Source organism: Anopheles coluzzii, chromosome 3 (assembly GCF_943734685.1).
Source record: "Anopheles coluzzii chromosome 3, AcolN3, whole genome shotgun sequence".
Taxonomy (NCBI): Eukaryota; Metazoa; Arthropoda; class Insecta; order Diptera; family Culicidae; genus Anopheles; species Anopheles coluzzii.
Window position 1 is genome coordinate 72,305,534 of NC_064671.1, and position 288,358 is coordinate 72,593,891.

A 288,358-nucleotide genomic window follows, 5' to 3' on the forward strand; every position below is an offset into this window, starting at 1 on the left:
ACAAAAAAAAAAAGACCAACCAAATCACAAGTCAACGGCGGTCCAAAAGCGCTCGTACGACCGATACGATTATCGCCTCGAATCGTGCCGAGAGATCAAGAGTTTTGTTAATGGTAATGGATTTAACAGCCCACGTGCGTCTGCGTGCGGGTTATTGGTTAATTGCCCACGGGAGGAATCGTTTCAAGTTTTTGCAAAATCGCGCGCGCGCTCGCTCGGTCACGGCCTCGGAATGCGCCCGGTTCACACGTCAACTCACCGGCCACTTACGGGTGTGAATGAAGCAATTTTAATGCTCTCCGGGTGATGGCGGCGGTAGTGGGGCTTAAAAAGTACCGCTAAAATGCATTCGATGTACGCCCGGCACCGAAATTCTTCCACGCAAAGTGTAGCGACTGCATACGAAACAAACACACACATAAAAAAGGCGTCAGTCCAACGCCCTCTGTGGGATGCAAAAAAGTAGCCATCTTGCCATTCCGCCGTACTCACCGCAAGACCTCGTTAAAATGGACATCCAAGGGAGGAAATGAGCACACACAACAAAAAAAACTGGCAACCAAAACCGCATCCATCTTTGCCAACGGACCGACCGCAGGGGGCGCTCGCATCCAAGGTCATGCCAGACGTAATGGTTTGCAACGCCTCATTACAGACCAATATTTGTTCTCCACTGTGAACGATTCGTTCCGAAAGGTTGTCAAAACCGCGCAAGAGGTGAGAAGAAACAAAAAAGGAGAGAATCCTTCACCCAAAAGCAACCACCAGTCGCTTTTTGTGTGCGTCCGAATGGTCGATCCGGGTGTTCTGAAGATCTCCCGCGTAGGCAATAAAAACATTCTGCTTGGGACCAGGGAAGAACTCCTCACATTCATATTGGGTTTTTATGATGCTGTTGCCGCGTTCAGAACGAAGCTCCGATCTTCTACGCACAGATCCCGCGCGCTTGGGGTCTATCGATCACCGTTCCACTGCTGACGGATCATTTAAGGTGCCAAGGTTACGTTCGGAACGGTTGGTAGTTACCAGCCTGGGGATCGCCTGCCGAGACACCGAGGAAAGAAACTGATGGCTAAAGTACAAGGACAATCCTCCCAAGAATATCTCGCCTTCCACGTTTGGCTAGTACATGCGCACCACTCGGAAGCGCATCACACCTCGGAAACCCTGCGGAGGTGTTAGACGCAAACCTCCGGCGGAACCGAAACGCATAGCGCGTTGGCATTCGGAAGGATTCGTTCCACAATGTTGGGGAATTGGAGTTGCGGCGAGATTTATGACACCCATCGTTACGCCGGGGAAGATGCTAATTGGGACACATGCAGTGTGGCAGGTAATAGGTGAGAGGCAAACCTCAGAACCGCAGCGGTAACCCAGCCCTGTGTAGCAAGTCTTCAAGGATTTCGCAACCTCCCCTTACCATTCTGCTACCAATTCTTTGCCTTAATCCACACCCATATCTTGCTAGATCCATTCGCGCCTCCCACGTCGGATGGGGGAGGGATCTGAACGCTCCCAGTTTTATAGTCCTCCATAAAATGGCAATTTCTTACCCACTAATAAATGCACATTAGTCGCGTTAAACTGCTCATTACGCCTCGGCAACATCGGCTGCCTCGGCGTGCGTCGGATATTCAATCGTCACTCCCGGGGCTGGATGCGGGATTCAGTTTTTATTGAATTTGTGCTAAAAATCATCGTACCACGCTCACGACTGCGTGCATCGGTTCGTGTCACTTAGCCGATTTAACGATCGATCTTTACGACCGGTACGAATGCGAATGCGTACACTGAAGATGGATGGTTCGGTGATGGAGAACATCGCGTGGAGAATGGCGTCAGTTTCTTGAAGACGTTCTCATGCAGCAATCGCAACAAATCTATCCATTTCCTTGCCCATCAATCGTTCTCTGCAGAAACTGACCGTAAATCTGTGCGTTGGACAGACATTCCAAAGACTTGAACGCGAAGCGCGAATGTCCTATAAGACCAAAAAAACCCTTTCCACAAAGTAATGTCGTAAAAATATCAAACCATCTTCACACATTCACGGAAAACAATGAAACTGAAACGATTTCCGCTGAGTAAGATCGATTCAACAAACACACACATTAAAAAAAAGAGTAGCTTGAAACAATTGCATAAAGCTATTCAACCGGCCTCAATTGCAGTACAGTACCGCTGGTCAAGGTTCTGCAGGGTTGAAATGCGCCATAAAAAACGGTTTTATTGCACTGCACGGTTCGGTGAGGGGACTTTCTTCTGCTTTCCTTTCTGCCTGCCTGCCTGCCCGACTGCTCGTCCTTGTATTATTTCCTTTAAAATGTGTGCAATTGTAGGTGCAATTGGTTGGAGCGTTCCAGGGGGTGGTGGTAAGGCTGGAGAATAGTTGTTTTATAGCGCCCATAAAAGCAATAAGCCAACATCTATCCAAGGATGAATCATTGACGGGGATAATACCACTGCACAGCGGAATCCAGCAAAAGGATGTATGCTGAGCCGATGATCGGTACATTCACGTCGTAAAGTTACACATTTGCTACCTTTTACTGATGCTATTAGCAGTTCCATTCTTGCATAGGAACATATCCGTGTTTCATTGCCACTGCTAAATCCTTCCTCCTAATGTCTGTTCATTATTTATTTTATTGTACGGGAAGAATGGAAAACGCATGAGTAAGAGATTTTATTGGAAGCTTATTTCGTCTGTTGTTTTACCACTTTTGTATAGTATTGTTTCATTCACTCGAAAGCAATAATACGCTGATGTATTGCCCTATCGCCGTTATGCAAGGTGTTACAGCTTTACAATGATGGAAAATGGTCTGAATTGTGTGACATAAAGTGTAACAATAACACCAAAGGAAAATAAAATTTAAATATGTAAAATAAAGTCCAAAACAAGAAACTGGCTGACCCCTTTTGCGCTCTTTCTTACATCATAAATTGCCAACTGTTCTGTTAACTTCGCATCCCGATCGACGCCTCCCGCAAAAAAGATCGTGGGAAGCGCTTAAATTCGGCATCGGCATCTTATTAAAGTGATGTATTTGCTTAACACCATTCCCGCCGTTTGCAAGAAGTAGCCTCGTAAATTCAATTTCTTTTTCCCAATTAGCTACAGCTATTTAGCACGAACCCCCTCCCCCCCATGACCTGTCTGCACATCCGCTCCCGAACGATGTATGATCGCATCATACTTCGCAACATGGCGAAAAACGCGATTCCTTCACCGCCCAGGAAACGTAAATTGAAACATTATTCTGTAAAAATAATCTTCCCCGGCGGTCCGGCAATGGCGGTCCGGCAATGGCGGTTCCGTCCCTGAGAAACGGCAACCTGTCAGAAGCGAAAACCCACGTCTCTGTGTGTGTAGTTCTGCACACTCACATGAGCTTATATCCTTTAACGGCGCGAAAGGGCAAAAATAACAAAACCCCATGATGGCATGTGAAATAAAGTGAATCTTTCATCACATCCCTCGCACACTCTGCTCGGGCTTCAAACATTCAAACGGATTGTGCCACGGTCATCGACTTTGACTTTTAACGTTCTTTGACGCGCCCTCGGAAAGATGCTTCATCCCCTTTTGCTCCTTTCGGTGGTGCGCACCTAAGCTCATCTCGAACTGCAAAATACGGACTGCAGCAAAAGAGGATCCATCCCACAGCTGAGATGGGCTGCTGGGAATGGAAAATGGACCAACAAAAAAACAAAACGAGCAACAGCAAAGGCTGCCTGAAACTAATCGAAAAACACTCGCAGAACGAAGCGAAATCTCCCTATTTAAATTGTCAAAATCAAACAGATTACGTCCCCGTTCCCCGGGCCATCATCGTGCAGCCATGGCGGTACCCATGCCCTTGAGCTTTCATCCGTTACGATGTGTGCAAGTAGCAGAGCAAAAACAAAAAAAAAAAAACAAAAAGAAATAATGCTAAACCCAAACCGAAAAGCAAGACTTCACACCGGCATCCGTTTAACGAGGATGTGAATCCTAGCCCGGGCGCAAATGTTCCAGCGGCGACTCCGCAACGACTTATCCCATTTGCGTAGGTTCAGGGCCATCATCATCTTCGCTGGCAACCGTTCCTTGCCAGGTAGTTACTTTGCAATCGGTGGCTAACTTCACCGGAAAGTGCGGGAGAAGAGTATGTGTGTGTGGATATTGCAAAAAAAAAGAAAAACAGTGCAAAAAAAAAAACTCACAAGATAGAAGGAAAGATCAACAGAAACGGAACGGAATGGAATCATCGTACCAGCGCGAACTCCGAAAGTAAAACCGAAAAAAAGCGTAAGTATGTAGGCATCTTGCAGGGATTAAATTAATCTCGCAAGATATTTCAATTCCGTACGCTTTCAGCCGTTTGCTTAAGATGTAGGTTTTAGTTGTCACGCCTGGAAGGCCGACACCCTTCGGCAGAAGGCGACCGGTGATGGTCGACGGCGGCTACTCATCAACCTGCCCCGAACCGGTGGATGCGTGTGTGTGGCAAGCGGCGTGTCAGATAAGCTGCATGCGATGATGGCACGGCAGAGGGAGCCCTATCGGTGGCGACTGTCATGCACGCTGGTGCCGAAACCTGTGCACCAAGGCTCCCGGCAGGCGACATGGAGATAATTGCATTTTCTGTATATGACATTTAAATTAGGTCTTAGAGGGTTCTTCCGAGCGGTGGCCTGTTTCTTCTCGAACCATTTTGACATGGCTATGGGTATGGGAATTTCGGAGGACTCCCCGTAAACAGCAGGTTTTTGGCATTTATCGTCCTGTCGATTCGAAAACGTGTGCATTCTCGTTTGTATCGAGCTTCCGATTTTTTTTTGGGAAATAAGATCTGGCGTCACCTGAAGGACGTGTTGAAGGGGGTTCCGTATCGTATCGGATGTAGGATTTAATATGTTCTTCTTAAGTCTGAGCGAACAGGTTCAGCAGATAAGACAAAGCCTGCTCATTGGAGTGTGGATTTTCGGAAGGATGTTTTATGCAGAAGGGAATTACATTGAAGAATATCTACCCGGGGAAAGATAATGCCATTTTTGCATGTTGGAATTAGTCAGTGTTAAATCAGTAAAGGTCGCATTTTGGAATTTGAATAAGAGGATATTTATTTTCCTGTATGCCTATACCGTACAAAGTATAGAAACTTTAGTTAATAATCCAAAGAAGAGTTTTTCTTCAACTTATTTTGATGCATTTCTCTAAAGTACTCGGAGGGATAAGTACAAAACAATTAACGCGCACTATTTATGACGAATATTACGCTTATACTACAAGATGACATTAAAACCAAGGCAAAGCATAATTTTCTATATTTCCTCAATATCTCCCAACGATCAACATTATTCATACTCCTTCTCAATAAAAGAACGTCCTAACGTCAGCCAACGAAATAGAAATGAAAGATGAAACAACTTTCATCGAACCGATCAAACGCGGTACGAATTTATTGTACAAGTCGTCTCGATGTGAGAAAATCTCGTTTGTTACCGGTGTGTGATGGGACATAATTTCTAAATTGGACCATAAATTATTAACCCTGCCGGGGTACATCGTGGGGGTTGGTGGTTTATCTGCCTAACCTATGATTTCCTATAAGCTTGTTGCAATCCAAACCCCCATCAAAGCCCCGTCAATAAAAGCTTGATCTTATCTAAATTGCGGTCACCTCTGCGTGTTAAACAAGTATGAATTATTTTTTTATCTCCTCCTCCTGTCCTCATCCCCTTCCCGCACTCCCAGCTCCGATGACGCGGAATTGCATTCCACGCTCTCTGCTGCAGCAACATCCAAACTGCAATCATTAATGTTCGCTATTTGATAAGACATCAATTAATATCCGCTTTATGGACTTGCTTTACGACGCCAGCCGTCGCGGACGTTTATTGGTTTCTAATTAAAAGAAAAACGGTGAAGAGAGGAAAAAAATGAAACTGCAAAGCACGCGGAACGCGCTGCAAGCACTGCGGCGTGGTTGGTACTGCCGGGGGTATGTACCTGCGAAACTTTATCCATAAACCTAAATCAAGGGACCTCTCCTTAACCCGGTGACGTGTCGATCGGATCGCGATTGAATTTACGGCTCCGTAACAGCTGCTCCCCGACCAGGTACAGGGGAAGGTTTGTAACACCGTGCGGGTTGTTAACACGGGCGGATTACATTCCGGCACGGAGACGTTGGTCTCTGTTGGTCGCACCGGCCTGACCTCGCCGGTGATCGTACCAGTGTTTCGACGCCACGCCGAATGCAGGTACGACGTACAGTCATCATCGGGCGGCATGACGAATATTGCGCTCGCGCGTCGTAATAAAACTGGTAAAACGGCTTTAAAACTAACATAAATCAATCACGCTGCCACGCTGAGTGCGCACTACTATGGGGGTTTGAGTGCATCTCGCACACGGCTTTCAGGTGGGTGGGAAATTGCATTTTGAATCGAAAAACTGCAGCGCTGCGCCAGCATCTTCCCAGATGTACTTCAGTTGTGTACTTCAACAAAAAACAACTCCTTTGTCAGTGAAAGGCTCCAATGAGTAAGTTCACAGATTGATTTAGAAAAAAAAAAAACATACGCAAGATACTTTATTAAAGTCATTCATGTCATCTCACGTCCCCATCTTCGTGCATCTTCAATACACCGCTAATCAATTCTGAGCCTTTATTGGGAGAAATACAATTTGTCCCAGCTACTACACAGCTGTGTGTCCCCCATGTTGTGATGCTGGTCGGTGTTCTCTCCTGGCCGGTCTGCTCGTTACAAAAGCTAGCGGGTGGTACGCCGTAACTCCAAAACGCCCGTACAATCGCAACCGTTTGGCCCTGGGTTTTTGCAATACGCCGTGTGTGTGTCTGTAACTCTTTTCCCTGCTTCTTGTTCGTGTCGCCTCTCGCCTCATGCCAACTCTCGTACGTTTAAACGATGACTGCAATTTGCCGTAAATGCCCATAAGATTAAGCCCCACGCCATCGCGCGAAGGTGAGTCAGTTACGGCCGTTAGTTGGCGGCTGGGACACAAAATCGAGTCCTCGGGCACATGGCACCGGGGCACGCTCGAAGGAAAGGTGGAAGGTAATGGAGCGATTCGAGGTAAGATACTGAATCAGTTACCACCGCCCCGATCCATTCACTTCCCCGCCAACGCCACCGATAAGAAGATGGATGTGAAAAATAATAAATAGAGAAGATAATATTGCTTACATCATAGAATGAGCGTTTGAAGGACATCACGATGAGTATCTCGCTGGCAAACACAAAAAGCAAACAGCGTACCTACTTAGCCAATTGAGCCAAGGAAGCGATTGGAAGACGCGACACGAATCACACGCGTGCAGTCGCGGTTTGTTGCAGTTGCAGCTCTCCATTGTGTGTGTCAGCAGCAGCAGCAGCAGCAGCATCACGCCGTAGGAGAAACGCTCATACCGCGATCCAATGGTGGTCCATTTGGCCTCATTTGCCATTCATGAGAGGAGACCGATGTGATCGATTAAATGCTGATTGCCTGATGGCAAGGCATACCTGTAATTACTGCCGCTGCTGCTGCCTTATTCATGGCGCCCGCAAACGACGGTGGTCAGTTGAATAGGAGACGAACGGGGTGCTTGAAGACTGCATTTCTTCTACGGACGCTCGTCCACGGCCTAACGATCGGATCCGGGGCTCGGATACTAATTATACGTCCGCTGGTGAATGATTCATTCGGCTCGCTAACGTTAATTAAATTGAAGGGATTATCATTGCAATGCGGCGTTTGACCGTTTTGGTGCGAGATGGCAGCCGAGCGGAGGGAAAAGGTCGCACGGGTCAATCGGCATTCGAAGACGGTCACTAACGTGTGTAAATATTTTAAAACGGGCCAACGCGAGGTTGCAGGCAAGGCGGCCTGTGGGTAAATTACAGCCATTTGGCAACACGCGCTATTGGAGGTTGCAATATGGACTGGATTTAAAAATTCATAGCATAATTACAACGAAATGACAACAACAAACGGACAGCGGCAGCTTAAGTTAGTAAATAAAGGTGTTGAAAACATCAGTTGGATTCAAAATCAAACATCCTTGTGGAGCCGATTCCAGACAACTTGAAGAAAATATTGATAGAATCTAATATTGAATGTAAAATCCTTTGAAAACGTTCATTCCATTTAATTCAATGCAATAAATCCTATCTAAAACTCAGAAAGTGTAATTTTCTCTCAAATCAATAACTTGCAAAACTCCGGAATGGCGTAATTTCTTTAATTTCCTCAAAAAGCACTCTCCACACTAGGTTGAGCATGAGTTTTGAGCGCATTTTTGTGCAGTAATTATCGCATTACCACTAACGATACCGGGACTGGAAGGTACTGGGAAAAACGTTCTAAAACATTGCGCAAATTCGAGGCAAAGAACGAATGGTTCACGGAAGAGTTTCGAACGGCAACTTGGAGTTGCATAACTACAGTACCAGGAGAGAGCATCGAACGGTGGCATTGGTAGTTGGTACCAGCACCAAGCCGCCCATCACGGCAGCCACCAAATCGATCGCTATCAAATGTCTGCTCGATCGTTTCTGGCATCGCCCAGCGTCTGGCGTGTCGACCGAAATGATGTTAAAATCAACCAAAAGCGTACCCACCGTGAGGGTAATGTGTAAACTACATTGTAGGGCAACCATTTAGAATGCTGCATCAAACATTAGAAGCGTTCGCAGTGGGAAATGGTTGAAAATGAGATTGAGTTAATGTAAAATGGAATCTTGTAGAATTATATACTGAACAAAAAAAAGTATTAGGAGAACCTAATACCTTATCATAACAACAAAGTTTTTTTATTTATATTTTAAATTAAATTAAACTTCCATTTTGTCCATCACATCTCCAATAGTGCCGCGAATTGGTGAATCGGCGGTCCGGCCCCGAAATGCCGCCCACCGAACTAAACAAACAACAATGAAGTGCACCGAAAGGGATCGCCTTCGCAGTGTCTGTGGCCGTAATAAAACCACTTACCGATCGTAGCTCACGCTGCACGCCCTTATCGCGAATCATAATTCCTGTTTTCGCTCTCCCTTCGCCTTCCCCTTGCCTTCAAGAGTCCCATGCCTCTTGCATCGTTGTTCTGTACCGTGCACGGTGCGCCCCGAAAAAGCGCTAGAAAACGTAACAACATTTCGGTTGGCCCACGGGACCCACCAAGCAAACGCTGACCGAAGCGTACCGTGGTAGAGGTTCCTTTTTCTTTGGCTTGAAAGAGTTTTTCAACGCCGGGACGGCCAGCAAGGCACGTACGTGCCCTGTCCGCTCGGAGCGCGCTCCGGCATCATTATTTACCCGGTTGCGTTACCGCGAACGAACGTCGCAGCCGCAGCCGCCGCCCGAACCTGGCTGGCTGGAATTATATAAAGTATAATAATTTATTGATTAAATTGTTTATAATTTCGCTTTTTATGAAGATATTAAACCGATAAGAGCGCTCCTTCCCGAGCGGAGGCAGCGAGCAGTAGAAAGGGGCAAAGGGTACGTCGTTCTTCCCATTTTCTTCTCGATTTTTGTTCCTAACCATGTTCTTGCGTGGCGTAGCGTTCCTTACCGCGCAAAAATCGTGTCCGATGCACATGCACAAGATGCACTGTGTGCTGCTACACCCTTGCACTGGGTAGAGTGTATTATCTTTTCGCCGTTTTTTTTTGCGCAAGTTAGTTTCCTTCCCTTGTTCGGTGGGCCATCACGACTCGTTTCGTGCTGTTCAAATAATAAACTTTTGGTAGATCGATTTTCGTCGTCGTGTTTTAAGTTCCTCTCCCTCTGTGTCACCTACCCCTTTCTCTTCGCTCGTTGCACTGTGTGGCAACAATGGATGCGTTTCGCCGGAATGAAGTGCATCGGATCGGATCGCCCTCATCGCCAAACGAGCCCGTTGTGACCCGAAGCGATCTCGCGCGCGCATTGTTCTGAGGATGCTTAAGAAGCGCATGGTGGAGAAAACGAATTAAAAAAACTGAGCACACACACACACCAACAAGATTAATACTATCTTAATTGCAAACAAAATTCAACATACAAAACGATACTCCTAAAAAAACATCAACATCGAAATCGCGATCACGTTGGCTCATTTTTAAACTGCGTGTGCATTGTTGGCTCTTCCTAAAGTCCAGAGGTCTTGCAGATAGACGATCATACTTTTTGGATAAATAACACATTTTTTATTCCTTTTTTTTAATCGCGAGCTTCGAGAGGAAGAAGGAAACATTGAGCTGTGTAGTTTTTTTTTTTTCATTTTATTTATATTTGTGGAATGCGTTTATGGACCAGTACTTGTTTTTACCTCTTTCCTGAACAAATGCAGTTGATTGCTGGATGGATCTTATTGTTTGGTGAAAAGATTTTATTACCAAGAGCCATCTTGTTGATTTTGTGGAATTAAGCAAAGACAGAGAAAGAAAGGGAGAGAGAGATTATAATGCCTCAGAAAAGATGCTATCTAAATTACCAAAAGAAATGGAAACAAAACAAAAACACACACAAAAAATAAACGTTTCTATATATCATCGTATCTGATCAGTTTGGAAATGCGTTTCTGGTTTGGCAGATAAAGTGGGTTGTTTTTGTTTGCTCAATCAGATGGAACAGATAGTAGTGAACGATCGGTTGTGTGTGTGTGTGTGTGTTTTTTTTTGAGACACATTCGAGCATAACATGTTCGAGTTATTGATGAAACCCGTGAATTGGATCATATTGGAGGCAATAATTGGTTTTGTTATCGTTTTTATAAATTAATGTACCTGTTGCTTGAGAAAGAGAAAGTCCAAGGGACGAGAATTTAATGCATGCTGCCTTGCAGAAGTTCAAATCTATACCTTCTTTTAGAGTTTTACGGATAAAATTTAGATGTGTTAAACACTACCCTTAACAGAGTCATACAATTGAATGCTAGAGTGTTTGATTAGAGTGGAGTGAGATACACAATATTAGCAGTATTTGAAAGAGAATCTGTAGAATATTCAATAGACAATCAGATCAGTATTGAGTTTCTAAGGAGATAATCTTGAACTTTAACATCTCTTGACATTGGTTGCAGCATTGCGTGACAGTGAATTTGGTATTCTATACATTGGTTAGTAAACAACCAAATTAATTCTATAAATCATTCTTACTTCAAATGCTTCAGAATTGCTCAAATGCTTCCAGCTATTGCTAAGGTTTGTTCAGTGTAAGAAGGTCATTCTATTGCACAAACTTAAATTACAGATCTGATAACTGCAATCAGTGACCTACTTTAAAGTAACCTTTAAAAAGTAAATGCATTCTGTAGCCACGTTAACAGAAAGCAAGGTGCACAGTATCTCCATATTTGCCCAAAGTCATGCATTCCTCCAGTAAGCTAACAGCTCAGCCAAACAGTTGCGTGCTGCTATGCACCGTCCATTCACTGTCATAGACCGAACCCTACACTTTACAGCTCGCGTGAAGTAACTCACAATTTCCATCGCTCAATGTATCATTCCAGCCAGTAACCAGCATCACAGGTACAAAGGGAAAAAAGCCGAAATCAATAAACATAGGTAGGTGGAAGATTTTCGGAAATTAAATAGTGCTGCTGCTGCCAGCCAAACCACGGCTCGTACAGCCTTCACGCATCGGTACAGCAGCCCTTCAGGATCTCCATTTGCCGGCACCACCCGCGCGATACCTTTTGATGCCAATTGGAAGGGTGAAATTGATTTGCCTCCGCTCCAAGGCATCGATGCTGGCGGCATTCTGGTGAAAATATTCCCACCTCTATGACACTCCAACACTCTGCGTGTGTGTGTGTGTGTGTGTGTGTGTGTGTGTGTGTGTGTGTGTGACTGGTATGGTCTACCGACCGAAAACTGCCAGAGCATTCCGCTTCGCTACGCCGGCGGTCGAAAAAGGGAAAAAGTTGCAAGTCAACAACACACATCGTCGATTACCGATGCACAGGATGGCTTCTGGTGCCGCTGGTGCTTGATGGGCGATGATGATGATGCTGATGATGAAGTGGGCTGATGGGTAGGTTCTTTCCTGACGTTCTCGAGTGCGCCACCACCGGGACCTCTTCTGGTGGTCTGGTGGTGGTGATGGTGGTGGTCCCCCCTTTGATACCGGAGGAAACATATGCCGACCGTAAAATTCTATGGGAAATCGTTTAGCTACCGGTATTAGCAGTTAATTTAATTCCCATCCAATGCCGATCGGGGCTTGGCTTGGAAGCGCAAAAGGTGTGTGCATGCTGCACGTGTATTTGTGTGCCGGGTGCAGCGGCAATTGAAGCGTGAACGGGAAGGGTAGACAATCCGATCCGGCGGTGCATGTTTCGATGCTCGAGCAGATGACATGCTAATTCGGTGGAAACGCCAGAAGGCCAGAAGCTGAAAAGTGCGCCACCGAAAACTTACCTTACGCGTTAGTCAAACAAGTTTGAGGTGATGTTCGACGGTTCGGCGAGCTGGTAGCTTTGTCTTGTAGCGCCTCGGGTGTGCATCTGCTGCGGCTGAAGATGGAATATTGGAAGGATAAGATTCTAACGAAAAGGGCTGCATTAAGGGACATGTTCAATCTCTTTTGATAAAAATCTCAATTCAGTTGAAATACTGCCGGGAAGGAAAAGTTTGTCTTGTAGTAGAAATGTTTGGAATATTCAAAAGCTTTGTAATAGCAATGTTTCTTGGAACTCGAAGAAAAAATCGAACTACATTTCTCAGATTATCTAAAAAAACATATCGTGTTATACACCAGTAAGAATTTCATGTTGGGCCACTATTACCACCATTTAAATACTTTTTTATTATTTTTGTAATAAAGATAATGCTCCTATGGAGATTGATTTCAATGAAACATCACTCCAGCTCAATCTTATAACAATTCAATGAAATACATTTACAAAAAATGCATACAAATACAGATACATGAAATACAAATACAAAAAAACAAACTTCCATCATCTAACGGCCATTGCTTTAATTGCTCTCTTGGGTTTCGAAGAACACTGTAGTAATCAAATAGATAGGACGAAATTCCTCTAAGTTGTAGATGCATTATATGGTTGCCCTACTTTGTTGTATTGAATTACTGGATTATTAAGTTTAATTGATTACCATGGAATTGTGTATGTCCCTTCGATGTTTTCCTTCGTTAAATTGAACTGTATTTTATGTTTCACTTCAAATGTTAATTGATTTGGCCGTAAGGCATTGAAGATATTACGATTTTACAACTCCAATGTTTAAAAAAAACCTTCTGAATTCCGTAAAACCCAAACTCTAAACTTTGTTTGAAATTTGTTCTCTGTCTCTACCCATAATGTAAGGTAGAGCAAAACTGGTTCAACACTTCTTTCCCGTAGCTAAAGTAATATTCCTTACCTGCATCTGCATAAACAACGATCCTTGAGCATAATAACGGTAACGGCTTTCGGTTGCATTACTGTTTGGGTATGTTTGATTTGACCTTTGCCTGTTTGTGGGTATCCTTTTGCTCTTACATCTTCAGGGATATTTTTGAAGGGAATGTTATTTTTGAATTAAAAATCAATTTCAGCCAAGTTTGTACGAGCAATTAAAGTGTAGCGGTAGAGGCTTGCAGCAAAACAGAAAGAGATCTGTTTTCTTTCAATAACCGTATCCTTAGGGCATGATTCTAATTTTCTCCGTTCAGTTCAAGTTTACTGCCACCAGTCTTCTTAATTGCAGAGCCAACTCATGAAATATTCAAACACAAAAAATGGGATATTTCGAAAACATTACAGAATGTAATATTTGCTCGTCAAGGTACGTTGTACACTGACTGGCAGCAATTTAAGTCCTATAAATCTTACCAGCAGATGAAAAGCTCTTTCATGGTAACGATCGACGATCGGGAAGAAAGGAAGACACAATGCACTTAAAGCTTTTATTTATTTGACTCATTTATCGCCATAATACGCTCATGCGCCTCATCGCGCGAACGATGGCTAGATGATCTGTTTCAGTTCATTTTTTTTGCGCCCAAACAAGCCCTCTTCCCATCAACTCGAGTTCTCCTCTCATTCTGTTCCTTCGCTTCATGTGATCGGACACCAATCAATCATATTCTGCTGGACGAGTTATGTTCCCATAAAAAAAAGTTGATTACAAAAACCAATAACTCAAGCGATACGCTAGCGATCGGTCCGAAGGGATTTGCTCGGTCACGCTCAGATCAGATCGCCCTCTGCCGGCGTCGTTGTTTCCCCCCCCCCCCTCCGCGTTTAAACGGGGCCACCTTCATGCTTTGCTCCACGCCATTCACTTGGGCATCGCTCGGGCAACAGCAGATAATTACAAAGTGTATCACATCTTCATCGGTTTGTTGAACGGCAACAAAGCTGCATGTTAAATGAACACACAAACGAAACGGACACCGTACCGAAACGGTTCTACCGGAGCATGGCATCGGGGTGAGCATGACCTGTACGAAATCGAACCATAACTTGACCGCTGTAGCATGGAAGCGGCTGGACCCGGTGGAACAAAAATAAAGATCTCAGCACACCGAAAGCCCTCCCGAACGGGGTGCTGGCCGTGGCGCTCGGCTTTTGGGCCGCGTTTCTGGATCGGAGCATCGGGCGCCCCAGCCCAGGCGGCAGTGATAATTGGTTCGTAACGGTCATCAGATATTTTTGATGTTTTAATTAACGGAAAAATCTCGCTCTCTCACACCGAAAAGCCTGGACCGAATTGATGCCTGGTCCGTCCGCACCGATTGCTGTTAGCTTTATGCTCGGGCAAAGTTCGATCACGAGCAAGCTAGAACTTCCCTATTGACCGGGCGTACCAGATAAACATTCAGGCCGTGGCGAATGAGCCCCTTAGCCGTCCGGGTGAGTGTCTAGGAATTTGATCAAACCGAGTCGGCGTTCGATTGGGGTGCGTTCGAGCGCCGTTTATGGCCATCGCTCATCGACAGACCAGGCCAAAAGCCGAACCCACTTAATCTTAATAATTAAGAGGAAACACACAGTGTGCTCCCACCGTGGACTGGATCTATGTCGAGGGCTCGGGCCACTACGGGCACAGACACACGGATTAAGGTTCTGTTTGGGTGGGGATTTGGGAAATTTTCATACAACGTGGCAGGATTTGTATGCTTTAGCAGAGTGAGGCGTCGGGCACCTTCTCCCACACTGAACAGTGTTTTAAAAGTGTTCAATGATTTATGGAAATGTTCATAGTTGCCTTAAAAGCTTAATTGAATAAATATTTTATCGCCGATTGGATGGCGAAACTGCGCGTGAAACTTTCCAGCTGCCGGACGTCGTCGGGCTGGCGGTCGGTCGGTGCAACCGTACTGGCTAGATCGACGATGCACTGGCTGCAGCAAGCTGCAGCACAGCTCCCCGCCACCCGAGCATAATTAGTGCCGAAATCGTGCCAAAGTGTGCGGGTGCGAGCCGAGAAAATTAACTACTAGCGAGCTTAATTAAGATAGGAATGATTTATTCGCTCGCCACGTAGTGTTCTGTTCCTTTGCGCTGGACGGTTCGTTTAACGTATGCTGCACGTTGTGGGGTTGTGGAGTGGGAAGAAGCAGGAAAGCTCGCTTGATGTTTTCATAATTGTTAAAAGCTTTTATCGCAAGGTGACTCATTACCGTAATACGTTCGAGTTGCTATTAAAGAGGTTGTGTAGTGTAATTATTTTGTAAACGCTTAATTGATGTGATGCAGCTCAATGAGTTACATTCAATACTATTATTATTGACGTCACTGCAATTGTTTGGGTTAAATCCGGTTCGAAGGACCATTTTGTTGAAATTCTTGAAAATGTTTAAAATTCTCAAAAACCATCTCTAATGTCTATTTTATTAACAATATAAATTATTGTATCTTTAGTTAACTTTCCATCTTAGATAATTTATGGCAAATTTGGAAAGAATAACTGTGTTAGTATGGATTTAGTTCTAACATTAACATCGATTTCTCTGGAATCAAATAGCTCCAATTGAAATGGTTTCTAATCAAATAAATTCAAATAACTAACGACATTTCCAAGAAACTGTACCGTACTTTCCATACCTCGAATTCTCTTATTAATTTTGACACACATGCATCGCAGGTCATCCCTTTCAACGTTTCAAGCTTCGGACACACATCTGAATGCGGTATGCAGTGAACGTCAGCGAATGTTTGATGAATGAATCCTGCTGCTTCTGCGGCTGCTGCAGTTGATCAAATCCAATCTGAAACTCAATGGCCACATGGTCTGATTATTCGCACATCGACCACTCGCATCACTGTTTACCGAAAGCTCCTCCCGCCCCCCCCCATCCCTCGGTGCCATCTTAACTCCACTGCAGCACGCGCGAAAGCTCATCGACCGGTTGACAGGATCGGGATTCGATTTCAATGGCACACATTCCGGTTCGGAATTGTGATTCCAATGCATGTATACAGCCCTCTCTATCTCTCTGCTTTGTTCTGATTCCTCTATAATGTCCCGGTAATTATGTTAAAAGGATAATTCGCTTATGGAAATTAGAAATTAATTAACACGTCTCACTCGGAATGGGGGGGGCAAACGCATACCGGTCAAACTACGTGCCGGCTCGTTTCATAGCCCTGCCGAACATCGCCCCAGCCGTCCACTCCACGGGAGCTTCGGTTCAGCGGCGCACCGTCTGCATATTGGCGCTATTTATCCGATCGATTTGCAGACTAATTCGCCATATGACGAAAGATTACCGCCACCCGGAAGTCAATCAACGGCGCCGGACGAAAGCCAATTCCGGCCCGATCCCCGTACATTATTGATGCGTACGGACAGGTTGCGTTTGTCCGTTTTCCGAATCCGTTCGTTCGACGTCGACGGGTTTGGGCGCAGGCACAGCGGGGTATTGGGTCAATATTTGCCAAACTCATGTGTGTGTGTATGCGTGTCTGCTATCCTTGAAGATGGTCAAACAGTGGTGATCAAGGGGGAAAGGTAAAGCTTCTTAAGCGCCAAGCCCTTTTTGAGTCCTTCCCATTAGCGGCATCGAGCGGTGGATGGTGGCTCTGGTCAGTGGCGCCATTACCGTCTAGACGAGCATTAAAGGTGTTTGAAGAGGTGTTGTCTAGCATATTGAATGAAAGGGTGATGAGATGGGATTCAAAACTTTAACTTGCATTTTCTTAGTAAATTTCACTCAAAGTATGAGCATTTACTGAGCACTCAGTGACAAATGTTCCTACTGTTACGAGGCTGAACGGATGCAAAATTAATGAGCCAACAAAAATGTTATAAAATGAATTACACGCCCTTTTGACTTTGCGGGCGTTTTTTGCTGCTCCCGTTGTGCTTCTCCTAGTGCCGCTCGAAATCTGTGAAAAATAGATCATTTTCGCTACGGTTTAGTTAGATCATAAGAAAGAAATAATACTCATTGCTTTAATGTCATTTGCTATACCCTCGTTCGTACGTTACGCAAAGCAACTGTCAAAGAAAAGGCCAACATGACCAACCGCATCATGATCATCATCATCATCATCATGATCGCCACCTCCACGCCGAGTCACCGCGATCTAGTAACAATAGCTTATGTAATGTGTGTTAGTGAAGTAGGCGAAATGATCTGTTCAAATAAAACCTTCTCTCACTAGCTCCTTTCCGCCAGCCCCCCCGCCGCAACTGAGCCGATAGAAGTACGCCTCATTTCTCCTAATGCGCGACGAAGATTTCCCTTTCACCCCCGGGTTTAGTTCCCCCGTCCTCCACGTCCGGACTAATGGGGTTTTGTGTCTTTCACTTTGCTACATTTACGTATGAAATTGACTAAATTTCATTTGGTTTTTTTAGCAGCGGCAGTGGCACAGAAGCTTAGCAAAGGTTTGGCCAATTTCTATTTCGCAGATTGAAACTGCAACGGGGCAAATACGGGGGTTTCGGAAGACAAATGCAATGGCCCCCTTTTCATTGTGCGCTGAAATGGGAGTGAAATGGTTCCACATGGGGCAGGGGAAAACCCACCCGAAGCCCGTGCACCCGAAACTAACACACCTGGACGAATTTGGGGCCCGGTGAATGAAGGCGATTCAAATTAACCTCACTTCCCGGTACACACACTCATTCTCCGTTCGATGACAAATTGTAGCTGTAGCTTGCGGTACTTCGGAGTGGGAAGTGCGTTACCAGCGAGGCCACACTTTGCCGTCCAAGGTTGTATTATAAAACGCGCCTCCGACAGCATCAAAGGCATCAGTTGCAGTTTGAGCTTTCCAGTGAACAGGTGTACAGCTTGGAAAGATGAAGGTAAGCTTGAGGGAGCTCCAAGAACATCCGGTGAGCAAAGTTAATCATTCTCAACTTGCCGGTGCGTGTTTATCCTTTTCAGTTCTTTTATATTGTTCCCTTGATGGTGGCGTTAGCCGGTGCGTCCAATGCTACTGACTCCGGCGCGAGTAAAGTAGTGGACAAGCGCAGCATCTTGGGACACTTCTTCCCGATGCACCATCATCAGTTGTCCGCTCGGGCGGACGGTCACGAAGGATTCGGTGCTCAGGGCAGTTTGCAAGAGGGTGGAAAGAACGAACATGGTCACGCCACAACACAAGGACTGGGTCACTACGAGTCCACCCATGAGGATTACCATAGCTGGAAACCATTGGATGGCTTTGGCCATTACGGTCAGCTAGGGGACGAGCATAAGTTCGGTGAGCAGTTCCACCAGGGAGGAGATCATCACAGCGTGGAGACGGAAGGCAAGCATAGCTTTGGAGGTCATCAAAGCGGTGGTCAGGGGGAGCATCATGGATTTGGGGAGTCGCACGGATTTGAAGGACATCATGGCTTTGGTGGACATCATGGCTTTGGAGGACATCAGGAGCAGTCAGCACATGAAGGTCACGGACATGGTGATTTCGGAGGACATGGTGGTCTTGGAGGACATGGTGGTCTTGGAGGACATGGTGGTCTTGGAGGACATGGAGGTCTAGGAGGACACGGTGATCTTGCAGGACATGGTGATTTTGGAGGACACGCCGCTCTCGGTGGACACGAATCCTTTGGCGATCATGGATCTTTCGGAGGACACGCCACCCTGGGAGGACACGAATCCTTTGGTGAGCATGGGTCGTTCGGCAAAGGTCACGAGAGTGCCGGTGGCCACGGAGACTTTGGAACGCATCAGGCCTTCACTCATGGAGACAACCATGGATTTGGAGGACACGAAGGATACTCGTACGGTGGACACGATCATGGCTTCGGTGGACACGATCATGGCTTCGGTGGTCATGATGATCATTCGCACGGTCAGGAAGCACATCACGGAGATGACAAGGGACATGCCATCAAGGAGTGGCACTTGGAGGGCGAGTACGAACACGACGACGATCACAAAGACCACAAAGAGCACAAGGAGCACAAGGAGCCGAAAATCAAGTACATCACCGTCACGGAACGTGTACCGGTGCCGTACAAGGTGACGGTCGAGAAGAAGGTCCTCGTCCCGATCAAGGTCCCGTTCACGGTGCACACCGAGAAGGTGGTGCCGGTGTACGTCGAGAAGAAGTTCCCGGTCGTGGTGGAGAAGCACGAGATCATCCACGTGGACAAACCGTACGAGGTGAAGGTGCCGCACAAGGTCGAGGTCCATAAGAAGGAAATCATCAAGGTGGAGAAACCGGTGCCAGTGAAGGTGGAAAAGCCCGTCCCGTACAAGGTGGAAAAGCCGTTCATCGTGCACAAGCACGTGCCGGTGAAGGTTTGGGTGAACGTGAAGAAGGAGCACCATGATTGAAGGAGCTAGTTGGCTGTTGTTCTACCCAATTGTGAACTGTCCTAGAATAAGTGCCTATCGTTACATGTTATGCAGCTTACAACGTGAGCTACTTTCAATACCTGTTAGTATTGTTGCTTTAAGTATTAACCACACAATCATATTCACATCTGACTGAAAACAATAAATATTCCCTAAGTGGAACTTTAACAATGTAACACATTTTGTATCTTTTGAAGTTCCTCGTAAACCTCTTTACATATTGGAAACAAATTTCTTGGAAGTAACATCCACGCTGATCCCCTAACTGCTGGAACAAAATCTCAGATTAATACCACATGCTGCAGGTCCTTTCAAAAAACATTCATTCTAATCCATCTCCAGCAACAGATGCTCAAACGTCTTGATCAATTAATGCATTCCTGTTCCTCGAACGCAATGCACATCGTAACTCACCCAGAGATTCCTTTCAACTCGACGGTGGTGCCTTTTTTTCACACCCTGATAACAAACCTTCAGAAATAGACCAATCCTTTAATGTGCCTACCCCAAGCAACGGTCCTTGGGAGTCGCTGCAAGAAGACTTCATTCCGACGCATCTGCCTGTTTTGCGCCTTGAAATGGAAAACGAAATGAAGCGTCTTTCCTCGAAATACGAAACCACCCAAAAACGCATCTTCTCCGTACGTTCCTATGCAACGGGCGGCACATATCGTTGTCATAATCTTTGCTGCACATTATCCACTTAACTCCTTTGGCCTCCCTAGGGACGGAAATCTGGCCGCACCGTTTCATGTGCCGCACACGGCACCCCTTTTCTGCATCGGAATATTGTCTCTCGCGCGTAGTACATACCTTCTCGGCATGTTTTACGAACCGTCCAAACCATCAATCCATCGAGTGCGTTTGCTCGTCGTGGAATCTGGTGGAATCGGATTACCTCTAGTGCGGCGATTTTTCACTCACCAGCTAATTAATAAAAATGACGTGCCGAAAAGTGAAGATCACTTTTCCCTGCGTACCGTTATACTTGTGTGTGTCGGTGCTAAAGACGTTGCCGTCGTAATTCGGTAGCGGTGCAAAAGGAAACGAGAAATCCAAAGGGGTTTGATGATTGTTTTTGAGCGTCTGGATGGTCGATTACCGAAACAAAAATAAACATCAACCCTGGTGCAAGCATGATCGAACGCCCTTAGCCCTCGGCTGGGTTTCACTTGCGTCTCGTTTCATCTGCTCGATCGGAAGGATTGTTAAGGGGGCCGACTATTTTCAACACGTGTCATTCCGGAGCGACGTGTCATTCAAAGTGAAGCTGTGCGCTCGAGTGTCGGAACGACGAAGAAAACACATTTCTTCAGGAAAACCCCGGGAGATCGACGAACCGAGCCGTGGATCTTGCCGCCTCGGAAGTTTTCGGAAGGCCATCCATCTCCAATATCGAAGGCGCTAGACGATTGCCGAAAGCACGATGCCACTCGTTTGTAACTCGCGCAGCTGTGCCGGACTCCAGCTAACAACCGTTTCCCGGCTCCGGTTGCATCTGACCCCGGGGAAGCATCGGGATTCAAATTTCTTCACGCGAAGGAGTAATGTTGCGCATTGTTTGCGCAGGGTGTTTGATGCTCTTTGCTGTTGCCATGTTTTCATTGTCCCATGCAGCGCCACTCCGAACACTTTCCACGAAAAAGCAACAAACAAAACGCAACCAACATGCAACCAGTTACAATTTACGATTCCCCAAGGACACTTTTCAAACGCGAAGGTTGCTTTTTGAACTGAAACTCTCCTGCCCCATGCCCGTCGCTGTTAAGGTCACATCCTAATTTAGCACTCTAATATCCGGGCCCTTGCGGGGATCGGCTGCAAGAGGGGGACGTGAGTGAGAAAAAGTTGTTTCACAGCGCACCCACACGTTTGCAGCGGATGGGAACGAAACGGTGCACACGGGCACGGCAGTGCATTCTGGCAGGAAACGAAGCCTAATAACGAAACACGTTGCCGGTGCGGTGCCGGTGGTGAACACGTTGTGTTTCGTTTCCGATTTCCGGTCGCTGATTGTGCGGCAACCAGCATAAATGGAAACAGCGGGACATCGCATATGTGTGTATGTGTATATATGGGACATTCAAATGTTCAAAATTCGTCATAAAAGTTCGTTAAGTTTGTTAGCTCAGCGTAATTAGTTCCAGTTGTGTACCAGTGACCTCGTTTTGCACGGCGGGATGGAAATTTCGTTGCAAACAACATCTGAATGTCAGTTGATTTGGGTGAATGTTCACATTTGCAACGAGTTGGAATGCAACATTGACAAGAACGAGGTATAAATATACAAAGTCATAGAAATTTTTAATAAAATTTATTTGTATAAATTTATCATTGGAGAAATTACTTAAACAACCGTATTACAATAGAAAAAACAAGCTTTAAGATTACAGCTCTAGTCACTGTAATCATCTAATCAGAAAACAAATGAGTCAATTTGCTACTAGATTAGAATATTTAAATTATCTGTTGATTTTTTTACATTATCTTGATCTTATAAAAAGCAATTTTTCAATTATTTTAAAGACTCTATATTCAACATGATCAGATACCTTCATATCACTAATCAACCTCGCCTTATTTATTCAAAAAGTAATTTTTTTGAATCCGTTTAAAAGTTCAAAACATCCTGTCAATCAAAAACAACAATATATTCCAAAGAAAACGAAAAGTCCCAGAAAGCTTCCTATTTTAAGTCTACCTAAAAAAATAAATCAAAAATATCATAAATTTCATGTTCAAATAAAGCCTATTTCTCAATTTTAGTCACACATTTGTCTCCGTGTGTAATGTGATACAAATTGCCATGTGCTGTTTACACATCACCGAACAGGAGAAGGCGCATGCATTATGCACCAACAAAACACAGAACCTTGCTGCTTGTTTGCTTAGCTAAAAAATGGTTGTTTATGCTCCTTTCTCCAGCTACCGAGGGTAGCAAACGGGAAGATCTCGGTGCGAGTAACCAACGCTACTAAGTGGATGAGGTGAGGAAACCAAAGTGCTTAAGAAAAAAAAAAAGAAGAAAACCAACACGATAAGAATAGAAGTTCTTCCAAACCACTCACACAGCTCGGTATGTTACAAGCGATCGTATGTGCGAGTGTTCGTGTGTGAAGTGCTGGTACTTCTGGACCGAGTTCCAACCCGACCGAGTTCGTGTGCTACATTTGACGCTCGTTATCGCTTGACGGCTAGCCCTCATGGTGTTCCTTCCCTCTGGGCCGAGTGCGAGTGCGGATAATCATCCGAGCATATGAGCCATTTCCTCCGCTGCCCTGTGCGGAAATACGGTGGGCCCCGCCAGGGCTCAGGATCATCATAAATAATATGCCACAAACGAGCTGCACACGCTGCCCGGTGCAGCTTGCATCCGCCAGTGCGCTATCGGTATTGTGCGGCTTGTAGAGGCAGCAGCAACAGCACCACCATCATCATCATCATCATAATCTACGCCATATCCGTTCCCTTTAAGATGGTCGAGATACGATCGCTGCCTGCCTGCCGCTGTCTGGTTGATGGGTGAGGTCCCATTAGTCGTGTCACTGTTTCGAGGATCGTTCCGCGAACGCCGCTGCGTCGATGTGGGCTTCTCGAGGTTCCCGGGCTTTTCCGGTGACAAATTTTTTAAACAAATTTATGAGCAACACACACACACACATACATTCAGACACATGAGCCCGGCCACCGAGTGGCATGATTTTTCGTAGGGTGTCAAAGCGAGGGTGTCAATGGTAAGCGAGGCGTCGTGACCAGCTGCAATCGTGTCGAGCAATTATCACGCCACTTCCAACGGTTCACTTTTGGTCTGCGGCATCGGACGAGTTTTGTGGCAGAAAAGGTTTTTCGAGTGGAAAAAAGACTTCGTTTGCGTTCTGGAAAGTCGTTCAAACACACTTATGCGTGTGTATTTTCGGTACGAAACGATTATCCAGCCATTTGTAACTGTTTCAACCTCCGACAAGAGGAGCACGAGGGGTTCTTTTAAAGATTATTTTTCCCAAAAAACTGGTTACACAATCGCTAGTATTTGAGCTGTTTTTCTTTCGTTGTTTGAAAACACATTCATTTCCAAGAGCTATTTGTTCGTCTGTCGAACCCGAATGGCCCCGGCCAGTAACTTTGTGGACGCAAAATTAAACAATTCCTCAAATTACTTTTGAACGCCACTCGCTCGCTTTGCATAACTGACCGTTCCGGAGCCCTCGCCAAAGCGTCCGAAAATTAAATCGACCAAAAGGAGGGTCCCGCGCGCAAACAGTCGACCCGTGGAGCTCGCTCCGCAAAAGCTCACGCAACCTTTTAACAAGATTCTTCAAATGCTATACCACCACCGCCCAACCGCAATCGAAAGCGCACGCAGTTGCGGTTTGATAAAATTAAAGCAAATTTGTCTCGCAAAAACTGCCGGGCACGAAGAGAGTTCCGAAATAAAATTGACTCCTTTGCGCCCTCCGCTCCGTTTGCGCAACATTCAAACATTCCTCAACGGCGGCACAGCTCGAAAGTGAGCGATGGAGATGCGTCCGGCGGCTCACACACCACCTCTTTCCGGGCGGCGATTTTCACATTCTTCCCTTTGATTTGACCGCTGCCAATGGTGCTCGGGGGGTTTTCGGCACTCGGCAGAGCGTATCGATGGTAGAAGAATGGGAAAAACTTGTGCTGCCGGATGGCCACCCAACCACGATGCCACACTGCCGAGCGAGTCCTTTTTCTGCTGCTATTGCTGCTGTGCGGCCGCAGCAATCCTTTCCTTTTCCACGCTTGACTGATGAGCTTTTGAAGCTTTTGTTCCTGAAGATGCCGAGCGTCGCTAAGGAATCGAACATCGCTGCGGACCCAAGGCGTTCGACGCCTTTTGTTCGACGTATCCCGCCAATGTTTGCACAGCATCCGTATGTAGCGAACGAGCGGGCGCTATGGAGCGGGCTGCCCGTAAGCGAAACCCTAAAATCGGGGTGAAAACTAATCTCGTTAAATGGACGTGGAAAGAACCGTCCAACCGGCGGGGGCACGGAGATAAGACGAAGCGTATTCATCTTACGCCACGGGTCTTTTGGTGCGGCTGAATGGAGGCAAGCAAGCGAACAAAAAAGGCAAGGAGTTTCCAAAATCCATCCGGCCACTCGTTTTTGGCCACCTTCATGGCGTAAATCCATCCATCCGTTCCGTTCTGTAAGAAACCGTTCCCATTGGATTGAATGTAGTTTCTCGTTGCGGTAGTGTTTTTTTAGGGGTTTTTTTTTGTTTGTTTCATTTCTGCCACCCTGCGGCTCAATCCGTTGGACAACAATGTTGTTTTACCCTTTTGCGTGCTTTATTTTATCACAAAATAATACCATTCATAAATGGCGGCCAACTTTATTGATGGTAAGCGATGCGAAATGGAACGAAAGGATCAAGCGGCTGGTACCGATTGCGCTGGATGGAAAATGTAAACGGATTTGATCGACATGGACGGGGTTTTGCGGGAAACAAGTGTTTTGTTAAGCTAAAACTTTATCCTTTTTCATTGGAGTAGCATAATGCTTTGTGTTTCTTGCTTGGGTGAATGAAGGCATTGAACGATTTGTTTTACAGTTTAAGTGAATGTTTGGTCGTGTTTTTCTTGCATTTGAGGATAAATAGCTCAAATATGCATTTCTGATTTCAAGTTTGATTCTCTTAAACGATGTTCAGATGTCAAATATTTTGTTTGACGAAATAAGATCATAGTTGAATATATATATATATTTTCACTTCAGTTAGTTTTATTGGGTGAAAAACTCTCTAAACGATTGATAGAGAGCAATATTGACTTTTTCGTAACAATTTCCTACTAAAATCATTCGCTTCGATCAAACTCCATCCAATAATCAAGCCCTAGAGGAAAATTGTAGCAAAACTGCAACAAAGTGCAGCCTGCCGGCACAAAACAAACATTGTTTGATCCGTTGCGAAGTAAAAAAAGTACGCTCTCTCCCGGCCGCCTGCCGATTTTCACAGCTCTTCACAGCAGCAGCAGCAACAGAACGTTGATCATTGATGTTAAAATAAAATCCAAAAAAAAACAGGCCTTCATTTCAAGAATCTTTTGCGCAAAGGCGCAAAAATCGATGCCGATCACCCCATGTGGTGGATTAATTTGGTGAAAGAATTCGATTGTTCCCTGTGCTGGGCGAGAGAGGAGAGAGTGTGTGTGTGTGTGTGTGTGTGTGTTTGCTGCGGGCTCTGCAGGCGACAAGCGGATGCCAGCCAGCGTACGAGAATAAAGCGGTGAAGTGATTTTTACTTTAGGCAGATTGGTTCTTTCTTTTTTTTTTTTTTTGTTATTGCGCTGATTTTATTCACTCAAGTAAGTGAAGCTTTGATGGACTTGAAAACGGTTAGCGCGTTTCTGCTTTCTCGGGGCGCTGCTGCAAACACAATGCCGTGCATTATGCCCTCAAAGTGGATATGTGCGAATTATGGTGTGAAGACTGTGTGCGATGCGGGATGTGTGAGGCTGCATGTTTGAAGATTCTTTCTCACATGGTTTAGAACGAGTAGATTGTAACGAATGTTGCTGAAATGATTTCTGCTTCAATTCTATTAAATTACATTATTTTTTATCAAATATAATATCTCTTGAACATTATGTTAAATTACAAAAAAGTCTCCCATGTAACGCAACCCAACATTATGAAACCATTTCCTCCACACACACTCACAATTTCGCACTTAATCCGACAGTTTTTCAATTAACAGCTCCCCTGCCCGCGTCGATTCCGAGAGCCTCGATCTCCCGGACGCCATTTTCGACAGCCGGGACAGCTGCTTTGGCAGCAACCAAACGATAGCCGCCGGCTACTGTTAGCCGTTGCAATCCACTTTTGGCAGGCCGATTTGCTCGATTTCGAGGTACGGTCGTGCCACGGAATGAAATGTGTTTTTCCTCCTTTGCCATCAAACGTGGATTGATCACAGCGTCAATGATTCTGTTTTTTTGCCCCATTCCTCTCTCTCTCTCTTTATCCGTTAGCTTGCTGGTGCAAATGAAGCATCAAAAGGCTGGCTGCCATCATCCATCTTGTGCACCAATCTCCTTGCGGCCATTGCGCACCGTCGGTGAAGTACGCTGTGCAAGTGCAAAAGTAATAAATTGGATCGTTTTACTGCTGTACACCATTCGTGCTGCGCTCCTTCCCAAAAAATCCTAATTGACTTCCTCGACCGACGCGAAAAACCTTGGTGGTCCTTTTTGCTTCCGGCCATCTTTTAAGGCCACCCGACCACCCGAGAAAGAGTGTTATCAAATTCATGGAATTACGACACCACCGCCCGGTTCGGTTCCGGGTGGCAGACGAATGTGAAATGTGAAACACCAGTCAGAACTTCATTGGACCGAATCTTCAGAAGGGGAAGAAATGAGGGGGGGGGGGAATTAATTATACCACCCAGCCTAATACAGGTGTCGATCATGCAGGTCGCCCAAGTCCACGGGCCATGGACAGTGCACATCACGCCGTCACGAACCTCTTCGTCGCAGGAATGCATTCGATGCAATAAGCGCATCGAACAGACACACGATAATGGTTCTAAATGGCACAACAAACCGTACCGAATTCCAGTGCCAACGGAACAAATCGACCAACGAATCGGATCGAACTGGCTAGTGGCACGCAAAGCGCAGTCCGGTTCTGTTTTTTTCCCCCTTTGCGGGCGTTTCGGAAGGTGATAAAAGGTATGAGACGACCACTCGATCGTATCTCCTGCCACCGGGAGTGCGTCCTGGATGGATGTTCCGTGCTTGTAAGACAAAGAGCAGCACATGTACAAACAAAAAGAAATCCCGGCCCACCAAAACCTCCTTGCTGCTCGGGGGCGCTAATTACAACCAATTAACTGATTCCCATAACAGCCGCATCGAATCGGCGTAATTCAAACAAAAAATCTTCTTCATTAGCACCCGCGGGCTAAAAGAAAAGGGAAACAAAGCACCGATGGTCGGGAAGTGCTGGAGGACAAAAAGTTATGCCGACTACACAAACTTCCGAGAGAAAAAAGAAAGAAAAAGGCATCTCCTGGAGCAGGTCCAATGTGCAACCCGGTGCGTCGGGGTAGCAGCAGGAGCAGGAGCTTCAGCCGCCTCGGGAGGAATAGCCACATAGGCTGAAAGGTGCAAATAGACATGCCACATCGCCGGACGTGTAGGAAGCTACCCCGTACGGATACGGCTTAATTAAGCAAACATGGTAAAGATCAGCCTTCTTTCCTGTATCCCGGACGCACTTCTTTGTGGTTTGATGATGCATCGGTGGGTTTGGAGATGAGTTTTGGAGTTTGGAATTAGAATGTCCCCAATTTGACATCAAAACGATGACACGAGCATCACTTCAAATGAGGCACCCGTATGGTATGAAGCCAATTCTGTAGCTCTATTTATGCAACGTAATGGAGCACAGTGTCTCTTGAGCAGAAACACCACTTGATCACAAACTTCCTGTTCCACAAACACTCTGGCAACGCACGCAAGCTCCAATCCCCACTGCAGCATGCAGGCAGCAAATCCGTGCGAATGAAAAATGAAGCTCAAATGAATAATTGATGCAAATATATCCATCTTAAGCGACCTTTCAACGGTCTGGCACAGACATCCCACCAAAGACGCACTGGCCTCCGGACTTTCTCCCCTCCGCACAGCAGGAGTAACTCATAAACACATTTCAGCAAATCGATTTAGTAATCATCTCATTTCTCGCATCAGAAATTAATCACCGCTGACAGTGGGTGATATTTTTCCTCGCAACAAACAAAAACACATGCTCCCGAGCACACGATGGCCTCATATGCCACACGATGGAAAACTTGTGGGTAGCTCGGTGGGGTTATATTGCATCCCGCCCCAGCGCTGGACCAAACAACTGGTATTCAGCCAGTTGCCGAGGCCCCCGAGAGAGGAATTGATTTTAAACTTCCTTCCTCATTGTCATTAATTTCCATTAGTACATCGTCTGGAGCAATTTGTTCGAGGCGTCCCGGGCACTGCACTGCAGACATTACTCAAAAATGGCCGCCCGGTTTTCGCCCGACGTATGGAGATATCTGTACCATCGGATAAAAATACTTCCACACCCGAACTGTGGGGACCGGGGCAGCACTGGCAGCACTGGCAGCTCCCGGGGAGATAGTTTCTGGGTGGAGCACGGTGATGCGCTGTCATCGAAGCAATATGTTCCCATCGTGACTGCACCGTGACAGCAAGTGGAAAGTTATTTGTCAAGAAACGAGACCGCTACATTTCCGTCGGGTTTTGTGCTCCGAGGCCAGTGTGCGATGCTGGTGCAGTTTTCAGAGCATCATTTATAATAATGCAGTGCCATGCTTCGAAGCCGGCAGTCCGCAAAGCCACCGGCGATGGAAAAACCGCGACGAAATGTCGCCAAAAGTTCCGTCGCTCTGTGGTTGAGCTGTGCATGCGTCCTTGGACATTTGCCACTCCAAAACCGTCCTCGTCATGCCGAGCAGGCGGCAACAGTTCGTTGAACTCACTGGAGCTCTCTGGTGGGGCAGTATGGAGCTCCTCGGATGTCCCCATGTAATAGGTGCCTGCTCATACCGTCCGCCGATTGATGGCCGATTGTTGATGTCCGGAGAATTTATTGCTCCTCGATGACTTAATTTTTCGTATTCACCAAGAGCGGGGCACAGGAAAATCCACCATTCGCGCAGCTGTATTTGGTATTTGTTCGTTTCACCGCCCCGCCTTCCTCACCCCCCATATCCGTTGGGTTTTTTTTTTTGCTGTCGTGGGTCGACGATTTTCGGGTGTGAAACTTTAAACTTCGCCCGTTAACTGTCACCGCCGTGCACACGACATTCTAAATTCCAGCAAACGCTCACGCTTCGCGCAAGGCCTGCGCAGGGCCTCGCCGGGATGGAGAGAGCGTACGTGCGGGGTTGCGACATATCTGTGAGACAACTGAAGGCGGCTTGAATTACTAATTTATATGGGCAAGAATTTGGATTTGGATCGTTCGCAGCGCCCCTCGTGCGCGCTGCAAGTAACGGAGGATTGGAGATGGTGTTTCTTACATTTCTTTTATTTGTTTGTTTGGTTGCGTTTCGGTTTATTCCAAAAAAGACCCCCACAAAATCCACAAACGACCATTCCCCAGAACGAGTCTTCAGGGGAATAAATTAAGTTGTTGACTGTGTGTTTTTGTTGTTGGGAGTTTTGATGTGGAAAACGCTCCGCCAAAAACTACGCCACATCAACACATCTAGTAGGCTTCGTAGGCGCGCTGCTGTGAGCGTTGAAGGAAGCGCGAGCGCTATGGGATTTCAGTTGGTATTCGGTATGGGCTCAAACATGGAACCCGCAGCGCGAATGGATCGCTTGGCTGGCGGTCTGCTCATTTGACGCCTCGGGCCCCATTGGACCCAAATCGTTGCTTTTTTGTCTTTAGCTGGGTATGAATTTGAATGAGCACCAGGCACCAATGCTGCAGCACCAGCAACTGAAGAATGTATGGCAGTGGCAGGTGTTGAAAATAATATCCTCACGGAAAGCCGCGGCTACTTGACCCGAGGTGCCGGGTGGCTGTGGTTGGGATAAGCATTTTCTACGTAAAGCGACAATTGTGTGTGGAATGTAGCGTTAATGTCGAATGGTTAAATATAACACATCGAAGATCGTGGAAACGGCGCTACATTGATAGTTATTTTTATAAATGATCAATCAAGTTTGGCATCCAAAGCCAGCTAAATGGAAATAGGTCTTATGTCTCATTACGATCATTTGAAGACAGTTATGTACCGGTGGTGATGTACAGAACTCTTAAATATCTTTGTTCATTTTCGGCAATTAAATTGCATCGTTTTCGATAAAATATGGGTTTTTTCGTTTTAATTGCGTTGTAATGCGATAATACGATTTGGAGTTCATCAGAATTGACAATATTGGAACTAATCGAACCTGATCAGTACTGAATAAGGAACTTTTTTGAGTGACATTCTCGATGAGAAACGAAGTACTTTTGGGATTGTATTAGCCTGTTCAAAGACTATTAAAACTTCAACAAATAAACCTAGCAGCTTCATGCTTAATACTTACACATATGTACTTTTATTTTATTTTAAACAGGAGTTTAACTTGTGCGCGCTATACTATCGCAATGTACCCTTGAAAACAACGTTTTACCAGGTATTTTGATTCCAAAACTTGAAAACAACCCTGATATGTTGAAGATGGACCTCAATAGAACTTCTGATGACTGTATATTTTATGTTTTATTCTTATCGTTCATTTTAACATTCCTGATACTCTAAATTACCCATCCTTGATTGATCGTCCAGATATCTCTAGATTGATCGTCCAGATACTTTAAAAAGGCTTCATTTGTAGTCCAAAAATGGAGTTGTAAATTGGAATTATTCCATTTTTATGTGTTTATTGCAGTCTTATTGCACCATAGCGAAGAAAACAAATTGAGATTCTAGAATTCAACGATTGGGGCCTTGAAGATGATGTCACCTGTAATACGATGGGATCTGGGATACAACAGTCACATCTGGACGGATTTTTACAGGACATTCTCGTTCCAATCCTGCCGACCGGGTTTTGTGTTCTATTTTATAGACACCAAACCAAGCCTAGCACTTTGAATAAAGAAAAAAATAAAATCATTCATTCCACGCTCTAGAAGACACATCTCTTAGCCACCTTCTTGGACAGGGCCTGTTCGCTGGAATGATGCGCCTGTAAACCTCACACACCCCGACGTAAGTCTCTCTATTTTCAACGACGAGTCGCGTCGAGTGTTATTTATTGCACTTTCCTCCTAGGTTTGAATTGTTTGTTTTGTGGAAGTTTTATGTTTTAATGGAGGTGCCGTAATTTGAATGGAAATCGAATCAAATAAATATCTCACACTGACCCACACCATCGGCACCGTCGGCGCAACCGTGTGGGTTGGCTGAGGTTCACCTGGACACTAGACATGGGCCTATGGGTCACCCCGTTATTAGTATGATTTCCTTTTTTTTCTCCCGCATCGTCGAAGCAATGAATAAATTTCTCCACTCACACACACATGGGCTTGGGGAGGATATTTTAAATTTATTGACTTGTAACATTTTGTGGACTGACTGACCGGTTCGATCAGTCTTGACGCGTAATGGCCCCGCGGGGTCAAACGTCTGACGTCTCGTGTTGTTCTCCTGCACCGGGACGAGGCGAATCTGAAACCTCCAAAAGACAGTCGACGATGCGAGATCGCTTAGATGGGTCGGGCAGGAAAACTGAGCAGGTCGCTTCGTTCGGATGGTTCGTTTCATCAAGTGCACGCAACACGCTTGCTCGCTCGCGCAAGAAGGGGACGCGCTTGGAAAACAAGCGCGCGCGCGCAAGAAATAAAAACAAATGACCGTTATTAATCAAGCAGAACTTGCTGCTTGTGGATGGTATTTGCCGTTTCCAAAAGCAAGTACACCCGGATCGCCTGAAATATCCCCGATCCCAGTTTACCCGTTCCCTGTCTCGCTCATTCTTGGGACGGCTTTCTGTGCAGCGCTTTGCGCGACCATAGCGCACCATACGACCCTTGCCTAGGAGAAAAGGGTGTGTATTTTGGAGTGACATTTTGTCTTTCTACTGGAACTATGTCTACATGGAAGTGTTTTGTATTATATTTAGTAACCCTAGCCCCTATTCTTTGCGTTCCCTTCTAATGCCTGATGCCTGAAGATTCTCCAACCTTCACCATCGCTTCTCCTTCCATGGGAAGTCTGTGTTGGAAATCAAATAACCATAAATTTCCAAAAATTAAATAGACACACCAACACCAAGTGGAGGCGCGCCGCAGCGTGCTAGCCTCACACACGCACACACAAGACACTTCAAGAACCTCCGAAGCGCGACGAGGCAAAACGGCACCCAAAAATCCAAAACGTTGGGATAGAACGTTGGTATCGAATTTCCAAAGCCGAAAAAGGTTTAAAATGAGATGCACACGCTGGTGGGTAGAGGGTAGAACGCGCAAGTGTTTGCCAGCATTTGCTGTCGATATATGCATTCTCTCCAGCAGCAGCTCAAGATCCATACTGTGCATTTTTGGTTTTCTTCGCTGGCACCAATTAACTACACGCGCTTGGGTCTCAAGAATGACGGTTTCGTGGCAGGTTTAAAGTTGAGCGCTTTATTGCACTGCCACGGACGGTGCAGCGATCGTATTCTTGGCTGGTTTATGCCAGTAGATCGTCAGTAGGATCGTGATCTTTATCGCGATTGGCAGGATGGGTTGACAGTCAAGGTCAGGCAGGTCGCATCAAAGCGTATGGGGGAAGAAAGTTCAGCGTTTGGACGTGGTAAGCATCTCCTTTCCGATTGAATTTTGCGCCTTGCGGGGCATTCCTTCCGAGCGTGCGTCATTTTGGGCCATCGACACGTGCGTACGATTTCAATCACGTTGCACGCATTTAGCTGGATAGAATGGAAAGCTCCGAACCCCGTAAAGAAAAAGAGCCAATCTTTTTCTCATTAGGATATGGCGCGAGCTTAAGCCTCGAATTCTTGCCCCCGGGCGCCAGCTGTTGCTGTGGCGATATGTTAATAAAGATTTCTCTACTTCTGCCCATGGTGCAAATGGTCGTCTTGGAGCATTTGAGCGATCTCCCTCGAACCTATTGGGCTCATAAATTATGCACACACAAAATCCGCCTTCCCCTTCAACACCCCTGGGCATGATGTGGTTGGCTACGAAAACAAGCTCATCAAAAATTGACATTCTGATGATTGATTAACTACTCGGCTCGGTGCGAAAGCTAGCTGAACCAACAACAAAAAAAAAATAGAGTACGCCCCAATACGTGGCGGTGGGCATGCATCCGGTGAGCCTCTAGCATACGTGCGTGCGGAGCTAAATGAGTAGGCGAGTGTGCAAAACAACAACAACAAAAAATGGCAACCAACGAACAGGAAACACACACACACACACAGCTGGGCAGAGTGGTCCGATTCCGATCCATCCACGCCGAACCGTCATGACAGGCCGGTACACCGCAACACACCGGGTACCGACATGGAACGCAAAACCCAGAAACGAAATCGTCCGGAGGAAACGTGCTGACAATATTCATCAGCCTCCGCCGACCGCAAGAAAGCGAAGATACAGCGACGACCTGGGACTGGGCATTTCTCGGAGTCGCTCCTCTCTGTGTTTCCAACACCCATATAACCCCGGGTATGGGAACGAGCTAGGTTTTTCGGCACCCGGCACTCGGCACTCATGCACAAGCCGAGCGAGTAACAGTTGGACCGGGGCCCTTGTGTACTTGTCAAGAATGTATAAATATTTTGATTGATGAGGATTTCGTTTGGCAGCTTCCAGGCCGCACCGTGCGGTGCCGAAACAACAGCAGCAGTGCATCGGTGCGGGTGCGCGATGCACATGCCAACATGCCCGGAGATGGGGGGTGGTAACGGCAAAACTTTACAACATCTAAACCAGCACAGCCGCCAGAGCTAGGCCACGGTGCGTCACTCTCAACGTCACAGGCCGTCCACAGGCCGGACAAATAAATTCCAGTGCCTTTTTCCAGTGGGAGGGAGTGTTGCTGGGAGTCTAGGAGAGTCCACACCGCACACCAAAACCAACAAACCATGCTGGCCCATAGTTTCGACCGCCGTTCGCTTCGATTCGCATGATCGGCCGGCAGGTACGGGCGGCCTTGCCCCGGCGTCAGTCCGGAACCATTAATTTGTCGAATGACTTAACAGCTCGTTGGGCACATTGACGAATAAATTAGAGCGACCGTTTCGATTCTGCAACCCTGGAAAGCGTTCTAGGCAGAATTACCATCACCACCATCACCGAAAAAAGAGTTGAATACGGCGGAGATCGGGGGAGGTTTGTTTACGATTTGTTTATGACCGAAGAATTAATTTGAATGGTAAAGAAATAAATTCGAACGATCGGGGCAGGGTTGCTGCGCCTCGCAGTGAGCCATGCATGGAGAGAATAATTAATGACAGCAGCAGTAGAGCCGGCAGGGTCGGATGGATGAACCTGGGGGATCCCCAAAAATAGGCGAGGAAATAAATTCGCGTTTGTTGGGAAGTTTAAAAAACCGCGACCACACGCTTGAAAACACACACAGTTGACAGTATCGATCAAGCGATCGGAAAAGGATTTGCCTTCTTGCGTTGGGGCAGTGAGATGTTTGGGAATTTATGTGCGCTGATTGAGAAGTTGTGTTGTGCTGGTTTATGGCTATCGCGGGCTATGTTTTGTACGAATGCCAATCTTTTTTTGTTAGCGCCAATAATTCAATGCTTAGAAGGATTTATTGAAAGCCGATTAAGAAGATCGCTCAATTTGAATTGAAGATCGTTATCTTATGCAATTTAAAATGAGCATATGATAGAAGGAGTTTACAAGGTATTCAATGTGTCTAAAAGCCATTTTTGCTCAACTTTCCTACAATTTTTTGTAGAAAAATGTACAGAAAGCATAACAAATCAGTTACAAATCATGCCAACCAAGTCTCACTCCAAGTACACTGCCGGTTTTTGGGGACTCCTTCGACGTGGCCCCCGTCATTTGGAAGGTCCCGTGGATGGTTAGTCCAGCATATGCACAGGAGGCCCCGTATCTTCATCCTCTTCTTGGGCCTCTTAGAGCCCCGTGACAGCCCAAACTCACCATTGTCACAGTAGCTAACCTTGAATCCACACTTAACGCACAGTCCTTCACTTAAGCCTCTATTTTGCTTTATTTAGTCAACACCAATTCATACCCCGTCGGCCCATCTGTTCCCCTGGGGGTTGGACAGCGATTTGCAAAATCCGGTTGATTTATCTCAACGGGCCTTCCGGTGACCCTCTGGTCACTAATGCACTGATCCTATCCCGGTCGGCTGATAAAACGGGCCCTCAAAAGTGAGTCCATCTGTCAGAGCGGTTGCTGTGCGTTTCACGGGGACGGGCCCTATATTTAGCCACTGTAGGCACATGTTTTTCTGCACCAACAGGAGGAGGTCTTTTCCCATTTTCCCATTCACGCTCAGGATTAGGCACTTGGTGCACACAACCTTCCGTTCCGACCCATGCAAGTCTCCTGCGTTGGCACGGTTATAGCTTTTTAATCCAATACAGTAATCCCGCTTTAATTATTCGTCCTAGAGCACTGCTGGTGCTGCTGCTGCTGATGCTACTCCATGCCCGCTTAGATGAGTCGTCAGCATGTTTACTTTCGGTGAACTTTCTTTCTCCAATCTGTTCGGTAGCGCTGATCACTGAGCGCAAAAGTGAGAGGGCATCTGCGAAACCAAACCACCGCCGCAGTTTGTTTGTTCTTTAGTCAGCACCACCCAAACGCCACCAGCACAACAGGCACGGAAAAAGCGGGCCAGCAGGAAAAGTGAAAGCGCACACTCCTCGTCGTGGGCTTGTGTGTTTGGGGCGGTATCTTTCGCCCGTGCTGGCGTGTTGTGAAGGTTTCTCGGAAAAACAGCAACAAGACAGGAGAGCAGGCAAAAAAAGGTACTTGATTATCACGGCTTACTGCTCCAGAACTAACGCCCGTTAATTACGGGCCAAGTTAATTTTCCACCCATTGGCTAGGAGTTTGCTAGGTGTGTGTGTGTGGTGCTTGTGTCTAGGCATTGACTTTACTAGATTTTGCTCACACACAGACGCAACAAGGGGCGGTTGGAGTGTATTTTGTTGTGGGTCATTTGCTGGGACAGAGCAGTGCCATAACTATCGGCCACACAGCCATTGCAGCAGACGCACATGAATAAATAGAAGAGCAAACAGCGAAAGAAAAAAGTTACTTTTAGCTATTAATTTGTTGGTCCTTTAATTAGATTTGCTCCGGCAAAACTTCCACCCAGAACAAGAGGACCAAAATTTACGATTCCACTGTTATCCTTCTTGTCTGCTGAACCATCGTACATCAACAGTGTCCTCCCCAAAAACACACACAAACAACGAAATGAATCTCATTTCGCAAACACACTCTCTCTCTCAACCCATCGAACCGGGGAAGCTTTTCATCGAACAATTAAATTTACATCAATAAAGCAATAAAGACATTATTATGATGGAAATATTAAAATGTTCCGAATGGGTGAGTTTATGCTAATGCACAAGGTTTGACCCGCAGCTGGGGGCGTGCTTGGTGGAGCTGTTTTGCACCACGCGTTGCTGTTCGCGCTTCATCATCATCGCCATCATCGCCATCTCAAGGGTTCGGAAGAGATTTGGCGCATGCTGTTGTTGTTTTTTGCCAGTTTTTTCGAATATCATCCATCCGTTTCGCTTCGAGTGTCGATGTATGTGTGCTTCCGATTGCTTTTTTTGTTTTTTTTATTTGGCCGCTGGGGTAAAATAAACTCGACCGCTTCGAATTTCCATCCATTCAGAGAACCACCCAATTCCGAGGTGCTTCTCCACCGGCGAAGGAGCGAGCGCGCGCTCTCTCGTCGAAGAATCGTTTGCTAAAAATGTAAATTTCAATATTTCCTATTCAATGCTTCACTGCTTCAGCAGCAGCAGCAGCTTCTAGCTCCACCGCCCCACCCAGACGATGATGGAGATCATTCTATTATCTAATAAAATATTCAAGCTGAAAAAGTTAAGTTGATTTCCATAACAATATCATGGCCTGTGAAAACAGCTCCCCGTTCTCGACTCGGCGTGTTATTCTTTCCCAACCAGCGGTAAAGTAAGCGTGATCTCGGGTACTTTCGGGTGCGCTTATCTGCGCTACTGAGACTTAACTGGATGAGGGGAGAGACAGGGGAAGGTAGCAATGGTAAAACAACGGAAAAATATTGTTGGAAAAGTTAACAAGCAGCAACAAATACACGGCCCTTTCGCCTCTGCTTTGTGGTGGGTGTGCTCGTCTGCCGCACACAGTACACCGGTACCGGTAAATTGATATTAGAGTAATAAAAATGACTTTTGTTTTCATTCATTACGCAAACCACCCCCAGGCTGAGGGAAGAGATCCCCCCCCCCCTTCAGTCCTTGTAGTAACGACGCCAAGGGGTGATGAAAATCGTGGCAGAGGAAAAAGTACAACCTTTGCTTACCGAAAATCCACCGCTTCTGGTCGTGTTTTCCTGCCGGCGTAACATTGACGGATGGTTCTTGCACACTGCCACCGGTGATGATGCACTGATGCTTGCAAAATGTCAGAATCTCGTTGCTGAGGGATGCTCTTGCCTGTGCCTTACCGGGGAACACCGAGATGCAAACACGGGGACCGGCGGTGCAAATTAAATTATGTGGCAAACGATTACACGGCCAAGAAAACGGCTGCGGGCAGCGAAGAACAAAAAATATGCATAGCAAGCAAGCACAGGGCTGATGGTTGAGTCAAAAAAGCCATGTTCTTACCGTCGAGAAAACATGACCGCTGACAAATTAATGCACTGCTAGCACGATGCGTTCGTGACCGACAGCCAACCGGTAGCCGCGTCCGCGTTGGTACGTGCGCTGACGTGATGGTTTTGTTGTTCCCTACGCCGGCAGGGATGGAATCAGATTTTATTTATGCTCTTGTGTGTTTGTGTGTGTGTGCTGTGTGCTTAAGACGCGAGCTGCTCGTGTTTTGGCCGGGGTGACAGGGTAAGATGCGTTTTCTAGATGTGTGCTAGTGCAATCGTGCCGCCGCCCGTCAAAACGATCAATAAAAGTTAAAAGCATTTCCCGCGAACATTACTCGCGCTCGTAAGTAAAAATGCCCATTTGTACCGTAAACACGTCGTTGTGCTCAACTATTTCGGGCTGGTGCACTTTTGAGGTGGGAAGGAGGAAGGAGTTAACGGCCACGGTTGAACCTTTAATGTCGCTCGCGCGGGTTGATTAATTCTTCAATCACCGCCGTTCCATTTCGGTTCCGCAGCGCCAATGTGAACAGCATTCTGTACTTAAATTGGTTGACAGTGGGTTTGTCGCACTTTTTACAGTTACCAGGAGGCTCGATGGCAGCGGTAATTGGGTGTGTCATTAACGGTAAAAGTGCATTCCCTAAATAAATACTTGGTTTGATTTTTTGGAAGATTGAATAATAAGAAGCAATGCAAGAATGAAAGGAATACAATTGTTTAATGGTACTTGGATGGTTTATTTTTATTTTAAGGATACTTCCGAGCACAAATACATTGATTTCAGAGTATCAATCTCTCACTGGATGATCATTGGACCATAAAAGTGTGGATTAATTGTTCCGCTAATTGATGCAACCATTTCAAAGGTGACTACAATAAGATCACTGCCCTGTTGCTATTTAGACCTATTCTATTTGAAAGAGAGCTACTCAATTGAATAAAGAACACAGCTTTTATGGCATAATGAAATGACGGACTTAAGTGGTAAAGATAAAAGAAAATAATTGAAAGTGTTTAACTGAATTAAAAAGTAGCAGAAAGCTAAAATGCTGTTCAGTTTATTATGACGTTGCAAGACATAGGAAAAAAGAACAATAATGTAATATGATAATTCTTGCCTTCAAGCTATCAATCCATTCATTTTCAAGTTTTGGATTATTCTGGACAAAAAAAAACATAATAATAGGATACACTTTCGTTATCGTTTTCAATCTATAAGTTATAATTCCTGTTCCAATCCTTCCTATTCCTATTCCTATTCCTAATTCCTATCCTGTTTCACGCAAAAAGCGCCGAAATGTAGTTTAAATTGCATAAAATTGTAAATCATTCTCACCTTACCTTAAATCGTCTTTCTATTAAAGCTCGCTTTTTATGGCAACCCATGCACACAACCACCTCCCCTTCTCGCTTTAATTGAGCCAATTAAATCAATTATCAATTTTGCAACAATCACCGTACCGTCGATGTTCCGCCACCGCCACCATCCAAAACTGCACTGTAATGTGTAATGTGCATTTTGCCAAACGGATAAACGGTTCCATTGCATCCAACGGCGATCAAGCGAACCTCCTTCTTGGTCCCTCCCCCTGGCGAACGTTTGACCTACATCAGCGGCCCTGCCAATAGTCCGTCGAGGAAAGCGATTTTCAATTATCTCTAAATGTAGCTCACACATGCAATTCCTTCATCGCAGCCGTTTCAGCAAGACCAGAACCAATGCTTCCGATCGGGAAGGGATTTTCCCTTTTTTTGGCGTGCGAACAAAGATAAGCTTTTGTATTCTTACACTGTTCCGCCTTGCTCACTTCCGTCTTTTCTCTCTCCCTTTCTCTCTGTTACTCTTTACTACCCTCGAAGCTATTCTGGAGCTTGGAAGCTAACTCTTGAAGGTAACTTCCCACCGCAGGTGCAACCAATTGTCCGCCGAAGCAAACAGCTAACAACGGCCAGCCGGACTTTGTAAAAGCGCTTTCGTGTTCCTCCGGGGACTTGGCAACGCTTGGCCTTTCCTCGGCGTATCAAACAACGAACAAAAAAAGCCCCGAAAGAGAATTATGGAGACTGCCCTTTACAAAAACCTGAACTACAAAAGCTCCTCCTGCCGTGCGGATGTGAACGGTAAGCGAAGCGATATTATCCACCCCCTTTCCCAGCTAGCCCGGAAGCACACTTTCTCCCAACCCCCCAATCAACCGAGAACCTTCTTCTCGCACATCAAATCAAATTCTGCCCGCTGTTTGTTTTCGACACAAGGCTTTGTGACTTTCTGACTGGTTGGGGCGAGTCTGTTGTTCGTGCCGTGCAGTAGCCCCGAGCCTTTACCGGTAAAGCCCACGCAAACCTACGCCACATCGTGCGGGCACGTGGTACATTACCGTGCGATTATGAGCCGGCTCGATTGATGGCGGGGAAAAGTTTTGCCATCCCTCCCCCCATCGTTTGGGGTTGCGCTTGGGAGGCTCCAACGCGATGAAATTCGATAATTTTGCCCGAAGCCAATGTCGAAGCGGGGCTTTGCCTTTCTTGTGGGCGAACGTTTTAGAGCGAATTGGAGCTCAAGATACCGCGTACAGCAAGTGTACTGGTGGTTATTGTGGAGCGTATTTGCTAGAATTCGCAGCGAGATGGTTTCAAGTTAACCAAACACATCGACAAAAGGTCAAACCAAAGGACCGGATAATTGCCTATTTTAGAGGTAAATTAATACTGTCTTATTTATTTGATTTGTTAAACAATTTCGTGCCTTGTCGAGTCTTTTTTTGTCTTGGAAAATCAATACGGAAAGCAGGTATGACTAATTTGCATTTGACGTTCATGAGCTGACAGCCAAAGCAAAGCAGGTCAAAAAGTTTACCCTTTCGCCCGAGGATGTATTCTATAGAAAGCTTCCCCGAACAAAACTTACACGGAGGTAAATTAAAAAAAGGCTCCCCTGCCCCTTAAAAGGCTCTCGCAACTCGTATGAAGTAGAATAGGGCCCAACGGGTCTAGGGCTTCCAACAGGCCGTGTAAGGAGCAACTTTTTCCGGCCTGTAACGGCCAAAGCCTATTGATGTAATGACTAGAACGGTTTTAGCGGAGGATCAATTTACATGAGCACCGAACCGGCCTCTTCTTCCTTACATTTTTCTGTACAAAACCAGGCGTAGCTCAATGTTCTGTACGCAAAGGTACAGCAAAAATCCGTAACCGACTGCTTAGAGGGGGCGGAAAAACAAAACGTTACCAAAGTTTAAATGCAAAAGTTTATGCCAGAACGCCAACAAAAGACTGGAAACAAAACAACAAAACATTAACAACGTACGGCCTACAGCAGTGCAGTGTCGGCAGGCCCTGTTTCGCAAAACCAGGACAGGTTCACATTTTCCCATCAGCCGCTCTAGCCAGTCAGCCAGCCAGCCAGCCAGCCGCCCAGAAAGATACAGGACTGTATTGAAAAGTTTCGAATAATTTTGTATTTAACAAATTCCATCGGCCACAGAACGGTGTGGTCTCGGCTCGTTCCACTTCTCGGGGACCTCACACACTGGGCAAGACACCTAGCGTTTGTTTTGGTGGCTTTTTTTCAATCTTTTTTCCCCTACACATAGGGGTCTGATTTCTTTTTGTGGCACGCAAACAAAAGGTGACAATCCTGGGATGCTGCTAGAGCAAACGAACGAAAGCCACCTAGAAGTGTGCGTCAGTGTGTGTGTGTGCGAGTGTCCTGTGTCGTTTGGTTTTGTCGTCTTAGACCAAACATCAAGATCGGTCCGGTACGGGGCATTGTTCAATCAATGGGAACGGGGATTTTAAATGTCTTGAGTCGTTGCTGTCTGTGTGACCAGGGGACAGTGCGGGAGGGCAACCTAATTTTACCACTACCACCACCACCAAAACGACAGCGGGTTGATGATGTGGGGTGCATGTTGGCAAACAAAACAAACGACATCGCACCGTTTGAATGGGATACAAATGACTTGTGAGACAAATCTTAGAAAGCAGAAATGCTATTCAAGATGGGACAGGGAGAGCAAATATGAAGTGTTGGTGAGTGAAGAGAAATGGAAGATCAGGATGCTTCAGAAGAAAAGGACAAATAGGATAAAGTCACTGCGTGCAGGCAGGTGTGGTCTTGAAAATTGCTCTTTAATTTCTGCTGGTAGGTGAAATCTTACAGAAAACGAAATGAAAGGAAAAAAACAGTTTTCTCCGAATACATAATTGAGGTTTGGAGAATGTACAAACATAGAAAAAATCGATTGGTCATAGAGTCAACATGAAGAAAAAAAGTCAATCCTTAAGTTTCGGGCAAAAATACTGTAGTTAAATTAAAATAATCGAAGTATTTATTGCCAAAAACGAGAAAGATTTATCGATGGATTTTGTACAGTTTCCTAATGTTAATTCCTTGTTTTTTTATTCTTCCATTTTGAGGATATCAATTTATGAGCATATGTAATGAATCCTGTTTGTTCAGTTTTTAGATCAAATTCTTCAGAAAAGATAGTATTCATGTTCTGTAAGACTCATTTTTGTGCATTACTCAATCGATGTAGGGTAAATGTACCAGTATTGGGCAGGTTAGTGCAGCGGTTTCACAAAAACTGCTTGTACACTTACAATTTTCTTCACTTTTCATGAAAGTGGCAACTATCATTTTATGTTGTGATATTTTTGATTTGCCGATACAAATGCATTTTCTAGCGATAATCATGAAAATGCAAACATTGTTTTAGTTCCTATTTTCGGAAGTTTGGTCCTATTTTCGGCAGGCTGTGCTCCTATTTTCAGCAAAACAAATACGAGTCGGTTACTGTTTTAATCAATGCCAATAGGTAGGGTAAATGTACCAGTATTCGGCAGTGTACCTGTTTTCGGCAGGGTTACTACAAACGTGTAATTACGCAAAAACGCATTGAAAATAGTCTGCACACATATTTTTTTAAAAAGAGATATACTCATTTGTTCTTCATATGCGAAGTATCACATCATTTCCTTGCATATTTTTCAAAATATCAAACAAAATGTGCGGAGTTCACAATTTTTCGGCAGATTTGCTGTCAGCCAATAGTTCGGCAGGTTTCATTATTAAGAGAACCAGAGCACTAACACAATTAAAGTGTGGTTTTTAAGAAAGATTCTATGCCTACAGCAGCTATTCTAGCCCGCTTGGAATTTTAAAATCACGAAAAACACGTTATTTTCACTTTAAATTTCTGCCGAAAATAGGTACACGGTAAATGTTGATTTTTGACAGATCAATGCTGTGGGCTCCTGCCGAAATTTGAAACAATAACATACTTTTGATTTGGCTGAATATTCATTTATAACTTAATCAGAACACTACAACCCGTATGTCGACACATAAAACCACATTTCTTGCATCAAATTTCACCAATTTCACTGTAAATAATCCAATAACTTGAGAAAAAAATAATAATTTGTGAGCCAGTCGGAGCCGTACTCTATAGCCGTCAGGCAGTCTCATTTCACCAGTGCCTACATTGTTTGTAACTCAAATAAAAATGACTGTAAAAGTTGCCAGCAAAATGCCCAAAATGGGCAACATAAAATTAATAATTTAAGTACTTTACAACACAAACCCTAGGAAAGTTAGAGTGTAAAACTGTTTTAAACATTTTTGTCTATCTATTGACATTGATTAAAACATTTACCGACCCGTATTCGCGTTGCCAAACATAGGAGCACAGCCTGCCGAAAATAGGAACTAAAACAATGTTTGCATTTTCATGATTATCGCTATAAAATATATTTAAATCGGCAAATCGAAAATAGCACAACATATTACGATAGTTTATCGTTCAAAATAACGTCACTTTCATGAAAAGTAACACAAATTGTAAGTGTTCGAGCAGTTTTTGTGAAACTGCTGCACTAACCTGCCCAATGGTACATTTACCCTAGACAAAAATATTTAAAACAGTTTTAAACTTTCGCTCTCCTAAGATTGGTGGTGAAAAGTACTTAAATAATAAATAATTTAATTGCCCATTTTCTTCATTTTGCTGGCAGTTTTTAGAGTCACTTTGATGTTAGTAACAAACAAAGCAGGCAATGGAGCAATGAGACTACCTGACTTGTGAATTTCAAATTGTATAATACAAGGCAAATTAGAACAACAATTTGAGTTCTTTCCAAGGCCAACAAAGGAAAAATCAATTACCATTTTAAAATATTTTCGCTGACCATTGTATGTTCCCTTGTTTATGCTTCGTTTAACTCTTCTACCTTTAAATCAATAACGAAATATTTGTAGCCCATCACGCCCAAAAGGATGGCGAAAGCATTTGTAACGAACAAATAAAGCAAAGCCTCTCATAAATTCCAAAACACACACTCACACACACTCGAGCACAATGACGGAGCTTATTTCATTTGCTACCACGATTGTAAATCTGTCACAGCGAAACAATATTAATCACCGTTGCACAAGTTGTTGCTAGAATAGAAAAAAACACACACAGAAATCGTCTAATCATTCTGCTCAAAAGTCACCGGGACATCGGGCTGAAAAACTGCTGATGAAAATTTCGGTCCAAAAAATCAAAAACCAACTCCCGGCCACTACTTTCTCCCATCGGGCTGGCATCAGGCATGATTGGCAACAAACGCACACGAGACACACAACGTCGCGTTGTATGTGAGTAACTCAACTGCAACTCATCGTTAGTAGACGAAGACAACAACAGCAGCAGCAGCAAGCAAAAAACAACAAACCCTCAGCCCTCCCCACGTTAAGGACCTGCTTCCTTTTGCACAAGCCCTTTACCTCATTTCCACTGCCAAAGTCGTGTCGAATGTATTTTATTTTCCCTTGTCTTTTTTTTTTATTTTATTTTGTCCGTTTCCCATTCCATACCTTTTTGTGTTTTCGATTTTCGCATTCCGTACGTTCCGGTTCAACATGAGTTATACATTTTTTCACTCTCCGCTCTGTCTCTTCTCTGTTGTGTTTCCTCTTCCTTTTCCCGTGTTTTTGTTTCGCCTGCCTTCCCATTTTCGCAACCGAAGATGCCTTCAATTTGATTTACCACCAACCGGCAGTGCATTAGAGGAGTATTTTGGGTTGACTTTTGGTACTGGGCAGAACAAAACACCACCGTATACCGTACCGTACCTCCCGGCCGCACACCACGGGTGGTAGTTGCGAAAGTAATTTTTAATGAATTGCTTTTTCGAGTCCCTTCCTCTCGCTGCTCGCTCTCTGTGCTTTTTTTTTTGTGGCCCGGTGGATGCATTTTTGCAGGAATCACCGGGCTACAGCACAGCTTAAGGTTCCATACCGTGCACCAAAAATCTCCCTCGTTGTTACTGTTTCTCGTTGTGGCGTTCATGCTACATGGCAATGCACTTTTGCTGCATTGATGGTTGGGATAGGAGAGGAAACAGTTCGGGAACACCGGGGCGATCGCACCCGTAGGCAAACTGTGACAAAAGGTGTGAAATTTATGAGCGATCAAAACACTGTGTATCACCACCAGCGAGCGACACGGGTGTGGGTTTTGCCATGGTGAGGTGTTCCCGAACGCTCAACTGGACAGCCCAGATGCCGTTGGTCCAAGCTCAGTGCGCGGTCGGTGATTTTATTTGTCACCCTTACCGGGGGGGAAACATAATTTACGAGCTCGGTCGGTGAGCTCGAATAAACCAAAATTTCTCCGAAAATCGTTGCCACTAATTACTCCACGCACTGCACCGAATAGAGGGAGCCATTGCAGATTAATGGCAGAGGGCGCAACTCCACCGATCGTGGCAGTTAATGGTTTAACGATCGTTGCAGCTGCCATGTACGCATCACTTCGCGACGACAGCGGCGAAAAAACGCTAATGATCTATCATCGCTGACGATCCTCCGTGGAAGCTGGTGAAATGTCAGGGCCACAGTGCGTCTGCTTTGAAGTTTGCGTGCGCAGTACTGCGCGGAACAGCGCTGCCTGCAATTATGAATTAATTCCTTACGAACATGATTAATGCTCAATTTGTACGGAGCCGGAGAGCGTCGGTGTGCGGCGGCGAATGCAGTATTTGTGCGCAGTCCGTGTTATTTTGGGGTTGGATTTGCATCCCCAACGATGAACGTCTAAGCTGGCACGATTAATGTACGCGAATGACAGGAATGCGCTCTTCCGACACTACCCCGGTTGTGGTGGAGTAGGTGAGTTTTATTACCCTTTTTTGTTGTTTGTTTAGCAATGTTTTTCCACGCAACATCCCTACTCGGAATATTCGCTGATTCCAGAAACGACAACAACGACAGCAAAAAAACACATGTTAAAAATCGTTAAAACACCAAAACATTATTCATCTTCTCCTCCAGACTCCCAGACAGGGCGCGTAGCACAGGCAGCAATGTTTTTATTATACTTCTGGGCTTACCAAAAGGTTCGTTTGCCATTTTTTCACCCCCGTTTGCTCTGTGTCTTCCTCCTTTCCCTGTTGCATTCTATTGCGAATATACTGGGAATGGGTTAGGATGTTTTTTTCTTCTCTCTCTCTCTCTCTCTCTTCCTGCTGTTTTCTCATGATGGCAGGAACGAGCATGTTTGCGAAACGCTGTCACCGCTCGCGTTACGACCCGGTCCGAAACGAGTGCGTCAAGATCCACTAGACGGCTACTAGCTGCTGCTGTTGCTGCTGCTGCTGCTGCTACTACTTACCCGCCGCGTGCAAGCAAGCAACATAACTACTTGACAGCTCGGCAAGTCGAGCTGCCGGTGCCGGTTGCGTTTGTTTGAACTGGGCCGACAGCTAAAACAACTATCCCTGACAAGCGCGCACGATACGTTTTCCGTGGGCCGTCACGTCGACGCACGCCTTCCGTGCCTTCCAGGGCACGCAGTTGCTCCAGCCGTGGCAGCACCGATCGTCTGAGAGTCTATTCGGTATGTTTGCAATGATTTTTAGCAGCTCTTTCGCTTGGCTTTTCTGTGTGAGCAGGATGATGTTGCACTTGTCGTGGAATCGGGCGGTTCGGGCATGTCCTTCGCCGTCCAAATTGGGAAGTGAAAAGACATCACGTTTTGTACATTTTTTTAAAAAGGTGTTTTATTAATTTGATATGATGTGAGGTTTTTTTATTTGTGATTGTTCTTGTCTTAAATGACTGCATGAAAAACATCACCTCTTTTTCTTTCATTATTGCTAATGATCTTCGATTGTTGCAAGCGCTGTAATGAAGATTAATTGTTGACTGTTTAGAGTCATTTTACCTGTGTCTAATTGTAAGCTTCAGTTTTTCCCCTTTTCCATTACCAACCATAATCCTCTTACTTTTGCTAGCATATGTTATGCTGGATTGTGGTCTGATTAATTTTTATTGTCAACACAGCACTCGCGCAGCACAGCCAGATATCTAGCCGAAAGAAAGGGAATTTTTATATCCAAAAACCATTGATTCAGTCGAACGACTCCAATCGGCTGTGGTGAACAGATGCCTTTGATTTATTTACCAACATACGCACCGTTCGTGGATTGCCGCCCGTTCCATGCACGGCAAGCCACAAAACCCGCAAACCAAGCGGTATTCATCCCAGACCCAGGCTCACATAAAAGCACCGAAAACATAACCATAAACAAATAATGCAGCCCATGTCCCATTTATCACGGGCAACGGCGAAGGCTGCCAAAATCCCTTTGGCCCCGCGCGTTAGCGCAAAAACCACATCGAACCTCATCATCATCATCATCGTCATCATCGGGGTCTAACAGGGGGACAGTCAATTGAAAGGGACAGTTCCAAAAACCCCGACTTTAATTCTCAAACAATCGATAGAAACCGACAAACTCCGGGGATGGGACTTTCAATTCTTCCTGGTTCTCTGCTAGGTCTGTTTCAATTGTCGCTCCCAGGACGATCCCTTTCGCTGGCAGGGTACGCACAAAGCATCAGCCGATCAAGCCGGCATTACGCCATTATCCACACTCCGTGGCCGTCAAAGTCAAAACATTTGGGGGACAATTCTTACAGATAGACAATCCTATAGAAATCTCATTAATCACGGGGGAAATAAAAGGAGAAAAAGGAGCATCAGCAGCAGTAGTACCGGCTGCAAAAGGGACGACCAGTTGTGGACGATGTCACGGTCCACGGGAGAACGCTTGCGAGACCACAAACACTGAAGCTGGCCGCAAAATGTCAAACCAGCGGCCCCGGGACCGCCCAGGTGCAAACTAGGAGCTTCTTCCGGCGGTACATACGGAGCCGCTTCTCAAGGGTTCACACTATCCACTATTGCTAGGCAACACCGTGTGCTTGTGTAGGTCAACTTTTTGACAAATGAAGGAGTTTTTTGGTTGCTGTTGTTGTCGCTCCTTTCGTTCCGTAAAGTTTGACCCCCCGCTGGAAGTGGCACAAGGAAGCCATTGCCATTGTGCCGAAAGCGCTTTTTATTATTTGGGTTGCAACTTGCAAGCGGTTTTATACCGATGGGGTCTGAAAGTTGCTGCTCCGATAGCGGGCAAAGATGCTGCTGCCGATGCTTGCAGGAAGCGTGTTCACACATTGTGCACGATTGGAAAATGCGGTAAAGTTTGCAAATGTGTCGAGCTGCTGCAGCACACTGGTTCGGTGTGGGTTTGGCTTTGTTTGGCAAACAATTTAATTGTTCCAGAAAAGTTTTGCTTCTTTTCTTGCTGTGGCTTCCTGATGGCAGGAGGGCTTGTGGTTTTTTCAGTGTGTGTGGTCCTCGAGGGCGGGAGGGGTGTTTTTGGGCATAATTCTTAGAAAAGGACTCATTTTTTGTTTGAGTAGTATTTTATCTTCCGACAGATATCGGTAAGAAACTCGCCTTCCTGAAATTATCGACAAAATGTCATTTTTTCTTTCTATCATGCTCAAGTCATCGAGCAAGTTTTCGAGGCATACTAAAGGAACCTCCAAATTCTAACAAGAACTGGGCTACATAACAAGCTCTCCTAACGACTCGCCGGAAAAGCTACTAGTGTTATTTAATGGACAATATTTTCAAATCTAAACTACAATTCCCGATGTCCCCGTTGCGGAGTTCCTCTCTTTCTCTCTATAACATAAATCTACTTTCCCCTCTTGAGAATCAACTGTAGCCATTTATCTTGCATAAAGTTTCGGCTTAAAAACATGTCCCCCTCCCCAGTATGTCCTTGCAAACCGTTCCTGCAAACCATACAAACCCTGCCGGCGGTTTCTCCTGGTAGCGATTTGAAGCATTTACCAAACTTTCTCACGACAAAACTTGGAGCTTGCCATCGGTTCGGGACGCGGTTGATAGTTTGGTTGTCGAGCAGAGTGAGTCGAGCTCGGTGGCTCGAACTTTACTCCGCTTTGTGGGTGAGAAAACTATTCCCAATATTCGTACAGAGCGAGGTAGTGGATACACCATTTTGGATGCCATGCCGTGGGTGTCCGTGTCTGTATCATAGCTCATTGCAGGGTCAGCGTGACCGAAGCGGGACGACAGACAAAGTTTGCCCCCCTGGCCATGCTTTAATTGCAGTAAATTTAATCGTACTTTCAAGTTCATGCCATTTTGTCGCTTAGTTGCGCTGCTCGAGCATCTGGGCACTAGAATTAGCTCTACCACGGTCTTACTTCAAGACGGGGTTTGTTGCAAACAACCTTCTTGTTAGTGAAATAACAACCAACCAACTCTCCAAACGGGGAGTTTGAGGGACTGCCCAAAATATGCTCTAAATTTGTAGCAAACCTTACATCACGTCCACGAAGTGTTTCGAAACGCTTCAAGGATATTATTAGAACCTGTCCACAATCTGAAACGCGATAAATTCCAAATTCCTCATCCACCTATCAGATCTTCTTCAAAGCTGTCAAGATAGAGGCGACCCCGAATTAGAGATCGGAATCGTATGCAGCTCAGAGCCCTGTCAAACCAAAACCCCCCGATCAACGAAGAACTCACCCGTGAGGATGATGATGATGATGATCCTCTAATGCTGTGAATAATAATAATAACCCATCCCAGTGGAAGATTGATCGAGTTAAGGTAAAACGCGGGGAAACAACGAAAGGGAACGCGCGAGTGCTCACAATTTTATCACAAACTTACGTCAAAGCAAAATGTCCGATAAAGTGGCGTGTTTTTCCAACACCCGCCAGCTCTTTAACAAAAAAAAGGATTCCAATGGAAAGGGAATTCATTTCGTGAGATGAGGGGGAATAGAAACTGGCTAGAAGAAAGTCAAGCGAGGAACCTGCAAGTGGGGAGAGCGATGACTGAAACCTGATCTGCGGGTTGTACCTGTTGTACCCAAGGGCGTTATCGCAGCGTGCCTCACATTTCGATGCTCCCCGCTGCCCAGGGTTCAAGGGGTTGGTTCTTCGGTCAACGCGTTTCCCAATGCGTGTCTTTGATGTCTGTGAACGATGCGCGGTGAGGACCTCCTTTGTCTTCAAAACCGTTCGTGTGAGTGAGTGTATGTGTGCAGCGGGGGGATAATTTGTTCGGGGCAAACTGTAACATCCCTTTCGTTGCCCATAGAATCCGAGCGGGGATGGGTTCTGGTCTCGGAACTTGAGCTCGGAGCAGGTCGTAAAAAAAAACATTCCCAATGTTAATGCTCCGATCACCTGACCAACTCGTTCTCCCACTATGTGGCTAGAACAACAACATCAAACACACACACACGCCTTCTTGCAAGTGGTTCCACGGGACCTGGAAACCCATTTTCTGTATGCTAACCGGAGGGAAAGGTAAATGTTTGCCTTCGAATAATGATTATTTTTATCTAAACAGACCGGTGAAAAAAGAAGTGACGGCGGCGGCGGCGGTGGCTACGATGGCAGATCCCGAAAAGGTCAGAACTGGAATAACACAACCCGGTGTGCGGTAGAAATAGTTCCACAAACAGTGCAGCGCAGATAGAGAGAGAGAGACTGAGCGCACCCTTAACCTGCCACCAGTCAATCAGGGAAGTAGCGTGTGTTTTGTTGTTGTAGCAACCTCGGGGCTCGGTCGGTTTCGTCGGTGGTCGGCTGTTTGCATAGGGCAGCCCGTGTGGGTGGATTATCGATGTTCAAAGATTACGGCAAGTGGCGATTAAGGATGAATCGATTGGCTTTAGACTTTCCCTCCGGGGTCGAAGGCAAAAGGGGCTTCCATGTTTTTTTTGTGTGTGTGCAGTTTTTCGGTTGCAGGGCTTCTTAGGTAGAGCGGGAACAAGTTTTCCAGAAATTGTAAAAGCTTAACACCGCTTACGACTAAAGAAGATTAGAAGGTTTTAGCGTAAATGAAGTGGAAGGTTTCCGGAAAAGAAGACGAACGAAAAAAACAACAAGGTTATCAGCAAGACGGCATCAGTATGCAGATTAATTGTCTGCAAGGACTTGGGAGAACGCTTTAAGGAAAGGAACGAGAATGAAACTGTCCTTTTTTGATTGAAATAACAGCTTAAAAGTTTTCCCATTCCGGCAGAAATGAGCTACAAACGTTAATCAGTGTTAGAATTCCCATAACACTGTGGATGTTAATTAAATTGCAGCTCAAATTGAACGAAAATTCTCAAATTTCCCATCCGTGGGCAGTAAAAACAGGCAGCGATCGATGTGGTTTTCGCGATCGAATTTTTATTGATCCCCGTCTCCTTTACGTTAATCAACACGAGCAAGTGCATGTTTCGGGAGTGCCGAGCAGCGCTTCCGAAATGAGTTACGAGTTGTAGTAACTACCTGCATCGTGCAATAAAAAATATACTGAAAGACATCATTTGGTTGCATCTGTCTTCCATGTGATCGTTAATTGCTGCCATCGAAGATAAGAGCATCGTTTCGCAAATTCGGATTTCTCTCTCTCATACACACACACACACACTCACAAACACACACACACACACACTGTGTTTTAGCAAAGTGCGTTTGGGGAAGTGATCGAGTTTCGTGCAAAACGCCATAAAAAAGCTCCAGGGCGCAATTAATCCGCACCCGAAACAGCGATTGGTGAGACAACAACTTCATTACCGGCTGGTAGAATCAACCGCACCGCGAATTAATTGTGCTTCCCGAAACAGTGTATTTGATTTGGCGATCATTTGCTGCCAAAAATCTCCTGCCTCCAGCTGGAAGCAGCGCTTCTGGAATGACGGTTACGGTTTGACCATTTCGAGGTCTTTCACGGGGGCATTTGGACATTCGATATATCTCTTCGATGGATGGATGGGCTTTGGAAGTATGATCGCTTTCCGGGGACAACGCCCGAGTGCAGCCGGTGGGCGACCAAGGATCGATAAAAACTGTGACAATAAAATACTTTTACCCAAAATGCGTCCAGTGATACGATCATGTAAGTGCGCCCCCTCTTTTTTTTTGCGAAAAACCGAAATCTTTAGTTCCCGCAGACGGCAACCGACGATAGTCGCACGGTCCGTTGGCAGGGACAGGGACAGCAAAGGGACCACGGGGATCGGCCTCGGGAGGGCGGATACTCAATGCTAAGCGCTTTAATGTTGGGTATCGATGTCAGTTCTGCCCCTTGCGCCGAGGAGCCGGTGCTCGTTTGGAGTCCTGCCCACGGAAGGCAAGCGACCGTTTTGCGACCGTGCGACAGACGGTCCGTTTGCTGTAAGCAAAACGGCGGCCAGAATGTCGGAAAACAACCAGCAGCAGCCGCAATAGCAACCAAAAAAAAAAAGCAACCCGAAAGGCTGAGAAGGGGCTGGGCCACGCCGAGATAGAATTGCACTTTTGAAGATCTACCGACGATACCGGCGAAACCTTTTGCGCTCGCGCGGTGCCAGTTTCCTCAAAAAAAAAAACCCACAAGCAAAAAGGAAGCACAAGCGGACCTTTTCGGGAAGCGCACGGAACGGCAGCAGCAGTAGGCAGCAACAGCAGCAGCAACAACAAAAATCAGAAAGAAATTCCATATCCTTGCCAAACCGGCCGACCGGAAAGCGCTGCTTCCAACCGGAGCGTGGAAGATCGGAACGCGGGTACAAAAGCGAGATCGAAATGACAACTTTGAACTCAAGTATCCAACAATTGTCATTGTCAGTCAGCGCAATTCATTTTGACGAAAGTGGTAAATCGATATCTTTTTGCCTCCGGCCGCCCGCCTGTGTGCCACAAGAGCAGGCCGGGATCCAGTTAACGATGCCGCATCGGGGATGCCGCTTCAATCGACTGTAACAGTAATGATCCGGGGCGGCAGATTGTGAGGATGATTGTTGACAATTCTTAAAGCGAAATCAGCTTTCGGGAGGATTATGGTGAAATTTGAAGTGCTGTATGAGAATTGAAGGCTACTGTTTTATTAAGAATTGTGAAATTCAGGTGACTTTTTGTTATTGCCCCAATGGAAGCATTTAATTGAGAGATTTCCACTTTCTCGGCCCTCATCAGCATCATTTTCACATACATTTTTTTATAAACATTAAAGCAGTCATACACAAAAAGCGCCGATAAAAAAGGCCCGTAACGATATCGAATGTCTTTTCTGCACGGTTAACAACATGTTGCTTACATCACATGATCCGTTTTTCCCGATTTTTTTTTTCGTCACACCGCAGATGCAAGTGATGAAACTGTAAAGAAAAGAGAAAAAATAGATTGCCATTCTAGCTCACAACAAAAAGCTAACTTCTTCTACGCCTTCTGCCGCCAGCTTTGTGCTAACCGGCGGGTACCGTTTAAAACGTTTGCAATCGGAAGAGAAGAAAGTGTACCGCTCCAACAAGTTGGCAGTAGCATCGCGATATAAAAGCGACGAATGCCGAAGTCGGGCGCGTTTGCAGGAAGTGAACGATTGTCGCTGTTGTTGGGCGAATCTTGCACGCTGCACACACACACACACCGGTCGGATGTACGGTTTGTTGCACAATCAATTGAGCTTTCGATATGAAGAGGATGAAGGTGAAAACAGATAATTGAAGTATTGATTTTTTAACCTTTTTTTATTTTATATAGTTTGCCATGATAGCCTTTATGAAGTTTTGTTTGTTTAAAGCATGTTTTAAAAGCATGATTATCACATCGTAAAACAAATTTAATGAAAATTATATCCTTTTACCAACGTTCTGAGGTAGCAAGCAACATACTTATTTTGGATTAATGGGACATTATTTTGTAATTATATTCAGTCAAGCTAAAATTCTTTTAATTTTTCGTTGCATTTAAAATGATGGAGTATAGTCAAATTACGACTCCTGTAAAATACAATTTTATATGAAGTTTCGTCTTGAAAACCAATGCAAAAGTTCCAAAATTTCAATTTTACATGCATTATTTCTCTAATCACTGCTCTTGGTGTAACGCCTTGTTGTTAATTGATTTTTTCCCATAATATTTAATTTCAAAAACATTCTCCATTTTCCAAGCAATCCCGTCCCCCGCCACACTGGTACCATCAAGCCTATACAGCTTAACATGTATCTTCTCTTTTAACGAGGTTTTCGATCAAACTCAACAACCCGTTGATCGTCATTCAGGACGCTTCTGCTCCATCTACCAAATAGCGGTCCGAAAATTGCTCCCCGTTGTTTGGGATTACCGGCCTATTTTGGCGATGACATTAGGTTTGAGCACCAGCTCCCAGCACCCCTCCGCTGTGTTGAAGTATGGAGGAAATGAAAAACAAACGACTGCATCGACTGCAACCCTGTTGCTGGGGCCCGTAGTCCCGTACGGCCGGTCGTAGCCGGACGAGTTGATAACACGCTCGATTTCAGCAAACAAAACAATCGAGTTTCAATATTGCCAAACCACCGCTCGCTGCTTCCCACACTGCTTCAAACCAGGCGATGTGTTGAAGCTCCAAAATTTGCTCCCCCTTTCCGCTCCCGGATAGACCAGGCCTCATCGTTCGATGGATATCATAAACTAAATCAATTTTACGCCCGACTGAGTGTGTCCTGGTCCGTTTTTATTGAGTCATGCGCTCGCATGCTTCGCTGCCCGATAAAACACTGCTAGAGATGGGAGAGATCCCCTTCACGTGTGGGTAGAAGTGCACTGTAAAATGCATTTTCTATTCCACGCTGGGATGGGATGGTGTGCTCTTTGTGTGTTCGCAACTCTTTTCCCAGTTTTTGCGCCGACGACACGACACACCGGGAAACGCAAATCGAACACACGATGACGGTGGTACGGTGCGGTTCTGTGTTTGAGTTTCCTTGGGCTCTGTAGGAGGCTTCATCGGTCGGGCCGGTGGAAAAGGATCCGGCCGAGAGCCAGGAGCGTTCTGGCCGTGGTAATATCTTTCGTCTACAGTGATACGGTCCAGTGCAGGCAGCGGGATGGGTCAGAAATAATGAGACCGGAACCTGGTGGACACGATTTAAAGCGCTCTGCTTTCAACAACTCTTCCCGTTTGCCGTCAATATGCAGTGACCCGAAGAGCGGGAACGGGGGGGAATGTTCAAAAGGCGTAGTCTAATAAAAATCAAAAAGTAATTAAGCTGGACACAAATTCAGTGAAACGGAGCGAACAAAGAGCGATCAATTCCTTGTGAGTGTATAAGAAAATTTGTTTTAATCTTCCATTTTAATAAGTCTATTAGCAAAGACTTTCTAAACAAAATTGTAGTTCAGGCAAAACTTATTTTTAGTTTTATTTTTCATTAAATTAGACTAAGCTACTTATTGAGGAACACAATAATATTCAACAGATTTTTTCATCGTTTTTATGATTTATTGTATGGCTTGAAAACAGGTTAACTTTTTTTACAAATGGTTTGATATTTTATAAGATTTGAGTTCAATTTTAATAAACTATGAAAATCATTTGATCATTTTCATATGATGTGGACAGTCTTGAAGGTCTTTAAAGGCTTGTTTTTATCATTTTTATAATCCTTTCATGAATTCCGACCTGTCCCGTACACTATTTTACCTTCGTGTTTATTTTTGTACAATTCAACAAAACCAACAAGACACCATGCTCCCTTGCTCCAAGCAGCACCAAACTAATCTCAATATTGAACCTCAGTGCAGCGAATCTCTGGAGAGTGCTTTGCTGTTTGCTCGTCTAAATTCAGCCCAGCCCCAGCAACGAGTACGAACGCCGTAACCTAATATCGCCTAAGTAGAGTGGGAAATAAAAACGAATGATCAATTTATTTCCTCGTCACACCTTACCCATTGCTGCCGGCAGCCGGTGCTAAACGGGAGTTCCAAAGTAGTTCTTTGCGAAGCCCCAAAATAGTACCTTGCGATAGTGGTTCCTACCCTACCTACACAAAAAAAAATCCGAGTGCAGTCCAGCGATCAACGATTTGTTTTTTGTTTTTTTTTTTTTTGGTTCAGTCTTGATTTTACTCGCAAACCGTTCCTTCTTATCCTTACCGGCCTGGCACTGGAAGCGCTTGCTTTTTCCGTCCAATCGAATAAGCGGGCATGGAAAAAACTGCACCATTTTCCCAATCTTTGTACAGGGAAAAGAGTAGAGAAAAAAAATCTAAACAACTCGCTTTTCTCCTGGTTCGAACTGGAACAGGGCAGTTTCCTTTCGGACCGACGCGAGAGTGGCTTTTCCGACTATTATCGTAAGCGATTTCACAGTATCACAACAATCAATTTCTATCTGGCTATCGTGAGGGGTTGCAAGCGAACTACAGCGCTCCCGGAGGCTACGAAAAAAGGGCTACAAGCTCCACACCCAAGAGCCTGGGTTGTGCTGGGGGAGTGGAAAATTGTTTTGATTTCATCACATCAATGAATTAAATATGCCGCTCCACATGGGAGTTGTGTGAGCCGTACATGTTGGGCAAAGAATTTCCACACAGCTCACAGGGGTTTCTTTCTTTCTGGAGCAACCAATCCAGATAGAGAGAGAAAGGAAAAAAAACGGAAATCAATCCAACATAAAATATGCAACATTATTCGAGCGACAATGATGCAGTGCTTATACACACGCGTCCCGGTGCAATGGGTCCCCTTTGAGGAGTATTGCTCGAACTAAAATGAAGTGATCCCTCTCTGCCCGAAAGGAACTCAAGAACGCCCAAAGATCGATAGGATGATGACGTCCCTCGGGCCAAACGGTAAGGGCAATGGGTCGTTTTTTTTCGGTGAAGATGCTTATCAGCAACAGCAGGCAGTGGCGAGATTTTGCAAGCGTTTCAATTGTCCGCAGTAAAGTTGAGCGATTGTTACGGAAATGGAGTGTAGCAAAAAAAAAAACAAGAAGCAATACTTGAAATCAGGTCACATTTCACTTGGAAGGTTTTACCCATCCATACAGTACAGTTGTCGCAGGTATTGTCACAGCCAATTGAGGTGATGTGCAGCGTGAAGCACTTCAGGATGTGACGGCAATTCTTTCGAGTGCATTGGTACGATACGATCGCTACATACACTCCCCAGAGCACCCTTAGGAAAGTTTTGTGTAACAAGCACGGCAACCAAGAGCAAAGGAGCTGTATATGCATCGATGAGCTGATAGAATTATACTCCGGGAATCGATTGCGACAGTCGGCTGCGATCGCATGACGCTGAGCATGCAGCGAAAGCAAACGATGTGTGTGTGATGTTGTATCACTTTCTACAAATGAAACAATACAAAAGGACAAGATAAGAACCAGATTGGTTGAGACGATGGGTAGGAGATGCATTCTTTGGTTATGAGCAGATAGCTATTGCTTGCCTTATTGGCAGATTCGACTGAAAGTAACTCAACACCAGCTGCTTGCGCGCAAGATGATGATGAATCACGAGAGTTAGTCATTAATCGCTACAAGTTTATCACCATAAATTCTTGAAAGGCTGTATAAAAAAGGCACATATACCAATTGTGGAGCGAACTACAGTTCTTCAGGAATTTTTAAACGTTTTAAAAAAGGCAAATAGTTGCATATTTTAACACATTTGCATTTGAAATACAATCTTTATTCCCGAAAACAACCTTTTTTCATGTGAGTACACAACTTTTACGACAATAATCACAATTATGACTACTTCTTTGTACCTCTAATAGTAATATGGTATGATGAGTCAACATTGAAATCATTGCTAACCTTGACAAAGACAAGAGAAACGTTCATATTGCGATAAAGAACATTATACAACTATCGGTAGGTTTTCTGTATGCCCTTTTCTTGCTAGATTTTTTACTTCAATTAGTTACTTAGACTTTGACTTTATTCGCCTCTCCTGTTCTGTGATACCAATCGCAAAAAAACGTGTATTTTCTTTGAGCTCTTATTTGCCACTTTGTGTCTGCTGCTAAAATACCACAGTAATATTAAAATTTTGCTAAAATAGACGACACCCTTACTCATTTTATTATTCTCTTTGTCTCGAAAAGAAGAACAAGAACTCTTCCCAGCAGTCCCGAAATGGCATGCCGGGGGACAGAATTCTATTGATTTTTTACACAGAGCTGAACACTTCTGTCGTTTGATGCGTCGCTTACCCCCTGCTTCCCGGGCGTATAGACACACTTAACACTTCTGTCAACTTCCCTTGCGAGTCTATGGTGATTTTGGTTAGAGTCCGCGAAATCCTCGCCCACAGCAGACACACAAAAAAAAATCCCCCAACACTCAAAATGGCCACAAAAAAGGCAGCATTTTTGTTGGTGTTGTTGTTGTTGTGAGTGCGTGTCCGCTGTCCCTCCACAACACTTTATTGTCCTTTTTGGCTTTTCGGTTGACCGATATTTCCGCTCTGTCCATCCTCCCGGAGCGGATGACATAAAATATGCAAATTCGCGTCATTGACATTCCATTCCATTGCTTCCAACCGAGTGGAGGGGCGAACTGGCGCGCTCGGTTGTGATCAGTTTGAAAGGATTAATCACTCGTTGTGTCTCCTCCGCTGTCAGTTTACATCCCTCCCACCGTCCGGTTGGATGGGATTGTTTTATGCCTCTATCGCTATCATAAACCGCACCAAGCATCGTTTTCATCCCTCCTCACACACACGCATTCACATTGCGCCACTAATTATCGTCTTCATTATCAAAAATATTTGCTTCCCCGGGCCCGCAGGCCGCTTGTGTGTGGTTGGCAATAGAAAGGAAAGTTTTAGGACCGCTGCGCCGCTTTGCGACTTCGACTCCGAGGTTCGTTGCATTCCATAAAGTGATAAAAAATTCAAATCAATCAAACCCAGAACCCAAAAACAGCCGCAAATGCGGGAGGGCGGTGTTGGGAATCGATTTGTGGAACCTCGGGAACTTGGGTTTTGTTTTTGTTTAATTACTCCGGCTCGCTAGTCTATTCGGTTCGAGCGGCTGGGTTTTGGGACTGTTGTGTTTGCCTTGTTGTGTACGACTGCCCCATGTGTGTTGTTCGACATTGTGTGCTCTGTGTCTGTGTCTAAAACCAAAAATCTCGACGGGTGATCCCTTTTCGGATGCCCCCTCAAACCCTCGGCAAATGAGCTGAGAAATATTTGAAGCAAGGAACGAACCAGCAAACAACAGAAAAAGAGGTTAGTTTGGTAACTGTTTCATATACTTGAAAGTGGGACTCGCTTGGTCCTACCTGGAACCGGGGCAAGGATGTTTGAGGTGCACTTTTTTTTTTGGTTGTTGTGTAGCTGTTTGGTTGTTGTCCTTCTTCTTCAACACAAGGATGTGGACACACAGTCGGTCGAAATTAGCTGGGCCGAACCGTGCTGGTTCATATTTTTTTTCTCTCCTCACAATATTCCCCGAACTCGTTGCAGATTGCGAAGGAACGGAGCAAAGCGAGACGAGCCAAAAATTATGACCGGCCGCGACGGTTTGGTTGTCTGCCTTCTCGCTCTCCTTCTGGCATCACCTCTCTCGCTTCCCCCATCGAATGCATTCGATGCACTTGCACGCAACGACGAGCGGGATGCTGAGAGCGCGCGTGAGAAGCGAGCGATGAGCAGTGAGAAAGAGAGCGAGAGAGAGAGAGCGCGAGAATGAATGTTGTGGGCCGTTCGGGATGAATCGTTCACCTCGGGATGAACGCGCGCGTTCACGCTTCGGCTTTTCTCACCGGCGTGGTGAATTTGACAAAGGGCAAGAGCGAGAGAGCGAGCGTGAAGTAGAGAGAGAAATGGTGCGTTTAGGGCATGCAATAATGGGAAGAAATGGAAACAAATGGACAAAACTGAACAAACCATGCGGGTTCACGAGAAGGGAATGATGTTACTTTCGTACCTCACGCTCACCGTGCTGTTCATTCGTTAACAAACTCTCAACGCAAGCGGACGTACGTCGCATTGGTCGTACGCTCCGTCTAGAAACGCCTAAGCTTAATACCGCTTTAATCATAACGAAAAAAAAAAAACAGAACAAAAACGATACAACTGTATCGTTTGTATGAAAGTTAAGCAAACGCATCGGTACATTCATAAGTTGTAAGAACTTTCTACGTGCAGAATCTCACAATTGCTACCGTCGTGAAAATCAAACAGCAGTGTGAAAAGTGCGTTTAAAAGCTTGCGTTTTAAAACCCGTCGCAATTACGCAAGAAAACGAACAATTTCTCGTACCATCAACCCCACGCGACTGGTGAAAAGTGTACAGCATTGAAGCGTGTGTGCGTCTTTGTGTGTGTGCGTTGTCTGTGTCTGTAGCGTGAAAAGCAGTGTGGTGAAAAATCGAATCCTTCGCTAGGATAACCGGGAAAAAACGAGGCGAAAAAACCATCCCTCCCTCCCCGTACCGCAAGCCGTAATGAAGAAACCGTGTTGCTCGAAGTGATGCGATTGTGGGGCGCGTGTGCAAGCGTGTGTGTTTGTGTCGTCGGCGTCTCCGGCGAACCGAAAACCGGGCAACCCGGGGCATCGTGGTGATATAGCCGGTGTTGCGAAAAAAAAAACCCCACAACCAGCGACGATGATGATGCTGTCCGTGCTGGTGCTGGCGTCCTTCCATACCAACCGCACGAGAAAAGTGGCAGCCGCAGCAGCAGTAGAGTCAGGCTCGACGACGAAAAGTTTCTAGGCACCCGGGAGTGCGTTCGGGTGTGGGCCCGCGTGTGTGTGTGTTCCCTTTGCAGGGATTTTTCGTTTTCCTCCGTTTGTTACGACTTTATGTTTTCCTTCGACACAACACCCCCGAAATTCGGTGCTGCTAAGCTTCCCTTTCCCACGCCCGTTACGGTGTTTTCAACGATTTTACTTGCGTGTTGTGTCCCTCCGAGAGAGAGAAAGAGCCTCTGCAGTGTCTGTGAGTGTGTGTGTATATGTGTACGTGTGCCCAACTCGAAAGTTTTTACCCACAAAATATAAAGCGAGGGCTTCACAACCAAAAAGAAAAGCAAAGAAAAAGTAAAGCAGAGTAACGCAAAAAAGCCGTTTTAGTGTGTATGTGAACGTGTGAGTGTATATGTTTGGCAACGTGGCCATACGAATTTAGGGAAAACAAAGTGAAAAGAGTCCTTAGAGTGCTTAGGGCGATATAGCGCATTGTCAGTTAAGGCACAACCATGCAGCTTCAACAGATCGTGACGGTCCTGCTCCTGCTGGGCCTGGTCACCGTGACCGTGGCCCGCTCGAATCTAATGTCCCGCATGGACGTTGCACCGCGGGGCTGCAAATGGCAGCGCGTCCTGGACGAGACGGGCGAGGAGGAAGCGCCCGCCACCGTCACCACCGTCCTGTCCTGCAAGCTGAAAACGATCGGTGCTACGGACACGCTGATGCGCAACCTGTCCTCCTACCAGATCGAACGCATCAACTCGCTGCGGCTCGAGTGCAGTGACATTCTGTTCTTCGAAAGTTCGCTCGAAGCGAACCAACATTCGGGCGCGTTTCTCGGCTCGCTGCGACGCCTTCGCGACCTCAAGATCGAGTACTGCAAGATCAAGTACGTGCCTTCGATGGTGCTGGCAACGCTGCGGGACCTCCGCTCGCTGTCCCTCCGCACGCACAACACCGACTGGTCGGCGATGAACCTGGAGTTCCATCCGGAAAGCTTCCGCGGGTTGACCGAGCTGAAGCGGCTCGACCTAGCCGACAACAACATCTGGGCCCTACCGACGGACGTGTTCTGTCCGCTGTTCTCGTTGCGTCACCTCAATCTCACCCGCAACCGGCTGACGGATGTGTCGCAGCTGGGCTTCTCCGACTGGGGCAACGGACCAACGGCACCGGGCAAGGCGTGCAACACGGGGCTGGAAGTGTTGGACCTTTCGCACAATGACCTCCTAGCCCTGCCCGACAACGGTCTATCGTCGCTCCGGTCACTCAGCGTGCTGATGCTGCAGGACAACCTGCTCACCGCGCTTGCCGACCGTTCGTTCGTTGGACTTGGCTCCCTCAAGGTCCTCAACATGTCCAGCAACAAGCTGGTGGCCCTGCCCCCAGAAACCTTCCAATCGACACGCGAACTGCGCCAGATCTATCTCCAAAACAACTCCCTGTCGGTGCTGGCGCCCGGTATGCTGGAGGGCCTAGACCGGCTAGAAATCTTGGACCTCTCGCACAACGAGCTAACGTCCGAGTGGGTCAAGCGCAACACGTTTGCCGGCATGAAGCGGCTGGTAGTGCTGGAAATCGCTCACAACGCACTCACCAAGATCGATCGGCACGTGTTCCGGGAGCTGTACAGTCTGCAGATACTGAACCTGGAGGCGAACCAGATCGAATCGATTGCGGACAATGCGTTCAGCGATCTGAAGAATCTGGTCGCACTGACCCTCTCCCACAACCGGCTGAAGCGCATCGAGCAACATCACTTCTCCGAGCTGTACGTGCTGAACCAGCTGTACGTGGAGTCGAACCTGATTGAGTCGATGCACGGGAGAGCGCTGGAGAATCTGACGAATCTCAATGACCTGAACCTGAACGACAACCGGCTGACGGAGATACCGGAAGGGTTGGGCAAGCTGCGGTTCCTGAAGTCGCTTGATCTGGGCAAGAACCGTATCAGTGCGGTTAGCAACGCTTCGTTCGAGGGTCTGGAGCAGCTGCTGGGACTACGGTTGGTCGAGAATCGCATCACGAACATTTCGCGCGATGCGTTTGTGACGCTCTCGTCGCTGCATGTGCTTAATCTCGCCTCGAACCAGATCCGTCACATCGACCAGTCTGCATTCAGCTCCAACCCAACGATTCGGGCTATTCGGCTGGATAACAATGAGCTGGAGGACATTAGCGGTGTGTTTACGTCTTTACCGGCACTAGTGTTCCTGAATGTGTCCGACAACCAGATCCGGCTGTTCGACTACTCACACTTCCCGGTGTCGCTCGAGTGGCTCGATATGCACCAGAACAACATCACCGAGCTGGGCAACTACTACGATCTGAACAATCTGCAGATCAAGATGCTGGATGTGTCCTTCAATCGCCTAACGTCAGTCGATGCTAAGTGCATCCCGGACAGTATCGAAACGCTGTTCCTCAACAACAACGCGCTGGAGGAGGTCGCTGCTGGTACGTTCCTCTCCAAGCGCTCCCTGGAGAAGGTGGTGCTGTACGGGAACTACCTGCGAAAGTTGGAGATCGGTGCGTTGGCTCTAACTCGTGTTGCCGACGACCGGGAAGTGCCCGCGTTCTATCTCGGCGACAATCCGATCCACTGCGACTGTACGATGGAGTGGCTGCAGGGCATCAACAAACTTGCTCATCTGCGGCAACATCCCCGCGTCATGGATCTCGACACAGTCCTCTGCACGATGGAGCATGAGCGGGGCGCAAGCATTCGCCCACTGATGGACCTTCGACCGCACGATTTCCTGTGCCGGTACGAGACGCACTGCTTCGCAACGTGCCACTGTTGCGAGTTTGATGCGTGCGACTGCAAGATGACGTGCCCGGACCGGTGCAGCTGCTACCACGACCACACCTGGAAGGCGAACATCGTGGACTGTGGCAGTGCGGACTACACGGAGGTGCCCGAGCACATCCCGATGGACGCGTCCACGATCTATCTGGACGGGAATGAGCTCCGCCAGCTCGCGAGCCATCAGTTCATTGGGAAGAAGAAGCTGGAGGTGCTGTACCTCAACGGTAGCAACATCCGGGACGTGCACAACCGTACGTTCAATGGGATCCCGAGCCTTCGGGTGCTTCATCTCGAGAACAACTACATCAACGAGCTGCGCGGCTTCGAGTTCGATCAGCTGACGAACCTGAACGAGCTGTACCTGGACCACAACGCGATCGCGTACGTCGGGGAGCGAACGTTCGAGAGTTTGCGGTTCCTGGAGGTGGTCAGCTTGAGCGACAATCGCATCAGCGAGTTCCGCCCGTGGCAGGCGTTTGCGGCGGCCGGTGAGACTGGGTCGTTGGCGCGCGTGGCATTGGACGGCAATCGGTGGCGCTGCGACTGTGAGTCGTTGCGGCGGATGCAGCGCTGGATCCGGACGGTGAGCGGTAACTTCGAGCTGCAGCGGATGATCTGTGCGGACAGCCGGGTGGTGGCCGACGCGATTGCGTCGTGTGACAGTCGGCAGGGTGGTGGTGTGTTCGGTGCCGGTGCCGAGGCGGGCGAAGTGGACGGAGATGGACCGCCTGCTGTGCATCGGACGGTGCTGCTCGGGCACGGACTGATTGGTGGTGGCTATGTGCCGCTGCTGGCGGCCATTCTGGTGGCCATCATCGGTACGGCGCTGATCGTCGCGTTGGCTTGTGTGTTCCGGCAGGACGTGCGGCTGTGGGCACACGCCCGGTACGGCGTGAGGTTGGTGAAGGACCCGATCATTGTCGGTGGCAGGAAGGAGCCCGACTCGGATCGGCTGTACGATTGCTATCTCGTGCACAGCGTGCACGACAGTGACTTTGTGGGCCGGCTGCTCGGTGCAGAGCTGCAGCTGCACGGCTACTCCGTGTGTCAGCATCATCGCGACGTCCATCCGGGGGCGTTCTTGGCCGACTCGCTGCAGAGTGCGGCCGATTCGGCCCGCAAGCTGCTGCTCGTGGTGTCGATGAACTTCCTGCAGACCGAGTGGTCCCAGCCCCAGTTCCGGGTGGCGCTGCAGTCGGTGATTGAAAGCATCCGGCCGGCCCACCGGCGGCACAAGATCGTGCTGGTGCTGACCGCGCCGGTGGAGATCGTGGCGATGGATCCGATCATGCATCTGCTGATCCGCACCTGCACCGTGGCGTGCTGGGGCGAGCGCAAGTTCTGGGACAAGCTGCGGTACGCGCTGCCCGACGTGCCGAAGGACCGGGTGCCGGCCAAGCTGGGCGACATTACGCGCAGTCCGGCGAATCTTCGCTACACCCCAGCGCCCACGTCGCTCGAGCAGTGGTGCAAGATCAGCCCGGGCGAGACGGGCCCGAACGGAGGGCAGATTGTGCCACCCGGGGGGCCGGTTCCAGTGGCCGGCATCCCGCAGAGCACGCCGTCGCAGAGCACCTGCAACACCGAGGACGAATCGTCCTCGTCCGCCTCCTCGCAACACTACGAGGCTCCGATGAGTCAGCACTACAACATGAGCCGCTCCAGTGCCTCGCTTGGTCACGTGTACTCCACGATACCGGAGACGCCCCAGATGGGACGCAACGGAAGAGCTTATTTCGTGTAATTAGTGGGATATTTGTGGGATAATGGGGTGCTGCGGGGAACAGGGTTCCTATTTTCCGTTTGCCTCTCCAACTAAAAGCGTTTTGTACATACGAACTACTTGTAAGTAGTGTAGGAGGAAGAAGCAGAAAGCGGACACCATTATAGTCAAGCGAAATGTTGCAGTCAACGCTATACAAACACAAAGGCAGTCAATTTTGTTGATTTTTAGTTTTAACATATTTTTGCGAATAAGATTTAGCATTAAACAAACAACAAAACACACGGAAACATACACACACAAAACCCTCGCCTCTTAAAACGAAACACGTTAACGATGATCTCTTTGGCCACGTACGAAGCAAACGGAAGCGCAGTGGGCCTGGGTCAAAGGGTTGCCGTGCAGGGCGCTATGTATTGTAATTCTTCCGGGAGGGTTTGAGGCGCAAAAAACAAGAGCCCCCACACGGTAGATGTGTTACTCCCTTTACTATTATTATTACTATTATTGCGCCTCTGCTCTTATTTGCCAAATATATTTGAAATGTGTATTTTCACGAGGAAGTTGCGCGATGAAAACGAAAAAAGAAAAACAACCTAATGCAAAAGGACCAGAGTTAGTGTGGGAGGGTGAAGTGAGTTGAGGAAGATGAAATGGTGAGACAGGCGTCCCAGAGGACTGTGAGAGGAATATATAGGACTAAATATATATATATTAATGACTTAAATGATCGTGATACTAGTTTTTACATGGCCTTCCATATAAGAGCGATAACGGTTCCACGTAGCTGTGGTCCTGACTTAAGCATAGATAACGCAAAACACAAGAAAAGCGCACAACGTATAAGCGACACACACACACACACATACACACCGAACGAAGTTGAATCGTTTCAGTAAGTAAGAAATGTAATAATTGTACTTGAATCTGTTCCCACCTCAAAACGTGGCACATTGGTCCCCGCGAGTGTTTGTGTGTGTGTGTGATGCGCTAGAAAAATCTGTTCTAACTTGATCCCTTTTTTAACGTAACACACGAACACACTTTCCTATCCGTGTTGTTTTTCGGTCCGTTCGATCTTTCGTGCTCTTCTCTTCGTCAGGTTAGGTGATGGATAGGATTGGAAGCACAAAGATGTGTAAGATGATTAGAGTCGTTTTGAGTTGAGTGTGCCATTTTCGCAAGACAAAAAAGCAAACAGAACTGACCAACAAAATGCATCTAGTGAGGGCGGGAAGGAAAGAGGAAAGCAAGCAAAACAACAAAAACAACAGTCTGAAGCCGTTGCGTGGTGCGATCGGGAGAAAATTACACAATTATTGCCATAAAGAGACAGTGCAAAGAAATTACAGGAAGAACGAGCGAAACAGAGAGAAACAAACACACACACATAATGTAAATTAACAAGTTACCGTAACAAAACAAGAGACAAAAAGAGTAAGAAACACATAATGCAAGGAAAAGCCACCAAACAAAAAAAGAGAAGAAAATTACATAATAAACCAAATCAGATGAAAATTAGACACATCCAGGCACAAACAATGGCGCACACTAAAGAGATATGAAGTGAAGAAGAGAAACACGTCGAGTCGAGCAATGAAATAGTAAACCAACCCGGACAAAACACGCAAAAAAAAAAAAAAACGGCGCATCAATGTAAAACTCGCTCCAATTTGTACATTTCGACATTAGGAGATAATAATTTATTACACACGTGAAGCATAAAGCAAGCGCGATGAAAGAGATACACACTCACGAAAGGCAACAAACAACAGCAGTAACAGAAAGGAAAGAGCCACGTTAAAGAGGTAAATAGAAGCGGTTAAAATTGAAGGTTTGAAGGTGAAACTAGATAGAACGAAGCAAAAGGAGCAAACATTGTTAAAGGCAGGAAAAGGGTAGAAACAAAACTACGAAAAAACTCCCTTTTAAGAACGAGAAGATAATAACAAAACAAAGGAGAAAGAGAGAGGGAGAGAGAGAATAACACTCGCACAACACAACCGAAAACACAAACAAAATCGAATGAAATACAATTTTGAATTCACGAAAAATGAAGCATAATTTCGCCCGTGTGTTTGACTTTTTTTGTTGCTTCTTCTTCTCTGTTGTAGTGTTTGTTTGGGGGCTTTTTGGGGGAGCTGTTGGAGTTTCGGAATCGGAGTGATTAAGGGCGGTTTTCTTCCTCTGCTTCTTCTCCGCTCTCGTTGCTTGTTGTTTGCGTTCGCTTTGCTTGGTTCGCTTCGGTGGTTGTCATAGTGATCGTTTCGGACTCCTTTTTGAAGGCGGCGTTGTGGTCGAAAGTGGTTCGGTTTCGGCGAGGCTCAGGTAAGTCTGGTAAGGTTGTGATGCTGGTTGTTGCCCAGCATCACCACCATCATCATCATCAGCATCTTTGCCATCATCATCGCGGTGCGTCGTGAGGTCTTTCTGTGGGACGTCGTAAATTATCGGAACTCTCGAACCGGCCTTTGGGAGCGGGAAGGCAAGCGCACCACAACGGCTAGGTGGCTAGCCGGGCGCCGAATGTTTTGTTTACTTGCCCTCTGTCCATCACTTGTTCGGCTTTTTTTTCGTTCCGTTCTCTTCTCGCTTAAGATCAGACAGCAATCCCCCACTACCCCGAAGAATGGGGGGGGGGGGGGGGGGGGGGCGCAAACAGGCTCGGTTTTGTAGGCGGCCTACGGCGTGATTGGCGTGCGGTGCGCGCTGTGGTCGCATCCCCTGTTCGCTGACCGACCGACCGGCTAGTTTTCTTAAATTATCGAGATTTATTCCATCCGATTCCGGGGGCCGTCGTGCAGGAGGCCCCCTTTTGCTAGGTCCAGACTCTCCCCCGGGGCCATGCCTTTATTTATCCAACACTCTATTTTTTCCATCCTACCTGGCTGCATCCTATGCCAGCGATACACCCTTTTCGGAGTAACCGTCCACGGTTCGGGTGATGCTTGTGCTTGGGCGCACGCTGACCTTCGCCGGATTGCAGCACCCAGGGAATCGTGCACTGAAGAGATGGGTTTGGCCCTTTTTTTCGTTATCTGTGCGGCGGGAACACCGCTGGGAACAGGGCCGATAGTTCGTGGAGCGAGGGTATCGGTGGTTGCTCAACAAATATGGCCCCATTTCAGGGGCTTTGAGGCTGTTGCCTGGGTGCCTAGGGTTTGCTTCGCCGTGCCTTACTCTTGTGGGTGAGAATTATCGTTCGGGGAAGTTAACAACGGCCGGCCTCTAAGTGTCTTTTCGTGCGGTGGATTGATTTGGGTCGTCGGTTTTGTTGGATGTCCCGTGGAAAGAAATCAATATTTTAAAGGTACATAACTCGTTTTGAAGAAGTTATTTTGGTACGAAAGTTCATGAAGAGGACATTAGAACAAACCAAAAACCAAAAGATAGAGTCTTCCCAAGCAAGAGTTTAAATTAAATAAAAGAAGGCTTAAACAGAATCACAATCGAAACGAAAGCGGCGAAAAACAGCATCCCAATTCCCAACTCCACTCACCAGACAGAAGAAACGAATGGACTATGAAAGCCAAAAGCCAAACACAACTCGCCCTGCCGTGCTCGACATAACGAGCACCAAGAACGAACAAGGTAAAGCTTGGAAAGGGGGGTAAGCCCGCTCAATGATGGGTGGCAATGTGAAAATCACGGACAGATTCGCTCCGGCTCCAGTTCTTTATGATTATGATCGTGTTTCTGATCGTGAAATTGATGTTTACTCGTTGATGATGCTGATGAGTAAGAATAACAGTCCTCGTCTCGTCCGCGTCGCGTCGTTTGCCGTTGTAGTTGCTTCCCTGGGCCGTTTCTGTTCGGGCTTCTAAATGCACTTCGATTTTTGCTGTTCGCTCTGGATTTCTGGAGGCACCATTGAGAAGGGTGTGTGTGTGGTGGAAAACCGAGTCGGCAGAACGAGAAAGCAGCGAGCTTATACAGTATTCCTCCGCTTTCCATCCAGCATTTGTATGCTCGTGGTGCAGCTCGTGGTCGCACCCTAGCTTCGATGAATGCATGTAAAGGAGTTGTGCGAGTTTTTTTTTCGGCCAGAGAATTGTTATGCTCAAGATGCCGAAGACGACGTACGACGCAAGAGTTGAGCATTGTGCGTTTTGGGGCGAACGATCGAATCGATGCGACAGGGGTTGCTCCGCGTGTTTCGGGAAATCTGTTTGCAATAAATCAACCGGCTCTCGGAGGCAGCAAACAGCGGAACGCGCAACCAAAACCGGGGCTCACAAATTAATTTTTGACAAATCATTTCCCACCGGTGTGTACCCAGAGTACCCGTACACCGGAGCCGCGGCTATTGTGGCCGCGGAGTTCGTTTGTGGCCGTTCCGGTTTATGTTCCGGGGCGGCTTTCTCAAGACGGTTGCGTTGCGTAGCGTATTTTCTCTTGTCTTCCTCTCCTCTGTGCGTTAAAATTTCGAGATGATGCCACAAAAACGACGGCGACGGCGTGCACTATTAGCCACGTCAGTCCCGTCCCGTCCGCTCCGCGATGATGTGAAAGCGTAATGTAAACACAGACACCGGGAAAGGGTTCGTTGGGTTGGGATGTTTGCTGTGGGATGAGCCGCACGCAGGCTCCGTGTATAGAAAGGGGGAAGAAGTCGGTAAGCAGGGCCAGGGCAAAATTGCTTCCCATTAACTGGTTTGGCATTGTTGTTCGGACATTCTTTCGTTACCCTGCCGGGTGCGTGTGTGAGTACGCAAATTCCCGGTGGAATTTTGTTTATGCGTGTTCTTTTACACGCCAGACTCTCCTCGTAAATTCTCATTTTACAGATATCACTAATAATCATTGAGGTTTGAAACTACAAACAAAAAAAAATAGAAATCATATCAAGCTATCGATCCCATTAAAGCCCATTATCATCTTGCACGGTGTCTACGGCGCTGCCCGGGGGCGGCGCGGCCGCGCTTCACACCATCCATTTGGAATAATTAATTAGTTAATTAATTTCAATGCATCAGCACCTAATTTATTTATCGGTCTGGGAAAAGCACCGGACAGTGCAGTTCGGTCCCATCGCCCACCCATCGAAACCCATTCCAGCCCACCTACACACGCGCACGCACGCACGACATAGGGTCAGACATAAATATGCAAAAGCACCGTTCCGTGGGCGTTTTGGGCGATTCTATGTGACAAAAACGGGGTAGTGAAGAGGAAGTCTGCGCGCAGAAAATGCTCCCTTTCGGGGTGCTACTGTGCGGCCGAAAGGAAGGAAGCAAAAGCCTCCCCAACTCTACTGCCTGTCAAGCGCCGGCGAAAACGGAACAGCGCAGCACGCTCTATAATTTATTGACTTATTTTATCGGAATTTATTCCATTCCGATTTCCACTAGAAAGGCATGCAAAGCGAGGATGGGATGGGAGTGGAGTGGTTTGATGAGGGACACAGAGGGGACAGTTCGATTCGATCATGCCCAATGCGCCAATGCCCCACCTACGGAAGGGCTCGTGAGGGGTGAAAATGTGAAGAAACGGCAGAAGAAGGCAAACAACACAAAAAAAAAATACAGATCGCTATACATAAACGGTAGCATAAGTGGCTGCTTAATGCTGCGGTTTATGCGGCTTCGGGTGGGGCCCGCTTCGTGTGGGTTTACGCGACAAACGCCGCGATGCCGCCTTTGAGCGAAAGATCGGCACGGCAGCGGTTGGCTTGGGCGGCTAGATTTATCAGGTTCAGCGGCTCAACCGGTACGTCAGCCTCCGAGTCCGTCGAGGTCGAGGCATTCCGGTAATGCTGCAAATTGGAATTGAATAAAGTACAGCTCATTACACAGCGAGCAGCAGGATAAGCTTCAGCCCCCGTAGTTCACCGCGGTGGTAGGTTGCCGCTTTTCGATGGGAAACGTATCAAAAGCAGACGTACGAGAGGGGTAAGATCCGTCCTCCGATCGTCTCCGATCGAGCGAACAAGATGCATTCTAATTGAAGCTTGGACCATTGGACCGGAGGGGCTTGGCTTGTTATCTCTGAGTCGGAGCCGAGAAGACGTTAACACGATGGTACGGTGCGATGAGCTTGGCGAGCTTCTTTCTATATTCCAGCGGATGCCCACCGTTTGAAGGGTGTTTGGCGGGCCAATTATAATGATAATAATGACAGCAGCGAACACCAGCGACCTGAAGCGGGGTTGCATTGAAAATCGTGTGCCCAACGGGCAATGGATGGGTCGTGGCCGGACCGTGTTTGGGCAACAGCGGCAATCGGAAAAGCGCAGTGAATAGCAAATAGTTCGAGATCCATAACGGCTTCCTCCCCGCGTGGGGGATTAGCTAATCGTGAGCGTGATCGGACGGGGATTGTGGTGTCGTTTTTTTCTAGCTGCTTTCGCAACTTCTATTCGATTAAATGAATTCTTAGTGCCGTTGGTTTGGTCGGGAAGTTGATTGGGGAAAGGGGTATGATGGAATGGAATTTTGAAGCCGTGCTACTATGGGATGTGCTTCGTGTGGTTGGGCAGGCGAGCTGTACAGCAGCATTGCATTGTTTTGATTAGGAGGTAAACGGGGCAGGCAGGAGCAAAAATTAAATAACGAACTGTGCCGATGGGAAAATTCACTTCACGAAGAGACATTAGTTGATTATTTTCTCATGCTGCTCTGAAGCCGGATGGATAATATTAAATGAATGTAACGTTCCGATCAAAGGTGGATTCAATTAGGACTCTAAGAAAGACGTCTGAGCTGTTTATTTAAACCATTCTTGTGGAAGATAGCGTTTAAGGACATGGAAACAACGTTAAACTATTCTTACAGTGCTCTCATAGCCTACACCAGGGGTCTCCAAACTACGGCCCTTATAATGCGGCCCACGATGACTTTGCCATAGTTAATATAAATATTACGTTATTATGACTTTTTCAAATAGAAATGTATTTTTTACTTTTCTTAGACAAAAATCAAGCTTTGGTAACTCGAAACTGTACAAGTAACGTTAGTATTTTGTTATAAAAACGAGATTTAAACGTTCAATCATCATTTAAAGGCAGCTTCAAAAGGCCCTCAACATAGTTATTTTTGAACCAATGCGGCCCGCGAGCTGAAAAGATTGGAGGCCCCTGGCCTACACAGTGTAATGAATTGCATCTCCAATTAGCAAGATCCCATTACAAGCTCGAATTGATTTACATTCTAAAGTAAATGTTCAGACCAACTCTGGGCGAAAAGTTTGAAATATTCGACAGAAAGATGTAAGCCAAAACGATAAGAAATTTCAGATTAGATGACTAATTGACTAGACTGGCTTCAAAGCTATTTTTATGATCACACAATTTCCTGGCAAAAACTGACCTGATTGACACATTTTTGGGCACCTGGAAACCACAGCTCATAAGCTCTTTTCCCTTAACCAAATCAGCTGTTTAGCTGCCGCGACGGTAAGAAATCTCGATGAAGAAATGAAAACAGAAATGTATTTGGAGGATACCCTTCCACTATCGTTGAATATGATGAAGTTTAACGTGGGACAGATAAGAGCGACGGCACGGTGCGTTGTCGTGCGCTCGATCTTGCCCAACAAAGGTAGCGAGTTCGATTCTAATATCTGATTATCTTGATCTGCGATAATTCAGATTATACATCCGATGGCTGCTGTGGTTTTATAATAAGAACAAAGTGAGGCAAAATATATGAGTAAAAGAAGATAGAAGATTATTTGAATAATGATGAGCAATGAACTCCTTACAAATATTGCAACTCTGTAACATCCATCCATCCAAACAACACACAGTGAATGCTCGTTTTTTGCAGTTTATATTGTTCATTATTTCATTTCTTAATATCTGCCCTCATTATTTTTCTCCTTAAGACACATTTATTTAATCAACTGCTAAAACTCCACCAAGTGATTGTGCTTACAAACTGGCGACGGTGCATCAGAAGCACTTCTCTCGCTCTAAACGCACGCCCGCTGCTCCCTTCACGCTTAACGCTTTATTGCGCAATTTCACAATCTAAGCTCGTTTGCGAACCATTTTTAGCCTAAAGAGAACGTACGCTAACTAGCAGTGAAATCGACCAGCTTCCACCAACATCACCACCACCGCCGCCGATTTGCACAACCTGCTCCAGTTCCACGGTGCAAAACGATCGCACTGAAACTTAATATCATATTTAAGATTTAACTTTATCGACCAACAAAAACGGAACAGAGTAGCGAAGAGGACAAAAAAAAACAGCCCAAGCTGCACCGCGCTCGGTCGGCATTCGGCTGGAGGGCTGCTGTTGTCGTCCAAACAAACACACACACTCACATAACCGTTGTCGTTTAATTTAAGCGCATTACCATGCAATCACGGCCAGCACCGTTGCGAACACACCGTTGTTCGCAATGTGCCGTTTTTTTTTTGCTTATGTGTGTTTTGATGCCTTCCCCGGTTTTGTGATTTCAGCCAGGATTCTTTTTTTTTGTCCTTCCCCCGCTTCGGTTTTGTTTTCATCTGCCGCCCTGCACTTGGGCCTGCAACTTGTGCATCACGTGCATGCTCGCGCTCGCGCTCATCTGGGAACGATTTCGAGAGCCGTTTTTGTGTGTTATGCTGCCGCTGTGTGTTGTACTTTCCTTCTTTGAATCTGTTTTCCATGCACACACACACACACACAACCACTCACACACACGGCATCGTGCATTACAGTGCAGTCCGTTGCATCTAATTTGCATTCAGTCACATTCGAAGGCACACGGTCGAACACGTCGTTGCTGGGGGATAGATTTTTCGGAACGTTATGCTACCGAAAAAGGCGCTTGGAATGCGCACGGCCCAGGCATTAGGCGCATAAGGGAACGGAGCGATTTCTTTTCCTGAAAGAAGCACTTTTTTTTTACTATTCCTCTCGAGCCATTCCCACGTGCAGGTGCTCGGGTTCGATTTTTCAGTCACCAATCGTGAGTATTACTTTTCCGGCACATCCCCTCGGCGGGCGGTTTGTCCGGTCGGCGGGAGCCTCGGATGGAGTTTTTTTTTTTGGAAGGCGGCAGCAACAACAGGAATTGACAATATTGAATGAAAAGCGAACAATTTCTTTCGCCCGACGCAAGGGAAGCCGCTGGCGAGTCAATTCCGATTGTTCCCATCGACACGCATTCGAACGCGCGCAATGACCGTGAAATCATAAAAAGAGTAGCGCGCCGTCCACCCCTTCTTTTGGCCCGGACCACTTTGCCGTCGTCTCTGTCTCTGTTGGGCCCGGTGCTGCAGGGCTCGATCGATCGATTTTTGGGCAGGCAAGTTGTGAGCGAAAGTTGGGCTGGGGGTCGTGTTTTTTTTTTTTCTCTCTCTCTCTTCTGCATCGGAACGCCGAAAGCGAAGTTCCGCCAAGCAGCGGGAGCACCTTGCGGTGGAACGAAAGTAAACGTTTGCGCTTCCAGTGGCGCACAGTACGTGGTGGAATTTTGGAACAGTGGAATGGATTTTCCCAGCGCACGTGGAAAGGGAAAAGGGTGTGCCGGGTGTGGATCTGCCGAAAGGGGGCCGCGCGTTGGAATGAGTAATAGTGTAAATAGTACAATTAAAACGAGGGGAATCGATAAAGATGATTACCCTTCGGAGGGGTTCCGTTCGGTTTAAGCAGGAAATGAAATCGTTTAATAAAGTTATATCGATGGACAAAAAATGATGAGAAATTGTCAAGTGGACGTAAAATGAGCTAAAAATAATGAAAACAAAATAATTTTGAAAGAAATGTTTCAACATTGTACCATAAAAAAAAAGTTGAAATAATATCAACAAAAATAAATAACTAAACAAATAAATAAAAAAAACTTAACAAACAAAACAGTAGCCATGAAAAAGGTGTACAGTCTGTCCAAAAAGGCTGGTCAAGCACTACGTACTCGTTAATTATGTTTATTATTATCAATCTGCTAGTGACTTCCTTCTAAGTTAATGAATTTCTGTTGCTTCCTCGAGTGAGGCCTCGTTCCTTAATTTGATCAGCGTTTGGCCATTTTTCAGACACTAATTGTGTGACAAACTGCCATATAAGCAGCCATCCTTGACAGTTAATCTAACGAAAGAAGCGGCTTAATGTCAAAAAAATCAAATATTACTCAAGGAATCAGTGAATATGATTTTGATGACCAATAAGATGGAAAAGTGATGGGTCACATTTGGTTGATAGATCATACTGCATTTCATTGTAGCTGGTCATGTTATGGCTTGAATGAGGGAGTTGTTACAAACATATGTTGTTGTGTATAACACCATATTCAGAATGTGGCCAAATCTGAGGAGGAAAATCAAATAATTCAAAAATCATTAATAAGGCTGTACTAACATATTAAAAAAATTTAACTCGTCATTAGTTAAGGCCCGGTAAAATCTACCGGATGTCCTCAAATTAAGAATTATTTTCAAACACTACACGTTCAGTGGCAACAACCATAACTCAAAGACCTATTTGTTCTTATGCGTTACACCACAAATGTGTTAACCTTGTAACTTCTTGGAAAGTTACTGTACTTTGCAGGAACGTTAAATATCGACCGAGGCTACTTTTGAGCCAAGTCACGCAATTTTGTATTTTCGAACTGATACGTTCCATGCCTCTGTTGACACAAATGTATATTTTTTTGATTATTACTTTTTAGTTATAGGTGTGATTTTATAGAGAGCATAGCTAAATAGTAACCTCAACAACGTGTTTATTGAGTAACGTATTGATGTGCAGTGGATTAAAAAATTAGGGTGCCGTTAACACATATACAACATTTTTAGATCCAATCCCAATTGCGTACTTAAAAACATAAATTTTTTGAAATGCTCACTTCTGTTTTGATCCATCTTCTGTTTTTTGTGCCCATAAATGTAAAATTGAACTACAATAATATGATATCGCACGTGGTTCGAATTCCATTTCTACTCTTTTTTTCGACTTATGTTTCATACGTTAGGATATAAGTAATCGATGCTTAGAACATTTTCAATGTAAATTTTCCCGGTCTTAAATTTCAAAAAGGTCATTTCCAAAAACGCCGTCAAAATTTTATTTTATTATCCTGAAACTGGTTTTGAAGTATTGAATGGAATTCGTATTTGTGTATGAGACAATTGTTATTGTTGCGCCAAAAATCAAATTTCAACAGAGAACATATCCTCTCAAATAACCATTCCACATGTGTAGTTCTAATATTCCAATCTATACTGTTATAGAAAAAAATGGTTCAACACTGTTACAGTCTTTCCAGATCAATTAACTAAATTCACGTTTACTTGCAAACTACTTTATTTACTCTTGACGATCCACATTTTTCAGATTTTGCTTCTAATTTGACGTGTCCTTGATTATAACGTGGTTGTTCTTAATCAACACCATAGTACGGTGATAGCATCACATGGTAGATATCGCCATCACTCTTGATAGATACAGTCAGAATCTTTTCAGCCTTCTTGGGCACGTTACAGTAAGCATAGTTTCATTGTGGATCATTCTGCAGTTGATGCTGATCCGACTGAATGCAGTGCGCACGGTTGTCTCACCTTACGCCCAGTATGTTGCAGTCATGTTGCACAATGAACCATCTCTCCCTTTAGTGTGAGCAAATAGTTACAAATTCAGTTTTAACTTTCAAGCCATCAACATCCGCCGCTTTCTCGCTCGAAATTTCAGCAAGGCTTTTTATCATATGGCCGCATAGGGTCTCTCGACTACATCCGTCTCTTATTGTCTTGCGTTTTCCTTGTCCCAACTCAGCCAATAATGTGGAGTAGTAGATTTGAGGGAGTAGTAGATTTGGGTGGTCGTCAACTCGAACGACTCATTAACATGCCCGTCATGCGTTCAAGCCCAGAATGGACCGTCCGCACGTAGTAAGGATTGAATATCCGGCTACGTGGTAATGAATTAAGTCTTGAGGGAGTGTACATGTTCGACGTCCTGGGTATAGCCACCCGTTTTACAGGATATTCTGTACCACACTTATCTGCCGATGACGACGGTGTATGTAGTATTCGAGGTGCTTAAGCACCAATACAGGGTTTCCCACGATTTATTGGTTGGTTCCCACGATTTATTGGTGCGTTCCCACGATTTTTTGGTCATTTCCCATAATTTTTTGGTAGCAACCCACGATTTATTGGTCGGTTCCCAAATATTATTGGTCGGTTCCCAAATATTATTGGTCGTTTCCCAAATATTATTGGTCGGTTCCCAAATATAATATAATATAATACCGACCAATAATATTTGGGAAACGACCAATAATATTTGGGAACCGACCAATAATATTTGGGAACCGACCAATAAATCGTGGGTTGCTACCAAAAAATTATGGGAAATGACCAAAAAATCGTGGGAACGCACCAATAAATCGTGGGAACCAACCAATAAATCGTGGGAAACCCTGTAATGAGTATGGTTGGCTTTATGAATGATTGACTTAATTGGAATATCAACCATTTCACAATTAAGCTATTTTGCATAGTTTTCAAACATTTTTTTTTAAATATTGCCTTGAATATCTTGATGAATAATGGGAAGGGGTATGATGGGACACATTATCATCAGGTAACTAATTTGCAACTTTAATTATTAAAAAAATCATTATATTCAATACCATGTGATTTCGAATCGGTTTGTGTAAACAAAAAATCTAAGTAACCATTGTCCTCATTACTTGCGAGCCCGCAGTGCCGCGAGCAGTGGTGCTTGGAGCAAGTCCTTTCGCAGCAACGCGCGTTGCTAAGAGAGCTCTGCTCTCACCGCTTTCTCTCTCTCTCTCGCTGAATGTTTACTCTCACGTCATTGTGGCGATTTTCGATTTTATATATAGTGAGAAGGTCATACGGCCGCCATCTAGAATAGCGAACACAGTCTACTAAGATCCAAAAGCAAAATCTCGTGTAACGGTAGCACCTTGGTGCCATTATACCAGGGCTCATTGAGCAAAGGTGAGCTATAAAAATGATTCAAATTAATAAGGTAAATGATAAGGGAATGATAAAAGACGAAATAGGGAAATATATTCTTGAAGTTTTAAAGTACTTTGTGTACCAATTCAGAGAAATTGTACTTAAAAAGTAGCACATTTTTCAAGATCAGTCGAGTGGGAGAACATACAGAGCATTGTCATTTGCCAAAACACCAAACCAACTGAAACCAAACTGATTGAAAAACGATTTGGTAGACTCTCAATATGATATTAGTTACCAATTTTTTAATGGACCTTAGCCACGTTGTCCAGAAATGCAATATTTCTGCTAGATATTAATTGGAACAAGTCTTGTAGGATGAGTTGGTCAAAATACGCCATTTTTGAGGATCAAATGAGTTATAGCGTTGGTCAAGTAGTCAATAATAGTCATGAATACAATAAGAAATAAGATCATGATTTTTTTAAATTTCATACTGTTTGTATTCGCATATTACTCCAAAAGTCTAATAGACTAATACATTTTGCGCACCCATCAAACGATTTTTTTAAATTTTTTAAATAATTTAGTTATAATTGCACTATTTTAGAGCTTATTTTTTAGTAGCACTTGTGTATTGATGGTCCCTCCATCAAACCCCATCATTACTTTGACCACCCCATGCCTATTGCGACCATAATTCTTTTTTTTCCGAAAAAAATCAGCTAGACGAATACTTTTTGGACTGACTGTAACTTGCTATGAAAAGAAATTTAAATAAAATCTACCACTACAAAACAATCGACCAACAGAAAGCATAATCTAAAGTGTAATGAAATCAAAAAAACTAAACTACAAATGAAACACAACAAAACCCATCATTTTGCCTGGGTTGATAGACTTGCATTATGTAGATGATTAACTTAAAAAATATCACAAAATTTAATCTTTTTTCACACCCTTCAATACATAATATTAAATGCACTAAAATGTCAAAGGTCAACTAATATAATTTGCAGTTGAGTTTTCCCACATGACACAATCAAACCCATTGTTTGAATAAATCAACCACTCATTCAAAACACATTGCCAATTGATTGTATTAAATCAACCGTCAACCCCTCCCCATTCGCTCTAATGGTCTATTCGTATGATCTCCGGCTCATATTGCGGCTTTGACCAACATTCCTCAGCCAAGCCTTTCCCAACCACAGGGAAGAATGTCACCGAGATGACAATGTCTCTGTGGCCATCTGCGTTCGCCCATCTGAGTGTAAGCGTCATGTTTACATAGCAAACAACCTCCAAATCGTTCAAAAACCACTTAAATCTTTGCCCGCACACCGCACGGGCGCGGGTCACCAGAACCAGAACAACTAAACACTACATAAAAGTGACAAAAAGCAAACAAAAAGATCTGTTAAAAATCAACCAACAACAACAACAGCGAAAGAGTTGTGCGAGTGATTTGCGTGCGAGCGCGGAGTGGACTGTTTACGGCTCCCACCCGGCTAGTTTGGGGTCTGGGGCAGTGATGGCCGGTCACCACTTTCAACTCATTTGATTCATTTACTGGCGTGGCGTTGTGGTTGCGAAAAAAAAGAAAGAAAACAATTTCTCGAGCCGAGTCCACCGGCGACGACAAAGGAATGGATTTAGAATTCATTTTCAGCCCTCCACAAATTAATGCCATTCTGGCGACGCTCCTCTCGCCGCGACAAACAACGTTCAGCGCATAGCGTGCAGGAGGAGAGCTACGAGCAACAAAACATCACACAAAATATCACACTCACATACACCCGGTGCCCATCTAATGATGACCGAAAAATAAAGCAAAACCAACCCACAAACACACCAAGACGAAGTGGCCGAAGAGAGCGCACTCGGGGGGCCTTGGGAAAAAGCGTGCCCGTAAATCTTCGCTTAATTTAAAGACTTGAGGTCGCACTTGTTTTGAATAAATTACCGGCACGAAGATGACGTGCTGCACAGGGCGTGATAGGTGAGGCGAGATTGAAGGGGGTAGGGAAACTAGAAGCCAAGCCCGGGCACGCTGCGAAATGCTGCGAAAGTGCGAAGGCGGATTATGGTCGGAATTGCCAAGACCGGCCGTCGGCAGGCGGGGTGTGCGATGGGTGTGTGATTAATTATAAAATATTTTCATTACCCACATTACGCCGGGCGCCCCGGGCGTCCGTTCGGCAAGAGAAGGCAGCAGAAGGCGTTGGTGGATGTAAGCCATCTTCTGGCGAGTCTGTTTGCCAGAGAACAACCAAAGCGAGAGCCACCATTTCCGTAAAATGCAGTCCAGCAAGCGGTTGCTTTTTCCATCCTTTACAGCAACGGCTCTTTGGCGTAGAAAGAAATAGGAAAAGAAGGGAAAAATACGCAAAACCGATTACAACTTAATTGAAAATCGATGGAATCTTGTTGGAATAGAGCGAAAGAAATGCGCTAAAAAGTCTATTGGCCATATGAGCCTCGCCCGGTGCATGATTAATTATTAGATCGAAACAATCGAGCAAATTGAATGATTTCGAACGAAATGGAAAGCACCTTGCAAGCGCACCTCCTATCTCTCCCATCCGCACATTGGATTTGACCGTCGCTCCGAAGGTCCGAAGCCTGATTGATGGCGCAACGCAGGTTGCTGACGGCGGGCGTGGTTCACTTTTAAATATCGAAAACCCTTCAGAAATGATTGATTTATTGTTGGGTCCTCCGGGGTGCTAGATAACCCAGGCGTTTTGTATCCATCGCCCGGTGTAAAATGGAGTTTGTTTTGCAAATTTCGGACGAGATAACGATAACGAGACAGGCTTAGACACGGCTTAGGGTAGCTTCGCGTACAGTGTAATGAATTTGTAAGCAGCTTGGGCGTGAGCGTATGCGGAATGGATTTGTTTTAATTTGCAATTTTATTATTAATTTAAACGTAAGCGAGCATAAACTGGTGCTTTTTTGTAGAGCGTTTGTTTGGATTTAGGTTTTGTAGTTTGCAAAGATTAATGGTTGTTTTGTATTTTATCATCAAGCCAGTCGCTAACCGGTCGCTTTATTATTCATTCACTTTTAATGAAAAGCGACGCATGGCATGGTTTTAATCGACTTGTACGAACTTGCAGGCTTGAAGTCTAGCAGAAATTTAATTTAATCTCAACTTTAATTTTTCACAATCATTCCCGCCAGCCTGGTTGGTTGGCTCACGCACGGTCCTCGAGAAATAGCACACTCACAAAAAGTCCCATATTTTCTAGTTTTAAAAAAACAGCTCGTCGCAGACTCGACTTTTTATTACGCCGGCTACAACCATTGGCCCAAGCACTTGCACGAGTTTTGCCCTTTTCTCCTCTAAGAAGTTGTGCGCTTCTTAATTAAAACATAACAACCCGTTGCTGCCGCGCGTCCGCGGGTTGCCAATTTCGAGACGCCACACTTACCACTCCATCCTGCTCGAGCAGCCTTGAACCACGACACGAGCATTTCTTTTCGAGACTTTGTTGGCCTCGGCCAAACACGGGGGTAGCATCAGCGGACGGGTGAAGAAGAAATGAAATGAAATTTTGCAGAAAAAGGACGAAACGGCGCGGAGTCAAGCTGCTGCTCCTGCTGCTTTTTCGATCAAGCCGTGGGGACCGCCAGTGTGTGTGGTTTGGTGGATGGCGGGCCGGCGAGAAGTTTTGCGAGATTTATGGTACACCGGGAACGGGTGTGTCCGGGCGCGCAACAGGCTGGATTCGTTTCCAAGGATTGGGTGTTTTTTTTGCTCCGCATCTCTCTTCGCACACACACACACACACACATTCACCTTTCCGATCGTTGATCGTTGCACTTTTCGTGTCGAAAATGAGTAATGGGAAGGAAATATTTCATCCCCTTGGCTGCTGCCTCAGAACCCAACGGCATGCCTAGCTCGTTCGGGAATGTGTCAATGAGGCGCGTTGGAATGAATCCGTCGGTCACCTTGCCACATCATCATCAGTATCGTGCCCTCCCCCCTTCCGCGTGCGTCCACAACAGCATTAAAACAATGGGGAGGAAATATTTTTGGGACCAAAGCGAAACGCAACCCGCTGCGTGCGACGGAGCATTGTTTGGGATGACTGTGTCAGTTTTTGTTTCCCTCTCCTCCCACATTTCTATTCTATCTGGCGGTTGCGCTAGAGAATCCAATCTTTGGCCACGGTTGACCGCTTCAAATTCACACTTTTCCGGTCACTTGGAATCCCGAGAAAAAAGGTTCAACCCCGGCTCCGTACCGTTTTTTTTAAATTTCATTCTCACTGTGCAGGGTTGTCGGGTATTTGGTTGGGTTCTTTTTCCACCTCGCCAATAAATCTTCGGAAGAGGTAAGCAACGACAATTAGTTCGTATTTATGAGGGAGCGAAGTACTATCGTGAACGATGCTTTTGTCCGGGCTCGGAAAGATATGGATGGGTTTTTTAGCATAATGATACCGGTGTTAAGATACATCTTGTACGCTTACTGACTTACAAGATATCGAATAATAAAGCAGTATTTGGACAGCAGTGTATGGGAAGGTGGGGCCAAATTTGCATGTTTAACTTTGATAATTATGCTTTAACATTTTATTTCAAACACATTTTTCCATTTTTAAAGCTAATTGTACCATAGCTGTTTGTACTAGAAATCATACTAGACCTGAAACTGATTTCAAACCCATGTTGATTCTGGAACTTTATAGAGTCCCTACAGGTTCTGAAAGCTATCTAAGATTTAAGGTCCTGATGATGAGGCCATGTTGTTCTTGTCTTCAGTCTTATCTTCAACCTATACAGCCTTAATCTTGGAACTGATCTCGATCATGGAACTGATCCTGAACCCATACAGATCTTGGAACATATCCTGAATCAGAACCCCTTCTGGAACCAATAATGAATTCCAGAGCTGATACTGTTTAAAATTGATTAAAAATAAGATATACAGTGAAATATCCTTCGGGTGATACTTCAAGGGACCGTCAGCTTGGATCTTGGATAACTAATGAAGCTATGAAGTAACCAAGAAACCATATGAGAAATCAGGATGCCTAATGACTAATATTTTTATGAACTGTCCTCAAATAATTCCTCTGAAAGAATGAAGGCTGTCAAATCGTACATGTAGTTTAGAAAATATTCGCCATAGGGAGCCATTCATTTTGAAGAGACATACAATGTTTCCCTTAAAGAAACATTTCCAGTTGAAGAGACTAAATCTCAGAGAGATTTCATTTATTTGTTTGAACAGTACAAGTATGCCTAATTTTTGTATTAAAAGAATTCTTGTTTTTTAAATTTCCAACATTCGTTCATATCCATTACAATTGTGCCCCAATATCCCTTAAACCAATACCAATACCCTTAAACCAATACACATCTTCTGGATCGTGATTTTTTCCCTATATTATGAATCATTAAACTATTCGCGATCATCTGATTTATCGGATCGGTGTTGCACTTGCATATTTTATGCTTCTCGCTTCCTTTCAGATTAAATACAAAAACGAACCATTAACTACCGTCCCCGTGAACATGATCGGTTTCAACCTTCCACCCTCCGACGCCACCGTTCGCAACAACCTGAAATGCCTGCACGATGCAACAACGATGTATGAAAATAAAACATAAATAACACCTCGATTGCCAGGGTGGTAACAAATACGGCCAGCGCACTCGAACTTCAACCGAAGATATTAATTTCCATTTTATTGGTGCGATTTATTCGCAAACGTCCCCAGTCCAGCAACTCGCAGGGAGACAACTCGCGAATCCAGCCTGATTTTAACGACCCACACCTTCAGGGGGTAGGGTACAAGCCCGAAACGGGGTTCATCTGATCGTTTGCAACCGGGAGTCAAGACAAGATAAGCGACAAACTAGCGCTCGGGATCGAGGAAGTAAAACCGATTTCCATTCCTTCCACGGGGTGGGCTCTCGCCCGCGAACAAATTGATCGCATTCGTTAAAATCGTTTAATAAAAGCAAAAAAAAAAAAAACGCACGTCCCTGGTGGCCTCGCTCTTTGGTGCAGAGTGTTGATGATTTATCCCGACGGCAACCCGGCGTTTGTTGACTCGGGCGTCCCGGCGAGGACTCGTTACCGGCAGCAACGGCAATGCGGTTGCGATGCAACAATGTGGCCTCCTCCGTTTTCCCTTGCAATATGCAAAGCATCCAGTGCTGGTGGGGCTTCGGGCGGACGAAGGAGCAGAGTGGTGTTTCGATTCAAACACGCACCACGTTTGTATCTCGCCTTGCGTTTGTCGTGAGCAGCAGCTTAGCAGATTGTGATAACAGTTCGTTAAGGAGCCGCTTGTGACGAACGGGGCAGATTATGGGTTCGTTCGCGCAAACACACGGGGGCCACGAATGATGATGAAGAGCGCGTTCCGACCGATTTCCGGGGTGATGATCCAGGCACGGGGAATATGCACGCAAATTGGACGTTTTGCGCCGTAATGCTGCTGTCCGTCCTTCCAGGCATGCTCCGGTTCGAAATCTTGCGCGAATGAAGCGCTCGTCTCGTTTACAGCATCATCGTCAGCGCTCAGGCTTAGGGATGCTTTACAATGTCGCACATCCATGTATGCAGACGAGTGAGAAGCGAAAGCAACGAAAAAAAGGGAGAAAAGCCCCTCCTCAACCGTACGCTATGTCCTCGTGGGTTAGTTATTTTTTCAGCGAAGTAAAGCTACCAACGATAAGAAGGATTTGTGTGCCTTCGTACGGCCAGTACGTACGTCACACTGGCTGGGTGGATTATGTAACGCACCACACCGAGACACCGGGTCCCTTGCCCGCTGCCTCAAGCGCCTGCTCTGCCCCGTGGACGGAAAACGGATAATCACGTGAGGAATGTTCGCAACAACGCTCTGAACTCTGACACGTGTCAGCCGGTACACTTCTGCCAACAACCATCCGTATCGGGCCGCGGGGAGCAGCAGAACCGGTCAGAGGGCAGCAAATCATCGAACCATCGCACATGGCAGCATATTTCAGCGGCTGGGAGATTTGAGTGTGCATGCGAACGGCAGCCACAAGTAGGCACGCACAAGTGTACGAAACCGTAACCGGGACCATCGGGGGTGATTATATTTTGATTTCTGTGTTCCAATGGGTGCCCCTGCCGATCTCCTCCCCCCTCCCGAAAAAACTTCTCGGAAGGCTCGGAATGGGTTACGCTGAACGATGGGGAGGATTCATAAAGAAGGCATTTGCTGTTTGGATTCGGTGGATCAAACCCCGCGTGTGCGTCATGCCCGGGCCGTTGCGGTTGTTGAGAAATATTTAACAAGAAGTCTAAATATATAAGCGATGTAACGATGTTGTATGTCAACTTGCGGGCAAAGTTGCTTAACGAGTGATTTGGCTGGATGAGCCATTGCAGCGATGGATAGGATTCCCTACTTATGGTGAAGCTGTGTAGGGTGAAGTCAAGTGCAAAGTTGGCGCGCAGACGGGAGTTTGCTAAAGGTTGATTGATTTTTTTCAGGGAGTGAAGTTGCTGTGGGGCGTATCGTAGGTACTTTTTATGAGGATTTATTTTGAGTTTTTTGTGATTCCTTTGTGGGCATAGGAAGTTTCAAGAAACGGTCATAAAAATCCACATAATATTTCCCATTAAAGGCATGAAAATGTAGTCTTTTTTTAATTTATCTCAAAAGTAAATAAGAAAAATTGCTACTTTTATATATGAATGGTTATTAATCATCTCACACCTTCATTGCATTTATATTGATTCATTCGTTTGTCTTCTTTGAGACTTTAAAATCCTTTCCTTTTTGTTCTGTATTAACTTATATTTTATTTTAAACACTTTAACATAATTTCAACATAAAATAACAGAGAATTCATCATTTTCTTTTCAGCTACTAATGGGGTTTAAACTAACTTTTTCGATTCATTTTGAAAATGCTTGCAATTTTTTGAATTCAAATGTTTTAATGTTCTTAGTTTGAAGATCGGGTTTCGTTCCCTGTGCCTTCAAACCGAATGAAATAAGATTATATTTCATGATTTACTACTTTATCTGAATACAGAATACAATCACATTCTTGCATTTTGCTTCAATAAATTGTCTACAGATTATACAATATGAGAAAAATATAACATGTGTAGCTTGCAGTCAAATCAAATATGCCAGATAAAGCAAAGCAAGCAGCTAAAAAAGGACTCCCTTACAACACGTGTAGATATTGAGCAGAAAAGACCCATTATACATCAGATCGATCAGTCCCTGCACAGTGTCAGTGGCAACGTCCCTCACGAACAAAAAAAAAACGACGGTGTTTTGGTGTTGAAAACCCATGACAAGTGTGTGTCATTTGCGCAATCAACACCTTCTCCGCGCTGCAAAGCGCCTGCCACAGTCGAGCCATATGCAGATAAATGGTTCCGCTGAGAGCATGACAATACAGAGTTTGACAAGTTTGACAGCTCGCCGGGGGGATGTTGGGGACTGTTGGCTGAAAAATATGGCCGCAAAAACAAACACGAAACAAAATGCTTCTTCACAAGCAAACACAGTGATATCAAGGAATAGAGCGACTTCCTTTTAATGCTTTGAAATCTTTGACTAGCAGCGTCACACACACACACACACTAAAAAACAAAGACTCACCAGCTACCATTTACGGCGTGTCCCCTTGCCGACGGTAATGGGTGGCCGAGTGTGTAATAATTTCTGATTAATTTATATCTCCCATTTATGGCCACGTTGGGCCAGCGAGGAAGCAATAAATTCTAATTTCATCTCAAAACAAAGCAACGCCAGGCCGTGGCGTACTGCTTTAAAAGCAAAAAAACAAACCACAACCTCAAAGCAAAAGGCACCGTTTCTTAAGGGCCTGCCTGCGTGTTCTGAAATCCCTTCCATTCTGGCACAAAGGAAGTAAACGAAGAAGAAAAACAGGAAAAAAGGAAAAGTTTTTCATAGCTCTTCCCGCCACTAAAAAGTGCAAAACCGTGTGCCATTTCAAATTGGTTTAATTTATTCGGATTCACTTTTTGCGCCTTCCACTACGCCTTCCAACTGTGTGGACAGCAGGAATTTCCTAAAGGGAGTCATAAATTTCGTGGAGCAAAAGATTTGCAACATTCGCCCTGAAATGATGCATTTCTTCACCCGCTCGCTAAGTCCTGAGAACCGATTATAACCCGCACTTAACCTGAATTTCATCAAACGTTTGATCGTTTTTTTTCGGTTCGTTCTTCCACTCAAACGAACTGAGTTCACTAAGTCCTTCCCCAAGAGCATCGCTGGTCAATAAGTCATCTAACCGACTGCGGCGCGGGTTTCGGTTGCCCGTCTTCCCATTACAAACGAGTTGCGGAAGCACTCCGACGGGAACAAAGTGGGAAGGTTTGAGGCGGAAAAAAGGTTTCCGCGAGCTCGAAACTCAACGCTGACAGTGATTGATCTTCGTGTGTAAGAGCATTCAGCATTAAATGGTTGCCACATGTGCCCGCGCGCGTATGTGTGTTGTTGGTTATGTAAAAACGGCTCGTCGGAACGCGCCCAGAAGCTCTTCAAAAGATTAGACACATCATCGTCGTCATCAGAATGCCGAAGGGGTTTTTTTGTTGTTGTTGTTGTTGGAGAGGAAAAGGAATCCACTGCACCAGTTTCCATCCCGGTCGCACCGTCGCACAGTCACTCCAATCAATGGAAATCCTTAAAATGTTCTGCCGAATGGGGTGATTGGAGAATTTCGGTCACTTCCAGTCGGCACTTCTGTGCTTGCCCTCACTCTCTCTCTCTCTGTTCTAGCGCACTCTTTATTGACTTTGATGCATAGAAGCATCCTTTCGGTTCTGCCCCGAGGGTAACCATTGTGTCCATAGCAGCTTAATTGATTGATGTGAGTAAGCGTGATGCTACCAAAGAAACGATCCAAAAATCCTCGTTCCGTTCCCGCTCTCCAAGGAACTCCCAAGGCTATCCCAAATTCCCCACCAAAAGTGTGTGAAATCGAGTCGAAAGAATGCTTCACCGGTTCGGTGTTATGATGAAGTCACCTTCACCAAAAAGGCATCGGCTGCAACCCGTGAATCATGTCACCCCAATAATAAAAAAGGGACGCCGTCGTACCTTTTACCTCGTTAAGCGCACCTAGTAGCTGGGCCATGTGGTAGTTAAGGATCATTTTTCCACCGAAAATCCTCTACAACCATGCACCATCACTCCGAACGGTTAAGACACTTTTCTCCAAATTTGAATACGACCGGCTGCGAAGAACGGACATTCATTTGCCATTTGCCGGCGTTCAATGGCGTTTAGCTTCCTGCGACTCCGGTCGACAAACGTTTTGCGTAATTGATGGTTCGAAGCAATGCTCCCGAAGGGCAAACAATATGCAATATTTAAATTCAATCAAAAAGGGTTAACTTCTACCCCGTTTCACTCATTCTTGCTCTTGGAAGCAAGAGAGACATGGAGATGCTTTTCCGTCGGAGAATATCTTTGTTTAAATATCAAATTTGTTGCAACAGGAAGCTGCGGCAGCGTCTTGAAACCGGACCAGGCTCCAGACGTCCAGAGTGCAAACGGTCACTTGTGCAGTGCCCAGGCCCGGGGAAGTTCTTGACCGCTTCCTTGAACACCCGGCCTCCCCCCGGACGAACGAACGCTGCCAAGCACCGAAGGTAAATCAATTGAAATGTATTTGAATAATGGCAGAAGTCAATTATCTGAACCCTGCTGAATGTAAATCAACTAATCAGTTAGGCTTCCTGGTAGCTCCCCGATACTGCCGGAGATGGAAGGGAACGCAAGCACATACACACATAAAATAAATACTTCGCCAGTTTTTAGCCACTCTGGTCGATTCTGTACTGAGCTCGTCTCTGGAGTCGTCTGGAGTGTCTGGTGACTCTCCGAGTCGATTCGCTTGGGTGGAAGGGGCTTTTGCTTGCAGAGAAGGGAGCTGGCATGAAGCTTGCCCTTGCTGGCACCTGACCCCACCGGTTGGCCCCTTAATCATATACATGTTGTTCAGTATGTATCGTAGATAACCGTATTGCTTACTGCAAACAGACACAGACCGACACACAAACACCCATTGGTGGGGGGGTGATGTTTATGCTTACAGTCGGTTTGGAGGGAGCGCGAGCATAAAGGAGAATAAACCCCCCTTTGCGTCCCTGTTGTTGTGTGCAGCTCGTCTGCATACTCACGCTTCAACGTGTGTCTGGGCGCAGTTTTGCGCGCGCCCCTTTCGGACGGTCGAGGACGAAGTCGTGGCCGCTGTAACGGCACTTGACCAACGGTCGAAGAACAAGTGAGGAAGTATAAATGTTCCACAAATAAACACAACCAGCATAACGCCCATAAATCGTTGGAACAAATATATGTGAGCGAGATCTATAAATAAGCCACTATGCACATTATGCTGGCGGGATTGGCACTTGCATTGGCCAGCTCAGGTTGGAGCCAAATATTCCATAGGTAGAACTAGTTGGGACTAGGCTCATTTGATGGCTAAATCACATTGAACGGTCGAAGGAATGAGGTTGTTTATGATTTGATTAAATTTAATGGATATCTTAAGTTAATAGAGCCTAGAAATCATAGATTTTAGTTAGACAGTAACAACGCAAGACAGTTTATGATGTTTAAAATCAAATATTTTGTTTGGAATTGGAAGAGACCTACAAATTAAGATGATACTAGGATTCTTTGCATTTTCTATAAAATATTCTTTTTTCATTAAAAGGACGTATTTTTCTATAATGTTAGACATTCAAAGTCCTCTGTTCTTTATTCGCCCTTTTTCTATCCGAGTCTTTCTAAAACCTGCAACATCCAACGCAAAGAAAGCTCTCCTTTATCTAGTTTCGTAGCCAGAATCACTTTGTCCCTGAGCGCACCGGACGGTCGAAGGCCCAACGCCCTTTCGCCAGCAGTCGCCAGATCCATCCCGACTGCTGCCAGAATCAGAACAAACATATCGATGAATATGTTCTAGGCTCGGTGCTGCACAAAGCGCCCGTCGTTGCGCAAGGTTTTATTTATGTTGCACGGTAAACATGCTCGGGCAGCGTAGGCACACAGTGTGGCCCCGTATAGTCGGCCCCCGGTCGGACGATGTGAGGTGCTCGCTAAACGAACGCATTCCACACGCCGTGTGGTTCGCTCTTTCTCGGAGGGTCTGCGGATTTGCGGGTCGTCGATAACCATTGACCGAAAATGATGATGATGATGATGACGATGATGGTACTTCCATCGGATGGCGTACGAGCCCGTCAACATGTAGGAAGAGACAGGAGGAAGGAGAGCAACGGAAGGTAGAAGCTGGACAAAAAATGGGACCCGCACAAATCGGATGTCAAACGATTTATGCAAACGCGGGCGAACGGCTGCAGCAAATCGAACGCACAGCACTCGCCTAAGATAATCACTTGTAATGTAAATTTATTCCACCCGAGCTTCCCCATTTTTACCGAGTCCGAGGTACGCGAACGCATGGATTTTACTTTTTACCCAGCATGACCTCCCGGTTCGAGAGGGCGAGTGGATGCACCACCCGGATGCACACATTTGCACAATCGAGGCGGGGGCCCAACATGTGTACCATCGTTGCAGTGCAATTCAAAACGAGCCCATCAACCGTGTTGCTGCTGCTGTTGCCATCGCATAGAACAGAATACTCAGAACGCACAGTTGGTCGGTGCACAAGTTTTGGTCCTGTTGGAGCTTGGAATGGGTTAGTTAGCGCCTCCGGGGAGCACGAACCGAGCCTGCGTTCGTATTTGCCAAACAAATCATATTACATACAATGTGCAATTCATTTATGCTAAATATGCAACCCGATAGGGTGGACGAGACCTTGTCGGACGTGTGCCATATTCCTGCGTTGACTGCGGTGGTAGATTGATGGGAACAAAGCACCCACGAAATGTATCGCGGCGACCGTTTTGAGCAGGACATGGTTTGGCCTGGTCAGTGTTTGATATTTTTAGATCAATTGCATGATGACAACGAGAAAAACATGTTCAATATGTGAGCGGATTGTTTAGACTTTTTGTGATGTATCTGTCTTTTTGTGATGTATCTCACAAATGTGTAACTCTCTCAACATAATCAATATAATATTCATATCTTTACTTGTATCACATGTTTTACTAAACATTATAAAATAGTGAAGCGAGCCATGTAATTTAATCCCGTAGAGTGGAATCGATAGAGTCATATTCAAGATTTAATACACTTTTATTTAGTGTCCATATAACTATCCATTTGGAAATGAATCTTAGACATCGTTTGTAGAGTTTGTACTAAAATATCAATATTGAGATATTGTGTCCTGAAAATGATGATTATCGTTGCAGGATAACATCAATTTACTCAAAAAAAGGGTTAGTTGTACATCATGCAATTCTTTTACTTTTAAGATTTTAGAAGAATGAAAGACAACTCATTTTCAAAAATAAATTCAATATTGAATTTAAATAAGCAAAAAATATACCTAGATATGAAACAACATGGAGATCAATAGATTTTTTTAAATAAAATGTATCACACGATGAAGTTGCAGCACGAAACACGTTCTGGTGCGATTTACCATCACATAAAAAAACATAAAATTGCTGCAAAATCTCATCACAACGCCCGACGCAATTTTCCCAACCCCACCGATCCAGCCTGTCTCCACTCCGAGCCATCCAGCATCCAGCAAATCGGGTTCAGGTTGTCCCGGTGTCGCTGATAATCGCTGATGACCGTGTGCTGACGGAATCACACCCAATCAAATGTCGCGTCCAGCTTGCCATCGCCGTGGCTGTCGTTATCGGTGCGATCCGGCCAACGGCAAAAAAAAGATTGGATTCCACACCCAAGCACACCGACCCAAGCGTGTTGAGATGAAGGAAAGCATCCTCATTTATTTCCCTCGTACCCGCACACCCAAACTCCTGCACCTGCACCTGATAAGGTATCGGGAGTGGACACCCCACCCATCCCCCCTTTCATTTCATTACAGTTCACACATTCTCGACTGTAATTTGGAACATCCTTTTGTCGCTTCGTTTGAAGGAGAAAGACACAAGGGGCTGTTCTTTTTGCTGTGCTTGTTGCGAAGCGTTGCAACTATTTTTCGATTTGTGCAAAAATTCCACCACACATCGCACATCCTTTTTGCGATTCCGATTCCGTAGCGCGATTGGCAATGGCGCGCGCGAGAGGAGAAGGTGATGATTGCGCTGTCCCATTTGTGGGCAGGGGCAGCAGGGGTTGGTTTGGGTTCGGTTGGGTTGGACTTTTTTGCCTTCTCTGTGTGTTTCAATCCCCGTTTGAGCTGCTGGATGTGTGTAACTCTGGTGGATGGTTTTCGCGTTTTTTTGTTGCGCCGCTCTCAAGCCATCTCAATTGTCCATACTAGTGGCCAGTGTAGATTTGTTTGGTTTTTTTGCTAGCATTTGCTCTGTTTCTGCGAGCGAAGGGTTGAGGTTGTATCCTTTGATTCAACCGAGCGTCTGCTTCCATGCGCTTATGTTAGGGTGGATCTTTGTTATTCGTCTGTCGTCGCCCGTTCGGTCGTGTCTTTTGACGGATGAAAGCGAGCGTAATTATCAAACACGTAGCGAACCGTTGCCACGTAGTGATGTCACGGGTGTGAGTTTTCACACCGGAAGTGAGAAGTGTGAAACTTAAAAATGAATTTTAAATATTTTAAAGGGCTAGATGAAGCAATTTTTCCAAGAAATAAATAGAGCAAAACCTTCTGTAATGTATCTAAAATAGAATTTTCAATAAACTTCATCCACATGGCACTACGCACACAAAGGCTTTACAATTCTCCCTACCAAAGATTGCATTCGGTGCAAAATGCTCCACTTCTAACTGTTGAACATGCCTTTCGGACCCATCCGCCGTAGAATGTTCCAGTTTTTATTCCACACTCCACAGTCATTTAGAGCCATCGTTGTCAGCAGCCTCGCACGAACGACCGAACAAACCGAAACTGGCCAACGTACGGAACGGATTTCCATCAGCACCGTTCCTGGGTATGTACTTTATTTTTTATCCCTCCTGCCCAGCAATAGGCAAGCCCGGTTTTGAGTTTTGAAAATTCCATTCCATCTTGGCACGGAATTGGCAAATGGCCGGGAGTACATGGGCTGTTCCCTAAAACGAAGAAAAAAAAGGCGACACAAAATTGCTCTTGCTTTTGTTTCCGTTTTTGTAATTCCTTAAATGTGGTTCAGATTCCGCGATTTCGATGCCGCGTACGTGTCGTCACACGCAGGCCCGGCCCGTTCGGAGCAAATGTGTGTGTTTTTTGTTCGCTATTACAGTGCGCACTAAAAGGATGGTGTTACTTTGAGGCCCAAGTGGCTGGATATTTCATGAGACACTGCAACACGTTAGCGCTTCACGCTCGTTTCATGCTTAGAAGTGGGGAGCAGGATTGCACGAGAAGAGATCGCAGAATGTGGCATTGATCTTTTGCCTGCTTGGAAGAGCAAAAACGGTGGAAGCAAAACAGCGCCCGGGTGGAAACAATTCAACTTTGGCAACCATCATTTTCCCACTATCAAGCATCGGTGTGTGTCTTTTTTTGTGTGTTCTGCTCTCTTTTCCATCTTTCAAATCCATTGACGATGGCCGAACACAAAATTGGCGAAAAATTCCTGTCGCACTTCCAACGCCGCTCAACGCCGAAATGTCGCAAACGGAAACAAACGAGCGGCTTCCGACGCAAAAGCCAGCCGGAATGGAACGGATTGTTGCAATAGTTGCGAGTTTCGCGTCAACCCGCGCTTTTATCTATTGCGATGTGTGCTTGTTCTTGTCGAGCTGCACTACCCCTTTGGGCGGAGAATGCACGGTTTCACTCTTATTTTGGCAAATTGTCAACATATTTGAACGGGGGACGACATGTGGCATGAGCAATTTATTTGCCATTGTGCGATGCGCGAGAGCGTTTACAAATTGGATAAGATGCACTGGCACTGGTGTGGTTTGTGCACACACACTGCACACGCGATTTGGGTTTGAAGATAGAAAAATTAAAATACTTTTTTGTTTCGAATTTCGAACACAACTCAAGCGGTTTTGGTGGTGTTTTGTGCCGGAGAGTTACCACAAAAGTGTCGTTTCGATAAGAGAAGTACTTCTTCTCTACATTTTACAGTGTTTATAACGCATTCAAGGAGCGACGTACTTGATCATTGAGCATCCTTGTTGCGGTGTTTGTTCGCTTTACCAGAGCGGCGGCATCACGAAAAAGGACCCAACTCACTCCTCACGCCACGGCAAAGTCCTTCGCAATCTTAATCAAAATTAATTAAAATCTCCTTCACAGTGCCCGAAGCCGACACGACCAAGACGAAGACGACAACCATCGAGACCAATTATTTGCTGACCGCAGTCGTGCCTTGCCCGTCAAAAAGCCACCGGATTCTCGAGAGAGCGAGTCCCCAACGTTTCCACTACGCCCAATCTTCTCCCCAGGTACTTCTCGGTACGAGTGTTAAATTAAATTTTATTGCCAATTGAAATCGATTGGTCCACGGCAAGTCGTGGCTGGTGTGTCTCCAGACAAACTGTCTTGATGCTGGAATGTCGTCTTCCTCGCTTCCCCGGGTTCTCGCACGGCAAGTGCGACACAGACACGTCGGAGGAATTTCGAGCCAGCAGATGAAGTCCCCACAGCTGATACCGCTGTCCGCGGTAACACATTATTTTGACAGCCATCAAACCGGCGGCAGCCGTTAAACCGGGGTCGGCAGATCGGGAAATTATTGCCAACTTATCGGACGCACCCGATCTCTGGCTCTCTTAGTCGCTTTGCACATCGGGTTAATCGGCAGCCGGGCTGCTTTACGACCGATGTACGACATATGTTTTCACGAAACTGTGGCGTTCTTAATTTCGGAAGGTGAAAATGGATTAACACGGCCACGGATGGATCGCTGGATGCCATGTACCTGTAAGGGTTTCGTGGTCTGGTTTTTATCTGTCAAACGGGATCGGGTTGGATGGATGCTGTACGCGTCTCACCGCAACTCTCGCTCTTTCTCTCTCATTCTCCCTGTTCTCTATTGAACTGTTATTCCCCGCACTGACCGAGCGATTCTAAATCAATTAGATCTTTTATTCCGTAAATGGGATGAACGGAACAGGTCTCCGAACGGTGTGTTTGGGACCGGCATTACTGATTACAATCGAACGAAAATCATAAATTTCTAACAAAGCCCAAACTGAAGAACCATCCATCGTTCTGGGTCCCCGTGAAGAATTAACACGGTTTAGCCGTTTTAGCCGAATAGCGGTGGATGTCCCTGTGGAAGATGGGCAATTCCCTTCCACCCGTACACTGTCCTTGGATCCTTTTTTGTTGTTGTTCGCTTTCCTTTTTATGCTCCCTGTTCCCATTGCTTTTTAAAATGGTTTATTTTATTAAATGTGTTTACTTCTGGCCCTCAACCGTGCCCTCGTGGTCCTCTCGGGGCCTCGGGCCAAGGAACGGCATGTCATATGTCGTCGTAGTTGATGACGATCGGGCTGTGCGTTGGTGGCTGTACGTTGGTCAATGATCAAATCTCATTCCCTTTTATCCGGGAACAGAGAAGAGCCAGACGGACGGGTTCCAGTGTGCCAGGGATTAGTCGGGGGTTTGTAAGGATTCGAGACGACAACAGGAGAGAGCACCAGAAAAAAAACTTCCAAAGGATTATGGGACATGAAAACAGATCGATACAGGTCAGAATGTCGATGAAGGAGGACCAAACTTCAATCGTGTGTTGAGATCGTGACATGATAGTGGGAACTTGTGTTCGCTTTGAATGTTTTTACTTTTAAAGACACAAAAGAGAGTCAATGTAATATGATTAACACATTTGTGTTGTAAATTAGAAACTCTTTAATTTCAGATCTAAACGATTTGCTTCAACCCATCAAACGATTGCTAAACCTTCTTTATAAATTGTATCCATCTGCATGCAGAATGGCAAACGCATGTGGCAAACGGTTTGCGTGAAATTTGATACGCCCCGGCTCAATCAACAGCCTGCCGCTCAATATGGCGTTGACAATATGTTGCTTTGAGGGGAAGGTTAGCAAAAACCTGCCACGGGAGGAAGTTCGTAGAATGGTGTACGAAATAAACAGTTCCTGGTGCCAGCGCCGGTTCCAGTTGCTGTTGTTGTTGTGGAAGAGTTTTGCCCGGGTAAAATGGGATTTAGATTAAATCGCGTCCTGGAAAGGATCATATGGTTTTTTTTTCCTGGGTCCGTTTCCAGGGATTTGTTTCACAAAAATCTGCTCACCCGGAAGGAACGGCTTAACCTAATTGGAGCGTAAGAAGCGAAAACAGGCACAAAACTGCACACTGCGGCTCGGGCAGCTCCGTGTGGACCATCTGGGCTTCAGTTTTGAGCATCGGAAATGTACACCACCAACGGGAATGGGCCCTGGGGCCCGTGTAACCAAGAACCAAATGGCATGAATTATTGAGCTCGGTCTGGGGCTCTTGCGAATCGACGAAACTGCGGTGCAATGCGACAAACTTTCCGTCGCCGCCGCCGTCGTCGCCATCATGTTCGCGTGGGTTTTGGTTAAGACAAACCGAGCACACGAGAACTTAGTTCGTTTCGGTTTTCGTTTGACTTTTGATGGATTTTGGAGTGCGATTCCAATTCCAACGCTGAACGGCTGAAGCTTGTGTCGGTGCAGTTTTGGTTTCTTGGGCTGTATTGGGAGGAATTTGGTGCCAGAGAACAGTTTGTAATCGTGTAGATAGAGTGGTAGCTCATTTAAAATTAATTCGTTCTGATTGATTTTCAAAGTTCGTTGCACACGAACATAGTGCAGCCGAAAGGTTGATATGGCTTACGAGTGAGTGTGTGTGTCTTTACTCCACGATAATGAACATTAACTTTGAGAGACATTTCACTGGAAAAGTAAACATTTATGTCCACAATATTCTCGTAAAAGCAGTACACGAGTGTTGCTTAATTTTCCTCACCATATAACTCGAACTGGAAATGGAGCGCAAAAACAAAACGGGAATCAAATTAAATTCCCCACCCGAGCGTACGGATCAATCTCATTATCATAAAGTAAGAAACTGTCTTACAAAAAAAAGCGTAAAAAACAACCACCAAAAAAGAGCACGACTTTGACAGGGGATATATTGATTATAAATCTAACGCAACATGTTTAAATTCGAGCACTACCACCATTATTTATTGCACACTTACATACGCTTCGGTTCCGTTTCGATGCCATTCGGGAACGGTTATTGTTTGGGTTCTCCTTTTTTTCGCCCTTAGATAGCCCATTGCGACGGTCGGGAGGGGGCCAATTTTATGTACCGATGCCGTCGAGTCAATAAGCGAAGCCTCCGATGTGGCCATTTAAAAAAAAAAGCGTTCCCCGAAGCCCCCCGCATCGAAATGAAGCTGTTCCCAAAGGTACGCGCGCGCGCTGTTCCCAAACTTGCGCCTCGTGAAAACCGCGAACACATAAACATGCGTCCTGGCGCAAAAAAAAAACGCGAAACACAAAAATGCGCCAAGGGACAGCAGCAGCGCACCCCAAACAAAAAAAGCGATACAAAACTGTATCCCAAAAAGCAATTTTACCTTCCAGGCTCGTAAAGAAAATAAAATTTCGCACAAATTGGCCAAAACCGCGCGTTTCTTGCGCGAGAATGTATGTGTGTGTGTTTGAACGTTGCGTTTTTTTGTTTGTGTAATCGTAGCCTCCTTCGATTTCGGGTTTGTTTTACGTTGTTTGGTCGTTTGTGGCGAAGCACGTCCATTATCACCCAGGAAGCTTCCCACTCTGGAACGTTTCCGTCGTAACAAAAACCGATTCACTCCGATACGGAGTTCGTCGCAGTCGCTCTAAATTCAGTTCCAATCAATTTATATTATTTCGTCCTTTTTTGGGCTCGGTTTCTTTTAGAAGATGGATCTTTGTTTGTTCGGGAAGAAGACACGATCGTTTCGAAGGCCACGGGAGAGCTGATGCTGATTTATGATCGCGCCAGTGCAGTTAGAAGTTGGTTTGTAGAATGTTTCCGCCCAAAAATCTTGCAAAAGCTTTCATGCAGTCAAAACATGCGTTAGATGCTTCTTGAAAACATTGTTGATACTTGCTTGCTCATGTCCATTGCATGTGCATTCAGATGGGAGAAAAGAGCGTTCGCTATTCAAATTTCACAGCAGCAGCTCTGTTTTGGGTCCTGCTTTCCTGATTAGCTTTCCGCGAATCGATTAGAGTAGCTTACTGCCACGAAGATGAAGCGAGCGGGCTTTTAATGCTATTAATTGGTTGCCATTAAATGATTTATACTGCCCAGGAACAGCACACAGCCTACGAAGCGCGGTTTGTGTGGCCGGAATTGATGGCCGGGACGTGCTTTTGTGGCCGTTTCTCGTGCGATACATTGCACCAGGGGGGTGGGGGGGGGGGGGAGGTTTTATCTATTTTCCGCTCCATCCACAGACGGCTGACAGGGGTACAGTGTGTCGACGCGCTGACCTCAAACACGCATGACAAATGGCGCTTGTTTTCGGAGTATTGGCATTTCACCAGCGAGCAAGATTGGGAAGATTGTGTGATTTGCTGCTAATGTTTTTCGCCAACTAACCGGGAAACAACAATTCCATTCTCCATTCCATGAAATAGTTACATTCGTTTAGCGTGCGATTTGTCGGCTTTTTTTCGTCTTGCGCACGCGATTTGCACGTTGCGATAAGCGTCACTTCTTTTTGTTTGATTGATTGACGGGGAGAAAGCACGCGTTATTGGTGGTTTGGAAGGTTTTTGTTTTGTTTTTTTTTTCTTTGGAACGGAAGATTTTTGACCAATTCTCCTGTATGCGGAAGGCAACAAATCATCTCACTCAGAGTTTACGCATACTGGCAGCATTAGTACTGAGAATGGTTTTCCAAAAAAAATGAAGAATTCCTCCGAAGAGCTTAGGCACTGTTTGGACGGAGGGGGCATTAATCCTTTTGGGCTGTAGAAGTCAATGGGCACTCCTAACCCTGGGAGGGAAGATGAGCTAGACGGAATCGACCGGAGCAGCATCAGCTGCGTCTATCTTGATGGTTTGCATCAGCTCTTTCAATCCCACTGCTGGCTTCGTTCTCCTGTCTTCAGAAAGGACGACCCGGTGAGTTTGCGCTATCAAGATCGGAAAGCATCACGAAGCACACAGAAACGCATCGTGCGTCTATCAAACTGCGTGCTGCGGTGCGGGAGAGTTATGAAGTTCTATTTTTCATGTCAGAAAGTACGCTCGGTGGTTACACGAGTGCTTCGAGGTGCTAACGAGAGCTCTAGGCCCGCAGCTCTGCCACAGACTCGGCCCATAACCAGTCGAATCGAAAGGCCAAACGAGACCGGGCACGCGAGCCGAGGAACAGCTCTGCTGGCAGAAGATCTGTGATAAATCTCCACTCCTCTACAACCACAACTTCCAGCTGGATGAACCCTCGATCATGAGCCCCGGCAACCGTCTACAAAGTGGCAAAGGTAGGTTGATTCGTTGAATCCATTAAAAATTCCTTCGCCAAGCTTCCATTTCTTTTGTTGCCGCAGTGGTTGTTGTTATTTGCCCTCCCTTTCACCCAGCCGATAGAATAGCCCGAGGTGTGTTCTAAAAATGTAACCTCAACCCTCATGCACTCGGGAGCTTTCGGCGGCCAGAGAAACGGAGTGGAGTTCGGCCCAACCAAAACCAAAACATACTTTAAGCCGGAGCACATTAAGATATATAAATACCGATTGGTGTATTTTGACTCGATTGACGGATTCAGATTTCAAGCCGTTGATTGCGGGGCGGAACACTGGCCTCTTGCGTTGTGTGACTGTGTATGTCTGTGTCTAGGGCACATGGTTTGTACTGCGTCATCGTCAAACTGTCGGTGCAGACAAACTCTGCCCCTTGCGCAGTTCCGCACCCCTTTTACGCCGGTGATGGTGCGTACTAACGAGGGTTTATTTTTTGGAGGTGATTTTGCTCTAGCGATTGATCAACGAGGGCGCAGCATTAGGTTGCGAGAATGACATTAAGGTGGCTGGTGGGGAAGATTGGCCTAGAGACAAAAGGCTCTGATGTTGAGTGAGTAAATTCGCGTGCTCTTTGTTGTTTGATTAGCGAAAATAAAAGGACGAGGAAAAATATGCGAAGATGAACATTAATGTTTGAAGTCGAAATGGCCTCCGAAGTAAAGCGGAATTAATGAAGAGGCTAGGCGACTGCAAAAGCATGTATATTTGACGAAATGTGATGATGAGAGACATTGCTTAATACTGCAATAGCTACTGGGAGCCTTAAAGATTTTTAAAAGGAATGGTTCGATGTCAGACTTAGATGAAGATAAGTAATACTCTTTGTGTATGTTAGGTCATATGAATTTGATCTATGAAATATCAAATTCTTTTTTAACTTCGTTTAATTGCTCGCCCAATGATAAAACAGAAAACCAACATGGATAATAAATTAAGCACAACAATCAGTTAACGATGAGCGCCTGTTCAAAGCTTTCCAATCATAGACAAACACTCACTCAATTCGCTTCTTATTTATTGAGTGGTTCCCTTGAGTTTATGGTGATTTTAAAACACCATGCGATGACTTTTTAATGCACAGCCGTAGAAACGACCATCCAAAACCGAACACCATTGACGTGCACATAAATTGACTCGCTTCTCCATTGACCGCAAAGAGCTGGTCGTGCCAACGACCAGCTCGATTCGATTTTTACGAATTTGATCGCGTAGGGCGTAGGGGTTTACGATCGCCGAACCCCGGCGCGCATACTTTGTGCAGTACTAGTTTGCCATCCATCCATCCCTAGCCAAGAGTTTATCACCCACCTGGTGGATGTCCTGCGGAGGTGAGGTGAATTTAATGCGCCCAAAAACCAACCCATTCATCAACCTGCATGTGTACGTGTCTTTTTTATGGCGAACGATTGGGAAATGGTTGCACACGGTCACATAAAGCACACAAACGTATCGGCCCGGTCAGCCAGGAGAGCATTTTAACTGTGGATCATAATAAAGATGTTGCTGGATTTTATTTGTCTCTGCCGGATTGGACCGATTGGACGAATCGATTTGTGCAGAGGTTATCGGATCGGATCAGCACCTATAACCAAATCCACACTCGGGTCATCTAAGCTCCGGGCACTTCGGAGTGAATCGGAGAGAGTGACACGTTTTGCGGTCAATCTAAATCGCAGCACGATTACAAAGTTTCGTCTTTTCGGATTCAATTTCAAACCCCCTGGTCGATGACGTCCCGGGGGTGATAAATTAAAACCCAGTGTGGGGACAATAGGAGCATGGAGAGAGCTGCATGCTGATTGTATCGATTGACATCTTATGTGTGTCACCATTTTTTTACAACCTTTTTTGAAGCACCCTATGGACACGCAGTTCAAGTTCGAACGATGAATCAATTATTTTTATCACGTGTGTTGTGTGTTCCTCCAACGCAGCAGTAATTTAAACTTAATCGTAAAAAAATTGGGAAAAAGTATTTCAATCGCATAGACCTTTGAAAACGATGGTCGAACCAGACGGCAACAGATCATCAGCAAAGAAAGCCATCCGTGTCTCGAACGCAGCTGATGGCTCTCGCCAGCACATCCGGCCTGCACGTTACAGCAGCTCCACCGGGCACCAGTTGGCATTCGGCTTCTCTCGCTCTCGCACCGTACGACGAAATACAGTCCGGCCAACAAATCACCCGAGGAAATTTAATTAATTTTGTATCATATTTGATCAGGGAAAGATGGTGGGGAGGCATCTCCACCGGCACCGGCAGCATGTCGTGCCGGGGCACCTGTCACGTCCAATTTCCGTCCGAAATTTTCGCACAAAACATCACAGCACGGCGAAGATGAGCTTGTCCGATGAGAGTAGGCCATGCGAAAAGAGCTTCTGAGCTTTGCGGATGTGTCGAGATAGACGGGAGGAGGATTTACAGTGAGACACTGAGAGAAGTCGCGTGAGGAATGAACCATTGAATGAAGATTTAAGACACACTTCAATGATGCAGTAGCACTCCCACCTTCACTCCACACTCTGGGGTGGCCAAATCCTGGTGGATAAAATATGCGAACAACTCCCTCCTCCTGTAATGGTCTGATAATGGTGCACCGAGCTCGTTATTTCGGGTGGCAAAGTGAATAATGCTGAAATTGCATTTGCATAAAATATGTCCCCCACGAGCGCTCGGTGTGTAAGACTAAACGTGGAAGTCAGCCCGTCGGGTGCACTGAGTGTTGATGGTGCATCTGCCACGGCTTCGATCGTATCGGAGCGCTATCGAAGCAGCGCACAACACGTGCAGGGACGACTTGTAGGTGACTGCCAGGGGATAGCATTACGTGTTCCATTCCCAGCACCCAAGAGGACCAGAGAGAGAGAGAGAGAGAGAGAGTGTCTAGTGGTGGGGGACCGTTTCTAATTACATAATGCTCCAATAAATTCATTATTAATAACATCGAAGCCACAATACAAGGGTGTAAATGCAATGATGCAATTAAATTTATAACACATCTGTGTGTGTGTGTAGGCGTGTGCGTGGGGGAGGGCTCGCGCCAAGCTGCCGAAAAAACGGCTTCCAGTTTGGTTGTACTTGCTGCAGGATGAACGAGGTGGTATGCAAGCAAGGGCTTCCGATTGGCTTCCGGTGCAGACACACGTAATTCTACCCATCCCACCCCAAACTACCACTCCACTGGAAGCTGCACAGGAGAGGCATGAACCTTTCGAGCATGAATCTTACTTCCGGAGTGAGTGCACTCGATGACACTGTGACGAGGGGAAAGGGGAGCGACCGGCCTTTTGCCGAGTGCGTACCGTAACAATGCGACAAGTCGCATTGCATTTGCACAGGAACTGGCACTGGTCAAGTCTTGTGGGGACAGCCGGACTGCGCTCTGGAGCAGCAGCAGCAGCACAAGGTTTCGCAGGAAATCTGTTTCGATGCTCCCGGATGCAATGGATGGGTGGCTTTTAATTTGGAATCCGTATAAAATATCGTTGCACCGTATCGAGTGCGAAACGGGGTGGCAATGCTTCGGTTGGGCAATGTGCACGGCGATGCACTTTGCAACACTCACTGGATGCGTGGTAGTACGAGTAGGAGGCGTCCTAATGGAACCGAGACCAAGGATGGCCAGAGAGGAATTATAGGGATTAGTGCAATGAACGTATTTGAAAGGAAGGAGCAAATGCATCGGACAAATAGGGTTGCTCAGTTTGTGTGCTGTTTCGTTGCTCAGATCGTAGGAATATGTGCACAAAATGTTTGGTCTCCTTGTGCACAATATTTTGAGGTTAGGAGTACAACAACAACACGGTATGACAGTTGCTTCAATTCACTTGTCAAACTACTATCCGGTTCGAAGGACCAAAACTCAATATGATGTAATGCTGCATCATTTGTATCGCGTTCGAAGGACCAATTTATTTAATTTTAACTAAAAAATCTCTTACAACTCTCATTTTCCTTTCACTCCATTCCAGCCTTTCGATTAGCACGTGTGAATGACAAATTCCAACCAGGAGGCGCCACTCGAGCGGCAGCAACATTAATTAGATGAAAATGTTTCTGCCAACGCGGAACACATCGTCGGGTGTCGGGCGAACATGGCCACAGTCTCGAAAAAACAAATTGCGTCAAACCTCAGCGCTGGTGTTACACCAGCTGGTAATTACACGGCGAAAACTCGTGCACACCGCTACGGTCAACCATAGGTGGAGGGGCAATATTTTAAAAGCTCGATTTAATTGCACCGGTATTAACAAACGCGCAAAGCGATCGTAAGGGGACACACGGTCCGGGAAAGTGATAAAGCGTGTCCGGACTGGTAGCCGCGATATGTTTCACTTTCCCGGGGATCCCGGGTAGTGCTTCCAAGCGGAGATTTTCGCGCCGTAGCACACGCGGTGTAAGCACCAGGTCGTGTAATAAGTTAATATTTTATGCTCACATGCTGCTGCTGCTGCTGCCGGGCTAGTAGTTTGCCCAAAGCGATTGCTCCCCCTTTCGCAGCCGAGCTCTAGCCGCACTAATGCGGTTCAATTACTTGTGCATATGCACACGGGATTCATCGTCGTCTTCCAACGCTGTCGCTGCAAGCTGCTAGAGCACTTTTTTGTGTGCGTGCGCTTGGTCACTCCCAATGGGAGGGCGCTAGAAAATGGCACATGGTGAGAGAGAAATTGGACGCAGATAAAAACCCGGCACCCGGTTGCAAACCAACGCCGAACGCCGCTTAGAAGCTTCCAGCGCCTTCCCAACCCATTCTAGCCGGCGGGCATTTCGTTGCGTTCGCTGCCAGGGTGTGCTGCGAGTATTAGTTGAAACGATTTATTAGGTGCTAATAAACGGAAGAAATAAATAAAGACAGCATATAAAGGCGGGCGCACCGCTGCACCACGAGAGCAACGGGGTTGAATCATCAGCCCGTGTGTTGTGACCACAGCCAGAGCGTCCCAGGAGTTGGCAGTGCGAACGATGCAATCATACAAATCATAACTCATTAGCGACGGGACGCGTGGGAAGCTTTTTATAGGGAGGCGATGGCTCGATGCTCACAGTTCGATTCCATGCGCTGGCCCGGTTCGATCGAGACACACAGCGGGAAGGAAATAAATGTGAACCATCAGCAAACAAATTCAACGTTAATAGATAACATGTTTTGCAATCGTAAAGTGAATCTCATTAAGCTTGGTAGTTCGTCGTTCGTTCGTTCGTTCGTTCGATTGATCATGGGGGGCGGAACTGTTGAAAATGAAGTGATGGCGATGGGAAGCATAGTTTTTTATCGTTTAATTAAAATTTTTATTGAAACACTTTACAATCGTAGCTGATCGTTTCGTATACCTCGAATGAGGAATGCTCGAAAATGTTGATCTATTTCAAGGCATGGTTGTAATTGTGGTTGTTATTTGAGGTCATCAAATTAGATCATTTCGGTGGATAGATAGCTTTTCAAATATTGCTATGTAAAGTTGGGTTCTTTAACAAATACGTCGTTTATTGTCTTTTTTCGCCCGGATTGGATTCAAGCCAATCAAGGCCAGTAACTCCAAGTATACATTTGTGATTTAGGCATTTTCTAGATGTAAATAGAAGTGGCGATAACGTCTTTCAAATCCTACGTATCACATCTCTTAATGCAACCACAGTGCTAAAGAGTTCTACTTTGCCGACTGCTGACCTGTGCCAAATATTCAACAAGGCACACTGTTGACCATTGATTCTAGAAAGCAAATAGAAACTTGCTTCTTGTTTGTTTCCCCAATTTTGCTTAGCCTCAATGACAGACCGACGGCTGACCTACTCCATGGGGCACCTAAGCAAAACAAATCTGAAACAGATAATAGCACTTAACGAGCTCCAAAGTCACCACGCGTTATTTGCTTCCGATTGCCGGTCAGCGGTGAAGGTGTTGATGCGGCTCTATTGCTTCGACCGACATTGGAAGACAGAGAAATTCCTTTCCATGTCATCCCCCAAACCAACCGATCACCAAACAATCGTTTCGTGCAATGGAAACAGAATCCTCCTCGTCGGCAATTCTGTATTGTCCCTTCTTGCTCTCAGCTTACTCTAACGATAGACCTCGGGGACAGAGCGACCTCCCCGTCGGTGCTATGAATAATTCAAAGAGAAAATATTTATGTAAATAGTGTAACCCTATTATTATCGTCGTCATCATCATCATCACCCATTTCCCTTTGCGCACCATTATTTCGATCGACCGACCCAACGGACTCCCGACAACGGTTCGTACAGGGATAACAAAGTCACACTTGTGGAAACCGGAGTGTCGATGAAAAGTTTCCACCGGCAAAAATCAAACAAGTGTCTCGGTACCGCCCCCCGCCCGGACTCGCGTCCCACGGAAGTCTCGGGCAAGTTTTGGCAGCGAACTTTTCCACGTCAAAGCATCCGCTTCCGATTCTGCGTTCTGCCGCAGCGCGTGCCGAGCGCGCGACTACCTTGTCGAACGTGAAATTTGAATTATTTAACAAATTAAATATTGATTCAGTCTAATTTGTTATTCAAACTTTGGCCCGAATAAAGGTTTCACATTCAAACAGCTTCCAACGGGTTCGTGTCTCTAAGCTGGTCGCAGCACGATAAAGTTCGTATCAATATGCATAACTTCTACAGGCCGGGACGCCATACCGGGGGAGAAGGAGCGGAAGCTTTTAGTGCCGGATGTGCCCAGAAGCTACGAACCTGTTGATTCCTTGCTGCCAAGCTTCACCCGAAAATCGAGTGTCTGTGATTGTTCTTGAAGCTTTTGTTTCGCTTAATTTCTGCCTCCTGCCGTTTGCGCTCCTGCTGCCGGTTGAGGATATTCCCCCTCGTTGCTTTGAAAAGTGTCCCGCCCGCATTGAAGCTCCCGGTGTACCGGTGCGGATTTACATAAATTCTTCAGCGAAAGGACACACTCACCGGCGGCCCAGTGATTTATGAACCGTCGCAGAACAGTCGTTGTTCATTGTCGATTCTGTTGGGACGAGGGAAACGAGAACACAGCCAGGACTGCTGGAGCCCTGGAAGCTCTTTGCGAAAGTTCAGGGAAATCTCCCGCTGACACCGCCGCTGCCGCCGCCATCCGGAAGTAAGTCACCGTGCGTAACAGGATTTATGAGTGGCGCGGAATCGACCCGCCCGGGCTTTTGAGCTCTAAATCCTTTCTTAATGAGCAAATTAGGACGCGAGGACACAAACCTGAGGGGTGTGTACCCGAAGGGTAAGATTTGGCGTGTTTGAATACAGGTATTCAGGCGTACTTCCCCCGAAATGCCCGGTGAAAAACAGGAACAAATGCGGTTTAGTAGCAATCCGGGAAATGGAAATAACACAGAGAGCACACAGGTACTTCGGGACAGTGTGCCAGTGCTGGGTTTTGTCAAAAACTTCAGTGTCCGAACCAGGCCGGTGTGGTTGGAAATTCTGTTCTGTTAAGCCACTTTTCTATGGCAGTGTTTTGTTGCACGGGAGAAAGGGCTCGGGATAGGATAATGAACTGACCGGTTTGGGTGCCGTAGCATTAAATCCTCTTTTTTGTTTCCTATGTTGCTGAACATAGGAAAGCTTTTTGTTAATCATGTCTGGGAAACGGTTTGTCGGGATTGGCAAGCAAACGTATGCCATTTTGCGTTCTTTAAGAACGCTCAAAGCGCAAGAAGGTCATACGGTATTGTTTGATTGAAAGGAAAGGCATTGAAGCAAACAAGATTGTATGCTACTGGAAAATTTGTGTTCTAGATTTAAGAAAAAAATAAGTTTAAGCGATATTTTTAACCACAATTGAGGTACGTATCTTGAGACGTTAAGATTGGTGATACAAAGGTTATGATTGTTCAAGCAATTTCATAATTTTTTCAACATTTTTTTTTATTTTACGATAGCCATCTTTGATTTTACAATATATGATTGATAACAGCGAATAAACAACAACAAAAATACCTTCTGTCAAAAAAATTCTGTTCAAAAAGCAAATAAAATTGGTTTTGATACATTTGTTTCCAAGGCATGTGGTTTAGAGAACGTCTCATACCATCATCTGACACCTCTTCAACACCCAATGAGCACGTATTGATGTTTGGATGACTAATCCCCTACTTTACCCCCGGGATCGTTGTGTATCGGAGCAGCGATACTTTAAAATATTATCGATTTCGATTTAATAATATGAATCATTACAGGCTTTCATCGCTTCGTTTACTGTGGTCAATCCGTCATAAATATGATTATGTCCAGCTGTACAGAGAAAGAGAGAGCCCGAGTGAACCAGCGAGCGAGAGAGCAGCCTGGGCACACGAATCGCCCCAATGTCCCGTGCATCGCCGACACTATCCAGTTACACATCGCCATCGACACCTACAGGAACGTTTCACCGGTTTTCGGCACAATTTCTCCGCTTTCATCGGATGCGATCGGTCACACCTCGGCCGCTTAGGCTAAGTGGAATCATCTATCAGCAGTGTTTACCATTCTTTTGATACAGCATCCGATAGTTGCCGCCGCTACCACACATCCAAGGGCCAACGCTGGGCCATTCCGACAGTTGGGAACGGGTTGAAAAGGGGGTATGAAAAACAACCAACTGCAACCCGGTAGCCACCCGGTGGAAGGAAACAGAACCAACCGGTTTTGGACGACCGCGACGGTGACGGTTATGCGCTGGACCTCCCGGGAATGTATAATCTTCTTCTCCATTTTCGAAATACGCTATTAATGACTGATCCTAGATTAAATAATTGTGAAACAGGTCTCGCACGACCCGCCCCTCTTGGACGTTTTCGTGAAGCTGGAGGGCCGTCGAACCTTAGTGCTGACCACATATCAACACCCGAAAAAACGCTTTCGCTGGGTGGGACGCGACACTGAGGTATCGAGCAGCCCGCAAGAATGAAATTGAATAATTTCGATATTAAATTCCATGTCGCCTTTTCGGAAGCTTCTCGTGTTTCTCGGGTGGCGGGCACGGGTTCTCCGTTTGTCGATCTTTGCTGAGGTCTTAAACGACCCTTTTTTATCCAGCTTTCCAGCAGAGGTAACTGTTGAATGTAGGGTTGTTGGGAGTTTGCTTTGAAGTGATCCGTGTTGCCCGATGACCGACCGAACGGGAAACGTGATCGTAAATGCGTGCGATGCGACCAACGAGTTGGCATTGAGCGAAACAAATTTCCCAAACATTTCTCAAAAACCCCGGGCGAGACTAATTTTTCTCCTTTGTAGCCCCTAACAGACCGGGCTGCTGTTTGCTCAGTTGGAAGTGGAAACTCTTTTGAGCGCTGTTTTCGAACACAGAAAAGGGTAAATGTATGGGAAAAAGCTGATGTAATATTCGTCTTCTTTCGGAAACGTTTGTTTGGACGAGGTAAAGAATATTTATGAAGCTAATGCTTTAAAAGAAGAGGAATTGGTTAAATGTTACAAAGGAAATGTTTCGAACCCCACAGCAGGAGCTATTGATTTGAGCTATTAAGGATGTAGCTGGTGCGTTTTGGGCATTAAAGGTTTTGTTGAAACATCAAGTTCTGAAGAGTTCCTAGCTCCCTTTCGCCATTGGATCGTGATCGATGAAATATTCATTTTATTACAGCAAAACAATGAATAGATGAATAAGTTTGAAATGTTTTGTAGAATTTCTTTTCTCCTCTACACGTCATCTTTCCAGCAATAAACCCTCAAACATTTTAGGCTTCCGAAATGTCCCAAGAAAAGATCAATATTTCCATTTTGTCCCTGCAAACATTCACCTCCAATAACGCTCCGCCAACTTTTTATTGGTTCAATTCGATTCCAACGTTTGTGCCCAGTTCGTAAGGATCAAATCCGATTTATGAAGAACCCAGCCACCTAGCCCAAATGTCAGCCTACCTCCGCTGAATAGGGCCCTCGATTGGTTAATTACGTTACGGTCGCTGGAAACCGCACGGAACCAAATCCAATGTCGATTTCCTGTGCTCCCACCTGGCGCTGGCGAACAGCGACGACACTCCAGATGACCCCGAACAACACTCCGGAAGCGGCAAATCTTGTAAACTTTTATCACCTTCCCTCGCTCCACGATCCGAGCAAGGGGGGGGCCAGCGGTTCGGATCATTACGTCTCGAATTGATTTCATCAAACCGGAACCGGCGTACTTTATTGGACCGGACGGGCGGTCGGGCCGGGACTTTCTGTCAAAATATTGTCCCTTTTCCGTGACGTGACTTTGGTGAAGCCGCACGGAATCAAAAGAAACCTCCCCACCCGGGTCCGCATCCTTAACCGGACATAAACGGTTCCAATAAAAGTGAATAATAGCAATGTGTGCCACGACAGATGACAATGAAACGTTGGAAAAGATGTGTGGTAAATATTATTATGGACCGCTCAATGGGCCTGAATGATACCACGGAAGCGGCTGTGTTTGGGTCGTGTTTTTTGTGGGTATTCGTACTTCAATTTCCCGAGACCACACTCTGTTGCCTTTTGTGTCAACTGCTGCGGGCTGTAAAATCCAATTTTTCCATCGTTTACACGGTGCCGACATTCAGAATATATAAAAAAGAACCTCAACCGTGTGTGCCTTACCGTGCACAAGAATTGGGAGTTTTCTTTCGGCCATTCATTGCCAAAAAGGAAAAAGGGACCAGCCCGAAGACACCGACCAAGCACCGTCACGGCCGGTAGAAGCGATGGGACACTGGCGGTGCTGGTATCCCTAAGCAACGAGCGAGCGAGCGTGGAATGGCAAAAACACGACAACACAGCTCGGCAAATCAAAAGATCACAAAGGCATTCAATGAACCTTTCTAAGGTTCCTTCTAGATGCCGTTCTTCGGCTGGTGGCCGCAACAAAGAACACCGGGCGGACTGCATGTAAATTTGAAGAAAAGATTCCTTAATCCCTTTGCTTCCGCACCAGTGGGAACTTCCTTTACCCAGCTAGTTGGAGGCGCAGTGTACGTGAGCCTTTGAATGGAGAAGAAAACGGAATGTTCAGGATTCATCGCCTTCGTCGTTGTGTGTCGAGCGTGTTGTTTCGTTGGGTGCTTACAGGTTTGTCGTGTCTCAGGACACACAGCTATCACATGTGTGTGTGTGTGTGTGTGTGTGTCTGAGTGAATGTGTGCCTCCGGTTGGTGGTGCGACGTTCTACCGGCATTCCGACAGCTTTACTGTTACCGGGATTCCGGAAGGAAATATGAATAAATCCAGGTAAGGCGGCAAGGCCACGCTGAAGCGCTGATTTTCGGGCCAGCTTCATCGCACCGAAACCGGTATTCAGAATCCATTAAAACCAGGCCAGCCAGACACAGGCACAGGTTGGTTCTGGTGTTTAGCGTAAGCTCCTGGGCGTGTATTAGTGTATTAAATTTACGCTTCATTAAAACACCTGATAAGAGATTCTCTTCGGAAGGAGACAAGCGCGTGTGCAGCCGACGTTGTGCGATGAGGTTAGGCTTGCTTTCACTTTTGATTTGCGTCTTAAATTTATGGCTGCAGTTGGATCAGCGTTGCGACATGAGTTTGTTAATAAAAAAAATGAACATCAAACGATTTGGAAATGGTAGAAAGAGTTCAAGGAAATGGGATTTTTGGGTAGAGGAAGGATTTTTCAAAACATATGAATTAATAAAAATGTAGAAAATGTTTTCAACAGCCAGATTTGCTTCCTTTGGTTGCCTTAATGTACGAGGCATGAACATGTTTTCCCCTAAATTTTCAGAGCATTTTTACATGGAAAGTAAATGATTTGCTCATTCAAATTTTCAAGTTTCTAGTTACATTCTCTGGAATTTCTGTATGTCTTTCCTCAACAAGATACTCATGTAGAGTTCGAAATCTGAAAAAGATGATTAAAAGATTGCTATTTGAATTATAATTTAATAACTGAATTAAATATACTTTATAGATTCGATGATACTTCATAAATAAGAACAGATTATAAGAAGCTCTCAGCCAACCAATACAACTCTGAAGCGAGTTTCAATTCATGAAAATGCCATTTTATGCTCACGGTCCACAATTTACAATACAATTCCTCACAGAGATTCACCCCGTGAGCTCATAAATTAAAATCTTACAAAAAATGGCAAACAATCTCATTCCTTCTGTTGCCCTTTTCTCTGCTCCACCAAAGCAAACCCGAACAGCAAATCGTTTCGCCAAAAACAATTTCAGTACAAAAACCATTCATCAAACCATTCCGCCTCCGGGTGGGGAACGGCAAAAGAAAAATTTTCCACTCCCGGGGCCCCGCGCGAGCGTAAAGGATGGAAAGTGTCTTCACGGTCTCCTGTCCCGGCCTGCCTCTACTGGCAATGATATAATGAAATCAATTAATCGACAGTTTGTAAACACATAAAACATCTTCCCGGAATTGCTCCGTGTTTTGTGTGTACCGCGCATTGCGTGGGGAGTCTTGGTGGGGCCAAGAAAAAAGGGCCAAACGGAAACAGCGTATTTTCAACGAGGAGGAGCAGGGTGGGGCAGTCTGAAGTGTGTTCCGAAGAAATCTTGAACGGTGACCACCGTGCTAGTGGTTGGCATCGGTTAAATTAAGCGAAAACAAGAAGAGAACGATTTGGTAGGGCGAAGAACGGATGAAGGGGCGAGGGATAAAAAAAATCCCCCACTCTCCCAGCGGATAAACAAAACGCGCGAGATCAAGCAAGGCGGAGGGAATCAGGGTGTAAAAAGACGAAGACCACAACGGCGACGACGATTGCAGACGTACTCATCCGTACGGGGCGGGCGAGCGTCCACCAAAGGGCCTCGAAACTCGAATAATCAATGCCAAGGTCTGTTGTAATGGATAAGTTTGTCCGATGCTCTTGCGTTGCGGCGGCGGTGGTGAAGTGGCGGCGTAAATAAGGGCCTTCCCAAAGGAGTCGTAGTCGCCACCGCCGCCGACGTCGTCGTCGTCGTCTTAGCGTCTGGAGCGCTGAGGGTTTTGCGGTTCGCCGGGCTCCCGGGCGATGAAAGCATCATTGCGCACTTCAAGTGCTTCCGTGTCCAGCAGAAGCAGCAGCAGCAGGAGCATCAGAAGCGGTCGCCGTGTCGTTTGTTCGTCTTATTTCTTTTTTTTTGTTTCACCGAGGCTTCGTTTAGCAGCTCATTCCGCTTTAACCGACTTGTCTTGTGGCGATCAATTCGCCACTTTTCACACAGTGCCCGTTCGATGTCGCTCGTCGTACCCTCTTCTTCTCCTGAATGCATACAAGTGAACCTCATCAAAACGCTCCTACCGTTGCCGGGAGGTTCCTCCAGCCTCACAAGACTCAGTGCGCCTCATTCTCCCCCAAAAGCAACTCGCTCGATCGCGCGCTGTGTGGCGGATACCTTTGATGCTAATTTATTGTATTGGATTCGATCGATTTACACTTGAAATAACCTTCCACGGGAGAGGTTGCGGGAAGTGGACTAAGAATCGGCTTAAGACAGACCGAGCACCGAGGGAGGTTTTTGTGTGGATCCCACCACAGAAGAACGCTTTCCAAGCCTTTGAAGACCCGCGGAATCGTTTCGTTATTTTCCCTGTTCCCCAGCTCTCCTCTCAGACACAAAATCTCAGCAGTAATCGCAGCAGTGTGTGCGCGATTTCATCAACCCAGTCCGGAGGCCTACTCATCTTAGAATGCTGCCGACAGCGCTCCGTCACTCCGCAGCCTGCTGCGATGTTGAGGGCGAGAAATTCGGTTTCGGTGAAGAAGCGGATCTTCACCACCATCGCGCGCGAGATCGGACGATCGCTCGTGGTGAGGTGGTGAGGCGTCACGAAGCGTCAAGATGATTTCCTTCATTCTTTATGCTCACCGCGGGCGTGAAATTGTACAAACAGCCGATGCCGACTACCAGTGTTTTCGGGGTGGGAGAGCTGCTGTACAGATCGTTTATGCTCCAATGTCCTTCGAATCTTCCAATGGCCAGCGGATCGACGGATCTGTTTGGTATGTGTCTGAGTGTGTTTTTTTTGTATCTTCCTCAAACTCCTCTTCGAATCGATACAATCCCAAAAGCGTTGCATCCGGATTGAAATAATTTCCTTCCGAACGCGCGAACGCGAACCATTTCGGGCTGGAATCCCCACGCCCTGGGGGCCGGCCCGCGGTACCTTATTTGTACAGCTAACAATCCGATTCTCACCATTTGTGTTTGTGCCACGCTGCCCGGGTCGGTCGGGGTTTTGTGGCGAATGCGAACCGACTCATGTTTATGCCTGTTTTGTTCCTTAAACGTATCGACAATTTTGTAGCGAATCGTGTGTTGACATTGTCATTGGTTGCATGCTGTTTTTTGCGATGCACTGCGGTAGGTAGCGGGAACCTCTTTCCTGTGCGGGAACACATTGAATAGGAGATATATTGCATAGATATTTGATTTATCGCATTTTGGGTTGAGGGGGAAGAATTGTGCGAAGAATGGATCAGATAACAAGATAGCGCTTGCAAACAAGGCGAGTGTGAAAAAGGTGCCGATTATGTTGGGCTTTTGAGATACTCGTTTTAACTATTAACGATGTGTTGGGAAGATATCTGTGACGAAACAAATGTGTGGATGTGTTTGATGAAACTCGTAATGGGATCTTTGGACTTTGGGAGAGTCTTCAAAGGTCACAAACTATCTTTTTGGTAATAAAAATGAAAGTCTTTCCCGTTAGCTAAACTAGAAGACACTGATCCGAAATTCTACTCCTCAAGAACACTTGTAAGGTCAAATGACCTTTCGAAGCCCACACGCAACTTCTAGAGCGCATATACTCTGCTGACGGTCGTGGAAATTGATCTCTACTCATTAACATGAACTATGGGCCATCGAAAGTCAAAGAGATGCCGCATTTCGCAGGACCGTTTGGTAAAGTATGGTAACACTTGGAAAAAAGAGAAGCGATTCGCTCCAGCGTCCCAAAAAGTACCAGCAAGGACACACACACACACTACCAATCAACTGTATTCGAACTGTCTCTGTGCCCGTCGAAGGAGGTCCGGTCGTGGTGTGTGGGACGTCTTTGGCCCGCAATAAACTGAAGTGGAACCAGAAGTTGATCTTTGCCGGCATCCTTTCTGCTCTCGCCTGCGGGTGCGTCCCAGACCAAGCGTCCCCGGGATGACTTGCCAGGGGTAACAAAATAATATTCTAAGCAGCACGCTCTGCTCCGGTCTGCTGGTAATTATCATTATTCATGTTTTAATTGAGTGTGAAAGTTTTTTTTCTTCCCTTTATAACTTTTTATTTACAATAAGACGCGTCGGCCGGGCTACCGCGTCTACCGGGCTGAGGGCACCTGTGCCGACGGGAAATAGCAGGTGATTAATGTTTTCGGGGCACTCGCTCCCTGCAAAGAAAGGGTTTCTTTGGTTGCGTTTTTGAGTGCGCTTGTGGGGAGGGGGGGAGCAAGATGTGAGTTGGTTCTTTTAGTTTCATTTTTTTTCGGAGGCAAAAGTCGTTCAGGCTTCCGTTGGAAGGAAGAATCGGACGGAACCGGAGCATTGTTGTAGGAAATGACTTGTATTATGGCAGCACTTCGATTGAAGTGACCGAATGTCCGATAGGATCAGCCAGTTGATGATGAGGCCGGTTGGTCAACACTGATGGGTATGTTTGGCTGTGTGTGTGTTTGCGTGTGATGGCAATCGGTTCATGGAGGATGACGGCGTTGTTTCTAGCGCTTGCGACATGATTAATGGAAGCCCGGACCAGCTCGTTGTGCTACTAATTGACCGTACCGATTAAGGGAAGTGGCCGGCAACGACAAAGATGTGTGTCTGAAAAATGACAGAATATTTGTGAAAACAATAATGAGAATGGGGCAATTGATTACACTATTAAAGGTTTATTTGAATAGGACGCGGGAGATGTGTGCTAGCCGTGGGAATGATGAAAGTCAGATGCCGTATGATATGATAAATATCTTATTTGTTTCTTCATATTTACCTGCGTTTGCATCGCAAAGTATTTTGAAGCTTTTTTAACATAGCTTCTGGGTGCTTTATTAGAACCAATACAACGCTTCACTCATTAAAAATGTAATAAATAAAGCTTTAATGAAATTCAAACAAACTTTGCCCTTGTTGCCAGCCATGTATCAACCATTTTGTGAACTCGGTTGCCGTTTTACCTCTGCTTCTCCAGCTGGAACGTGCAGCAAACGCGAGGAGCAACCAAAGACTAAAACATGCACGCCCATCCTCGTTCTGCTTGAGGCCCCTTGCTCTACTAGCCTCTGCACTGCCGGAGCGCCTTTTTTATGCTAATTCTTCTCGCGCGGTAATTAGCAGCCAATGAAATCCACTCCACTTGACCCGCGTAACTGCGGCAACGAGCCACCACTGCTGGCAGTAGTCTTCACCACTGGCTCCAAAATATGATTATTACGTTGCACATCCAACTGACGAGCAGTGTCGCTTCGGTGACCACGCGACCAACCATCAGCTGTCCGTCTCACCCAGGGCAATGGTTCCGGTTCGTGTTTTCTTTCTTTGAAGAAAATGTGTTGGAAAATAAAAGGAGGTCCCCCAGAGAAGACCCGTTCCTGGTTCCATCCGGAGATGGTGTAAGATTCGCATCACCGAGCGAAACGAGCAAGCGCGTGTGCGTGTGTTTCAGCAAGCCACGAACCCAGAGACAATCTATCAACTGTCAACATTGGGCTCCATTTTGGGCGACGGGCATGGCGTGGCTTCACCCGTTGCCAGCGGCAGCGAGAGTTCAACGGATGCTCTCGATTACGGGTGCAACAGTCCATAAAATTAACGCCATTTTTATTGCTTTTTATTATTTCAGCTCATTTAAGGGTGGACGGCTGCTTCTAGAGGGCAACTTTGTTAGTTTAAGCTTACTTTCTGATGGGGTTTTCTTTCGCATTCTGTATTGATTGTTATTCTCCCCTTTTTTGATTAGTTCCTCTTTATCTGTCATAAAACCGAAGCGCGAGCGTTGCTTGCGTGAGGCGATTTGAACAAACAATTAATGAAGTTATTAATTGAAGTCGCTTCGGAAAGGCACGCGAGGTATGCAGTTTTTGAAAAAAACTAAAAGGTTCAAAGTCTTTAGAACGCAATGCAGGTGTTTCAATATTTTGCTGAGCGTTGGCTGCAATAAATCACGCATAAATGATGTGTTTTGTTAAAGTTTTACTTGTAACTCTCCATTCAAAACAAGTCATAAATTGCATTCAAAACAAGTACAGCCACCGTACAAGCACATGTAAGTGACATTCCACTGCTCCAAGTCGCTCCAAGTTTAACTGCAAAATGATTTGTGGTGTGCTTCTGCTGCAGCTGGAAGCCACGTCCCAACGACCCACCGCTGGAGAGAAAAAAGATCACTTCAAAAATACACCTTCAGGCAGCTCTGTTGGCTCTCGGATAATAGGTTCGTGTAGCAAATATTTTCTCATCCCACGTAAGCAAACTCATAACATGGGCGCTTCCGTGTGCATCTATCCACCAACTCCCGGATGGTGGTGATGCTAACGGCCACCGGTGTTTTTTTTCTGTTGCCATCGTCTTCGATGCAACACGAGCGGAAAGGACTCGTCATAGTGGCAAGCGCGATTGCGAAAAAGGTTTAATAATATGTAAACGAGCTACGCCGGTTGGCTTTGGCCACCCACGCGACGTTCGCTGCTCGGTGCCGCGTCACAGAGACGCGTTTCGGTTGCGTCCCGGGGAAATGGTGCGTTATCCGAACAGACACGGCTGTATGCCGTGTCTTGTAACAAAATCAACGTGTCGGCACAACCGCACAAGCACGCGCGTTGTTAGTTGCTGAAAGCGAGAAGCCGATTTTATTATTTGCAGCAGCATCTTCTCACTGCAATCCCCATCCTGTTTTTTTCCAAAACCCAAGCCAGAAGGAGGCAAATATTTCGGAACGATTGCGTTTTGCGACGGGGGAGGCAAAGAATGTTCAAATGGAAAACCATAGACAGTGGCACAGTAACAAAAAAACCATGGGGATCCAACATAAAGCACAAAGAACACATAAAAAGCAGCCTCCCCAATTCATCTCAGCACTGCGTGTTGGTGTTCGTTCCTATTGTGAGTGATATTATTTTTTAATAAAGCAAATTTTTCCTCCACACTAAGGCCGTCCACGCGCTGAAAGGGACTATCTGTCATCTTTCCCCTTGCGGTGTGGGTTTGCGAAGGCAGTGAACAAACATTTGGGGACTTGGGGCGAGCGGGCTTTGCGTTGGGCGCGAAGAATAGAGCGATCGTCTACGGTTTTGCTTTTTGCGCGCGCGTTGCGGTAAAGTGCGTACAAGATTGAGTGGGCTGTGGCGGGCTGTTTTGGGGTGTATGCAAAAGAAATATTGTGTGCGTTTTTTTCTCTCCCTTTTCTTATGCTGGCTTTGTTCGTTCGACCCGGGCGTGTCGTAAAATTTCTGTTTGTTTACGGTTCACCGGGAAGCTTCAGGGCATCAGGAAGCTTTTCTTTGGCACGCAGTGCATTCAAAGTTAGTGGAGTGAATTGAACAAGAATGCATTCCTTCTCTCGTTGCCTTTTTGAAGAGAGGAAAATGTCATTTTGCTAGCTGTTCCTAGCAAGATGCGATGGAAATGTGTGCAATATGACAGCAAAGGAACGGTAATGATTATTTAATACGTAAAAGGACGCCTCTTTTGCTTCTCAATTTGCGTTCCATTCAATAGCCCTCAAAACGATTGGTTGACCTTCGATCGATTCCCATTCAGAGATCGATTCTGCCCCGAAACGCCGCCGAGTCCTTGAAGGTGGTAGATAAGCCGTAAACAGTGCGTTTTTGCAAATTGCCTTGCTAACAGATTCATTATCATTATTACCTCGTTATCAGCCCCCGCAGACAACTTTTCAACCCCGCCGGTAGGGGGGGGGGGGACAGACCCGGAATTGTGATTTTCTCTGCTCTTTTCCGTTCGGGCCAACTCCAAGAATGGGATCTTTGCCCACGAAACAGCCATAAAGTGCGCAAGGTAATGGGTAACGGGGAAGGATCTCCGTTTTCCAAAAAGGATCTCCGTAAGCCCGCAGTGAAATGAACTTTTGCTTAAGCCGTATATGTCGCGTCTCTTTTTTCCTGTCCCGCACGGCCGGTGCCCCCATTGTGAGCCATTTGCCGTTCAAGGATATCTTTCATCTGCGCCGACCCGTTTGTGGTCATCGGGACCTTCTTTTTTCCTTCGTGTCCCTATCCCTCTGACACATCCCACGCGAAATGGGCCCAGGCCCAGAGTGGGCAGATAATCTTGCTTTTTGTTCCTTTTTTTTTTGTCTTTCCATTTTTGGCGGGCCGCTTCATCCGAGCCGAAAAGGCAAATTACGCTGAAGGACAAATTTTATTACCCCTCAATGGGCGAAGCGATTTCGGTCGCAAAACCGTTTTACGGTACCATTACGGAGCGCAAAGAAAGTGGAAAGGGACTTTCCAATAAAGGGAACCAACGCAAAAGCACTTTCGTTGGTGCGTAGTTCTGGTGCTTTGACACCAGACGCCGTCTGACAGCAAAATCACAGTCGGTGGAAAAGCCGTGTTTCGGGTTTGGCACTGTTTGTGGTCAGTGCTGCCGCCGGGCCGGGCGAAAGATGCTAGCTGCTGGCGTCTTAGAATTTATAATGAAATGTCAATGTCAAAAAGCCTGTCAGTTGTGCGGCCTCGCACCCGCCAGATTTAGACACTTTTGATTTATTCGCCTCTTTAGTTTGTTTTTTTTTGGTTCGCGTTTGTTTGGCGGCGGCATTGCAACTGATTGTAATATTACTTTTTCACGATTGCATAAATTACAAATCCTTTTTGCCTCACTCTCTCTCTCTCTCTCTCTCTCTCTGGGGGCAGAAAGGAAAAAGATACGGCAAGACGGTGTAGCGTGCTGGATGGAACGTGGAGCAGAGTGCCGGTCAAGGAAAGTTTGGGTGAATGAAATCAAAGTTTTATTGGACACTCCCAATTCAAGAGTGTATTCGGCGTGAACGAAAGTAAGCGCACAGTGGGCGATATTAGTACGTAAAAATAGAAAAGATAGATTGCTTGATTCAAGACAAAGGAGATATGAGATTCAAATGGCATTACCTCTAATAAATATGTTTCTTCATTCGACCAACGTTGTTTATCATACAAATAAGTCGTAATTTAAACGTAGCAGCTTTTTGTCAACTCAAGCTAGCAAGTTTACGAAGTCCTGGTCGAAATACTGAAATAACATACAATTTTCATTATTGACCTGTTTAGCAGATTGAAATATCGAAAGATTCTTATTGATTTAAACCTCTATTTATGACTTCATAACACCAATGAACTCTGCCAACGTTACTCGCTTCAATATTGTCCACCATCCGCTACACCCTCGATCGACTGTGCAGTGTGGACTGACGCTCGAAAGCATTTTCCGTGGAAAGTTTCTGACATCTTTTCGCATTATGCGGTAATCGAGTTTTCCAAACCAGACTGCCCATTCTTGATAGCTGTTTTGCGTCGCTTTGTTTTTTTTTTTTTTGTTTTATTTCCCACACGAATGTGCAAATCTTTTTCGCATAACCATTTCGGATTGCCAGCTTGCCATTTCCGGGAGACTTATTTTTATATTCCTGACGAGTCCAGGAATTGCTCAGAAAGTGTATTTTTCAGACGGTACTAGAATTGTATATTTATAAAAAAAAAAGTCGTGTGATAGCAAAATTACATCCCTCCATTCATGACTGAAGGATAAGTAGATTTCAGAACGACTTTAAAAGGAGAATTTTATTTATATTATTGTACAGAAAACAATCACTTATCTTATCGCATATTTCTGGAACAAAAACTCCTAACGAAAGTACACCCATGTCCAGTCAGGAAAGGTCAATTACGCTCGGTTCGGTTCGGTTGCAAGTCCACAAGGAAAAGTGAAATATAATACACCTACACCCATTCTCCGTTAGCGTGAACCAGTGTGAGCAGAAAACCATCGGAAGGGCAGAGCAGAGAGACGACAAATTAAATTTTAAAGCGCTTACCACGCGGGAAAATCGGGAGACGTGAGGACTCCCCAGCATGACACTCGGACTCGAGACTCGAGTTTAACCCGTACCTAGGAAACAGAGTGTCCCGCCCTGCGTATGGGGATGTCACACTGTCAGGGGATGTGTTCGTGGGCGATCTAGATTGTCGCATCGTGTGTTGGTGGTGATCACGCTTCAAATTCATCGGAACTGGAAGGCGAGAAAGGCTGCACACACACAGACACATCTTCAAAGGGCGTAAGCCTGGTGGGTCAAGCAAACTGCCGGGATGCTGCGGCGATGCACTTCACCTGATAAGAGAAGGAGAAAAAAAGGAACGAACAAAAAGAGGATAAGAAAAAGTTAATATCATTTGTTAGAAATGTAATTGATACTGCTGTTGCGACTGTGTGCGCGCATCTCGACAGTCGACTGTGCTATGTGCCTGCGGTGCCGGACTTACCACCATCGCGCGTCCTAATGCGCGTCCATTTGCTCTGGTGATGCATAGCCACACACACACACACCTTCCCCCTTGTGAAGGCATTAATTTATGGGAAATGATTACATTAGTGGTCACTTATACGAAACCACCGATCTGCTGTGTGTGTTTGCTTCCAGCGGGTGTCGAAAGAAATCGATCCTGCCCGGGACAGGCTGACCGAAGGTGTCCGGAGGGTGGTGTATCATTCGAAGAATTTCCCCACTGATCACTGATGAGCGTTTGATTGCTGGACAAGACAAAAGGGTTTTGGAAGTGGAATTAGTTAATCGCATTTAATCGGACACAAAAGGGGAGAGTGCGGGAGCGTTTTATCTCGGGCCTGGTAAGTTGAAACCGAAGCGTTGGAGTGGAATTAAATTAATTCCATCCCATGCTGTCCAATATTTGGTGACTGTTTAATTTAATTATTACTCTTTATCATTGAACAGAGCAGAACGGAGCAAAACCTCAATGGAACGGAAAGCTTTCAGCTTACAAGTTGTAAGATGCCCTTCTCTTACATCACATTCCGTCCGTGCAGTGCCTGTCTCTGCACGCCAAACACAAAAAATCGTGATCGTCGAAAGAGAAAAGCCAACAATGCTTACAGCTTCTGTTTAATTGAGTACGCCGACAGACGAGCTGCTGCTGCGGTGTGTGAAAAAGAAAAAAAAACACCATAATGGCAGCCTTTTGTGCAGCTCGTTTCTTCGATGCAGTCGGATGCATCGTCAGCCATGGCGATTGCTCCATTCATTGCATCAAACCAAAGCGCAAAGAGCGCACAGATCGAAGCTGCTGCCGAACGCCTCCATTCTAATCCGCTACGGATACCATTTGGCAGCCCTCAAACGGAAAGCTTTTGCCAGTTCAAAGGGATCACACCGTTGTTGCATGCACGAAAAAGAAAAACAACGACGACGACGACGGCTCCCGTGTATGGGGTGTCCCTTGGGTAAATCCTCCCGTAAGCACAATTGCACAAGCGACAAGCGCAACAACGAAAAAAAGCAAAAGCAACGGGCACCCGGTTGGGCTTTTCGGTCCCAAACGCGCTCTGCTTTACAGCAAAATGGAAAGGAAATTAAAAATAACATCGAATGCATCGATGCACCGAAGATTACATGTGTTTGCTGCCTTCTGTTTCCCGCTTTTATGTGCTGTTGATGCCGTTTGTGACAATGGTTGCATTTTTGCACACAGCAAGCGAAGGTACGAGGGTGTGATGAGGATGAGCGGATTTGGTTTGTTACCGATTGGCATTGCGTTACGTGTTACGTGGAGGCTTTCGCAATGGGCGCATCGGATAATTGTTACGGATTATGGTTGATACTTATTTCCCGAAAAAGGGCAAACAACTGGCACGGTGTACGAGAGGGAGCAAGAGGGAGAGAAAAGCCAGTGAAATTTTCAACAACAAAAAACCCCTGACTGATCCAACTAAGAAGGATCGCAGGCAGGACCTGCGGGTGTTCGAATTGTTTTTTTTTTTTTTTTTTTGGTTTGGAATTAAGAGCCAGCCGTTTCCCGGCGAGTGTTTCGACAGCAAGACAAATGAGATGCCCGGGAGGTAGCGAGGCTTCAAACTTTCCCCCGTTGCTGGACCGACGGATCGGGGGAGTACGAGGGGGTGCAGGCATTTAATGGCCAGCGTGCTGTGGAAAACCGTGCGCGACGACAACCGGCGGCATAAATATGTATGTGCGAGCTTGCGAAAGGTGAAAAATTATTTATTTATACTTCCATTATTCGGCCCGAAGCGAGCCGCCGAGGTATTTCGTATCATCTTCATGGTGGCTGTTCAGTTTTGTTCTTTTTGGGGAGCCTTTTTTTGTTGATCCTGCAGCTATTGAGCAAAAGTGAAACGGTTTGGGAGGATGTGGATTAAAATATTTTACCACGAGCCAAATCTGGGGCGTTACTAAGGGCGTTCACACCTTATTCATTACAAAGGCGGGTGGTCAGCTTAATACTTGTCAAGACTGTCATTTATCAGTTTAAGGATTTTTTGCATGGAAATAGCATATCCAAGCCTAGCAACAGGTACATGTTCAATAGTTGGCATTCGAAGTTCAATGCGTAATTTACCTTAAAATTACAACATACAGTTAAGGACAAGGTGGTTACTAACAACCAGATTACAAGGTTATAGCTAGTAAACAATCTGAAAATGCATTTTACTTTAATTTCCTGCACTATTGTTTTAAGTTTGTTGAATTTTCTTGATTGCGATAATGATAAACATTAATACATTGAATATTATTTGTTTTTGTGGGATAGGATAAATATGAAAATAATGATATAAATCCATATGATAATAATAATGCTTCGGGGAATTTAAAATACTGCATTTCATAAGGAAATGAAGAGAACAAACAACAAGGGGACAAACGAACAAAGGCTGATGCTTACCTTAGAATGAAGCGAACTATTTCCAAGCTTGTTTATTACAATAAATATCCACTAAAGATAGTGTTTATCATGACACGCATCATCAACAGTGGAGTTTTGCTTCTGCAAAGGGATTTTGTTAAAACAACTACCTCTATTTCATTCACTAGTTTATCTACCCTTTGTTTTAGGCAAATAGAACATTGATAAGATATCCTTGCCCTGGGACTTCTTCAGCAGCTCCTTCAATGCAGCTCCTTTATATCCTCATTCTCCTGCACCACCGTATGCACACAAATCTACAAACTCGTACCGTTTTGGGTAAACTTTAAGCAAACTGTTGTCCCCCTTAGTTGGTGCCAGCAAACTGAAACGAATGGGCAAATAAAACTACCAAACTTACGACACCCCAGCGTGGCCCCCCCTGCTGAGGGTGCTCGGGTCGGGTCAAAAACATGAGATCTCAATTCTCTGTTTGTGTTTCAAAATTATTAAAATTACCCAAGCGGTGAGTAAAGTAACGTAAGTGAGTTTGTTGCATTGCAACAAAAGCAGAGAGGGGAAAGGGAGCAAGGGCAGTGTATTAACATAAGAAAGACATTATCGGAGTGGTTGTTGGTCACAACAGGAGTATGTTAAAGGAGCTGCATGATACCATGTAGAGGGTAAAGCCCTTTTTAAACGAATACATAGGTTTTGAAGGCTCGAAAAGATCACATTATAAGCACTGCTCGTTCATATCCTTATTTAAAGCTTACAAACAGTGAATCATAGAAAAGATTCGTTTTATAAACTTATTGCAGCAATAAAACTGGTTCAAAATGTTCCCTTAAAGAAAGAGCCCGAATTTGTTTCGAGGAATTCTTCCAATTAGCTTTCTTTCAGATCACGGTGAGCCCTTCCAAAATGAACCAACTCATCGAAGCACTATAAAAACATAAACATTTCCCATGTACCTGCTAATTTTCGGGCGAGGGCGTAAACCAGAACATCATACCAAAAGGTTGAAAGAAAGAGAGAGAGCGAGAGAAAGAACAAAAAGGTCCCGTTTGCCGCCATTTGCCGATGCACTTTGCGCTGGCACTTGCGCTCGTTGCGTGTTCAGGGCTTATTTTTTCCTATTGTTTGACTTCATAAATTATGACCATTCGGAGATCGAGACATGCCGGACAGCAAAAGCAGTCGAAAGCGAAAACGCAACAAATGCAGCAGGTGACTGTCGGCCCCTGATCACTTAGCGCCATAAAAGGAGCTGCTCCTAATTTTTTCAAATCCCCTAGTTTTCGAGGAATCCTAGAGGCCGTCAAACTGACATCGGGATTGATCAGCCCGATCCGTATCACCGTTAACCGGTGTGCTAGCGCCTTATCTGCAAAACATTAAAGGATGCGCCTGTCGGGGCTGTGGGTTTTCGGGCTTTTGGTGTGCCGTCAGGCACGCTTCCACGTGTCGCTGGGCGCTTTTATCTAGCTGGGCGGACGGCAAGTTGTGTCTTACAAAAGTACACAAGTTTGTTTCCGATAGCGCAAGCAGTAAACAAGAGTTTGCCGATTGGCTGTTCGTTCGTAACGTGTGCTAGATAAAATAGAACAAACAGGTCGCGGTCGGAGCGCTACTGTGTCAACGCAGATCATCAACGTGTGCCGCTTAGGAAAGAGATCGACCCCGGCAGACAGCACGGAACGCCGCAGGACATCTCCAGTCGTGTATGATTGTGAATAATCGTTATCTTGCTGGGGAAACGGATCGGCTGATTAAGAATAAGAAGCGACACACTGTGTCGTTCCGCTGCGTTCGGAATGGAATGAAAAGTTACACATACGCTCCTGGAGCGGCGTGTTGGCGTGTTGGCGCTATCCAACACAGCCAAAGCAGCATGTGCCATGTTTAGAGTTTCAGAACCAAACGAATCACATCTTTACGGGGGAGATAACTTTGTCTCTGCACAACAACAACAACAAAAACTACACGAACAAACGGTTCGGAAGACACAATCGGGTGAAGAAAAATCACTTCCAACGCAGGAAACAATCGGTCGGAATCAGGGCTCCATAAATAACGCTTGCATACGTGTGTGTGTGTGTGTGTTTCTTTTCCCCGTCTGCTTCCGCACAACTCTTTATATGCAAGGCAAAGCGGTGCCTCATACTTATGAATCCGCTGATTAAGTGGACACCCGCGAAAGGACCAAAACGGCCGTTGGCTGTGCGTGCGTGGGCTTTAATAAATCACAATCTAATTTACAAAAAGGCATAACTTAATGTGGTTATAACATGGGAAGAAGGGGGAAGGCGGGGAGGTCTGGGCCGTGTTCTTCTTCACCGTGCCCGATTGTTGCGGCATTGGTTGGGCCGGGGTTAACAGGGCGAACGGATTATGCATAAAGAATGAAACCTTAAATTTACACCACCACGGGAGTTTGGGGCCGTTCCCCGGAGCTGCTCGCCAAGCGCCACGTCGATCTGAGGGTGTTTGAAGGAATTTTAAATATGCTTTGAATGATATTCATAAAAAAAACGGCGACAATAAAGTATAAAATGAGATGGAAACCATTATTTTATCCCTTAAACGAAGCTTATTAAGCAATATAAGGCCTCTATCCACAGTCTTCCCTAAACAAGAACGTCAAAGCAAATAACATCCGCTCACGAGTTCGGATGCTGTATCTCATCATTTCGCGGAAAAACGGATAAATGCGCACCGAACTGCTACTGCTGGCACCGTTTGTGAATCCTAATAAACTCACCCAAAGCACCATCAATCTACTTGGCTGCTCTGTCGCTCGACATCACGATCTCACGACAATAAACTTAATGTTTACACATCGCATACAAATGCGGAAGGATTCTTTCACGTTTTCGCGCGAACCACGCGAAGCCCCTTCTACTGTCGTCTCGCTGTCGGCTACTGCTACTGCCTGCACACCAAAATGGGTCACAGGTGTGGATGATTTATATCCCGCTCGTCAACATTTAATAACAGCTACTGCGCTTCTCCGTTTTCTGGTTCTTCTGGTCCACAACAAGGACCGCACACAACAACAAAAATCTCGAATAGCTCGAACCCATTTCGTCGTCTGTCAAGTCGTGTCTGTGTGTGTGTCCTCGCAATCCACCACGAATCACGTATCCAGGCTCGCAGCCTGAGAGCAACCTGTTACCTTTGAATGTGATGAACCTCCGCTCCGTCAACCACGATGCTGTCACTTCTCGGCGACCTGAGATTTGTCGGTCCGTGTAGAACTTCGGTCCCCAAAATTGAAAATGTAAATATTTTCCGCTCCTCGTGGGCACTGGGAAATGGGCTCAGGCTTTGCGGTGGCTTCACCTTTCCAGCCCGCCCCATTCAAATGCAGCGGGTGGCGTAATGAGGAATGGCGGCAACCTCCTCTTAGAGGTCGGGGATCCTTGACGATGATTATATTCAATTATGGTATTTGCTTTCCGAATTACACACACTCATACCGTCGCGTGCATTCCAGGAGTCGTCACACCGGGCAGACACACATACACACCTCAGGCTGCGTGAAAGAATGTTGAATGGTTGAATGTGTCTACCCGGTTCGTTTGTTTCTATTTTTGCTCCCCCTTTAGCTTGTGATACAACACGACTCTGCACCGTCTGGCAGAAAACAAATGCTTGCCGGAAGGTGGATTGGGGGTTGGCTGGTCCCCAATCACAAGGACATGATAAATGGGAAAGGATTTGCGAGTGTCGAGTCATGATGCTGTTTAGAGACGGTTCAGGACAATTCTATGAATTCGGAATGTGATTTAAAAGAGTCGGGATTTCATTTTTGGGACTGTTGGTTGGATCTTTCAAGAGGTGCTCCAATAATTTGAGCTTCCTTTAAAGTCACACATAATCAAGCCTTGAAGTGACTGCAGAATACCTAGCTTCTCGTGCAAAATAACAGTATGATTTAAATCTACTTAAACAATCCTTTTGAAAAAGGATAAAAACTTCAAGCTCTGCATGAGAGAAAGAACGCAGAAAGCCCAAGAATCTAATACAGCCAATATGCAGCCACAAACTTCAATGTGATTAATACTTTCCTCCTACAATTCCTAGGATAACTTAGCACGATTTAAAGATCAACTCGTCTTGTTGATCTCTTCTCAAAACATTTCAAGCCTTCTTCCGTTCAAAGCACAAATCCACATCTTTTGCGGCTTCTCGAAACGTGCCTATCTCCTGGAATGGCTTCGGAGTCCGTAACACAAGCTGAATATCCTGCCACCCTCCTAGTCGCTCTTGATTAAAGCTCTACCTCACACTTACCACACGTCTAAGGTCAATCGGTTGCCAGCCTGCATCTTCTCACTGCTCTACCCCGTTGATGCTGTGGTTTTCAGTGTTCGTGAGCCGCTTTCAAGATAACCAAACCGATTCCCGCAACGGCTTAAGAGCAATTTAATAATCAATAATCGCCCAGCCAGGACCATATTAATGCTTGAACGCTTCTGCAGTGAACCTCGTGGCAAGCATCTTCGGCAGCTCGGTTCCTAATCGAGTGCAGTCACAGACAGCACACCGCACGCTCACGTTTTTCCAATCCGAACAACACACTGTCAAATCGACTGCTGCTCTGTGTCTCTCCTTGCGATATCTCGCAAATCTCGCACCTTCACACCCTCACACCAGACCAGATTCGAGTGCGATCAGATTGTAAATCTCCCTGCTCAACCAAAGTCTTCAAACAGGAAAGCCGAGAAACGAATAATGAATAGAAAATGGGTCCATTCAAATATCCATCCAATGCTTCGCGAGCGAGCATGTGCCCGCGCGCGCACGCGGTCTCGCGCGGCAATTCAAGACACAGCAGTTGGCAGTTTGCTCAGTTGACATTGATCGTGAAGTCCGGAGACCGGGGCGCACCGTTTGTCGCACCAAACGCGTCGAGTGTGACATTATGTCACGACATCGTCCCACCAAACCGACCGAACCGACCGGTCGTGGTGGTATCGTTTGCTAATTCAATAAAACATTTATTCGCACATTTGGATAAATTGATGCGAGGTGTCGATAAGAGCGCGGTGGGTCCTTTTTGGCGGGTTTCTGCAACGTGACGTCGCTCGGCGGCGGGTGTCTTGGGGAGATGGGGGGCAAGTGAGTAAACGTGCTTTCATTCTTGGCCTGGCCTGCACCCCAATAAGGAGTAATAAATTTATTTTTTCGTACCTTTTTTTCGCCCGATGCGTGTGTGCGGTGGGAGGAATTGTTGTGTTGTGGCAAGCTGTTTATTCTGACAGGCTACCTTTGCGGTCTACATGTTGAGTGGAAAAGTATTGGAACTGGGATCAGATCATTTAAGAAGATATGTTTAATAAGGTTCGATCCTGAACTCCGAATTGAAATGATTTGATTATAAAACAACTAACACTTTCATCTATTAAATATAATATTCTAGGGGGATAACTGCGTTCACGACAAACAACGTACTTACTTCGCCCTGAAGTTCAAAGTACACCGGACGTCGGAGGTCCGTTACGTCTGTTCGATCAAACATTCACCTCCTGTTCGATTATCGACGGTTGGATTGAATCGATTTCCCTCGGACGAGGACGAGGTGACAAAAAAAAACCCCGGTCAACGGGAACGGGAACCTGATGGAATGAATTCTGCATGCTTCAACGCAGTGCTTTGTCGAGGTTTGTCTTGACATCGTTTGCGACCAGCACTGCGATCCGTGTGTCCGCTAACCTCCCCGGTACCAACTTACAGGAGAGTCCATCCACCGCCTGACATATCTTCGTTGTCAACAGACAGCAATTCAGCGTCCCACACCCGTCCCGGAAGGTGTGTGTGTGTGTGTGTGTGTGTGCCAATTATTTTTGCTTGCGGTCTTGTCCACCTTTTGCCCGGGATTATCCATTGGCGACGACAAAAAAACACACACCAAACAACTACAACGGACACTAACAACGCAACCGGTACGAAGGTACGAACAAGTTGTACACGTTGTCATGTGGGATCGGGGCAAAGAAATTAAATTCTGCCCGCCGTCTGGCAGATATGGAATAATAAATTATGATGAGATTAAGCTGACGACGCTGTTGCATACCGCGCCCCGTATCGTTCGCTAGTTTGTTATTATCGACAGTGCGATGTGATAAAGTAGAGAGCCAAGCGAGAGGCTGTGGCAAGTTAATCGCGTCCTCTGTACACCCCCTGCCGTGCGGGATCGGGGCTGTACGGGTACGGCTATCGCAAAACTCGCAGGACGATAAGCCGGTCGCGTTGCTCGTTGTCATATACAAATAATGTGCCATGTTTTTCGCCCTCGTGTATGACACGATAGGGACACGATAAGTTTGTAACGCCTGTGTCAACTGTAAATGGTTGGCGCGCAGGAGGAGTTTTGGGGACACTCTGGAGGAATCGTTTGGAGTTATTTTGGGAAGGTTTCTTGATTGAGCCATAAACAATCGGTATCTTATCGTGGTTGTATGATTGAGGAGGATTACTTTTGTTAAAGTTGCAGTATCAGTTATGCGACACATTAATTTTCATTTCAGCAAACTCAAAGACATCATTGTTCAATAAGTTGCAATTCTTGACAAAATGAAGGAATACAGTAAAAAGTAAAAGGGAAGACATCTATTCAACGACAAACTCCAAAAGACTCTTCAAAATTGTTCAATAAATGTTTTCTAGTGGTCAATCTGCTTCTTATCACTCAGGACCTACAAGAATTAGATTTGAAAAAGTAAGTGCATTATTGTGAAGAGACTCAACATCAACTAAATTCCAAATCCCAACCGAAACCAAAATAAGCACACTTATGGGAACATTTCCCAGGAAGTCATCGTCTCTCCACCATTTGGAAGGCGAAAAATCAAGCATCCGGAATCCAGCACAGGACCCCACATTCCTCGACACTCTCAGCGTTGGCCGACAATCGATTGGCGTCCTTAATCGATTATGGGGTCCGTCCAGCACGCAATACATTTCTTCCCCCCCAAAAAAAAATCAGTTCACACCGGGTCGCATCGTTTGATCTTTCGATGGCCGCCGCAGCCACCACTTTCCCCCGAAATGCAACGCTCTACCCGTAACCGTCGAAAGTGAGAAACAGATTTTGTCACCCTGTTTCAAACCGACCGCTCGCGCACACACACAGTACAAGCAATAACGTTTTAGCCTTGGTTTAACGTGTCCCTGTTCTGTTTTGGCCCCTCCCGAGGTCACCCGAACTAGCTCGGCATTCAGATTGCATTTGTTGCACAGAGAGCGAGAGACCGTGGCGAAAACATCAAAGCAAATGGAGACTGTGACCGATTGCAACCAGAGCAGAGGTTCGTTTGTGGCAGCAGGAATAGGCAACAGACAGAAAGAGGAAGGAAAGTCACTTTGAAGCGTGATCGGTTAGAGTTTTTGTGTTGTGAGACCAGATGTGCCGAGAAGTCATTGGAATTTGATTCCGTTTCGAATCGCAATGAACCCGAGGACGGAGGAACGAAAGAACGCGAGCCTGCCTGTGTATGTGCGAGAATCTCGATTCGAGCCTCCTGTCTGCAAGGACCGCTTCGTCTCGGGTCGCTCTGTCTCGGACGTGTCCTCGACAGGAATACGTGTGAGAAACCAAATGGGTGCTTTCATTAGTTTTTACTGAAAGCTGATTGTGTTTGCAAACTTTCCGGGGCACACAAAGCAGTCACACACACACACAAAGGCTGGCGGAAAAGAATGGACACATCGGCATGGTGCCGCAGATGGACCTATTCCGGGGGTCCCATCTATCTTCACAATTTCTATGCAACGCGTCCTACGCTCGTTGCCCTCGGGACGGGGCCGTTGGTGCACCATTCAATTCGCCAGATCCTTCGCACGGATGGGAAATACTTGAGCGAACAAAGCTTCAAAGCGATGGGCTGCTAAGAATATATGGATGTTTTCTCCTGGAAAAAAAAACACTTTTTCTTGCACGGCTCGTGGAACAATTCCTCGATTCCATTGATGGTAAATTTCGTGCCACAAAGTTACACAACGGCAAACACACACACTTACACACCGAGAGGGCACGCAGACATATGGCCGGGCGATGCACAAGCATGCTCAATGTTGGTTTCAATTAAATTACATGTCTGTTTTTACTTTGCCCCATTCCTCTATCGGGATGGTCCTACCTTTTGCTTGGGCCCTGCCGTTCATGGCATTTGGCAACGGCCGGTCGCTCTTAATGACACATACACACACGGAGACACTGAAAGGGATACTCCCAAGAGACCAATGAACAAGTTTTTGCGTGGCTGGAAGGGGATCGAGGGTCGTTGAAGAGCATTGGCAATAGATATACGGCTTACAAGGAACTGTGTATGTACAAAACATGTTACACTCGGTGTAGTCAACATTGATGTTTTTTTTTGCGTAGAAATCGTTCTTGTGCATGTTTTTTGAACTTTTTTTTGATTAAAAATGTTGCCAACTTTTGTGTGTGTTCTAAAGGGAATATTATTTAACAAAAAAACATTTATTTCCTATTTACTAAATATGGTCCATCGAATCCTTCGTACTGCAACATGTGTCCCTCCTCTTGCATGCATTCTGAACTTTTCCGTTATCAGTACTCTTTTTGTGGGACCCGTCAGCCACTCCATTCCCCTACTCATCTAGGATGCTGTTGCCCACCACATGTACCTAGTTACATATTTAGGTTAATTTAATTTGACCGAAAGCATTATTACTGTTGCTGTTGGTCGCATCCTTACCGTGTTTTTTTGCTTTGGGTGATACAACTTCTCCCGAGCCCGAACATCTGTCGAACGAGGCGTTGTCGTCGTCGTCCTGCAGCACGAGCATCTTCGTTTGGAGAATTTTGGGCCACAGCAAAAATGGACGCAAATGGACCAAATTTATTACCCGCTTATCTGTGCAACAGCAACATGAATGGGTACGGGGGCATACGACACACTTTCGCTATATTTAGGTTTCTTGATGCTCGGTTCTGCTGCCTCCTGCTGGGAGCGGTCGCTCCTTCCTATCCCGGAACAGGCGGCACGAGGCAGCGTTGCTTGCTTTGGCTGTTCAAGTTCGCTAGACCATGTCTCCAGCAAGGTATGAAGTTTTTGCCGTAAAAGGGAAGGATGTGGTTTGTTTTGCTCGATACATAAATACGTGTGCGAGTGAGTGCGTGCGTGTGTGTGTGTGTGTGTGTGTCTTTGCGTTGAGGCTTTTGCGGTCGACCACACCTGGATGCTCTGACCTTGGCTATTGCGCATCTCACCGGTTTTCTTTCGGGTGCTAGAGGATGCTGAGGGAGAATTGTGGGTATATTAGTTTTGTTGCGAACAAGACAGTTTGTATTATGACATCGAGAAGCTATCCCATAAAGAGTTCCATTTTGCCTAAGTTACTGGAAGTCATATACTGTTTCGGAACGTGTAAGCTGCATAGGCTTATGCAATGTTTTTTAATGTCTAATATTTTGATAATTTACAAAAACGTATCTCGTTATCGTTAGGGCTTATTTTGATACTTTTTCTCTAGAGTAATGTGTTTGTAAAGTACGTTTGGTAAAATTATCGTTATTACGGTTTATGCTGAATTTTAACAATTTGATTAGCCCAAAACTTATAATTTTCAATTCCCCAATATCATTTCCCAACACTGCACTAAACAAATTAACAAAACACGTGCCTATCCTGACATTTGAAAACACACAAACGTACTCATTGAAACCTTTTGCGTAGCATTTCAAACACTTTTATTTGCCATCGCTTCAATCACGTTTCCGCTAATCACATCGGAGCATTTGATTACGCGGATTTATTCCGAAAATTTGCACCTTTCCTACTTTCCTCAAACATCGTGCTTGATCGGTTCCCTGCCTTCGCTTTAATCACATTTCCGCCACCACCTGTAATTATTATCAAACTTATTTGCACGCTCACTAAAACCCAAACCGAAGCCTTTTCCCGCCCGATGGCTTGCAATTGTTTGTTGGCGCGTGGTGTTACAGAGTGAGTGAATTGAAGCCGTAAAGCTTCGAAATAGAGAGAGAGAGAGAGAGACAGAGAGAGAGAAAGAGAGAGAGAGAGAGAGTGGAGAGAGAAATAGGGACGAAAATTCCATCCCCAGGGTGTGGCAGGATGCAAAACCGTCACGTTGCACGGTGGATCGAAATTACGCACGTCGCCGTTCGACAGATTTCGAGGTGGCAATGGGACCCCAGCAAGGGGTTAAAAATGACAACCGAGTGTGGGAGGCGAAGGAAGGTGCAGGGTTTCCAATAAAAATAATAATAATAACGATGATGGAGCAAAAAACCATCCCACCCGCGAGCAAAACAAGCCACGCAAATGAAAAACACGTGACCGAGTTCGATTCGCTGGACAGTTAGGGCCGCGACGAACGGAACGAAGAGGTTCAACCCTCGGCGGACGATTGTGAGTGTGATTACGAGTCGGCGGCGCTTGGTGTCACCGGGCTGTCCAAATGCGATATCGGTCCACCGAGGTGGACAAGATGTGTTTTCCTCCCGTTCGCTTGACGCCGCCCCATGCGGGGGAGGCCAGATTGCACACAAACAGAACGCGAATTGTCATCCCCAGCGACGACGCGGGTGGGATGAAAATATGCTGCAGCTCGTTGTCACTTGCTCGCTCCGGACGGTAATATCGGTAACGGTGTGACCGGGGTGTGTTTTGTTTTTTGTTTCGCTATATTTATATTTTCTGCTGTCGAGTATATACCATCATCGGTGGTATTTCGTTGTGTTGTGCTTTTATTCATTCCGTCCCTTGCCGGATGGAAATTGCGTTGCATGTTGACTGTTCAATTATTATTTCCCATTCGAAACAGATCGTGATGGGCAAGAGCAGTACCATCAACAGCAAAAAAAAAGTAGAGCACAATAATAAAACCCGCATCGGAATTGCATCATATTGATTGAACCCAGAGGGAGTGTGTGTCCCTCCAAGCCGAGCGCCCGGTTCTGTCACAACAACGCCGGTGTAAAATTAAATGAAACACAAATAATGAATTGTGCTTTGTGCCAGTTGTTATTAGATACAATCAGCGATGTGGTTGTTGTTTTGCAAAAGCTCCCCAAAATTACCATGGTGGTGCCCTCAACACAAAGCCCGCGTAAAGCGGAAGAAGGAAATTGATCTCTATTTATCACTCAAACGGTTTTCCCCGCCAACCCGTTCGGTTGCTTTTGGGCCACCATGGCAATCCATAAAATCAGGTCAAACCCTTCATCGCTTCACACACACACACACAAACACACACACATATGGCCATTATGATGTAACGAACTCCCCTTCAAACGCTCTCTCGGTTGGGGATGAATGTCTTAAGATGAAAATAATTATAGGGTTCATACGAGGTAATTTATAGGCTGAAGATTCGAAATATGATCATTTTCATGGGACGACCATTTTTGGTCGGCAGCAAGCAGCACCCAAAATCGACTACATCCGGACGGGAATGTGTGTTTGGAGTGGCGTTTTGGAGGGATGATTTTTTTTGTTAGGAAAATGGGTTAGAAACCGTTTGAAATGTTTCATTCGATTTTCATTAGCCTGCGCAGTTTATAATGCATTGCATCATAGAAGCGAAGAAGGTTATGAAACAAAGAAAGGGATAGTGTGTGTGTGTGTGTGTTTGTGTGCAGAAACCTGTATTTGTGAACCTCTTCAAGGCAGGGCAAAACATGAGGCTGAATTTAATTTAGTTTACCGCTACAGTAAGTCATACTCCATAACAGAGGAAACTGTCATCACGTCGCCGCTGCTATTAAGCCATTGAATCGTCTGTTGAAACAATTCAAACGCCGTCGAGCGCGAATTACGTATTGCAATCATGGGATTATAATCGTCGCTTCCTACCGCTAAATCGCCCGACTTGCGCCTTAAAGCAGGTTCGTTTAATCCGTCCAGCCACCAAAGCTGGTCCATCTGGTGTGGCATTAAATCGGTCCCGTTCCGCTCCTCCGTTGGTCAGCGTATTAAGTTACCTTCGCCGAACAATTCCACACGCCAACGCCAAGGGAGCAGGTGCCCAGCCGGATAGTGTTTCCAGTTCGGTTTTTGCGGCCACACCGAACATGTGCCCGGGCCCGGACGGGAGCTCGTGCAATTTTGCTGAGCGTGTGGTCTTTGGGCCCCCCCTAAAGAACCTGTCCCAGTGCGCGAACGGTTGCATCATTCGGGCTGCTGGCTTTTTTGGGGGAACCATTTAGCGTAAACAACCGCAAAGTCTGCTCACCGAAAGGGCAGTGCTGGTTAAAAGAAGAGCCCATAATCCCCGAAGAAAAAAAAAGAGCGCTGAAACTCAATACTCGGTCGAGTTGGTGGCTCCCGTGTGTTGCTTCCTGGCTTCTGGCGACGCGAACAACGCTTCTCGTTGGGGCAAACGATTGGATGTGTGTGTGCGTGTTGGCAAAAAAATGGATGGTTTTAGGAGTCCATCAGGTATGGTCCACTTTTCGGAAGGATCCGAAGAAAGGCAAACGCGTTACCTCATTCGAGCGCCAAATGAGAGTCATGTGGTCAAGGTTTGACCTTTCGAGTTTTGGCTTTTTCTCTCTTTTTTGTTGTTACTAAACACATCATCCTCTTTCAGTACAGTTCTGACACAGCTTATCGACCTGCGGGTCAATTAAAGCTCCAACCGAACGTGTGGAAGAAGCCACCGCCTGGAGCTTTGGAACCAGGAACAAAACGAAGCAAAAAAGTAACCTTTTTCCTTGGCTTGCGTTCGCTTAATAACAGAGACAGATCTTCGGTCTAATCATACGAGAGCACGTTTTCTTTTGGGTCTGTTGTTTTGCCCCTTGCTCTTTGTGGGGGGTGGTTCGGACGGACGGCACGGGTAGTACATAATTTCCCTTTGATCGACGGTCGGCCCAGGAACGCCGGTCTCGTTTAGGACGAATTTATTATCGGCGAAAGCCAATTATGGTGCCACGAACTGGTCGGGAGAGAATGAGAGACACATTCAGAACGAGGGATGTTATTATCAGCTTTACACACGATACGGCCAGATGAAGCGTAAATCAATTAAACGGCCATATGGTGTGTCTGTGTTATGAGCGAACCCAAAGAACGGAGCGGATAGTATTGACAGCGAATAAAAAAACTAGGGATGCTTGTTGAATAACCGATGGGGCGAAGCTGCTAATTTGTTTGGTAATTTTTTAATCAAACGATAGATATTGCAGGCACATTGGGAGCTGTCAACGCGCAGGCGTTTTTTGTATTCATGAGCTACGTTCAAAATAATGAACAAAATATTGAAATTTATGATATAAAAGGCGCTTTAAATCATTTCAAATATTCCTGAACACATCCACAGAGTGAAATATTTGGGTAGGATTCAATTTTAGTACCTTTTGAATGTAAAACAAAGAAATAAACCATCTTTACAACCGTTTCCTAGTGACACAGGCTCACTGAGAGTAAAAAAAACTAAGGCCCTTTCTTTACAGTCACCCACAATTGCACAAGTTTTACGAAAGGATGATATCTTTTCACGTGCTAGAATCTGCCTAGCTCGCACAGCAAACCCATCACACCGGAACGATTGTTAAAAAGGATACTGACAACGGTTGTCCCTTCCTTGTCATGTCACGTTCTACCGGCACTTTTCTTTTACGATTATGGTTATTTTCTGTGCCGATTGTTTCTACCCATTCCGTCCTTCACACACCGACACACACCCGCATGTACTTCTGGACTGGACAATGGCTAGAGCGGCCGGGCAGACGTGGAAAACCAATCGCCACAGAACGCTCACTTGGGTGGCAAGTGTTGCTCGCGCTCGGCGATAGAAAAGCCATTAAACGCCGATATCACCGAACGCCTGCTCGACTCATCGGCTCACCCCCGTTGCAGCCGTACATCGATTGGAATGTGTCACCAGGGTTTTCTGAAATCGGAGATGGCCGCACCCGCATGGGCGGAAAGGGTTGCAGAAGGACGGACACGGTGTTGATGCAAGCTAAGCGTACCACTGCTCCTGCCCAAGAATGCTGTCCCGGGATACCGGACCAGCATGCCAGAGCGTAGTGTTTGTTCATTAAAAAAGAAAGGTGGGGGTGGTGTGTGGGGGCCAGTACAGCTGCTTGTCCTTTTCCCTGCCATTGGCCATGTAAGCACAGTGGGATGTTTTTGGAGAAACAAAAGGAAATATGGAAGCTAGATAAAAAAACAAGGGAAATAGCAAAGTGTGTAATAAAGTAATGTAGTTAGTAAGTAAGCAAGTAAGTAAGGAAATACATAGGATAATAAAAATAAGTAAGTAAGTAAGTAAGTAAGTAAGTAAGTAAGTAAGTAAGTAAGTAAGTAAGTAAGTAAGTAAGTAAGTAAGTAAGTAAGTAAGTAAGTAAGTAAGTAAGTAAGTAAGTAAGTAAGTAAGATAATTCATGCAAATTTCATTGAGAAAATGTAAAGATTGCTCCGAAAGTTGACCACTGAAAAAAAATACAACTTTATTTCTAAGAAATATATTTTATTTTATTTATTTTATTTTGAAGTCCCAGTGTACTAATTCTTTACGATTCAACAGTTTTCATACTGCAATTTATATCTTTTCTTTGTTCTGTTCCTTTACCTTGTATATGTATTTGTATATTTTCTGATCCAATTGAAAAGAATGTAACATTACGTTTGTTGAAGTGAATTTACAGGTATTTTCCTTGATAATATCAATAAAACTAAAAATCTCACGCTTTCGACTACTTCTACATTCACTTTAAACTAAGACAAAGTGCACATTCTCAACCTGGGTTCGGGCAAACAGTCTCAACTAAATCACGTAAATCACCATTCATTCAATTTGCTCTGCAACACAATCAATTCCAGCAAACATTACACCAAATTACGAATTACGTTCATTAGCAAGTACACTTGTATGTTTTTGTGTGAGCTATTGTAATTACGAAGCACGATCGGGGCACATCTTCCCGCACCCTTCTCGCTGGCTTTGATCGTCTCTCGCACTCCCGGGGACGGGGATGGTTCGCCATGTTTCCTTCTTTGCCTGCAATTGTCTTAGCTGTAAAATAAACAGCACTCCGTATGAGCACGGGAACCTGTATCAAGACGACACCGTCAGCGGCCGTCCCTAGTGAGAGAGAGTGAAAATTACCCTCATAACCAACGCAGCACTAGCGCGAAGTGCTAGGGGAAAACCAAAGGGAAAAGCAAACTACTTCTCCCGCCGCTCAAAGGATACGGAGCGGGCAATCGGCCCCGCACAATCAATGCACTCCGGGTCGGTTGAGATTGTTTCGCTCCGTGTTTGCATAGGACCATCCGGACCTCAATCGCTTCCCATCCCACCCCCCTTTTGCCGTCCAACCAGACAGAGATTTTGCACTCTATTTCGTTTGCTCGCGTTTTTATTGCGCGCATTTACACATCCTTCCCCGGTAAATCGCTGCGCAAAAAGCATTCCCCGCTGCATTCAGCGAGATGTAGCGTAGGTAATGGTAATTTGATCTCCATGTTTATCCTTCGACACCTCCCAGCAACCTTCGCTGTTTAACCCTTCAGTGTTTTCCCCCCGCCATTGCCGCAGCCATTTCCGTCTGATGTGTGAAGTCGAACGCAGACTTCGTCGTTGAATGGGGCGAAGAAAATGAGCTCTGTTCTGCGCTCGCCGTTTGCTCGTAATTGTCACGTGGAATGGTGTTTGCTGCGGGTGGTAAGACGTCCTTCCAAAGACAGTCGCGATTCATTCAACACCAACGCTGCGGACGATGCGAAGGGAAATGGGGACGAGTGAATCAAAACATTGCAATCGTTTAAACCCGCTCAGAGGCGACAGAGGGAGATGGTGGGAGTTGTGGGTACGAAAACGCCAAAACACCTCCAAGAAGAGTGTTCGGCGACAATCGACAACATTCTCGGCGGAGCATGTGTTTCGATGTTCTGCTTTCTTGGGTTTGATTCCTTTTCTTTTTGCTCGTTGTGTTTAACTTGTGAAAACAAAACAAAAATCGTACCATTTTACAGCACCTCACTTGGCAAAGCGCAACAACACGTTTATTGCGGGGTGGCAAAAGATGTCTTCGTGAACATGGTGGAACGCACACAAACACACACATGGTGCCAGCCAAAAACGCACCATAATCTTATTACAGAACCCCTTTTTTCGCCCGATCCTCGCGCCCTTTTGCAGCTAAAAAACCCACCAAACCACCCTACGGACGACAAGTGTATGCGAGTGCTAACGCGTGTGTGTGTGTGTGGCCAGCAAAAGGATCGGGCCAACGAACGTGGAACAGTTGTCCTTGCACCGGCAAACAACGTGTTATTCGTACGTATCCAATTACAAATAACATATCCAACAATAAGTTTTAATTGAAGGACGTGTTCTGGCTGGTTGTCGTTGGGTTTTTTTTGTATTGCCATTTACCCTTACACCAAGCTGTTTGGGTGGGACAATCGGTGGATTTTTGTGGAGTGAAAGAGAGGGGTTTATGTTGAGCTCGATGTCGAGGGTGATTAAAATTTGAGAGCACTGGAAGAAGGTATTGTTATGAGTGGAGGGTCTCGCGAGGGACATGTTGTCGCCTTGTTTAGGCTCACACACTTACGCTTCATTTTCGATTATGAGGATGAGCTAGTGCTTGAGCCGTAAACAACAGCATGTTTCATTTCACTTGATGCTGTTTTGTTGTACACAAAAAAACCAAGTCTCCATTCCATATTTTATGCTTTTGATCACAGATTTTCCACTCGCGACATCCGTGAGAGCGTCGGCGTAAAAACAAATAAATAAAACAAACTACTTCCCAAACTCGTTTTCCCGCTTTGAAACCGCTGCTATGAAACACTCCGATAATGGGTGAGAAAATAAAGGCCCAGACCTCGTCCGCGCCTAGCCAAGCGACATTACGACGGAAGCAATCGGAGCGTTTGCTGCTCTGCGCTTCAAGTAATCGGCTTCTAGCGACATGTGGAGAAAGAGTTTAGGAAAACAACAGCTCAAAACCCTTTTGCTTTTCCCGGGGTTTGTTTTAATTTCCACTAAACGATTTCCTTCCTCAGGGTGCCCCCTGGGTGCCGTGACGCGCCACAGATGGACCTGATGGAAGTCGAAATCTCCCTCCAAGACTCGAAAGACGCTGCCAGTGACAGCTGGAAAGCCTGGGAATACGGTTCGAGGTCGCGGTCCTTTCGCGCAAACACACCCGCCCCTCAAGCGACAGTGTGTCGCCAATGGGAAATGAAACACATCCAAAATCTCCCTGAGTCCTAAAATTCCATGAGAAAATTGGATCGAAACAAAACAAACAATCGTAGCAGCCCCTGCCCGACCTCAAAAGTCGCAGTGTTGGTTTTCTTGATGGGAATCTTGAGACTGCGAATTACTCACCAGAATTTTATTTCCCCTAAAACGATCTACCTGCATGCGTTGGTCATTTTTAAAAGCGCCATAATTTGTACCTGCAACATCCTGCATCCTATAAACTCGGCGGCAACAATCGTCGAACGAATCCAAACTCTGAAGAGGAAAAGAAGGGTCTTCAATAGGTAATAAATAAAGATTTAATGATTTTCCAAAGGATCTGCCTTGTTTATTTTTGTGCATTTATCATAAGCAAGACGAATCGCCGGACAGCGACGTAAGCCACGTAAGCAGGACGCAACAATAACAACAGCCCAAAAAGGACTCCTTCCCTTAAGGACCATGGGAATCGGGAAAGCAAAGGGCAGGAAAAAACGATTTATCATTTCATAAATGAAGCTCTGCCGGCCAGATCGTGCTCATGTTCGTGGCCAAATTCCTCTCCTGGTTTTCTTTGTTCCGAAGAAATCAAAACTCTCCAATCTCAATGTAGTCCAACAAATTAATAGCGCATAAGGGTGATGGTTGTCCTGGGGAATATTCCTTCCCACAGACACTTGCGCCGAAAATTCTATAAAATAGAGCGAGCGAGCGTATTTTGAGCAACCTGCATCGAATGATGTCACTTGTTTCACGGGGCCTGCAGCCGTTTCAAGCTGTTGACAGTATCGAGTTTCATGATTTGCCAATGTCATACAACGGCATACAAACAACACCGTTCGCTGGAGAAGGGAAACCGTGTGCACCGTGTGCCGGTGTGTGCCATTTTCCCTGCGGGAGGAAATTTGAGAGGTTTCGTGCGCATTTTCCCGAACCCGAACCGCAATTGCAATGCCACCATATGGCACAGAGGGGAACGCGGGAAAATACAGGGCTGCAAGCAATAACGATCCAGTATTGTTTGGCAATGAAAGGGATAGTTAGTGCAAAAGGATTGTTTTTCGTGCACGTTTGCGGTCCCCACATGCAACATGTGAGTTTAGCGTTAAATAAATATTTAATTCAATACAGCGAGCAAAGTTCAACGGGACGAAATCATAGAGAGCGATATTTTGTGCACTGATTTCATTGGATTATATTTGCTTCATACGATTCATGCATTGATAGCTTCTAAAAGGTCTATTCAAACATGATTTTCCTGTTTTAGAGATGTTTACAGTACTCTAATGACTCTCCAAAATAGCATCACCATTTATTCTCATTTACACTGCAGTTAATGCTCCGTCCATTAGGACGCTTTAAACGCACACTTTACCTCCAGGCAACAAACATCAAAAGTAGCAACGCGTGTAGCAGAACAAAGCCTTCATTAATCAAGTTCTAAAAATTGCCACCCTACAGCGTCCTTGAACGTTCCTTGAACAAAACTGTGTCTTTGCCGACCATCCTCCGACCCCGGCAAAACCGTGCAGCCTCCACAATCACGCGAAGCGACCAGGGCCAAGTATTAGGTTACGTTCCGTTTTTTTTGCTGTGCTGCTGTGTTGGTTCCTGAAGCTACCGAAATCTGTCCTCCTTAATTACCGACATGAGTCAACCCATCTGTCAGTGTGCAAGGGGCAACAGCTCGAGAAACTAACGAGCCCCGGGTGGGTCCAAAACCTGCGAGCGATTTTTCAAGACGCAAACCGTTCCCGCCGAACCTTAGAGCATCTGTTCGTGTTTGTTTTTCGATAAAAGACGGCTGGTGGAGGATTTTTTTTCTAATAAAGAAAGTAAGCGAAAGAGCGAAAAGAGTGGTTCATGTAAGAGCAGAGTAATGCCTTTGTTAACATGTTTTTTTTTTATGTTGTGTTCTGCCGCCAGCCACAGTAGAGGAGGACACATAAAACAGTTTGTGTACAAATTGCTAATAATCCATTCTTTCCTGCCATTTTGCATTCATTAAAAAATCCTCCTCGCCGGGTGGAGCAATTGGCCATCACAAAACAGCACTGGCTGGTGCTTTGCAAATACTTTATGCTTAAAGAGCAACAATCAAAACTTTTTGCTCTGCCAAACTTGCTGAGGTAGTACAAAAGCCGGCACAAAACGGTGAAATGGTTCGAGTGGGGTTTTTTGTTTGTGTGGTTTGTCTGTTCGTTACGAATTCTGCGGGAAGTTTTTCACTTTGGGTTGTGCACCGACCAGCATAAACCGAAGGGAGCAACGGGCAGGACCCCCACGGGATGTCCTTTAGCTTGGTGCAGCAGCAGCAGCAGCAGTAGCAGCACCAAACACAACAAACAGCTCAATTCCCCGGTCTAACCGCCATTGTTTGCGCAAACAGAAGTTGAGCTCGAAAATAGGATTACCTTCGAATAAACAATGCAAAAACGTGAACCGGATTCGCGAGTGGTCACTACCCGGGTTCGCCTCGGTCCTGCTGCTTCTGACAAAACACGGCGGATTAGTGGCTCGGTGGACCAAAAACAAAAAAAAAACGGGGCCAATGGGGATTACACTACGTCCGCAAGATTGTGTCGTACGATTTGGGAACAACACACGCACACTCACACAAAGGAAACGATTTGTGGCGACGAATTTAAAAGAAAATGCGAACCAAAAACTTCACATTCCAAGCAGCCAGTTTCCGTGGAATTGTGCGAAGGCTCAACAATCAGCTAACAGCAGCTAAGGATGGCAGTTTGGCGTGGCCTTCGGGCCTGCCAAATCATCGCTTAAATCCACAGCGCAAAGGATTTGAAAATCAGAACCGACCCAGGCCCAAATCCAAATCCACTAAAACAAACGCAGGGAAATCGATAGCCTCGCTCGCCGTGCGGATCGTGACCTGGAGCGTGTGCCGGCTGCCGCTGGTCGTCGGCTCGATGATGTGGAAAAGTGAAAGCTTTCCGAGGCGCCACTCTGAACGCTACTGACGTCGTGCGGATCGAAGCCCACCGTCCGTCGGTTGGTGAAGTTGATTTTCGGGGCCCCAAAATCAAATTGACTTTTGAACCGTTGTCTAGCGAGCGAGCGTACGAGCGATGGCTAGGGCGCCTCAGGGATTGACAGCTGGATGTGGAAAATGCGCCCACAAGACAGTAACGATTGAGTAGGCTTGAGTAGGGAGAGGGGGAGAGGACGTTTCTTTTTCGTGAAAAGTCCGAAACACTTCGTAGTTGAAATTCAAGAGCGCTTGTGGAGTCGATTATCTCATTGTGAGTTATTTTTGGAACCAGGCCAACTTCTAGCCCGAGCAATATGTTGTAATTGTGTTTCGAAAATACATCGTCACATTTATATCATTCTTTTTTTTTTCGTTCAAGCACTTTGACAGACGTTTGGCAAAGCGTTTGCCCAAGGAAAACAAAAATCCATTTATACGATTGTATTTATACGCCTGTGCTTCTGCAATCCGGAAATGCATTCCCACTATGTTTTCTCTTCCCTTTTCGGGCTTCGGAAAGCAGTTTTTGCCCTCCCACGATTGTTCGTCCTTGACTGCCACAGTGACGAGTGGTACTGGTGTGTGGGTGTGTGCTTAGGAGTCGTATTCGTAAATATTTGCAAATTACAACAATAACATTTTTAGACTGACATTCTGAAAAAGGCAAACTTTTATGCTCCCCCCATTCCATGCGCTGGACTTTAAGGTCCTCTTTTTGTGCATATATCGTTGTATGTATGTGTGTGTTTAGTTTTACAAATAAATGGGGAAAAACGGACGGCAAGAAAATGGTCGAGGAAAACCCCAGCCAAGCGCCAAAGCCAACACACAGCTCCGGTCACGCTAAGGACTTTGTGGTGAAAAACGACTGAAACGCATTCCATTCTTGGTCAGCGTCGGACTGACTGCGACTCAGCCCCGGGAGATGGGATTGTTTATACAGCGGAGAAGCAGGACCTTTCGCACACACACACACATACTCACAAATACACACACTTGCACACTGAGGGATCCATAAGGATAACGTGTTTTCCACCCAAATGCACAATGGCCGAGGAGGGTGCCTGACAAACCCCAGGAAAAGGGAAACAAACGTCTGGGAAAGTGTAGTGCCGGACAAGGTTGTGAGTGCTGTGAGACACATGCTCTATTGTGCACATGCTCTTTTGTTCCATTTACGACCTCTTTCATCGGGATCGGGTGGAAAATCACTTGGCTTTAGATGTGGTTTGGGTTACTTTTGAAAAAAAAAAAGTAAATTCAGTGTACATTCACCAAAAAATTTAAGTGTTCATACCAATTTCGAATTAAAGCAAGCAAAACTTCACAGGAAACCTTGATTTAATGGCATTTTTAATTGAAAATAAGCTAATCACTCTAGCACAACTTCAAAACTATTTCTCCTGGTGTACCTCTGTAAGGCTCCTCGCAGAAAAACCGCCCCAATGATTGCTTACTACACCGAGGAATGTCCCTCACAATGTATCCAATTACCCTCAACAAGATCCCAACCCAAGAAATGATGGCAAATTATCGTACCAATGTTTTCTGCTTCTAATTAAGCTCAAGTATATTCCTCCAGTGGCTTAAAGGGACACACACACACACCCGAAGGGGACACCGAACACCGAATGTCACAGTTGTCGTAATATTTCATTTAAATTTAAATTAACTCATCCCCACCACCGAAAAGCCGACTCAAATTAGCCTGACCGGAGCAGAGGCCGATTTTCTTCGCAAATGGAATCAATTAGAAGCCTTCCACCGATTGTGACCTTCCACCGTTGCGCTACCAAAGCCCAAGGAAAAGGTTGGCTGGTCGCAGGGGAAAAGTACTTCATTTTACCCCACCAACACACACACACACACACACACTAACAGGCTGGAGTGTGGGGGTATCGGTTCCAGACACTTTCATTTAATAAGTATGCTCTTGTTCTGCGCAAACTTTATCAATTCCGAGTGAAAAAGGTCAACATTCTACGGGGTTTCTCTCTGTTCTCGCCCCGTCCCGTCTCTCCCGTCAACTCCCCAGTGTCTGAACTTTCTGACAGAGAACCTGAAAAGGGCGGCCTGAAGTCGAAACAAATGTTACATAATTGCGTTCATTCAATTCCATTTGCACGGAACACCTACCAGCCGGTTTGGCTGCCGGTTTTTGCGGTGAGGAACGGAGCGATGGAGTAAAGTTAAATTTCGGTCGGTCAAAACATTTACACACGCATTCAATGTCGCCTGTCAATGGTTGATATCGGAGACAGCCCCTTTAAACACCCGGGACACCCTTTTTGCCCGGTGCCCAATGTCCGGTGCGATGGGGTTTTGAAATGATGTTTTCCTTACCGCCCGCGTGGGACCGGGTAGACCAGATCCTGGACGCCCCGGAGAAGCGCACGGTAATTGATGGAAAGGAAGGAAAGAGGTTAAAGGTAGCGAAGGTAGATATGGCGACGGGTTTGGAGATTGGAATGGAAATTTAAATGACAACAATATTGTTTCCTGTCCACCCGTTTTCGGAGTGGCTGACCAAAGCGAACAGGACAGTCGTACGGTGTGGAAAATCTAGTCTCACACACAGCGTACACATCCAGCACAAGGTAAGAGCGCATCAAAAACGCGTGCGGTGTGGAAAAGGAGAGTGTGTCCTTTTGCTTTTGCCCATGGCTGAAGTGAGAATGCGCCATCCTGCGAATGACCATCGATTGAATATTTAGATAAATTTTCAATTTGAATAAATGAAAATCATTGTTTTTAATATGCAGCTGACACGCACCCATGGTCCGTCCCCGTATGGTTGGCTCCCGTAATTTACCCCCTGTACGCTCAGGCGCATTCCGGGTTGCGGCTTCAGGGCTCCACACTGGAACAATGATAAACAACGGTACAGCGGGCGCACACGAATCGGGTGGTTTTGTTTTTGTCGAAAGACGACTTCGTTCGGCCGGGTGGGCGGATGGTGCAGTACAGTCCTGTTTTATGGGTTTGTGGTGTCCTATTTCAAATGAGGTTATCGTAACGTTTGTTTTTAGCAGTTGCGTACCGCGGTTGGAAAGCATGTCAAGGTTAGTGCTGGTGCAATTCTTTAGAGTGGTGTTATTAAAGTTGTACTTCCACGTGGAGGGGTTCGACGGAACCGTGTTTAAAAACACTCAATTGTAGTTTTAAGAGATTGCAATGAAAATAAACACAGGAGTGCCTCTTGAAATTGATTACTTTTTATTAGCAGATTGATTCGTCGAAATTAAAACGCAATCAAGGAGAGAACTAATTTATCAGTTGATATCACAAATTATACAAATTAAAGTATGTCTTGTGAAAATGTAAAAAGATGACCAATCTCCTGAAAAGACGAAAATTATTACATAGAATATTGTGTAATTAACTAAAAGTATTTGAATACTGAATTTGCTCTGTAATGGGATGGGATCCGAAGCCCCATTGAGGGATAATACAGGCTCTCCCATCCAACTCCTATTCCGACACGTCCTCGTCGTGCAGAGTGGTAACATGTGTCACCACATATCCAAGCTTGGGTACACGGGCTTGACCCAACCCCTTGGGCGGATGGTGGCACATGGCGAACCAGGAGGGGGGTGGGTATCCCGGGAAACTGGGTGCCTGAACGTCGGGGGGGCAACCCGACGCTAAACAAAACGGTCACGTGGGCGCGGGGCCAGTCACCCAGTCCCATGAATCAACGACTACGGAAAGCACCAGGAATCATCGAAACGGAACCAACGATACCGACCCTACGCAATGCCCCAGGACTACTCTGAAAATGGGCTCATGGAACGTACGCACTCTAAGCGAAGCCGGAGCCTTGAAAAAACTTGATGATGCCCTAGCCACACTGAGCATGGACCTCGTAGCTTTACAATAGATTCGGTGGCTAGGGAACGGTGTGCACAACAGGCGTGGTAAGCATTGCTACGACATATATTTCAGCTGCCACGACCGCCACCGCGTGCTCGGAACGGGTTTCGCCGTAGGTCCCCGGTTGAAACCCGCAATCATGGATTTCAAGGCTATAAATGATAGGCTATGCACCCTGCGCATGCGAGGCAAATTCTTTAATATAAGCCTCATAAACGTTCACGCCCCTACCGAAGACAAAGAGGAAGAGGAGAAGGACCTTTTTTACGGCCGCCTCGCTAGAATTGTAGATGCTTGCCCCAGGCATGACCTCATAATCATCCTGGGGGACTTCAACGCAAAAGTCGGTAGGGAGCCAATGTACCGCCAATACACTGGCTGTCACAGTCTGCATGAGCACAGTAATGATAATGGTAGTAGATTGGTCCAGTTCGCCGCAGCGAACAATCTGGTTGTAGGAAGTACCAAATTTGCGCGCAAAAAAATCCACAAGATTACGTGGGCGCACCCGGGTGGAGAATCCTTCAACCAGATCGACCACGTGTTAATAAGCCGCCGACGACAGTCGAGTCTGTTAAATGTCAGAACATATCGAGGAGCCAATATCGATTCCGATCACTACTTGGTTGGCTTAGTGATACGTTGTAGAATCGCCCGCCCCCGCGCCAATGGGGGCGGAGAAAACACGCAGGCTCGGCTCAACACGGACTCTCTAAGGGACATTGCTGTCCAACAGGAATTCAAAACCGCTTTAGAAGAGTCTCTACTACCAGAAGACAGATACGAAACTACGAGCGAGAGGTGGAACGCTCTAAAAACAAAAATAATAAACTGTGCAAGAAATATACTCCCACCACGTCGTGGCAACACCAAATCTGGCTGGTTCGACGATGAATGCAGACAAGTGACCGAACGTAAGAATACTGCATACCGAGCAATGCAGCAACGGCATAGAACGCGGGCATGCGCAGAGGAATATTCACGGCTTAGACGCGAAGAGAAACGAGTTCACCGCTCCAAGAAGCATGCTTTGGAAGAGCAAAACATGCGGGATCTCGAGCAAACCAGAGAGGCGTACGGACCGACACGAAAGTTTTACCAAGCGATAGCAGGTCACCGAAACAACGTTGTACCTAAGGTAACCTGCTGTCGCAACAAGGATGGAGATCTGGTCAGTAACCAGCCAGAGGTCCTCTCGCGGTGGGCTCAGTACTTTGATGAATTACTCAATGACCAGTTTAGCGAACAGCTAGAAGCGCCACTAGCAGATAATGTCATGCTACTGCCACCTAGCATAGATGAAACACGAAAGGCTATCCGTCGGCTGAAAAATAACAAGGCACCCGGAACCGACGGAATTGCAGCCGAACTGGTCAAGAATGGAGGTGCACGACTAGAAAACGAGATTCATCAAATTGTTACTGAGGTGTGGGATAGCGAATCGATGCCTTGTGATTGGAATCTCGGCATCATCTACCCCATATACAAGAAGGGAGATAGGTTGGACTGCAACAACTACAGGGGTATTACGGTGTTGAATACCGCCTATAAAATATTCTCCCTGATCCTCCAGGATCGCCTTGTCCCGCACGTCGAAGAGATAGTAGGAAACTATCAAAGAGGATTCCGAAACGGAAAATCAACCACTGATCAGATCTTCACCATGCGGCAGATCTTGGAGAAGATGGCTGAATACAAAAACGACACATACCATCTCTTCATAGACTTCAAAGCCGCATACGATAGCATAGCCAGGGTAAAACTGTACGACGCTATGAGCTCATTTGGAATCCCGGCCAAACTGATAAGGCTAGTTAGAATGACTATGACCAACGTCACATGCCAGGTGAGGGTGGATGGAAAACTCTCAGGACCTTTTGCTACCACCAAGGGTTTGCGCCAGGGGGACGGGCTTGCCTGTCTCCTATTCAACTTGGCGCTAGAGAGGGCCATCCGCGACTCGAGGGTGGAGACTACGGGAACCATCTTCTATAAGTCAACCCAGATCCTGGCATACGCTGATGATATAGACATCATTGGTCTGCGGCTCTCCTATGTAGCAGAAGCCTACCAAGGGATTGAGCAGGCGGCAGAGAACCTCGGATTGCAGATAAACGAGGCAAAGACCAAACTGATGGTGGCAACATCAGCGGACCTACCAATAAATAATCCAAATCTACGTAGGCGTGATGTACAGATAGGTGAACGCACTTTTGAAGTCGTCCCAGAATTCACCTATCTTGGGTCAAAGGTCAGCAACGACAACAGTATGGAAGTTGAGTTGCGCGCAAGGATGCTGGCTGCCAACCGGTCATTCTACAGCCTGAAAAAGCAGTTCACCTCAAAGAACCTGTCGCGACGGACGAAGCTGGGACTATATAGTACCTATATAGTACCAGTACTCACATACGCCTCTGAGACATGGACACTGTCCAAATCTGACGAAGCCCTCTTAGCCGCGTTCGAGAGGAAGATGCTCAGAAGGATACTTGGCCCCGTATGTGTGGAAGGACAATGGAGGAGCCGCTATAATGACGAGCTATACGAGATGTACGGCGACCTCACTGTCGTACAGCGTATTAAGCTCGCCAGGCTCCGGTGGGCTGGCCATGTTGTACGCATGGAAACGGACGACCCAGCCCGTAAAGTCTTTTTAGGCCGTCCACAAGGACAGAGGAGGCGTGGTAGGCCCAAATTGAGGTGGCAAGATGGCGTGGAGGCGTCCGCCATTAAGGCCGGGATAACGGACTGGCAGACGAAGGCGCGAGACCGTGCGCGGTTTCGGACACTCCTGAGGCAGGCCAAGACCGCAAAGCGGTTGTAGCGCCGGATAAGTAAGTAAGTAAGTAATTTGAATACTGCATCAATACCGTACCGGCAATACCGTAGTAGAATGTCTAATCCGAATAAAGTGTTGGTTATTTTTTTTGGAAGCCTGGGCTCTTGTTGGGTTTCTTACGATAGAGCACGTCGATGTGACATGGGCGATCTCCGTCAGGTCTCGCTTCACCTTTTTACAGCCATCGAGATCGCTGTGCTCCCCTATGCCTTATGCCGAACAGGGATCGCTGTCGAACACCTTCTTGGTGGGGCATGAATTCGGCATCCTCATGACATGCCCCAGCCATCGTATCCTACCAGCCTTCGCCCGACCAGTCCTGCCGATGATGTCGATGTCATCCGCGAAGCCAAGAAATTGGAAAGACCGGTAGAGGATCGTGCCACGGATATCGTGGTCTAGCCCCGCGCCTCGAAAGACACCTTCCAGAGCGATGTTAAAGAGCAGACAGGAGAGTCAGTCACCTTGCCTCAGACCCCTGTGAGATTCGGACGATTCCGACGTCAAGTTCGACACTCTCACCTTGCACTGCACCCCGTTCACGGTGGCCTCTAGCAGCCGGATGAACTTCCCAGGGAAGTGGTACCGCTGCATGATGCTCCATAGCTCCTTCCGGTCTATTGTGTCGTAAGCCGCCTTGAAGTCGATAAACAGGTAGTGCGTTGGGATCTGGCACTCTCGGCACTTCTGGAGGATCTGCCGTAGAGCGAAAATTTGGTCGGTGGTGGATTTGCCTCCAACAAACCCAGCTTGGTAGCTGCCAACCAAAATTTGCAGCAAGGGGCGCAAGTCTGCAGAACAGGATCTGGGACAGGATCTTGTATGCGGCATTCAGGACTGTGATGGCTGGGAAACTCGTGCAAACCAGCCTATTGCGCTTTTTGTAGACTGGTTGGATAACACCCAGCTTGCACTTCTCCGGGAGTTTCTCCTGCTCCAAGACTTTCACGATCAGCTGATGCATTTCGACGGTAAGCCACTCCGGACCCATCTTGAAGAGCTCGGCCGCCAGTCCATCGCTGCCGGCACAGCTCTTAAGCTGCTTGATGGCACTGCCAATCTCATCCAGAGATGGCGGGGGCACCTCGTCGTCTGCTTTTGGAAGGGTGTTGCTTTTGGAAGGGTGTTGTAATCTAAACTCTTTAAAAATTATTTTAACTCAATAATTCCAGATAAAAGTGCAAAACCACAACGCGGAATTGTCAAATGCTTTGTTTTAAGCTGTCAGTTATTATCACAATTTCTATCCATGATGTTGTAGATACTCTTAAGTACAAAAAAAAGTAAAACCTGGATCTTTTGTTCATCAAACTTCAAAATATTGATAAATTTTTTTTATTGATATTGATTCATTCTCAAAATTGCTTCCTCAACGAAGACATAAGACAGCGCTAGACCAGAAGAAGTTTACTTATTTTTTATGTCTCATTCCATAAACAAAGATAACATAAATCTATCACATTCTATCCCTTCTTCCGCCTTCTCAATTGTCTTTTAAGCCTTCTCCAAAGATTTATTTACGTCCCTCACACAACCTAATAATGCCCCAAAAGTGTCCCAAATGTTACCGATTAATGAGTCACCGCCCACCTCCCACCTTTCCCGCGCGCTGCCATCCTTAAACTGTTGCCCTTTTTATCAAATTTTCATCTCACACTGCTAATTGTTCCTTCATTAACACGAAGCGGCGCCACAGCTGAGGCCGCCCCGAGAGACAGAGAGACGCGAAGACGAAACGAGAGTGACCGAAAAAAAGGGAAGGAATTAAATTTTATGCAACAATCCTTCCCGTGCTATCAGCCAATCCCACCGCCTTGATGGATGACCACCCGAATTTGAACTCCATTTCCGGGCCATTTCCGGTGGGTAGTAAGTTAAACACACGACCTCGAACCAAGACTACCAACTACAGAAAAAAACCAACATCCCAAACTCACGCTTTATAATATTACAGCTCGCAACAACAACAAAAAAACACACAAGGGGAAGGCAATTAAAAATGTATTATACCCGCCCAACACAGAAATGACAAAACAATATTTATGGCACGGTGATAAAAGGGGTTGGTTGGTAAAGGTAGGGGTAAAAGTTTCCGATATCATCGAGCCGGCGTAGTTTCAGACCTACCGAAAAATAAAACAAAAAACGCTAAACTCAGTGACATCTCTGCAGCCGTTTGGCAGTTCCATAAAGAACAAAACGCTTTGCCGATGGGGGAAAAAACGGACTTAAAATGGGAAGTAACCCCCCGGAAGGAAAGGACCCGGGGGCACATTTTATTCACTTCCAGTTCCGTCGCCCACTTTGGGTTGACCGCGGGAAGGATAGCGAGGAAAACCCTACCCCAACCACCGGATATGAGACCCTTTTTTCTTTCGGGCAACAATCGAGAGAGTCATTTTTACAATCGCTGTAATTAAATTGCCTCCAGCAGTGGCAGTGGCGAAGCTCAACGGGGTTGACAACTGCAGGGGAAATGATTGAGTTTTTGGCAAGGAGCAAGGAGCAACTCAGTGGGAAGGAAGAGAGTCCTCCACAAAATAACAAAACGCGCTGATATGTTGCACATTCCACCATCGGCCCATTACATTCCCGATTCGGACAGATGCTGTCGATCTGGTGCTTTATGTTTCGACAGCTTTCGGCCTGGAGCTGCACAAACACCTTGTCGTGAATTAGTTGCAGTTTTTTTTTCTTCTGTGGGTGGAACGACAGTGAAGGGGTTGATGGGACCCCCTCCACAGGGGAGGAAAACCAGGGAGCCAAAATTTACCGCACCAGTCAAGCATGAAATTAACTTTAAAGCAATGACGAATCCGGGTCCGGTGGTTTCGCCCCAGGAGGGGTGCGGTGCGTCCATGCTTGAGTGCGTTTTTCATTACATTCATTGTGCCGGGCTGTTTTCAGCGGGCTGTTTCCAATTTTCCTCAAGAGCTTCGATTTCGCCAAAACGAAAGTGTGACAAACGTCGTCGGCTGGCGCCCGCCGACCGTGTAAGCGCGCCAGCACAGGTCGTGATTTATTCGCTTCTGCGGTTTTGATTGGCTAAATGATTTACTGGCAGCTCGGCAGGCGAACGAACTGCACGCTCAAGCTGAACGTTTGCCAATTTCAGCTCGAGTTTGTGTGCGGTAAAGGGTAAAGTTTTCATGCTAAAATATGTCACCGTGTCGTAATGGCAGCATTTAAGCAATTAGTTTAGCTCATGATGAGTCATCACAATCGACTTTCTCTTCATTTAAATGTTGCCAACCTCCCCACACAAACCAACACACAAACGACAGTTTATATACTGCTCACTGTTACGAAGCATCCTTTTCCCCCGGACAACACTCACAAGCATCAAAGAAGCTGTGAAAGATGAAACGATGAAAAGTTTATAGTTTTGATTCGTGGCTCCATTTTCCTACCTTCCGTGTTTTCCCTATCCGTCTTTCCGGCCAACGTGAGGCCTTATCTCCCCCCTGCTTTCAGCGCAGGGAGAAGCTGGGCAAATTGGCAGATTTAATATGAAATTTAATTGCCATTAGAAACCGTAACCATAGTAGAGCTGGAAAGCTAAGCTACAGCGTGACTTTCCTCATTCTTAGCTGGCACACGTTCTTGCCTCGAAGGCTTCGCCTGTTGGTGGCGTCTGTGCAAGGAAGCGAGGTAGAGAGAGCCTAAAGGGATACTTTGTCCCGGGCACGGGTAGGGTTTACGTTTACGATCCTGTCGTTCGGTGACTTGGCAACTAGTTCACACAAACTACAGGCGAACGAGAGGGTTTTCTTCTTTTATGACCCAAGCCCCGGCGAGAAAGGGGATGCTGGGTGGCATGGTGCCGCCTGGGTGCCGTTCGCTGTCTGGACATCCGGAAGTCCATTATTCTGCACTGCACACCCCTTGCACGCTTCGCTCCCTTGCCGCTCGCCCTCGCCGTCCAACTTAATGAAATTGCCAGTGCGTATGAATTTATTATGGCAAAAATTAAACATGATTAACGTGCAACGGTTGGATAATCAGGCGGCAAATGCTCCCTGGAGTGTGTATGGCTGGAGACTGGATGCTTGTGCAAAAACAAAAAAAAAGAAAACGCGGACAATGACCCATTAGCAGCCACACTATACAACACTGCAACCAGGGGACGCTTTAGCTAGCAGCCGCTGGAATCACAAATCGTTAACTTTAATTGCTCGGCTTGTGGTTTTTCTTTCGTCCCAAAAATGGTGCTCCCCACAGAAAATTAGTACACAGCAGAGCTCTGACGTCATTTGGGCTCTTCCGCGCCATCGACCGGCTGCCATTACTGCGTTTACGCGTACGGGAGTAATTCTCTGTGGGCAGCGCAGGGCTTTGGTTTTTAGTGTATGCCGGACTTTCTTGACTGCTGGACATTTGTCTTGCCGTGGAGAGTGGACGAATTTTATGAAGTCGCTAGTGCCCTTTGCCTTAGTACGCACTACACACAGCGCGGTCTCGGAAGGGGGTTTAAGGACACTTCTTAATTGACATCCCACTCAATATGAACGGCCATGTTGCTCGGGTTTACGGACACTTTGCTTCAAGCTTAATGGCAATCGCTTAAACCGAATGCGGCAAACTAATTAAATGGGAAGGAAACGTGGTAGTTCAACAACAAAAAAGAAGCAAGATTGCATACTTTTGGGCGTAAAATAAAATGTCCTGTTACAGGAATTGACCAAAAAAAACCTCCCAACAGTTCTACACGCGTAAACACCAACACCTCTCCAGAAGTATCACCTATTAGGGAAAAGGTACTTGAACGACCGTGGAAAAACCGAAACTGCTCGAACTGCTGGTGGAAGAATTTCATTATCCTTTTCCCGTTTCGCGCGAGGCTAATATACACCGTCACAGGTGGCTGCTACCGGTGTGAAAGATAATTAATAAGGATTTCAAACATTGGCTTTGATGTGCGCGCTCCCCCTCTTTCGGGCAGGGCTAATAAATTTCATTTACAACGCTACATTAAACCGCTCACCCGGCTGATAATCTCAGGGAAATTTCGCTCGTGTTTACTTCCGTTTCTAAAATTTCTCTTTTATTTTGGGAGGGTGCGTTTATTAGAAAGCGCTTTATTAAAAATGCACCTTTTTACGAGGTGGAGTCGCGTTGCTTAATTTTATGCAGAGAATATGCTCTATTTCAAGATAACAAGCTGTGAGTCTTATCTGTCGGTGCTTGAAAACGAAGCCCACGCTCTTACGAGGGATACACATTCTTCAAAAATATTGCATTCTTTCGGAAAAGCGTGCGCTCTCTCTTTGCTTATTAACAAAATATGATCATAGCCGGTCCCATATTCAGGCACAATAAAGCTCATTATCTGCTCATTACGGTGGTTTCGTTCGATTGCTTATTAATTAGCCACCATAAGTTACACCGCCCCAAAAACCATTCTGCCTTAATGCCTACCCTCTGTGTCCACACAGCAAAAAGGTCCCATCACAGCAAAGGCCTTGCACTAACGCCATTGTCAACCTTTGCGCGGCATCCAACCATCCATCCAGCACAAGGCGCACAGTTGTCGAGTAAACAGTAATTAAACTCAATTTGATGCCTCATCCATCTTGGTCATCTCGTCATCGGGGACAGCCACAGCCGCGCGCTGTATACGTTTTTAATTTTCTGCCTCATTCACCAAACAACAAAACACACCCTCCCCCGGGGTGGAACGGGTGCACATCCCGAAAACTCTGGAATGCATTCTTCACACATACTGGCTCTGTTCGATGTTTGGTTTGTTTTATTTTTTTTTTTTTGTGTGCGCAGTTGGAAGGACGACAACAGCAAAACACTCCGTATGGAACGGTTTTTGAAGAAGATCCCAACTCCGAATTTCGTGATTCGATCTCTTTTGACCCTTGATGGTTGTGGTGATGCTCGAATGCAACATTACATATGCAGCCGCTGGGTCGGCCGTTCTCCCTATTTCGGGCGCCCTGCAGCACCCGGGGAAATCAACCATTGCCGTATGACACACCCGGACGGTCGGCCAATGCTTCCACCCGGGACCTCTCGGTCGTGCAGCGCGTCCCTTGGTGATCCATCACCGCCAGGTTTGACGTCTAACAACCGTGTCTTCTCACTTTTTTAAACGCCATCATACTTTTGCTCACCAGGCCCTGCTCGGTGTACGGTGCCACGAAATGACAGCGCGGTGACTTTATTAATTCCTGATTGAGCAGCGGTACTCATTTGCGGAGCGGATCGGGTGGGATAGAAAGGGGACGGAAATTGATTGGCTCGACAGGATATTCTTCAGACGCAATCGATGGTGACCCGCTTTACATGGGCTCATGCTGAAGTACGTTTTTTTCCTTCTTCTTTTTTTTCTTTCTTGTTTGCCCTGTCACACGGGAGGGTTTGCGTCAGGTTTTACCCGTCCGGTTGTCAAAACGGTTCAAGCGATCGGACTTTGATTAAGCGTGCCTTAACCGACTGGGAAAGTGGGAAGCGCGGGTATATAAGGGAGAGAAAGAGCCAGGGGCAAGGAGGAGCTGCCTTTCGATTTTATCGCTAGGCGCTATCTGATCGGACGACAATGCAGCGTAACGCACGCACGTGAAGCTGACACTGATTGATTTAATTAGGGATGGAAACGGTTGCCAGCATGCGGCAGAAGTTACACGGCAGGCAGCTCGTTCTTTACGAACATCGCAAAGGAAGGTGTGCCTTTGGACGGGATAGGGTTATGGTTGTGCTTTAAAGGTTGAAGATGCTTCGAAGAATCGTTAACGTTTGAGCATTTGCTCCGAGAATGTTGTTTAATCCTTAATCTCAGATAAATCATTCGAATTTCTTTGCTTTTCGGTTAAGGTTAATGATTAATTTCGTAGTAGTTTAGTCAACTCTCGCTAAGCAGAAGCTCCAAGGAATTTGAACTGAAAACGATGCCATGGAATCTAACCAAAATTTATGCTTTTGAAGTCCATAAAATAATATAGAAGAAAAGATAATTTGTGTGAACTGTTGTGTAACAATTCAGTTCAGCAGACAAGTCTTAAAATTTAATCAATTTTGTAGCTTTGAAAACATTACCTTAAAGCCTTACCGTCACTTACAGACACACACATATTCAAATCCATAACTGAACGATACATACTTCGTAAATGTTTTACGGTTTACTTAGAAATTGGAGCAGTTACATCTTGGGGTTTCGAAACTCAAACCGAACGGGAAGTCAGGTGATTTAATAAATTCAAGTATTATACATCGATGTTTTGAATCAAGGAAAAATTTGTTTGAGTTGCACATCAGCTACTGGCAGTGAAGCCTGTCAATTCATTTCGTCTATCAACACTGGAGCGCCACTTATCCCGTGCTTGCTGGAAATTACAGTTCATTTTGATGACAGTGTTTTGCTAAGAAAAGAGTTTTATTTTTCAAACTGCTGATTAAAAACTATTCACTGTATTTTACAATCTAAATATAATAATTCTAATATTCCCACGCTTCATAAGCCCGAGATGAATTCCGAGGAACAGCTCTGCAGGATACCGTTCCCAAAAGTCAATACAAATATGAGTTCTACCATCCAAAGTACACTTGTGTCGAACCCAACGATCATACCATAGCTCAGTGCATAGCTCAGTGTTATTCCTCTTTGCACAAGCTCCAAACAGAACCGATCCTTTCCAATTCGTCCAGCTTTCGGTACGCATTTGCGTCACAGCGCTAACCATCAACTCTTTTTCATCTTCTTGAGAAAACAAAAACCAACTTCCTTTTTGCACACAAACACAGCCACACACATCCAACGCAAAAATAAAGAACTTGGCAGATCCCTTGGCAGTGCCAAAAAACAAACAAGCTCCCGCTTGTTTGTCGGTGAAAAGCTTTTCGCCCCCCCCCCCCCTTTTTTCACAAGACTGCAGCAGTTCCCTGACTCTCGCCAGAGTTTGACGGGAAAGAGTGTAGATTCGTGCTCGTGGAAAGCCAACGTATCGAGGCGGGAAGCCACTACTGCGTACACCGGATGGCATTGGAGTGGTCCATGTACGTGTGTGGGTGTGTGCGTTATTTACAGATATAAATTTAATTAAGACTATAGTTTACTTAGACGCGCTGCGAGAATATCCTGGAGTACTGGTAAGGTTCCCGGGTCCGGGGAGAAATGTGTTTGCTTTTCCCGTCCCAGCAGTGGGAAGTGTGCACCAGTTTGGCTCAGGAAGTTTGGGCAAGCACAACACAAAGTGAAACTGAACTGCAAACGGAAACGGGTAAAATAACAGCTTGCGGAGCGAAAGCTCAATAATATTACGCTTACCGGGTGAGTTGTTGTTTTCGTCGAGCGGATGTGTTACATTGCCAAACGCACGTTCGTTGCTTTTTAGTTGATGACTTGCTGTGCCATTTTTACCACTACCAATGTACTGTTAGCAGTAATGCAATGCTCTTTTCTATTATTTAGTGCACCCCGAAAAGGGCACACTTTAAACACATTTGCTCAGTAGTTTAGAGTCTTTAAGCTTTTCAATAGAATACTCCTTCCCATTTATACACAGTGCTTCACAGTGCAGGCCGTAGCATGTTTTCCCGGTGTTTGCTTTCCTTTCAGAAACAGTCGCTGCCGGTAAAATGGTCTTTCCGATTGAATCAAGACGTCCTTTTCATCCGGCGACACACACACACACATGCACTTTAAAGGAAACTCCGGCATATTGACAACCGTGTACGTTCCGGTCCGCCGGCCAAATAGGATCGAGAGATGTGAAATGTTAAATCTACCATTTCATTTCCATTTTTCCTACCTTCCTCTTAAACATAATATGTGGAGCAAAAGTATGCTCGAGAACACCCACGCACACATACACGGGGCAAAGAAAAGCGAGATTCTGACACAGAAACGTCGGGTTTTTGTTCGTCGGGTTTTCGCCTTCGGGCAGAATTTGTAGCAATAGCAATAGCAATCCTACATGTTCCTAATTTTGCAGATTTCTCTCCATCTCTATACAGGGCCCGCTGTACCGAGAAGGGCCGCGTACAACCGGCTCTTGTTGACTTTGACCATATACCAGTCCGGGGGCGCGGGCAAGAAATCTTATGTCTCCCGAGCGCGCACACACTCTGGAGATGAAGATAATCGGACCGCAGCGGCACACGGCAGCAGCAGGATGCCCCCGAGGCGCTACTGGTTCGACATACGACACTGCCAGAAAGGACACTGCGTGCCCATGCGGTCGACGTTGGTCCAGGGGGTCGGGGCCCTATACACAAAACCGAGGCACAAAGATCGCAAAAGAACATGACGCCCGCGGCAATACCGACGAGTTGCCAGTTCTTCCGTCGAAGGATGTTCGGGATGTTTTTATACCATCGGGGCGGGTGTGTGGGGGTTGGGTGGATTTGAAAATACAGTAAAAACCTGCCAAAGCTAACATCAGCCGTCGTAGGAGTTGGTAGTTGGTCGCCTCGAGTGCACTGTCGACAGCACACGGAGGGAAAGACAATCTCATTTCAAACGAGAATTTCTGCCAAAACCGTCTGGCAGTGATCCGGCGCCAAGCAGCTCGTCGTCCAAGAGCTTCTACTGGTAATTGTTCCAGCTGTAACGCTCAAACCGCTCAGGGTCGCGTTCATATTCGTGGCAGCAAAATTCAAAGAAAATTAGTTCCCTTTACCCATCTAATTGGTAGATGGTGGGTGATTGAGCGGCAAGCTATCATAAAAACCCGCAAATTGCCTCAAACTTGCCATAACAGGGCAGGGTGAAAAAATCAACCCCAGGGATTGGGATTTCAGTCGCGCCATTTCTGTCCATCCCACCCCATAGTCAACCAGATCACACTTCATTTAATTGCAAAATGGCGTTGGATGCCGGAAGTTGACACTTCCATCTTGCGCACGGCTGCAACGCTGCGGATTTAATCCATCCATCGTCCTGTGCGGGTCCCGATGTCTTGGACACGGCGGTCGCTTCGTCGCGGTGGGCAGTGTGAAGAGCCCGCTGCCCGATAACACCAAGATAAACGTAACGTAACGCTACTAACGGCAAACCCCGTCTGGTGCTGCGGAAGTGTGGACGGAGAAAGTGTCACCCGAGCGAGAGTCAGTCACAGTCAGCCGAGCATGGTAAAGTATGCGGACAAAAACAGATGGACACAAACCAGAACCGGGCAGTAGCAGCAGCAGCAGCAGCATGTGCTTCGACTTTGATGCTTCTGCCACCACGACATCCGCTGACGGGGTGTGCGTTTTTTCTTCTTTATTCTCGCCGCCCTCCGATTTTGTATCTCCAGTATCTTCTGTCGGTGTGGTTACAGCCGGAAAAGGGGAGCATGCTGTTGGGAGGTTTGGTTCCTGGTTTTGTCCCCCACCGCTCCAGTCTGGACCATGGCCCAACTTCCCCCGCACGTAACCATTGTACCTTCCGGTTCGGGTTGCGGTGACAGTAGACATGTGGTTTGGTTGGACTTTTTCCTAGGAGCGTTTGGGGGACGCTTTCACTTTTCATTTGCTGCTTCTTCTTTCAGTCAGTCAGGGATGGTCGGGTGGCTGCCAGGATATGGAGATGAAACCTGCCACACCGGGTTATTAGACAGTACTTGCTTGCGCAACCCCAGCCGTATCCGGTTCCACTACGCGTCACTACCAACCAGAATGCTGCGTCTTCTTTGTTGCGTCTCCGCCATTAGGGAGAATGTTTTTGAAGGATATAGTGCGGGGATGAAAAAAAAAGAAGTTTAGAACAATATGATTCTTTGCTGTGGAAGGAAGAGCTTATAATGGTAATTGTTTTATAAGCGAGGACTTTGTTTTTTTGGTAATAATGGCTCAAAGATCAGGTTGATTTAGGAAAGCTATAGCGGAGAGGAAGAAAAAAGTCAAGTTGAGTCTGTTGAACGTTAAAAACATACGAAGGATATTAGAGGTAATGAGAGTCTGGCAGTTTTTGCAGGAAGAGTTGCTTGTATTACTTCTTTTTCTGCAAAACGGCTGATTTGCCTCTTTGTCTTGAAATTTTGTGTTAAAGGTATATTCATATTTCGTTGTGCAATTTTTTTTACAATATGTATTGCCAAATTCTTGTTATGTTACAGCCGTTGCCGTCAAATTTTGGCCATAAGTCATGTATTTGTGTCTCGTAGCCGTCAATTTTTGACAGTGTGCATCAATTTTTGTCCCGAAGGCGTCAATTTTGACAGTGCGCATCAATTTTTGTCTCGAATGCGTCAATTTTTGTCAGTGTGCATCAATTTTTGTCTCGAAGGCACACATTTTTGTCTCATGGTCACGAATTTTTGTCTCTTGGTATTTTTTCGTTATTTTAATATTTTAATAATTGCAGAATGCACAACAAAATTAGAAGCAATCCGAGACAGTGTTGAAAACAGCCGACATGCGGAACATAGGGTCAGACCGACCAGCGCGGGAACGGGGTTGAGCGAGCCGTAGAGTTTCTCTAGACCTAAGTGTTCGGGATGGTGCATAGATATCGACTCGATGCAACAAAGGCGATGAGTCGATAGAGCCATTTAGCAAACCAGCGATGAAAGAGCACTGTGCATTGCGTCTTCTAACCGAAAGAGGTTCAAGGCCAAGAAGACGGCACCGCGCAGCATACGGAGGAATATTATTGCGATCCTGCCAGGGAAGTAGGCGTAGGGCATATCGCGTGAGTTTACGTTGAATCGCTTCAAGTCGAGCAATTGAAGAAGCGGTAGTTGGGCTCCAGACTACGCACGAATATTCCAGAACCGAACGAACGATACAGTTGTAGACAGCTTTGATGCACATGGGGTTGCGGAATTCATTAGTTGTCTGAATAACCACGCCAAGTAATTGATTTCCTCTAGCTACAACGTCATCAATATGCTGTTTAAAGTTCAAACTAGAGTCAAGCAGAACGCCCAGGTCTTTGGCATGATTTTGTCGATTAATTGCAGTGCCGTCTATGAAGTGGGTACCAGTGACTGGGCTCCTGCATCGACTAAAAGACACACAGTAGCATTTCTCGATGCAGATAGTCTTATTTATAATAATATCAAAACAATTTAGAGAAGATTAATCCTCGATTATTCCTCGATTATTGGCATCGTGGCAAATCTTCTTCTTCTTTTGGCTCAACGAACGTTGTCGATCATTGCCTGCCTGTACCACAACTTGTGGGCTTGGCTTTCAGTGACTTATGGATTACCCCCCATAGCACGATAGTCCATCCTACGTATGGCGACACGGTCCATTTGGGGCTTGAACCCATTATGGGCATGTTATTAAGTCGTACGAGTTGACGACTGTATTACGAGACCGGCAATCGTGGCAAATAGTTAAATAAATTACTTAAATAGTTCTCGCAATCCGTACGGTTTATCATTGTACTGCCATTTTCGATTGAGGAGTACAAAGTATATTCGTTGTTCAAAAGCAATCAGCTGTGTTGATCTACGTACCTGAAATTTAGTCAAAAAATTTGAAGCATTTTCCTTAAAATCCCAATAAAATATTCATAAACCACCGATTTTTATTGAAATTAAATGTTACTACAATTAAATAACCCCAACTACGCGTCAAATCAGATAAACTCATGTTGATATGTAAAGAGGCAAAATTTCATGAACAAGCGACAAAAATTGATGACCATGAGACAAAAATTGACGCGCACTGACAAAAATTGACGCATTCGAGACAAAAATTGATGCACACTGTCAAAAATTGACGCCTTCGAGAAAATTGATGCACACTGTCAAAAATTGGTGACTTCGAGCCAAAATTTGACGGCAACGGCTGTATATCAAAATCAATGATTAAGTATTTTCTAATTTATTATGTAGATTTTTTTTATTCAGTACGAACGGCTTGGCTATTGTAGTTCGAATTATAGGAATCAAAAATTCAGCTTCAAAGGCGAGGTTGAAGTTTTCCTAGAAATGTGCCTACCAGACAATTGTTTTACTTAAAACTATCAAAGTGATATTCCATAAATAATTCAAACTCGCTGTTATCGACATAAAAAATTGTATGAGAAATCAATCGAAATTGATTGATTTTGTTTTCGTGATATGATTTTCAATCTGGTCATACACTGAAACTGGTTTGAATAATTAAAACACTAACTGTTCCACAAAAGTTGTTCCATAACAACTCAAAAACACCACGAGAAATGAAAATTGTGTATACAATTGATTTAAATTGCTTTTTCATCAACAAAAACTGATTCCGAGGCAAAACGTACGTCAGATTAGCATGAACTATCAACTATTGATGGTATGGAGCTAACATTTAAAGGCAATTACAGTATCTGCAGGTATCAGTATCACCAGGTTGAAGATGTAAAGGAATGTCACGATCCAGCGAATGTTCCTGGAAAGAAACCCTTTTCCCTGGGATAGCAAATACTTCCTTTCCTTTCAGGAAACGTCAAAGACGCCTTTCCCTATTCAATAAAACATAACGACAAACATACTCGTCGAACATACTCATCGCAAAACCGACCCGATCAAAGCGACATCACGACAGTCCATTTATCCATAATTGCATGTACCGACAGGGAGATATCAAACTAGCCCATCAAACATAAGAACGGTGCAGCAGTCAATTTGCATACGATCACACACAAAACGTCAAACAGTGTAATTGAATTCAAACACACCCAATGCGCTCTCTGGAGTGCACTGGTAGAAAGAAATGGAGAAAAGCACACACACACACAGCAGTAAATATTTGTGGAAATCATTACGCGAGTTGAGCGGTGTAGATAATTGATCAAATTTTCCGCCCTCCCTCAAGACTTCAATCCTTTCCTATGTCATGCAGTTTGCACACACACACACCCATATTCACACACTTTGCACTTTGGGAATGGATACGATGCGAACACATCAAACTCCCACGGAATGACGAAATTGCTCGGCAAACCTAGCGCCGCAGTAGAGCCAATGAGCGGTCCCCGTCCAATGAGCGTCATGCAGCCATTTCGACTTTCCAATTACCGTCAAACAGTTCTTTGACTTTTGTGCTCTTTGACGACACTGTCGAAAGGTTTTGCGCACTTCGTCGGCATCGTCTGGTTGTGCGGAAGTGGCTGCTTGTTTTTTGTCGTTCGCCACAACCACAAGCTTCGACGGTGTGACAGTGTCCCCCAGAGGGGTTGAAGAAGCCTGCCGGTTCTCGTTTTCCCGCACAAAGTGCCCGCCTCAACAAGACTGCTGATAGACACTCCACGAGGTCATGTTCGTTCGTCGCTTGTGATCGATTTCACCCCGAACAGGAAACGCGAATCAATAATAACCTATAATGGCAGAAAACACGGACACTCAGCACAGTCGATTTGTGCTCGGGTCCCGTGCCTCGGCCCGTCCTGTCATACCGTCGTGTGCTCCCGGTCTGGTAGGCTTCCACTCTGTTTGCATATCATTTCATGTTCAAATAAATCAAAACGTGAACGGTTAAAATTGAAACCGCAACCGCTACGCTTCGGGTGTGGAAAGAGAGTGACTTGGCGCACTCGAGAACACTCTCAATTCCCCGGGGGAGACCTGCTCTGACGTGACTGCTTGTGTTGTGTGGTTGGTGTGCAGGGGAACGGAAAGGGAGTTTGCGTGATACGGATGAGCATTTTGGCCAGGCTTCCTTTTCGTTCCTGACTGCCAAATTGCAGCTCCTTGACCGTGGCTTGGCGGCTCGTTACAAGATCTTCCGCACCCGTTCAACCCCCAACCAGTACACCGAAAGGTTGCCCGCGAGGCCTAAAATCTTTCGTGAACTAATTATCGGAACGTTTCGTTTTGCTGGTCCGCCTTTGGCTCGGGCGAAATAGGTTCTCAGCATCCGATCGTGTTGAAGCGGATAAACACATAAAACAAACAACAGACCCCCAGATCCACCGTTCCTTTCCAGTTAAGGCGAACTGTTCACACAAATTACCACTGGGCAGCATCATGGAGCGACCGCCGCCACGTTGGGATGCGAAAAAGGATGATAAATAGGATGAAACCTCCAATTATACTGTCAAATACTAGTTCCCTCTTTACTTCTTCCCGTTTAGCTTTGGGATGGCAAAACGGACCCCAAAAACAGGCCCCCCGAAAAGGGTTTGCCTTGACCGTGTAGGGTTCGCAAAGGTACAGCCCTCCCAAAAACGGAGAAAAATTAAGACCGCAGCGGTTTTAATCAGCAAAGCCTGCCCATCGGGTTTTGGAGAACGTTGGAGGTAAGAGCGCAATGAGAAAATATAATGACAGTATTCGAGCAATGATCGGGCTGAATTATGTGTACTTGGACTACCGCCCTGAGGGTGAAAGTGGAACTGTGGAGCTTCAAAACGAACACAATTTGAGACAGCGTTCGTGCACAAGAGGGCTAACAAGATTGTGTGCCTTGAAGAGGGTATTTTTCTGTGCTTAAATAATTTTTCCAAACACGAAAAGCACACTTTAAAGTTCATTGTATTATTTTAGCGCGCAACCCCTCTGCTCCCCATCGTTCCGAGCACATGCATAATGGAAGAAATGTAGTTTGTATTTCGAGCATGTTATGCATGAAAACTGCTTACATATTTATTCATACCCTAGTGCTTGTCAATTGTGTGCATCGTAGCATTCAGCGGAAACAATTAGTCTTGCGCCACCCGAAGGAAAGCTGTCAGCTGTGCTGTGTTCCGGGAAGCGAAACCGACCCGAGGTCCTTCATGTCGATGAGTTTTCCAGCGATACGATGCAGTGTCCCCCAGATGGTCCTCAGCTCCATTCTGGGGGAGGACGACGGTGTATGTACAAGATGCCAGCATCATCATCATCATCATCATCATCATCATCATCATCGTGACCATCAGCAGCAGCATTGTGCAAGCAGAGCATCGAAAGAGCATGGGAACAATTTTATGCATCGATAAAGCACATCCTGTTGCAATTCGATCGGTGGCACCGGAATCCGGTGGCACCACTCTCCACGGGGCATCGTTCTCTCTCCATCTCTGCCAACCGGATATGGAGTCAAATGGTTGACCGGAAGGAGCAATTTTCTTTCCATTGTTACTCGCTTTCGATTATCGTTAGAATATTGACACCGGCAGCACTGGGCCCGGAGACTGCGAAAGGAAAGCGAGAGATTGTGCATCTTGTGCCGGCACCACTCGGAGGAGCTTTTTGGGACATCCCATTGGGAACAACAAGCACAGCTTTTTTCTTTCTCCAATGGAGTTAGAATGGAGAAGGATGTTTGAGAGAGGGCTAGAGGGTGTTTGAATCTGTACAAGCATTTTCTGTTGCGGTGAGGTCAGTCATTATTACGGTCGATTGCATTTTTTGGTAACAAGTATGTACCGGAAAAAGTGCGTTCAGGTCCATTTAGTGATCAAGTTGGAACGTGAAGTGATGGTTTTTGGTGATGGATCAGAAAATGTTCATAAACATATAGACAGTACTTCATCAAATTTAAGGAAATTCAATAAATAACAATTCTCCAACTATTTACAACGTTTCTTACAATAGGAAATCTTCTATAGTATATAAAGTTTTGTTTTCCGTCAATTTCCACTCACATCGTTAGGTCACCTTGATCTTATGGTTTCCACTAGGATTCAACAAACGTTCTTGAAAACTGAGCTTTTAAATCTCAAGGAAGATATTTAGGTTTTTTGATGATTACAATAAAAGGATAAGGGTTATATGTTTAGCTAGAGCAACAAAAGAACCTATTTATTTGTTGTAGCTTGATGTATTTCACAGTATGTGTTACTACGACGAACGGATATGTGGGCCTCGCGAAGGATGCGGCCTTGTAAGTCAAACCCGCTCGGGTAAAAGCGATCTTCTCAACCGTTCGACACCAATAATTAACCCTCCTGCTAGTTGTTCTCTAAAGTAATTTGAGGAGCCTATGCCGCAGAAGGGGGTGAAGAGAGTTGCCAAATCCGAATGCTTGTTTATTGAAAGTTCGGTCTCTTTTATTCCCCCGGAAGCCCATACATTTTAGGGTGTTAGTGTATCCTTTCCGAGGATAATTAGTACATAAGTGTACGTACGCGTGCGTGCCGTGTGTTAGTGGTTGTGATATTTATTCCACCTTTACACGCAGCCTATCCGGTTTCTAGTTGAAGGTGATCGCGCTACTCGCGAATTTACAGTTTGACTCGTTCGTTGCGGAATTAATAATCGAGAACGTAACAGTGTGTGTTGATTATTTGTATCATTCATACATCTCTAGTGTCCAAAGTATCCTGATTATTATTTTTTAACTAAGATGAAAAATAATTAATTTTACAACATGCTACTTTGGCTATTTTATTTTTATATTTTTATCAACAATAAACTAAAAAAACTAAAAAATCACTCGTTTCCTTTCACTCGACGACAAGAAACAGAATTCAAAAATGAAGATAAAATAAAAATAGAAACGATTTTCCTTCAGAAACTTGCTTCATCAGCTATTATTACTTATTTATACTGCCTGCTGGAAAACATAAAACATTTAATCAATTAAATAAATTTGTTCTTTCCAAAATTGCAGGAGGCAGGGAGACGAGCGAGAGAGAGAGAGAGAGGAGGAGGGAAGGGCAGGATGGTAACATTCTGCCACTCATCATTGCCAGAACGTCACGTACAATGAAAGGAAGTTATTTATTCTATTAGATGGAAAATATTAGCTTCCATTCCGATTCCACTGCTCTGTGACGACTTGCACCCTCGGCTTTTTTCACTTTCCCTTTTCCTCTGTCTCGCCCCTTCCCCCCCCCCCCCCCCACCCAACCTCATAGCTAATTCCAGTGCAGTCCCTGCCATCTCCAGGCGAGGGAAGGAAACGATCGTTTACCATTCAGCGGAGCAGCACATAAAATTAAGTCCAGAAGAAATGAGCGAAGCGCCACCGTCCCAAAGTCCGTCCCGTATAAAACCAACAACTCCCCTTGGCTGAGGCTATTGTCGCCGGCAAATAGCATTTTCTAAAAACCTTATGAAAATACCCTCTCATGCTCTCCGGCGAAAGAAAAGCAGCACCAAGACGGGGACGGGAGCAAGCTGTGGATAAAATGTTTTGATAAAACTCGTGCAAACGTGTTTTTCCAAAAGGGGAGCGTGGTACAGCGGAAACACTTTCGCCCAGAGCCCGAGTTTCCGAGTGTTGTTTTCTTTTGCTAGCGTTTTTTTTTCGTTGCTTCTTCTTATTACACTCCTTCCCCAGTGTGTCCTTTCGGTGTTCGGACGTTCCTCGGACGGTGCTGGAGGACGGACGGTGTGCAATGCAGCGCGGGCGATACGGTGAAAGCGGGGCAAGGCTGTGTAAGAACTTCTTCACAGCGCTCCGGCACGGCCGAAAGATGGACAGTTTTGATAAATTTTTATAACATCATTTTCCATTTTGCTGAAAAGAAAAACTTTCATCGCATGCGTATGGAAAGGTGGTGCTGAATAGAGAGAGGGAGAGAACGAGAGAGATAGAGGGAGAGTGTATAAAAACGCACACACACAAGCGTAAAGAAACCATGGCCGTGCACCATGGCAGCGAGGAAGCGTTTTTGAAGACGATGGTCGTCGTAAAATTGGTTAAAATATATTGAATGCTTTTCTTGTACGGTTCCGGCAGAGGATGGGCCCGATGGGCGAGCGTCTTGGTGCATTTTACGGTGTTGAAACTTCAGACCGTACAACAGGGAAACGAAATTGCTTAATATATCCGCACTCCAGGCAAATGGAGCGAGACGTGAACGTGTTTCAATTAATCCAATCAGTAGGGGAATAAAGTAGTTCGCCTGTACTGATTATTAGTGTTTGAATAACAAAGCTCCCCGAAGGAATCAAATTATGCTGTGGCTTTTCACGTGCTTCAATCTCGCTCCACTGGAAAGATGTTTCTTAATTTAAATTCTTGTCTTACATCGCCAAACGGGCACGGAGCTTTAATACACAGCTCTTCGTACACGGAACAAGAAAAAATTGGGACAATCTTCCCACTCCTTGTTCAAAGCAGCGTAATAACGAAAATTATCACGTATAGGCAAATTTTGAATTTGAGTCTACAAAGTTGCTGACGATGCAAAGTTTTCCCGCCAGCCCGCACTTTGACACTTTACGAACAACGGCAGTAACGAGCCAGCGAGCGAAGCTTCCTTCCGCTTTGCCCAACCATTGCTTGCGGAAGCTTCCGTCGTACTCAGCGTGATGACCGTGGCCATCATTAAAAAACCACGTGCCACTAGGGAAGAACGCGCGTCTCATTTTCAACGAATTTTTAATGTCGGCACCGCTATAAACAAGCTGCTCCGGTGCCGTACTTGAGTGCTGGGGCGTACTTTCTGCTCGTGGAATTGCGAGGAAATCGAGTCAAGAAGTTTGCAACCCCGGAAGAGGCTGCACGTTGTCAGCATACTGATGTGCGGGCATGTTGGAGCTGGCTTTGGGAAAATGGAGAAAATGGAGAAGAATTCTTGTTCCTCTTCCTCCTGTCACCCACTCAAACGCCCGAATCGGTCGTTGAAAGGTGAAACGATACTGCTGCGTGAAGAAAGGAGCTGTAATTAATGTTAAATCAGTTTCAGTATAATCGACGCGAACGCGGAGCTCTCCACCGCTGTCAACCGTAAGAGCTCTCCCAAGCTGGCATGCTCTGTGTGTCAGGAGGTAACGCACTCCTCAGTTTTTTTTACAGGCGCACCACCAGCAATAAGCCATCCGGATATGTAAATCCGAAAAGCTGACTCGAGATCTGAAACAACGATCACCTGGAAACCTTCCCACCCCAAACTTCACCTGTGCTGTCAACACCAATAAAATGTTGCTCCGTGACAGTGCGCTCATATCGGAGGACTCTGACAGTCGATTATCGAAATAATTCCGCTGCCTACGCAAACGAGACCGCACCGGAGACCGTCAAACTAGGTGACGAAGATTGGACCACACTATCTCCCGGACCTGATGATGGCTTGATCCATCAAAAAGCAAACAAAAAACCGGATTCGGATGAGCGTCGTGTGACAAAGCTGACAGCAACGAGCTCTTTTTTCGATCGATCGGACGCGATAGCTTTCTTGATCTTGCCCGAGTGTGAGATCTGAATCCAAGTTGTTGGGAATTTGAGATAAATCTGATCTCGGACCTCGAAGATCTTGAGCTGGTAAGAAGGAGCAAGATAGAGAAGGGCCCCTTGCCTGTAGACTCAGAGATTGTTTAGGGGTTGGGACTTTGTTTTAACTGGCACTGCTCGATGCTCTTTATTTGACCGCCAATAAATCAATCAATCGGTCCTCGGTGAACTCACCTAACAGGAGGCCGGGGGTATACGGGGGTCTCAAACCCACACGAAGGCTCGAGCTAGACCGACCTCCGCGCTTCACTCTAGCCCAAAACCCGGCAAGAGTCTCAGGTTTATGACCGCGGTCACGATACGATACCAGCGGAGTTTTCAGGCGCGTTCTCACTTTTCCGTGACATTAATGGTTTATAATGATTCGTATTGATTTCCCGGTGCCCGTGGTCGGTGCAGGTTGGTGCTGTGGTGTGTGCATTCTTTGCCCAGTTGCGTCGGAAGGCGCGGTACGCGTCTGGCGTGTCAATTTACGTGCCCATACATGGGCGCGCGAGTGCGCGTGGGCTGAGAGGAATCGATGATCAAGCTTCTCGAATTGATGAAAGCTCTTGCTTTCTTGTGCAGATACATTGTAGCACCGAAGAATGAATCATTCCCAAAGGCAGCTCAACGTTCAATCGGGAGATAATAATGACGGAGACCCAAGCTGGTGGAAGGATTAAGTACCGTATAGCTATCGTTTGTTCTATAGGAAGTACAATTTCGAAGAATGCTATTAAATAAACAAAGGCATTGCCTTTAACATCGCTCTTTATAAAACACATTGACAAATTGATGTATAAACCACCAGCTGCTAATGTATGATGGCTTTGTTCACACGATCTCTCCAAGTGTATTAACCTTTTAATGCCGTTTCGAAGTGTTTACCAACAAATAAATTTAATCAAATCGCGCCGAACGGTTTGCGTTTGCTTTATTAATCAATTCCCACACGTACTGCGGGATAATAAAATTCTCCAAATACACACATACAGAGACACGATCGCAGGCCGTCCTTTTATCAGCAAAATCACTTAATTTGTTTCCACCCCGAAAAGCTGAAGCGTGGACAGATCGTTCGTTGTCTCACGAACGCGGCCCACTCCGTGGGATGCTTCAAATGGCCCGTATTCTTCCCCCAAGCCCAACTTCCCGTCTTACTACTCCTTTGCGCGTAGAATCCGAAAAACGAGATCACACACAACATTAAAATTTATTCAAATCGAAAGCAATAAAATCAAACCTAAGCAGAGAACAATAAATTATTCCCACTGCCGTGACGCTGGTAGAGGCTCCAGCCGGTGGCTGGCCCGGCGGAGGCTTGCTGAGAATGCAGTCAACATACCTTTTGGAAAACACACTGCGCGCGCGTAACACGTTATTGGGTGCTGTGAAAGCGAGCATAAATTGTTTATTTATCGGCTTCCCCCTTTCATGGACACAATGCTGCAACGGCAACGGACGCGCATAAAAATCGTCATAAAAATTAGCTCCACCGAGACCCACGTGGACGTAGACCACTGGGGATACAGGGGAGTGAGTTAGCTTCACCGTGGCTCAATCATCGATGATCCACGGATGGAGCACATTATATCCCCTGCGGACAGGCTATTAGATCGCGCATCGTATCGAGCGCCATTTTTCGTGACGCCATACCCACAGCCAAACGTCGTCAAACGCTGCTCACTCTGACAGCGGCCAAAGGGGTTTCAACGGCTCGTTAGCAGGGGGGGGGGGGAGTTGGGATTGTGTGAAATGAAGCTAGCGAAACCGTTTTGCTTTGATGGCGATCCGAGACCTTCTTGTGAGTTGAAAATCGCTACACAACCGTCCATTACCACACTCACACAGACTGTGAGGGATGTGTTTGACCGTGCACCTATGGCCGGAGTGACGAACTCCATCCTGTGGCTTCCTTTTTGCGGTTGCGTCATCATCGATGCTTTTCCTCGTTTTTGTGCCCTCCCCGGAGGCAGATGGGCATTGGCACTCGTTTTTCGAGCATCATACCACATAAAAGGTGGACTGTGTCGGTGACTTCCTGCCCCCAGGGAAGAGAGAAGGGGCACACGCTTGTTGCACGGTTGCGGATCAGCCCGAACGTGAAAATATGTTTCGTCTGCTAATTAGTTTAATCTCTCCGTCTGATCTGTGTGGTCTCGGTGCAGTGTTTGAACTTTTTCAATTTTCCACCCCGAGGGGGCTTTTGTTCGTTACTGTGTGAGTGTATTTTGCTATTTGGTGAACGGCACTTGTTGGCACACGTCTCAAAATGAAAAAAAAAATGGAGGATAAAACTGATACCATTCAAAATAACAATGAAAGGGAGTTAAGTACGGATGGCAGTTTTCATATTGTCTTTTGAGTTGGCCTTTTGCATGTACCAGGTTTCGTTGTGGTACACTATTAATGATAAAAGTATGTGCATTTAGGCATTTTCCGTCACGTTCATAAGTCAAATTGTTAGAAACTGGCGCTCTAACCAAAAAATAAGAGAACAAAGTGAATTTTTTAGGTAAGCACTGAGTGTGCACCAAAAAAATAGTTTTTTTTTTCTTTATTCTCAGCAATCTTCGCTCTTGGGTGTTTTTATCGCGATTCTCCTATTTTGCGCGTTTTTCTCCCTTTTATGCCTATGTACACACACAAAAACTTCGCCTTAGCTGACAGTTTGTTGGAACCTTATAGCAGTTTCCAACACAAATGAAACCTGTTTTTGTATGCATTATTAGGTTTGGTGTAGCATTGTTTAATCTGATAGATAGCTTGACACGATTTGACAGCTTTTAGTTTTGTTATCGAATGAAGCGCTTAAAGGAGTTTTTCAATAAGATTGAAGAGACATAAACAACATCATTAAACACTTAATATTTAAAAAAAAAACTAGAAAAATTGAAAGTTGAACACTAATCAATCAAATGTCTAGAGGTTAAATTAATAACATGGATGATTATTGTATCATCGCTAAACGCGCTCTTATCTTATAACTCTTCTGATGATTTGACTACTTCTTCAATGGTACGGCATTTGAACATATTTCTTTTAGTAAAACAAGCTTTACTCAAACCAATATTTTTTATCATAAAATGTATACCGTTTCCACATAAATATAATTAAACAATGCCTCACAACATTATGTTTTTAAAGACTCTTTTCTTGTAGATCCTTAAAATTTAGAGACTTTAATTGCAACGCTTCATCATCATGCATTCCCTGAAAGTTCCCTGTTCCCTCTGTTTCCTCCTTTTCTTTTCACATTAAACAATAATTGATCGTCTATTTAAAGGACGCATCATTAAAAACTCCTCCGCCTTTGTGCTCGCTCCTCCCGCCCTTGTGTTGTTGATGTTCCCTAAATAGGTCGCGTGCCGGTGCATCCCTCCGATCGTTTCGGGAACATGAAAGAATTTCACACGAAACACCCGCTTGACATCATCAGCTCCGGGAAATTCGACGTTCTATGCGATGCATAGTTTCCTCCTGCTTCTTCTTCTTCTTTACTGCTTCCACCACGAACACTGCGAACGGCGACGCGTCCGCGGTTCGTTAACCGCAAGCAGGTCGGACCCTGCCTTCCTCCCTTCCTGCTCAGGAGCGTCGCTAACGAGACGCAAACTAATAATTTATCGAAACCAAATACCCGAATACTTGCCGCCGGGCCCCGTTGCGCAGGCTGCCATCGATTATCCGCCCGTGGTTCATCCTTTCCGCCGCATCCCCGACCCCTGTTCCGTGACGACCCGGCTCCCTAAAGCCACGACCATCAGCCAGCCCAAAAACTCCGTCAACCAGTCCGGCCCCCTTTCCCGAACACCCGCTAGAACCAACCCTCCAGCGGAGAGGGACATCAGTTTTGCGTTGTCCGATGGTAATTTTATGCAAATTATCGGCAAACAAAACATCAGCCTCAAATATTTATTCGATAAATTCCTATCGTCGGTTATCTTAAACGGTGTCTTTAGTCTTTTGCGTTGGTCGAAAAGTGGTGGGGGGATGAGACGCACAAGAACCACAAACCAGCCCAGCCAGCCATTCCCAGAGTGCGGAGATTCCAGTATCACACCTTCCTCGGGGTGGTGGAGGGTTGAGAGCGATCCTCATCCCATTTCGCGATCGGTGGACTCGCGTGGTGGGAAGAAGATGAATTGCGCCACATTCTGCGGCGGGTACATAATTTAGGCAAGGCGGAAATACATCTATTGCCATCCGGGAGATTTATGAAGCGAAGGTCGTGAGTCTGCGTATACGACCCCGTTGGTCTAATCGCACCGAACGTTTCGGTGTACTGTCAGCCGTAGGACCCGTTCTAATTAATGTTACCCAATTGACTGTGTGTATTCGCATTGCGTACTCACATTCGATGGCGTTACAGCACAGTCCTAGCCAACTCTAAAAGGTGTTAAAAACTCTCCCAACAGCCAAGCCATAACATCACGTAACAAACCCTACGGAGATTGATCTTAAACCAGTTGCCGCGCTGTGGTGGTTTATTAAGCTGTCCTATCCCGCGCGGAGTTCCTCCAGCAGTTCCACCAAATCCACCTCCAGACAGGGAGGATAATCCTACATTTGTCAAAACTGTTTACGTCGCTCTCTGGTGCGCTCAAACGTTTGCTTACACGCTGGTCCGTGTATCGAAAGAAGAAGTTTATCCGCACAAGTTCGCACAAGCGTTCCTGGTAGGGTCGAGACGGCCAGCTTATAGTTGCTAAGTACATTTAGCATAAAGTGAACCCTCTTTTCTCAGTCTTCTCCACTTCCGCAGGGTATATAATTGCTTTGCCCGTTTTTATTAGCACACATGGATAGGGATTATTATTGTAAGGTGAAGGATTCCTGAAGAGCACGGCAAGACAGTAATGAAACATTAGCTTTCAGGATGTCAAGATAAGTGAAGCAATTTTGGTCCCAAATTTACCTTCTTGCTTGCATCGCTCCCCGTTGGAGCGCCCTGCTCCAGTGAGAAGGAAAAGTTTTTACGCTGATCCGTGGGCAAACGGAACCTTCCAGTGCCAGTGGTTTGAGGGTGTAACTGTTGTGATAAGCTCTCGAGACAAACGATACACAAAGCAAAAGAGGAAGCAGACACACATACACACACCCCGCTTCCATCCGTTGAAGTTGCTCTAATTGATCCACTTTAAAGCAGTCACTTAATCGGAAGGGCAAAACTAAGGACACGCCACACACACACACTCAGACACGCTAATGTTTGCCAAGATTGCCACCTTTAAATGCATCAAAATTTTTGCAACATATTGGAGGCGTTGGTTGGTGTTAGCGTTGAGGTTTTCCGGACCGAACCTCATGCCCAGGATTTCGCTTGAACCGTACGGATCGGATTTATGCTTTCTCTCCTGTTGGAGCTTTTCATTCCCTTTTTCGTTCCGTCACACACACACATACAAACGCTGCACAAGAAGTACAGCAAAGTTTACAAGCAAAGTGCAACACAAAAGCACACAGACAAACACACACACACACGCACACGTTGCTGTAAGCGCCAAGCACGGGAGTGAATTTAGATTAAATCTGAAGTTCATTTACGAGCAATATGTTTGCACACCGGGACATGCCCGAGCCCCGTGCCCCGCGTGTTGGTACTAGTGTGTATGAAAATGTGTCCTCCAACGGTGGAGCTTTCCAACGCGCCCCAGGGATGGTAGGTAGTTTCCCGATAGAAGCAGCAGTAACTTTTCCTTTCCACTCCGCACAACAGTTTGACGGGCTGGCTGGGTGCGGTTCAGCCTTGTTCGCCCTGTTAACGCTGCAGTTCCGACACACACACACCGACCGAGGTAGTGTTCCCGGGTGGATAGCCGTCAGCTACAAAGTCAGTGCTACCAGGAGTGGCTGGGGTGGCTACCACCGACCGAAGCGAAGACACATGAAGCGCCCACCTAATAAGTGCAGTAATTATGGTCCCGTGCACACCGAACGGGTGAGGCGTGCAAGTGTATTTTCGCAGTGTTGGCTTTCGTGGGCGCAGCCTTTTTCTCGTTTGCAGTTAGCAGCAGCTCCGCACGTTTGGAGGAGCGCTTTTTTGTACCAGTGCTTCTGCTACTGCTGCTGTTTTGGTTGGTGTTGCTTTACTTTGAGTTTGAGGGAAAATTTAACGCTTGCTTTATGGAAACTGCTTGGGTGGAAAATACGATGCGCTGTCTGAAAGACGAGCAAGCGCCACAGTGTGTCGGAACTGCACAGAAACCCTTCCGATGTTGTGTTGTTTTGTCTAGCAAGGATGGTGACGCCCGCGGTACGCGGTACGGGTTTCATGTGCTGCTATGTTTTTGAGGAGCAATTATTAATGATTATCATTGCGGTAATTACGATGCCGGTGCGAAGAAACGACGAATAGTAGTAGCAGGGTGGTTAGTTGCAGTGTGACGCTTGTGCGGAGGCGAGCAGAAGCAAAAAGGATCGTTAAGGACGGTTCGGTTAACTCGGTGCAATGTAACATATTTTTGTGCGCTACATGGGGTGGAAGGTTTGCATTTGGCTCATTATGAAACAGATTTCATTTTGAGTCATTGAATAAAGTATAGTCTCATGAGGTTTCCGAGCAATTGAAGTTCGCTTTAGTAGCTTTGCCAAGCGAACGCAAACACGTGGGATGCATGCGTGGACAGCAAATGAGTCGTTTAAATGGCGTACTTAGGAAAAGAATTCCAAGCCTACACACGCCACATTCACTCAACAAACTCGGAATCAGAACGCAACTGGCCACTGAAATGGTGCCTACCGCCCCGCGTCTCCACCACCACCTAATACCACGGTGACATATACAAATATTTACGGTCATGAGCGGGCCGAGAAAAGTGGTACCGTAGTGCTCGTAAAACGCTCTAGTTTTACAACTAGGAAAATATGTAATAAAAGCATAAAACTTTTAATGACATCCCGGTTTAAGCGGACCAAAGCGGAGCGGGACCAGTGCTTGAGGATGGTGGCAAAGCAACCGAAAACTAACCGAAAGAGAACCCAGCTGCCCGTAGAAATGCGGTGGTGCTGGGTGGGGGCCGTATGGCTCCGAGCATAGAAGGGACGATCCAAAACGAGCGAGACAGTAGTGAGTTCGTCGAAAATCTTTCCCAAAGGGACCCACGGCACGGTGTAAAGGGGTAGCGTTTTTTCCTTTTTTTTTGGTTTAGTTATATTATTTTTAGAACCTACCGTTGCGGTGGAGCATTTTGGTGGCTATTACTAGACAGAGAGACAGAGAAGGGCAACTAGCAAACGGGCAGCGTAAAAAGCGCTTCCAAAAAGTAATAGTTTTACATCCCCAGCAAATCGGGGGGTAAATTCATAGCGGGTAGTTTTGTTCATTTACACTCCAGTTGGTTTGGTCAGCGTGTTGGACAAGCTACGGTACCGACAGAACTGTAACAACCCAAAACCGGTAGCGGCAATGCCTCAAACACTACTCCAGAACAGTTTTGAGAAGGAGTAAAAAAACACACACATTCATAAAATTGCTTCAAAGCTCAGCACTGTGGCCCGGTTTACGAGCTGTTTAATTTGATACGAAGACGGATTTAATATTTGTCCACCATCCACGAATGAGCCATTACATCGGATTTTGACCGTAAAGGTAAACTGGTATGGTCGGGGAGTGATGTTTTTCTATGAAAACTCTGAAGCAAATTACCGTTTGCGGCTTGCTGTGGAAAAATATGGTCATCTAACGAGCGGACAGCGTGCTCCGGGCTTCCTTTGAAGCTGCGACATTTCATTTCAAAGTTCGTCGCCTAACCCGGTTCCTGGCGGGAGGGAGCAGCATTTGATGTTGCTTATTTCGAGTTCCAAGAAACAGGTACATTTTACAGTTTTCATGGTTTCGGGTTCAGTGAGTTGGATAGCGAATATTTTAAACATAGTTATCGCTGGTAATGGTACCACTGTAAAAAAAACCGCTGTTTTTCTTTTTATAAAAAGCTTTGCATACCTCTGAAACTACGAGTAAAATATGACAAGTGAAATATAAATTGGCATAAAGATATAAATATCAACAGCTGCATTCTGCCCTGTGATGATCTACCATGCTGTGAAGCTTAAACTTTCCAGATCAAAACTCAAATGATTGGAGATCACAGCAGGACGTCGCACTTTCAATACAGCTGTTTATATGTTAATCTTGAGACTGCTTTAAAGTAGAAGGACATTGCATTCAGAGACTTTAGGATCAATGGTAAACATTCTGAGTTCTTCTATAGACTTCTGGTAATAAAGGAAGATAAATACATCACGATCTAAAATAAATAAATTAAAAATAAGCTACTACATCATAACAGAAGCACATGGTACCACAAAATACGGTCCAGAACTGCGAACTGAACAATTGGCAAATGCTTTGAGTTGTTTTACTTGTCAAGCCCAAAAGACTCTTAACATCGCTCAAATAAAATAAGAATCAAAAATGTTACATATCTTCAACTTGTTAAAATTCTCTCCATATCTACAATGAGCTACAACAACTTCCCCTGTTGGTAGATTAAAACTCAACGCGCCTGATAGACGGTTTTGTAAACAGCTCGATTTATTTTTATCACCACAAAACACACAACATGTAACAAACGGATGATAACTCGCAGCCACGGATCTGGCGCTGCGGTCGGACCCGTGCAGCGATTACTTTCAAATCCCTCGCAACGCCTTCAAAGAGCTGCTAACCTTTCTATCACTCCGGGTAGAAAAATCTAGCCGTTTGTTGTTGGTTGGATTGTCTCATCCCAAAATCTCCTCAAATTTCAAACATGTTTCTGTTGCCTTCGTCTGCTTCGGCGCGTTGTTCCCCCGCGCGTAGAAAACACCGCCATGCCCTGTTGGAACCGAACCGAACTGTGTTCACCGTGTCTCATCGTGAGGTTGGATCACGGAGAAAGCACCGGTTGATCGGCGTATATGTTTTTCCAGCCCCCGCACGGTATTAGTGTCAGTTACAGAGTTCGGCTACTCCCTCCCCTTGGTTCGACGTGATGTGTTTGACACCCGGGCGAAGCAATAACAAGCCTAGAGCTTGGAATCGAATGCCTTCAAAGATGTGTGTGTGTGTGTTTGATGGAGGATGCGATCAAGGTGGGTGATTAATTATAGATATGGAATGCTGGCAAAACCTGGTACATCAAGCAGCAAGCGGTCTCTCAGCACGGTGACAATGTGACATTCACAAACGCGTCTGTCCACGGTTGGCGTATTAATTACTCAAAGATTGATTGATCTCTGACGCCGGCCCCCGGGGGAGAGGATGATTCCAAGGTCTGAAGGTGCCACCAGTGTAAACTGTTTTGTCAGCTGATGTATCAGCACGAGTGATTGGGGGGCCGGTGAGGGAGGCTAACGCTAATATCCGACGAACATCTTATCCTGATAGACCCTTCATCGGACGTTAAATCCGCTTCCAACAGACAGGCGAAAACAAAAAAACAGTCCACACTTTCTTACCCAGTAATCCTCGGAAGACGTACAACATTACCGTTGAATCGTGGCCTCGTGTTTTTATTTAGCCCTTACGAAACAATTCCCACCTGACGGGTGTCGTCGCAAGCAAGCACAACATTATGGGTTTCAATATGTTTTCAGAACAAGCTTAACATCTCACCGTATGCATGCAGCAGCAGCAGCAGCAGCCGGAGCATGGAGCTTAGCGTTAGCGGCCAATTTTCGATGCGCAAGATGGTGTGCGCGCTCGCGCGTTCGTCGCCAGTGAGCGATGGCCACCGGTGTATCATTTTTCAAGCTCAAGCTTGGGCGGCGCACACAACACGCCTTTTCCTCTACTTTCTTCTGTATCTGTGAGTGTTTCTACCAACGAAATGCTTTCATCCATACGACCTCAGTGTGTCGTCTGTTTTTTCGGATAATTTAAATTGATGCTAATGGTGTGCTTAAGGGGTTAAGCAGCTAAACGAGCACACAGCAACACAAGCCACAAGGTGTGACATTGCCCGTGGGACCCTTTCTTTCTTCTGCGACAACGCGACCAGCCTGGCAGAAATGGTTTCCTTCACGGGAGGCTCTGTGTATGTGTGCCAACCGGGAAGAAAATTAATTTTCAAACCCAAAGATATATGGCGTTTGTCGTCCCGCGTGATATACGAACCGAGTGACCTACATTATTATCACACTTTAAAATGGGGAAAACTGTGTTAGGATGCGTTACAATGTGTCCCAAAATGGTATTTCCTTGAGTGGTGCACGGTTATAATGAATTTTTCAACAAAAAAGGATAACTTTAGATGAGATAAGACAAGATATAAAAACCACAAGACTATAACATCTCATGTATCATAATATTTCTGAAGTCATCTAAAGCAATATTTTTACTTAATTTTGACAAAAGTAAACACCCAAGTTGGGCTATTTTTAATGAATGAATCAAATCATTCTTTCCTCAGAAATCCATCCCCAAAGTATGGCCCCATGTCTGCCCCCTTGCACGTGACGTTTCGATTTCAAACCCAACGCGACACATCCGTGACAGCAATTTTTAATCGATTAGCAGCACTTTCGGAGACAGATTAGCACCAGAACCTTTTTGGCTCGAAAGAAACAAGCAACGGGACAAGCACAAACACATTTCTTCCCCGAACCTGGTCATTATTAATAAATTTATTACTTTCCAACAAATGGTCCCAGTCTCAAACCTGCTTTGCAGGGAAAAGATTTTGTCTTCAACGATGCTTCAACCGAACGCCCTCAGCCTCTGCCCGAACGACCCGCGCCCGGTTCAACTGGCTGGAAAATAGAACCTGCCTCATTCACGCTAATTTGATTTCGGTTGCGATTGCTGTTGCCTGCTGCCCGTACCGGATGCTAGCTAACAAGAAAATCATTAGCTGCGTGGAACGAAATTACCCTCCCGAGGGGTCCCTTAGGAGGCTGGGTTCGAAAATTGGACGCTCTTCGCTCAGAACGCTCCCAGAAGGAGTGTGGCAGATCGACGATCTCACCCCCTCCTCATAGAACCACCGCCGAAACCGGAGAACTTAATTATGATTGTGTGTACAATTACAAAATTTAATAAACCCCCACACAGCTTCGTCCCAGCATTCTGCCTGCGAGGAGGCGCAGTAATGATTCCGGTACTCTAGCAGCCACACTCAGGCCTAAATTCTAGTAGCGAGACAGAGGGGCTTAAGCCTTGCAAAAGGAAAATGCCTCGGAATGCTTGTTAGTTTTGTCCAAAAGCGAATGCCATCAGCCGTAAAACGAGCATAAACTCCTCGGGCTCGGGCTTCGTATTAACGACACGCGCGCTTTGGCCGCCTGTCGGTGCGACGTGCCGTTGCGGTGAAGGAGTGCGGGATGGAAAACTTCTTACACGTTAATCGTTCGCTTCCCGGTCGGGGGAGTAGATTTCCGGCCGGTGGCGAGGACGACACGCAGGGTTATCACTGTGCGGCCCACGCACGTCACAAATGGTTTGGGCCGGCTGCTTCCTCTACCTTTCTGGAGTGTCTTTACCTTCGACAACGGGCGCAAAAACGAAGATTCTTCATCGCCGGACGGTCGGAGGTTTATTTGAGGCTGTAATCTTCTGTCATCTTTAGAAGCAAATCTTGCAGGAAGAGTGTGCCCGCATCCCCTGCCAGTAGTGTTCCTGGCGGTGCAAAGGTTCAGTGCGAGTCTCTCCGGCAGCGTTGTGGCAATTTGGCGCAGTATGTTTCGCTTCGCTGCCGATGCTGCCTGTCGCTTTATTCCGATATAATCCCGGGGCCCGTGTCACGTGCAGAACACGCGCTAATGTTGTTGCATTACCCGGCCCGCGGTGAGGTTTGGTGGAGTTCGATCGGGTGCTGGGCGAACAGCCTGACAGTCGGCTGCAGATGCTGCAAACCGTTTTCGATGGCTTTCGGGGACAAATTAAAGAGTTTTGAGGCGCACGGGCGTATTTGGTGCCGATTCGTTACTGTTGACAATTTAACGGTGGATTAGGCACCCAGGCACCAGCTCGAGCTCGAGATACCAACCGGGAGGGAGAACCTTTTTTCCCATCCCGCCCTGAATTTGAAACAAATACAAAAAAAAAGACATGCATCCCCTTGATCTTGTGTCCGCGTTGTCGGATTAGCTTCCCTCCCTCCCCTCTCGCTTGAAAACGCTATTGTAACGCAAATGCCCTGTGTCGAAGCTTAAGATGGATGGTACCGACCCGGCTCGCTTTAACACTCTCTCTTTCGGCCAGGGTGCTGCAGGGCGAGAAGCGAGGTCAGAAAATTTACTAGTGCTCAAATTTAAATAACTAGACGCGGGATTTGTACACCACCGGGTAGATTCGGCGGGGCAGCGTTCGTTAAGTGCGTCGTAAGCCGCTGTGTTTTTGTTTGAAGTTGGATGCGCATTTACGTTCCAAAGGCGCTGGTGATGACAGCGCCAACGACGATGTGGGAATTTGCATTTTGAGCAGGCATTCGTCTTTTCGCCGCCGCCGACAGCATGGCACTTGAAGTGAGTGTGAAGACGAGACTGCCACCCCACCGGTAATGGATGAGAGCTTATTTTTGGCAAAGGTGCGAATGGTGGAATTGTGAGCAGATTTACGTTTATCGCGTTGTTTGCATTTCTGGGATGAATTATATGAAAATGTACTGGATGATGTTCTGATGGAATGAAGATAGTAAAATACACGCAATGATTATACATTGAATATTTCCCACAGTGCGTACTATGAATAAAAGAGAAAAGATTTTAAAATGTTCATTTTTTATGAAAATTGATAAAAATCATAATTCATGATTTAAACGGAGATACAAATCGATTTGTATATCGTACAATTTACAAATAAGTCATTGCCCTTATTTTGAAGTTTCGAAAATTTTAATATTTAATTTTTTTATGTTTTGATTATAGATTTTTTTAATTTATTATTTAGACTTTTGATTTTTAAAAGTATTGTTAAGCTTTAATGCGTAATTTTAATTTGCTTGACGTTCAATTTTTAATTTACCTTTTCATCTGTTTCAACGAGGTTTTGCCGAATTTCATTGAAAAATGTATTTTCATATGTATAATTTTGGTCCACACTGTTAATACTACGTCGATGAAAAGTATTCTAAAAGAAATAATTCTCATTGAACTATCAAATGAAATCAAATTAAATTCATGGTTACTTCTGATAACAGCCGGAAGGTTTGAATACGGCACTAATAGCCTTAAATTAAGAATGTTCAAGTTGACTTTACACTGCTTCTTGACATACAGTAAACTTACATTTTCCCACAATTTAAAACAAGGACTGAAAATGAAATCTTAGTTTGGAAAAGCAATCGTAGCTCGGGCAGAAGACACCCACTTTGAGAATTTGATCCTTTTCCGCCCGGTCTCGGAGTGTTTATCAAGCGGAACGGTAGCAACGAATACTGGCACCAAAGGAAACAATCCTCAACGCGCGTCAAGACTGCAGCCAACCTCACGTTTCACTGTGCCGCTGCGATGTTTAAGGATTAAAGAATTAATAAGCCTATTTTTCGTGCCGCCAACGAATCCCATGCATCACCATCCGGCAGGGAGGAAATATTTATTTACAAATTCATGCATGTGTGACTTTGGGATAGAGCGAAACCAAAAACCCCGTAACCCGGTCCGGAAAAGGCGATCGCTGCTTATCCTTGCACTTCCTTGCAACGGACTGCCGACGACCAACAAAAAAAAGGACCTCTTGGGTGGTAGAAACTCTGCACGAAGGATATCACTTCCTGCAGCGGGCACGAATGCAGCAAGGCCGCCTCACTCCCCGGTAGCCTTGAGACGGTGTGCGCTCGCAGTGCTCGGACTTCCTCTCGGTGTAAATCATGGCGTTTGCTGGTTTGTTGGTTTTATGTTCAGGAATAAATTTGTTTGCCCCGGCCCTGGGCGCCCGATTTGTTTGTTGTCTTTGAATCGCTGGTATTGTCACGTCCGAGTGGCTCGAGCTTTGTCCCTGGCTACCGGGCATTGGGCGCAAAAACAAAAATGGATTGTAACAACAGTGCACATACGCGGTGAAAGAAAGCAGCGCTTAAAAAAAACTGAGCAAAAGCAAACGAGACCCACAGGTGTACCGTAAAGCAGTAGGGGTTTTTGTACTCTTCTGTTGACATCGGAGCAATATGTTTGGTTAGCTCTCAAGTAACATGAATCCAACCTGTTTCTACTGTGTTTTAGAACCTTATTTATTCCTGAAATACACTCCCAAGCGAACGGAAAAGGACATGTTTTATTTCAAAGAGCAAACGATACTTTCATTTCATTTAATGTGCAAAAAGAACAAATTGCTAAACACAAACTACACTCAAACGCGAATCCTCTTTTCGAAGGCAAGAGATGGTGACATGGAAAATAATCGTACCCCAAAGGTACATAATCGGGAGCAGCTTAATGTCATGATTAAATAACACACTATCTAATCATCCTAATTCACTCTCACGCCATCTTCAACCGCGTATGGACTTGCAAGCATCTTCCAGTAGGCTGCAGGTTCTGCAAAATGTTTTACACTCTTCCCTCAAAACAACAGCAAAGTAACGCGAACGCGATCCAAACGACCCACCGGGCTACAGGGCGGCAAAAACACAGGCCACCCGTCCGCCAGTAAACGAACCATTACACCCAGCGTTACTATCGCGCTGATTCTAACCGGAATCTGAATGATTTCCATTATCTGATAATAACGTTGGAGCTCATTTTGTGTCGTGCCGTCGTAATCTGATGCCACGGAGAGCCGACGGACACCGTTTAACCGAGACAGCCCCGGGGAGGAGCAGCAAGCTCTAACAGTATTAAGTAATTTCATTTACAAGAAACAATCTTCCTTCTTTAGTTTTTATTTATTTTCATTTAGCCGCCATTGTCCCCCCAATCCGGGCCCTTCCTTTGCCGCGAGTGGGATGTTTTCGCTTTTGCCTGTTTTGCCCGGCGGGTGTCGATCGACGCTAATAAGCTCGCACGGAGCACTCCGTTTTCGGTGCTTCCGGTGTGCGTGGCCGAGGACGACGGGGGCGGCGGCAGCGTGTTGGCAGACCTCGACCTAAAGACCATAAAATAAAATGAAACCAAATGATAGCGATGGAGTGTCGCGCTACTGATATTACGGCCGAGACCAGCGACAACATCGGGTCGAGCGAAGGTGCGCATTACTGGGCTGTGCTAGTTGGGCCGACGAGGATGTCTCATTACGACGACGACGACGACGACGAAGACGACAAAGACAGCGCCAGTAGCTGCCCGGAGATGGGAGGCCCAACATACCCGACAGACCTCCCGCAGACTTTCATTAGCATTTTCGATGGGCTACCGGACTGCCGCGGCCACACAGCGGGGCTGGCAGCCGGTCGAGAGTGAACAAATTTATTGTCACAATATTGCACTTGGCCGGCCCGGAGCGTGGGTCGAAAACGATTGGCGGCGCTCCGGGAGTCCAGAGCAGACCTTAGTGAGATGAACACTATAAGGGCAGCAAAGGTTTACAAAATCTTTGATAGCAAAGTCAATGGAGGGAACCAAGACCTTTTATAAAGAAACACAGGGCTTCCAGAATTATATTTTTAATATTACATAAAAATCAAAACACAAGAAAATAAAACCTAGAAACATAATTTGAACAACGGAAAACAGTATAAAATAAAAGGAAAGTGAAAAGTAATTCCAGTTTTTAATAATATCATACAGAAAATGGATGAAACTATACCAAAGTTATAAAGTAAATAAAAATAAAATAATGCATTGTTAAAATATGTAAATGAAAGTAAAACAATAAAAATACTTAAGTAGACGCTTCAACATGTGAAAACACGAAGAATATAAAAGACAGAAACATGAAAAAAGATACGTCTAGAGCATTGCAAATTTGTATCATAGTGTTAAAATAAAAGATAATTGAAAATATAAAACAAAACTATATAAATCCGTCGAGATTAAAAACGCTCTAAACTGAAATTGTATAAACAATCATAACCTTTGAAATAACCCAATTCTATCGACAACAGAGAAACCCAACCGTAACAGCAGTCGGCACCGTCTGTTTGTTTGTTTCGCACCCTTTTCCCCGCCAATGGGAAATCGATTGTATAATTTTTCTATCTCCAGCCGATCAGCTACCGTATCGAAAACTCGTTACGAATGTTGCGAAAAACAGACTCACTCAGGGCTGGTGATAGCAAATGAAAATTATGATCACTATTATTACCCCTTTTGCGCTCTTCTCGAAATAGACTGCCTCTTTGTTTTTCTCGCCATTAGCAGCACTAACCAACTGCAGAGGAGTGCTGTTCTTAGCTTGGTTACTCAATTCAATTATTTAACAAATGTACTTCTTTTTTTCTCCCAAATTACTCATCTTCACGGCAGTGACACACCGAAGTGCGATTAAGATGATAAACGCTAACATCAAATGCTAATTTAAAGACCATCATCACCACTATCTGCTTACCATCGTTGTACATTACTGTTTTTTTCCCTGCTCCTAAATAATCGTTTGTCTTTTGTGGCAACGCCTGACTCATCGCTGTTTTTGTGCGCTCTTGTCCTGGTCCGGCGAGATGAAGAAGGCGCGTCCGGAATATTGCTTTATCCTGGCAAGCGGAGACAGGGAGCACCACAAAGTGACTTACTTTATCCCACGAGAGTCATCCTCAGAGTGGCAAGGCACGCGCATTCTTTTTCCGGTGCCAAATTAAATCTAACAAGCAGATAAAAATATTTTGATAGTGCTCGGGCTAATGACACACCGCAAGAAGATGGTCCCGGGGTTCGGCAGCACACATAGTTGCGCTGGGCCCTTTGGCGTTTGGCGTACGGTGTCTTACGACGCCCCGACAATGGCTGGATTCTGACCGGACACGCAAACACAGAAACATAATGGAAGGAACGCTTTTTTTTCGCTTCCAGCTCTGCCAACATCCGTTTTGTCATCTTGGTCGGTTGATGGTGAACAAACATCGTCTGTGCGCCATTCTGCCAGTCTTACTGCCGCTGAGCGACCAGCCGGGTGGCGTGGCTTTGCAAGTCATGATTTCTTGGTGTTTTATAATAAACCTATTCCTTTGATGAAGTGTGTACGAACGCACTCCTGCCCCTGCCCCGGCTTGTTACTAGTGTTTGGCTCGGCTCTGCTCACTGTGTCGCCGCTCGAGGACTTCCGACGAAAGCAGCCGCGCCAAGCATTAGCACCAGATTCTGAAGATGCTGCCTGGCGTCTTTGTACCAGTCGCTTCTTTACACAGGCTCCTTTTTTCTCTCTGCTGTAGTGGCTACTGCCTTTACGTTCCTTCCGAAAACCCGACCATAAGGGCTGTGTAAACAGTCGTGCGCTCGGTGCATGAAGCATGAAGAAGTGCATGAATGTCATAACCCGTTGGCAGATGGAACTATTTCCACGGGGCCCCGGCAACAATAGTGTGGCAAATAGTTATCTCGACCAACGGCTTGCCCGACTATCTTGTTAATCTTAATGATAAACACATACACACAGACGCACAGAGCTTGACTTTGGGTGAGCTTTGGGGACGACTTCGCTTTGTGTGTCAGCAAGTCAGCCACTCAGCCATAGGAAACGAGGCTTGCGTTTCCCCAGTGTCTCACTTAGGATAAATTATTCACAAATAAATCCGCTTCGGACGGCAGCCGGCGTGCTGGAAGCTGCTGGAGCAGGCCGATTAAAGATTAATTTAAACGAGCAAGCTTTTATGGCTTGATAGGGCTGGAGGAAAAGCTTGCACAAGAAGGGCTTTTGTGTCGTTTGAAGAGCACAGTGTGGAAGAATGTAGAAAAGTATTGGGTCATGAGTAATGATAAAAGTTATTTTCATGTTATTGTAAGTACTTATTTTGGAACCAGTTTTGTTTTAAATAGTTTAACAAATCTGTTAAATGTATAAAGCAGTAAAAGTTTTCCCATTTCTTCAAGTATTTCCACATCTCATGCCAAGCGCAAACATCATAAAAAGAAATCAAGCAAAAAATGCTACTCATCCCACTCCACGGGCCGTTCTTCCCAAGCATCTTCACGTTTGCTCCCTAAAGGCGTACCAACCTGGTAGCATAACCACCAAATGTCATAAGAATTATCTTCCACCTCGCCTAAAGTGCGCATCTGCCCGGGGTCACGCCTCACAAAACTCCCGTTTTTGTCTGCCATTGCGTTCTGATTGGGTTGAAGAAACAATTCTATTGCCCTCCTGCAATCGGTTCGGTGCTACCGGTTCTTCGGGTGCAAACATATGTGCCGCGCTGCTAAAAAGGTAAGCGAAACGGATAGGTTCATTATGTGGCTTTTGCGGTCTCGTGTTGGCCGTGTTGGCTGCCGTCGAGTACCACGAGGAAGCAATCACAGCAGCAGCAGCAGCAGCAGTAGTAGCAGCCGCAGCATCATCTCCCCCAGCACACACAGAGCGCACAAGAGATAATTTTACTACACCCGACAAACGGTGCCGCCTGTCGCCCAGCTCCACAAACGGTGGCAATTTCAAACCTGGTGGAGGGATTCGCGTGTTTTGGCAAAGCTTGATTTTGTGGCCGTGGGGGCACACAGACACACACACACACACGGACGCCGTCCGGAAAAAAAGTGGAGTACGAGTTTTATGAAACATCGGAGGGTACCGGGTCGCCTTGGGCGGTTTTTCGGCCGCACGCTTTCCGGCCCCGATTCCCCTTTTTGGTTCATGATCAAAGGCTTGAACCCGTCATAAATCAAAACATAAGGCCGACTCGAAACTTTCGGGGCAGATAGTAGCGCGCGGGCACACACACACACACACATACACAGCGGGCTAAGGGGCACCAGGAAGGCAGCCAGTCAGCCAGTGAGCAAGTCAGCAGGCAAGTCAGCCACCGTACCTCACCGGTAATGCAGAGACCGCAGGGACGCTTATTGCCCCGGGAAAGGGGAAAAAGTCATACATAACTCTTTTTACGTCGAAACTTCGCAACTTCCCCTTCGCCCCTCGGTGTACGTCCTGCCGTTTGCACAGGAGACCGCTAACGGTGCGGTTTGATATTAAACGTGGAAATCCATAAATAATGCACGCGCATTCGAGCCCACAGATGATAAAACAAATGTCCTCGCTTGTTTGCTTCCTAATAATAGGCCCGGCGTCTCGAGGTTTTGGATGTTCGGTCGTGAATAGAGCACTGAGTAGACGGTGCCGACCGGGGTGTACATGCTCAAGAGGGTCTTAAAGTGTGTCGTTTTGGAATACGGGGTCGATGGAGCTCTTATTTCTGGTAGCAAATAAAGCAAACAATTTGTTTGTGATCTTTGATGAACTGGGCAGTTTGAAGAGGTATGGTTCCAATCTTTTCAGTACAATATGAGGGGCATGTTACGTATAAAGTAAAAGAAGTATAAAGTGAATATGTACCATAAGTGAAGAAGTAGTCACTTACTACTGAAGATTTCAATAATTTATTAATGATTCTTACATGTCTTAAATATTATTTTTCCTATCAAAACTTAATGTACTTAATTGTACTCAGGTATATCAATGAACTCACAAGAATTTAATATATCCATTATTGTGATAGATTTCCCAAATCAAATATCACGGGTTTATCCCATTTCCTTGAACTGCAAAGAAGATACTCAAATGAACATTAATTCTGAGAAAATTATGAACTTTGACCTGTACATTTATCCAGTACAGAAGTTTAACGCCTGAAGTTATGCTATTGTTCTGGTATGTTGGTTTGATAAGCTTCAAAAGAGCTCTTCTAGAAAATCCGAATTATTATAAGGTTAAATGGTATCGCAATGACGGCAATCAATTTTTGGTAGCCAACAAGCCCATACAAGGTTTAATATCCAACACAATCGTAGTTCTAGGAAATGCATAAGATTTTTATCATTTTTTTGCATTCCTTTCTGATTAAACTTTCGAAAAGCGATGCAATACAATCGAAAAAATTGTATGTATTTATGAGAGTTGAAACAAATACAATTATGGTAAGTGTACCAATTATGGCTATAATATGTCATCAAGATACCGATTTTCCGCCTGTAACAATAAGTATTGGGCAAAATTTCAAACTTCTTTATGTTTTCATGTAGCCTACAATGTGTAGAACACGAGGGTATTTTTTATTTTCACTCAAATTTTATCAAAATACTAGAAAATTTCAATTCAAAATTGCATCTTAAGGTACCACTTATGGCTATAGTGTTCCTAGCAATTCGCCATAGCTGTACCAATTGTGGCTGTATGCTAAATCTCGTGGATATTTACACCAAAAATTACTTTGTGACATTGTTTTAACTAAAATCAAGTAATAATAAGTTCACTGCACCAATATAAGTATGTAACCATCATTAAACACGTAAAATTAACATTTTAAAATATCCGTTTTCTATCACTGGTTTTATTGATATCCACGCTCAATTAATTGCACAATTGATGAGGCTAATCCTGAAAACAATTACTTACACCTTTCTGACGACATCGTGCTTGGACACACACCTGACAATCCTTCATATCACCTGGAAGCTATACCGAAGCCATCTACCGTTTCAGCGCGATACGAAGAATAGCACAAATCAGGGTGGGTTATTTGAATTTGTTTAAATGAAGAATTGTAGCCATAGTTCAACTATCTTCTGGCCAAGATACTTCCGGCCAAGACTAGCACTAACTGTCGGTTTGGGAAGAACAAGAGCGCATTTGGCAATAAGGCGACACGAGCGGCTTCAGATTTCACTTCTTCGTATGAAAGTCATTCAAGACTGCATTATTTTGGTGAAACTGATTCGATTTCATTCTACTGACTATACCACTGATTACTGATTCGAACACTTTACAAATAAATGATGCTTAAAACACATATTAACACTTAAGATTGCGAAAATAACGAGAAACCCGAGTTGTTCACTTGTAAACTACGTGCTACGACCAAAACGACAGTGGTCTACAAAGCATCCATAGCATACTGCGATATTTGGTACACCAAAGGTTAATTGTACCAATTATGGACGTACAGAAAAAAGGCATATTTTCGATGAATTTTTGGTATATTTTGATGTGTAGTCGTAACTAAGTCTAAACTAAATAACTAATAATTTGCACCAAAATGATGATTTTGAGGTGAAATTATGGTTAGGTGCTTGAAAATCGTTAATATCCTACAGTGCTGCTCTTAGCAAAATGGTAAGAGATACCAAAAATCTTGGCAACACATTTTAAAAAGGTGATATTTAACAAATGGAAGTGACCGATATGAAACTAATGAAGCACAAATGTGTTAAAATGTTCATATTTGAAATAAAAAATCCTGCCGTGGTTTTAGAATGCAAATAGACTGTTTTAGAGCGAAAATAATGTTCGTCATAGCCATAATTGGTGCTATAGCCACATTTAGTACACTTACCCTATACACTCAGCAAAATATAACAAAAATCCACTTTAAACAGAATATTTACCTAATAGTACATAACTAAATCAGTCAAACATTTGTAAATCAAATTTGGCACCAAAATTAACAGTGCTTATCAAGATTTTCCCATAGCACACGCAACGATTCAAAGTAAATATAGCATGTACATTTTAATCAAACACAAACAAATCAGTCCATTTTTTATACGTTTTACTTTGAATTTCAAAAACCAAACCCGATTGCCCCTCGCAATACCGCTGCTTTGATGTTTACTGGAAAAATAAATTACGTTTTGTCAGTGAAATCGAACACCACCACATGCACGGTAATTACCCTCCGACAAAGTAAGAGCGGAATTGCTGATAGTTGTTTTGTAGCATTTCCACCCAGGAAAAACAGCAAACTGCACACTGCGGGACAAGAGAGAGCAATCGAGTGGGTCGCACATTGATTCGGCGAAAAACCGTCCAAAAACTGCAATCACGCCATAGGCACAGGCGCACGATTCTTTCATCTACGATTACACGAGCAAAAAAATCGGGACGATACCCATTACAGCACATTTTTCACAAACGTGTGTATAATTTTTTGTGATCTCATTAGACTCTTTTATGGTGAAATTAAATCGAATCAGTTGGTCCTGGGCGCATTGCTACGTACGATGATTGCCTCTCGGAAAAGGGACGAATCGAAGCACAATCCCGATGCGTCATACCCTCCCGTATGATTCGCACGCATATGCTGACGCTGCCTACGGTGCAACATTATTGTGCCCCGTCTGCAGTCTGCTCACACTCCCGCGATGCGTACGGTGCGGCGCGCGATCGATTTCGACGACATACTGCTGCGGGCTGCGAAAAGGCAGATGTCTATCATGTACGTGCGGTGGCTGGTTATGTTCTTTGCCGGCTTACAAAACACCGCTAGGGTCTAGTATTTTACTTTTTTGCTTCCCTATCTCGCTTAAGTTCCCTGTCACCTTTCACCGTGCTCGACGAGCGTGAAGCAACCGTAGCAAAGGATATGCACCCCATGGGCGTGTAAATTTTTGAATTTGATTTCTACCCCCTTTACGCCGGCCATCCCCCGGGGTAGGTTGAATGTGTAAAGTGCCTGTTTAACGCTCGTTGTTGTCTTGAAGCAGGCAACCCCCGTGTGCAACCGTACCATTGCAAGGCCAAAAAGGGGTTGACACAGGCACAACCCCTTGCGCTTTCGGCAAGTTCGTTCGCGCAAAAGGTGAAGGACTTTGGAATGGTTTCTCCGTGGCGAGAAGGGCTTGACAAACGACAAATCGATACAGGAAATGAAAACCACACGCTGGTGGTGGAAAGGGACGGCAGCCTTGTTGTTGGAACGCGCAGAAGAAATTTTCCCTATTTTGCTGGTGCAGGGTTTGTAACAAATTTATGATGAAAAGAGGGAGGTTTACCTAATGTCAAAACAATACCGGTGAGTACCGAAGGGAATAATTCACTAACGAACAGAACAAAAGGATTATTATAAATATTCTCGTTCTTGATATCATAGACATTAAACTCGTCCCCCCCCCCCCCCCCCCTTTCTCGTCATCTAATGAACTACGGACAGGTTCACGTGGATGACAAACACGCAGCGAAAGTTTGGGCCTAATTGTTTGACAAGGTACTGTCGCTTCAAAGACACTGAACTCGACTATCTTTTGCTTGAAATTATCGTAATTTTCGTACACTCTAATGGCTGCGCTCATCCGTCACAGCACAATGACACCTCGTCGAAGCTCGAGCGCAAAGCAGGAAGTCGAAATGGCAAGCAAAACAACCAAACCTTGTTTGATTTATCTAACATCCCATCGGCTTTTGCGCCCCAAAGCCACGCCGCCCATCTAGCTCTAGCTTAGCAACCGAACGCGGCAGACGTCTGTCATGTTCAATGAATTTTGCCGTCAAATTAAAGAACAATTTCAACTAGTATTAAATTTCAAAGGTTGACTTCACTTGAGACAACGACCTTACGACGCCCTCACCTTTCGAGCGAGTCGAAGTATCCACGTTTTTTTTGTTTGGTATCGCTTGTTGTTGTTGCTCCCTTACTTTGTACCAAAAAAGCGTCGCCATAACGGCCATTGGACTCAGTTCGCTGTTATCAGCGAATATTACCGCCGGGCGTGCTTACCGTTTAGTCTTGCCGTGTCTTCGCCGCCTTCCCTGTCCAAACAGATATAAATAAGCGCGAGCGCTCTCCTTATGCCAGCATTATGTAGCCAGATTAAACATTTCCGTTTTTTTCACCTCCCGTGGCTCTTTCCTTGGTGGGGATGGTGCAGGTTGGGGGACGAGATTTTGGTGAATTTTCTCTCCAGCAGTAATGATCGTACGGCGCTTACTGGCGCATACCGCTGTTTCACTGTCAGCGGCACCATCATCATCATCGTCGGTGGCCTCGGCGACTGGCCGAAAGCGGAAAATGTTCCGCCGTCTATCATGCGTAAAATGAAACGTAAATATTCTTACGTTTTTACAACGAGCTGAAGTGTGGGCTGTCCGCAGAAAGGAAGGTTTAGGGATGGTTTTTTTGTTGGGTGTTTTGTTTATAAGGATCATGGATTGGAGTGCTGTTTGCTGGTTGGTGGGTAAACGATGTCCTTTTGCAGTGGTTCAGTGACTGGAACTGGAGCATTTGCTTGTTTAAAAATAAAATAATGAGTGAATACATTGCTTGAAAAAATGATGGTGAAAAAATATATAAACTCAATACCAATTCTTGTAAAGAATCACGGCAAAACACATCAGTTTTGTAGCAGAATTATCATGTCTACATAGAACACAGCTTTAAATCTTTAAGAGTAAGAATCATAACAGTCAAAATATTTTACCAGTTATTCTTCAAAATATTGATGTTATTCTAACCAACATATGGAACACACTAGTTGAAAACATAAGAAAAGCGTTCCAGAGAATGAGATTAAAACAAACACTATTTTTCAAAGGACAAAACTTGATGACCAGGGAGATAATTATGCCCTAATGAGAAACTACAACAAAATCACCAACGACCTTATCACATCGCATGAAATAAACTTCTCAGAACTAAACCCCACAAAACATTCTGACCAGTGGTTACTTCAAATTCTTTCATTTTTTTCTACCTTAGCTACTTTCACACTCACAACGTAATTATACAACAATCACTACACAACATAAGAATGCCTGTCCCAGGATCATTACAAATAATCGCTCGGGAAATTCCGCTTCCAAGCTACCGGAAATCATTCGACCAGTGATTTGCATGCCCTTTCTTCCTGTGTCTTATGCTACATCAACCCAACACACATATTCCTTCACCTCTTCATTCTGTCTCTCCAATGGAGCACTCCAACGCCGTGTGTGGCGTTCTCTCCCTTCCCCTGCCTCTCCGACTGGGGCGTCACTCGTAAGCATTTGCTGCTAATTTAAATGTAAATGTTTATCCAGCCAGGTCTGAATTGCTACTACATCTGTCCCGCTGCGGTTGAGCTCTCCCTCAAGCTCTCTGTCTCTCGCGTTCGTTCTCAATCGCGCGCTGTCCCTGTGTTTTCCATAACCCACTCACTTCACCCTTCAACCCTTCAACCCTTCAACCCCTAGACAGTGTTCAAGTGGGACCACCTCATACACATGCCACACACCATCGCACACACACACACACACACCGGTAAGATGTTGAGATTCTTGCTCGGCTGGACCACGCACCGCGCGGACAGCACACTTCAACGGCACCACACTGGTGGTATGCGCTCAACATTTTCGCTCCCCATTTCCGCTCTCCTCTCGCTCGAGAACCATCCATTCTACCCAACGCCACCAAGTTACACCAGCAAAGATCAAACCTCGCTGTGCAAAACGGGGTAAAAGTTGTCGAATTCATCATTAAGTTATTTTAATAGCCGTGAAATTATTTCAAGCCGAACGACGGGTCGGTAGCGCGAACGCAAACTCCAGCAACATTTAAGCCAAGCCGTTACAGCCGATCGGAATGCATGTTGGCGGGACACGGTGATCGGAGTGGCCCGAACAGCAGACACGGTGTCGCGCGCGCGCGCTATCGCATCGACATCCACCGCAAGGCGTCGCCGGTTTGCTACCCGTGTTCCGTTCGCGCATTTCTGCAACATCATGTTTCGCCCTGCTTCCTGCACACGCTGCTGGACGCACGGGATGGGTCTGTGTTTCTTCCAGAGTGTCCTTCCTCGCGCTCGTGATGATGCTGTGATTGTGACGGTGGCAATAAGTGAAATACCTAAACATGTTTAATTATCTCCTGCCGGCTTGCCGGGCTGCTGGATGGCTGCATCGTTCCGCTGGCGGTCGTATCGCGGAGCGGTTGAGATCGAGATCGGCCCATCGGGCGTAACACGGCTGCCGGGCTTGAAGGTGTTCCGATGAGTAAGCAGTAGAATAACGATTGTCAAATATCGAAGGAAAGGAGTTGGAGTCACTGTTAGCTACAATTTAATGATATGAATTAATTTAAACAACGTCGTTAGAAGTAAATGTGTTGATTAAAACATTAGTGTTGATAAACTCACAAATCTTGAAAATAATTGTGGAAAAATATCAAGCATTTATTTCCACAGTATTCTTATCAACAAAAGTTTCATTTATTGTCACCCTAAATTCCAAACTCTCGTCCTGAAACCTTTTAGGTGGATTCGAAACGATCATCATTCGTTATCATCGAAGGCGTGGCATATGGGTGCACCACGCGTCGATCTCGAAACGCTGTCTGCTGGTAGAGATCGCTACGCCAAAACATCCCCCACAGCACAGATTAAACGGTTCACGTGACCCGAACTCTGAGCTCTCTCTCTCTCTCTCTCTCTCTCTCTCTCTCTCTCTCTCTCTCTCTCTCTCTTTCTCTCTCCCTTCCTCTCTCTCTTTCTCTCGCTCTCTCTCTCTTTCTTTCTCTCTCTCTCTCTCTCTCTGGCCTCCACGCAGACGACAGAGCATTTCGTCGCGGTCGTTAAAATCCGAAGCCCCTTAGCGTGGGGCGCAAGCTGTCCACGGGATGTCACCCTGTTTCGCCGTGGCCCTGCGGATATCAGTGCGGTTTAATCGCAGAATCTTCTCCGGGAACCGAGTTCACTTGGTATTGTTTATCCGCTCTCCGCCGTTAATTGAGCGTTTGCTGTTTTGCACGGCCGTGCCAACATAAGGCCGCAGTTTTGCACAACGTCATCCGCGCACTCCAATCAGTAACCGTTCCTGTCCCTTCGCAAGTAAAGCTTCGGAAAACTGGAATGAAATTCTGAAGGAAAATTAACCGATACCTTCGATCGTTCGTGCTCCCTGTGCATCGCCGTCGCAGGAAGGCTTGTCGAAATATGTGGAATTCAATTAGTTAAATAAGTCCCAGTGTCACCATTAAGCAGCATTTTGTTACCGTCAATGTTGACGCTCCGGTCGCTGCGGGCCCATCCCATAAATTAACGGGCGCAGCTCCCAGCGCACCCGAGCGAACGTGAGAGTGATAAAAGTGGGCAGATTGAAGCGAAGCAACAACAACAACAACAACGACCACAAAAAAACTGCTCCTCGGCCACGAACTACAACATCGCTAACATACTTCCTTACACTGGGAAGAGAAGGGTTGTCCACCTCTGGTTCATGCTGGAGCAATTGTTGACGCGAAAAGACGCGATGACATTAATTTATTTGCTTCGACTGCTCATTCCATCACTCTGTGGGCAAAAAAAGAATGCCCAAGACTGTCCGAGAACCTTCACGTTTGCTCGTGGTTGTATACCCTCAAGAAGTAAGCCGTTACGGTGACGCTAAAACAACAAACACACACACACAATCACGGAACGAGAATCAGGATAATGGGCTGATTGATACGCTGAGTTTGGCCGGCTGGGCTGGGGCGAAAAAATTTGCATCACATTCGGGTTTTTGCACCGAACCGAAGGCACGGCATGTGAGCAACCCTCTAGATGGGTGACGTTGCTCTCATAAATATGTTAGGCGATTTGCCCGTCCTTTGGCACTGCTCGATTTATGAGGCTCATCCAGCCGTTTGCGCTGTTTGTTTTGCGGTCATAAAAGAGTCCATTTCGCTTGTGCTCATTAGCTTTAGCAGAAGCGAGCGAAATTTGTTGACAGATTTACACTAAATATGTGTCCAATATAAACACATTTTGAAGAACATCAGAAGAAGTATTTCTAAAGCATTAAATGTGAAGCGTATGCGTTTGACCACTTCGTTTTTAATTGAATTCATTCAACCAGTAAAATCTGCTCAACTATGCAAGCGCTGAAACGTTTATCCTAACCGCCGTTGACAGTAAAACCTTCCATCCCGTCAGCCCGGGAGGATGTATCTTTTACGCACAATCTACTGCATAAATCACCCGACCAGGCAGTGACGAATGCTGTGCTGACGTTCCCACATCGCACGTTCGTTGCCACTCAGTCAGCCGAGCCATCGAGATCGAGCAACGCCATGACACGACGTAAAGATCATCAAAAATAACAAATCCATTTCGCTCGCTCGGTCGGACGGTCGTGTGGCTGAAAAACTGGCAGGCACGACATGGAACACCAACTACAGCGTGCTGTACAGTCGTTGCAGTGCGTTACTGGTACGGATTGATGAAACTGTTTGATTACAATCCACAAGATGCAGTAAGACCTCAACTGGAGTTGAGGAAGATTTTTGGAAAAATATAAATAATGTATATGAGCCACCAATCGGATTCACTGCTTACTTTCCTGAATTCTTACAGAGAGGCTGCAATTCCACAATTAGGACATACATTTCCGATACTAAGCATTACACTTAAGATAATTAAGCAGTTTAATTTACAAGTTTTAACCAATTACACCAAAATGATTTTAACATTCGCATGTATTCTGAGAAGCGGAGGCGATTCCACTAATGACTGAGCAGCTGCTTCGAATCACGTTCAATCGACCGGTTACTTCGCACCGCAGCGCACAGTTCGGATATGCACCACCGGAAAGCACTGATCCATTCTGTTTGTCTATAAATCAATCAAAATATTTGTTATAAAAACAGTACCACATACTGTGAGAATTGCTGCCAGGGTGTGGGATCACTTCCCGAAAGACGGAAACGTCCCCGCTTTCTGAATGGCCCTCGGGGTGGGAACCGTTTTCGATAACCGCTCGATGAACCGTGTGTTGTGCCCGGTGGCCATCGCCAGACGTATACTGTTTTTGTTAGCTCCGTTGGAAATGCTCGCCAAGAAAAACAATCCGAACAGAGGACCCGAGCACTTGCATCTTGCCGGGGACCGCTCTGCGTACCATTGGGTTGGAAATTAATAAATTGGTAATATTAATAATTGCGGCAGCCAATTTATGCACATACATTAGCATCTCGAGTCGTGCCGTGGGCAGCCAGGCTAGAGTCGCAGGCGTAGATCATCCTCTTCCAGGCCACACACACACACACACACACTCACACAACCCGAGAGCAGCACTCGACGCGCATCTCATCCTCGCTGGCTACCGCTGGCTACGGTCCCATTCCCAGGGTTCAAATGTGCCATAGGTTTTGCTGCGTGTTTGCGCGACCGTACATACACACAAACACACCATAAGCTGCCTAATGTATGCACGTTCCACGCGTTCCGGAAGGTTAGAGATCATTTACTCGACGATTAAGAGTGCCAGGGTTTGCCAGCGCCATACACACGCACACATTTGGCAGAAGCAGCAGCAGCGGCAGCAGCAGTCGGCCACCTAAATTGGCAGCAATATTTATTCAGGCCCGCCAGATTCAATTGACCTCAACAGGGCCGATAGTAAGAGCGCGCGCGCGTTCGCTCCGATGGCGTACGTGCTTGGCTCATGGCGAAAGGATTTTCCCCCTTTTTTGCGTGCGATTGCGTCTAATTCGAAGAGGCGGAATGAACCACAAGGTACAGGCCAAAAAAATTCGGCCTGACAGCAAAATGTATCACATTATAATAGACCGGGAGGGGTGATTGGGTTTTAGAGCAGCGTATGCAAATTAATAGTGGTACGGACGCGGGTATGTCAGACACATCTGCCCCGGTGCGGTTCCAATTGGTACTGTTTGCTTGGATGATTCTTTGTGCATGCGGATGGCCGCCATCCTGCCCGTGGATGACAATGATCCTGAAAGTGCGTCGAGTGGTGCATAGCTTTTTCAACTAAACGAGAGCACGTTCCCTTATTTATCTAGCACAGATGCTCACTTTCTCCAATAGTTTGCTTTGGGATGCTTTACTTTCGTACCAAACGAGCGAAGCATTTAATTTAAAAGGACCAAGGGTACAGGGTTTTAATGCCCATGTTAAATAATGTTTCAAATATGTCCTTTCATTTAATAACGCTATTCTTATTCATGATTTATATTATGCTTCGATTTTTGTAAAACAACAATAATAATTCTTCCTTGCGCAAAATCAACAATTTTTAACTAATCCTTAACAGTCATGTACAGTTTTTACAATACAGAGTTTTACAAGGTTTCTTGAGATCTTACGATCATACTTAGCTATATTTTGGAGATTGGAATTTCGCAGAAAACTATTAGGCCTAGAATCTAGAATCTATGGCAGAGATACAATTATTCTTGGCAAGGTTGTAGATAAAAGATATTTGACCCAGAAATATGTTATGATAATGAAGTAGCTAATGTGTTGTGTAATTGAGAAGTTCATTAAAACTGTAAAATGAAATAAAAGCTACTTCATGCAACTTAAAGCTCATCTTCCGTTAACTGCGCTATTTGAAATCCTAGAATGGGGAATATGCTCGATACTATGTACTACGTTACTATATACTTATCTATTTTATGGTCCGTGACTATCGGCTACTATCCTTATCATTGTCTAGAATAACGTTCTGACACCTCATTGATTCCAGTTAATCCAATTCCTATGATAGCTGCTAACTCTTTTCTTGCCTCATTTCATGTCAGGCAATACTCTCGTCAGACAAAAAGTGCCTTCGGATCATTTCTCCGTTTTTGATCCAATGATTTTGATTTCTGATATCACAATCGCAGTTTTTGTTCAGGATCATACACTTCTCGTGCTTAAATGTAAATATTATCAATTCTTACAAAGATGTTGTAACGTAAAGCTACTGATGAAACAAAGGCACCGTTGAGAAGTAGAAGTAGATTCAAAACTATGATAGTAAGAACTAATGCATCTTGACAAACAACATCATTAAGATCGCATACATTTTTCTTAAAATGGTCTTCGTAATATCTCATTTACGCTCTGACAGCGCACAACAGTCATCCGCCTAATTTGTTTCCCTCATTTCATTCCGTTTTCCATTTTAGTAATTATTTACTTAACTAAAAGCGCTTCACTTAGCTGCACCTTTCTAGTTCTGTGCTCGTTAGAGGTTATAAATGAACCGCTAACAGCCGCACACGCGTCTCGGCCTCACATTCCACGCATGACTGAGGACTCAAAAATTTCCTGTTGTTCCCATTCTCGCGCGATTTCAATATGAGATTCGTACAATTAATCACACCACGTCATGGGCACCATAAATGAGTCTCGGAGTGGTACACCTCTCGTTCCACCCCGAGACGCTTACTCCAATTAGCAAAGACTTCGTCCCCCTGACCCCTCCTAACAAAATCTCTCTCTCTCTCTCCCTCTCTCACTCTCACAAACAAAATTGAAACCAAAAAATCACGACACATTTCAGCAGCCGAACCGTCACCGAAAAGCCAAGCACACCGAAAAACCCCACCGCGCCCCAGGTGGGCCCTAGCGCTTTGATGTGCGCTGCGCGCTTCACGAACAATTTCCTGAATTTTATTGCATTCAATTAATTTCTGTCATTACGTGGCCGCATTAGCTAAATGGACCTGGGCTAGCAGCGCACGGCCACACCGACGTTCCGCAGCCGACTTCCGAGAAGCGCTAATGCGCTGGCTCCAAAAGACGTCGTCCAAGACGTCAACCTTTCGGTTGCTAAGCCACCGACAGCAGACACTGGCGGGACCCATCGGAACCAGTATCACACCGCTATCTGCGGCTCCGGAAAGGTGGAAAGGCCGAGCTGACCGTTTGTCATTACCGCGGCCTGATGATCAGCCCGCCACGCAGATCGTGAATCATTCGCTTCATCCCCGTGAGCGCATCCACACTGGGGTGGATCGCGCGACAAAGAACGGTTCTCCACAGACCTCTTGCCTCACTTGACTTTTTGCCAGCACGAGCTTGATCACGATCGTGCTGGGGTGCTCTAAAAAAGCGATTAATAAAAATTAATTTCGGTTTTCAGCCGTGCAACCATCTCCGGGCCCGGGCGACTTCTTCGGTTTTATAACTTTAATGCCAACAGGTCCGAAAGCAATAAAATGGAAAATATGCGAGCTGGATCCGTTTCGTTGTTATTAATATTGTTTCACTGATCACGCACGCCACTGCCAGATCCTAGCGGTGGCACTGGCGGTACTGACCATGCAACCTGGACCCGATTGTCGATCGTTATCGAGGGGGATAAGAATGTCGGGAAATTATCGCAATCCTAAGTTATTTAGTCGCGAAGTAGCTTGATCCGCTTGAGAAAGCGATTCGAGGCACTCTTAAGCTGCTGCAGCTTAAAGTCGTAAACTTTCAACTGCTTCTTGGATTTCGAGGCCTTCCAAGACGCTCTTTATTTTGTTTCAAATGATTAACTCAACCTTGTTTTTCATGCTGCTACAGTTCATAAAACAATTGTCTGTAGGTGAATTTATTGAGTTCAATTATTTTATTACACCCAAGCCTGCCATTATTAACAAGTCGATACAATTTGCACGCCGTCCGAGAAGGTGGACAGGGAAACAAATCGATCCACCCGTTGATCGCGCTTCTTCTACAGCCATGCGGAAAGGAAACTCTTCGTCGCAAAATCGCAAAATAATTCGTTCGTGCCGGCAGGGCGGAGACGGTGCCGTGCACGACTTTCTGCCATTTTGACGGATTCGTAACGACAGTTTTACATCCGATAAAAGGGACGGGGGCAGCACAGAACCTCTCGAGCACATTCGCGCGGGCAAGGGATTACATGGGCGCGACGATTGCCCCACACAGAGAGGGTGGCGGGCAGCTGCACCCCTTTCGTATGACCTCATGCCGCTAAACCACCCGAAACTGCAATGATTAATTTTCTGCGGCCTGCACAATCAAAACAGCCTGCAGCTAAAACGCTGCCCGGTGCCCTCCCTTTTGCATCGTGAACGGTGGTATCCTACTTTATTTGGTGCATTTCTCGATTTTATTTCCTTCCCCAACTCCCCCCCCCCCCTCTGCCCTTCGTGCCATACCCACCCGGAGGCACTGTTCGTGCGCTGTGCGCGGTCACCGCGGATCGGGGGTTTTGTTTTCCGAAACAATTTACGGCGAAATGCCTTGCGGAAGAGTAATTCCAATCAATTTTATTTTGAGTTCGAGCGATCGATGGCCAAAGCGGAACTGGGGCTCGAGATTCCAGGGTATGGCAATGGTTCTGTATGAAAAAAAAAACCCACACATACACACATCCACGAGACTGCGGCAAAAGGGTTTTGTTGGCGAAATGCGAAGGGTTTTGGGGCGTGGTCAATTGGTGACTTGATTGGAAAAACATGAAATTGCCAGCATAACTCAAATGCTCCAAACTCTCGCGCTGCACATTCGCATTCTGGCGGTGGTGAAATTTAATCTTTCGCCCCGAAGTAACGTCTGCCTTTTTGATTTTATTTTGTAAAAAAGCTGTAACAAAAAACTGCAACACTTGATTGATTTTTTCCTCCGATTGAATTATTGATGAAACCCTGCGTATTGGGCATCATTTGATTCATTTTTACGAATACTCTAACAGACGACCGTGTAAGGCCAATGCTCTGCGACAGTCCAACTGGAACGTTTGTTTGACATCTTAAACCTTGTTTGGGTGAAAGTCAAATATTTTACTGGTTGCAACATGAGTTTATCGTAATTACGCTTTCAAAAATGATTTTGGTTTCTTTGGAAACGATAAAACTTTACAAATATTGGAAATATTGCATAACTTCAGGCGCATGTACATCTATGGCATCAAATGATTTGCTGATGAATTAAAAAAAATGAGTTATTTATGTTGCAATATGCTACAAAAATGACATTTCCTAATTATGACAAAACTAGCAAAAGCAATGTGCACAAGTAAGGCAGCAATAACAGGTAGCGTGAAAATGAACATAAGAATTAGGGTTTAAGGTGATATTTATTTGTTAAATATCTTAAATATAGTCTTGTTTGCATCGTATGGTAAGATATTACTCAATTTCTTTATTGATTTTTAAAATTGTGCTCTCATTAGTTGATTTATTGTTATTTTTAATTATTTTTGAATCAAATTATTTAAGAAAGACATTGAAGATAAAAACGACAATTCAATGCAAGCACGTGTGTAGTTTTTTGGATAATTTATTTTTAGGTAAGTTTCAAAGGACATTTTGTAGAATTTTTTGTTCTATAACCATATTTAGAACTTCAGAAACTTTGAAAGATAAAATCTCGTTCGGCTAAAACTATTTACTCGATCTCATTCTATGGATCGTGTTTTCATTTATCATCATGAATATTTACCTTCGAGTCATAAAATCTCGCTTGGTCTACGATTTCAATGTATTCAGTATCATTTTCTGTAACATATGGCTCACAGCCACATATGTGCAATTCGATTTCATCCTGCGAATGATCGAAACTTAATACACCACCCAGCATAATCATGTTTATATGTAGCTTATCTTTGATCCGTACCAAATGTCCTGCCAGTATGCTACCAGGACTTTCCCTTTTCACGAATCCGAGCCGATGGCCATTAATTTCCCTAAACATCCACACATCCACCGGCATCTGAACGATACTGATTATTTATCAACTCCTCAAGCCTCCGGCCGTACTTAGCCAATGCGCTAATAAAGAAACATAATTCGTTAGTCCTTGCCGAGCTGCTGGTACCACACAGCACCAACAAACAGAGGAAACATAGTACCCATTTCCAATGGCCCGGCATTTTCCACCGAAACCCCGAAAAGATGACCATCGCTCGATAAGACTGTCCGGCGAATTGAGTGGATTTGAATAAAACCAGGTCAGCCGGTAGAGCTTCAGTTACAAACAGGGACCAAGCACCATCACCACCACTATCCCTTTGGTACACGATCCCAGCCCGATCAGCCCATAAATTATACGCCCTATCTCGGCCATATCTCGAGGCGGCAAAGCGGCCACTCCGCCGTCCCCGACAAACGAAAGCCGGCAAACAACTGTTGACGGTCATTTAAAAGATTATCACTAATCTCAAGTGCCTGCTCGATGTTTTCCCCCACACACCCGGACGCTTTTCCGGAAATTGGGATAAAAGAGCAGAAAGGCGAGACACGCTTTTCCCAAATGCTATTTCCAACGACCTTTAGCCACGGCCGTGCCAAAAATCCGAGCTGTGCAGCTCCGGCACTCGCCTGGCAAAACAGGGAGACAAACAAAAATTAGTCAAGCAGATTTATGCCAGCGCGAAGAGATTTGTTCCGTGTGCCGTAGGTCCGTAATTGATGACCGTAAACAACCGAAAATCCTAGCCCCTCCCGGCGATCAGTACCCGTAGGGCACCGCGATAAGGCACAGCGTAATAATGTGTGGGATTAGTTCGAGAGCTTGGGCAGCTTGGGCAGAAGCTGCTCATGAATCCTATCCGAAGCACTTCATAAACGTGAATGTTTCGATCGCGCAACGCTCACTTGGTACAAAACAAAGTGAAAATGATGTTAAAATGGAATGAAAGCATTGTTCTCTTTTTTTTAAGCGATCCACAACAACTCGGTGGAAGAAAGTGCACATGCACACACAGCATGTATGGTATAACCGTTTCGCGATGGCTTCATCGTTGCCCTTTTTCCGTCTTTGAAAAGTAGTAGTCAAAACGTGAGGAGTTTCTTCCCGTTTTTTTCTTCGCTGCACGTCCCTCGGAATGAGTCAATTAGTGTAAATGGTCAGATCAATAAAAAGTAACTACACTCGCACGCTGAAAATGGAACTACAGCATGGGGGAACTACGCGCCATCCAGGGCCAGCGCTGCACAGCGAAACATTTTCTCCAGTATCAAGAACTCATGAAAATGATATTCCGCACGTTAAGCGCGCAGCAAATGGTCCGGGCGGTACCAAAACTTCCCGGCCACGAGCAGAAGGCCGAGGAAAAGGCAAGTGGTTGTGAAAAGTTTTTTTTTCTCTCTCTCTCCCGTTTCATCGCACCGAGGGAAAAATCATAACACACGTTCGGACGCCAGTTTTGGGCAAGTCGTTCATACTCTAGCAGCTCGGGCGCGGACACAGGGAACGATCCGCCGGTGATCCGTTTTAATGTGTCTGGCAGGTTTTTAAGTGCCTTCGCAGGTGACGGCAGCTGGCTGGTTGGCTGTACGACGGCTGGCTGTAGAGAAAGGAAACTAATTTTACACCACTTGTCCAGCGTATTCAATGCATTGGAAGCAGGACTTGGGATAAGGATACATAGTAACACTTGGGCAGCATTCCTGCCAATGCCATCGTCATCGTCCGCGCGGTAACTTAGTGCTTCGTACAAGATACACACAGACACACTTTTGCCCTTGGACAATTCTGTAAGGATGATGGCAAAAAAGTAAGGTGAATATTAAAAAGAATATTCTATATTGATTTTATCCCCCAACCCTCTCTCTCTCTCTCACACACACACACATACGGCGCTAATGTAGCATGACTAATTCAATTATGCAAATCCTGCCAAAGGCTCTCACCGGCAGCAACTCACTTCTCGGCCGCAAGCCAATCCCGTCCCATTTTCCGACACATTATCCGCGATGATACCGCGCTGTAAGCCCGGTACCCCCTCGAGTACCCGTGCAACAATTTTCCATTCAACGCTCGACCCATGGGATAGTAATTTTTCATTTTCCACGACTCGGTTTCTGCTCCGTTCTTCCAACCTGCGCTGGCGTTTGGGGTTTTTTTTATGTCATGACTATTTTATTGCAAAAGTTTTATTGCTTCTTATGAAAAACCGTTGGCGGGATGGTTTTTATGTTTTTCCTTTCTTTTCGTATTTTTTTTGTACGCCATCCTTTCGCTAAAGTTTCACTTTTCCCCTTCGATAAGCAATCGCTTCCGATTCGATTCCTGTTCCCCATGGAGCCCATGGACGGCTGGTGGCAGACTGGTAGCGGGATGGACGGACGGTAATTTACGTTAAGATTGTATCGATTTGTAAACGTGCAGACATTATGAGTTTGTGCATATTGCAGTACAATACTGAGGGCGCTTTTAGTGTAATGAAATGGCACGGTTGGCCTGGCAATTTGAATTGCTAACAATATACCGAGCGAAGTATAATTTACATTGATTGAGGTAATGTGAATTTCTAATGCATGTTATGAGGTCATTCTTTCATTGAGTCAAATATCTCATTGAATCTTACTTCTTCATAATTTATTGTTCTACTGGATGTTACTTTTCATTTTTTGCTACGTTCTCTTGAACCTCAGATTAACTAATATTTTAGTATTTTTTAGTTTTCATATTTTATCAATTACTCAGATACATTTAGGATCTTTACAGAGCTCTTTCTTCACTGTATTGGTAATAATCATTTTGCTAAGTTTATATTAATTGGGTATTCGAAGAAGTATTGAAAAAACAGATCATGCTCCATCCACCAACACAGACAATAATACGAAGAACTAATATCAATACTAAACAGGATTTAAGATAGATGTTCATATTTAAGTGTTCGTAGCACATTTTTATAGGTAATGCAGGGGTAGTCGCTCGCAATTAAAAAAAGTGTTTATCATCTGTTGGTTTCAATTTACACAGGATATGGTACCTTTAACACTATTCTCATAAAATGAAATCCAAGAAAAGTACTCAAATAATCTCCATTTTCTGTGAATACTATTTCCGTAAATTCTAGTCCTTCTGAGACTTAAATGCGATGTCAATTGACACGTTATGTTTAATTTAAATAATTATAATCTATCATGCATTTGACAATTCCCACACCACGAAACCCACACCTGTATTTGACTCAATCACTGACAAAATACTATTACTCCCCCACGCTTCCCTACCGCATATTCTAACAACCATGTAGTGTGAATTACTGTTCACTCTAACTTTTCACTCCGCGCTACATCGGTGCGAACAATCGAAGCAATTAAAACCTTCGTCCTCAGCACACACACACACACACACACACACAATCGACACAGCGACACCGCACAGCTCACCGACACCGGGTGTAATGAATTGTAGTCATTTCGAGCAATCGCAGATCCTTCAATTTCTACGCCCCCGTGTCACGCCGCCCCCATCAACAACAAAAATCAACCGTGAAAAGAAAGCGACCGTCCGTGCAGTCCGTCTACATCCATCCGGCAGTCCAATTACAAAACAGGAGCAATTTTCCGTTTTTCCGTGGCGACCTGTTGTTAGGCGACCGGCTTCTTCGCTCAACTTTCCCGTCACCGTGGCACGTGGGGAGAGGGGAAAACGGAGCTTGCTCGACCCACACGATCCCTAGCGCCGAGACCCAAGCGGCCAGAGTGTAGCGGCTTTCCGCTCAGCACTAACGCTGGGTGCCGTGCCAAGTTACCATAAATCTACCGTCACGTTATGAAAATATGTCTGCATTCATAAACATACAATCACAATAACAGTCGAATTATTGTTTACTTTTCACCTTATTTGTAACCTCGTTCTCGAGGATAAGGCACGGTAAGGCGCGAGGGAGGGGTTTCGGTGTAGAGCCGGGGCCGGCCGCTCAAGCACTTTAGCGGCACCCCGAGCTTCAATCAAATTTCCCGAGCAATTTGCCCCCGTCCGGGGAATGGGATGGGGATGTGGACCCCCTGTGCTGTTGGAAGCTTTATGAGCGTTTTCCCTTGTTAATTGAAAAATGAACACGAACCTTCTATTACACCGCGCGATGGTGCTGGCGGTTGTCGTCGGTACTGTCGCGTTGCGATGTTGTCGCGTTTCGCGGTAGGGGAACGTTTTGTGACCACGGAAACGGGACCGAATGGCAGGAAGTTGTGCTTAAGAGCAACTAAGAAATAGTTAGTAGCAAGGACTACGCAGGATCATATCGCTCAGCGCTACCAAAGATTTATTAGTGCAGTAGAAGCATAATTTTAAGATCACAATTACCCTTTTTTTAGGCAAGCTCACAGTAAATCTCGTTTTATCCATAAAAAAAGGAAATTAAGAACATCTTGAACCAGCTCCATATGCCCTTCTGCATCGTTTCCAAGCCCCCTCCCCCCAGCGTCTAATCAAGCAACAAAAGGCCCCACGGCAACAGCAAAAAACCGGCAACTCCACTCCACTTGATACTTCCGCTGGGAGATTGATTCCGCTAACGCTTTGTTCCGCTTTCATGGCCTATAAAATAAAACACCACCGCACGCAACTGGAACCGTTCGAGCGAAAAGAACCTCCGGGCAGCCGAGGGAACGGGCAAACAATATTTGCATATGGGCTTTCGATGCGGGAATAAATTATCGATCGATTACATCATGCGATGAAACACGGGTTTGCTGTCGTCCACGGGCGAGCAGCAGCATAAATCACAAAACTTAGTCAACAAGTGCGCCCGCCGAAAACTCCACTCCCTCTTCTGCCGCGCTTGGCCATTGCGGGTACGTGCAGTTTTGTGCGAGAGGGCATTCCGTCCCTGTTGGCAGCAGCAGTAGAACAGGTCTGTATGAATGAGGCCTGCAGAACGGCCATAACTTTCGAGCAGCACACATTACTTTACTTCCGATCGCCCGAAGCGCAAAACCCCTGGCTGGCCCGGGTCATACGGGCGCCTGAAGGTGGAGGAGCTGGAGAGCCGAGTTCGAAGTTTGTAGGTCAGATTCTATCGGCCGATAGACGACGTGAAGCCCAACCATATCCTCCGTGTGTCTGTTGCACACACTCGCACGCATCGCATCAAGAGCGATCATTCATAAAGATAAGGCCCCCCTGTTTTGCAAAGATTAAGTTGCGGGAAGTGGGCTCCAACGGTGATTGAGGGTGGGGAGAAGAAGATGGCCTGCGTATCCTGGGAGGAAATTGGTGATAAAATCTTTTTCCCCATTTTACATGCAAAAGTTGAGCCAGGAGTGTGCTCCGGCACGGTTAAGGGCGATAATCAATAAGAGTGAAACACACTGCACATCGACGCTGGGCAGGTGTGTGCTTTGATGAAGATGCAGCGTCATAACCGATTCTGGGGTCAAAATTAGGTCTACAAAATACATTGTTACATGAAGGTATTATAGTGGGAAAATGTAAAGCCAACGATGAGAGCGTTCTGATAATAATGCATCGTATGTGTGCATTTGATTCCCTGTTGTGCCACATCACAGCCTTAAGAGCAGCATTGAACCAAGAACATCGCATGCTCGTTACGACTTCTGAACTGGTCCGTCCATTCGGCCTCTAAAAGTGGGAATGCAAATGACACGGTCCAATCCGAACGGCACCACATTTTATTGTAATAAATTTTGCTTAATTTATTGGACGCAAATACTCAACACTGACATAAATAACCTCTGCACAAGTTGGCCGTTTGGACGAGTTCGAAGCACACACATAGTCTTGGAGGCCAGGGTACCTCGAAAGATACGCTCAACACCAGCGGAGGACTGCAGACGATGATGACGATGATGATGACGATGATGAGAAGGACCATGGTAAGGATACACTTCGGACATTGACTTCCTAGCAACTCTCAGGACCGGACAGCACTATGAAGCACCAAATGGAAGGACCCATCCACGAAACACTACCGAGGAAAAGGTCGTGTTTTGGGACGGAAAAAGCGGCCCAAATAATCATAAAACATGTTGCGGTAAGAGCTTACAATTACACACAATCCGCCCCATAAACACATCACTTGATGTCTTTGCAGGGCGCTGCAGGCAAGCCTCAGGGTTTGCGGGTAACAGTTCTAAAACCGTCAAGTGGGCAAGGTCCGCTCCGGTAAAACCGCACACTAAATTAATACCCCAAGTGTGTGTGTGTGTGTGTGTTCCCGGCCAGAAACCGAAAAGTTTGGTTATGCATACACGGATCCGTGTTGCGTTTGAGTACGCGAGGCGCCGGTTTGTAAGGCCAATTTCACACACACGGTGGACGAGTACGTTGGTAGAGGTTGCTCGAAAATGGACGTTGGCAGAGGCAGCCCCAAAATGTTGGTTACTGAGCACAATTACTTCCTAAATAAGTGAGCTCTCTTTAAGGCTTGAAACGATCCTGCAAGGATAGAAGCCTTGCTTCTAGTGTGTCTTCAAATATTGAAGGGAATCGAGTTCAACGAGAACCCCCCATTTTGCTTACAGGGATTCCCTAGCGAACCCAGCAACTTCAGCTTCAACATTATCGATTGTTGTGTAAATATTGGAACTAACTAAGATAAAGTCAAGTTTCCATTGGTATTGTTAAATCGAGTTCAAAGATATAAAAAAACTCGCTTATATTGGTAAACTAACTTAAGAAACCCTGTAAGTCCTCAAACTCACTATTATCCCTACAACTGGAGTGTGGTTAACCCTCCGGAAAAATCATTACCGAACCTTCCTTTCCCTTACGCCACGCCGTAAAAGTGTTTACGTAAACAATAATGTTTCTATTTGTCTTGTCCTGCCCCACATAGACACACACACACACACTCAAGTCACAAAATGCACTGGGGTTTCCCCTACTGGAGCTCAGACCACACGGCACTGTCGTTGTCGTTTGTGCCGCTGGCTGGCTGGCTGGCTGACCTTTTCGTTCAGCATCGGCCTATCATCGAAAGTAGCCCCGGAAATTAATGGCCAGTGGGAGCCATCGATCAATATGGTGGTGTTTCTTGAAATGTGTGATAGATTTATGATGCGAGACGCTTCATGCACAGTCACCAACGACTGCTGCTGCTGCTGCCAACCGTCATGGCCGTGCCTGTAGGGTACTGTGGCCCTGTTTGCTGTGCGATTTAGAGCTAGCTTCACTATTTCTCATCCGTTCTGGTGCTGGACACGCGCGCACACATACATTGTCGTAAAGCACACGCTCTGCTAAAAGGTTTTTGGGGGGACAGTTGTTCATTTGTTAGGCATTAAAACTGCATGGCACACTCTCCCGGATAGCGAACGGAGCTATGATAGCGTCATACGTCAAACGCATGTGCCGTTGCAGAATGCACTCTTCGTTGGCAGTGGACAAATTATTAGTATGTTGTTTGCTGAGCGAGGCTGTCTACGATAGAAAGCTCATTTATTATTACAAGGGCTGTGGTTTCATTTGTGTTTCGGAAACAGCACAACTGGATCATCTCTTACACTGTACTGTTTATTGTAAATCTGAAACCGTAGGACCGATTTTATGGGGTCCTGTTTTGTCTTAAAACTTGATAAACGGAGACAATCCTCACAAAGCTCGAACTAAATCACATGCATGCAAGACATAAAACTTAAACATAAAAATAAAGCCATCAAGCAGCCAAGCACGAACAGGCGGCCTGTCGCCCCATGCTGGACGCTGGACTCGCTGGGCACAGTTCCTGTCGCCCCAAAACGTGGGTTAAACGCAAATGAAATCCGAATGAATCCGAAGCGAACTGGAAACAATCAAATGGTTTCCTGAACACCACTCTTTAGGCCCCACAGGAGGGCAAGATGGTTTGAGGACAAAAAAAGGGAAAGCAACAATCGAACCCATATCGGGGCGCAATTTCGGACTCCGAACAAACCCATCGACCAATGACAACGAAATCGGTCGGTGTTAATCCTCGCCCACTGTGATGCGGTTGCCCTTTTTGACGGGCACTGTCCCGCCGCCAGCCGCCAACAAACAAACAAAACAAAAAAGGCAGCACCACCCATCCGTCAAGAATCGAATCGAAAATGAATGCGCTCACCTCAGCTTTGGGGCGCGCTGAGCTCAGTGTGAGCAAATAATTAAAGCGCCGGGGATACTTTCTTATTTATGACCCGAATCCCAGGGTCGTCGTACCCCGCGCGTTGAGATTGTCCGCCTGGTGCGCCAGCCTGCACTCACCGGCGGGGCCTGATGTTAATTTTTACTCGCTGTTTTGAGGCTTGTGCTTTTATTTCGTTTTTCATCTCGCGTTTGCATAAAACCAAACCCGACAATACAATGCAATCAATTTGGGTGGATCGTTTTTCATTTCGACCCGTTGCAATCGGCCTGCGAGTATTTGGGATTGGGTGGAACAAAACAGAAAAGCGAAAACGCGAACACACAAGTGACCCGCACAGGAAACGGTGAAATGGAAGTATTGAAAAACCGTTCCCTTTCGGCCAGGGGTTGGCAAAGCCTGGCTCGTTATCGGCTTTAAGGAATATTTTGATATTTGATTTGGATGGATCATTAATATTCAGAATTTTGGCGACCAAGAACATTGCGACCAAATTTTTTGTGACCTTGAACTTTGCGACCAAGAACTTTGCGACCAAGAAATTTGCCACCAATAAATTTGCGACCAAGAACTTTACGACCAAGAAATTTGCGACCAAGAACTTTGCGGCTGTGTTAGATTCTCAAGGACCAAATTGAAATACATTTATTTTTAAATCCATTCATGTAATAACACTCTATCCTTAATTAAATATTGCCAACCCCTGCCTAAACTGATCTTAGCTCAGTATTTTGCCGCCTTTTTTCTAGATCTGTTTGACCATGTAACGCATGAGTCTTGCAATCTGTGATCCCCATTTGAGTGGGTTTGGTAGGGGCGAGTGGGGCACACGAGAAGACCCAAACCAAACGCTAAATAATCACATCCCAGCGGTTTTGTTGCTTCAGTTTTCGTTCAGCTTTTTTTTGTTGCCTTTCTTCACCAGTGCACAGGAGAATGGAGAGCGGTGGTGAGTAAAAAAATTATTTCTTTGGTTTAGAATTAATTTGCCTTCCTCGGTTGAAGTGCGACGGATCTGTGCCCCGAACCGTTCGTTCCGTTCCGTTCGGGGGACGAGGCTTCATTTCCTGTCGCTCGTGGAGTGACATTTTAATTAAAGCCAACCTTCGGTGCCGGTTTCCTGTGCTCCCCTCGCTAAACCACTCTTGCGCAAATGGATTCCGAGGTCCGAAATTCACACCGCGCCGCACGGAATGACTTGGCACGATGAGCAACCAAAAACACACACACACAGCCATTTAAACGAAAGCATGATGTATCCGTTGGACAAAACAAAAAAAGTATGATGAATGGTGAAAATATTCAACGGCTAATTTTTACTCCCGCTCCACTTTTCGGTTGCTCTATCTCAACGACACACGGGAGGCCGCAACACGCGGAGATCAGGACGACCTCTTCAACGCCGGCCTTCAGCGGAGACAGCTGGACATCTGTGTTGAAGCAAAACACGGAGGCAAATTCATTAATGTTGAAATGATAATTTCGCAGCTTTATTTCGGTTGCTGTTGTCGTTCAAAACCTCGTCAACCGGGGCAATCTTTACGCAATTTTCCTTTGCTATACTGTCACACTTGCTACACCGCATCACATTACATCAGATGTTTTCAACGTTTCAAATGCTGCTTACTGAAGGAAGTTTTATTAACAATTCATCTTGCTCCTTGCAGTTGCTGCAGAAGTAGGAAGCGAAATATCTTATATATGACATTCCTTTTGCGCTGCACAACTTGCATACCATTAAAAGGCAAACATGTTCTGCTGAAAAATGCAACATATCGCTTATCATACTGGTAGAAGCTTGCGGGGGAGAAAGCCATACTGAACATACAGGTTGGCAGCTTTATTTTGCCATCCAAACGAATGGCGTTTCGCGAACCGGTACGATCATGTCCCGGTGAGTTGATACGGAATGGAATTTCAAGGAAGAAGTTATGACTTCAAGGTTTTCTTTGATAAGACATTTTTCCGTATGGTAGAAATGGCACACATTTGATACACTGCACTGCACTTCGGTGCAATCTGTTGGACTCAAAGAAGAATCTATGATGAAATAACTACGGGTGAGGTAGCTATGAAGCACGAAGATTCACAGAAGATCCGATATACAGCGGGACGACTTAATGGGCAGTCTTTAGCTGGACATTATCACCTATAATCCAGTTATCAACGACCTCCAGCACGAAGTACTCGCTTCCAACTAAGCCAACACCCATTCCGAGTTCAAATTTACTATCAATATCTTGCTACTTTGTAACTTGTCGTCTGCCGTCAAGTGTCAATGCGTTTAAGAACAACTCTCTCCCCGTGGCACGGCTGTCACCGTGGTGGAGCCTATAATTGTGATAACGCAATTAAGAGACCGACTCATAATCACCCTCAAATCCCAGCCCCAGTCCCATCCCGTTCATTTTTGCCGCTTGTTTACTGCAACACAACCCACACCGGGACACACGCACCAGGCTTCAAAAGACACCGAACCGGGAGAGCAGTTGTAAGGAAATTGCTTCACGTCTTGCCAAACGAAACGATCGTTTGCGTCCCTGGGCAACAGCAAATATCTTTCCACCCGGGTTCCGGCCATAATCGCGAGGGCGCGCACGTCTGCTTTCTTCAATGGTCTTGAAACTTTGTCACCGAGCGCTGAAAGTTTTCCTGCCCGACCTTTTTTCCCTCCGCACGGGTGCCTGTGAGTACACTTGAGAAGAAAATTTAAGTTATAGTTATAGACATCTCTCTCTCTCTCTCTCTCTCCCTCTCGATCGTTACGAACAGAGAAACCCATTAACACAATTTCATTAAACTGAAAGTGATATTAAATTTCCATCAACCCGCTCATCGGGCGGTTGATGTCCACCCAGGGCGGTTGCTGCCTGCTTAAGCACGGCTGGAGGAAAACTAGGCCAACCCCTGGCGTCCACCAACACACACACACAAACACGCAAAAACTTTGTCGAAGCGTCAACGTATCCATATCGACAGGACGAGCTTTCCTTGCAATCGTCTGTTTTCTCACCCCACCATTCGGGGAACATCTCACAGTACAGTAAAATGATCCTTCTCAATGGTTGCGAAAGTAAACGGTACACTTGGAAAACTAACCACCACAAATCCGATACTTGGAAACGATGTTTGCCGTCAACCCACCACCCAACCCGCTCGCTAGGGGAAATAGTTTCGCCCGTACTTTCGAATCATCATTTGCTTAGCCGAGCTTCATAACGTCTTCGTCGTGGCTGTGGCTGCGTCGTAGCGCACTCATTGCTATTTCCTGTCTCAATTATTGACGATAAGCCACGGGGTGGATGAAAACTGCTGTCTGCGACAAGGCGGGCAAGGATGGATGTCCACCCTCGCCGTTTGCAGCCCGGATCCATTACATACCAAAGACGATGGACATGCGACAGTACGATAAGCGCACCGAGCGCCTTATCGCTTGTCGGCGTACAGTTTGCGTGCGTTCCCCGGTCGCCATTTGCCCCGGCAGGACGGTTCCATGAGACGGCACCGAGACCGAGTCGGATTTGAAAAGGATTAAATTAATTCATTTAATTGGAAGATCGTTTGCAAGAAATGGGTCACCACTTGCTCGGCTCATTTTAAATAACTGCCATCGGGCGGCTTTTGCGCCGAAGACGACACCGCTTTGGAGAGTCGGTAGCGGCGATGGAGGTACCGCGTGCGACGTAGACAGTATGTGTGTGTGATTTTTATCAGCTTTTCAGCCATCCAGCATCCGGGCTAATAAGGGCAAAGTGAAAAGAGCTTTTCCTTGTCAATTAGAGAAGGTGCATATACAATGTAACACAGTGACGAGCGGGGGTACAGTTATTAGTCCAGTGGGAAGGATTAGCAGCGTGCGGGACGATTGGTTGAGATTTGTAGTCAATCAACGGACATTAAATTGGTGGGAATTGATTGAAACGAAGAAAAGACATTTGATGTACGGACGTCGTTTGTGATGGACGGATCCGTCGCCTGAGTGATTTTGGATGTAGTCGTACTTCCATTTTAATTATTTTTAGATGGTATGTGTCATTGATGGGATATCAAATGAAGACATTTCATAGAATTTGGAATCTTTTTTTGTGTTTTTTTACAGGTTTACATCTTAAATTTCCCGGAATTGTATCTGCAACCAAACAATTCGAATGAAAATATTAGGCTGTCTAGTACTTTTACTACGGCTACGAGTCATGCAGTACTAACTATGTTACAGTTAGGCTTGTGCTTCTGATAGAGCTTTGGTAATTTGATGCTTCTTCAAAAACGACCTAATGGTTACAATAGATCGTCTAGATTTATTTCCGTTGGCAAGGATTGGTTTTTATTTTTATTTTTATCAGCCAAATTTCTTAAATTCAGTAAATTAATTCAACAATGGTTTAGTTTCTTTAAATAACAGTTATTCTCTCATTTGAAAAATTATGCAACTAAAAAAATCTAAAATATTAAAGTTCATTCCAAAGCAACCCCAAACATGCACATCTAGGGAAAAAATCGTTCCAAAAACACAGTTCCAACGCAGTTCATTCAACTTTTACCCTCCCCATCTCCCCCACCAACGAGCAACCCCTTCTTACTGTTCGATTTTCCAATAAACAACCGTAAAACCAAAAGTTATTCTTATTGAATAAATAAACGATTAGAACGAATAATCTGATCAGAAGCATTCTTGTGCGCCCGGCCGCAAGACGATCGCCAATAAAAACCACCGGTTTATAGATGTTGCGACTGGTGGACTTCAACGCTTCCTGGCCAGCGACCATCTACTCGTGAGTCGTTGTCTCGGCACCATTCGTAAAACGTTCCCGCACAACTGCACACGACCGTATGCGAACTTTGCGAGTCTCCAGAGTCTCCATCAAAAAGCTCCATCTCCGGAAAGGTAGCAGCCATAAGAAACATAAAAATAAATTAAAAGTATTATCATTTCACCGATTATTGCCGCAGCAAAAAAAAAAGAAGAGCGCATCTCCTCGCAGCAATCCCATCAATCGTGGCCGCTTCGAAATGGTAGGTACCAAGCCAGAACGCTCACCAACGCCAACCCGGTTTGCACGTTCCATTGGCGCTGACGGCCACCAATAGTCGCCGATCGCGATCGGAGAGAAAAAAGGCTTTAAAATCGAACAGAAACTGTCGTTAAAGTATGATTGTTATGATGCATAACGAATGGGATTAAGATGAAGCGACAGTGCTGTTAGCATTTCGTTTTGGTTTCGGGTTTTTTTTATATTGTTTTGCTGCAAAACTTCTGTTACTGCTCGGTGGTGGTGTGCCGTATTTTGCTCCACCGTTCACGTTCCCTGTTCGTACACCGGGCCGGACAGTTTGATTTCATTTTGCAGACGTGTTTTTGCATAACAAATCAATTAGATTTGTTCGTCTTGCTAAAATATAAAAATACAAATCATGACCATTTTTTTTCCCTTTTTTACAATTTCTCTCAATGTGCGCGTAAAAAGCGTAACTTTCGCAAACACCGATAGCGTTTTGCTGATTTAAAAAAGTTCCTATCAGCATTAGAACGCAAACGAAAATAGGGGAAAAAACACAAATCCATCCATCGTTCACTGCTGCTACAGCATGTCCCCCTTCTGCCCGGTCGACCGCCACGGGTGGACTGGGCCTGTGGACGATTTTGATTAAATTAAGCCCCAAATTAAATCACGCGACTACGCGACACGTTTTCCTATGCGCTTGTCTCCCATTTTGGGGCCCGGTGTGTGGTTCCTGCAGGTGTTTTTATGCTTTTATTTCGCTTAATGGACAAACTTTTTCTAAGGCGAAATTAAAATAGGAGCAGCAAAAAAGCAGCGAGGCAAAATCCCCCTCCAAAGGTAGGAACGGTAGGAAGCATAAAAGCGTTACCAGAAAAGTTCAATTGAAACTTCTGCCCGCGCTGGACAGTGGGCGGAGTGGGTTTTGCGATTCTCTATGTGTGTGTGTATGTGTGTTTTTGTGTGTGCGATTTTGCTTCCCTTCTGTTATGAATAAGTAAATCATAACGAACGACAGGGACACAAAAGCGTGAGGACGGGGACTTCCCGCGGGACTGCCGCGCGGGGAAGCATTATTGAATGCGGAAGTGGAAGTGCTTGTTGAAGCACCAAATGGGCTCTTTTTTACTTTTACTGTTCTTGCTGTGGTATTAGTTGATTACATTTGAATTGAATGAATGAAAAGCGCGGAGCAGCGTTTCATTTTAATTCATTATTTTCAATTGCCAAATTCCGACCAAACACTTCGGGGCCTCGTTGGGCGATATTTTTAAATCAAGCCCTCCGAAGGTGAAAAGAATCATCAACTGAAAATTTATCATGAAACTTGATCGTTAACGTCAACTCTGACCTTGATGCGTTTGCCAGACTTTTCATTCTCATTTTCACATCCGTTTCTTTGCATTTCAAAAGCGAGAAAAATATCATTCTCATTAGACTCTTCCCAAAAATATGCTTCAGCTAAGAGTCGCGGGAACTTCTAGCCCAAAACTAATGACAACAATCTACAATGCATCGCCCTGCACATACTGCACACTCATCAATTAGGTTGCTTTGCTTACCAAACTGTCGATAGTTATACCATGTTGCAGCTTTTTTACTCGCATTTCCACAACAACGGCATTGTCAAAAGAAAAACAATATTTGAGAGAAAAAAAAAACCGTCCAAACAGGAAATGAACAGCAAAAGAGCATAACATCACCGACCCCAGAGAAAAACAAAATAGACAACGTTCCGTTCGGCAGCAAGAATAAATACACAGACAGTCGCACGGGACGCTGTTCCGAAACAGCTGGCTTTCTAATTATCATCATCATTATCGTCTTCGAGCGCCTTCGGACGCGGTCGAAAGTGTCATAACGAACGATCGAGTGACATCGAAAGACGCGGGAGGCAGGTTTCCGTTTTCGGGCACACCACGACCACGTTCCCCGGACAGTCACCAAACTCATTAGAAAAACTTCCACCATCAACAGTGCCAGTGCTTCCCCCTGGGATGGAAGCCGCGCCACTGAAGTCATTTAAATTTTTGATGACTCGAAGCAAAACCCACGGTTATCGAAAGACGGCGCGAAGAAATGTAACACCATCCGGCAGGGCGGAAGTCCTACCCAAGCGGTCGCCGTGCCAAGTGTTTCCACAACAAACCGTTGTTTTGATTGAAACCCCAGCGGGGTGAGTGATGATGGCCTTAGAATCGTAACGATCACGACCAGCACCAGCACGCTCTCGCTCTCTGTTAAATCAACATTCTCGGTTGAGTTTAAGCGATGATAATCTGCCCGCAATTTCCCCCGCAGCGTATGCCATATTGGGTAGAACAAATTGCAATATAATGCTGCTCGTTGTTGAAGTTAATGTGGTTCCACTTATGGGCTGTAAAGGGAAACAGTTGCGTTAAAAAAGCTGCACCAAACAGCATGCACACCCGTCGAACGTTCGCTTCGTTACGGAATGAGACATCCCGGACGACGGGACGACACGATGCAGCCCCGGTAACGACAGGGCCTGTTTGTTTAAGGATGCTCACCGAAAACTCACCCAAATTAAATCACATTCCACGCTCTGCGGCAGATTTTGCTGCTCAAAACAGCCGACAGCTGTCCGGCAGTTTGCCGCGAAACCATTCCGGACAGGAAAATTAGAGCCCTCGAGCAGTCGAGCACCCCTTAAAACCAGGCCCACATCACTCCCTCGAACCGGTGTAATTGATTAAGCACCACCAGTCCGCCAACAATCAAACGCACGGCAAAAAGGTAAGACGCCAAAAAGGATACGTCCAACCGGATGCGCTGTGGAAAAGGAAAGGCCCGTTCCGTGGTACCTGCGGTGCACAAAACAAACAAATGCCGAAACACACATACACACTCATCCCTCCAGCTTTCTGCCCCGTCCTTTGCTCGCTTTCGCTGGTTCTCTTTATGCACAACTTTTCAGCGTCTTAAATGGGCAGCAAAGCCCATCCGAATCTGAATGACAAGCAGGCAACACGACCGAAACCAGACCAGAATGGCACTCGGTTTGCCCTCGAAACGATCGAAGGCCCAAATTAATGGTCCAGCGAGCCAACTGACACCGTTTTCCAACCCATCTTTAAACTCCAGCGCATCGTTTTTGAGCTGGCTCGATCCTCCCGGCACGGCAGGAGGGAACCCTGCCCCTTAAAGGACGAAATAAAGGGCTGCCGGCTGCAGCAACCCCGGGAGGCGCCAGACGCGCGGAGACACCAAAACCGACGAAGGAAACGAATGCGGCGGAGACGGAGTTTGTTTTACTGATCCGGAGAAGCGCAGCGCCGGGCGCAAAGAAGCCGAAAATTATTATAATTCCAAAAAGCATGATTAACATTTAGCTTAGTTGCTTGTTTTTTTTCATCGAGCGCTCTGTGTTGCGTCCGGTTTGCCGTCGCGTTGACGATCGCCGCAGTCCTTTTCGTGGATCGTTAGCTGCAGCAACACTCGCTTTGGGGCGCTGCTTTGTAGTTTCAAGCTTTTCATTAGGCGTGTGTTTGTGTTGCTTTGTTTTTCACTCTCACCTCTCACCTGGTTGCGGGTCGGCATTTCGAGTAGACGATAGATCCTAAGGAGAAAAAAGGGACAAACGGTCAAGTTGGTAGGAATTAGCATTGCCCGAGCCGGCAGTACGAGACTAGAGTGCCCTACAGGGCACAAACCGTCCGCCTCGTAAATCACTATTAATCATCCTAGATCGTTAAGCAGCGAGGGTAAATTCCGTTTCAATCTCGCCGGAAGGTTAGCTAGCAAAATTTCATTTGGTTTAACCTGTTTTAACAAGCGACTTTAGAAGGGAATTTCCACACGCCGTGGATGATGTTTTAATTAATAATTAGTCATTAAAACCAGAAGAAACGAATTGTTTCATGAGCAAGTGTTATCAGATCAGAAGTGGTTTAATGCGTTCTCATTTTTATGGTCCTGAGAAGCTTCTCACACATTGGCTATCTTCATTTGATCTGTGTTAAATATGAAATCTAAACTTTTGTTGTTTATTCCATCTTCAGGGCGTTTTGTTTCATAAACTGTTAATAAGGAATAAGTTATTTTTGTGATTAAAAAGTTGGGCTTCAATAACACCTCATCTTACTTGGTCATTTTAAACCTCTTCTACTGTTCCAGTTTGTACAACTTCAACAGCTAGTATTTAATGCTTCTGACATTTTCATCAGTTTCTTGAAGATACTTGTAACGCCATTGCATAGTATTAAGAAGTACAAAAACTTATCTATTCTGTTGTTGTTTTATTTGATTCAAAAACTGTACGACTCGCTCGGCTCGTAATGAGATATGCTTATAATAAGAAATCGTCAAACTAGTGATGGATATATTTGGCAATCCAATCCGACTCCGAACGTTTAGGGACCGATTCCGGAAGATAGATCCGACCAACATTATCCGGAGCCGTCTGAAGCCGTCTGGAGTCGTCCTAAATCGTCCGGAGTCAGAGTCGAAGTCAGAGACATCCGAAGTCAGAGTCGACCGGAGTGGTCCAGAATCGCAGTCATCTAGAGTTGTCCAGATGTTGTTGCCGAGTACTATTCTTAAAAACAAAGGTCTGTTTGTCGATCTACAATCATTCTCCAAGATGTTCGGTTCCTGGATGGAGCCTCCCATCCATGTAGACACCCGATCTCCGCCAGGTCTGATCCAGCCATCGAGTTCAGTTTCCTCTCCTGTGCGTCATGCCAAAATAGAGATCGCTGTCAAACATCTTCATCTTAGCTTGATCAGGCATGAGCCCGGTATCCTCATGGCATGCCCCAGCTATCGTATCCTGCCAGCCTTCGCCACCGTAAAGATGCTGGGTTTGTCGTACAGCTCAGAAAGCTAGTGGTTCATCCGGCTGCTTCAAATTCTATGCTCGAACACACCAAAGATGGTCCGGAAGATGCGTCGCTTAAACACGCCCAGAGTGTTTGCATCCTCCAGTCGAATGGTCCAATGCACGTGTCCATTGAGGACCACCGGGCGCATCATTGTAGGCAAAATCTAACATTTCGTGCGGTCTCGAAGTCTCGGACTAACAATAACCGAAGTATTGGGTGCATTCCAAAAAACACATCACTGCTTCAAAAAGAAGTCTAAAATTAATAAAATTGTGCTTCAGAGGAAGTGGATGCTTAGCGAAAACCTGAAAGCATTTAAATATGTTGTATCAAATAAAGTATTTCAATTTTTAATTCAATTTTAATAAAGTATTCAATTATTAGCCAATGAATATTTTACCTGATCTGTTACTGATCATATTATTTTGATTTTGTTACATATTAAGTGCTTAGTTAAACACAGTTAAGGAACGGAAAACATAATTCATAAGGATGTATTTTTCCTCCATTCCATTAATTTCAACTTACGTTTCTTTTTTATATACAGTTTTGCTAAATCAAGAGCTTACACTAATTTAACGCCCACAGTGTAGAATCGCCACAAACCTCAAAGACCATCACAAACATCATTGCTTGTTGTTGTTTTTGTTTTGTACAGCACTTATTGTAACAAATACACCACAATTGTGCAACCCAGCAGTACTTTCCGCCCTCCAAATTATTGCGGCTGACGATAACAATCAACACACAATAATAACCATAAATCCGCAACGACTTCGTTATGAGCCAAACAACAACAACAACAACAACAACAAGGCCACATTAAAACTGCACCAACGCGAAGAAAGCTCGCCCAGCAACACACAACCACGGAACTGGATACGAAAAATTGCTCCACAAATTGCAACCGGAAGAGGAATCCTGCGATATCTTTCACCCATTTGTATCCTTCTTTTTTTATATGTTGTTCGCCAGCACAAAACGATTTCCAACGAGTTTTTGTCCACATGCTTTTCTAATGTTAAATCAATGCCCAGTGACCGGTGCCAACGAAAGACAGAGAAGCGAGTAAAAAAATCCATCCAAACTACCACCGAGCAATTGTTGCTATTCGCAGGAGTTTTTTTTCTGTGTGTGGCAAAACAGTGCCAACAACTGGAAAGGACGCTGCAAATATCGTTTGCGGTGCAATCGGTGTTGGAACTGGTCCAAGAAAACTTTACTGTGCGGTAAAATGTGATGCAGGAAATGTACCGGGAAGTGGTGCAGTTGCATTAGAGGTTTTTTTGTGTTTTTTTGCTGCTTCAGTATAAAGTTTCCGTCCGACCAAAGTTTCGGACGATGTTTTCCATCTGCGCAGGCCAACAGTTTTTTCTTTGGATAAATTGATATCCATTTCGTTTTTATCTCTCTCTCTCTCTCTGGCTCAGCGTTCAACAGATATGAGTCATATTGTTGTAGGAAATATGTTACTCGAGTTTAAAATTGCAATTGTTTGCGTTTCTGTTGGGTAATGCAATAACGCAATTGTAACCATTTTCCCCATAAACTCATTCAGCTCTATTCCCACAACATAATTGGGATGCTTTCCTGTGTAACAAAACAAAAATAAACGAACATCACAACACCACCGTAATCCCGACTGTCCATCAATTCGATTAACCAACGATTATAATTAATCTATTTGATGTCTAGATTTTCACAACATTACAGTAACATTTGCACCGCAGCATGCACCTCCCCGTCGCCGCGCTTAGTTTCACCACCGACCGCACAAATTCGCAGACTGCAACCCGCGCGCATTATCGCATCATAATCCAATTACATTAACCCGCTCCAGTTACACTCCAAGCTGGTGCATACCAGAACGCTCCCGGCCGACTTCCCCTTCGATCACGAACGATCGAGCAGCAAAGGCAGCTTGTTTTGCTTGCGGTTCGCTGGGGCCCGGGATGAATTAAATATAAATTAATTACGACACAAAATTGAAAATGTAAATGCAATTACAGCGCTGTGAAAATATGTGCGCGTTGCGGGCGACGCTGTTATTTGCATTTATTTGTTCAGCCTTTTCATTCTTCGGCGGGTGAAAAGCGGACCCCCGTGTGTGTGTGTGTGTTGGTTTATTGTTTCAGGGTGTTTTTTTTTCGTTGCCTTTTTCTACTTATCACGCTGATCTGCGACAGGTTAACGGACAAATGTGGGTGACATTCCATTCCGGTGAATGCGCATAATGCTTGCCGCAACGCTCCCATCGCTCAATATGGGTTCGAAACCAAATTACCGATCGCAAAATTGGCTATCGGTTCTATAAGGCTTTAATTATGGACGTGTAACAGGACACCAGCCGTGGCGACATGGAGCACATTACAATTAACAGCTTTGGGGCTTATTGGGTCCTGTTTTTAGAGTTGTTGTTTTTTTTTGTATTTTTTGTCAGATACTACTTTGTTTCATTGAGAAAAAAGGTATTTATCGGGTGGTAATTGCTTTCTTTCATGTTTTGCCTTTTTAAAGTATAAATTCCATAGTGTAACATAAAAATATAAAACATAATCTTGGCTATTGTTTTGCCATTTAGTTTTTTTTATTGAATTTCTGAATTTTCACATTTTTCTCATCTTCGTGATACAGTTTGATCCCGAGTTACGCACTTCGGCGGAAACTTGTACCTGTTACTGAAATGTTAAACCTACTTCTTCGTTACATACCACAACTGGGTTAAAATACAACCTTTACTGTTTTGCTGCATTCTTAAACGTTGTTTCAAACCTTTTTCAACCATTTAAGTCTTCAAATATCTGCATTTTTTTGTATAATAAAAACATTATATTATTTTAAACCCCAAAAACCGAGCATTTATACGTTATCACCAGATTCTCGAGTCTGCGTAAATTGATCACTGCCCGTACTTTTCGATTTTACTATTTTTAATGAAACCTTCAGGGCGATTAATTCAACCATCACTCTCTATAACCATTACTTTTTTACCTCAGCATACTGTACAATGTATTCGTACGGGTCGGGCGTAAACCCCTTTTCGCATACGTTCTTTCCGCTCTTTTCACAACAAATGACAATGCAATTTTATCTGACTCATTGCTCAGGCTTAAACTAATTAAACCACAATATGGATGCTCTGCATATTCCCCGAACAGAGAGCAAAATATTGGAAAGCGAATGAAGACACACTACCAGGAACAGCTCATTGACCGTGCGAAAAATTTCCCATGAATGTAATTTACGGTAAAATTTCCACGATACCCAATGGTAATTTGGCATCGTTCCCAAAACTTCCCACACACTCATACAGTCTAACAAATAAGCAAACAAACCACTCAAACCCAACAGCATGGTCACCCTGCCATCGGAAGAAAAGTTTATTCATATAAACGGGGCGTGTACGGTTTAGGAACCCTTGGAAATGAATTTGAATTAGATACAGAGAATAAATTTGCTACGGGCGTGTTTTGCTGACAGTTTAAACATCTTTTAAATAAATTGAATATGGTGGTATCCCTGACCTAATATTTTTTCCGGCCAAATTATTTAAGAGAGGTGAAATAGAGTATGACTTCTAAATACTAATAAATAGTTTTCCAATAAACAGCTAAATATTTGATTTTTTAAAGTGCTTTTGTTGTTCTTCACACTCACACAAAAAAAATATTCGGATATGCATACTACATTAATGTTTTAAATTCTTTCACCGTCTTTTATATACCTAAAACCAGCAACAATGAGGCAACAGATTTCAACCACGTAACGTTACTTAAAAAATCCTCACCAACACACACACACAAACATAACAATTTCCAGGTACGGACGATCCTTAAAATTCTGTCATACAATCTCTCGCACTGTCTGAATCCGACATGCACGACACGTGACTGGGTGTTAAAAAGGACAAAGGCTCAGATTCACACCGCCATTACGCTTTCCCCCTTTTTCCCCCGTGCACGATGTTTTCACATGAATAATTAATGGTTCATTCACGCATCCGAGTGTGAAATTCCAGTCCACTCCCTGGTGTCAGCCCGCCGTCCCACCCGTTCCACCGAAGGCGGCGGCGGCAGCAACAACGACGACGACAACAAAAAAGCACCACCCAGACTGCAAATGACAGAATTCGGTGCGATAGGTTCGTCACCCGGTGCTGCCACTCCAGCCGACGGCCACTCTTACATCCTTCGTGGCAGTCGTGGCCGGCCCAGTTGCGAAAGGAAATGGCCAGCGAGAACTAACAATTTCCAACCGGCGCCGCACAATAAGAAGTCCTGCCCGGGGACGCCGGGAAGCCGTAGCAGCAAATTGAAACACGGCCATCCTGAATGGCCACTCTGATGACACACACCCACACACACGCCCGCCCTTTCTCTATTCACACCGGTGTGATGTTGTGTTGCTGGTGCCCGCTGTAAAACATTACTTCGGGCACGGGGACGAACAATGCCAGTCATAAGCAGATTTCGACATCGAAATGATAAATTGCGATGTCAAGCGGAACGCGATGGACAACACGGGGCAGTAGTAGCAGCAGCGCCCGGGAAAGCCCTCGGTGAAGCCTTGAATGATGGCTGCCAACTGACTCCGGGCGACGAGCGGAAGATATGCTCACGGCCAGCAGGTTTGGTTTGCTGCAGCAGGAATCGGGAAACCGATGGGAGGAAAACTTTTGTGTAGAAATGTGCCGGCTGGGTTGTGAGCGAGGCTGGCACGCGTTCGTGAGGCGTACTTTTTTTGTTTGTGGATGACAGCGACAGATGCACTGGCTGCGACTTTAATCATCACATCAGCACGGGTGACCATTTGTGTCACAGTACATTAGGTGAGGCTAGAAGTGTTGTCGTCAAAAGTAAAATGTAAAAGATTGGTAATTCATTTCGAGTATCCTGGAGAGTCTTAAATTGACGAAGTACATTATATTAATAGGATTTAGATCCTACATCTAGATTCAACAGTTCATAATGCGTGGTTTAGAGTTGGTCCTGTCAAATTCATAGCACCTGGAATTTGATTTTGAAGAAATTTGGATCATCAAGATCTTCAGCTTGAAAGAATGTAATCAAATGTAATAAAAAGCCTGGTGTTGTACTGAACATGCAGTCGTATCTTTCTCTAGTCTTGTCTCTCAACCATGGTATGCATCAAATGAATCAGAAACAGAACCAGACATCTCTTCTTTCTTCTTCATTCATAAATGTAATAAATATGTTACGTATCACAACGGCAACAATCAATACACATTTCAATGTTATTTACAACGCTGCCTTTGCTTGAAGTTTTGTAACAACTTATACCTTCCCTAACCATTCTTCTTCCATCCCAACGCACTAATTACAATGCTGTTTCGTTTTGCAACCGTTTTATGATCTTCTTCCCACCGCCACCAACGTCTTCCAGTGTGCAGGTCGTAAATATTTTCCGTTTTATTAGCAGTCCCTCTCAACGTTGATGAGCAGCGCCGAAAGAGAGCTCTAAATAATTTCGTATTCCCCTGGCCCTGTAGCGTATCTAATGAATCGAACTTTCTATCAAAGTTGCAAAGTCTCCGGAACGAAACTGAGCCATCCCGAATGCAAACGGTAAGTGCAGTGCAAATGCTCCGGCCTGGCCGGAACGGAAACGAACGTGCCCGGACTGAGGTTGATTTTGGGGCCATCAATCTGCCAGCCGGTAGAACGATTTATGATTATGTGGCTATAATTTTATTATTTATAATGTTTGTCCATTTCGCCATCCACCAGTGAAGCACTATTCGAGCGATGCAAACACGCTTGTTGAAGCGATGAAATGTGGGTGTGCTGGTTTCTGAACGTGATTAAATTGTTTGCATGGAATGGAATGCAAATATTTACGAACGCTCAGCGTCGATACCGAGAAGGTTTCATTTAGGTAGCAGGTTATTTCTGTGCATGTGCAAGCGAAAATGCTTGTCTTGTGCTAATTTTGGACCAAAATTAACCAATGTACAACATACGTCTTTTCTCTCCAAGGCTCCAAAAAGTGCGCCGGTGTTGCTTATTCTGTGAGAATGCATCAAATATTTTTGTAAAGTTCCTGTAATGAAATTAGCATCGATTTATCGCAAAAATGGGCTCTACCCCACCATTCTCAACCTTTTTTTTGCCAAGCGCACAGAACCACTTTGTGGTTCTTCTGTCAGATTCAATTAGTAGATTGTTTTCGCCATTTTCCGTGTTCTGAAGCACCCTGCGCGGTACAAAACCATAAAAAGGGAAACTGCGCGAAACCAAAACACCCCATTTTCAATTGATTTATTTTACGATCCTCAAGCCTTGTGACAGTTTTCACTTACTTGCTTCGCTTACTTCAACGATGACGGAATGTGTGTTTTCCGGGTACCCCGATTGCGCTTCATCGATCGATGTGTGTGTGTGGAACTTCTAAAAACGAATCCAAAAAGTACGACACTTTCCCTCATGGAGAGACAAAAAAAACGATGCCAATTTTGGCGAGTGCCTTCGTATGAGTGTGCCTTTGACAAAAGGGCCGCGCACAGTTTTACGTATGTCGCTCTTTCCATACGGAAATCGATGCACAAACACACACACTCGCACACGTATTAGCTCATCGTCGAATGATAAATTATCCTTTCCGCAGCGAAGGCTTCTTCCGCTTTTGTACAGCCTCCATCAAATCGAATGCTTTTGCACCGGCACCACCGGAAATGGTTGTGTCTTGTGACAGTGGCTTGAGCTTCACGTGCTCGCGCGTCTTCGTCTCTTTACAACGCTCTACCACCCCCTTTGAAGGGGGTGAAACCCCCCCACCCGGACAGCCCGACATGCTGCTCCGTCTCTGAGCCACTTCCTTTTTTCTCGCACAAGTTGCAGGAAAATAAAAAAAAACTGACGAAGCACCGCGGCAATAGCGTTTTGTGCGGACTATCACACACACAATAGTGGAAGCACTTGGCCAACAACCATCTTGAAACATGAATGGCGGCCTCGGAAAAGTCTCGCGCAAGGCGAAGGCGAACACACGGAACGCACGGAACGGAGCGCACGGTGCCAATGCCAACAACTTTATCGGCGTAGTATAGAAAATGAATCAGCACAACACTTCGAACACTTCCTTCGCGCCGGGCTGAAGTTTTCTCATCTGTCTTGAGGTTAGTATTTTTTTTCTCTCACAGTCACCACAGAACAACGCCTGGAAAAAGTGCCCAAGTGCCCGTGCGGAGAAGAGGAAGGGACAACAACAAAAAACTGTGCCACCGAGCAAGGATAATCCTGTGACATCGCTGCGGGCATTCCGCTTCCTGCGCTTGGTTCTCATTTAAGAGCTATAGAGTGGTGGGTGGTGGACGGTAAGGAGACAGGAGGAGGGGATATCCTACCACCGAGATAACGCCCAACTTCCTGGCCGGTGCCGTCTGTGTAACTATCTTTTTCTTCCGACTACATCGGTCAAACGATCTCTAGTGCTCAGGGAAGGAGAAAAGAGGGCACACACACACACACTTTCCTTATTTCCCCGCCATTTCCCTGACGATAACAATGAACCGTAAGGACACGAGCCGGACGCCTGAACCACACTAAATGGGGTTGGGTTGAGCAACATAATCATTCGGGATAAATATTAATCATCAAGATATTGCCACTCGAGCGGGCACAAGCTGGAGGAGTTGGCGGATGCTAAGTCGCATCGTTGTGTTAGTATGTCACGGTGGCGGAATTTTCGCTCAATAGTATTAAGTAGCAAAAAAAACACCAGAATCAAGTTAATTAAAACGATTCCATTTATGGGACTTTTTTGTTGCGTTTGCTCGCTTTAATGAAGTTTGTTTAACATTTATCGATTGAGAAATGCGTGTTAGCTTGAGAAAACCGGAACTGCCGTACCAAATCATTTTAAACTCAATGTCATTTCCTCTTCCGGAGTTAGCTGATAACGAAAGCGAACCCTTTGTTTGCTAATCATGATTAATTGATTCGCGCAAGCCCGATAGCGCAAGCATACCTCCGTCAACGGCTGTGTCACTGTACTCTTCATCTGCAAATGGATTACTCCAAGAAATTCCTATCCCTTTCCGGTGCGATAAAACTGGTACCATTTCCGTGCTGGGTGAGCTTTAGTGACGGACGTAGTGCAGATGCTGTTCATCTATTTTTGTAAAAATATCACTTCAAGATGTTACAAGAATTGCACATGCATTTAGCATTTGAATGTCCCTACGGCAAAAGAAACCGTTCGATTTGTAACAGCAGAACAGCTTTCGACTTTAGATTGAAATGTGAACAAAACCGCGTGAAGCAAAGTCAACGATCCGAGCAAAGCGGCCGAGCTTCCACACCACTAAACCACTCCTTCTGCTCCAAACGGATAACTTCCGGCCATTTCGGGTAACTTGCACCAAGCATGGAAGCGTACATTTCAATGCACGCGGGCTGCATCGCACCACCGATGGGGGTGGGCTGGTGGTGAAGCGATGTGGCTGGTGCGGATGGGGTTGGAATTTTCAATTACAAAACGGATATGGAACAAACAGATATTCCGGACAAATGGTAAACGTCGCCGCACTGGACAGATGGAGAAAGTTTTTTGATTTGGCAAACGCGGTTGGGCTTCCCGCACCAGGATTGACGCACTCTCACACACACACATCCCCACACCGGATCCTGAGTGGACGATGGGATGAACTAACTTATCGTTTCGGCGCTGAGAAGCATCCACTGAATGCAAACCCAGCCATCCGAAACCGGACCTTCGGTGCCAAACGTAGCGCGCTGCTTGGTCGGGATGCTCGGGAGCTCTTTTGTAAGCGAATCGGGCGTGCCACACACACATAGGGATGGGGGTGCCTTTGTGTGTTGAGCACATGCTGGAGCATCACTACCGGAGGATCTTGTGGCAATCTCCCGAGAATGCGATTGTGAACGGTTTCGGCCGGCTACCAAATGGTGTATGGAGCGTTTGCAATGGAGGAAAGTCCTTGATAGTGGAGTCGCTGGTCGACGACGGTTCATAAAGTGGTGAAAATGATAACTGAATCGGTCAAGTGTATTTGACATGGAATGGTGCAGATAGGAACGAGCTTGTAACCAAAATCACACTTTTGGAAAGTGTGTCAATGATGGGCCGGTGGATTAGGTGGGCGTGAAGCAAAGCATTAATTATATCATTATAGCATATTAGATAAGATATAAATGGATGTAAAGGAAAGAAATTCTATTGTGGTGTACGAGCAGGAAAAGACATATGGTGCGCAGTGGACCTTTTGAAATGTCCTCAAGTAGTTTCAATAAAGTGTCAAAGCAGAAAGGAAAAATTCAGATTCAAGGTGGAATAGTAAGCTCTATGTATCAAACGCGATCTACACAAAAGTTTGAGATTCGTAAAACGTTACTGCAGGAGGTCAATTTATAGGAAACGTTCCATTGCAGAATTCTGCTATTTTTCGCCTTTTGTATAGGACCTCATATTGCACCTGAGAAATAGAGAATATTCTACTTTCCAACTACATTGCGTTTTATTAGAGATCTACGGATCTTTACATGCCAGAATAGCTCATCTCAAGCTAATTGTCATAAATATCTTCTCGTACATTAACACATGGAATGGGAACTTCATCAGGGCATTATCATATCAGCTTCTTTACCCCTTAAACTACTAGTCAGCCATCCGCAGCTGGTAGACGAAGTACTAAGGCCTTTTTTTAATTTGATCCTAAATTGTGGTGCTGTGGAGTATCAAACAGACTATCTGTATATATTCCCAACAGAATGAAAGCCCCCATTCACATCCTAGACACATTCCAAAGAGCTCAGTTTCGCAAAAAATATTTAAATAAACATCTCTCCCAAGCACATCAAACAATTTCGCCCGATTTGCTCCACGCACACACACACACGCAGTGATATCATTGCAGCGCATTTACACACAAACGATCTGCTACATTCCGGGACAAGCAGCACACACACACACACAAAACACAAGAAAAGGGATGAAAAATTTGTCTGTTCCGGGACTTTGCAGTTTTATCGTCGTCATGTAATCGGTTTCTCGGCTATCATTTTACACAGACAGAACACCATCAGTACTTGGCCGAGGGGATGGTGAAGAATGGGAGCAGAAACCGGGGGATACTTTCTGCAGCAACCGGAGCTGGAAGCTGATAACCGACACGGCGGGCTGTGAAACGAAGCCGGAAAAATGTCAGAAATCCTTTCCGAACGAATGTTTGCCAGCGCACATCCCGCACCATACAGAGGGCAGCATCCAGCCAGTGACACAACGCACCGAGTGCCGGATGTCACAACGTCAAAATACCGACAGCCAACAGCAGGAGCCCGTACAATCGATGTGGATCTGAGAGGGAGGATCAGCGGGAAAAAGTCACTTTTCACCCTCTCCTTGCCATTGGCTGCCGTTTCAAAGAAAGTCGAATGACTATTGTTGCGTCTAAACGAGGGCAGCTTTTCTTGTCCTCCCTTCCCGCTGAACACACATCTTGGATGCTCGGGAAAACTCCTGGAAGCGGGGCAGAGGTGCCAGCAGCAAGATTGACACAAGCACCCAAGGTTTCCGGTCTGGTTTCGGTACGGAAAGGGCGGCATTGTGTGGCTGTATTTGCACAACCGAACAACATAATTTCGACATATTACATCCCTCGGCACCGGTTTGTGCGGACAAGATACGCAATTTTGACGCACGCATTATAGAAAATTAAAAAAAAAAAACACACGCTCTCCGACTGTCATATGAATCATTCGTCTCCCGAAATGACATGCTAACTGGTTGCCGATGGGGCGAATAGGGACGAAACTGCGCTGTGCCGGGTATGGTGACTCAATAGAGGGTGCCGTGGATGAATGAAATTACGAAGTGAAAGTGTCATGTTAGAAACAAACTGTCGACTGACGGTTTTACGGACTACTTTGGCCGTTAAAAGTATCGCAATGATAAATAGCACAACGTCAATGAATTAACGTACAGCTTAACTATTGATTAAAAGTTGAAGTAAAAGCTTCGATGGTTCGATAAATCATATTATTAAAATAGCATGAAAGACATGTTCTGCTTGAAAGAGTTTGGTATATTTGCAAACTATGCTGATATTCTGACCACCACCCTTCAAATGGACATGCTATGTGGTTACTACAACGCGTTTCCTATCCATGTTTATTCATTTGAATTGATTTGAATTTTCTCCTTAAGGTTTCTCCTGAAACTTAAACTTTATGAGGCTAAAAAACCCTAGATAATAGATTTGTATACTACATATTGTGCTTTTTTATACATATTTTTGGTCCCTCAAACAACTCTCTAGAATTTAATTTACTTCGTTGCTTTCTCAATCACCTCCGAAACAAATAAATGCATCCAACAAACGTTTTACATACCATAAGCAAATACACACACACACACACACACATGATTCCGCATGAAAAACTCACCCTGAAAGGCAATGTATCACACATTATTACCATTCACAAGCATGTGTCATTTACCTAATGGAGACATCCATCGAAGGGAGCGAAAGAAACCTTTGGTAGCAAAATCACCCTTCCAGAAAATGTCTGCACAATTTTCCGGTTCTCAAACAACTGGGTGGGCAGGGCGGGGCCGGGTTGGTGGACTTTCTTCCGCCTCAATGTCTCGTGAAACCCCACCGGCCAATCGAACAAAGTGCTCCATTTATGCATACAAACAAGCCTATTTACATATCGCTGAGGACAATTTTGATTTATCGTTGCTGAATTGCTTCATTTCGGGGTCGATTTGGTGTGCCGCCTTTTTACCGTATCAACACGATAAGGATGGTCTTTTTTTTGCTGGCTAGCGTTGCACACGACTGTCACCCTTAGTTTGATTTGTTTGAAAGGAAAGGGAAAAGTAGTGGGACCAATGTGTTTAGTAATAATGTATGGTATCTTGGTGAAGCAATCTATGCATTGAAAGGAACATTTGCTAGATGTCTTTGTAGATTGAGATGCAATATTGGCGAGGCATAGGATGACGATAAAAGGCTCAAACCAAATTTCATTTCAACTGGTTGTGCGAAGTATTTCCTTACTTTAAAAACATTATTCTGGCGACAAATTTAAACATATTTGACAACATTTAAAGAAGGGATTCTCTTTGATACTTTACCCCGACTTGCGTGTTGCTTTTAATGTTGCCATCCATTATGCAAAATGAACCACGATTTACACACCAAATATCCATTATAATGCTCTTCATTTGATGATACTACTAAGAACTAAAACATTTCATAAATAAACCATAATTATAACCCTTAAACTAACATTACAATCACTACCAACCCATTCAAACATAGCAGTAGAGCTGTTTAAAACTTCACGCCCAACGTCACCGACCAATAGCAAAGTCCCAACGCAATTCCAACACACAGTTGAATGACAATTTAAACTCCCGCACAGCAGCACACATCCACACAGCCATTTATGCTTAATCGTGCGTACGTGCTTAAGCATTAATAATAAAAATCAAATTAATTACAATTAAAGCATTAACACCTACGCCACTTGCTGTCTGGACGATTGCCAGCAGCAGCAGCAGCAGCAGCAGCTGCTGTAAGACCGACCGCTCACCGAGAGAGTGGGCTGCATTTCCGCATACCAACCAGTTAAAAAGCGTTTTATTTGGCCAATGATTCAACGGGTTTTTGGTGGGTGCGGGACCAATGGGCCCGTTGGGGAAAACCCACCCAAAAGTTACGCACCGGGAAACTGTACCAACGGGGCGCGATTGTAACGGTAGAGAACAATCCGTTCGCTACGCTGGCTGCCCGTTTTACAGTTTGCTACGAAAAAGGGAGATTTTAATGAAGGTTTTTTTTGCGGCATTTTGAACGGTCATTTCGAAATCACTTTCACTGTTGAGATGAACGTTTCCAAAAAAGCGCTTTCGATTGTTGGTTGCAAACCTCATCTAATGTAAATTGAATAACGTTTTGATGCAGACGCAGAAGGAGGACTGAACGTTCATTTTATATAAATTTTAATTGAAAAAATTAAGTTCATTTTAATTGTACAGCGGTTCTACTCGGTGCCCGTGTTCATGACCATTGGATCCACTTCAGAACGTTCCATCTCAGTTGTTTCGTGAGTTTTCACCGAAATGCGATTATTACCAGACTGTGTAAACACAGTCCAAGCTGCCGGCTGCAGCGTCCAGACCGTCGTCATTCTTGCTCAAAAATTTCGTTACACAACGCTAAGCGAAACCATTTGCCTGTTCGGTGTTGGGCTGATGGGGCAAAACGGCGAACTGAAAATTACGACGGGCTGACTGACTGCAGCCCGCTTGGCTGTCTCGAGGTGGATGGCCACCCAGTCGGCGATGGTTTATAAAAATGCTATAAAAATAATAAAAACAACGCAAACGAAAATTCGTTATTATGTTTATGGCCGCTCCATCTTATCGTCAGCAGTCGCGTCCAACGATGTGCATATTTTTTCCTCCTCACTCTCGCACTCTGTCTCAGCCATTACATTACTTTTTACTACCAGCCTCTGCCTACAGAGTGTCGCGCATGTTTGCATGTACCCCCACCGTTAGTACCCACTGCTCGGCTTAGTACATCCTGCGGGGCTCTATTTGCTGCTCCTTTCTTTTATTGTCTGTTGTCTTGTACCCCCACGGCGCATGAATCAATAGAGCACGGGAGGGACAATAAGCGATAACACTACGGCGCACATGTGCTGCCTGAAGGACTGCCATTCGCTGTGTGCTGTGCTGTTATGGTTTAATAACTTTATGCTAATTGATGACGATCGCTTTCGGGCCAGCTTTCGCTGGGGCGCGCTGGGATGACATTTTCGCTCGGGCATGTTGCCATGTTTCTTTTTGCACTGGCACCGCAAGGCACCGCCAGGCTGGTGGGACGGCCCGGCTCCACACTGCTTAAACGGTTTCGCTCATAAACTCGGTGTTATGTAGCCGAGCGCGCATGCAATTGCCAATTTGCGCTCGCTGTTGCTATCAGTGTAGGCGCTTCGTCGGCGTTATCGCCTGGGGCAGGTCTCCATGCGCTCTGTTCGCCAGCAGCTTGAAAGGCGGTGGTACAAGTCGTGGTTTGTGGAGGAGTACGATCGTCACGTGCGGGAAATTGTAACACACGTTTGCAAGTACGATGGAACGTTTACGCCATCACTATTCTTCATCATCAGATCATCGAAACGGTTCGAAGGGCGCCTGATAGAGGTGGCGCAGGTGTTTATTGGAAAGGTAAGAATGGAGGGAGCGTTTGTGGTGATGCTTAGCGTGTGGCTAAATGCAGAACGCAACAAGTGTGTGCACTGTAAAGTTTAGTGTGAATGGAATGCCTGTTACCGAATGATTGGCTTCCACCGATTGATATTGGCTGTAATGGGATTGGTTGGAAATTATCGACCAGATTGTGAAGGTTGGTAGAGTTTTATGTTTCTCCAGCAGTGTGATGCATCCAAAATGGTCCATTTAAGAGTATTAAGGAGCAAAAAAGGAGCAACTACCATTTTGTAACATTTTCAGTTGTACATTATTTTCTTGATATTTTATAGTTCAAATTGATGGCACAGAATTGTTTATTTCATTCCTCAAGTTTGAAGTATCTTCAATTATTTAACATCAAACTGGTAATATTTTTTTTTAATTATAAACGTAGATATCGACGCTTTTTAAGGAAGCACTACGGAACAAAAACTGTTTTTATCGCTAAAACAAAACACAACTATCAAACAAACAAACAACAAACAAAAGTGATACATTATGATTTTAGAACAAACCTAGCCTACCTCTAAAATCCTAGATTTAATCAGTTAATTTTACAATCATCTTACAAACAACGTAATGGAATCGATAAAGTTATCAATTTATTAGCAAAGCGAACATGGACTTTAATTTTATTGCAAACCTCTCAGCTCCCTTTCAGAGCAAATTTAAATTTTAGAAGCCCTTTGCGTGAAAGCAACGCTAATTTAATGCACTATGCGAAATCTCTCCTTCTAATCCCATGCCTCTTTCCTCCAGTTTTTTCAACCAGATGAAAATAATTTACATCATAATATGCCACTTTCAATTAGCACCGTCATAGATTTGGTTTCGGATGGGGCAAACGGGAATAGTAACTTTCGACTGTTTATCGTCCTTTCCGCCCGTCATCATTTTTTTTCCTCCTTTAACTTCACCCACCAAATCACTCCATTACGCACATACACAAAAAAATGAAAAAAAGAATCGAGGGAAAAACAGCCTCGCGCTTGCAGCACATGGCGTTCATGGTGCGCGAAATTATTTCCGCTCGCCTCAGGCCATTTAGCGCGATGGCGATGGCAGTGATAAGTGCAGGAGCGGGGTTGCACCATCGACGACCATCTGTGCAATTGGCTGCTAAACTGAACGTTCATTTATCGGCGCCTGACAATTATCACTCACCAGAATGATGACGGCAGAATGATGCGTATCGCCGTAGTGCATCACCATGCACCATTTCGTGCGTACGATTGTGATCGAGCGCATCGAAGGACGCCGCATGTGGCGGCTGGGTTGATGGACCAGCTCGCAAGAGCTTCGAAAATGCGCGCACGCACAATGCTTCCACAGTGCACGGGAAGGCCCGTATTTCAGCGCAATCCGTCACTCCGTCATAAGTTAATTAAGTCCCGAAAGATGATTTGCGCATCCTAAGGCACCAGCCCGTTTCCCAAACCCATTGCCTGTGCCCTATAAATAGCCCCCGCGTTGATGACTGAGGGAAAGAAATTAATTCCACTGTTCCGTGCGAGGGTGCCTACGAACTGCGAAATTGTGTTGCTAATTAGTACGAAGTGCGGAGCGAAGACAATGCGTTCGCATCGGGTTGGATATTAGCATATATTTTCATTCATACGCGTCCATCGATGAACAATGGATTCCCGTTGCCAATTTATTGGCGCGATATGGAGCATATAACTGTCGCTGGCTTTGTCATATCGTGGCGAACGGTTTAATTGACTGCAAATTGTCAGCATTGACATATTGGAGAGCTGAAAATGTGTGTTGATTTATTAGCGAAACATATCGAAATACGCAGATAATTTAAATTTACATTCAAGGAAAAGAATCTATTGGACAACCAAAGGCCCCATTTACACCACACTTCTTGTAAAGGTAATGGTATGGTTTTAATGAAATATTTTTTTATAAAGCAAATCTTTCATATTTCTCATGTTCAACAATGAAATTCAGCTCTCAAGCAGTGTTTGCCGGCGTTTTTCGTTCACCTCTTCATTGTTCAATTTTGACACACTCCAACAAACAACATAATGAATCCTGTAATAAACCACCGATTCGCAGAAAAAAAGGGGTGGAACTTAAAGTGGAAAACTTCAACCCAATATCAAGCGGCACAAAAATACAATGAAGACATTCTTGGATGCGAAAAGCAATGGTAGCTTGGGGAGCATTCTAAGGGGAAAACTGAAGACGAAAACAACATCAACGACGATAGGCACAAAAAAAAACCCTTTTCCCAAGAAGAGATAATAACGCGAAAAGTTGCACAATAATGATTTATTGTTTATTAAACAATCAGGGATGAGTTTGGGAAGTAAACTTCTTTTTTCACTGGCCCTTTCTCTCTCGCTCTCTCTGTTGCCTTTAACTCAATACTTTTCACTCGAGCCACACAGCTCAGGGTATCATCGTTGTAACATTTTCCGGATTTTCCTCGCTACCTTTTGGGCCCCGGGAAACAAGGGGTTTCCGCGCTGCAAAAAGGGGAACCACTCGACAGCGGAAGCGAAGGTAGAGCAAAGTAACTTAAGTACATCCGAGACAATATCGGTAAGGCGAGACAATCTTGGCAAACAACTTATTCTTCTTCCCTCCGGGTGCGGCAATCGGATCAGATCGTAAGGGGAGAGGGGTGGTAAGAGTGTACGTAAAATTTCAAAAATGCAAGCACCGAAGCTCAATTGAAAGTTTGCCCTGCGCTTTCCCGCACTACGGGGTTTTACCCGACCGTCGACCCAAAGGTTTGAGCTGAATGGCACAAAAGGGAAGCACTCTTCGCGTTGACTTTACTTTCAATTTGTACATTTCCTACCACATGATGCACACACACACACATGCACATTCAGGCACACCACACCACACCAAGGCACCACAAGGAGTGACAGGAGCGATCTCGGTATCAACTAAACAAAAATTCCTATTGTGTATCGTTCGACAAGTTGCCCGAAGAGTAAGCACCACTGCGAAGTATGTCGAACAGGAAGCCCTTCAATTTTACCTCGCACATACACACTCTTTCCACTGCTTACATCGGTGACGTGTGTACGAAAGCTGGCTTACCAGGCATCCGCAGCCATCCGCAAACCGCACTTCCAACGCGTCAAGCTTTCACGTGTCAACTTTGGTGGAAAGAATTCTTCGCATTCGCCACTTTTCTACACCGCAGCGGGCGAGCAGCTACTCGAACGTTCGCATCGTGCATTGGCATTTCTGCTGCTCGCTATTGTAAAGGGATTAAACAATAGTAGGACCTCATGCTAGTGCTTTTCAGTAAAAAAAGAAAAAACAAAGGACACGTGTTTAAAATCGATCTGGAGATTTTACTCTGGCCCTGCTCACTTCAGCACATTTGGCTCGCGCTGACTTTTCGACCGCACTAAAACCGATTTTTCCTTTTTTCGCTCGTTTGCACTGCTCCACGGTAATCGGTAGCAAAAGCTGGGTGAAAACGGGAAAATAATATTGCTTCGGGCAAGAATTCTTAGCCCCGGCGGAAAGCACTACAAGTACGGGCGAAACAAAAACAATATCAAACTTTGGCTGTGCGCACAAGTGGCAGCTCAGAGGGCAATTTTTCATATTTTCCCCTTTGTCCGAAAGCAAAAGCGCCCGGCGTCTACAGACAAGAACAGAGTGAGCGAGTGAGCTGACAAAAGCTTACCCAATACACTTCACTTTTCAGCAATGGCAAGTGGAGCGGGTTACCAATCGGTACGGCTGTAGTTTCGTTCTCGATCGGATCGGCACTGCTCAATGTGCGGGGAGGGCTGTTCATGCGAGCTGCTCCCGTGGCAGAAGACACATGAAATTGGAAAAGTTCCATTTCCGTTGAGGTCAATTGTTTGAAACCGACCGGCTAGCAGTGCTTGTTATTATTTACCCAAATTGGACAGCAGTGGAGTCGAACAAATGATGATTTTCGAAGCATTTCCATCCCATTGCGTTGGAGGACATTCTTCGTATGGTAAGGCGATTGTTTCTATGGTCGAGAATGTTGGAAGAAGTTTAACGAACTCGTAACACAATTTCTCTACTTCATACCTTATATTCAAACAATATCATTACTTCATTACTGGTTATCATTTCTTCATATCAATACCATACGATTAAGTGTCACAAAGGTTCTAAATGACCCAGGAATTCGCTTAATAGTTTCGTTAAATTAGTAAGAAATCCTTCAAGAAGTATTAGCTTTTGTTAGCTGCTGGTCTCAATGTCTGCGTACTTCAGGTGTTGTGTATCTCGACAATCACTTGCAAGCAGGTCATAAAACACTGTCTAATCATTCTTATATGCATGTCGATAGATTGGGACGACTCATTGCAAACTCAGTTCAGTTCGCAATATTGCGATACAAAAAAAACAATCTTTTAATTCATTAGAATCGTACCACAGATCGTAACATATCAGATCAGCATCATATGTTTTTAAAAGGATAATTGTTTCTTATTTCGTACAAAAAATGGTTTAAATTTAAGATTTAAGTGTTGCTCCATTGCCACACAATCTGTCGTTCTCTGTCACTTACTGACTCCTTAAGTGGACTTCTACGCCATTAAAAAGCCTCAAACAAACATATCCTCTGCCATCGATGTAAGCTGTTTTAAGCTAATGCACATAACCATGATCAAAACACAATCTACAGCGGCTACCGTTAATTGATTACAGCTTATAAATGGCCTTTCCACGCCGACAGTATGCCGGAATGGAGGCGAAATTTTACGCCACGTCAAATTAAGAACCAGCAACACGATAATGATAATTTACCGTGCTGCAAAAACAAGCCCCAGACGCTACATGCAGGACACGCAGCGGGTCGTGTGTCCAGTACGCAGCGAAAGTAACACCGACCGTGGCTTATAAATTATTTTAATTTATTTGATTATGCAAAACAGCTTCCCCCCGGACTGTAGGCGAACCGGCGGACTCTAATGACGACGCTTACGGCGGCGTGTCAGGTAGACAACGCGGCAAGCATTTTGCGCCCAAAGGAACATCCCCCGGAACGCCGACGGGAGCTTCTTCACGTCGGCGAAAGCAGTACACCATACGCCCACCAATACCACCCCACGGAGAGACGACCGCATGCAACTGCAACATTGCACATGCACATGGTTGTGTGTGTGAGAGACAGTGTGTATGTGCTAATATAAATGTATATCGCCATCATTTCTGTCAAGCGCTCACAATGGATGGCCATTGTTGGAGGGAAGCGCTCGAGATGCGCAAGCATTAGCGTCGTCGTGCCGTCGTCTTGCCTGAACCCGAACGGCAGACGGCCGACGCGATGCACACATTCCCGACCCTCCCCACGATCCCCAGCTGATTTATAACCCCCGTCTAGTCACATTCTAAGGTAGCAAATGGGAAGTCCTGCAGTGGTAGTTGCGCGTACCATCCACCGCGGAAGGAAGATGAATATCGGTGTCCTCGAGATGCCGCGAACAAAGGACAATGTTTTTTTTCTCTTCACATTTGCGTTCTCCTGAGCCGTACGTTTCGCGTGCTTGATCTAAATTCTTGGCCCTTCCGCGAGAAGCGTAGGCCTCGGGAAAAAGGCTCCACGGCGCAACGTCAAACTCATCAGGACCGTGCGAATTTCTCGCAAGAGCCCGATACCGAAACTGAAATGAATGCATCAAATATTCATCCCAGCTCCCGGGGAAGAATTCGTGCCTGGGATACGTGGAGTCGTCGGTTTTGAAGGATTCTCCCCATGGGGTAGCAAGTTTCGCAATACCTTTGAACCCCATGGCCCAAAAGATGTATCTCCCAAGAGTCCTGAGTCAAATTTTGTTGTGAAACAGAGACCATCAAATAAGTGTTTCTAAGTTTAGCTTTTCGAAGTAAAAACAGACATTTATAGTGTTATAGTTTACAACATGATCAAGAATGTGACACAATATTTCGACAGCTTTCTTTCCTCTCAAAAAACATAAATCCTTCACCATTCCAATGCCCTTTTTCGTCCGTTGCTGGTCCGTAAGAGCTTCAGTTTTTGACCGACATCTCACATCAGCAGAACCACCCGAAGCACTCTGGCAGGAAAACCGGCAGTCCTAGTTATTCCATGCACGCGAACCTTCCCGCTTTGGCGAGCCTGAACGGGCGACGGATCGGTTAAAATTCAACGCTATGCTGATTTTGGTCGCGAGGCCACGGCCAAGAGCGCTGGCAGAGAATACGGTCACCATCGCCCTTCGACAGCGTCGTGGGCCGTGAATGCGCTACCCGTGTGCACTTCGTATTTCCTCATTATAATAATAAATTTGTCATATCAAAGTTTCATATCTTGGTTGGTCGGGTTTTTCGCTCATTCGCTCACCGTCACCCGTGAAATCGACCCACCAGCACCAACCAGCAAACAAAACCCATCGAACGGCTTCCTTCGTCCATCTGGGTTCGCCTCCAAGGCCCTGGAAGCTGCAGACGATGCTTTGGTTTTGTTTGCAAACCGTTTCGTTCGCTTACCTCTTTTCACATCCTTGCTTTAAGCGGAGCGTTTGTCAGGCATCGCGCCTCCACCAGCAGCGGGCTTACATTAATTCAATATTAACAATGTCATTATTAATCGGAGCCCTTTTTTCTCATTTCCATTTTTCTTGCAACATCATTATTATGGTTTCGGAAAGCCGTGCTGTGTATGTGTATAAGAGAGTGTGTACCATCGCTCAGGACGACGTGTGGCACTCCGAAACACTCTCGGTTTGTCGTTGCTGCCAGGCGAAGCACACGCCACCTCACCGGTGCAAAGCAAAAGAATGCCTATCACGAACGCCATGGCGAACGATCCCGGGTGAATGGGAAAATGATGACGCGTGATAAAAGACTAAAAACCGTGTACGTACCATGTCCGGCCTCGTCATCTGCATCAGCCAGACGGTGCGCGGCGGTCGGACCGGGACCGGGCAGAAGACGGGCCCGCGAAAACACACGCGCACGGTGTGTCCCTCTATCGTTGCGACCATCAATCGTCAACCGGAACGCGCGCTCGCCGTGGTGGAAGCTGCAAGTACCTGGAACGGTGGCAACATCTTCATCCCATCGCACTTCGCCACGGGCTCCAGACGGAGTGCATCTTTCCCTCCCCGGTACGGATGCGCACAAGACAAAAGGGTTGTCATGACTCTCGATGGTAATGCACTGCCAACCGCGGTCACCCGGCCACCGTCTTTGCCCGGTCGTGCCTCATAATCATCGGCCGGTGTGTTTTGTGCTGTAGCGTTTCCGTGCTTTCAATGTGTTCCTTCGCCGTGCTGCAGTCAAGTCCGGAAGATGCCGTGAAGTACCATTGCACAGGGCCAAGCAAGACGAGCCACGACGCTCGTGCCTGTTTACAGAACGTGCGCGCTTCCAACTGCTCAAAAACCTGTGTGTGTGTGTGTGTGTCGCTTGGGCAAAGAGCGGGGGAAACGATTCGCGCGACCGAGCCGTGACCTAGCCAAGTTAGCAGCACTTTAAGCAAATGACACAGAAATGGTGATGTTTGGTATCTGCTCCATGCCATCCATGTCGCTTTTGCAGAATGTGCAATGTGGTACCGGGTGGCAAAATGGGAGGATTTGTGCTAGGAAGTTGATGAAATTATTACGAGTCAATCCTGCACGAGTGTCGGAAAGCATTACTGTGGGGATGCTTACTTTGCATACGACCGGGGATAGAGGCACACAAAGTAGCGGTACGTTTTGAGAACGGTGTCTCGATGAAGCTGGTACTTGTAACGGCACACTAAAGGGACGTATCGTGACGGCAAATAACGAAAAAAAACCTGTGCCAACTTCCGATCCAAGACAACCGTGGAAGCATTGCATGGATGCATTTGTAAGTTTTGTTTTCGCTTTGCCTCTTCACTGATTTCTTCTGAATAACTGTCTAAAGTGAGACATGAATCAGTGGCGCAGGAAGAGGGAGGAATTATTACAAAAGGGTAGATGAAAGAGGTCTCCAACATCAAGTAAGAAAATTCTGGATAAGAGAGAACTTAACAACTCATCTTTTTAGCTAACAAAGTATCATTTTGATGCCTTGTTTTTCGAGATTTTTTGAGATATTGAATAAACGCAAATGTTGAAGGTTTGATAGAATTATCCTTCTTTCACTGATTCCGTATTCTAATGATTGATTTTGGTAGTTCAACACTGCAGGTCCAATCACTTATGCATAGAATATTTTACAAATTATATAAAAGACCATCATTTGAACTCAATACCTGGTAGTAGTATAGCTGTGTGGCCATTTTATCGGTGAAGTAATGTGAATTTCCACTTGGGTACCCAAGTCCATCAAATCCATTACTAAAAATTTCAATACATAACTGCATTCTGTGACCAAATCAACAAACTGCATTGTACAAAAACTCTAGAAACAGTAAATGAAAATTGATTTGAAATTTTGGCAAGTAATTGTTTATTTTCTAGAAATTCAACAAAGCCATGTCCAGGCTTTAGCATGTTCCTACTTGGACGACGGATAATGAACAAAAGTCTTACACCAAGTAGTATTTGATGAATGGAAGTTACTTAAGGAATCCTATGTCATGAGATATCTAGATATAAAAGAAGCAGTTTGTATCACATCAAGTGCAAACTCTAGTATTTAGCCATTAAGAATGAGCTCCTGAAAATATTGATAACAATATTAATTGAATGTTTAGTTATTGGATTAGATTGAATTACAAGAAAGATGTTTATTCAATTATGTTAAGATAATTCTTCATTGAAATGATAAACTAATTCAGCAAAGTGTCGTCGTAGGACGTGATTATTGTTTTTTTGATAAACGATCGATGTTTTGTCTGAGTAGAAGTAATGGATATCATTCGCCATAAAGAGTGTCAACCAGCGCACTAGTACCATTTCCCCACCAGACCCATTATCGATTAAACCACCAACAGGGCACAATCCATCAAGTTCGTGGCACAGAACAACAACTGCACAATTAATATTTGATGCGAAACTATAAAACACGTGCTGTGCACGATGGTGGTAGCGCATCCGAACGCCACTGATCCAAATAATCCGCAAGGACGACGGTGTTATACCCATTCTTTCCCAACATCGCAACACCCGCGTACCGGTATCTGCTAATTTTTTAATCACAAGACCACACACACACACACATTGGACATGGCACCATGCAATAGTACACAGTAGGGTCATCCGCTAACCGCAGCAGGTAATTTGGTGAATGTTTATTCACCCCACGGCCCATTAACGATCTCGGGGTGCCACCCAAGGATAAGTGAGGGAGGGGGTGATCCCCCTAGGAACTGGTCCAGCAGCAGACCACAAAATTTTAGTTGAACATATTGTGCTTCCGCGAAAATAGTGCATGCTTGTGGTTGGACGGCTGGGACGGGTGGCTTCGTGTCGGTCGCACCCCGGCTTCTGCATGCAGGAGCGGGTGAATCTCATTTCGCTCGTTAGCGCCAGCTAAAGGGTAAAGAAGGTGGTGCCGGAATATAGAGGGGGAAAAGGAACTCTCCCAGCGAGCCCTACCCTTTCGCAAACGATCGTTCGTAGTGCAGTGTTGTCAGGGGCCATTTTACAGGATATACTCCTGGTGGACTTGCGCGTAAACACGTGACAACAATGCTGCTGCACTCTGACCACACACACACAGTTACACACAGAGTCTATGATCCCGTGCGGGTGCAACTGGTCCCACCGGTACACACTGTCCCCAGCACCCACAGCAACACAGCAACGAAACACGAGCTCCCTGTCATGTTTATTCAATGCTCCCGCTCCAGCAGCAAATCCCGGAAAAACCACTTTTCATATGGGATGCAAATTAAATGCTGCCCAATTCCGCTAGCCACAACCATTACGCCAAACCAGTGGGGCTCTGCCATCTCGGGAAGGGATCCGCGTGCGCTCGTTAGCGACGCGCTTGGTGTTATCACATGGAAGAAAAAAACACAACACCCATAATTGTTATTTAGCTAAAAATGCAAATATGAACGGGACAGGAAACCGAGCGTGTGTGTGGTTGAGTGCGGAAGTGATGTAATAAACTTGTGATAAACGCCGTACATCTCGTTGTGCTAACAATGTGTACCTGTCCGGGGGTGACCAAGCTTTACCGTTGACACCGCTGTCATGGTTGGTGGGATTTGGAATTAAACAATTGACAAACATTAACATCGTTTCTTTTTTAGGGGGAGGCAATGAAAAAGCGACAAAGGATGCTGGGGGATGTTGGCAACATCAAAGGTAACCACAACCATGTTATTCATGTTATTTAAGAGAAGCGAGATTAATGAGTTGGATACAATCGTAATGTGTAGTATCACTTTGTATAGAACAGCGTGAACTTGTGCACGTTTGGAAACGGGAGTATATTCCCAATTCAGAAGACTGATCAGATCGTAGATAAGTTTTTGTTGGCTTTCTGTAGATTTAGCATCATTACAAACGAAAGCCATCTCCAAGATCTTCAGATAGAAATCCTTATAGCTGATAACCTAAATTTAGTTCAGAATGTGTTGGCTTTGAGCGGTATTTTAAAAACTATTCACGGATAATATTATTGTGGGATAATAGCTGCTAGACTCAACAGTTTTAGCCCCAGCAATTGGTTATATTTCTGTAACTAATGTCTAGTGTTATGTGAAATCATGTTTTTTTTTGTAAAGGAAATGACGTCTGTCACTCTACAGATGATTGTCGTAGGTCAACTCACTAAATATAGTTTGGTACGCTTTATGTGACTGATAACTACATATGAAAAAGAATTCTAAATCAATCCACGAAGTAAGAGATTAAGAAAAAGAAGAGAGAGAGGGAGAGAGAAATAGAGACATGGAGGGGGGAGAGATAATAACTTTCTTCTACCTTCTTAGAGTTCTCACTTAGTAGATGAGAGTACTTCAACTAACTCTTGCACTTTGTACTAATGTTGGGAGATTCGGGATTCGAAAGATTCGAAGATTCAATCTCTAGAGAGATTCGATCGGATCGGATCCCGTTTGTAGGATTTGAATCTCTACAAGATTCCACTGCGATTCGATTGGGATTGGGATTCGTTAGGGATTCGATTGGGATTCTGATTGGGGTTGTGATTCGATTGGGATTCTGAGTGCTATTGCGATTGCGATTGGGATTGTGATTGTAATAAGAGGCTGTCTCCGAGATACGCTATTAATGGGGGTCGAGAGAGACCACATATCTCTAATTTCGGAAGTCGAATCACGCAGTTTTCAGTCAAAATATAGCAAATGTTCGTGTAATGTAGCATTTATTGAGAAGTGATAAAAAATAAATAAATGAATAAATAAATAACTAAATAAATTATTTGATTTGATATTGCATAAAGCTCCACTTATCTCAGGGATCTGTACTGATTATGATGTAAGTACTGAAAAGTTTATTAATTTGAAGTAAAACAGAATGACCTCTTATTCCAGCTATAACCAAATCACCCCACCCCCCGTTGCAAACTAGACTAAAACGCTATATCACATTGGGATTGGGTTTGGGATTCAAAGATTCCAATCTTATCCAGGATCAGTCAGCTACCAAAAATTAAGAGCCTGTGACTGATGATCGTAGGGCCCCCGACGGCGTTCAATCTCCCAACAGCTAGCTACCCCCCCCCCCCCCCCCCAAACATCATTTACCATTTAGGGGGCCTCAACTCGTCTTACCGCCTAGGCCCCCGATACCCTTAATCCGCCACTGCACACGATACTTATCTTGTCCTTAGTTTACGATGCGTTAAGAAGACGCCTAGAATAAATGGAGACGCATCAATGCTTGGCAGAAATTTCTTACGCAGACTGTATTAGCGGGTAGCGAATTCAACCAGGAAACTGATAAACCCATAAAAAAGTAACTAATTAGTTTACACGATCATCGTAAAAATATAGGTATTACACGACGATGTACGATAACATTACTGCAACCTACGATGATAGAGTTCAAGATTACGCAGAGTTCTAGATTACGAGTATACCTGAGATAGAGAGCATACATGGGTGGAACCAGATGCCTAGATAGACAGGTATATTTAAAGAGACGAATATGCTTAAACACTTAAGCATGTACTTGCTAGCACTGTCTTAAACCTCACTGTAAAATGCCACACAGCCTCCAGAGTGATTCCAATTGTTTCCACACAAACCGTACGCAGAAAAGAGACTCCACATTGAATGCTTCCCAGAACGTAAACGCTGATTGCTGCTGCCACCATGTCAGCTTAAATCGAAATTGATATTTCATCCCCAAGCTAGCAACAGCTGCCTCGATCAACGACAATTATTATAAGAGTTTTTGCTTTCGCTCCCATCCTTCCCGGCGATCGATTGCATGCAAGCGAGTTCGTCGTTCCGCATGCGACCATAACTCAATTTTCTTCCAAAGGCCACACGCACGCCAACCACAAACTGCACACACACACCCGCTTTGCAGCTGCAATTATTTTGCAATCCAACATTTCCCACTTCGGGCAAAGGAGAAACAAAAAACACTGCCAAGCACAAAAGTCACTGGCCCCCATTGGTTCTCTTTACCATCCTGCCCCAGACGGTTCCCTCCAAAGTGCATCCCCTTTCCGTTGGGCAGGAACGGAGACGGGAAAGACTCGGTGCTGGTAAACGACCGGCGCCTAACTTCGGTTATTGTTTGAGCACGTTTCTCGTATTTATCAAAAGCAGTTTAATTTTGACATTATCAACAAGCAGCACTAGCGTCTACACACTCCTGGGAGAAGGGGAAGAAATTGGAGCAGTACCATCTTCACTATCAACCGCCGCATCAAAGAGCATTCCAAGCCGAACCGGACAGACGGTTGATGGCAGTCGTTTCTACTTCGTTGACGATGCACAAGATGATGCGCCTCGATCGGATGTTTCCTCGCTCGTGATGCTGGAATTGCTGGCCTCTGTTCCGTAGCTGCTGCGCCTCCATTCCATTCCGCAGCAAATGCGAGTAAAATTTATTATTGCACTCCGGTACAAATCACAGCATACCCTGGTTCAATGGCTACCCTGGCCAGTTCTTTTTCACACTGTCTCTCTGTCTCTCTGCCTCTGTGAACCAGACAATGGTTTGCGAAGAATTTTTCTTCACTTTTGCCCGCAAGCATAACAACGAACGGGCACGACTGCTGTGTCGGCGGAGCCCGTCGCCCTCCCGTTGATGGAACCATGCAAAGTGGGTAAGAAATTTACTTAAACATTCAATGCCCGTACATCGTGCAAACAGATTCGTTACAGCGTGTATGACAGGCTGTGAGTGTGTGTTCATGAAATACCACAGCCAGCTGCAGCCACCGCCTATGCTGAATCAACAGGCGTAATATGAGAGCGTGCGGCGCAACTGCGTCAGGAATAAGTCAGCGAACGTGTACCCCAGCCGTGTTGACAGGCTGGACATGCTTCGGAAGCCATTTACATCTCCTTGACGAGGTACTAATTGAAACGTTTCCAACTGCCTGCAAGGATGTGTTCTGTGTGTGTGTTTGAGTTGGAGAAAATAATTCCTGGAAAGAAATAAGTCCAGTAAACCAAAAAAGCTTACAAATTCGTTCGCAAATGCTTACTGTTTACTGCTCGAGAACGCAATTCTTTGTTTGTATTTTCTTTCTCAATCTTGCAATGCGGTTCATTTTATGCCCTGTTACACTATGCAACCAAATTTCTTCGAAAACCACAACAAAAAGCGATCTCTTTCTTTTTATACACTATTTGTAACAAGACAGCCGTCTCGTAAGTCGTTGCAAGATTGTATACTCCCTCTCTGTACGGTGTGATCTTGATAGGGTAACCTTTTACGGAGATGTTTTTCAGAAATTCTACTCGCCAGAAATTCCATGGAACGAGAGTTTAACAGTTGTACTGCATAAGAATCCAGCCACTCGTGTGTGAAGTGTGTCGAATGTGTGCACTGTAAACGCAGTGTCCCAACTAAACCTGAAGATTCCTTGCACTGCGAAGACATCACAAGGACACGCTGCAGTGTGAACATTGGTTCAGTGCATGAAGTTCAGGTGGAGGGCTTCGGTTACCTTTGGTCCGGTTTCTTCGAGCGTAACAAGCTAAACAACTGCAGATAACTTCAAGTGGAAAATTGGCCCTCCCAATGCCTGGCTAATGTGTGTCCTGGCAGCAACAGTACCTTAGTAGGGGAAGTTCTACTTAACTAAAAGAGGGAATGGAAAGCGAAGGGAAAAAGCTCGTTGTATCCTGGTAACCATTTGCTACGAAATGCTCCAGCAATGGTTACAAATGCAAAGAATGAGAGCTCTGTTCACATCCTTTCCAGCTTGGCATTTAAAGTTCGTCCACCAGTTTTTCCAACGTTCCACGTACCACCGCACGACGTTATGGTGCTTCAAATATGTTTATTAACCTGTCAGCCAGCTCGAGGTCAGCGGCCAAGCGGGTCAAACCCCCGGCAGGTGGGTGTGTTTTGCGAAAACCCCGTTGGCAATAGGGTGTGCCGGCGAACGTTACACATTTATTTCAAGTTGCTACAGATGGAACATGTGCGGCGGTAATGTTCCCGTTTATACGGCAACAAAATCTCAACTCAACGTCACACGATTGTATTAATTAGACGCGCCAGGAAAAGATGGGTCTGGGCGGTGGGAAGGGAGAGGAACACAAGTTAATCCGTTGCCTCATTAATTCCACCTGTGTGCGCTGTTGTTGCTGTTGCTGTGTCGAGCACAAGCATTATGGGCGTTGTTTACCGAGGCAGCGGTGACACTTGTTACGCCCGATAACGATAATTAAGCCGCGTCTCGATACAGACAGCTTCAAACCTTACACGACTGCTCCACAAACCGCAAATGGCGGCGCTTCCTGCGGAAAAACACGAGCTGCGGAACGGCAGGGCAAAAGTTATCCCAATTGTTCCCGTTTGCACCTGTACGCCGAGGCACACGAGTTGGAAAAATAAGCATCACACACATACACACACACACATACACACACACACACTCACAAACACACGCCAAGCTGTCAAACTGTTTCGACATTACCCAGAAGTGCCTGGGAAATTAAACTTCGCCCCTGACGCTTTCCGCCTTTCCAAATGGAGCTGCCCATTAAATTCAAATAAGCGTCGTCGAGCAAGACATTTTCGCACGGAAGCACTTTTTCAACACGAGCGACACGCACGTTTTCACAAACGTCACATGAATGGGCACGTCCAGCCCAATTTAAAGTGCCAAATTTCTCCAACGTCCAACACCAGCAGACCAAGTTCAATAGCAAAAAAGGAGGCGCAAACCTTAATTGCGTGTCTCAAGTGTTTCGGTCGGCTTTTCACACCTCTCGGACGATGTTGGCCACCCTACTACACTCAGAGAAAAAAAAACCGAGCTGTCCTAGGGCATGCCAGGTTTTGGAAACCACAAAACGGACTCGTTATGGTTCCCGCCTCCCCCCCTCTCCCCCCAGCCAGAAAAGCCTTTTTGTGCCACATTTATTGCTCCAGACATCTTTTTCAAGCCATCTTCATCGGCGTCGCAGCAGCGTTCGCTCGGTTCCTCCAACCAAACCGAAAGGAAAAGTGGAAGGTGAAAATGATAGAATCCATTATGGGGGTGTCGGCCAGAGGGAGGCGGATTATAACGCCGTCGAGGCCGCTAAAGCAGCTACGGCGGAACCAAAACCGCATTGAAAGCAGCCGCACGAACAGAGCGAACCACTTGAGCGTTTCCCTTCTTCTCTGGCTCTGTTCTTTTTTTTTTTGGCCTTACAACACAGAAACCGTAAAGTTACACCGCACACAAAGGCCCACCGTCACCTAATATCTTCTTCCCCGAAGCTCGGGTAGCTCGGTAGAGCGCTCACTCTCCTATTATTACTTAAAGATGAACCACCGAGGACTTCTTCACCGAGCCCCAAAGCCATCCCGCATCGGTCCCGCAGGAGCACTTCCGGCAGGCCTTAAAGAGTGTTGAGTTGCCGGCATCCCGGTACCGGCCAAAGCGCTCACACCTTGCCACCATTGTCTTGGGCGACCTCCGATTGTTTAGCCGGGCCCGTGCCGTTCCAGATGAGCAAGTTACTGTATTTGATTATAAATTGACTGCTTGGTAACCGGAAGGTTATGTGGCAGTTATGGGTCGACATAGAGCAATCCTGCAAGCTAAGGAGCAATGCCCGCACAGCCCGAGCTCGTGCAGGATCTTAAAGTTTTCCCAACCCCTTAGCAGCAAAGGTAAGACTGTGCATCCTGGGCTAACATAATACCTGTTGTAGTGAAGCTGCTCCCACAACGACCGGTGCAAAAAGGGCGAATCCTTTAAGCGGTAGGGAAGTTTTGCAATGATATTAGATACCTTTGCAGCTCTTGATTTGAGCTCAAGGATCGCTACTTGTTGGGGTGATTAACATTCTTTCGAGTGTCGTCTGGTGAGTGAGTTTGTTGGTGGTGGTGGAGCTAGATTACAAGAAACAATAAAGGTCTGCTGTGTACTGCATCCTGTACGCCAGGCTAAAGTTCTGCCTACTTTACTTAAGCAAACATTGTCTCACCGCTACATCAAGTACTTCCATCGTCTCTCGTGCACACACACACACGCACACAAACAAACCCTCCCAACAGTTTCATCAAAAGAAGTCATTATGTTAACACACCAGCGTCTCCTAAATAATTCAATTGCATTAAATCACTTTTCCGCATGATAAACAAACATCCCCAGCACGACCGCCAGCGCGAAAGTACGGCAACGAACGACTGGCAGTGGCTCTCCCGCTTGCCATCCTCCCATGAAACCCCGACCCACTCGGGCGTAAGGGATACTGGCTGGTTCTGCTGAAGTGGGGCAGCCCTAAGCAAGTAGCTATCATGTCACCCATCACAGCTACGTCCGTGTGTGTGTCAATCGTCTCAATGGGACTCTCATTCTCATTCTCCCTCGAATAAACAACGCTATGATACCGAAAATGCCACACCACCGCTGTCCAGTCCAGTGGGTAGGAATGCGGCAGGCGGCGTGTCGTCCTGGGAAAATGCGGAACTTTCCCTCCGTGCGAAAACCGGGGCCAAAACTGTTCGGTTCCATTACTTATTCATAGCGAATTATTTGAACAACAACGGAAGAAACAAACGTCACGGAATCGACGTTTTGTCGAAGCGCCGCCCGATGACGATGAATGCTGGTGAAATAAATAAATAAATTGTACACACCATCGACACCCACCGGCAGGACCGCAGCGCCATTGCTCGAATGGTAAGGCGAATGGTTTGTCCTTTTTTTCTCCTCTCCAGAGTGCTTACAGTGACGGACATGCTGTTGGAAGGTTCATATACCTTTTTTCGTGGAACGGGCTTTCGTAAAGACTTGTAATGTATGCTGCTATTTTCGTAATAATTCCTTAAGTTGGTTTAAAATGGAAGTCATGCAAGGTAATTGCCTACCTTTAGGCGCTTTTCATCAAACGAACGTTACTGGAACCAATTAAAATGTCACCAGAGGCACTATTTTTCGTGCATGTTTCCACACTTTTGACCTTCACTGTACACGTAGGCCTTATTACTGTGACGCATTTTCGACCCTCCCTACACTAATCCCTTTCGCTCTACCATTGCCCTAACATTGCCAATTACAAGTGGGTTGAGTATCATAACTTTTGCTTTCTCGCTTTACGCCATCGATTCGATACCAAACGACGCGGCGGGACCACCGGCAGCGTCCTTTACGATTTCTATCGCGCCACAACAACCCTACCCCATTCCATTCCACTTCCCACCACTTGGCAAAGGCACAGAATCACCATCAGAATCCGGCCCGCTGCCGTTAGAGCGATTGCGTTGATACCGCTGCCAACCCGATCATAATGATGATTGAAGCCGAAAGATGCCGCACCCCGGCACTTAGAACACATGAGCAAAAGAAGAAGCCCCCGCAAATATTGCCCCGCACTCGAACGCGGCCCGTTCGGTGCGCTCCCTTTCCGATTTCGGGCATGCACCGTTCTGGTTCTTGTTTCGCAAATCCCTGTCCAACCCAGGGCAAACCTGGCCGGTCAGGATCACCCCGCCTGCGAGCTACCAAGCTTACGCGCACGGGAACGAACGGCGTCCGGTTTGATGGCCACACGACCAGCACCGAACTACACGAGCCGCTTTCCGCCGCTGTTCTGGTCGCCTAAGGGTGGCCCCCTTTCGATTTCATCGCTTCCCGAGCGCCTCCCTAACTGGGGCGTAATAAAAACGGACAGATGTGAATTTATGAAAACATTCATCAAACATTCAACATCAATTATGATTATGGTGAGTGTTTTGATTTTTATTCCACCGTACGGGTCAGACAATCGGTTCCGGCCGCCGACGACGACGAAAGGGGCTATCAATTTTGCCGAACCGTTCATGATGGAAATGGACAGTTGAGATGTAATGTGGATGGGATGTGTGTGCGTGTGTTTATGTGCATTTTTTTCCTTCATCTGTCTATCTTAAGACGTACTTACATGAGAGCGGAGAAAAAAGAATTCTGGAACACGCGTTCAAAAGGGCCGACCAGCGGGAAGGATTACAATTTGTTGTGGTTTGATGTATGGGTGTCTCGTTGAATTTTCCGGGTGGTAAACAACCCAAGTGTCATGCGAATAAGAGAAAATCCTTTACCGAAAGATTGATTAGAAAAGTAAAACAAAATCACAAAATAAAAGGGTAAGAACCTACTTCAAGAAGAACATGTCTAAATTCACTCTTCGCCTTACTATTCTTGATCTCTTTTAAGATTCTTTCAGTGTAGTGAGCCTACACTTATGATATGATGAGTCGTTGACGGTTCTCAATGCAGTAGGATGAACTGTTATAACACTCTCGAGACTGTCTGTTGAGTACACTGCAGAATGTGAGTAATCAAGGAATTTGATTGTTATTACTAATTTAGTTTTTAGTTAAATACTTTCAAATTTTCTTCACTGCCACCAACGCAAAGTTAGTTTACCAAACAACCCGTTGATTTATTTTACCATGTTAAATGGAAAGGATACAGATAAAGAAATGTTAATTCCAATAAAAAAAATCAAACCGAACGATTATTACTTTGCAGTGGCAATTCATCTAAACGAACATACTTTTCCCATCAACGCTTGGACAGGGCCTTCGTCCATTTGCCTTTTTGCTGCTTATAAAACACAATCCGCACACACAAAAAAATATGATCTACGAGGGCAAAGGCTGTTTATTTACATAATTTATGTTACCACCATACGCGGCCGGTGCCTGTACAAATCCTTTGGCTGGGTTTGATTGCCCATACGCTCCGTTTTACGGCCACTGATCCGCAATATCACACTTCCGGTCATGCCCAAATACATGCCAAACACACACGAACACACAAGCTTAAGAAGCGACGTTGATCCTTTGTCCGTTGAGGCATACTTTCTATTTCCGGTTTATGTTTGCGGCTAAATTTTCTTCTCCATTTCGAGACGATACTGTGTGAAAAGTATTCCCCCTCTCGTTGGAGCAATTCATTCGAAGGATCGCACACACGCCCGCCAGGATTGTTTTGACGCGCCCGCTGTTATTGGTGGTGGAGAAAGAAAGCGAGCTGGCGGTATGCATTACCATCAGCGGCATCCAACTAACCCATAATCAACTCAGACATTGCCACTCATTGCCACTGCTGCTGCTGCACGCGAACGCGACGGATTCGAAGCAATTTTCGCCGCCTTTCATGTTTGCTTTCAGGCGCAGCTTGTCGCACGGCCTCACAGCACCATGCCTCCGAGCGAGTGTGTCTCGCGTGCGTTATACTCTCATTTTTATGTTTATTATGAATAAGGATTCAATAAGATAAAGTGCTGATGTGATCTGAATATTTGCCGTCGCTCCTGCCTGCCCGCTGTTGTCAGACAGCCATGTTGCCAGAACCTCCAAACAACCCGGCAAAGACGCTCGGGCGCAAAAATCTCTGCGTATGTCTTTGCCACTCGCACCATCCACTACCGCTTCCGTCATTCGGTCACCCAAGAAACCGAGAAATTCGAACGATGGTTTGCTGTTCTCCGTGCTCCGTCGTTGGACGACCCACCGAAGATGCTGCTCGTTTGACTTAACGCGTTTGGAATGCCAATTTTCTCGCCCGTATGTGAAACCGCCGTCGATTTCCCGGTCCCACACACTACTCGGGGGCCCGACCCGCCTGTTTGGCGTGTACAAGAAGGAAGCTCACGAGCACTAGCAGCGCTGTGCGGTGGAAATGGAAAAAAGATTTAGTACCCTGCATGCTAACAAGGGCTCCAGCATATGCGCTTTTATCTTTATCAGTCTGGCGCGAGGGCGACGGCTTGGGTTGTTGCTGTTGGGACGCTGGACGCCCGACCGTACGCGGCGATGATTCTTGCATGCTAAAATGGAGCTTAAATTGATTGAACAACCTCAAGAAAATGTGATCAGTGGCGAGTGTTTGGCGTGATGTTTTCATTTTTTTGCCTTTTTTCGCTTTTTTCTTGTAGAAGGTGGTAAAAGATCTTTCACAAAATGGATGAAAAAGATGATTAAAAATTCACACCATCAAAGAGCATGTTTTGAGAAAAGAATCATAAAAAAACCGATTTTTAAATTGAAATCTTGAATATCCAGAACATCTTGAGCATGAGTCAATGTCCAAGAGCATTCTTTACAAACAGTCATACGATCTGCCTCCGCACCGGGGAACTCACTTTCTTTCGATTACATTTTTATGACCTTCTCTCCCCAACCACCAAACGCCCCACGCGTACAATTAGCCTCCCGAGCATTAGCATAATGATTATAATTCAATTTAAAGTTAATCCCGCAAAATGAAATCTGCCAGCCGGCGGGGCGCGTGCCGCACCAAAACCAAGACAATCCTTATCGCCCGGATAGCCCTAACTGCCCCCAAAAACCCGGCGTGCCAGCCTCCATTAGGCCTTCGAGCGGTGTGCGTCTGCCACCGGATGTTCCGGTTACATAAATTCCACCCGTGAGGGGTGCGGGGGCAGGCCAAATGGTCCGGTTGTAACCGAATCAACAGCTCAATAAATTAACCCACCCACCGGGCTCTGGAGGTGGGCTGCGCAAAAGCGAACAGAACATCCCCACCGTAACTCGTTATCGGAGTTGAGCAAACTTTCGCTCGGAGTGCTTCCGAACTCTCGGCGCGCCAGTATTGCCCCGAAAAGCGGACGCCAATTAGTACTGTCAATTAGCGTACCGGCGTGTTTCGGCGCGACGCGAGTTCTGCCACCCACCAGCGGTAGACCCACCTACCGACAGCATCGTTGAGCGAGGGGAGGGCCAATAAAGCAAACTGTTGGTGGTGTATTAGCTCAAAACTTTGCCCACCGGGTGAACAAACTGGCCAAACCAAACTTCGCGGGAAGGAAAGTCGCTTTTCATCTTTTCATTTCGTCTGCTTTCATCTCTGCACACTGTAAAGGTGGTAGGCTTTCGGTGAAAAGGGAAAAGCTAAAAAGTTCGACCACTTGAGCTAGAAACACTGCTGCTGCTAGTGTGCGAAAAGTGTAGTTTGAAGCGTTGAAGTTAAGCTCGCTAGTTCATTTGCACACAAAACACAATAAATGATTATTTATTTGTGTCGATTTATGCCTTTTTTTCGCTTCAGGAGGGAAATGTTTTGCAATCTGCACACCGGCAGGGAAGCAAATTGTGCACACATGCATGAATTCTTGGTGCACTTGCTACTGCATTACCCTACGAGAATGGAACAAAAAACAATAAACAAATGTTGCTGACTTGGATAATCTCTTCGATGCGGCTGTAGTGATGAGAAGGGATTAATACCGATAACAGCATCCTGCTGGTACAGCAATGCTCATGGAAGCGTGCAATTTAATTTGAGGACAGATCGGTTGCTTAATGTATATTTACAAAGGGAGTATATTATGTTTAAGCCCTCCTCATAAATAACAGAGTGATGCAACGTTTGCAAAATTCCTTACACAACAATTTCGTTCTAATGACAAACAATAATTACAACCCTTTTCTCACTCGTTTTTTTTTCTTTTTTCCCCCTTGCCTCTCTCTCTCTCTGTCTCTGTCTCACTTCATGTCTATTTCGTTGCCTTTAAACGAAACCAGCAGAAACGATTTTGTTCATACATATCATCAAATTTTCATCAACCATACATCGGTTCCATCTGCACACCACAGCAACTCGGCACGGCTTCAAATGAACAGTCGCAGTTGTGCACTTTATTTGGTCGTCGAGCCATCGTAAAATATTGCAGCAAATGTTGGAGTTCCGCTTGAAGCCACAGTCGGTGTGTGTCGCAATATCGCAGCACTCATCATTTATGCATTTCGATTTCAATCCAATATTGGCTGGCACACTCCCCTTGGGAATGCAACTGGAGTGATTGGAAACCGGAGCGATACCGCACTTAATTAACCAATGTACTGTGATAGTGGCGGCAGAATGGGAAAATCAGAGAGTTGAGTTAGTTGCAAGAAAATAAATGTTAATAAATAGTGCGATTTTCTTACAAATGAATCAAAATGTGACTTCGTATGATCTTTCCTGTTATGGTGACTTATATTTTTCAAATCATCGAAATGTTAAGCAATTCTAGTTATTATTATTTTCTATATACATCCAGGATCATCGAATAATAAACATTGGATAAAACATTGTATCATTGAACTAAACATTAGACAAAATGTGTCCCAGGCGAATTATCTTCTACGTAACGCCTGAAGTTATGCTATGTAATACAACAAATTAACGAATCCCGGTTTGTTGCAATGCTTATTTTCCGCGTTGCATACATTCAGGCGCTCAACCATTAGAAATTCAAAAATCCTCCCTTTTTAACACAAAAAGAGCTTAAAAAGCGTACAAAAAAACGTTCAAACGTTCCAGCCACAAAAAACCTTCCTTATCACCGGATGGACAAAAGCACGTTAAACAGTAACGTACACAACGAACAGATTTAAACGAACAGAGGAGAGATGGCTAATCAATCGTAAGCTCTCCGATTTTCGTTAAACCACCTCCCATCCGCTTTGATGAACCTCCCGAACAACGATACAATCATACCGCTCGTAATGTACCGCTGTGATTTGTTCTACTTCTGTCAAAACTTCAGCAGATGACGGTTGCGCAACGTGGGCCAAGGGTAAAGGCAAACGGCTGAATGAATTTGTTTTCTTTTTCTTTGAATTATTTTGTAGCCGTCCTCCCGTCACACTCAAGATGAAAGTGTTCCATGTGCACGTAACGCGATGGGATGCTGCGGAGCATTTGGATGAAAGTCACACCGGAGCAATGCGGAGCTTTGGATTTGGTAGAAACCGAAACGTAACAGTAATGGGGAATCAATGCTTTAATTTTTCACCATGTCGCATGTCTAGAGGATAATCGTGCTCACTATCAAGGGTAATTTGCCCAAAATATACATACATTTTGCAATGTTTCATACCTTTCACTGGCATTTTGCCTTTGAGTATGTTTTTTTTTTATCGTCCCAGCTGAGACCAGTAATTAGCCACCGAACCTGTGGGCAAACATTACGTGCAGCTCAGTAAAAATGACAACAAACCAACGTTCCTTCTCCGACCGTAAAGTTGACGTAAGTTGACAAGTCGCACTTGCTCATTACTCCATACGCAATGCCTCTCGCAGCTGTACCTCGGAAGCAAACACATTAAGACCGTTGAGACGTACGTGAGCGAATCATCCCGCAGCGCCACTGCCGCGCCACCAGAGCAGATCGTTTGATGGAACGTGACAGGGCCCGCCGAAAGTGCGATCCTTTCTCTTTCGATCGCACCAGCCCCACGTGCCGGTGCCGGTGAAGGGCTGCCGGTGAAAACGAAATTGTAACAAACCCAGAATCGGCGTCCCCTCCCGTGTATCGGAAATGGAGCAAGTGACAGTCGGCCTACTCCGCAGTCGGCCGTAAGTGCATTGTGCTTCCCTCGCCCGTGCTGTGAGATCGCCATCACATCTTTACCCCTTCGGTAGTGTCAACCCATTAAGTAACCCACCTCTCCCATCCCCAGGTGGCGCCCGGTGGTGACGTAACCGTACGCTGCCTTCCTTCACCCGGGCAAGCAAACGCACACACACACACACAGCGGGCAATTTGGGCACAGCAAATTAGATTAAAGATTTGGTGCGCACAACAATGAGGTACTTCCCGTGCGCGTTAGGGAGCAATGTGTTGCTTCGATTTTCCTTCACCCCGTTTGGCGAAGACTGGCGACCCGTAAGAGCGGTGCGAGTGGAAAGCCAAACGCTGAAGTGTCTTTCTCCGCCGCGCGGCAAAGAAGTTTAATCGGCGTGCAATCGCTTTCCAGCGTCGGCCACCTCGGCTCGGGCTGTACCCAATGTTGAATAATCGGGCTGTTTTGGTGGGGAGGGAAGAAAGGAAGGAAACCAAATTGTAGCCGATTACCATTAGCTCGGGCGGGTGCAGCAGTGGCAGTGCAGTGCAGTGGGCCAGGTAACGCAAAATGGCACGTGGGCTTTGTGCCCGAAGTGCTTCGGGGGGAATGGAGTGGAGATCGGTGAAAGAAATTCGACACCTGTGCAACGAATTCGCATTTCGGAGCCACGGTGGTGCTGCCCTCTGGTGGAGAGGGGGTGATGGCGTTTTTGCCGGTCCGGGCGCTTCCCATTTCGCTGCTACCTGGTGCTATAAAACGATCCATTTCTTCGGAAGGAAGCATCAGTGATCTTTCGACAGCTCTTGCAACCACACTAGTCCCGAAACCACTAGCCATGAAGGTAAGCTGCAGGAGCAATTGCAACCAGCACGACATGCACTAAACTTGCACATTCTCGCTTCTCCAGGTATTAATCGTTCTAGCAGTGAGCATCGCCAGTATGGCGGCTAGTGGCTACGCCACAAAGGTAGCCACCGGCCAGCAGAAGACGCTGGACAAACGCAGTCCCTGGGGATTTTTCTACGGCGGATTTGGAGACAGTTTAGCGCGATCGGACGATGTACATGGGCACGGGGTAGCATCGTTTGCGGCGCCACAACAGCAGTACGGTGGTGGCTGGCATCAGGAATATCAGCCACAGGGGCATCACTGGGTGCAGGCAGACCACGAACCGAAGTCACTAAGTCATACTCCGGTGCACGAGTGGCAGGCTGAGCGAGCGGCTGCACCTGTCCACTACGACGAACATGCCCAACAGCACCAGTTCCACTTTGGAGGTTCGTTCGAGCAGCCGAAGGTGGAGCAATCGTACGGCTGGCAGCAGCAACAGCAGCAGCACCATACCCTACAGGACGAGGATGCATCCAAGGACTGGGGACTGCAGCATCAACAGCTCCAGCAGGGAGGCTCTTCCCACGAGTGGAACCACGACGAAGGGAAGGAGAAGGAGCTGGCTGGTCATGGTGATTGGGCACCGCTGTCGGCCGGAAGTGTCGATCTGCTCAAGGAACACTCCGCCCAGTCGGTGACGACGGAAACGAAGGAAGAACATCACCAGGAGTGGGCCCCCATCGAGGGAAAGGCCGAGGAGCACAAGGAGGAGCATCACCATACGAAGATCATCAAGGTGCCGTACCCGGTGCACATCGAGAAACCCTACCCCGTGTACATCGAGAAGCCGTTCATCGTGGAAAAGCCGGTGCCACTGAAGCTGTACATTAAGAAGAAGCATCATCACTAGACATTAAGGCAAACAAAGTGTAAAGTCAACTAGGTTAGGAACGAAACATTTGTAACTGATAAGTGTTAAACTAAAGACACACCTGTATACCGTAAATTTGTGGTTGTGAGTTTGATTTTCTTCCGAAATTGTTCTTGCCAAGTATTGAGTGATAAGAAATCAGGGTATGAGATCATCTCTAAAGGAAGTAAAGCTCAGATCAAAATAAGGATATCAACTTGGCCTGAATGTCAGTATCGATCCCAACAAAAATATGGAAATTTCCAGGATTAGTCATTTAGGTTTAGATTGAATCCAGTCTCGTTCCGACTGTAGACTAGTGGCAGGTTCTGAGGGACGCTACCATGCTTCGGCTAAAGTTCCAAATAGAGTGATTCCGACAAGCCAAGTTAAAAGCTTCAACTCAAGAATCCTATGGAATTGTCAGGAATCGTCGGAACCTTTGAAATCTTTATTAAACATAGGAATTTTGAGTAGTACTGAACCATCCTGAGCCATCGGAAACAGGGTTTTATTTTACTATTATTAAAGTGGATTGTTAAGTGCAGTTTGTTTCAGATACAAATGCTAAACAGGATTTTTTACAGTTCTTGATGGTTTCGGAAAGAATCCACGATTCCTAATGGTTACGTTAATTTCATCGGTTCTGAACGCCAAAGACGATTCCCGATGGTTTGAAATATTCCATCGGATCTGTTGTCCATTCCAGACTGTTTCGGACTATTTAAGATGGTTTTAGACAAGGTTTTTACTTAACATACTTTAAGGAACTACATTTACTAAAGTTTGGAATCTCCCGGAACCAAAATCGTACTTCTATCAACCATCAGAAACCAGCGGTAACCCTTCCGGTATGACGGTTTATGAAATGAACACCTACACTTCCAGCAATATTACAACAACATCACAAATAGCACACCTCACAAGCAACAACGAAACCATTTCTTTTACCCGAGCTGAACACCCGCCTCTCCACTGTTCACGGTTCACCAGTGCAGGTAACAAACACAAACACACTGCAATGCAAATAAACACCACCAAAAAACCCTCGCCGGAAATGGTTCTGCCCCATCCCGATACCAACAACGGACATCCTACTGTCGCCAAACGGACCGAACGATGCTTGTTTCCGATCTCAACACCAGAGAAGAGGGAAGCAACCAAAAAAAACCTCCAAAATTCGCAAACAAAAACTGTAACGTTCCCACTCCAGGGGATGGGGAGTCTGCCCCCAAGTGGGCCGTATCTCGGTCGACAACAAAGATTGCCGCATTCAGCCGCATACGGCCATCAGCCATTGATCTGGGCAATCCGGGCGCAAGCAGCCGGAAGACCCGTCCAGTCGTGCGTGCGATTTCATCGAGCTTTGCTCGTTCGATGCTGAACGATTGAATCGACGATCCGTGGACGACTACGACGGATCTGAAGGAGCTTGGTCGAAAAGGGAACGGCGACGAGTGTAACGGAACAAAATAAACGAAAAATATCTTCACCTAAACGATGGAAAAAGAACACACACACACACACGTCTTAGGCTGGAGCAACAAAAAAGACACTAAAACCTCATAAATGGGCGGACCAGCAGGAAAAAAGCTGGCCCCCGGACGTTGGTTTGCGTTGGAGCATCCAAGTTTTTCCAGCTTGTTTGTTCCTTTGTTACAGATAATTGAATATTCTTGGTTTGGTCATTTTTTTGTACGAGTCGTCCTACTTGCTTCATTTTCCTCTGTTCCTATGGCTTGAAATTTCCTCTCAGCAGCGAATGATATTCGCTTCCTCTCCATCAAAGGCCCGAACACTTTTCACGGCGTTTTACTATTTCCCGACCCAACGCTAGCACCACAACGACAACCGGCCGGACAGTGAACGATGCGTGCGATGGTCCCGCAAGCCGACCTTGGGAAATCAATCAGATTTTGACAGGGAAACAAGGAGCGAAGGTCATTATCTGTGCGAGCGTTCCGGAGCGACATGTCGATCTTCTGCGGTCTGCTGCAGAAGGCAATAATTTTCATTCGAACGCACAAATTTAATCACCAGCCCGAAATGGTCCACACGCTCGTTAGCTTCGAGCACGGTTTGGGCCATTCGAATGTGTGTCCGTGGATGATAATTTTGCGCCGCACCCGAATTCCATCGTACAGGCACGAGCTGTTCGGATCTGTTGGTGGGAGTACGAATTGCACGACGAATAGACAGCGCTAGCCACAGATGGAGACAGTTTGAAACGTCAAAACTCGGAGATGCTTATGGATTCGGACTGCTCCTGAAGTAGGGAAAAGCATACGGAGAATGACAAATCAAACGCACGAAGTGCTTTGACGGTTGAAGTGCATAATTATGCCAGCATTACGTCGTGTGGCTGCAGTGTAGTGAAGGTGGATTTTTGGTGCTTTACGGTGTATCATTAAATTAATAAGCGATGCCCGTGTTTCCCATCATCCTCGGTGACCTCGACGGATCAGCTGTCAGTGAGGCTCGTTGCTGGTTTGATGTTTGTGGGAGCGTTAATAGGAATCGATTTGACACCATTTCCGATCGACCGTCGTCAATCCGTCCAAATAGGTACTTGCACGATGTTTATTTACTCACAAGGGTGACGGTAATGTATGTAGCCTAACGCAGAACTTATTGAGGATTTGACGTTACTATGTCATTTGTTGACCAACGCGCTTTGATGTCTTAAGCGGGTTTGAAATTGCGTGGATTTTGAATAAGATTTCTTTCCAGAACACCACGAGCTTCATTCTCGATCTCGTAAAGCTAAACGCATGCGACAAACGAGCCAAGATTAAGACCTGTACCACGGCCCGTAGCACGCAAACTTCACCATTAGCTTCCATTGTCGCGGGTTCGCCGGGAGCCAATTAAAAACCTGCCAATCGCTAGCGGCACGCAATGGGCACGCTTGTTCGCTAATGCAACGCGCTGGAATTGCAAATTGCTCAATTTACCACCAAAGTGACCTCGCACTCCTACCTGCTGTAATCGCCATCGACCATCAAATTAAGTCACGGAACGACTCCAGCGCGGCAGCGCGTGCATCGTTTGATTCAGCACCAAAGTGTGGCGATGGCCTGCTGCGACACCGAAGCATTCCAACAGATGCTCGGAGCAGTCAACTGAAGTGCGTGAGCCCACACCGCAGCGTGAGCCCACACCGCGTCCTCTGGTGAGCGGGTGCGTGCTATTCACATCAATCGAAAAAAAGAGCCACAGGAGTAATCTCACTTTCTTTCGGTTTCCACCGGTCAAGTGCCTCACGGATGGCCCGGTGTTTGGTAAGCATCATCCAAAGCCGAACCACTTTCTTTCTGTGGGAAGAGTGGGAATTCTTTTCCCCTAAACCGGGCAGACAGAGGAATGTAAATCCAGGCACAATAAAACGAGCATCAGAGTCGCAGCTTCGTCGCTTGGAAATGATAATTAACTTTTGAATCATACACGAATACGGCTCACGAGCTTTGATTGATCAACTCACCTGTTCGCTCGGGTTTAGCCAAGCTTAGGTCTCTTCTGTGTGACCTATTTCTCAGACTCAAACACATCGTGCCCATCAATGGGAATGAAAGCCAACACATCTAGAGATTTTGTTTTATTTATTTTACATTTTCTGGGTCACAAGTAATGTGATTGATTCGTTGCCTGTGGGCATAATGACTGCTTCTACACTACGTTCAAGCTGGATGAGAAGCAAAATTAAATCAAAGGATAGTTTAGGACCGCTGGCCAACTATGAAAGCTGTCATTACCTATTACATTTGATTTAGTGACTATTTTTCAGATTGCGATACTGCGATTGAGATTTTGAAGTCCTGACTATTGTTTTAGATAAGATATAGTTATTGTTTCAAGAATATATTTATATTTTAATAATACCAACTCCAGAAGATAGTAAATGTTAAGGTATGATGAAAGATGCAATACTCAGAGCTGATCGAGAACGCCCGGAGCCGTCCAGAGCAGTCTAGAGTCGGAGTCGGAGTTGGAGACGACTGGATTTGTTGGAAGTGGTCCAAAGCCAGAATTCGATCCAAAAGTAATCGGAAGTCTTCCAGAGTTGAAGGCGTTGTTTAATCGTATTTATCGTAAATCGTATTCAAAATTATTACAAAACATGTTTGTCAATTGTCTAGACGACTTTTATGGCTGTAGCGCTATCTATCTAATTTAGAATACCAGCCAAATTTTCCGAATAACCTTCTATTAAACGAGATATGACGTCAGAGAGAACACACAATATATAACCTCCCTTAACAGTGAACCAAATATAACTCAATTTAGCCGGTACCGCATACTCTAATGCGAGCAGATGGTGCAGCAATCCCTCACGCTAAACAGCTTCACTTGGTATCCTTACCAAACCGTCCTATTTACGTTGCACCAGCTAAGCGAACCCATCCGCTTGATTCGATCAGCGATGGAGTGGAATACAAATTTTGCCCACAAATCGAAACTATCCCTATCTTGCCACAATGAATCTGCACATTCGGTAAGATATGCATCCTTTCCATCGAATCGGTTTTGATTGATATGCCTTTCGGAACGCAACCCCTCGACGCAGCCCTTCCACATGCTCTATCGTGAGGTAGGAAAAAAGATGAAATATCTTTATCATTATGGCGTAACCTCGCATCCAGCAGCAGCAGCAGTAAGCGAGAAGGCAAAACCGATCCGGCTATCGATGCCCGAGTGGCGATACGGGAGTGGCCGGAACTGCTGCCAGCTGTTACCGATAAGAGCTGGTGAAAAATTGACTTGAGCTCATTTTTATCGCAACCTTTAACCAGCCATTGCTCACCTCACCGGGGAGCAAGCTGTTTCATCCCCGTACCCGTGCACGCAGCTCTCCTCCCCTCCCTCCCCTCTAGGCAAGCATCCTTGACCAACCGAGTACGTGCTGGAGTGTGGGCACATGCCGGAGGTTCACTTTATCGTGGAGGATATACGAACGGATCTATTCGTACAGAAACCCGCTGGTGAGCTCGGGCGATTTAGCTCGAGTAGGTAGTGATTTTCTTATTTCAGTCTTTCTTGCTGTTGGGAAGTTTGATTTTTTTTCTTCTGTATGTTACCATCCCCTCCTTGCGTAGTATGTTAGCTCAAGCACCACAGTACAAAATGCTCTTATTTATCATCCATCGGCTGACCGTGAACGGGGCGAGTGGTACACCCCGTACCAAAACAGAACCCACGAAGTCGACACCGCAGCAGGAAGGATAACCATGTGTGTGTGTGTGTGTTCACTAAAGGATGGCCAAATATTGCAGCCCACAGTGAAAAGGTGGCAAACCTGCCGGACGCGAACCAATTTATCATAACGAGCGCCCTACCGCCACACACACCCCATTGAGCCTGTGGTCCGGCTCGGTGGTTTGGGGATGTGTGAAAATTGAAACGCAAACGCCACTTCACTTTTACCACGGCGGTCACCGCAATTGGAGTGCCAAGGAGGCAGGGGGATTTCTTCTACAGCAACATTGTGTTGTCGAAAGGAGGAAAAAAAACTTCGAGCCAATGTGAGGATGCTGGTACTGCTGGGCCAGCCTTGCAGATGTGAGGTGGTAAACGTGCACTCATTTATAAAGGAACCTAACCGTTTCACCATACACGTGCATTTGCGGTGTATGTTTGAGAAGTAAAAAGGAAACCCTTGCCTTTGGGGGTAAATGTTAGATCATTTTTATTGCATAAACTGAGGCAGATGATCAGAAAGGTTGCTCTTAATACCGCAGGTATACGAGGCTATATGATACGTTTTTGCAAGTAGAAATGTTTCTAAAGTAATATTGTTGAGATTCGTCCAACCGTCCTGCGAACCAATACTTCAGGACAGTATACGAAGTAAATTTATGGTGAATATCCAGAAGAAAGGACATTCTTGAGCACCTTAGGATAAGGCCCAAGAAACTGACGATGAATAAGTAGCGTGTTTGAACGTGCAAATTTGAACATAATGACCTCCCTATTAATGAGCCATTTAAAAGGACATTGTGAAAAAGAATAATTAGGACTAGTGTTGTAATTCATTTATCTTTCTTCAGATTAGATAGAGATCTTCGGTAAATTTCTTCACATGCATCGAAAGTAACGATTCGTTCCAATTACAAACTAAATCTTGAATCTAGAATTTTGAGAATCATAGATCCTCAAAATAATGATTTTCTGTATTTTGTTGATTTCATGAACCATGAACTGCATCAAGAGCAGACATTGGTGAAAATTTTGGGAATGAAAGTTGCGTCACGAATGTTCTGATGACTAGGGGAAACTGAGGAATCATTCAAGGTGCCAGACAGTGGGAGTGGATATTTAGGGACTACGATTAGGTTCATTCAAGATTGAAGATTCATGAACCTTCATATTTGTGATTGATTGCCACTAGCTTACTTGATTCATTAAGAGGTTTAATTTGTATTCAAGATTATGATTCTGATCCATCCAACAGTTGTAAAGAGATATCCAAGAAGTTTTGAAGAAGTAAAGTTCAAAAGATAGGCACATGTAGTATCAGAAGAATTAAATATTTATGAAAATCACAGAAAACAATTCAACTTCTTAGGTAGGTACTGCATGTGAATGTATATCATCCAAGTAATATCCCATAGGATCTCAACTGTAACTAGTAAGGCACATTTATGAGGCAAGTGTCTGAAAATGAGGACCTGATGATTCAACTGAGTTATTGGAAATACACAAAAACTCATCGGTATAATAAAATGAAAGCTCCACAAATTTACCTTCTTATTCTCCAAATTTAATAATAACAATCGACGATGTATTGAACAACCATATGAAATATTGTCAAGATAATTAAAAAACGGAGAGAAACCCCCTTGTTTTTGCAGATAAATATACCTACCACAGCTCGTACTGTACACAGCAAATTTTCTCATCCTGCTTCAGTAAAGTTTTTTTTACTGAAACGGTTCAGTAATAGAATATTTTACTGTTTTTCAGCATGAATGTCATGGTTTTACTGACTTTCAGCAAAATAATTTACTGAATTCATTTCAGTAATACGCATTTTACTGAAAATCAGTAAAATAAGTGTCAAATTAGTCGTTTCACTGGATATCAGTAAAACAAATTCTGTCAAATCGACCTGTCAGTCAGAACATCAAACCAAAACAATACGGAACTCACTTGCTCGTGATGTGCAAAAAGTTTATTTTGTAGGCGCTTACAGGCACACTAGTGAAATTGCAGGTGATATTTCGGCTTACGCGATTGATTTCAAACAATTGGCAGCCGTGTTGGTGTGCAAAATGTTTGCTACAATCCACTGTGCTTGCTGAAATTTCGTGGTGTCTGTGAGCGCTTATTGAACCATCTACACTTGCCGCGGCAAAAACAGTATAAAAACTGTATAAAACAACACAAAACATGTATGAACATGAATTGAGGAACTGGCAATCTCGAATCATAAATAAAAACTCAATTTAAAAGAAATATTTCGTCATTTTTTAATCGCAACTAACTACTGAAAAATCAGTAATATAAGAATGGCTTTACTGCGATTTCAGTAAACGAGCTGTGATTTTGGTGAGCACCGTACATTACTGAATGATTCAGTAAACATTCTTTTTACTGAAAGGATTACGGAAACTTCAGTTAAAAAAAATTTTAGTAAAATTTTACTGAAGTTCAGTAAAAAATGTTACACAGAAAAGTTTTGTCCTCCTTCCAACCTCCAAACAGCATTACTGCCATGCCTGTAATCAGATTCATTCCGCACCATTAAAACCCTACATCGATTGTCCACCCTGCATTTAATTCATTCCTGCAAATCAAAAAGGTACAAAACCGCACCAACTGTTTTGTAGACAAATCCGTTTAATCTTTACCATGACGCTTAAATTATTGTGTTAGTGGCAGAAAGTGGTAGGATTACATGCCATAAAACCTCCGTACCCAAAACAAAAACGATAACCACGTGATTGTCTATTGACTCGCACCCAAAACACCCCCTGAGCCGCCGCTGCCACCCTATTGAAGGTCATCAGCATCATGCGCGTTATGCTCGAAAGCTTACGAACTACAAAATCACCACCGCAACACACACGCTGCACGCTGTTGTTATTAATCGGTTTTGTTCCATTAGCGAATAAAAAGCTAACAATAACTGCAGCGAACAAAAATCACATCCCATACCCTGCTGCCTTCTGCACCTGCACCCTTTCTCGCATGCATAAATCCGCTTTCTACAAACTGGCCAATCAACATCAGCCTGCCATCCTGTGTGGATGAGTTCGCGGTGCCGGTGCTGAATCAACGGATTGGTTGTGGGACTTTTTCCCCCGCACCTAGCGATTGTGTGATTCGGATTGCATCGATCGTGCTCAATGCCGGGCTCGGTGCGTGTGCTTTCTTCTGCACAATAATAAAAGCCACCCAAAATCCCACACGCTCAAAATCCACGGCCGCACAGGCCTGCCAATTACTGGCCGGATCACGAACGCACTTGACCATTCGCGGGGGGAGGGACCAGCACAATCCGACGCCGCATTCCATTAGTCGCACCCGCGGCTAGGCCGAATGTCGGTGTCTGATTTTCTGTCAATCCGAACCATCCGCTCGGGGAGTATCGCACCAAAAACGTACATACCGGATGGATTGGTTGTTCTTATCCACTCCACCGTTGTCATCATTCTATTATTTTTTTGGCTTTGTTTCTTTCACTTGTTTTGGGTTCGTTGTGCAGCCAACAATCACATAGCCAGTGCCAGAGTGCCCACGGGAAAATACAACAATGAAAGAAATTGTGAGCCCCAGCGCTTATCGCAGCCCTCTTTCGCGCGATGCAAAGGGGTGCAAAATGCAAACACAAATTGGCGTGTTGAATGGCAAGCCCACCTTCATCCATCGGTGCCGTTGCTAGGTGACTTTTGGCATTTTTCCGTTTTTTTTTTTTGTAGAAACAGCTCAAAACCTTAATCCTTTCGCGGTAATCAAGCAGTTGCGCCTACTAGAGCTGGCATCGAGGAAGGATTGTTTGATTCTGTTCACGTGGTTGTGGTTTTCCCATCCCTGGAAAATTTCACCATCTCGATCGCCGGATGTAGATGCAGACACACCACTCAAATGGAATATTAGATTAAATTATTAACACAATACATCCATGGCCAATACCTGTGTGCCACCAAAGAGCACGTTGTATATCCTTCCTGATTCGGTTGCGTTTTGGTCGTGTAACATTTTCATTCATCGATGCAAGGTCTTTTACCGAAAAAACCTTGATAACAGCAATCAATATACGCTCGACAATTAATCCAATTTTCTGTTTTGTTTTGTAACAATGCGAATAATTTCAAAATATATTTTAAAAAAGTATTTTACATCACTCAAACTGCAATGACTATCGAGAGGATTACCAATCCTTAATGGTGACCGTTTTGTGGTCGCTTCAATCTACTCAGCCAACGCTACACACACGCACACAGCTGCAAACCAAAAACCCTTTCAAACACTTTCGTTACGTTCCCTGCTGTCGTTGTGATACTTGGGGAAGGGGTGGAAGTGGGGGAACCCACCCACTGGAATGGAAATAAAACGTTGCCATTGTTTTAATCAATTTATTGTTTTTGTTCTGCACCGTTGATGTGGTTTCTTTATGCTTGCCTCCCCGCATCGCTTCGATGGCCCCTTTCCGTGTGCCACAGTCACAGTTTTCCCCTCAAATTAATTTCTACCAGCCGGCCATTCCGACTGTGCTTCTGCCAGCAATTGTGCAAAATACCGATGCGGTCGTCGAGCAAATGATGGATGAAAATCGTTTCTACCAGCCCAGCAGTGGTCTGGGAGCGCTTTAGCTTTAAACGTGCATTTTTATTTTTTTCGTTTCAATTCTCCCGCGGCTACTGTGATGGTTAAAATCGTTTAAATAAAACATCAATACTATGTGCACGTTCCGGACACTTGCACCCGCGATGTGATGTACACAGCAGTACGGCAATATGGTGGGCAGTCTAGCCGAGGCTTCGGAATCCGTTGGACTGTTTCGTCTGTTTTTTTTTTTCTTCGGTTTCACGCGACCATAATCGTGACAAATTGTCGAATGTATGTTACGAATATTTATCACTTTCATTCGTCATTGCACGGCCACCAACCATGGGACAGAAAGTATGACGTTTGCGTTGCTTCATGAGCCGTGCCCTTGTTACGTTTCATTTCATTAAGTTTTTCTGCTGCGAATCGGCTTGGTTGAAGTAATGAGATGCTTTGCCATGTTCAGTTAGTATATTTGCACCATTAAGTGCGTTTCGAATTGTCACCAAATGAGTTAAAACTTAATGAAAAACTATGCCTCAAAATTGTTTGCAATTCTACTAAATCTGCTTGTTCAAACTTCCAAATTGTTCACAATATTTGTTTAACCTTTACTCCTAGTAACTTGTAACAGCTAATGCACATAATGCCACTAGGACACAACACCCTTTACTTCTATTGGCAGGACATTCGACCGAAGCTAACCTTCCCGCAACAAAACAAAATAGACCAATAGCACGCACCTGACCCATCGAACGTTCCTACCAGCGCTGCATGATCGGCTATTAGCATCTCTCTCTCTCTCACTCACCAAAAAAAACATTATCCTTACCTGAGTTATGACCGGCATAGAAAAAGGGAAACTGTCGCCTAAGCACGCTAATGTATTCATTCCATGGTATGTTACGCGGCAGATAGCTTCCTGGCAAGAAAAAAGCCCCAAAAAAGGTCGACAATCTGCAGAGTCTAGCAGCAGATATATCCCGAAACAAAACAAGTTAAAAAAAACCTACCATTATCCCCACGGGAGAACTTGACACGAGCTCGGCATTGCGTTTTGTGACTTTTTTCCGGTTGGTCGTAATAAATACCACCGTAGGGGGGAAGTGACTGTGTGAATGTGAAGAGAGGTTTTAAGTGGTCACTTTGGTCACAGGCTTGCCACCCTCCACTAAGTTTGTCATTTCATGCTGCGTTAGTTTACTAGTACAACGGCTTGATTGAACGATAATACAAAGCCGTGATAATTCATCTATTTTCAACAAACTAGTTCCTTCTTTTCGGTGGTTCGGTTCCCTGTAGACGGGTTTATACTTCAATCCACAGTTTTATTATCTTTCAATGCTCTCAAAGCCTATTCTGAACTATTTTCGGCAAACCAGCACCGTAATTTCAACCACTTGACGCACAGGAACCGTTCATACAGGCGTCCACTTACTGTAGAAAAGGAAAATAAAAACTCCATCTCTTGTGCCGAAACGATTACGCGTTGTGCCCAAAAGTGTCCATTTGTGGCACGGCGTTGAACCATAAACGCTACACCACTGTACACTGAATTTTCGGTTCGACGGGAAAAAATGAGCCATGAAATGTTGCTGGTATTACCTTCCCATACCATATCATGAGTCCAGGCGCTATGTCCCCTCTTAAAACAAACAACACCACACGGCACTGTAACGATTCATCCTGGAAATTCCTGAAAAATGTAAAAACCATCCCACAATAAGGGAGTTCAAACAGTGTGAAACAGCAAAGACCAAAAACCTGTATCTATTAATGTTAAGCAATCTCCAGTTCCATCCAACCGGGCACATTTGCTGGACCTTTTAATCCAATTAATTTTCATTACATTTATTTAGGCACTTTTGGATATGTGTGTGTGTGTGTTTTTTTTTCTATTGCTTTTTTGATATACCCTCATCAAGAGTATGTATTTTGGTGTGACTAGAGACAATTGTCCTATAAAGGTGGCTGAGAATAAGAATTGACATTCTTCGCAAGTGTAGTATAGTTGTGACCTAGTTTTAATTGGTTTTAATTTAATAATAATTTTAAAATAATACATAGGTTATCTCATGAAAGTAATCTTGCAAATCTTAACCTTTCGATGCTAGACTGCTGTTAGATATAAAAAAACAACACAATTTTACAACGTATTTGCAACCAACTTATGCGCTTCTCGACCCTTTTTCAACCTTTAAATCAAACCAAATTCATGCAACAGTAGTATACATTTCACTTGTTTGTTTCGCTCTTTCAAGCTTCTCGGCACGTGAACGTTCAGCTAATTTTCTCCCCTTTTCTGTTAATGCTGTACCGCGCAACTTTTCGCAACTGCCGTAAAGCCTTCCACGGCCGGATGCGGGCTGGCCAGTTTTTATTTCCACCTCGATGCATTTGCTGTTGTCCGGGGATGAGAGATTGTGCACGTTTAATCTTTCACTATGTGAGTGTTTTTTTTTCCACAGCATAGAAACACGGCTGCTGCTATTGAGCGATGACGCTGGCAACGGTTTCTTCTGATCTACATCGTCACCACTACCACCGCCGCCAACGGTCCGAAAAGGTTTTTCCCGGATAAAAATAACCAGCACGCTAACGCACCAACAGCGAAAGGTTGCAATGTTTCCCTCGGCCCAAAAAAGGAAAATGATAAAATTTACGAATGTTTTTGTTCATTTTCATTCACCAGCCTCATTTTTTTTGTACTCGGTGGCTCTTCAGCAAAACCAGAGGCCCATCCCGTACAGCCCGCACATCGCGTAAGATTTGATTGTAAGTCTTACGGTCCGCTTGTCCGCCTCCATGGCAACGGGAACCCTCCGGAGTTTTTCTCCACCGTTTTGCTTCCCTTTAACGTTCCAACGAGTCTATCCCCTTGAAGCGCCATGGTGCGGACCGAACCGACCCGAGTCCCCGCGTGATGGTAGTTTAATTATCGATCGGCCTGAATATCCTGCAGCCGTGTGTTGGCTGCGTGTGTGTGACGACAAAGACACATACACACAGACACGCACAGATCGATGATGGTTAAGACTGCGAACGGGGGCAGCAAAAAAAAAGGCAGCCACTGTCGACGTTTGCGAAATGTGTTCTCCCGCTGGCCGCGAACACACCGATAACAAATTGCATGCATATTAACGCAGACGTGACGATAGTATAAATTTTCACGCCCTCCTTCGTTACACAGGCGCGCGGCAGGATAGGAAAGCATTCAAAGGAGGTGGAAGAGAGGGTGAAAATGTGTCCCAAAGAATTTGGCCAATTTTTCATCGCTCCACTGCGATGAACTGCCATATGTTGGGGATGTTTGGTTGGCGACCGCGTTGTCGATCAATGCACAGGAGTGACAGGAGTGTTCTGTTAGACATGTTTTCTTCGTGAATTGCTGTTTAGTACTATATTTGGCAGCAGTATCAACGAATGAATTAGCATCTTTCCCGAATAGCAGCCGAGCTACTTTTCGGCTAGTGTGTTCGTGCTGTGTTCAAACGTACGAAGCGAAACGATGTTGCATCCTGACTGTCGAATGATATGGTTCGTTCAAATTCACGCAGGTTCATTTGAAAGCTTTGGCAAAAAGGATTCGATTGCTTTCGGAGGAAAGAAAGCTTTGTGTAAAAGGTTACCGGTATGGTTGAGAAAGTTTTATCAGAGCGTTTCACGCATTCTAGGTTTTCACTTCGTTACGAAATGAAATCTCGGTGGTAATGAATGAAACTCCAATAGCTTTATAAGATAATAATGTGAAGAGAATACAATAAGAATGGACACTGCCAGAACTACATTTTATTCCATTATTCTTATTTATTTAAAAGATGAAACAATAAGGATATCGTTACATCAACGATCAAATTGAAATATTAGCCGGGACAAGAACCATGACCGGGACAATAACTGTTCTAAAATTGGGAATACAGGCAGTCCCCGAGATACACAGTACCTCTTATACGCGGATTCGGAGATACGCGGTTTACTAAATATGACCATTCTTTCAGAAAATTGTACTAATTTGACACATCAATTGTAAATTGCCAAATAATTGCAGTTTTGAATGTTAGAAACCATTCCAAAAGGTTTAAAACTGTTATATTCAGTCAGAACCATATCAAATAATTCATAAAGTGTCTAAACCCATCCCCTACTTGCAAAATTACACGAAAATGAGTGATGTTTTAGCTGGAAATCAAGAGATTCGACTTACGCGGAAAGCAACATTACACAATAAACTAAGGCAGGGTAGGGATAAAATAACCCTCTGTCCTTGTGAGTTTTTTAAACGATCCTGTAACTTACTTTCTCGCTAACTTCCTGCTATTTTTCATATCCGACCCGTGCATTATTTGTATGTGACCCAGAAGTATGTAATACCATTTCTGTCATCGCGTTTATCGTGAGTGTTATGAATAATTATTTATGACTATCTTCAAATGCAATATTGTTCTTTGGTTTTGAGCAGATACAGTTTGTAATTCAATCTTATACATGGAAACAAAATAATTCAGAAATCGTTGTCCGAACCTTTTTCAGGTCCTTGATATCTCATTGCATACCATACAGGGGTACATTTTATTGTATGCATAGCATGCAGGCGCATAATGCAGCGTCATCTATCTTTTAGCACCGCAAGCTAAGTGCCAGCGCCACCTATCTTTCAATGTAAAAAACATTTTAGAACGCCCTCTATTAGTTAGATCTAATGCAGTAATGCAGGGTATGTTATGCAGTTTTTACAGGGTTTGTAGCTGACACGTGCTGAATTTGCATCGCAACACTTTTCCAATTCTTCCATACGAAAGTTGTTTGTAAAGTGTTGATAGTCAAATGGAATATTTATTGTGATACAAATAAATGTGAATACGAGTAATTTTCCTAACACAATTTCAAAGTAAACGGCTGTCAACTTCATTTTTTATCAGGATTGCGATTAAGCTTTCAATTTTTATTTAATTGTTGTCTAGTATTAACATTAAAGACTTTCAACGACATCTTCTGCTCATTATATTTTTATTTATTTTAACGCATTGATTTTTTGATTGGACCGTTCCTCCAAAATAAAAAAAAAACTTAGATTTATTTAAAAAAATAAATAAAGATCTTTGTGCAATTGCTTAAATAACGAATGTAAATAATATTTCTTCTTCTTTTGGCACAACAACTGTTGTCGGTCAAGCCCTGCCTGTGCCACTAGTGGGTTAGGCTTTCAGTGACTTACTGAATACACAAAGCAGGATAGCCAGTCCTGCGTATGGGGGCATGGTCCATTTGGAGCTTGAACCCATGACGAGCATGTTGTTAAGTCGTATGAGTTGATCTGTACCACCAGATAGGCCCTAAAAACAGTAATATTTCTAGCTCTTATTCTTATTCTACTAGTTATCAGCCGACACTTTCAACAATTATTAATGGTGTTTCTTCAACATCGTGTAGACCACTGTGACCCATAATACTTCAGCGTTTAGCTTCAACCCTATCTACAATATCAGATGTGAATTTTAATTGGTATGCTTCTTGCGATATTAAGCTTTAAACAGTATTGCCAATATACGAATAGACAATAGCTTCGATAAGCCATACGCTCGGAAACCTCAAGCAACACTACTTTGGATGATTACATGTCTTTATCATTCTACCTTTTTCATTAAATGATGTAGGAATGGTCTAAATGAGTGGCGATATTATCAGATAACGATAACCTCTTGAACGATTCGTAACATAATCGGAGTGAAAACGATTCCCGAGTAACGACCACTCCCGAGTAAGCCCGAGTAACGACCACTTCCATAGAAACGACAAGACAAGAGGACGTATCAGGCAACATCAGCCCGTAGTGCTGGTAAGAGCGAACTGGCTTAAGTGTTGATACGGAATGAATTTAATGTTTCGTGCAATTTTTCACATTTGGAAAGAGTTCTGTGCAGTGCTGCGAAAACATTGAACAACAGTACAGTGACAACAGTGACTTTTATGTCAACCTTTACTGAGAGTTTCATTGAAGATCGTTGTTAGAACTACCTCAACAAAAATTGTGTGAGTAAAGGTTCAACGTTGTACCAACAGCGTTAAGGGTTCTTTTGTGCGATGCGCTTATTTTTTCTTTCTTTTGGCACAACAACCGTTGTCGGTCAAGGCCTGCCTGTACCACACTTGGGTTGGCTTTCAGTGACTTTTAGGATTATCCCCCATAGCAGGATAGTCTGTCCTATGTATAGTGGTACGGTTCATTCGGTGCTTGAACCCATGACGGGCATGTTGTTAAGTCGTTCGAATTGACGACTGTACCACGGGGCCGGCTTATTCTATGTTGTGTTATATTATTTATGTTGAGAACTTTTGGCTGGGTGTATATGCATTTTCGAATCTACTTATCTTTGAAGCAGGTTGTTTTATCGCGACTGCATTTGTCTCTAAAGATAAGCACTATCAAAACGTTAATACTAAAGGTAATTTGAGTAAAGTTGTTATAAAGCAGGATTCAGGGCAAGCAGGAAAGTTCAGAGCATGACAGTCAATTATGGACAACTGAATTTCATCAATTCGAATTTTTAGATAATTCCTCGCCATAAAACCTTATCATTGTTTTCTCCTACCTTCTCTCTATGAAAGCATACAAAAACAAAACAAAATCGAACCACTGTTTGAGCAGTACAAAGCAAACGAAACTGTGTATTTTGTTGAAAAAAAATCAATTTTCTAGTTCGTTTTTAAAATGTACAGTGACCTTCCCAGATGATCTTACTCAAGTCGCCCTTCACATATTTTCTATCCTATCTATCCATCCATCTAAGAGCTTACTTACTTACTTATCCGGCGCTACAACCGCTTTGCGGTCTTGGCCTGCCTCAGGAGTGTCCGAAACCGCTCACGGTCTCGCGCCTTCGTCTGCCAGTCCGTTATCCCGGCCTTAATGGCGGACGCCTCCACGCCATCTTGCCACCTCAATTTGGGTCTACTACGCCTCCTCTGTCCTTGTGGACGGCCTAAAAAGACTTTACGGGCTGGGTCGTCCGTTTCCATGCGTATAACATGGCCAGCCCACCGGAGCCTGGCGAGCTTGATACGCTGTACGACAGTGGGGTCGCCGTACATCTCGTATAGCTCGTCATTATAGCGGCTCCTCCATTGTCCTTCCACACATACGGGGCCAAGTATCCTTCTGAGCATCTTCCTCTCGAACGCGGCTAAGAGGGTTTCGTCAGATTAGGACAGTGTTCATGTCTCAGAGGCGTATGTGAGTACCGGAACTATATAGGTACTATATAGTCCCAGCTTCGTCCGTCGCGACAGGTTCTTTGAGGTGAACTGCTTTTTCAGGCTGTAGAATGACCGGTTGGCAGCCAGCATCCTTGCGCGCAACTCAGCTTCCATGCTATTGTCGTTGCTGACCTTTGACCCAAGATAGATGAATTCTGGGACGACTTCAAACGTGCGTTCACCTATCTGTACATCACGCCTACGTAAATTCTGATTATTTATTGGTTCTGATTATTTAAGATACTCTGCAATGGGATGGGATCCGAAGCCCCCTCGAGGGTTAATACAGGCTCTCCCATCCAACTCCTATTCCGACACGTCCTCGCCGTGCAGAGTGGTAACGTATGTGGTAAGCTTGGGTACACGGGCTTGATCCAACCCCTTGGGCGGATGGTGGCATATGGCAAACCAGGAGGGGGGTGGGTATCCCGGGAAACTGGGTGCCTGAACGTCGGGGGGGGGGGGGGCAACCCGACGCTAAACAAAACGGTCACGTGGGCGCGGGGCCAGTCACCCAGTCCCATCGATTCATAGACTACGGAAAGCATCAGGAATCATCGAAACGGAACCAACAATACCGACCCATCTAAGAGCTAACATACGAAAAAGCTATGCATTCTTTCAAGTGCATTTTGGTTGCTGATATTTATTTTACTGTACTTTTAGCAAAAACTAACAAAACATGTAGTTGGAAGACATCAACACTACGACGGAGTCAAACAGCAGACAAGCTGTATCCAGTGGTGGTACTAGACCTGCGAGTAATACAGTAGCGAGGAATACCTTGCACGGGGTTGCTTACCACATTCGGTTGGCCATGATCATGCTTTTCCGTGCAAACTCATTGTACCGTCAAGGAAAACTTCCTCAATTTGAGCTGAAAATGGAGGTTGCAGATGCAGGAAAGTTTGACGACCTCGTGTTTCGCTATTCATCGCCATCGATATCTGAAGGTACTGTTTACATACAAGCTAAACACAAACAACCGCCCGAAATTAAAAAGCGCACGAAATCGAAAAAGATCAACCCAAACTATTCGTACACCCCTACGCAGAAAGAGCGACCATCAATTACGGAAGCAACGCTGCTCACGAAATGGAACTCCAATCGTCGCTTTTCTATTCCCATGTACTTTATTTCCTTCCTTGAAGGATATGAAAAGTTATCCACTGGTTCGCATACATACCTGCTGTGCACTAATGCAACGATCGACAGCAAACTGAAACAAAAATTAACATTACGGAACCATGACAGCAACGATATTTTGTTCTTTTGCAACGACATAGTGGCAACAAGCTATAGCTTTATCTTCGAAAATGAATGTAATGCTTATGTGGCTGCACTGCGGCAAGCTAGTCTTGAAAAGTTAGGACAAATGATCGTACTGCATTTTCGATACAACACAGAAAATAAATCGAATTATTCTTCCTTGAACGCATACGTCGATTTAATTTCTATGTGTGTCGAGGAACTTACGACAGGAATAGGAATGTTTAAATTTAGCCAACGACTACTCACTGCATGTGAGACATCCATCATGGGGAATCTTCGATCAGTTCTTAAGCGTGAATATGATAGGCTTATACGAGCGAAGTTGAGTGAAGATAGTTGCGGCAGTTGGGAAGAGATGCAATTCATGGTCGATAAGTCCTTCTTTGAATCAGGCACTAAAGATACATCAACTTCAACGGAAGATGAATCATTTTACTACCAGAAAGTTGACGGTGTTGTACAGCACTTTTTCAAAGAGTTTATGCTTGTTTGTGGATCTTCAAATGAGAAACAGCTTCACAACAGAGTTCTAGAAATAATGCCACACTGGATCGACGATAGAGCGACGACGCATTATATGCTATTTCTGCGACTGTTTGATTTGATGAAATTGGTTAAACCAACTTCTATGGATATTTCATATTTATAAAAACTATTCATCCGCATGAAGGTGAACTATTATTGTACTAAATTTCCATTTTCATCGCAATTTGATCTTAGACTATGGAAATTTGATTATATATACATTGTTGTTCGGTCAGATCGGCTTCGAGACACTGAGCTATACGAGTTGCTCTGCCAAACCGTTGCATTGCTTCGCTGCAAAGCTTTTTTCATACACTTCGCAGCGAGTGATTTCGATGAGAATATATGTGATGTTCTCCGTGTCCTATTCGAGTTCATTTCAGAGGTTGATTCATCCACGAGCATCATTATAATAACCATTGATCAATCGAAAAAAACGATCTTGCCAGAAATGCAAAGATATGCTAAAGTATATAATATAAAATTAATAGTAATCGAAGAAGTACTTGAAGCACGCCCGGATGAAGATTGTTTCTACGTGCGTGATCTTACCGAAAAGGCAAGGAAAAAGCTGGACAAATTATTTTGCAAGCCACCATTAAATCTGTTTGGAACCACAATATCACTCAGTGAAATTGTAACACATGACGATAGCTTAAGCTTTATATGCAAATTTTTAGCCAATTACTATGGGTTCGCTAATATTACATATATTGAATCGAAACAACAAAACTTTGATGTAATCAAGCCTAGGTATATTTCACGCACCGTCGTTCCTTCTTCTTCTTCTTCTTCTTTGGCTCAACAACCGATGTCGGTCAAGGCCTGCCTGTACCCACTTGTGGGCTTGGCTTTCAGTGACTAATTGATTTCCCCCCATAGCAGGTTAGTCAGTCCTACGTATGGCGGCGCGGTCTATTTGGGGATTGAACCCATGACGGGCATGTTGTTAAGTCGTACGAGTTGACGACTGTACTACGAGCCCGGCTACCGTCGTTCCTTACATGGGAGAAAATGACGAACATATCAACGAACAAGAGGAAGTCCATTCCTTTAAGTACCTGTACAAACATGAAATACTATTGGACGATATTCGCTTCCGTAGTCCTAAGTTTTCTCAGATTCTTAAATCCTTATCATCTACAAATGATGTACAATACACCATTCCTGATATTTTCAAGCACAATGACGAAACAAAAGTACATATTGTACTTGATGAAGCTGGAACAGGAAAGTCAACATATTTCACATGGCTTGCACATGCCTTATCAATCGATGAACCTTTACAGTACGTATTTCGAATTAACGCTTCACAGTATTGTTTTGATTACAAAAGATGGCAAACAACCGACATTAAGCTGCTTGATGACACAGCCATCATTAGATATCTGTACCGTTTAATCCATCTTACCCTGTACGTTTCTAACGTTTACAGTTTTTCGATCAAAACAACAGATGTTGTAAGAAACCAGGCCGATCAAGCTGGAGAGCTCTGCACGTATACCAACGGGAAAATTTATGTGAACACATGTAAATCAAAAATTTCAAAATTAACATTTGCACAGTTGATAGGGCTCGAAGTATTCCAGGCAAAGTTCAACCAAAAACAACTCATTATCTTATTCGATGGGCTTGACGAGACTGCTCCTTTTTATAAAGAGTTCGTAGTGAATTTTTTGGGAAAAGTTGCAAGACTGAAAGGTATTAAAGCTCTGTTCCTCTCAACAAGACCATACGATTACATGCAAGAGTTAAAAAATACATTTTCTAGTAGTAAAATTCATCGTCTGAACCTATTATCACAGTCCGACCAGATACGATTTGTCCACAATTATTTGATTCAGGAACTAGAAGATTATAAACAATGTGGCGTGAAAAATCGCCATACAATTTTGGGCCTTCAATATCATCAAGTAGTAAATTTTTTAGGATATGTAAAGCGAATTCCTTTATTTCTTCACATGGCGTGCGTCGTACATCTAGCAATAACAAAAAAACACATGGACTTCAAACGTCGAACAATACCAAGAACGATACTGACGCACACAAATGCAGATCTATTATCGCTAATCGAAAATTTTATAAATCAAAAACTTCACATCTTAGGCATTCAGAAAGCAGGACTGACTGATTATAACCTTCAATATCCCCTCATGCTAGCAGAGCATATTAGGTTTTGTGAAAACATTAAAAAAGACACATTTTCTTGGCAATTCTAGTGATGCTGGATCAAACACAAAGAAAAGCACTGCTAACTCCGCAAGACATCGAAAAAATCCACAAAATGATTCAGGAAGTTCTTAAAGGAATGGAAAAGACTGGTATCATAACAGGAGCTCACGATAGAATCCCTCAGTTTACCCATCGAATATTTGCTGAGTATTTTGTGGCGTGTTGGATGAACGACAACAAGCACCGTATGCGGGACGAGAGTTTCTTCCGTTCGTGATCATATTGAAATGATGAATTGGATCCAATGCGTGACTTATTAAATTGATTTATTCTTAGAGAAAGCACTGGCTGTGATCTACATAAAGCTGTAATTAAACAATAAAAAACAGTGGTTCGCAAGCTACTGTCAAACAATTCATCAGCTGCATTAGTCAAAGATGCTGTTGGTCGATTACCTTGGCTTTTACGTACCCATCTATTACTACTGTCGAATTGTTAGTCGATAAAATGTCCATTCAGTCAATTAACACAACAGATAATCTTTTTGGATGGACCGACTTATAATACCCATTTGCCAGTCGTTACAACGAAACTGCTCGAATAATAGTATCAGCCGGAGCGACACCTAACGAACACGTACTTTTTCAACAGATACTTTCTAACAGCTTAGCGCAATTGTTGCCTTGCGTAAGTTTTCATCGAGCACATCTTCAGTCAAATGCGAGGTTCAAACCAATCGCGAATCGTCTTCTCATTCGTGTGGTCAATGATTTACTCAATGAACAACGCGTCGACATCTTCTCAACTCTCGAAACACTAAAATCTAAAACGGTTCTTGAGTATTGCATATCTGAAAATTTAGTGGAAGTATTCGAGCCGTTTGTAACACAAATCAACGATTCATCCAGGATTTCTGAGACTGAATTCCATCGCTTCCTAAAGTTAGCTTTTGAAAACAACGCTCATGAAATTATTGTCTATCTTATCGATAATCGAAACATTTCTCTACAATCAATCCACAACATTGCTGCACTCATTTCTTCGCTCAAATATACAATACAAAACAATAAGCTTGCCGCATTCAAGGCTATCTTTCAACAACTCTGTTTTCTACAAAATATTACTATAAAGGAGGAAATTGATGATCTCGACGACTCTTCCGTTCAGATATATCAAAACAAACAACTACCTGACCAAGACCTACTTCCTAAGGTTTGCTGTGTACTTCCCTCTACCAACGTTCGACTATCTTTACCTGAATATGATGCCAACGATATCCTGTATGAAGGATACGTTCTCGAAGCTGGCTTATTCAACGCATGAAGGGAACATCATCATGCTCAGATACGTTCACCTCAAGGCCAACATGACTATCACTAACAGACTCATCGCAACAATCATGAGGCTTCTACCGAAAGAGAGAAAGGTTTATCACCAGAAGTCGATGTCTGCATTTCAATATCTTCTTGACAATACTACCGATCTGGACAGCGTGGATGACGAGGGTCGCAACCTGCTCCACATGACTGCTCACAATGGTTGTTTCTTCATGCTGCATTGTCTGATTGCTAGAGGATTCGACCCTGCAACAGTGAACGTCACAAATGGCTGGAATGTGTTTCATTATGTCGCGTTCAATAAGGATAAGGATAGATCAAATAAAATCTTGGAATATCTGTTAAAATATTGCAACTTGATTTGGTTTAACATGTTGGATAACCTGTTACACTGTAATAACCTGTTACACTGCAACAACCGCGAGATAGCTGATAGCTTCTCCATCAATATCAATCCATCGCAAGATACAACAAATACAAACAAGCTAACTAAACGACAATATGGTTTGTTGGCTTGGTTGTTTCTGCTTAGCAAACAGAATACTGCTAAGCTGTTGAATGACCAAGAGCAACAGGAAGCTTTCCAATGCGTCAAACAGATAGTTAAGAGCAATCAAAAGCCTATGTTCATTAAAGGAGTAGATGATGACGTTCCCCAATTTACTCATCGAATATTTGCTGAGTACTTTGCGGCTTGCTGGATGAATGACAACAAGAACCACGTCAGAAACGGTGGCTTCTTCCAATCATGGTCATATCGGAAGGGTGAATTTAGAATTATACGTGACTTGTTAGATCGAATCATTTTTAACGAAAGCAAAGGATGTGATCGTCACATGGCTGTTGAGAATCAATCCCTGGATTTGTTCCGTTAGGTACTGTCAAACAATCCATCAGCTGCATTAGTGGAAGATGCTGTTGGTCGATTGCCGCTTCACTTGGTTGTTACATACTCATTAATTGAAATAGTCAACTTGTTGCTCGATAAAATGTCCGTTCAGTCGATCAACACAACAGATAATCTTTTTGGATGGACCACCTTAGATTATGCGTTTGCTAGCCAATGCAAACACACATCTGAAATATTGTTATCTGCTGGAGCGATACCCAACGAACACATGCTTCTTCAATAGATACTTTCTAACGACTTAAACCAATTGTTGTCTAGCGTATGTTTTTATGGAAAAAGGCTTCATTCCAATGAAAGCTCCAAACCCATTGCAAAACGACTTCAAATGCGAGTAGTTGATTATATACTGAATGAACAGGATATAGATATATTTTCTAGTCTTGATATATTAGATTCTAAAACGGTTCTTGAGTTTTATTTGACTAAAGATTTTCTAGAAGTATTTAAACAGTTTGTATCGCAAATTAACGACCCTTCCAAGATGTCTGAGGTAGACTTGCATCGCTTTTTTACACTGGCATTTGAGAACAATGCATACGAAATTATAGTTTATTTTATTGATAATTTTAACATTTCTCTAAACCATATCGACAACATCCCTGGGCTTATTTCTGCACTCAAATATACCATACAAAACAATCAGCTTAACGCATTCAAAGCTATCTTTCAACAACTCTGCTTTCAACAACTGATTCCTATTAATCTGGAGACTGATATTCTCGATGACTCTTCTGTTTAGATTTATCAAAACATATTGCTACATGAAATAGAGCTTTCTCCTAATATATGCTGTGTACTCCCCTCTATCAACTTTCGACTACCTTTGCCTGAATATGATGCCAACGATATCCTGTTTGAAGGATACGTTCTCGAAGCTCTGCTGACTTATTCAACTCACGAAGGAAACGTCCCCATGCTTAGATACATTCAACGAAAGGCAAACATAACCATTACTAGCAGACTGATCGTAATGATCATGAGATTACTTCCGAAAGGTGAAAACATCTGTCACGAAAAGTCAATTCCCGCATTTCAATATTTTCTTGACAATCACTACCGATCTGGATAGTGTGGATGTTGAGGGCCGAAATCAGCTTCACATGTCTGTTCAAAATGGTTGTTCGTACATGGTAAATTGTTTGATTGTAAAAGGATTTGATTTGACTATATTTTACACGTGAAATAACTTTAAATTTTTAAATTAGCAAAGAAAGTAACAAGAGTTATGCTCTAGTTCATGGTATAAATCATCAGCAGAAATAATGCGCTCTGTCCTTATATTTTACCATTTCAGTGATACATTTTATCACAGCCATAAATCATCGAAAGGTTTGTTTTACATAAATTCAATGAATTTATTTCATATTAATAATCTATATTCGATGCAATAAACTGTGCCATATTCAATCGTAACGAAAATATAAGATAAATAAAAATTTATAGCACATACAAAAAAAAGTTTCTTGGTAGCTTGCAAGTCACAACAATAAGGAATTGTAGAAAACATATAATACAAATGGTATGAGACAAGGTAGCATAGTTCATAGTAGCTTTGATGCTGTTCACATAAATTTAACCATCGCTCAGTGTTGGAAATCCCAAACAAATTTATCACAATATAAACAAATAACTATTTTAATAAACCATCAATCAATACAACAGCTATTTCGATGTCAAAAAAATTATTCTTCATATTGGCACGATATAGACTACATGCGTTCTAAACAGAAAGTAATGTTTGTAAACATTGATCTGTCAAGAGCAGATCGACCTAGCTCTCACTTTACCCGTCAGATGGCGTACTAGATACACCGAAAGGGACAACTGATTCGCACAACTGATCGAGAACAGGGCGCCATCGCGAAACGCAGTTAGTTGCAAATTAGAACGCGGAAAGAGAGCACCAATTTTAAAACTGCTTGAATAACAACAGTTTGAAAAATTATCTTTACCGTTTGCGACTCACTTAATCGAGTACTACACACGTAGCAACACTTCAAACAATACGCAAACCAAAATAAAACAGCAAATGACACATATTTCAGAACCTATGAATCTACATGATTTCTTGCAAATGGACCTGTTGCAGAAGCATTTTATACATTCACTTAATATCCTAGAACACAAATCAACATTTTAGCAAGCCCTATTTCGTTCAAGTATCAGTAAACATCAATGTAAGATTATTGCATAGTTCTTCACAAAAAAACCCTTACTTTCAACAGCTAAAAGGCGAGCTGTTCTTTATAAAACCCATAGGACAGTAGACTGGTAAATGAAGAGAAATTAGGGACTTAAAATTCAATAAGTTCGACCATTAAATATTACACGCCTGCACCTGAACTGTTATACTCATACCGAAGGGGTTGAAGCATGAATTATGTGCGAAAGTGTTTGCCAATTTTCACTGACCCTTGCTATTTTATTGTCCCTGTTGCTGATCAGTTCTAGCGTCATCCAGCAAGAAGGATTGAACAACTAAACGATACAGCCTCTATATCTTCCCGTGGTAAGCATTAATAACTGACACGATTTACAAACATGCCACTTCGTACAGATGAAGAACCTACTCGATCGAAGGACTTGGAAACTCGAATAATCGACA

The 288,358-nt window shown here is 45.2% G+C and overlaps 4 protein-coding genes across 4 annotated transcripts; 3 read left to right on the forward strand and 1 right to left on the reverse strand.

Annotated features, from left to right (window-relative positions):
• The first annotated feature begins 18,188 nt into the window (after nt 1-18,188).
• Nucleotides 18,189-19,917, forward strand: LOC120957089 (uncharacterized). The gene is made up of 2 exons (XM_040379086.2): nt 18,189-18,246; nt 18,329-19,917. Exons 1-2 carry the CDS (start codon nt 18,241-18,243, stop codon nt 19,730-19,732), a joined length of 1,410 nt encoding a protein of 469 aa, XP_040235020.2. The 5' UTR covers nt 18,189-18,240; the 3' UTR covers nt 19,733-19,917.
• Nucleotides 19,918-60,169: 40,252 nt separating this feature from the next.
• Nucleotides 60,170-67,537, forward strand: LOC120957323 (toll-like receptor Tollo). The gene has a single exon (XM_040379468.2). The coding sequence runs from the start codon at nt 61,451-61,453 to the stop codon at nt 65,492-65,494; it is 4,044 nt and encodes a 1,347-aa protein (XP_040235402.2). The 5' UTR covers nt 60,170-61,450; the 3' UTR covers nt 65,495-67,537.
• A 3,547-nt stretch (nt 67,538-71,084) lies between these two features.
• LOC125907350 (uncharacterized) lies at nt 71,085-221,540 on the reverse strand. Its single transcript, XM_049608990.1, has 5 exons — nt 221,512-221,540; nt 221,374-221,417; nt 151,308-151,654; nt 151,085-151,258; nt 71,085-71,228 (listed from the first exon to the last, which is right to left on the reverse strand). The coding sequence occupies exons 1-5, from the start codon at nt 221,538-221,540 to the stop codon at nt 71,085-71,087; spliced, it is 738 nt and encodes a 245-aa protein (XP_049464947.1).
• Nucleotides 221,541-261,236: 39,696 nt separating this feature from the next.
• LOC120957384 (uncharacterized) lies at nt 261,237-262,611 on the forward strand. The gene is made up of 2 exons (XM_040379574.2): nt 261,237-261,615; nt 261,682-262,611. Exons 1-2 carry the CDS (start codon nt 261,475-261,477, stop codon nt 262,513-262,515), a joined length of 975 nt encoding a protein of 324 aa, XP_040235508.2. The 5' UTR covers nt 261,237-261,474; the 3' UTR covers nt 262,516-262,611.
• The last annotated feature ends 25,747 nt before the right edge of the window (nt 262,612-288,358 follow it).

Coding starts and splice junctions, on each gene's coding strand:
- LOC120957323 (XM_040379468.2), top strand. CDS start 61,451: ATGCAGCTTCAACAGATCGTGACGGTCCTGCTCCTGCTGGGCCTGGTC.
- LOC125907350 (XM_049608990.1), bottom strand. CDS start 221,540: ATGATTAATAGTGATTTACGAGGCGGACG. Junction 151,655..221,373: donor GACCCGCAACCAGGTGAGAG/GTGAGAGTGAAA, acceptor TTCCAAAAGCAG/ACGACGAGGTGCCCCCGCCA. Junction 71,229..151,084: donor TGAACGGGGTGCAGTGCAAG/GTGAGAGTGTCG, acceptor TCCAATTTGCAG/CATTACCGGAATGCCTCGAC.
- LOC120957384 (XM_040379574.2), top strand. CDS start 261,475: ATGGCGTTTTTGCCGGTCCGGGCGCTTCCCATTTCGCTGCTACCTGGT. Junction 261,616..261,681: donor CGAAACCACTAGCCATGAAG/GTAAGCTGCAGG, acceptor TCGCTTCTCCAG/GTATTAATCGTTCTAGCAGT.